The 288,358-nt window shown below is 46.2% G+C and overlaps 6 protein-coding genes across 10 annotated transcripts in view; 3 read left to right on the plus strand and 3 right to left on the minus strand.

Annotated features, from left to right (window-relative positions):
* The first annotated feature begins 35,016 nt into the window (after positions 1-35,016).
* LOC146197404 (mitochondrial sodium/calcium exchanger protein-like) lies at positions 35,017-148,059 on the plus strand. Of its 2 annotated transcripts, none has more exons than XM_084599213.1 (16): positions 35,017-36,222; positions 98,493-98,645; positions 102,426-102,478; positions 104,588-104,645; positions 109,350-109,452; positions 110,367-110,534; positions 114,983-115,168; positions 116,941-117,018; positions 129,986-130,225; positions 135,028-135,311; positions 135,866-135,998; positions 137,224-137,420; positions 140,850-140,925; positions 141,972-142,052; positions 143,467-143,531; positions 146,579-148,059. In XM_084599213.1, exons 1-16 carry the CDS (start codon positions 36,187-36,189, stop codon positions 146,756-146,758), a joined length of 2,091 nt encoding a protein of 696 aa, XP_084455339.1. In that variant the 5' UTR covers positions 35,017-36,186; the 3' UTR covers positions 146,759-148,059. The 2 variants fall into 2 exon arrangements, with proteins under 2 accessions (XP_084455339.1, XP_084455338.1); XM_084599212.1 differs by lacking the exon at positions 35,017-36,222 and adding an exon at positions 93,779-94,084.
* Positions 148,060-148,788: 729 nt separating this feature from the next.
* Positions 148,789-157,852, minus strand: LOC146197405 (uncharacterized). The gene is made up of 2 exons (XM_084599211.1): positions 154,356-157,852; positions 148,789-150,713 (listed from the first exon to the last, which is right to left on the minus strand). Exons 1-2 carry the CDS (start codon positions 157,404-157,406, stop codon positions 149,979-149,981), a joined length of 3,786 nt encoding a protein of 1,261 aa, XP_084455337.1. The 5' UTR covers positions 157,407-157,852; the 3' UTR covers positions 148,789-149,978.
* Positions 157,853-158,182: 330 nt separating this feature from the next.
* On the plus strand, positions 158,183-163,996 carry LOC146197406 (2-phosphoxylose phosphatase 1). Its single transcript, XM_084599214.1, has 3 exons — positions 158,183-158,497; positions 158,626-158,790; positions 159,448-163,996. The coding sequence occupies exons 1-3, from the start codon at positions 158,398-158,400 to the stop codon at positions 160,692-160,694; spliced, it is 1,512 nt and encodes a 503-aa protein (XP_084455340.1). The 5' UTR covers positions 158,183-158,397; the 3' UTR covers positions 160,695-163,996.
* Positions 163,997-193,706: 29,710 nt separating this feature from the next.
* Positions 193,707-208,441, minus strand: LOC146197407 (uncharacterized). 4 transcript variants are annotated; one of them, XM_084599217.1, is made up of 11 exons: positions 208,142-208,441; positions 206,798-206,989; positions 206,286-206,402; positions 204,065-204,168; positions 203,928-203,995; positions 202,428-202,510; positions 200,911-201,035; positions 198,770-198,877; positions 196,202-196,245; positions 195,254-195,347; positions 193,707-194,945 (listed from the first exon to the last, which is right to left on the minus strand). In XM_084599217.1, exons 2-11 carry the CDS (start codon positions 206,911-206,913, stop codon positions 194,707-194,709), a joined length of 1,098 nt encoding a protein of 365 aa, XP_084455343.1. In that variant the 5' UTR covers positions 206,914-206,989; positions 208,142-208,441; the 3' UTR covers positions 193,707-194,706. The 4 variants fall into 4 exon arrangements, with proteins under 4 accessions (XP_084455343.1, XP_084455342.1, XP_084455341.1 ...); XM_084599216.1 differs by having other exon boundaries at positions 206,798-206,992; XM_084599215.1 differs by lacking the exon at positions 208,142-208,441 and having other exon boundaries at positions 206,798-207,083.
* A 26,439-nt stretch (positions 208,442-234,880) lies between these two features.
* Positions 234,881-242,551, minus strand: CHOp24 (transmembrane p24 trafficking protein CHOp24). The gene is made up of 4 exons (XM_084599220.1): positions 242,252-242,551; positions 241,218-241,410; positions 240,432-240,539; positions 234,881-235,976 (listed from the first exon to the last, which is right to left on the minus strand). Exons 1-4 carry the CDS (start codon positions 242,435-242,437, stop codon positions 235,852-235,854), a joined length of 612 nt encoding a protein of 203 aa, XP_084455346.1. The 5' UTR covers positions 242,438-242,551; the 3' UTR covers positions 234,881-235,851.
* A 34,252-nt stretch (positions 242,552-276,803) lies between these two features.
* LOC146197409 (tetratricopeptide repeat protein 28) overlaps positions 276,804-288,358 on the plus strand; it is a 111,867-nt gene continuing 100,312 nt past the window's right edge. The window contains exon 1 of the mRNA XM_084599221.1: positions 276,804-277,351. Coding sequence (XP_084455347.1) covers positions 277,319-277,351 — 33 coding nt within the window. The 5' untranslated portion in view covers positions 276,804-277,318. The remainder of the gene's footprint in view (positions 277,352-288,358) is intronic.

The raw sequence follows: 288,358 nt of genomic DNA on the forward strand, positions 1-288,358 counted from the left end.
GCTCTCAAAGTTTTCTGACCTGCTATCTTCCGCATTTACCACTGTTTTAACTGCCGTTTCCTCCGCTTTGGATTTTTCTGGAATGAGCAGTGTAGCTAGTTCTCGCGCCTTTGAACGTGTTAAGGCTTGCACAACTCTGTCTCCGAAAAGGATGCCCCTCTTTCGCAGCAGCATGTCCGATTTGTTGGAGAACAAATACGGATAGCACTTAGGAAGCTTTCCTGAAACGGCAGCCTCGGTTGTTAATTCGCCGAAAGGGCCCTCGATGACCACGTTCGCGATCGGCAAGCACACACTCTGTTCCTCAACTACCTGTCGGATCCATGCACACTGTCCTGTATAGTCGGAAGGCGATACATACGCCGGATGGACAACATCCATCGTTGCGGCCGAATCGCGCAGTACCTTGCAAGGCTTCCCGTTGACTACTAGGTCATGCAGGTAGGGTTCTAAAAGCTGCATATTTTCATCGCAGTCCCTGACATACGAGAAAGCAATCTTTTCTTTCCGGCAGTTGACGGCAATGTGACCCTGCTCATTACACCTAAAGCATGTGAGCGGCTTCCTAGCCTCAAGCTTATTCTTTGTGTTCTGCACGTTGGTCACTTCCCCACTTTTCTCACTGCCGTCCTTTCTAGGGCGTTTGCCTGAAGAAGCCTTCCTTTCTTCGTTTGCAAATCTAGCAAAGTGCCTTTTCTGACGGTTATTTACACTGAACTTGGGATTGCGGGGCCTATCCACTGCTGGGTTACTGAATTGTCGGCGCGAAGCATACTCTTCAATGAGATCGGCAGCTTCAGTTGCCGACTTAATGTCGCCTCGGTCCTGTAACCAATTTCTTTCTTTTTCTGGGAGGCAGTTATAAAACTGCTCCAAAAGAATTCGCTCGACTACAGCGTCCCTATCGCTGTAGGAATCAGTGCTCTTTAGCCACTCGCCCAAATTAACTCTTAAATTGTACAGGAATTCAGGGTAACTCTCGTCCCTGGACTTAGTAGCGTTCCGAAAACGTTGTCTGAACGCCTCGGCGCTAAGCCTATACTTTCTCAGAAGGCAAGCTTTGACCTTCTCGTAGTTGTCCGCGTCCTCCTTGCTTAGCCGCGCGACAACCTCCGCTGCCTCGCAGGGCAGAACCGTCAATAATCTCTGAGACCAAGTGTCTCGCTGGAAGGACAGTTTTTCGCAGGTTCGCTCAAAGTTAGCCAGATACAGACCGATATCCCCTGTTATCACATATGGCTGCATGTACTTTGACATCTTGAAATCTGCCTCCTTGTTGAGAAGAGGTACCGCTAGCTGGGGACAATTGCCCGACCTCTTGCTCAACTCTAAGTCTAATTTCCGGAGCTCAATTTCTTGGTCCAGCTTTTTTGCTTCTCTTTCAATTTCACGCTTCTTTTCCTCTTTTTCCCGCTCTTTCTGCTGTCTGAGCTGTTCCTTTTTTTGACCGATGAGGTTCCATGCTTCACTGAGCTCCTCATCATCGGCTCCCAAATCTGTGATTGCCTTTATAATCAAAGGTTTTCGTGCCAAACCTCTTGTATCAATTCCCAATTCCTCACACAATTGCAACAGTTCCGGTTTCTGCAGCTTTTGTAGGTCCATGATCGCTCCGAGTGTCGGCTACTTCCAAAACAACAGTGCAAACTACCAAACCTAAAGGCGTTTCAACACTTTTTACCAGTTCTAAAATCTAACCCTGTTCTAGAACCTGGTCCACATCAGAAGAAAAGCCAAGCACTCACCCACACATGCGATCGATGTTCCGAGCTGCTCTCTTGTTGGCCGATTGTTGCGCCTGCTTGTTGCTTGAGATGCCACCTCCGATCACAAGATGTGGCTTGTAGATTCTGATCCACCTCGAATCACCAGATGTTGTAGCTTGTAGATCCAGATCCCACCTCCAGTCATCAGATGTTGTGGCTTGTAGATTCAGATCCCAACGCTGGTCACCAGTCGTTGTGCTTGTAGATTCAGATCCCACCGCTGATCACCAGTTGTCGTGACGCTGGGGCTATGTCGACCCGGCCTTCACTTGGTAGCGTGCAGAGACTCGGGGTTGAAGTAGGATTGAATCTTCGAAGTTGGTGAAATATGTACAAGCAGGTTTAATGGCACTTTGAGAAACTTATTTACAAGATTATTTACACGAAAAAGAAGGGTACATCAGCAAAATGGCAAGCGTTAAGAGTTCATAGCGAGAAGCGACTGGATGAGCCGTTTACCCAGGGCTCAGAGCGACATTTCGTGCTCTGCAGCGTCCTTAAAACCCCCTATGTCCAGCCCCTCTCTGAAGATGCTGACCAACCAAATCCAGGGCACGCCCCTCAGATATCGGCATCCAATCGAACACATCACTGCACTGATGGTCTGAAGCACTGACTGGTCCGGCATTAATTCGTTGGGCGTGATCACTTGTTGGCGGGAAAAGCTTGGGAACGGCGAGGAGAGGAGGTACATTTCTATTCTTCAGCAAAGAAACCACAGGCTGGTTCTGACAAGTGGGTTTACTTCTCAGAAACTCAAGTGCACGTGGGCGCCGCATACGCTCCCAGCATTGTCCGTTTTCGACAATTGCAAATCTTTCCTGCATTCCTGGGAAATCACTTAATGGCTGTATGCGTCATGCTCCTTTCTTGTCCTGCACGTCAGCGGACATGTCACTCTGTCGTCTCCTTTGGAAAGTAGGCATTCCTCACTGGACGATAGGGCTTCTCGACTGGAAGGGTGAACAAAAGAAAGAAAGCACTTCCTGCATTTCCCGCAGGGGGACGTTTCTTTGTGTTTTTCCAGACGTTCTCTTGACAGGGTCAGTTTGGCATTTGCAGGTTGTCCACAAAGCAAAACAGGCTTACAAAACAGGATTCCTGGAAACAGGCTCACTTAGAGCCATTGGACCATCACCACATATTCACAATACTTTTCCATGCCCACAGGCGAACAATAGAGCGCGCAAATGCGGATGCACGGTCGTAACAGCCTCCTCCCCCGCCAGAAGAGTCACGGAGGGCAGCAGTCGCCGCTGCTGCATGAAGAGACGACTTAATGGCCTGCACGTGAACGCTTGAAGCTCGCTGTTGCTTGTCGCGTTGTCTTGATTGTTGTAGGCCAAATTGCTCGAGCTGTCTGAAACTCAACCACATGTCGAAGCAAGCACTCGGCTCCCGTCTGAAGAGACCAGGTCAAAAGAAAACTGCCATTGTTGTTCGAGAAAAGCCCACTCTCAAGACGTTCAGGACCCACGTATTCCTAGAAAACCAAACGTGCTGCTTTACATAGTCACACATATACATGCGCACGAGAAAAAAAAAATAAAAACCTGATTATCAATTTGGATACATGGTGAGGAACATCTCGGACCGCTTAGAAAGAGCGGCTAAGCGCGTCCGCATTCCCATTTAACTTCCCCTTTTTGTATCTTATTTCAAAATTGTACTGCTGTAAAATCAAGCTCCACCTAAGAAGGCGACTGTTCTTCGATGTCGCAGTTTGCAGCCAAGCCAGGGGACAATGGTCCGTCTCTACGGTGAATTTGGCCCCTCCAAGATGGCACTGCAATTTTTGAATGGCCCATACAATGCAAGCGCATTCTTTCTCTGACGCGCAATAAGCCCTCTCTCTAGTACTCAGTTTTCTGCTCAAGTAGAGCACGGGGTGCTCATTACCGTCGTCATCTCTCTGGCAGAGAACAGCACCTAGCCCTCGATCACTGGCATCACACTGGACCGTGAATTCTCGGTCATAGTCTGGAGCTCGCAATACCGGACGGCTAATCAGCACAGCCTTCAAGTTTACGAAGGAGGCTTCCTTTTGTTCGTCCCAGACTACATTTGTCGGTTCTGTCCTGCGGAGAGCGTCGGTCAGAGGGCTAGCCAAAGCTGAATAGTTAGGGATGTAGTGATTGTAGTATCCAGTCAGACCTAGGAATGCTCGAATTTCCGTCTTCGTGCTCGGCCGCGGGTAGTCTGCTACCGCAGAAATCTTAATCTCGCTGGGTTTCCTGAAACCCTGACCTACATTGTGACCCAAGTAGTCCACGGTCGCCCTTGCCAGGCAACATTTCTCGGCCTTTACGGTTAGTCCAGCTTGACGCAAAAGGCTCAGTACAGCTCTTAGATGTACCATATGGTCCGCCCATGAGTCGGAAAAAACCGCAATGTCGTCTAAATAAGGCACCGCGAATGTTTCACACCCCTTTAAAACCCTATCCATGAGTCGGGAAAAACAAAATGGAGCATTTTTGAGCCCGAAACTCATCATTGTTGGCTGGTAGCTGCCCGTCGGAGTGACGAAAGCCGCGTGTCTGCTGGCGCGTTCAGTGAGCGGTACTTGCCAGTATCCTCGAGTAAGGTCCAGCGTAGTCACATATGCCGCTCTACTGACCTGTTCTACTCTCTCCTCAATATTCGGAATAGGATACACTTGATCCCTGGTGAGAGAATTTAGCTTTCGGTAGTCTACCACAGGCCTAGGGTCTTTACCTGGAGCTTCTACTAAGATCATAGGCGAAGCATAATCGCTTTCCGAGGGTTTTATTACTCCTAATTCCAGCATGCGAGTTACTTCCCTATCCAGAATTTCTCTTTGCCTTGGAGAAAATCGGTAGCACCTTGATCGCACTGGCACGTCTGAAGTCCGCTCAATATCGTGCTCAGTCAAATCAGTCCTGCCTGGCCTGTCCACGAAACAGGCCTCAAACTCTGTTATTATTTCGCCCAGATCGGACAGCTGGGATTTCTTTAGTTCTCCTCTCTGCTCCGTCTTTTTGAGAAGCTCCTGAGCGTTGCTTCCTTTTTCGCTGAGGCAAATCAAGTTGTCCCCCATCTCCTCGGGAAGGTTTAACGTTAGATTTACCACGGCTTCCCTCTGCACATAAGGCTTCATAAGATTGCAATGATAAATGCGCACTTCTTTACGCCTACCGGGAATTTTCACTGCGTAGTTAGTGTTAGAAAGCTTTGCAACGACTTCAGCCGGTCCTTCCCACTGTACTTCGAGCTTATTCTGCCTTGAACTTCTCAGCAACATCACCTGGTCCCCGATACAAAACGTCCTTTGACGGGCTGTCTTATCATAGTACACCTTGGAACGAGCCTGGGCTGACTTCATGCTGGCCTCAACGAGTTCCTTAGTGTTATGTAAGCGATTCAAGAGGTTCAGAATGAATTCTACTACTGTTGGGTCTTCTCCGCGCCCCTCCCAGGCTTCGCGCACCATTCGCAAAGGTGAGCGCAGTGACCTTCCGTACACCAACTCGGCTGGGCTAAATCCAGTGGATTCGTGCGGCACTGACCGCAAAGCGAAAAGCGCTGCAGGCAGGCAGGTATCCCATTCGCGCTTGTTTTCATAGCACAGTCCCCTCAGGACTCGTTTGAGAACAGAGTGCCATCTTTCTACGCTGTTGCTCTGCGGATGATGGATCGAGCTATGCACTACCTTAATGCCGCATCGCTCGAGAAATGAGGTGGTGAGGACACTCGTGAAAACGCTACCCTGATCACTTTGGACCTCGGAAGGGAATCCAACTCGTGCAAACACTGACAGCAGCGAATCCACTACACTCTCGGACGTCACCTCGCGCAGCGGAACAGCCTCTGGAAACTTTGTGGCTGGGCATAACATAGTGAGGATATAACGGTACCCTGACTCTGTCACAGGAAGTGGCCCAACTACATCTATTACTAACCGGTGAAACGGCTCGGTAATGATTGGTACTAACACCATCGGAGCTTTCCACTTATCTTGCGCCTTTCCAACCCGCTGACACGTGTCGCATGACCGTACAAAATTTTCCGTGTCCTTAAAACATCCAGGCCAATAGTATTCTTGCAACAGCCTCTGCTTTGTTTTCTTTATTCCAAGGTGACATGACCACGAGCTGCCATGGGAAAGTCGCAGTAAGTCTCCGCGGTACTTTTGGGGAACGACTAATTGGTCCCGCTCTACTCCGCGCTTATCCTTGAATAAGCGATACAGCACTCCCTTTCTCATCTCGAAAGAAATATTGTTTGCTGTCTTAGTGGCGCGGTGGCGCTCCCTTATCTCCTGTATCTTGGGATCATTGGCTTGCTCTATAGCTAAGTCCTCTCGGGTTCCACTTAAAAGTCTCGTGAGATTACTAGACACTGGCGGCAAGAGGTTACTCTCAAGAACGTCCTCATTCCGCGTCTCATCAAGCTCACTTTCAAGTTGACATATCTGAGATGCCTCGCTCTCAAAGTTTTCTGACCTGCTATCTTCCGCATTTACCACTGTTTTAACTGCCGTTTCCTCCGCTTTGGATTTTTCTGGAATGAGCAGTGTAGCTAGTTCTCGCGCCTTTGAACGTGTTAAGGCTTGCACAACTCTGTCTCCGAAAAGGATGCCCCTCTTTCGCAGCAGCATGTCCGATTTGTTGGAGAACAAATACGGATAGCACTTAGGAAGCTTTCCTGAAACGGCAGCCTCGGTTGTTAATTCGCCGAAAGGGCCCTCGATGACCACGTTCGCGATCGGCAAGCACACACTCTGTTCCTCAACTACCTGTCGGATCCATGCACACTGTCCTGTATAGTCGGAAGGCGATACATACGCCGGATGGACAACATCCATCGTTGCGGCCGAATCGCGCAGTACCTTGCAAGGCTTCCCGTTGACTACTAGGTCATGCAGGTAGGGTTCTAAAAGCTGCATATTTTCATCGCAGTCCCTGACATACGAGAAAGCAATCTTTTCTTTCCGGCAGTTGACGGCAATGTGACCCTGCTCATTACACCTAAAGCATGTGAGCGGCTTCCTAGCCTCAAGCTTATTCTTTGTGTTCTGCACGTTGGTCACTTCCCCACTTTTCTCACTGCCGTCCTTTCTAGGGCGTTTGCCTGAAGAAGCCTTCCTTTCTTCGTTTGCAAATCTAGCAAAGTGCCTTTTCTGACGGTTATTTACACTGAACTTGGGATTGCGGGGCCTATCCACTGCTGGGTTACTGAATTGTCGGCGCGAAGCATACTCTTCAATGAGATCGGCAGCTTCAGTTGCCGACTTAATGTCGCCTCGGTCCTGTAACCAATTTCTTTCTTTTTCTGGGAGGCAGTTATAAAACTGCTCCAAAAGAATTCGCTCGACTACAGCGTCCCTATCGCTGTAGGAATCAGTGCTCTTTAGCCACTCGCCCAAATTAACTCTTAAATTGTACAGGAATTCAGGGTAACTCTCGTCCCTGGACTTAGTAGCGTTCCGAAAACGTTGTCTGAACGCCTCGGCGCTAAGCCTATACTTTCTCAGAAGGCAAGCTTTGACCTTCTCGTAGTTGTCCGCGTCCTCCTTGCTTAGCCGCGCGACAACCTCCGCTGCCTCGCAGGGCAGAACCGTCAATAATCTCTGAGACCAAGTGTCTCGCTGGAAGGACAGTTTTTCGCAGGTTCGCTCAAAGTTAGCCAGATACAGACCGATATCCCCTGTTATCACATATGGCTGCATGTACTTTGACATCTTGAAATCTGCCTCCTTGTTGAGAAGAGGTACCGCTAGCTGGGGACAATTGCCCGACCTCTTGCTCAACTCTAAGTCTAATTTCCGGAGCTCAATTTCTTGGTCCAGCTTTTTTGCTTCTCTTTCAATTTCACGCTTCTTTTCCTCTTTTTCCCGCTCTTTCTGCTGTCTGAGCTGTTCCTTTTTTTGACCGATGAGGTTCCATGCTTCACTGAGCTCCTCATCATCGGCTCCCAAATCTGTGATTGCCTTTATAATCAAAGGTTTTCGTGCCAAACCTCTTGTATCAATTCCCAATTCCTCACACAATTGCAACAGTTCCGGTTTCTGCAGCTTTTGTAGGTCCATGATCGCTCCGAGTGTCGGCTACTTCCAAAACAACAGTGCAAACTACCAAACCTAAAGGCGTTTCAACACTTTTTACCAGTTCTAAAATCTAACCCTGTTCTAGAACCTGGTCCACATCAGAAGAAAAGCCAAGCACTCACCCACACATGCGATCGATGTTCCGAGCTGCTCTCTTGTTGGCCGATTGTTGCGCCTGCTTGTTGCTTGAGATGCCACCTCCGATCACAAGATGTGGCTTGTAGATTCTGATCCACCTCGAATCACCAGATGTTGTAGCTTGTAGATCCAGATCCCACCTCCAGTCATCAGATGTTGTGGCTTGTAGATTCAGATCCCAACGCTGGTCACCAGTCGTTGTGCTTGTAGATTCAGATCCCACCGCTGATCACCAGTTGTCGTGACGCTGGGGCTATGTCGACCCGGCCTTCACTTGGTAGCGTGCAGAGACTCGGGGTTGAAGTAGGATTGAATCTTCGAAGTTGGTGAAATATGTACAAGCAGGTTTAATGGCACTTTGAGAAACTTATTTACAAGATTATTTACACGAAAAAGAAGGGTACATCAGCAAAATGGCAAGCGTTAAGAGTTCATAGCGAGAAGCGACTGGATGAGCCGTTTACCCAGGGCTCAGAGCGACATTTCGTGCTCTGCAGCGTCCTTAAAACCCCCTATGTCCAGCCCCTCTCTGAAGATGCTGACCAACCAAATCCAGGGCACGCCCCTCAGATATCGGCATCCAATCGAACACATCACTGCACTGATGGTCTGAAGCACTGACTGGTCCGGCATTAATTCGTTGGGCGTGATCACTTGTTGGCGGGAAAAGCTTGGGAACGGCGAGGAGAGGAGGTACATTTCTATTCTTCAGCAAAGAAACCACAGGCTGGTTCTGACAAGTGGGTTTACTTCTCAGAAACTCAAGTGCACGTGGGCGCCGCATACGCTCCCAGCATTGTCCGTTTTCGACAATTGCAAATCTTTCCTGCATTCCTGGGAAATCACTTAATGGCTGTATGCGTCATGCTCCTTTCTTGTCCTGCACGTCAGCGGACATGTCACTCTGTCGTCTCCTTTGGAAAGTAGGCATTCCTCACTGGACGATAGGGCTTCTCGACTGGAAGGGTGAACAAAAGAAAGAAAGCACTTCCTGCATTTCCCGCAGGGGGACGTTTCTTTGTGTTTTTCCAGACGTTCTCTTGACAGGGTCAGTTTGGCATTTGCAGGTTGTCCACAAAGCAAAACAGGCTTACAAAACAGGATTCCTGGAAACAGGCTCACTTAGAGCCATTGGACCATCACCACATATTCACAATACTTTTCCATGCCCACAGGCGAACAATAGAGCGCGCAAATGCGGATGCACGGTCGTAACAGCCTCCTCCCCCGCCAGAAGAGTCACGGAGGGCAGCAGTCGCCGCTGCTGCATGAAGAGACGACTTAATGGCCTGCACGTGAACGCTTGAAGCTCGCTGTTGCTTGTCGCGTTGTCTTGATTGTTGTAGGCCAAATTGCTCGAGCTGTCTGAAACTCAACCACATGTCGAAGCAAGCACTCGGCTCCCGTCTGAAGAGACCAGGTCAAAAGAAAACTGCCATTGTTGTTCGAGAAAAGCCCACTCTCAAGACGTTCAGGACCCACGTATTCCTAGAAAACCAAACGTGCTGCTTTACATAGTCACACATATACATGCGCACGAGAAAAAAAAAATAAAAACCTGATTATCAATTTGGATACATGGTGAGGAACATCTCGGACCGCTTAGAAAGAGCGGCTAAGCGCGTCCGCATTCCCATTTAACTTCCCCTTTTTGTATCTTATTTCAAAATTGTACTGCTGTAAAATCAAGCTCCACCTAAGAAGGCGACTGTTCTTCGATGTCGCAGTTTGCAGCCAAGCCAGGGGACAATGGTCCGTCTCTACGGTGAATTTGGCCCCTCCAAGATGGCACTGCAATTTTTGAATGGCCCATACAATGCAAGCGCATTCTTTCTCTGACGCGCAATAAGCCCTCTCTCTAGTACTCAGTTTTCTGCTCAAGTAGAGCACGGGGTGCTCATTACCGTCGTCATCTCTCTGGCAGAGAACAGCACCTAGCCCTCGATCACTGGCATCACACTGGACCGTGAATTCTCGGTCATAGTCTGGAGCTCGCAATACCGGACGGCTAATCAGCACAGCCTTCAAGTTTACGAAGGAGGCTTCCTTTTGTTCGTCCCAGACTACATTTGTCGGTTCTGTCCTGCGGAGAGCGTCGGTCAGAGGGCTAGCCAAAGCTGAATAGTTAGGGATGTAGTGATTGTAGTATCCAGTCAGACCTAGGAATGCTCGAATTTCCGTCTTCGTGCTCGGCCGCGGGTAGTCTGCTACCGCAGAAATCTTAATCTCGCTGGGTTTCCTGAAACCCTGACCTACATTGTGACCCAAGTAGTCCACGGTCGCCCTTGCCAGGCAACATTTCTCGGCCTTTACGGTTAGTCCAGCTTGACGCAAAAGGCTCAGTACAGCTCTTAGATGTACCATATGGTCCGCCCATGAGTCGGAAAAAACCGCAATGTCGTCTAAATAAGGCACCGCGAATGTTTCACACCCCTTTAAAACCCTATCCATGAGTCGGGAAAAACAAAATGGAGCATTTTTGAGCCCGAAACTCATCATTGTTGGCTGGTAGCTGCCCGTCGGAGTGACGAAAGCCGCGTATCTGCTGGCGCGTTCAGTGAGCGGTACTTGCCAGTATCCTCGAGTAAGGTCCAGCGTAGTCACATATGCCGCTCTACTGACCTGTTCTACTCTCTCCTCAATATTCGGAATAGGATACACTTGATCCCTGGTGAGAGAATTTAGCTTTCGGTAGTCTACCACAGGCCTAGGGTCTTTACCTGGAGCTTCTACTAAGATCATAGGCGAAGCATAATCGCTTTCCGAGGGTTTTATTACTCCTAATTCCAGCATGCGAGTTACTTCCCTATCCAGAATTTCTCTTTGCCTTGGAGAAAATCGGTAGCACCTTGATCGCACTGGCACGTCTGAAGTCCGCTCAATATCGTGCTCAGTCAAATCAGTCCTGCCTGGCCTGTCCACGAAACAGGCCTCAAACTCTGTTATTATTTCGCCCAGATCGGACAGCTGGGATTTCTTTAGTTCTCCTCTCTGCTCCGTCTTTTTGAGAAGCTCCTGAGCGTTGCTTCCTTTTTCGCTGAGGCAAATCAAGTTGTCCCCCATCTCCTCGGGAAGGTTTAACGTTAGATTTACCACGGCTTCCCTCTGCACATAAGGCTTCATAAGATTGCAATGATAAATGCGCACTTCTTTACGCCTACCGGGAATTTTCACTGCGTAGTTAGTGTTAGAAAGCTTTGCAACGACTTCAGCCGGTCCTTCCCACTGTACTTCGAGCTTATTCTGCCTTGAACTTCTCAGCAACATCACCTGGTCCCCGATACAAAACGTCCTTTGACGGGCTGTCTTATCATAGTACACCTTGGAACGAGCCTGGGCTGACTTCATGCTGGCCTCAACGAGTTCCTTAGTGTTATGTAAGCGATTCAAGAGGTTCAGAATGAATTCTACTACTGTTGGGTCTTCTCCGCGCCCCTCCCAGGCTTCGCGCACCATTCGCAAAGGTGAGCGCAGTGACCTTCCGTACACCAACTCGGCTGGGCTAAATCCAGTGGATTCGTGCGGCACTGACCGCAAAGCGAAAAGCGCTGCAGGCAGGCAGGTATCCCATTCGCGCTTGTTTTCATAGCACAGTCCCCTCAGGACTCGTTTGAGAACAGAGTGCCATCTTTCTACGCTGTTGCTCTGCGGATGATGGATCGAGCTATGCACTACCTTAATGCCGCATCGCTCGAGAAATGAGGTGGTGAGGACACTCGTGAAAACGCTACCCTGATCACTTTGGACCTCGGAAGGGAATCCAACTCGTGCAAACACTGACAGCAGCGAATCCACTACACTCTCGGACGTCACCTCGCGCAGCGGAACAGCCTCTGGAAACTTTGTGGCTGGGCATAACATAGTGAGGATATAACGGTACCCTGACTCTGTCACAGGAAGTGGCCCAACTACATCTATTACTAACCGGTGAAACGGCTCGGTAATGATTGGTACTAACACCATCGGAGCTTTCCACTTATCTTGCGCCTTTCCAACCCGCTGACACGTGTCGCATGACCGTACAAAATTTTCCGTGTCCTTAAAACATCCAGGCCAATAGTATTCTTGCAACAGCCTCTGCTTTGTTTTCTTTATTCCAAGGTGACATGACCACGAGCTGCCATGGGAAAGTCGCAGTAAGTCTCCGCGGTACTTTTGGGGAACGACTAATTGGTCCCGCTCTACTCCGCGCTTATCCTTGAATAAGCGATACAGCACTCCCTTTCTCATCTCGAAAGAAATATTGTTTGCTGTCTTAGTGGCGCGGTGGCGCTCCCTTATCTCCTGTATCTTGGGATCATTGGCTTGCTCTATAGCTAAGTCCTCTCGGGTTCCACTTAAAAGTCTCGTGAGATTACTAGACACTGGCGGCAAGAGGTTACTCTCAAGAACGTCCTCATTCCGCGTCTCATCAAGCTCACTTTCAAGTTGACATATCTGAGATGCCTCGCTCTCAAAGTTTTCTGACCTGCTATCTTCCGCATTTACCACTGTTTTAACTGCCGTTTCCTCCGCTTTGGATTTTTCTGGAATGAGCAGTGTAGCTAGTTCTCGCGCCTTTGAACGTGTTAAGGCTTGCACAACTCTGTCTCCGAAAAGGATGCCCCTCTTTCGCAGCAGCATGTCCGATTTGTTGGAGAACAAATACGGATAGCACTTAGGAAGCTTTCCTGAAACGGCAGCCTCGGTTGTTAATTCGCCGAAAGGGCCCTCGATGACCACGTTCGCGATCGGCAAGCACACACTCTGTTCCTCAACTACCTGTCGGATCCATGCACACTGTCCTGTATAGTCGGAAGGCGATACATACGCCGGATGGACAACATCCATCGTTGCGGCCGAATCGCGCAGTACCTTGCAAGGCTTCCCGTTGACTACTAGGTCATGCAGGTAGGGTTCTAAAAGCTGCATATTTTCATCGCAGTCCCTGACATACGAGAAAGCAATCTTTTCTTTCCGGCAGTTGACGGCAATGTGACCCTGCTCATTACACCTAAAGCATGTGAGCGGCTTCCTAGCCTCAAGCTTATTCTTTGTGTTCTGCACGTTGGTCACTTCCCCACTTTTCTCACTGCCGTCCTTTCTAGGGCGTTTGCCTGAAGAAGCCTTCCTTTCTTCGTTTGCAAATCTAGCAAAGTGCCTTTTCTGACGGTTATTTACACTGAACTTGGGATTGCGGGGCCTATCCACTGCTGGGTTACTGAATTGTCGGCGCGAAGCATACTCTTCAATGAGATCGGCAGCTTCAGTTGCCGACTTAATGTCGCCTCGGTCCTGTAACCAATTTCTTTCTTTTTCTGGGAGGCAGTTATAAAACTGCTCCAAAAGAATTCGCTCGACTACAGCGTCCCTATCGCTGTAGGAATCAGTGCTCTTTAGCCACTCGCCCAAATTAACTCTTAAATTGTACAGGAATTCAGGGTAACTCTCGTCCCTGGACTTAGTAGCGTTCCGAAAACGTTGTCTGAACGCCTCGGCGCTAAGCCTATACTTTCTCAGAAGGCAAGCTTTGACCTTCTCGTAGTTGTCCGCGTCCTCCTTGCTTAGCCGCGCGACAACCTCCGCTGCCTCGCAGGGCAGAACCGTCAATAATCTCTGAGACCAAGTGTCTCGCTGGAAGGACAGTTTTTCGCAGGTTCGCTCAAAGTTAGCCAGATACAGACCGATATCCCCTGTTATCACATATGGCTGCATGTACTTTGACATCTTGAAATCTGCCTCCTTGTTGAGAAGAGGTACCGCTAGCTGGGGACAATTGCCCGACCTCTTGCTCAACTCTAAGTCTAATTTCCGGAGCTCAATTTCTTGGTCCAGCTTTTTTGCTTCTCTTTCAATTTCACGCTTCTTTTCCTCTTTTTCCCGCTCTTTCTGCTGTCTGAGCTGTTCCTTTTTTTGACCGATGAGGTTCCATGCTTCACTGAGCTCCTCATCATCGGCTCCCAAATCTGTGATTGCCTTTATAATCAAAGGTTTTCGTGCCAAACCTCTTGTATCAATTCCCAATTCCTCACACAATTGCAACAGTTCCGGTTTCTGCAGCTTTTGTAGGTCCATGATCGCTCCGAGTGTCGGCTACTTCCAAAACAACAGTGCAAACTACCAAACCTAAAGGCGTTTCAACACTTTTTACCAGTTCTAAAATCTAACCCTGTTCTAGAACCTGGTCCACATCAGAAGAAAAGCCAAGCACTCACCCACACATGCGATCGATGTTCCGAGCTGCTCTCTTGTTGGCCGATTGTTGCGCCTGCTTGTTGCTTGAGATGCCACCTCCGATCACAAGATGTGGCTTGTAGATTCTGATCCACCTCGAATCACCAGATGTTGTAGCTTGTAGATCCAGATCCCACCTCCAGTCATCAGATGTTGTGGCTTGTAGATTCAGATCCCAACGCTGGTCACCAGTCGTTGTGCTTGTAGATTCAGATCCCACCGCTGATCACCAGTTGTCGTGACGCTGGGGCTATGTCGACCCGGCCTTCACTTGGTAGCGTGCAGAGACTCGGGGTTGAAGTAGGATTGAATCTTCGAAGTTGGTGAAATATGTACAAGCAGGTTTAATGGCACTTTGAGAAACTTATTTACAAGATTATTTACACGAAAAAGAAGGGTACATCAGCAAAATGGCAAGCGTTAAGAGTTCATAGCGAGAAGCGACTGGATGAGCCGTTTACCCAGGGCTCAGAGCGACATTTCGTGCTCTGCAGCGTCCTTAAAACCCCCTATGTCCAGCCCCTCTCTGAAGATGCTGACCAACCAAATCCAGGGCACGCCCCTCAGATATCACTTGTTGGCGGGAAAAGCTTGGGAACGGCGAGGAGAGGAGGTACATTTCTATTCTTCAGCAAAGAAACCACAGGCTGGTTCTGACAAGTGGGTTTACTTCTCAGAAACTCAAGTGCACGTGGGCGCCGCATACGCTCCCAGCATTGTCCGTTTTCGACAATTGCAAATCTTTCCTGCATTCCTGGGAAATCACTTAATGGCTGTATGCGTCATGCTCCTTTCTTGTCCTGCACGTCAGCGGACATGTCACTCTGTCGTCTCCTTTGGAAAGTAGGCATTCCTCACTGGACGATAGGGCTTCTCGACTGGAAGGGTGAACAAAAGAAAGAAAGCACTTCCTGCATTTCCCGCAGGGGGACGTTTCTTTGTGTTTTTCCAGACGTTCTCTTGACAGGGTCAGTTTGGCATTTGCAGGTTGTCCACAAAGCAAAACAGGCTTACAAAACAGGATTCCTGGAAACAGGCTCACTTAGAGCCATTGGACCATCACCACATATTCACAATACTTTTCCATGCCCACAGGCGAACAATAGAGCGCGCAAATGCGGATGCACGGTCGTAACACACCATCTGAGCATTATTCGAAAGCGAGAACACAAGGTGCTTTTAGGAATTAATTTTTTCGGGAACCTCTCGTGTGGCACTCTTGCTTCCGCTTGCAACGAGGAGGAGCAAGAAGTGAAGAGAGCCACACTAGAGCCTCCAGAAAGCGAAGCTTCCGCGATTGTTCGTCGCAGGTTAATCTTGCGCGCATCATCTACGGGAGTTCCAGTGTTTCTACGAAATTCCGAAGGTCAAGCCTGCGATACTAGAGGTAGCTCTCAGCTGATAAGCCACCTTGTGGATAACGATTGTTGCTTCTTTGATAGTTTACGTTCTGCTGGCGCAATAATCTGGTCATGTTGTGCGCTTTTTGAGAGTTACAAAGCGAAACCGGCAAAACGTGTTAGACGATGCAATCATGGCATCTTTCCGTTTAATTGCTAGGATGTATGACAGGAAAACACTCCATTGATTTATTAGAATACAGCTTCGAAGGGAGAAGCTCTTTTGAGCTGTCTTCTTTTTCTTCTTGGAAGATTTAAAGACAGTTTCTTTTTTTTTTTTTTTGCCTACAAGCTCTTAGAGCGCTGTTTTCAATCGGTCCTTATTCCTCACCACAGTAATGACTATGATGAATGAATGAACGAATGAGCGAACGAACGAACAAACGAACGAACTTTATTTTTCACTTTAAAAGGAATGGACCGCAGGCGAAAAGCTACAACTTTGTAGCTCTGTGACCTAGTACAAAAGCAAGATAACTAACAAAGTAGCATACAGGGCAGCTCGCAAGCAAACAGGACTAATAATTTACAAGACCAACATACATATATAAAATAACGTTGCAGTACCCTCAAACACAAGGTCATAAGAGAAAATCGGCACTTGAAACTACTGGGTTCTACTGACAAAATGTAACTTTAATTCCCTCAGTTATAAGAGATTTTCCTTTGAGGTATATTTGTTTAAACAAATATAGGCAAACGAATGAGGCAATAAAAACTGTAGCGCCTGTCTTCTGTAATTTGTTCTTGTGCAGGGAAGAACCAATTTATTAGTGGTTCTGATGAAGTGGATTAGTGGATCGGATGAAGCGAGGGTTATAAGCAAAGTATCTGTTGCGGGAGGATAGAAATTGAGATAATATATAAGTTAGTATTAGAGGATGACAATAATACGAATAATCTTGTACCGAAGGAAAAATTTTGGATGATCTCTGTAACTGGCCCCGGCAATTACTCTAATAGCTTTCTTTTGAAGCATTAGTAATTTATTAATATTGTGACTAGAGTGGTAGTCCAGACCAAAGGGCAATAGTTGAGATACGATTGAAATAGTGTTGCAGATTACCCGCTTTAGATTGAGAGGAAATTCAGGGCGACATCTGCAAAGGACGTCAACAGACTTTGTCACTCTCTCTGAAATATTTGTTATGTATTCAGTCCATTTCAGATGTGCATCAAATATGACGCTCAATTATTGAAATGTATAGACAGTTTTTATTACGTTATTATTAGGCAGAGTCTGATAAAGTTACTGTGAAGTTGAAAGGTCGAAAGAAAACGGATTTAGATTTCTTGTGTACTGAAAAGAAGTCTGTTTCATTTTGGACCACCTGTTTTAAAGACCGAAAAAAATAATTCCACTATTTATTAAATTATCTGTTGATGAGTTTATGCTGGACGTATTCCTTTCCATGTTCGCTTTTTTGCTTTTTTCATTGTTTCTCTCGGAATCTGCATCTTTTGGTACGAGCGACAGAAGATAAGTGCGGATCAGAATACATGGAATTTAAATGACGCTTATTCGGGAATAATTTTCTTGTAATTGGAGTAAATAAAAAAAATGGTGTCTACAGATCTGCACCGAGTGTCCTGTCTTCTAAATATGCATTTTTTTCTTGTTCATTTCCTACTTCCGCCGAAGACCCTCGCTTCGCAGAAACGTCTGTTGAGCAAAAACATCGTGTAAGCTTGCCGATCCTGTCATCTTGGTCTTCAGAGTTGCCTTCTATTTGGTAATGACACCGTTTTTTTTTTTTTTTTAATGCGAAAGCATTACTTCGCTATGTTCACAGATTTTTGTCCGCAGACCGCGTCAGCAGAACGCGTCAGCACCATCGTGTCCGCAGCAGTTGTGAGTAATTGAGAAGTGGTAGAGGTTAATGAGTGGTATCAATCCATAGAGGGTGACGTTTTGTTGTTACCGAAAAAGTTTTAAAGTACCAAAGACTAAAATGGGTAAACAAGAAGTGAATTAAGCAACTAGAAGCAACCAGAAGGAACCAACAGCAGCATCCGTGCTTTCGCATTACCCCAATGCAGATTCTGCAGTGCTCTTTAATTTTTTCCTAGTCGGCTATACTCCCAATATGCCCTTAGTTGCTCAGCCATTTACTTGCATACGCCCTGAGTCACTTTTCCTATATACATGGAAATCGCAGTTCGATCACCGAAGACTAACGGGGCCCTCGTCGCCAATGTTATTTTATTGAAAAATTGATGTTTCGGAACCGGATCGTGTGTCAGCTGAACGTGCGATTTCTATAATGTAAGGGCATTTCGCCTTTCGGTGCCAACTGCTCTATCTGCCTACCCCGTGTGCACACCAATGGAGATGAGGCCCTGAGGTGTGGGAATACAGGTTTCTTAACTTTAGCGCTAGCTTGTATTCCAGCACCTGCAGCTGCTCTGGCAAGAAGCCGTTTTGTTTGCAGTGCACTGCGTAGCTCGAGAGATGCCAACTGTAAGGCGGTTGGACTAAACACTCGCGGATGGGCAAGGAGTGTATATGCTCGCTTGTCCTGGGACGGCTGTCGGAAATGGCTTCTCAGCTTCCAGGGGACTTGTTTCCTCCTGCTCCTCGATATCTCAAGTATTTCTTATAAGCCCTGCAGACACTCGGACCTCTAAATAAAGACTCCCCCCATTCGGAGAAAAAAAATACTTCGAGGTTGCAGAAACTCCATTGGGAGAATAGGAAAGTATTAGTACTGACGCGACGTTTTTGTAATTTTATATAATTTTATTGTATTTATTTTTGTTTTTTTATTTTATTTATTTTAATTGTTATTTTATTTCATTAATCACCACCATTTATTATAACCATAATCATTGTGTAGCATTATTAATGACAGTCATAAATAGTTATAATTAATTATTTCCTTACAGAGACTAGTATAATGCCTTTGCATGAGTAGGCCATCGCAATGGAAATTGGTTTACAGGAAATGAAAGCCGCAGTGTCTGCACTCTTTGTGGCTTCACTTTGCGCGTCCACATTTTGCGCCAATTTTTCGGCCTCACCAACATAGCCTATTAATGTTTTAGCTATGCATATTAGGTGATATGTGACGGTGTGGACAGCCGATTTTTCAGAGCGCGGTTAAGATTTATTCGTTTCCCAGCACTCCAGAAGGCTACGATAAGCCTTCCAGAGGTGGGCAAGCCTGTAGAGTCTAATGTAGGTGGGTGCTGTGTTGTTTCGATACGTTGGGTGTGCATGGAGACATCGGTCATGAGTGAGCTGATTCAGGACCGATTTCTTCACGCACACCCAACATATCGAAACAATACAGGACACTCCTACATTAGAGTCTAGACTCGTCCACATCTGGGAGGCTTATCATAGCCTCCCGGAGCGCTGGGGAAAAAACCATTACTCGATACCAATGTCTCCACGTACACCCAACATATCGAAACGACACAGGACACTCCTACACTAGATTCTAAACTCGCCTACCCCTGGGAGGCTTATCATATAGCTTCCCGGAGTGCTGGAAAAAAAACAAACGTAACCACGCTCTGAAAAGGCCGCTCGCCACACTGCAGTCACAGATCAGTCAACCTGCAGAGGAGCTAAGCCGGTTCAACTGGGGGCAAGTTTGCGACAGCATGGCCGGCAATCTGTCCATCAAGCAACCCTATCAGCTACTTCGACATCTCATCGACGTACACAGCCCAGAGACAACACGTCACTCGACTCATATACAACGTAGACTTAACGCCAGACATCCTCAAACAAACGCATACATCGCCCGGCATATCCCACACCCTTCTTCCCTGCACAGGCCAATCAAATGCCACTTTCGAAGTAGAGATTACAGAAGCCGAGGTCAGAGCGGCCTCTTCGTATCCCTTTCGCTCCGGGTGTTGACAAAAAAATCCAACTCCATGCCCCGCAACCTGGATGATCAATCGATCACCCATATTAAGACCTACTTTAACAAATGCTTGGCGGAGGGCACCCTTCCCTAGTCTTGGCGTCATTCCAATGTAATATTTTTTATGTAAACCAAACAAACCACTCACAATAGCCAACCTCCGCTCCGTCTCTCTTACTTCGTGTCTCGCGAAACTTTTCGAACACGTCGTGCTGGCGAGACTCACTCAACACATGACTGACAACGACCTCTATCTCCACAGCATGGTCGGCTTCCGTCTCCGTTTGTCCACGCAGGATTCCATTCTGCAGCTCACCTCTGACATCTTTCACCCGGTCATCCCGGCCCACAAAGGCCGTCCTGGCTCTGAATTTATCCAGAGCATTTGATCGCATTGATAATCGAGCGATCATGACGGCCCATATCGCACCTTGATATAGGCGTACGTATAGGTACAGCTATATCGGGGCGTTCCTTACTAACCGCACGGCTGAGGTCCACTTTGGACCACACGCTTCATCTCCTTTTCCCTCAGAGGAGTCGGTACTCCCTAAGGTGCACCGTCCTCTCCTCTTTCCTTTTCAACACGACAATGATCTCACTCACCCATAAACTCACCGCAATACCACACCTACAGCACACCTTCTATGCCTACGACACTACGTTGTAGACCAGACGCATGGCAGGGATGGCGACATAGAGGAAACACTACAAAACGTCGCCATATTTACACAAGAATACGCTCGAAGCATCGAACTCTCGTGCTCCCCAGAGAAGTCCGAACACCTCATCCTCTGTCCCACCACCCATAACCCTCCCATTGCCCCATAACCGTTGCTTTGAATGATCGTCCCATTCCGGAGGTGGCCAACTTTCCGGGTGCTGGGACTTCATATCCAAAGCAATGGTAAGAAAAGCCTCACCATAAAAAAACTCAAGCAGGTGACAGGTGCGATCTCGCACCTCATCCGCAGATTTTCAGGCCACCATTGAGGTATGAAGGAGCGCGATCTATATCGTCTCGTTCATGCATTTATCCTCAGCCGATTCCTTTACACAATCCTATACCTCAGACTTAGACGTGAGGAGATCTCCAGCTTGGGCGTGATGCTTCGCACCACGTTCAAGACTGCCCTCCACCTTCCCTTCAACACTTCCACAGGGAAACTACTCCAGCTTGGTCTCCGCAATAATGCTGGGAAGCTTGTGGAGGCCCACAGAAAGACCACCACCGGACTACGTGTCCTCAACACTGTTCATGTTCATATCCCCGCTGATGATCCAAAACAACTCTCTATCCCATGCCCTATCCACTCCAACCCTCTTGTAAAACACCTTCCCCGAAACTCGCATCTGCAACACCATGACCCCGTCGAGTCCGGGCAAAGGCGCTCCACACATACGGCTCTGAGACGGACGCAGTATGGTTAGAAGCCGCATGCTCGGGCGAGGAAGCGGCGACAGCCGTGGTGAGCAATAACTTTCAGTCTCTTGTAACTCTCCCCTACCAACGGTCACCTGCCAGAAGTAACCGAGGAGGCAAACATTGCCCACGCGGAAGCGCGATATGTGCTCACGGATTTCAAAGCTGCACGCAAATTTCGCACGCGGGCGAGTTCATGTTCCCGCCTTCCGCATGCTGACATCACCCGCTGCTAAACCGCCCCACCACGTGGAGATCCCCTGGGTGCCTGCACACTAGGGGAACCCCGCAACGAGGCCGCCAAGAGCTTAGCCCGAGGTACTGGCACAGGCGGCTCCCGCGTCGATCTCCCGCGAGCGCATGCACACGTTCAATGAGCTGACTCAGGCCTACCGGGCTAAGAGACTGCTCTACCCCATACCCCATTCCTCCAAACTCCAACCTCTATGGCGCCGCCCCCAGACGGGAACCCTTCCATCCCCTTGTATATTAGGCCCCGGTACGATAAAGTCCTCACCAACCCCTCCTGCACATTTTGCAACCATCCTATCGTCACCATCGCCCACATCCTTTTCCAATGCCCGGAGGATCCTCCTCCTCGGGGACTGGAGCACCATAAGACATAAGTGGCTGCACGTGTTTGTCTGTAATTGCCACTAGTCCGCAGCCTCCTCTTTGGCTAGCTGATTGAGAAGTGTGGATAGCCTTTCTCCTATCGATAGTACCGCGTGATTTCTTGATATTGGATCAGCGAATGGTCAGTATTCATCACTGCCACCGGTTTTGCACCTGCCGGTGCTCGGTGGTTACTTGCTCTAGCTAAAAAGTCATACTGCCAGCACCCTTCGCTTTAGTATCAGTTTGCACTATCGGATGCAGGATAACGTTATCGCATTTGGTGGCAAACGTGCACCTGCGAGAAAAGCATATATTTTTGCGCCGCTTGTGGCTTGGGAAAGTCTCTTCGAAAGAGCTCAACTTTAGTCCTGAAAGGCATGTATTTACACTTCCCTAGCTACATAACATTGGCCCCGATAGACTAACCTTTGTACCATTCGCACTTAGTCCCCCGACGATGTCTCAAAGTTACACCCAGAGGGCTTCACACGGCGTGCCAATGGACTTATCCCTATAAAGGGGTAAAATCACACCATTTTTGTTCTTAGAGTGTAGGTAAAAAAAGCAGAAGTGAGGCTAACTCACAGCACGGTTAGTGCAGCGTGAATGCTTGATCGCTAGTTGTGGTGCGACAGCACAAAAAGAAAAAAAAAATAGTCATGGTTTAATTCCATCGTTCGAGATGTGCGAAAGCACTGTTTGACATAGCTTTGCTTGGCAGTTTAGCATTGAGAAACTGGCACAGGGTTTGGCCAAGTGTTAAATGTGTTTTGTTGGTTTTTTTTTTTAAGATACGAAGGTGCAGTATTTGTCTCACTACTGGTTGGACAACTCAAGATGTTTTTCTCGGCTCTCGGGAATTGTTTAGCACCAATAATGTTTCACACACATGTTCTGTGTCTCTTCTCTTAAGATCAGGCAACCGGCGGTGAATCCGGATTTGCATAACGTTGTAGTGACGCTCTGAAAGGAGCTCTGTCTAGAAGATCACTTACAGCAGTTACAGTTAACATGTACACTTCTTTAGACACGCCAGTTAGAGCGCATGAACTTGAATGCCTGAGTGAACATGGTAACACGAACCACGTTTCGAGGCTGAGGTTTTAGAAACTGGGTTTGCCCCCAAAAGGGCGCCGAAGCGGTTAGCGGAATATCTTTACAACACAGAAAACCGAGCGCCCGGACGATTGTGCAACTGAGGAACGCACCTAAACCTCTAGACCACCCTTCGCCTACCACCTTCTCCCTCGTCTCATGTAAAAGAGGCGGACATTTCCCTTTTTGCTCTTTGCTACCTCCAAAGTGCCACCTACCACATAGCAGGTGCGCTGCAGACGCCGACGTACGGGAGCGCGAAACAGTCGAACCTTCACTCTTGAACATCAACAGTGGCATGTGCATGGTTAGAAGAAATCGCGCACCCAGCGTAGACGATGCCAGGCGCGGGCCTGCATGGACGATCTATGCACGAAATCGACCTCATGACTAAGACCAGTCAATGGACATCGCAGAAAAGAGAAAACGAATGCACCGGTATTTTTGCCGTTCCAGTGACTTTAGCTGCTACTGCTATTACTACCGGTGTTTCTGTTGTTACTACTACTTACTGTACTGATACAGCTATCAAGAAGGCACATGACACGTGATCTCTGAAACGCACCTCAAGTTTGTTTAGGATTACCACTGGAGGCACATTAATGGGCGCTGGCACTGCATTATGGCACTGCATTATACTTGTCCTACATAAAAATGCCACCGCTGTGGCCTGGATGCAATCCCAAGTCCTTGAGTTCATCTGCCGCTGATACTATTATAGACATCACTGCTAGTTTCATTATTACTACTCATGCGAGAAGGAATGGGCATGGGCAGGACATGTAGCTCGTAGAGAGGATAACCGATGGTCGCTTAGGGTAACAAACTGGATTCCAAGGGAAGGAAAGCGTAGCAGGGGGTGGCAGATAGTTAGATGGGCGGATGAGGTTAAGAAGTTCGCAGAGGTGAAGTGGATGCAGTTAGCACAGAGCCGGGTTAAGTGGAGAAATATGGGAGAGGCCTTCACCCTGCAGTGGGCATAGTCAGGCTGATGATAATGATGATGATGACTCGTGCTTCTCGTACTGTTACAAGACACCGACGCTACTGCTGATGCTGCTGCTGCTGTAATTTCTACTTGCCCCGCCGCCTTCTCGTAGTACGGGGGACGACAGATACAACTAGGGCGGCAAAGCTCGTAAAACCTCTGCAGATGCCGGAATATTCCCGCGCCCACAATATGAAAATTTTAATCTTCACCACCACCTAGTACGCAGATTCGCTGACCTCCTGGTCGCGTTTTGTTGGTGCACCCGAGTGCATCAAATTTACAAGCAGCTATGGCAAGCGCAGTGCCTCCAAGGCGGGCATCGCCCTCTGTTACTTGAGCTGACACACGCCACAGCCATCGTTATATCAAAGCTAGCTCAGCTTGAAACAGACGTGTAAGAAATGCCATCGAACGCACATGAGGTCATCACATGTGTACGTCTGATTGTATTTTTCTCAAGCACCTCACTCAATGGTCGAAAATGTATCAAGTGAGCTGCCTGCATTATCTACTTGTATAGTATATTGGTTGAGTAGGAAGGTGGGGCCACTTTCCAGCGATCGGCGCGTGACATTTAGAACGAAGCAAAGACGGAAAACATGTATCGCGCTTGCATTCACACAAAGCAACAGATGAGCTGTTACCGTCATACGGCTGTAGCTTGGACCACCATACCTTTAAACAGTCACCGCAGGTTCAGCACATCTCGTGGACACACCTTGTCCGTCATGTGACGCTCTCAAAAGTGTATTCCTCGCACTCTTCGAGCTCCTGTCAGCGCAAGCTTCCCTTCGATCCACTATCGCTGGGTATTGTTTCAGTCGGAGTTGAGAGCTAAAAGTTTTTTCTTTCTCTTTTATTTGCATTATCTGATAACCTCCACGGTTGCTTTAGAACAGTCGCTTGGAGGTCAAATGTGCTCTCGTCCCTTCGTATTTGTTATTTCAATTGTCCTATTAGGCGAGGCGTTGAGCACAACCCATTCGTTGTACTTCAGATATTTGTATACTTCTGTACTTCTTCACTTGGTTTCTTAATGGAGAACACGGCTTTCAGCAAATTTGTTTTCTTGTGAGATTTGCTCAAAGCTTGTTCAGCATATTTAAAATATTATTATGACTATGCGTATGTTTTTACAAAGTTTCACGATCATATTTTACTAACATTTTTTTTTCACGTCATATTTATTTTAAATGTCTATAATTTCCCCGCCGCGGTGGTGAAGTGGTTAAGGCACTCGATGACGGAACCACGAAACGCGGCATCAAATCCCGGCAGTGGCGGCCGCCTTCCCATGGAGGCGAAAAGCAAGGCGCCCGCGATGTCAGTGCACGCTAATAACCCCAGGTGGTCGAAATTTACGGAGCCCTCCACTACGGCGTACCTCCCAGCCTGAGTCGCTTTGGGACGTTAAGCTCGACAAACTATAAAACCTGCTGAATTAAATTGTGACAGAAGGTTGATTCAACTTTTGCATGTTACATGTCAGGACATTCTTCTATTTTTTTTCTCCACAAGACACAGATTATCAGTTTGAAATTTTTTCGATCCAGCTGCCGTTGCATAGTTGCATAAGCGTGAGAAAACAAACGGGTACGAATAAGACAAAAAACAGTCATGAATGGATCTGCTTCTCAAGTTTATTATGTAGCAAGAAAAAAATCGGAACGAAAAAAAAAATGCTAATTGTTCGAGCTAAAGCAGGACTTTACATCCATGTCGGGTGGTCTTTCAGATAATGTGGCATCTGCTCTTGTCATTTCAACAGTAACTTGCAAGGCCAAGATGCCGAGATTCTGTGTCCGGCACAAGATCTTACCTTTAGTTGTTCTGAGCCACTTCGGTGATGATCGATACTCGGCTGGCCATGACAATCGGATTTCCAATGTTTCGCGTTCCGAATGGCAGCTCCAAGTCCGACTTCTCAAGGAATACCTGCAAGTTAATTTGCTTCTTGCCTCCCCGTCAACTCATGAATTAAGTGACGCGAGTTTTCGCGCATAATGTTTTCTTTGTTTAGAAAAATGATTTTACTACAATATAATATGAATATACAATATAGAATTGACAGGACCATAGAATTTCTTTGGCCATGGTTGCTCTCAGGCCTTGGGACGCTTGTGCCGAAGGAAAAAGCGCCAGCTGGCATTCAGGTTCATCTACTAAAAGGGGTTAACGACTGCTTCGAGTAAATGTAATGACGAATCTGAAACGTACGAAGTTCACCACTGAGCCAGGACCATAAAAACAAAGAAGCTTCGGAAATATGAAGTAGGGAAGTCTACTTACAATCGAAACCAAAGCATGGCACTGTCAGTCTTTTTTTTTTTCTTTTTCGACCATCTGATTTTGGGGGGCTCGACTTAATTCGGGTCAACTTACAATCGTGTAAATACAGTACAATCGTAATAGCGTCAGCAGCAGGTGAATTTTGTTTTGATAAACGTGACAAGGCATTTAAAAAAAAAAGTTACAACGCCGTAAATAAGTTGTACCAACAATTAAACGTAGCTAAGCTGTGCCTTTTGATAACAGACAGAGAAAAGGCGTCTCTTAGCATGCTTTTCATAGCAAAACAAACTGAACCCGTGTACCCTCCTAGCGCGATCGTTTCGAAGAAAAATACATGACAAAAATGTGTTGCTGGCTTTTTGCAATCAGAACTCAACTTTATTGCTGCCAAAGGATGCGGGGTCGAATCCCGGTTGTGGCGGCTGCTTTTCGTTGGATGCGAAAAACAATTCGTCCGCATGATGTACGATGTCAATGCACGCTAAGGAACCCCAGGGAGTAGAAATTTCCGGAGTCCTCCACTACGGCGTCTCTCATAGCCTGATTCGCTTTGGGACGTTAAACCCCATAAACCAAACCGAACCATCAACTTCTTTGCAACAGATAACCCATTTTTACTGGGGAACTCAAAGGTGATCATTAGGTTATTTAAGGACATACGAGAAGGGCCTCTAAGATCTTCGATTTGTCGTAAAAGACCTATATTATTCTGTGCTGCATAAAGGTCTCTGATGTGTTAGTGGTTGTTCTGGCAGGCATGGAGGTGGCGCCTTTCAAGACACCTGCTTTTTCTCTGCTGTTGTTCTGTTTTGATGCGTTTATAAATCTGTCTTATATTCACCTGTACCGAGTGGAACAGATCTCATTTCATCCAGCAACAGGACATCTGTATAGTGTCATAAATTGCCCATATCTTGAGGGACTTCTGCGTGACTGCAAAATTAAAAACTTACCTTTGCTAAAGACTCTCAGATGCGTAGACGGCTGCCGAACACTACTACTGTCGAGACAACGCTTTCGTGGCCGAAGCACACAATAAGTTAGCCTGTAATACAGAGTCTCAATTTCCTCTTTTTTTTCCTGGAAATAAAGTTGCTCTGGAACTCAAGAACAAAGGATCAATAAGGCAGTGCCTTATGATTCTGCGCATATCCCAGGATAGTGAAAATAAAAGCAGTCCAGTATACCTATAACGACACCTTACACGAGTACTGTGAGTACTCTCTTGAGAGAAGTTTCTCAATTTATTTATTTATTTATGGCGCTGAGTTTGCCACACGGCATAAAAGGTGGTGGTATACAGTCACAGAAATGTGCGGAGTGCAGCCATGTGCAAGAAGTCAAATAAACTGCGTGCACAAATGTTGTTTATTATCCATAAGTGGAATTGAGAGTCATTAGTCGTCGAAAGTCCAGCTTTTTGTAAAATGGTCTTGCGTATATGCGAAGTTCCGCGGGGTGGGAGGTGGTGAGGTTCCTGGCGGGATGATGTGCATGTAGCGCTCCCTGTCGGCGTTACAACCCGCCACCGCTCGGGTTGATGTGCGGTTCCCTCCGGCCCCACGCTGGGGTAGCGGGCCGCGAAGCCCAACCGAAGTGCAGCTCGATGATATCAGAAGTTTCTCAAGCCAAGTTCAGAGGCTACACCTAGTTACAAGTCAAGAATGCAGCAACAAAAATCCTCAAAGCAAGGTCTCCAAACATTGACATCGATATAGAAGAGCCTCCCAGCAAATGAGGCACAAAGGAATTCTCAATCTCACGGCAGTAGGTCGCAAAGGCATTGTACTGCCGTCCGTTTTTCTGTGTGTGACGCTTTTCAAGAGTTAACGGTGCACGACGCTTATTTAGAGTGTTCAGCTCGATATTTCTGACCGTTTCGTAAAGTAGTTACGCTTCAGCAAGCATAGAATGTGGTAAAGGTCAAGCAGCCGCATCATAACATCTCATCCGTTTGCGAATGCACGTATACATTCGCAAGGTGTCACCGGACCTCGATCATCTTGCTGCACTCCAAAGCGGCTGGTTCAACAGGGATTATACGGCACATCGATACGTTTAAGTTCAGCAAACACTGCTTAAGAAGCAGTATACAAGGGAGCAGTTCGCACGCGAATATGTGGTAACTCTTCTGCCCAATGGCTGGACCGGCGCCTCTTTCCGAGAGCCGAGGCCTGTCCATGAGTTGCATGAGATCGTAACAGCAGGGGAAGAAGTCTTCACGCCTCGTCGACCTCGTCTTGGGCGGCGTGTGGGTGGTGCGAGCACGCTTATCTTTTGCGGGCTCATTATTCTACACGGCACATTACACATCAACCGGCGCAAACTGAGTGCGACCTGTCTCGCTGTACACTCCCTCAAATACACCTACCTTATGCTTCTAGATTTATTTCTTCGGCTATTGCTCTCGTACATACGCCCACTACCTCTGCCTTTCACTGTCCTCCTGGTGTCGTGCCACTCCCTCCGTTCTCGCCATAAACTTCTGTTTCTGCTCGCAGCACCACCCCGTGGTTGCGCACTATTTGACACTCGTTATATCCTCCTCTTTGACGGCAGCCACTAGCCACCCTTCAAACTCTTTCCTCGTGGCAGCACCTTACGGTGGTGCATTCATCCGTTCCCCCGTTTCCTCTAGTACTCTCTCCCTCTGCCATAAATGTGAGGAGAATATTTCCAGCCCTCCATATTGCCTCCTTATAGCCATGACATGTGACAATTAGCTCTGCGACTGCCTGTCACGGCTGGCAGCTACGCGTCGGCTTCGACGTCCACGACGTGTATTCCAAGAACGGGCACCGAAGACAAACTATATAGAAGGCATAGCCTCGCACCTATCATAACGCTCTTCTTAAGTGCTCGTGGATACTAAAATTTTGATTCAGGCCGTGTTAAGTACTGCTTCCACACGAAAATAAACTGGCAGACTTTATGCGATAGATGCGCTTTTAGTACAATGCCTTTCCATTCGATGCATTGCTGTTTGGTGCTTTTTCTTTTCATATTTTCTTTCCCTATGCCGCTTACAGTTGCTGCATCCAATTTCTTGGAATTACTGCTCCAAATAATTTCGCTTTGGCTGACTTTTCTGACCGCTAAGGATTTTGTGTTCCACATTTCCTGCATTTAAACCTCTCCGTACTTTTTTTTAGTGATATATTGGGGCGCTAATTATTTATCTATGCTTGCAAACATGGAATATTTTTAGCTCTCTATTTCCTATGCTCTCTATTTATGGCCAGACCGGAAAGCGTGGCGTGACATGGTCCATAGGGTCACGAAGAGTCGGACACGACTGAACGCCTGAAATTAAATGAAATGATTTCCTGTACATGAACTTGGCTACCCACTTGGTCACATAGCCCATCATTTGTGCCTGTATTATATCACATATACACATTATCGTACAGTCTTGAGCTATCAGATTATTTGGCAAGCCTGGAAATGTTGGGCTAATTCTGGCAAAAAGTCTTGATCGTAATTTTGTTCACATATTGCATAACGGCGCCGTAACAATTATTATATCCGCAGATTCTCTTTTGGGCAGATTTTTTTGTTATTGTTGATATTGTTATTGTTAGTTTCTGTTATTTGTTTTCAAAAGCGCACTCCATTTTTGTCTTTTGTGTCAAGTTGTTAAATGCTATTATTGGCGCAGGACGAACCCCCGAAGTGAAAGTTCGCTGCGCATTTCAAGCGTAAACAACATTCAATGTGTTCATGAAAGCATCGTACGCAGTTATTCCACAGTTGCCTCACAATAATTTTCAGAAATGAAACCCACTGGTTTTATACGGCATATTTAACTACTCCGCGCAAGTCGGGGACAAGCGTTAAAGGGCCCATAAAAACTACTTACTAAAACTAGAAAACGCGCACGAGCAGTAGGTATCCCATCGATCATCTAAACAAAGCAAACATTTTTGAGCTAGCTTCATTAGCACCGAACAATGAGCGATCGAAAATGATGCTCCTCTCCCCTTCCCTTAACCTATGCCAGTGCTCAGAAAAAGAAAACATAAAAAACAAAGTCGCGTTGGTGACCCATAGGTCCCGTCCCGCCGGCGTAACGTGGGAGCGTCCAATAAGCGGGCGCTTCCAGTGACGTCACTGTGAAGTTCGCGCGCGGAGTCGTGTCGCCCTAATCGGTTGCGAGCGGTCGCCAGATGCACTTTTAAAAAGATTATTCGTAAATTATAGGCTGCTCGCAAAGCTTTCCAGCTTTCGAATTTGACTATAATACTCACAACGACGATATCTATCGGTGTCTTATTGCATTACAATATTGCCGCAAATAGTATTTCAGGAGTCATTTAAAGGTAAATCTTCGCTGCATGTCGGATGGCAAGATTACTCCTATCAACATGTGCATAACAATGTCGTACGAATCTCGCAGTCGCCTCATAATTAAAGAATTCTAAGGGGTACTTTGAACAGCGATGAGATGAAAGCCTCTATCGCGTGGTGGTTCGAAGCCCTCCACTACGGCTCCTCGTTCTCCCTGTTTTCACTTCCACCTTCGCGATGATGTGATAGCGTAACCTATCAGGCAATATATAAAGTCTCGCTTTAACCGAGCCGTATGAACGTGTCTGCGTGGCCTAGGGATAACGTGAATGCAAGGGTTTTGAGGCTGATTGTGATATCACCCTCCCATATGAAAGGGGAGGCCCGAGTTGGCAGCTCCTGCCAAACGTGATGTCAGGATTTCTTCTTCTTCTTCTTCTTCTAGCCTTTGGATGTAACGGACGGACGGTCACCGCGAGTATGAGCGCTTAACGGCTTTCATCTTAAAAAGTGTGTCTCAGAAGCTGCAATTTAACTACCCGCCGTTAAATTTTAGAGCCCTTCTTAACAAAGCTGCAGGAATGCGCATGCGTCATCTAGCGGTAGCGGGTCTGACTCTTGATCCAAATCTGAGGGTTCGATTCCCATCTGACCCTCCGTAATCCGGTCTACTGGCAACTCGGCCATGTCACGTGGTCCAGTGGCGTCAAATATCCCGCCGACCAGTCACTGTAGTCACTGCCCGCGGCCATGTTTCCTGCCCACTACCACCCGCCAGAGGCACGCTGGTGGTCTTTCACTCATAATGCCGACGCAGGTCACCATGCAGAACTGCAGCCTTAACTAACTCGCGTTAATAAAACATAACTTGGACGACACATAGTTTCGATATCTGCGGCAATAGCGTACCATAAAAACCTCGGTGCTAGGTGTCATGCGCGGTCACATGATCCTTCTTAACACACGAATCATGTAATCAGCAAACACATAGTGCACAACTGCACGTGCAGCGCATTACCGCACGCATCGTTTGAACTTTAGTTATAATATTTCATTTTTCCGTGGCAGCCACCTTCCCGTTTTAATTTCTTTTCTCTCATACGAGTAGATGGAGAGTTTCCTCTCTGCATTTTGTAATCATCTAATCATGAGCTGATGACAGTTCGCAGTTAGCTTTTCCATGTGTACCCTAATAAAAAATCGCACGGGAGTTTTTCCCTTTTGTCTCCCCCGATACGTGGCCTCCGTGGTCGGAATTCGATCCCTAGGCCTTGGGTTCGACAGCCAGTTCTGAACGCCAAGTACACTGAGCCACCGCCGTTTGTTACGGCAGTGACACCATTGACAAACTTGAAACCATGGTCTTCCAGAATGCATGTGACGTAACTGTGGCACCATTCCTAGAGCTGTTGTCTATTTTTCTGAATACAACGTATGTGGAATCGAATGGAGAACGTTTTCTGCATAAAGAAGGTCTTTGTACAAGCCCATCTATAGCTTTCGTACTAAGTGACATCTTTCTCTCCTCTAAAGACAACCTGCTAAAAACAGAGCTTAGGAGAGACAAGCCTTTGGATTTGTTGATGAGTTTGCAGTGTTTTTAGGCATGTGACCAAGTCTCATCAGTGGTTTCAGTGCTTGCTAAGGCGTTGTTTCCTCTAATCTCGACGCACAGACTGTCGGCTGGAAATGTTTTTAAGATTTTAGATTTAGAAATTCTCTTTTCTCCGGACTTAGTATACTGGATGTACCAACCGAGAGCGCGCAAGCCTATTCTGCCATACGAATCATTTCCCGCTAAAGTGATGAAAACATCCATTGTCCAATCCTGTTTAACCAATGTACCTAATATAAGTCATCTAAGCATCTCATTCAAAGCACTTTACAGATTCCAAACGTCAAGAGTCGCACTTAGAACAGCGAAGAGCCCCAAGCTTCTCGCCTGCCGCAGTTTTTTCACATCTGGGATGGACTATCAATTATTTCCTCAAATCTGAATTAGAACTTGGCGTGTGCGACAACCTTTCGCTTCGGACTCCACCACGAGCAGAAAAGCTTTTGATTACCAAGGACAGAGACTAGCTGCGCACATCGCGGGACTGTGATGCCTTAGGCATGGTTGCGCCTTGTCCGCGCATTGGCCACGCTGTCCACAAAGCTCAAGAGACGAAGGGGAACGGAGGCGTTCCTCTCTGCGTCGTTCAACGCGCTGGCGACTCAGCTGCTGCGGCGAAAACCCGCTGTTCAAACACGCACTACGCATCGCGCGTTCGCCACTACAACAAAAGAAGTGAAGGGAAGAAAGAGCGCATTTCCAGGGTGCATCTCTTCCCCCTTTTCGTACTCCTTTTCAGCCACCTTTTCTCGCCCACAATTGCGTGCCCTGTGGCGCTGACTGGCGGAGTCATACGACAGCGAACCGACGATATGCCGACGATATGCCGACGAGATAAACGCGATTTATTTCCAGAAAAAAGAAAAACGGCGAAGTCGGCAGACGGTTGCGAGCGAGATAGGCGAAACGGGCGCCGCCGTCGCGTGTGTTTATTTAATGTGAGATGAAAACAGTGTCTGTGTTTGCCAGGCGCGCCAAAGAAAGAATATAAAGACAGTAGTGGAGGGTTGCTGCCGGATTTCTGGGAGCGCTTTCCAAACTCCGCCCACGCGTTTCCGGTTCCTTTTCCGCTGTGTCTAGGTGCGGAGAAATCTGGCCATTGTGGCGAGGCTTTCTTAATTGCGAGCTGTTGGGTACATGGTGTAACATTCTTTAGATAAAAATGTTTTACCTCCAGGATGTAGTTCCACGCGCGTGCGACGATTAGGTTGAAAGCTGTTGGCGTGTCCGTAGTGTTCGTTAAGAAATGAGAGTAGTTCGCTTTTTATGCAGTACGGAGAGCATTACGAGCGTAATCGGAAGCTGGCTAGTCTGCGTATGAAAAAACAAAACAAAACAAAAACAAAAGGCCCGTAAGAAAAGAGACGACTGGAATTTATTAGTACTTGCTGGTTTTCCCGCCTTCTTGTGTGCTTGTTCTTTAAATATGACAGCTACGTGAGATGTTCTCGGTGCAGGAATATCTACTCTGCTATAAAGGATGAAATATGTGAACATGAAAGGTGTCAAACTTTGGCATGGACCTATTCCAGGGCCCCGCCGCGGTGGCGCAGTGGCTAGGATGCTCGACTGCTGTACCCAAGGAGGCGAGATCGAATCTCGGGAACGGAGACCTATTTTCGATGCAGGAGGAAATCGAGGCGCCCGGGTGATCTGCAGTGGCAGGGCACGTTAATTAACCTCAAGTGGACAAAATTTTACGGAAGCCTCCCCTACGGCGTCCCTCATAGCCCGAACCGGTTTGGGACGTGGAACCACATAAACCAAGCCAAACCAAACCAAACCAACCTATTACAGGCCCATGCGAATTAAAAATCGCTCGCTTCATATTTCAAACGCGTAACATGAATCTGTCCACCAGCAGCTCTACAATCGCAGCATCCGCAAACACAAGCAGTACAATGCTTTCTGACCTGCCCAATGTACTTTTTAACAGTGCCAGGGCTAACTACATTAAGCGCACCGCCATTGTTTCAACAATATTTGTATTACACTTAATTGCTACGAACAAAATCACGTGAATGTCTTTGTTTATGTTAGTCCTCCCTGAAAGCTTATTTTCCCTACTTAGTACTACATTTTTCAGAATTTTATTCGCTCACCATGTTCTATAGTATCAGCCACTACACTGTTGATAGTTATTACTCACTATGCTACGTTCTTTACTCGTTTGTGTGCTGAGTAAGAGCCCCATAACATCTGCTGAAAACGCACTGCGATTCAGATAAAGTCGTTAATTTTTGCTTTTTTTTTCGCACGTTTTCTACTTCTGTTACAAGCGGTTCTCCTCACAGTTAATTGGCCCTTCTTCGCTGGCTTTGTTCCCTTCCATGCCTTTGTTAAAAATTAATCACTGAAATTTTGGTGGTATGTTCTTCATTCTATCCTGAAGTATATATAGTAGCTTTGAGGGAAGTTTCATCCAAAAGTGTAATAATCGAATGCAAGAGATACTTTCGGAATATGCATGAAAATGATTTGGTTTGGTTTATGGGATTTAACGTCCCAAAGCGACTCAGGCTATGAGAGACGCGCATGAAAATGAGTCCCATGATAAGACAAGCGGTAAATATATATATGCATGGGTCCCGTACGAAAACCCACGGACACCACAAGGAAATGTTAGTTTTCCTTAATAAGGGCAATCACTTCCTCATAACAGTGGCAATTACTGCTGCTACATTATACCGCAGAACACCGCGCTTTCACAGGAATGACTTCACCTGCTATAAACCTACGGTGTGTTATTCAGCTCACGATGGCAGGACCGGGAAGAAACCAAAAGAAAGAGTGCGCGGAGAAAGATTAGAGGAAAGAAAAAGAGAAGCAGAAAGAGAAGAAGCGCACAGATAGCGCGGACAGGCAGTAGAGGCAGTGAGCTCCGCATTTATCTATAATTGCAACGCACAGTCTGACATGCCGCGTGTAGCATGATGGTATATTTGTACACGCTGGAAAAATCTGTCTCGTCCCGTAATTGCTGCCTCTGTCTATGGACTCTCTTATTTTCGCCGTCAACCTCTTCCTGCCTGTCAAATGCCAGCGAACTAAAAAAAAGGAGAAAACTCATTCATGTAACAGTAGGCTGCCCGCAATATGTGCGAATAAAAAGAAAAAGCAAGAAAAAGCGTATGTTGCGCCACCTGCCGTGATTCTCAACACTTAGTGAACGATGCTTCCGCTGGCCGGCGTGGCTGTCTATATTCCGCCGCCACTACGGCAGCGCGCGCACATGTTCGTTTCGAGCGGAGGAGGCTACCGAGTGAAAAAGCAACATCGTAGCACCAATGGCATGTGACGTGGGTGATGCGCTCTCGTTCTCCGGTCGGCAAAAGTGGCCGCTCATGCAGCAGGTGCGCTGTCTACGAAGCCGGTGAATCGGAAACAAGGATCGCGCGCCTTCGACAACAAAAGGCAGCAACAGCTCCGATCGCGTAAGACTGCATCGGCCTCGCCGGTGCGGCGCTGTTAGGAGGGACACATCGTTTCCCGCCGTAGCTCGCTTCTCTTGTCACACCTTGCTCTCTCGGATACCCTTCCTCCTGCACTATCGGCTTCTATCGAACTCTGGCTTCCTTCCTCGTCTAATCGCGAAAGCGCTGCCGTCTCGCTGTCCCCTCCCGCTTCACTCTATACGTGCGCTTTTCTAAGCTTTTTGCTTTTGTCTTTATTAACTGTCTTTCTCTCGGATATTCATATTTTGAGCTGAACGTACGGCGATCCGGAGAGGACTTTCCTGGTTCGAGTGCTGATAGAGAGCATCGAGCGCCTGAGCTTGCTTTCTTGCTTTAGCTCTTATCACCTATTTCTTTATTTTCTCTCTTTTCTCGCAGTTTTTATCTCCGTTTTTTCCCGTCTCTCGAACTGTGCAGGCTTTGTGCTAATCAATGGGGACCTCTTACATCGGTCGCGATAACGACAGGTCGACAAGTATTTAGCCGAGCGGCGTAGACGGACGCGCGCGACGTTTTGCGCTGACGGCTCGTGACGTACTCGAAGAGAAGAGGAGGAGGAGGAGAATGTGAGGAACCGCGGTCCATCTAACGAACGGTACTCGTGCGCTGTGTGAGCTGCGCTCGCAGTTGTCGCGGTTGCTTCTCGTCGTTTCGGTTCCAGCGCTGTGGAGTTTCGACGCTGTTTTCCCGTCTCTGACGTTCCAGCGCCTGCCCTGTTTGGTGGACCTGTAGTGGTCGAAGTTGTGCCATACTTTCTGTATGAAGCTGCGTGTGTGCCCTCGATGAGTTTCTTCTGTCCGGTGCCGTTGTCTTCATCCTGTGAAAAGACGACTACTGTTCTAGGGAGGACTCTGCAGTATTATATTAGGCAGTGAGTGAGAATAAAGCAAGAAAGAAGACTTCTAGAGAGAGGTGGTGGAGAATAGATTCTCCTCTCGAAGGTCGGCGATGTCCCTCTCCAATCTCTTCAGCGTCCACGATGAGGTAAGCGAATTGAACATCAGAAATTAATATTTTTTTCCTGCTTCGTCATCGTAAGGCACCGTTTTCTGTCATCTGGGTATACGTCTAACTAAAACTGAATTAGTTCGTACGCAATGGTTCTGTGGGAAAGGGAGGAAGAGGAGGCAAGAACTATTTTCAGAATCTGCCTGATGTGCGTTTGGCAGGACTCGCTCGGTCAAGCGGGAACGGGTCAACGCCGCTGGCATTCAGTTAAGCAGCCACGAAAACCAATAATACGCGCGCTTGGCAGGCGTGCTGGGGCTGTCGTCGTCTTCTACGGCAGCGCCACGATGACACGTTATAGAACCCCCCTAAGGTGCCAGAATCACAGACACAAGTCGTTATAGGATCTTCACATGTGTATGCATATAAAGAACCGAAGCAAGACGCGCACAATCGAACTCTACGTATATGGCGGGAGGTCTTATTCTTGAAATGGATTCTGTTAAGTTTTCAAAAACCTAGCAATTGCTTTGAAATTGTTCTTAATTAAATCCGCCATGACAAGACAACACCCAGCGTTCTTTGCTACTTTCCATAATTACATATAATTTCTTAATGTTTGGCGTGAGCCCTTGATGCCACAGAAATAAAAATACCGGACAAAGGTTGAAAATTTCGGGCACTTCAACTTCAGTTTTCTGTATTGTGTTATACCGAAGTATGTACAAAGATATGATGTATAAAATCAGCATGATACGATTACTAAATAATCAAAATAAGCTAATTCGTACACATATTTTTTTCTCAGCTATAGACACCATTCGCTGCATGTCTGTGCAGTAAATGGATATATCAATTAAAGATCGTTCCATCACATGCTAAGTTAAACCGGTGCGCCAGTTTGAAATTTTCCGTTATTTTGCCGGTATACGGTTAGCGTTTCAATGATTGGCCTTACAGTGGGTCTTCTGAATCTCCAAAAGCTGAAAATTTGAATTAATTTTCACAGACGTGTCGAAATTCTATTTGTGGATAACTATAACCTGAGAATCCGGTGGAGCTTAAGCCTTCACAAACAAAAATTTTAATAGTTTCTGATACATTTATGGGATATTTCAGGTAATTAGAGGGACAAAATTGAGTCGTTCTTTTTTTTTTTTTTTTTTTTTTACTCCGAGTCAAAATTGATTCACTTTTTATAGTTACGTTGCCCTTTATCCGGCGGCAAAAGAAGCATTCATTGCCGCAAAAACTGAATACAGAAGTCTTACCGCCTGAGAATTCAACCTCCAATAGTATAATGCAAAAATTAAAAAAATAATAAACCCCAGTTGCTAATTATGGGCAGTGGTATGCGGCATGTGTTACTCCACTGAACGGTAAACAGAATAAGTTTTAATATTTGGCAATACCAAACAAGTCAGAGGCATCGAAATTCTTTTAATTTGCTCTGACTGTTAGCTTTTTATTTGGGTAACCAGAAAAGCCCTAATGACGAACTACTTTCTATCGCGGAGGAGTTGTGTGTGTCACTGTCAGTTACGTCAGGCCTACATTGTATTCGACTATAGAGTCCTTAACGAAAAGCTCATGCTGTACTGTGAAGCGAATAGCGGTGTAGCCTACGCTCCTTCTATCCGGGACGAAAATCGGTGTCGACGAGCGCATTTTACTTGCGAAATCGGTCGGCGGTGGCGATGCGTGTATTTTGTTTACATAGCCTTTATTTAATTTACAAAAGCTCTGTTTTTGGTGAGAATGGTCTCCTTGTGTTTAAAACACACCCTATCGATGCAGGCCAACTTCTGTTTAATTAGCTGCGACTATATCGTGCAGTCGGTTATTGTTGCAATGAGCGGGAGGAGGGTGGAGGATAGAGGATTAGTATACAGGAAAAAAATGGATACGAAGCTTTCTGGCTTCCGAGTGTAGTTTGAATCGCTTTGTCCTGCGCTGCAGCTACACATTCCTGACGTAAAATGCTCTCCGAGGTTGCAGATGCCGCAATATCGCGTGCGCTGTGTCAGCTCAGTAACTGAAATCAGTCGCCGGTCTTTTTACGTCATGTCTAAGTGTTCTGGTCTCCATTCATCTATATAGTAGCAGTGAATGCAAAATTGACCCCAGCCTCTCCCATTGTTTTCTTGAGGTTAAATGAAAGACACACGCATTAACACATGTTTATGAAATTTTGCTTATGTGCAATTTTGTTTTCATTTTTTGTGTGTGTGCCTATGCCCCTTTCCATGTATAGCTTCGCCGAAAGCCAATGAAGGGGGTTTATTTAGCTCTTGTTTCTTTAGGTTTGGTTTCTCATTGTTTCACTCTTTCTGTAATGTACCAACTAATCTAAATCAACATTTTATTGGGGTATGTAAATTGACCTCAGTCTGGTGATGGTCGCTGGTTTGATTTCCCGCTGTAATTTTTTTCTACTAGATTGTTTTAGAAGACGTGCCTACTTCTGTATTCATGTGGGTCTGTTCAAAACGAAGACAAATTGTAATATCCCTTGTTTGGCCGAATTACACGTTCAGAGAGAGCCAGAACCTTGGCTCTGAAGCTCAAATTTGCAATGCAAGCGGAAATGATGTCTTGAGGCACACATTGAAATGATTTACATAGAACTTCTTGCGAGTTTTTACATATGAGGCTCTTATGCAGCTCCAGATTGCCAAGAGAGGGATTTGTTTATGCAGGAATTCTCGAAATGCAGATAGTTTCTTGAATAAAATATTGACGAATAAATAAAGTTTTAACTTTGTACAACCACCGAATTTTAATTTGGTTTTGTTGACGTCTCAAGTTCGCTTTAAATCGGCTTTAGGACTGCTGGACTGGTGAATAGATAGTTTTCTATTTACTGGACGCGGTAACTCAGGGGCGTTCACGTTCGGTTGCTGACTCCAAGGTCTCGAGTTCGATGCCGCCTGTAGCGGCCGACGAAAAAAAAAAAAGGGGGGAAAAAAAAAGCGATCCCGTGTGCTGTGCCTTGACAGCGCTCGTTAAACAAAGCCAGGCGGTCAAAATTTGTTCGGAGCCCTTCACTCTCGCATCCCTCGTGTATCCCATGCGGCGAAACAAGACGTTATACGTCACAATTTACAATTTCGCTTCGTAAATATAAGTATTTTAATGTATTTTGTATTCTATGCATTTTTGGAATATGCCAGTGCTCTCTGGGACCCCTTCAAAATGGGCGCATCTTATCGAAATTTTCACGCAAAGATTCGGTCACACAAATGCTCAATTTACTGCAGTTACCCTCTTAGGAGATCGTCAGAAATCGTCAAGGCCGAAAGTCCTTTTTTGTTACTCAGGAACTCCTACAACAATGACACAACCAAGTATTTAGTTTTACGTGAAACAAGGAATTTACGAAATAGTCATGATTATAATTACCATAACATTGCACATTAATGCATACGCCTACTCTTTTTTTTCCCCCCTGTACTATAGCTGAGTGGAATTCTTTACCGGTTGCTGTTTCAGAGGCAGACAAGTCATCTTGCTCTGATAATTTATTTAACCACCGAAATGCATCTTGCACATACACTGTGACATTTGTTCATGTTTCTGTTTGTTGCTTTGTTGTTTTCTACAAACATTTGCTTTTTGTTATGAACAAGTGTATTCTCTCCTCACCCTGTAACGGCATTCACCGGCCAACCGTATTGGAATATAAATAAATAAATTTCTGCCCAAGAGGCAGCTTTTACTGTAGGCATCCTGCCACCATGTACTTTGTGGTGGTGAAATAAAGTTATTATTATTATTATTATTATACACCCAAGTTCTCAGAGGTAAAGCTTATTTTGTTAACTATGTAAGCCCGCATTTGGACTCGGGCGAAATGTCTAATGTGTGCTGACATCGCTGTCCGGGTTGAAATACCCTAGGTGGTCGAAATTAATTCGGATTCCTTTAATAAACGTTTTGACTTATAGCCCTCAGTTTGGTTTCCCTGCATTGACGAAGAGAGAGAGAGAGAGAGCGGAATACGCTTTCATCGGAATGACGGCGACAATGCGCCTACCTCTGTTCCCCATTATCTTATAGGTTAATAGAAGTGGGATAGAAAGCTCACCCTACAAGTCAAGCTATTCTCATTGCTACCTAGGTCACATGGCCACGTACGTCACAGGAAAGCCCGTTCATCTGCATCATGGTCATTGGCTTGCTATGACGTCACTGTGGAGCGACGCTACTATGTTGGGTACGCTGAATACGTACACATAAAAGGTGGCGATGCTCTCACATAAAGAAAAAAGAAAATAAGAGGAGGTTTTGAAGGATTGCAACCAGGAACGTGTATTTGATTGGCTTTGCAGTAATAATATCAGCAACTTCCGAGCTTGTGTCTCATAGTGTAAATGAAATGTCCCCAGACGTTTCTTTTTCAATAAACTTTATCACTCATTATTGTCCTGCCGCCGGTTTACAAGGTCAGTGCCCTCTCAAAAATTTCAAAAGACACGCTGCTACCGCGCGCGACTTAGTGGAAGTCGAACGGGCCATTCAGTATTTGACATTACTCTCCAAGTCTAGGCAACGCACAGTGTCGCGAGCTGTCCCTTTGTCTGGTAGCGAAACAAAAAGAGAATTTAAGTTCTAACGCTATGCGCGGATCCATCGTGCATGCATGGACTGGCTAATGCTTCTAAAATTCCTACGGGGATACAGGCAACTGACATTAATTAAATGCCAGCGGAGTTTAGGGTAGTCAACCAGTAACAAGTATTAAAACAGCAAATGTTAGACGACGGCTTCGAAGCAAGGCATTCGTTAAAACGAAGTGGGGGAAGGGGCAAAAATGTGTCATAAAGAAAACCGCGCTATGCGCGTTAAACTAGAGAAGACATTTACAGAGCCTGTCGTGCTGTTCCGCATTATTCGTGCAGAGAAATATTTGTGCCGTACAGCTAGCCAGAAGTTCCTGCCTTTATTCAAAGTGGAAGGGGGATTAGGTGATTCGCATTCATTTAAGTGTTTTATTTAATTATTTCATGTGAAATCAATTCAGTTGTGGTAAAATCATCCAAGTGGTTTATTTTACCATACTTCGCAGTCACCAATTCAGACCTGTCGAGAGGAAACAGGATTGGGCAATGCATAGTTGTATCCAATGCCTCTGTGTGTTCCTTTGCTGCAAAAGAGGAATTGAACTATTGTTGTCACCTCAATTTGTTAGCCTTATGTCACACAACCCGGCAGAATCTCACCCCTGATGCGATCATCAAATGAATGTCACGATGTGCAGGAATATGTCTGGGATCATGTGAACACGTGCTGACCGGGGCGCTGTGAAAGTAAGACGGAGAGGCGATTGTTGCGTGTAAACGAAGAAGAGACATGGGATCAGGAACAGAATATTAAGGGAACTGTATTCTCATTATTAACACAAAGAGTAGCATAGAAGTAGACGTCACATGGCAACGACAGAGACCACAAAGGGGAAAGAGAACAACAATGGGGTCGGGCGCTCTTATATAGAGTTCAGTCCTTCAGATCACGCCCTTTTCCACCAATCAGCGGAGCTCTCTCTTCTGCGTTGACGCTGCGAACAGTCGAAGAGGCGGACAGGTCCAAGCCCGTTGCTGGTGGCTCTTCTTTAGAATGTGTTGTTCTCACACGAACACACGCGCAGCCGTCATGTGCCTCAAGCATTTCACGCAGGGAGGCAATCGCTGCTCGGGCAAGTATCCGAGTTTCGTAGGTCCAAGACGAAGGGAGAGGGGGATGTGTTCTACCGCTTCCGCCGCGACCGTACACATCGTCCCAACCTTTGTATACCCGTCTCGGATGGCGTTGTGGATGCGCTGCTGGAGAGCGTAGCCATGAAGAAGGGTGTTTTCGCTGCAGCCACAAATTCCGGCTGCTGGCGCCACGTCGTCGCCTCGAGGCAGCGGCATCGACGGTACGGCTTGCTGGGAACGCTCGGGTTTCCGGGTGGAATTTGTCCGGCAAACAGCGGGGTCCACAAACTCAACACGATCTGCGAATGCGCCCTTTCCCGCCATTCACTACGGACTGACCTGCTCCCGCCCCCCCCCCCCCCCCCCCCTCCCCGCCCCTTCGCACGTACGCACGCACTTTTTGACGCCTCTTTCGGACCAAGCACCATGATGGACTAGCGCCGGACTGTACCCGCGTGCGCGAGATTAAACCCTTGTCTTTGTCGCGAGCCTATTTCCTCTCGGGCATAGAGACCGTCCACCGCACATGGGAGCAAAGCTGAAATAAAGGGATGTCGATACTTGCTCCCAATTTTCTAGCAGTCATCATCATAGGCCAAAGACAAACAAACATGGCGGTGATCTCCTGTAAAGGTTAGCATCATGTTGGTTCATGCTCATCTTATTTCAGCATCACGTCGGGTAACGCGGTGCAAACTGAATATTGTAGCAGCGTCACAATGAAAAACAAATTATCACGTCATAATTTCATGACTGTCAGCACTTCAGCAGACGGCCTACGAGGGTTGCCTGTAGGAGGGCTCTTATGATATGCCGCGCCGCATTCCACCGATGCCGGAGGAACCATCTAGCGGGTGCGCATACTGCAAGTCAGCCGCCTCACAGGAGTCACCCTGATCTCCCGTTATGAAACGCAAACTGTTGCAAGACGACTTTGACGGAGGGATCTGGCGTCTTTCCCGTAACACCGTTTCCGCCACTCGTGTTGTTTAGGAATGTCACGTTTGTTGTCAGCTTTGCGCGAGAGAGGTGGCGTACGTACGCAACTTTCCGAAATTTAGATCTCGGTACGCTGGCGATTTTTTTTTTTTTTTTCATTTCATCTTCGTCCAGGTGCAGCAACCGCGGCCAGGCCCGAACCGTTTGCTCAAGCGAAAATGCGCAAAATGCGCAAAATGCGACCAACTGTACCTTACAGCCTTCAGGAAGACCGGTCATTACGCGGGGAAACAACTCTGACTAATAATGCCTTTCTGCAGTTAGTCGTAACGGTGTTTTGGTTGGTCTTGAGGAACTAACGGTTCTGAAAACGTGGTTAGTGTCCAAAAGTTCCAATTTTTTTAGACGTTTTAGGTCCTTTATGGCTTCGAGCATGGCAACTCGCTTCCACAGCCGAATGCCATTACCACTTTAGGGCATTAAGAAAAAAGAAAGTTCGTAGAAAGGAAAGGAGAGCGAGCACACTTATGCAACATCTGAAGCCGAATAGCTGTGCATGACTAATCTATGAACCCTCAGCTGCGTTCGACCTTACTGGCTTTTAGTAGAACGGTGCTTTGTTAAGGCTGATTAAAAAAGAAATCAAATGATCGCCAATCAAATTATTTATTGACGTCTTCAGAACCGTCCCGGTTATTTCATGAAGATGAGACTGAATGTTTCCTTGTTTTGTTCAGACCAGTACAAAGAATGCGTCCTGCGCCGATAAAATTTCTTCTGTCTTTATCTTCGTAAGTCATGTACAGAGAGAAATGTTTTGAAATGAATCGTGCATTCATTTAATCTGTTGCATTACGTGTTGAAGTTCTTCGCACCGTTATACCGTGATGTGATATTTAAGTACAATATGCAATTTTCCCTCATGAATCATGTTCCCTGAACGTTATATATATTATGTTTGGGGCAGATGCTCGATGACAGTTTTAACACGTATTTAGACGCATCGTCACTCTAAACGGCAGGCTTAAGCCTAGAAGAAAAAAAAAGCTGTTCTTAACCATTATTTGCCTCGCGTTAGGTTTATGAAATATGAATTGTTTGTCAACATGCTAGGAATTATTGGGTGTATGGAGCGATTTCAATCCTGGGTTTGTGATCCTGATGCGTTTAATAAGCAGACAATTAAGCAGGTGGATCCGAGTTTGTAGGGTAGAGGTGAAATGCTTTCCACTCGGTAGCAAGATACGACCTGTGCTCTCGGTGTGAGAAATTAACAAGATCATAGCCCAAAAGTCATGTGCGATGTCGAAGAGGAGTTTGGAACTGTGCTCGTCAATCCCGACGACATCTTTACGGCGCAGCGGCGTAGCATAGATTCGGCCTGTAACTATTGTCGAGGGTGATGTCCACGCCATTTTCAGATACCATATGGAGACCCCAAAGCTGTGGCCGTCAGAGTGAATGCGAATGAAAGTAACAAAAGAAAAATCATATTGAAGTGTGACTGAAAGAGGTCGTTCGCAATGACCAACAGAAAGTATTTGCAGTTGTATAAAAATAGCCAAGCAGTCGTTGGTGTAGTCAACTGCCTGCTAGTACATTCAAAACTTGCCCTAGCATGACTTGGGCAGTTCGAGTCCCTTCCACAGCGGTCACATAGCTAACATTTCTTGCAGACTTCATTGCAGACTTCTTTCATTTTATTATTTTGAGAACGCAGGACCAGAAGTCAGGCCGCGGCGACATTATAAGACACTGAAAGGGCAGGGCAACAATATCAAAAAGGAAAAAAAAAAAAAAAAACAGCGGTGTAGTTCGTGCTGCTGTTGCTAGACATCCCCGCTGGAGGAATGCACACGGACCGACCTATCCTCATAGGTCATGGCTACATAGTTCTCGAGATAAATTTTGAGAGCCGGATCAAAATGGTCCTCCCATCTGAAAACAGGAAGGGGGGGGGGGGGGGGGGGTATCGGGAGTTGAGACAGAGGGGAGCTCAAGCAACGAGCGCATGTTTCAAGGAGAGTATTACGTGCCCCGCTAGGCGAATGCTGACCGCGTGCCGGGGGAGTGTAACGGAGTGCGTCTAAGGGATTGGGACTGGCTACGGAACGGTGACTTGAAGCAAGAAATGAAGTAGGCAGCGAAAAAGAATAAAAAGCGAGAGCGAGCGTTGGAATAAGCATAATGAAGGCATTTAGCATAGCACCTGCATTTAGCACCGCTACTAAACCACGCTCCTCAGCGCGCACGCGTTGATTGGTCCCGATGCGGCAGGCGGGGGCACAGGAAGCCTCGATGAACAATCTCGTTAAGTGGTACCTGGTAGTCCCTCCCTCCCTCCCTCCCTCCCTCCCTCCCTCCCTCCCTCCCTCCCTCCCTCCCTCCCTACCTCCTTCCCTCCTTCCCTCCCTCTTCCTCCCTGCGTGGTTGGTTTGAATTGTTCCAACGAGATGTGATACTGATAATACTGCTTCTTTCCTTTCATCAAAGTCCCTCAAAACCAATGCCATTTTCCTCTGCCAGTAATGCCGGTTGCATCTGCCTTTGCAACATCGTTATTATAGTTGGTAACACAAACCTATACGTAATGGGCTGTGCTCAAATCGATAGTATCACTCGCTGATACGGTTTAAGCAGTGCTTTGTGCACTCGTGCAGGTCCTAGAGAACAGTACGGACGAACATGGTGCCGACAAAGTTTGCAAAGACGGGCGAAAATATAACCGTTAAATGCTTTCCCGCATAAGCGAAGATGCGCAAAGCGCCATTTAATGCGGCGAACTGCTCGAGCAAGAGCTGCACATTCACATGTGAAGCACGTTCCGTGGGGTTTTCTAATTGTGCATGAATCATTTGATTTAAGTGCTTAGATTTTCAGACATTTTTATGCAGTAAAAACGGGAAACTGTAGCTATATATATGCATTCACAAAGGAGAGATTGTGCATTCTAGAAAAGCAGATCAAGGCTCTGTCTCTGCGTATAGGAAACTATATGCGTATGGAAAAAAAAAAAAAAAAAAACTCCATAGTTACAAAACCGCACGTGTATTGTACCGCTTCTCGTTTTCTTTGCAGTTTCAAGATAGCACGCGCACGAAATGACAATAGCGAGAATTTTAACGTGTCGTCTGCTCCCGATTCAGACAGCAGCCAACCGCTGACATATATCCGCCAGCTATGAAAAAAACCGAAAATGTTTTCGCTGTTTTAACGACAAAACACAATGAATTATTCTTGAGCAACCTAAAAATATTATGTGCTATCACTGTCTAATCACACGCGGAGAGCTGTAATTCGAACTGAAAGGCTAAAATGTTAGCTGATGGATAAAATTACAGTTGATATACATTATACTTCCATGCATTCTGCTTCGTTTCATCGCAGTGAAAATCGTGTCAGCATTCAGACACGCTGAACTAAAAGCTTCTTATTTTGTTTTGTTTTTACTGTGTTCCACTCGTCCTCTCTGTGTTTCTTTTCATTCTAATAATGATTTATCTGCATCTGTGCTCGACTATTCCAGCTAACTGACATTATTATTATTATTATTATTATTATTATTATTATTATTATTATTATTATTATTATTATTATTATTATTATTATTATTTTAATTTGAGTATACGTCTGCTTTTCAAGCAAAGAAGATTTTATCTATTTTTTATTTTAATGTATCTTTTGCTTGGACACTATCATCATCAGTAGCACCATGATCAAAAGCAACTACACCACCACCACCACAATCATCATCATCCAACACTGTCTTGTTATCCGTCTTATTGTTTTCCTCCCATTTTAACACGTACACCACTTGAAAACGGGAGCCGAAGTAAACGGAGATATAACGTGCGCTTTGAAGGGCAAAGGGCTGAAACCCTGCATTCCCTAGACATTCAGCAGTTCAGCAACTTCTTGCAGGAGCCCGTATAGGTAGGAACAAAGTATATTTTAAAGCTTCTAGTTTCTACGCAAATCCTTGCTCGAGGCTTTCTTCTCCCGCCTTTCTGTCCGCAGGCAGAGAAGTGTATTAGGGTGAAGCTTCTTTGATAGACCTTTCCACAACCTTCTTAGTGTTTGAAAATAGCGATCTCCCCCTCTCCCACTTGGCTGCAGTACGACCAGCACGCCTTAGAGATTTCAATCAGTCAGGTACGATCGCTTAGTCGTGTCGTCGGCTAAGCGTCTGCGTCTTGCGCGTCACAGGTGCGAGGAAGAGGTGAGATCTTCTTGATCTCCTATTTTCTAATTTTCTCCTTCCTCCTTTCCTCTTGCGCCCAGAGAGAATGGCGTCGATGAAGTAGGCAGTATAAGTGGAGTTGTGCAAGCCACTTCACCCTGCTCTTTCCAAGAAGAACTGGCCCGCAGCGGGCTAAAAAAAAAAGGCAAATATGCAGAAACACGCGTAGAATAGAGCGCGCTAATTTTAAAGAAATTTATTGTCCTCAATTTCCCACAGAAGCCCCTTCATTGCAACGTGGGGTTACTTTCTCCTTTTACTTCTTCTCTAGTTCTCTCGCTTCTTCTTCTGCTTCCTCTTCTTCTACCTCTACTTCTACTTCGTTTTCCCCCTTATTCCTTGTCTTCAACTTCTTCGTCTTCTGCTTCTTCGAAGTGTTTTCCCAAGCTTTACCCGGATATCATGAATAACATATTCTAGCCTACACGGCCATTTAGTGCAATAAAGCATGAGGTAGCTTTACTGTTACCCACGTATATTTGGCGGGAAAAGCCCAGAATGATTTTCTGCAGTAAAAAGCTTCGACCGTCACAGCGTATACAAAATGCGTATCAGTGAGACCGAACGTTTGTTATCTTTTCTTTCTTGCACTCATTCAGGGGTGGGGGCAGTTGGGGGCCACAAGCGATGTCGGGAATCGGCATTTGGCCTCAGAAACAGGGACCCGAAAAAGCAACGAACGCGGGCCTGGCGTTCCTCCTGCTGTAAACACAGGAGCCCGGGTCTTGCTCCGTGTTCCACAGACTCACGTGGGTTGGCAGCGTGTTTACTTCTTCGACGCTCGGACAAGGTATACGAGTGAAACGGGCCCCGTTCTCCGGTATATTTGCTAACCACTGTGTATATATTAGGGAATTCTTTTAAACAATGCCCCCGGCCGTTGGTTAGCTCCAAGCGCTGGCCTTTGTTTATGACTTCGAAACCTTGGACAGCTGCGTGGAGTTGCATCGGTTTTTCTTTTTTAACGGATTTCATTTTTGTGAACGCTTTGCCACCTTAGCCTCATTACCGCGACGCTGTTTTTAGTGAGGTTGGCCCATGTGCACGTGTTTTTGGCAGCGGCTAAAGTCTTTTCTATGAATTAAAAAAAAAATTGTGGTACAGGCCTGCGCATATCACTCACTCTCGCTCAGCCGGTCGGTCTGTCGGTTGAAACACAGCGAAACTGGATTACCGAGGAAAAAGCCGCTTGTTTGCGGTTTGACTGGGCTATAGTAATCCATTTACAGGAACTGACAATACAGTGGAATTAAAAAGCATATTCATATAGGACGTTGCGGTGAACTGCTACATCAGGGCGGCCAAATCCTGTTCCGGGGAGGGTGTCCGTTGGTGATGGAATGCGTTTACTGGAATAAGGTCGCGCTCACGGCCGCCTGGTGGTGCAATTTCGTCAATTCCGTCCGCGACATCTTTAAATGTCTTGCTCTTGCAAAAAATTCGGCGTGGTGAGCAAAACATTGCGGGCACAGTTCAGGCAGATGTCATGAACGAACACTGATTGCACGGCTGGTTGTGTGACGTCATAAGACCGCACTACGTAGCAACGAACTGGGCCTTAGGCATTGAGATGGGAGGATGAAAGAGAACATGAGCTTCCTGGACTCTAGGATCATCACCAACGCACTTTACTGCGAGGCCAAGCAGGTATTGTGTGCAGCTTGGTTAAGTGGGGACTTTATAGTTATCTATGGGGCCTGGTCCTTCACCCAACGGAGTAGCCTACGACTGTAGTATGCGTGAGATAATAGAGGCACAAATGAAGGGATTAGCGATTAAGCGAATAGCAAAGGGTACGTACGCGACCGAGCAGGATCAGCAATGGGAGCTAACCCGGGGCGAGGCCTTTGTCGTACAGTGCGCCTAGTCAGGATTATGATAATAATAATAATGTCGATTACAGTAAATAACCGATCAGCAAAAGAGCGGCGCAGTGGCAACGTGTGTGCGCTGCGATTTCCGAGAACGCTAACAAGAGAGCGTCACGCCCTTCCCTCCCAGTCCTGAATCAGCTGCAGTCATCACCTGACGCGAACTTAGTTTTTTTTTTCCTCTGCTGCGATCTTCAGTTAATGCACTAATCACTCGATCTCTATTGTACGTCTGAATACAGTTGCGGAAATAAATTTTTGCTGACTGCGATAAGTAAACTAAGAGGCAATATATATATAGGGCTATTCAGCCGACCTTTTACAGAGACTTCTTCAGGCAGGCTTTTCTTTTTTTTCTCTTTCTTTTTATTTGTGAAACAGCTTGTATTCAGGTGCAACAGTTTCTGAATCGAAGTAAGCGTCTGAAGCATTTGGGAAAAATAAAAATAAGGGTTGCTGCGCCTATCCGGCTGTGCAGAAGACGGGTTATTTCTCCTTGCCGATCTTTTTCAAAAGGTCGTGCAATGTAATTGCACGTTCCGTGACAGGTTGACATTTCGACTGAGAAGTTTGGGGAAATCGTTCAGGGTCGTCGTGAAAAGGGCGAGTGTTGGCGACAAGCGCTGAGTAGATGTTTGCAAAACCCGTCATGATAGGATATACAGCCGTAAGAGGAAGCCGCAATTGATTAATGTGAATGGGGTTACTAGTTCTATTTGTCCTAGTCGTTTTTATTCCCCCTCCATTTTTCTGCGATTGCTATGGCGACGCTTAAGTCACAATGCAATAGCACTAGAAACGATGTGCACTCTAGGCACGAATACCCCTATAAGGGAGTAAAAATGGAGTAACGTGCCTTCTAGCGCTTTCCCTTAGAAGCAGGCTATTCTTTTCGAACCTCTGGGTAGATTTTCGCGCACTAAATCTACAAAATTCTATACTGGTGGCAACAGAAGCATACTTCCATCACAAATTTCATTCGTTGGATGTAATTAGCAATCGCATGGGATATTTAATCTCGGCACTAGAAATCTTGAACTTAGTATATTTAGAGGAGATCGACATCTGGGGTAAACTATCTGTAACAGGGAGACCTTCTGCTTACTTTGCCGACTATAGCTATTTCGCCTTTTGTTGATACAAATGTACGCCAGAACTTGGCCACCATGCCTTGCTTCTGATTGGGAGGGCACTAGAGGGCATGATACTCCCTTCATATTCCCTTATAGGCTTATTTTTCTTTAGAGTGTAGCTGTTATTTCTAGGTTTCTTGCAATGCAGACTGACGTGATAGTTCTCCATTTTTGAAATGTTTCATTTCTCATCTCGCCTAAACAAGCTGAATCGGTCTTAATTTTTTTGTCATATGTGGAGGCCGTGGATCCCACGTATACCACCACCGCTCTCGACGTCTGCAAACTCGACCATGTTACGTATTCTTGTAGCGTCCTTTTCATCCTTCTCATTCGTGTGAGGCATGTGGTAGGAAACGAGTGAGCGAGAAAAGCAGCCAGCTGTGGAGAGGAGGATAGGAGTGAGAGGGTGAGCGGAATAGCGAGTGTGCTATCTGGCACGTGTTGTCCAGAAGAAGTCTGTCATCAAAAGAACGAAGCCTCCATTCAGGTCTGTGTCTTCCGAAGACGGTGGAAGGGGAATATGCGGCCCTTATACCTCCTCACAAAGCGGCAAGTGATTGAGCGGCCGTTGTCTTCTTGTTTTTGCCTCTCTTTATCGGGCACGCCGTGAGCGACCTTTCTCGGTGATGCGGCCTCGTATCAAGCGGCTGCTAAAAAAAAAGGACATAGCGCATAGCTGCTCTGTTTATGGACCACAAAGACTGCATCGTGATGACCTGAATCCGCTGCTCATACGCGTGGTCTCCGTTAAAAGGGAAACCCCTGCTGTCAACCCGCGCTATCTTTATTTGCAGATGACGACTTAGTTTTCCGCCGCAGATTGACAAGCGTCTGCACGTGTACAACTGGTTTGCGGTGGAGGGCGGAATGCTAGTGTTTATCACTCACTCACTCACTCACTCACTCACTCACTCACTCACTCACTCACTCACTCACTCACTCACTCACTCACTCACTCACTCACTCACTCACTCACTCACTCACTCACTCACTCACTCACTCACTCACTCACTCACTCACTCACTCACTCACTCACTCACTCACTCACTCACTCACTCACTCACTCACCCATTCATTCATTCATTCATTCATTCTCTCGCTTGTTCGCTCACTCACTTTCTCATGCGTTCATTTACTTTTAGCATTTTCGATCATTCGCACCGGTGCGTACCCGCCGTCCTCGATCACCGGAAGTTCACTCTGACGTGAGTTTCTCGTTGCTCCGTCGCACAGAAAATCGGTGGTTCGCAAGGGCGCTATCCCGGCGAGCACTGTGGGATGCGTGCTGCGGAGAAGCCGCCAAAACCACTTTGCCTTGCTCAATGTGCTCGCGTCTGCACGCAGACTGACGCGATGGTTGCCGCAATCGATGAACTGCTGTCAAGTTCACTGATAGCGAATACGACATGATAATCGACCTCACACAGCGTAGTTCGTCGATCGGGTCGATCGTCAGGCGCCTCAACGACACCAGAATGAGCGCCTCTTTACGCTTCACTGCTTGGCATGGAAGTGTGCAGGGCCTTTGACAAGTGAAATGTATGATTTATTTGCAGTTCCGAAAGCTTTCCGCGTGAGCAGGAGTGTCTGCTACTAGACAGATAGACGGCTATGAAAAGTTTTACTTGCTTCTATTCTAAGCTCCGCTGGTGTCCTTACCCTCAAAAGACGGCTCAAGAACACATCCTTTCATTTCTTCAGTAGGTAGCTCGCGCGCACGTTGTTTTGAGTAATCAGAGCTGTGTGCATATTAAATGGATCTACTTTATGCAGTATGCGGGCAAGCTGTCATTGCCATAGTTGGCATGGAAATTGCGCTTCATGGCATAACCGGCCGTGTAGCAGCTTACTGGTCTCCATGACTTTATTCAACTCTTGCGCGAACATCGCCAAATGAGGCCTTTTGGCATTGATTATGAAATCGGTCGCTGCTTTTTGCGACGATGTGTGCGGAGCACGCAGCTTGCTGTAGTCGCAGCAGATGCGGCGAGTGCAGGTGTGACTGGTGTGAGAGAATTGACAACTAAATGCGCGCTGTGGAAGAAAGGTGGCGTTGCATGCACGCCCCCGTGGAGTGCATCTTGTCCTCGCTCTTGACCTTTCTGGGGGCGCCACCGCCGCGATGCACAGGGCGCCGCGCTTTCGGGGAGCATGCACCCGGTGCGTGGTAATCGACGATGCTATTCACTACGCAGTCAGCGCTCAAGTAACGCAGCCTTTGTTGTACGTGTATGACTGGAACGGAGTATAACGGGTATTTTGTTAGGATTCCATGCGAGACAATGGAAGAACTGAACATTCCACACAGTCGTTCCGTATGCCTACTGAGCTCCTTTGTTGCAAAACTATCAAGGAAGCACAAAAGCCTAAAATAAACGTGAGAGAATGCCCGCATCGAACCAGGGGTTATCGCAACTATACCAAATGAAAATAAATGAAAAGGACAGATTTCCAACAAAAATTCTTTTAAAAATTAGAAAAACAAGAAATGACTGGTAGGAAAAAGTGGCTTGTAAGGCAAAGAGGACTCAAAAGGATTAACCATTACGAAGGAAGGGAAAAAAAAAGCAGGATCCAGCGTGTTCAGAAGCCTCAGATGTGCTTGAAGTTGTCCATGAGGAGAGAAGGTGCGTGGAACTCTGGGAAAAAAAAAAAATGTTCGCCAAAATTAAGACGAGGAAAAAATAAAAAAGGGTGAGGGGGAGATGTGTAAGGGCTAAAGAAAGCAGAAGGTTACTAGAAAAAGAAAATGTCAGAGAAATAAAGTTAACCAGAATAGGAGATTACTAGGAAGGGACAGGAGAAACGATACTGAACGGGGCAAACGAAAAAAAGGTAAAAAGGAAACGGAACGGTATCATGGAAGAAACCAAATCATGAATGATAAAAAGCAGCACATAAAAGCATTCAAAGCTAGCAGTCATTATTACTAAAAATTTTAGTAGTAAGAATGAAAACAAAAAATAAGAAAAAAAATTAGACGAGATGAGAAAAGAAGTTTGCGAGTACGTGCAGGGCGATTAAGGAGCAAGGCTCCATGCCCACATGGCAGGGGCAAGTCCGCAGCTCACCAAAGTCGGCCATATGATGCCCCCGACCACGCCAGTCATGTGGGAGACTTTTTAATAGCAAGTAGGTTCATGAATGTGTTGAAAAGATGGAAGTAAAGAAGAAGCACGGATATCAATGCGAATAGGCGACACACGGGACCAAGGGCAGGCTAATAAAGAAGGCGAAAGACGAAGCGCAAAGCGATGGAAGTATGACTGAAAACGGCCATGTCCTGTTAGAAGTGGAGGAAAGGAACGGGATAGAGGGAAATAGAAAGGGAGACGAAGAAAGGAGCCCACACCTCGAGCACACATCGCTACCATGCTCAGGTCTCTGGTGTTTCCGTGACTAAAATGGGGTAAGCATCTGGCATTGACCACTCTGGTTTCACTCCTTTGTCTACACAAGTTCCAGGCAGCGGGTTGTGCGCAGCGCTCTCATCGATTTTTCTGCGGTCAGCTGCGTATAGTTGTCGGCGTTCCTCATCACACATTTCATATAAATATGCATTTTCGATTGCAACCATTATCTTACGCAATGTGCCACATGTCTTCGTTTTGTAGCTTTTATTTGCATGCCTTGCACAGGCATTCGAGTCGGGCACGAAGCCACATTGTCACAGAGCCGGCGACGTCAACACCGCAGCTCGCCATCAGGATGAAAGAAAAAGTATTTGGATGGCTGTGCGTCACTGACGGCTTGACGCATCGCGTGAGCTCGGACGGACTCTAACACGCATGTCTCCGATATAGGGCTCGCTCGGTACAGAGCACGCAATGCTGAAGAGCGTCGGCGGAGGGAAAATAGCATTACATTTTGTATCCTAATTTGCATAAAGTTTTTTTTTTTCTAGTGCTTATTGTCATTTCTGCTGTTCTATGTTCTGTCACTGTTTATCACATTCCTTACTGGGGTTAAAGCTTTTAAAAGAGCTTCTGGTTACTTCTGCTACGTATAAACGCGTATACGTATAAACGTATACGCGTGAGGCCCTGGCAGAACTCGTATATATAGGCTTCATCGAGGCACTGGTCTGTGTTCAACTCTGGTTCATTCCACTGTGCGTGCCATTCTTCAGTTCTTCGTGTGACAGTTCAGCCTGTCACGTTGGCTTATGACTATGGCCAGAGTCCTTCAATGTTCTCTATGACGCTGCCTTCTGGGTGCGTGTTCTTGGGTTCGATTCGGGGTAGAACGTTTAAGCGCCTGTATTGTGAGGCTTCACTTAAGAAAGCACCCCAGCCGGTCAAAAAAGAATGTCCTGCCCTCGATATAGTTCATATTCCACTCTCTGTCCAAAACAGGCCCTCAAATTGCTTGTCCTTTCCCAGTGGTCTGAGCTTAAACAATCACCTAGTTTATTTTCTTCATTTAGAAAATAACATTTGCGCTTTATTTAGCGCATTCTCGGACGGAACGTGTGTTTATTGTACGGCACCAAACTGAACAAGGTCATTTACACCCGCAGTGAGCGAAGTCCACATGCAGAGAGATTTGTGCGAAAGCACTGCTAGCCCCATGACGCGAAACTCCGTCTGGAGTTGCTGCCAGAATTCGATGGTACCCATAAAGAGGGCCGGGTGCGGGACAACAGCATGCCTGGCAGGGCCTCCTTTCCCCTGCTACCTCTGGCTCGCCATTTTCTCGCACGGCATCACTAACAGACCTCCATATGGTGCCTGATTTTCCTTCCCTCGTATCGAAATAGTGACTCAGCCGTTTTTCGGATAGCGGTAGCGGTCCGGGTGGCTTCCCATTCAGCATTCATCTGCTTTTCAGCTCGGGGGCTAGCTTCTGACAGGGATTCAACCGATGACATATTTACTTACAATTGTTTGACTTAATCACTTCACCACATCACGTGACCTAACGCGGAGTGCGCCTTCAGAAGAAGAGGAGTAGTGGAGAGCGTTCTGTCAGATAGGCAGAGAGGACAGAGATCATTGCGCAACCGTTCACGTGGCGGTGGGCACCTCAAGAGGGAGCTTGGGAAGCGGGCCCTTCGGCAGCGGATTGCGCGAGTGAACTTTCGCACCGAGACAAGTAAGCGGTTTTAAATGTGCCATTTTTTTCAATACTTCCTTCACATGTTGCTGGAGTGATACCGGAGTGGTTCTTTATCATCTATAAAATTTTGAGAGCAATTGAAAGGTAATTTCCTGTTCACAGTTTCTAATTTTTAAAAAGGACACTGTCAGATTCTTTTTTCTTTTTCTAGTATCCAAAGGTGTATCTTTTTTTGCGGGTTCATAAGCGAAACAACATTTATTATACCTAATTAATATTCAGCAATTCAATTAGCACGACTTAATTCGTGTCAAGCTAGAGGAAGACTGGAGGAAACTTGAACGCTTGCAGCTGTTCTCTGTTTATTTCGTACGTGGGACTGAATTGATACCAGCGCATCAGAGGTTTTGGTGTCATTTTTTCGTTCGTCCGCTTATGGATGTTGCGCTGCGTGGCGGTCGTGCTGTTTGTTGTCATGGCTGAGAAAGCAGGCAGGCTTGAAGCATGACGCACGCGTCTGTCAAATCGGTGTCGGCCGGGAACACAATAACAGAAAAATGCGTAAATTTCTGAATTGAGGCAGGTGGCAATCAGTCCGAGACACATGCTGAAGAAAAACATGTATTTTTCTAAGCATTTATGGACAAGTGCCATTGGTCTATTTTTGCCTGCAGCAATATAACATCCACTCGTTTTTCTCTCTGTCATATCCCGAGGTAATTTCCGTTGGTCTGTGTTTGCCTGCAGCAATCAGACACCCATTCTTCTTCCTCTCTCTCTCATATCCCAAGTTAATTTCTTGTTACTGAGCCAACTTATTCGACGTGGACGCCTGTGAGTTACGCTTAGTTAATCAATCATACCGAACCTGACGTGCTGCAGGCAACCGCGTGCACATATGCTGCGACGAGCGTCACCCGATATAGGACTGCTGCGTGATTGCAATGCCTTTCCAGGTCACGCGGATGTTGTTTTTTCTTGTTTCTTAAAAGTCAGTATGACGTCGCGAGTACTGAAGGGTGCAGATCCTGTTTTATCGCGACACGGCATCAGTCTCTAAATAACTGAAACGGTCGCGCCGCATTCTTGCAGGTCAGGACACGTGCCTGCAATGGAACAAAAGAAAAGAAGCGACCAGTCAGCTCGATGTAAGCGCGGCTAATAGCCTGTAGAGTGGACGCGTGATCTCCACGCCAGCCCTTTCCAGCATACGTATGCATATACACAAGCGCATTACAGAATGATTCTGGAACGGTGCCAGCTTTGTTAAGATTCGTGAAGATTTTGTTAAAAATTTTCGAGATTCAGTCTGCATCTATGTTTATTATTACCACTGTAATAAAATATTAACGATTATTTTGAGGGTATTGTCTTAACGCCATAGCGTTAAAGGTCCCATTCGGCGGGAAACCCAGCATTGGCGTCAATGAAAGATGCTGATTAATCGAGAGGGGTCGTGACGTACTCATGACGTTATACGTAATGACGTCGCTTAAAATGGAGGAGGCTGCGGGGTGAAGTAGCGTAGGCCGAGCGTTTGACTCTTGGGTGGCGAGTCAGACAAAACTAACCCTAAGCCACCGAGCCACGTTCTTTCGCTTGGATTGAAAAGCAGTACGCGATTAAACTAGCGTCACAGTATGTGCGAAGGCGTACGCAAAGGGACCCCTAGCGGCCGTATATAAGGACCTCTTGAGTTGAACTTAAATATACCTTAAGTTTTTCGTTCGGCTTGTGGACGCTTTAATGGATATAAGAAAGGATCATGACCACGGTGATCATGACATGCAGTCTTCTTAATTGAATGGCATTCTGACTGATTACTTAAAGCAATGCACGAATTTTTCGACTCAATGTGGGCCAAGCAGGGATACTCTCACCAACTACCCGGAAATACAAGCCCGCCCAATGCTTTCAACGCGCGCTACAGACGACTGTATGTGCGCTAGCGTAAATTATTAGATCGCCTTTCTTCGATCGGCTGACCAAACGTGGCGCTTGATTAATGGTTGCACAAAACTAAGCACAGTGAACATTTGCTCCATAAGTGCAGTTAGGGCGATCGATGGTAATTATGGACTCGTCAGGACACGAGGATAGCTGTAATCAAAGAGCACAATTCATATTGTTACCGATGAGAGGAAGAAGAAGCGGGCAGTGGCGCGGGCAGGAGCGCTCGCGCTAGGCCCGCTGACATTTTCATTAAACGTCATCTCACGGTCATCCAACATCGTCTCTATGTCCTCTGTTCTCCTGTTATATCGGCTTGCCGCATCGTAACATTTGGTGGAAGTGCGGGGTAGTTCATCATAACCCCCTCATCCTGGTCCGGAGTTTCGGCGCTCTGCGTCTTCTTGTCATCATCATCATCATCAGCCTGACTATACTCACTCCAGGGCGAAGGCCTCTCCCATATTTCTCCAATTAACCCGGTTCTGTGCTAGCTGCATCCACTTGACCCCTGCGAACTTCTTAACCTCATCCGCCCACCTAACTTTCTGCTGCCCCCTGCTACGCTTTCCTTCCCTTGGAATCCAGTTTGTTCTTGTTTCGTCGGCGAAAGGTTAGAAAGCATTGCATGGCTGTTCCCCAGCCTGCAGGACCCAGCAAGACCTTGCCGTTCCTCCGCCCCGTTCCCCCGCCCCGACCACAAGATACGACGAAGGAGAGACTGACCCGAGACGGCCACACATGACCACAAGACACAAGGAGAGACCCGAACGACCATATGTGTCCCCACTGACCAGATGTGCCGACTTAAGACCCCAAGACCCAAGGCACCGCTACACTTCAAGACATCCTCCCCTGCCTCTGCCATGCGGGGCGTGCCTTGGCCTCCGCCATCGAGTCGTGGCAACGTGTGGCCCGAGAGTGTCCTGGGCCAAGGTTCACCGGGAATCATCGTTGTTGTTGTTCTCCTCTAATGTGATGGCACATACCCACACAGGGGGATCGGCCTAGAATTAGGGTGCAGAGATATTAGATTTTGACATGTATAACTACATCGGAAAAACATAAATAGAAATAAATGCTAGGGAATAGAGAAGGAAATGTAACTATGAAAAACCAAAATATATAAGAGTAAATACTAACGCACGCAGTAGGAGGATAGTAAGATTTATATGTACAGATTAAAACTTAAAAGCATATTAGCCAGGTAGACGTTTTGTTTCAATGAAGTTTTGAATGGCGTTAAAAACATACCTGTGGCTGTACACAAGCATGGTGGCACCGAACGATAATAAAATTTGGCTGCTCAAATTAAGACCCAGCTGTTGTAACGGCTTCTCTAAGTACCGTTTTCTCATCATGGTAAAACGGCGGCAAAATATCAAGAAATGATCTATTGTTTCCGGTTCCCCGCAGAATGCGCAGACAGGAGAAAGCGCCAAACCAGAACCCTGTGCATATAGAAATTTAGGGGCGGAATACGACAGCGTAGCCTGGTTAGAGAGACCTCAGTCTGCCTTGATTGACATGATTTCCTATTCCAGGAATACTTGAGGTGCAGGTAGTCATCCGAGGATAAAATATATCCAGACTGCGTGCTTAATAAGGCACGCCTCCGAAATCGTGCCGCTGTTATGTACGCTGATTCCGGCACGATGCCGGAATCATCGTGCCGGCAAGCTGTTCTATTCTTTCTTCTTCCTCTTCTTCATGTATCCAGACAGGCCCATCATCATGTCATGGAATCATCAAGATCGGTAAACTTTCTCGTCCACTATCGGGATGCTCGCTCGGTGGCCCCGGGTCATGTTACGGACGAGAGGAAGAAGAAGCGGGCAGTGGCACGGGCAGGAGCGCTCTCGCTATAGGCCCGCTAACATTTTCTTTAAACGTCATGTCACGGTCATCCAACATCGTCTCTAGGTCCTCTGTTCTCCTGTTATATCGGCTTGCCGCATCGTAACAATATGGCCGAATAACGAGCCCAGTTTCTGTGGGTGTATAATTAAAGTGACACTAATTGCCGAACATACGGTGCATAGTGACGGTGACTCTTGTATGCTATCCTCAAGGTGATGATGATGGTTGCATAATAGTACAGGCCGCAGCCTCATCGCACACCCCTTCTCTAAGGAGTCATGCTACACCTACTTCATGAGGAAAAGATACGCTGCCATCTGGGGCTAATTACACTTATAGAGCGACTATGGAATCCACAGGTTACCACACATACGATCATCGTAATTACGGTAATCTCCCTTAACGCCCACTTCAAGGGGACTGTTTTGTTGACATCCACTTGATCCAGTTGCGGTCATCGATCGTTCTCTCAGACATCCTGATCTTATCTATCCAGCCTATTGTAGCCGCGTCCTTATGGACCCAGTTACATTGGCCATATCTTTGAATCTATTTCGCCACTGTAGCAGACCGTGCGTTGCCCTTTACATGTTCACTTTATATTATGGATTGCAGCCAGCATAAATTTCACTCGTTCCCTAGGCCGTTATTTCTCTTTATGCGCCTCTCCCTTTTACCCTTTCATTTTCCTACCAAGGAAAACTGTTCTCTGTGCGCATAGTCAAATTCATATGCCGTGCTCCCTGCAGCTGTTCACCTGCCTGCGAACAGTCTAACACAAAATCGCTGATAAGGCAGGCGGGCCCGACAGCCGCAACTTCTCGTGTCAGCCGCGACGCGGGACCTAGGCCGCTTCCATATCGCGACCTACACACATTGCCCCACTTGTGTCTCTGCGATAACATTGTTCCCGTGCTCCGGCGGACAAGAAACGGCCGTGCAGAGCGCGTGCTCGTCGCGAAGGCTTCCCCGCCACGCAGGCACAACGCGAAAGAGATGCATACACGTCGCGTGCGTGGCTTGCTGCTTATCGCGGTGTGCGGCGCCTGCCAATCTGCCTGAAGTGATTGTTATGCAAAAAAAAAAAAAAAAAGCTGGCGGTAATTGTGCTTGCATGGGTGAGGCACACGGGATTCGAGCCAAGTTTCTCATGCGCACTGATGTTGAGGGTCAAGACCGTATTCTTTCATCATCATGACGACTGCAAATTTTTGTTACCATTAGCTTTGTGATAATCATAATTATCCACTCTTATGTCGCTGCCATGTACTTGGGGGTGGAATGGCTTCATGTTGAGGACCTCTGCAACGTAGTGGCAAAACTTAGAGGCTTTTTCGCAGACCATTTGTATTCGAACCGGTGTTCCAGCCCGTTTAATCAATGTCTATACACAGGCTTAATGGAAACATCAGCACTCAATCAGGCACCGTGTAACCCGGGTGTGGAAGAGATACATGCAAGTTGTTGTAAATATCCGCAGGGACTACACAGCGGTAGCAGCCATCCACATGCATATTAACGATGAAACATTGATCGGGGTGGTTCAAAACAGACAGGCACAATCTCTCCAGAACTGTTTAATACGTTTCAATGGAGGTATTCAGAAGGTCGGAATAGACAGAACTGGTTATTAATGTTAATCTAGGACACACATACTTACGTCAAGTAGCGACCGCAATCGGAACCTTGAGGTGGTGGTAGCTAGGAGAATAAAAACAAGATGGCGCGCGTTTGGAGGTTACTAAACGGTCATAAATTGCAGCACCATGAATTGTCATGACGAAGGTATACATAACACCTGTATCTTGCAAATTCTCACCTACCCAGCAAGACCTTATAAGGCTGATGGAAAGACAGTTTCAGAGGAGAGCGCAGCGAGTTGTGACAAGGAAATTGATGGGCCTAAATCTAAAAATGAGAGGAATAGAGCAGATCTTAGTCGAAATTAAGAAGAATGGGCATGAAGAGGGGTGAGCGAAAGATGACCGGTGGTGGTTCAGGGTTAACGATGTGGGTTCTAAATGAAGACAAACGGAGATGGAGTGGCAGAAAGTCAGGGGACAGATAAGATTTGGATGCATTCGAGATTAACAGGAGCTGTCACCGGATCAGGTTTATTGGGGAGGTATGGGAGAGGGTGGCGGGTGATGATCCCTATAATACTTCGGCTGAAGAGTATTTTTCGTGACCCCATTTTTTCCGTTTGACGTGAGACCTGCTCCCACTATCCCCCCCCCCCCCTTTTTTTTTTTTGCCGGAGTAGTCCAAGTAGCTATCCATCTGTTTCTGCAATCAGTCATTCAGTGAACTGATCAATCAACCGATTAATCTATCCCTTTGTAGCGCACCTTTAGGCGCTTAGCCGTATGCTTCGCCGAATGGCTGAGAGGCGCTTCGGTGCATTTCGGTGCACATTTTTGCCCATACTGCCGATTGCTTTATGACCCATTGTCTCAACACCAACCTCTGACTACTATCGTTAGAGAGGCCTGTATGAGCGATTAAGACCGTGCAGTAGTGCAAATTATCAGAGTGGATTCTCTACGATAAGAATTATTTTCTGGATGGGCAATCTTACACTGCGTAACGAATGAGCGTAAGAAATAATCCTTGAGTCTATTTTATTTGTTTTTATGTGAGGTAAAACAGAGAGGGCGCCATTAGACATAACTGCTGCTTTAGTCAGCAGGAGCTGAAGTGAAAGAACACCTCGTGCGCTTTACTTTTAGTTCATCCTATACGAAACTGTATGCTTTACTGATGACGGCCAGTTAAGGGTCTCTAGTTGGTGATGAAAAGACGGTTGGTTCCCATCATCATAATTATCGGCATCGCCGTCGTCATCATCCGAGACATAGTGAATGTGACAGCAAACATGAGTGGCCGAGGCGGAGGCGATCTAGGTCAGAAGTGATGAGGGGGAAGCTTCGTAGCACTGAGGAACGATAGCACTGTCGCGTATAGCTTTGAGAGGCGGATGAAGAAGTTACGACGAGAGGAAAGGCGCGCGCAAATCTGCAATACAGTATCGTCTAATGACTCCGAGAGTCCCCTCACTGCGTGTGGCATCCTAACACGTACACACGAAATGAACACATCATGAAAAACATGATTAAAAACGGGTTAGCCCAGGTTTCACGAGCGCTGCGATTTGCAAATCACACAAGTAATGTTCAGTGTTATGTTTATGTGCCCCTTGCCTCACAGTGCTATATAATATAAAGTTCTCGGTCACACAGGCTGCATACACACATGCCAGACATAGATGGCGTGCGTGATATCAAACACACTTATCAGTGCTTAACTCAAGAAAGAGCTGCCAGCGAGGAACATACCACAAGTCGTCGCTGGCACACACGCGGGTGCAGGCAAGACCGCCGATTTTTAGGCGTTTTCTTATTTTTCTCTGCTGTTCCTTCACTGCTGACACAAGATAGGAGGATTTTTTTTTTTTTTTTTCTAAGTATAAGGGTCGCTTCGAAACATGTTTTCTTCGGAACGAGAGGAAACAAACCGAGCGACCGGAGATAAAACAAGGAGCTCGCAGTGTTTGCGCCCCTACGAACGCGGCGGCTTGTTGCAAGGCGTTAGGGTCGATGCGCACACCATGTTTCATATAAACTCCCCACATCGTTAAGCAGAGAGCTCCAACGCTTCGGTTGCACGATGACATCGACTTGATCATTTCCAGTTTCATTCATTTTCTTTCCTCCGTGGACACACTAGTAGCCGAAAAATAAGTAAATTGGGATTAAGTGAGCCGCTTAGTCCTCAAGACATGCGGTTACTCTGTTTAGAAGGAGAGTTAGCGCATAGCCCCTTTGCAGTTATTTCCTAAAGGGAGGACATCGTCTTGCGATGAACGATTACTTCACTAGAAGCGTGGCTAACTGTGACGTATGCTCGTCTGTAGGCCGGCTTGAGGAAGTAACGGTTGCATTTTGAAGGAATAATTGTTGGGGTCGAACAGTTAGCTTACAACTGACCGTTGCAATTCTTTGACCCACTTCTGGCCTGAAGTGTGGCGTGCCTCCAACACTTGGAAAAGAGTGCTGCCGGCCAGCGGCAGCGAACACTCGAGTGTTCCCTTTCACGCTGATCGCGCCTGTATTTCGGAAACACAACTTTCTATGCTTCATGGGTAGCTGTCAAGGGTCATATAAAGCATCGCACTTGTCCAGTGTATGGTACTTTTCCAGGTGGCTGAATGTGAAGCATGTGTGCAATAACAATGAGCTCGAGTATTGGACGACAAACATCGACATTGCGCAGTAATGCACATTGATGCATGAAGGCGTAGGGTATACTGTGCTCAATTAAATAAACCCGCTACAACTCAATTAAAATAAACCCGCTACAAGGTTTATTTAAATAACGCGGCTGCCTTCGTAATTATCACGGTGTGCATTCGTTTTATTTTTCTTCGTGATACTGAGGAGGGCGTTTAACCGACTGTGTCATTTTCATTAAAAACTACAAGGAATAGCATTTGACATTTGTTTGAGAAACTTGTGACTGGGAATGGGACTCATGTTTACGTTTATGTTTTCAGCCCGCGGATGCCGTCACATTGCGCATTAGAGCAATATCTGGGTCGGTGCTCTGATCTTAAAGAACTTGCATATTTACGTTATCTCATCGTGCCGTCTGCAGGAAACAACACAACGGTACATTTTTTTTTTTTTTTTGCGGTTTTAACCATCACCAACGCGATTAGGTATGGTGCTCACGAGTCACGACGCACATATCTCCACGTATTAGTGCCCCCAATATAAAAAGGAGCACACGAATGAACTAAATTTCGTTTCGTGGCGCGCCCTGCGAGCGTATGCGCATGTGTATAGCTTGAGCGTATGTGAGTCACCCGAATGTTCAGCTTGACACTTTTGGTGTTCGCCTCATCGGCAGCGCGGACGAAGGAGACCGATATTTCTCCAAACACGTGTTCCGCTTTGTTTTGTGGGCACTAGTACATCTGAATGTAATGGCTTTAAATCTAATAATCTGCACAATCGGTTTTGCATCGATGAAGACAGGACAGCATTGGCTTAGTACAATGGGAAACTGATCCTTGTATGCTGTCACCTAATTTAATACAATTTGTTTTATTCTTGAAGGATAATCCTATGTTTAACGCGTCAATGTTAGAAGTGCAACTTCGGGAAAAAATGTGCGGCGTCGACGTTAGTAAGAAGCCTCACAGCTGCTATGTGGAGAGGGAACTCCACACAGCCGGGTAGAGAGGGCAAAATGCAGACAGTGGCGGCAAAGAAGAGGGCAGAACAGAGCTCCTTTTGGGAGAGGAAAGATCCTGGATGGGGAGGGGATGAAGAAAAAAGCACGGCGGGGTTGTTGGGAGGAGGAAAGACGAGGCGAAGGCGTCCCAAGCAACCACTTTTATGCACTGATGCAGCGCCTGCTCGGCGGTGTTGATCAGGAATTGCGTGCCGCTTTCGTATTTTTTTTTTTTACATAAACGATAAAGCACTCATTAGGGTGCTGTAGAAAGCTAATGCTAACGAGTATATGACGTATGATTCTCCCTGATAGCCGTGATTGTTTCTTTCATTAGCGCGTACAGAGTACTTGAAATTCAATGTCTCATTTTGTAGACAAATTTTTTACTAATTTTTTCCTGATTCTTCCATATTGCTATACACTTTCGTGATCATGAAGTGCTCTTTCTTTCTTCGTGCACCTCTTTTTCTGCGTGCTATTCGGTCACCTACATTTCTGACGTGAGAGTCGTATCGAAATTTGGAATTCTGTTGACACTTACAACAGGCTCGGTGGAAGTTTCGACGCGTATCATTCTAACTGCCGTATTGTTAATTTGTCTTCCATGCCTTGCCACGTCCTGCATTCTTTTTTATTTTGTTTCACCTGAGTGGCAATCTCACCTAGTAAGGGTACCACTGCTGGCTATCGGATTAGTTACCGTGAGGAACAGCGAATGGAGATGCATGACGGAGCACTCGACTTCACTCGATGGTCTGGAAAACAGCTGCCAGGCAGAAAACCACTTCCCGCTCCCCTCTTCCTTTCTGTTTCTTTTTTTCGTCTCCCTCGTTTGCTGAGCGATGTAGTTTCAGGGTGATTGTGAAGCCGTAGAATAAAACCCCGCTGTACATCCAGGCCACAGGAAGTTGTGTATTCGGTTGTTCGTAGCAGTCTGTCCTGGAGGTTGCGCGGCGTTGACAAGTGCGGCGCCCGACTCGCGCACAGCTTTGCGTACGGGTTGGAGAACGCTTGCTGTGGCAGCTATTTGCGCGCGCGCGCGCGCGTGTGTGTGTGTGTGTGCGCTTAAGAGAAAGAGAGAGAGGAGTGGCGGGTGGGGAAGAAGGAGGTCTAAGTGAGTGGATGGCCAAGGCTGACGCTTGCCTCCCTCAGAGCTCAGTCATTTTCGCGGGAACGTGCTCTGGTTTCCTGCTCCCAGTTCAGATTCATTTTGCTTTGTCCTTTCCTGAACAACTCCCTTTTATTACTCTGAGTGAGAGCGAACAAATCTGGGGAAATTAGGGGCTCGTTATGCGATACATGCAAAGGGTGCCAACAATCGCTAACACCAAGGGGAGCATGGGTGATTTGTTTTGTTAATCATTGTGCAGTAATAATGTAATCGTCGAGATAATTGGTTAGAATGCAGGAGGAAAAATCCGCATGCCACTGATAGGATCTGAGTCCATTTCTGCCCGTGTGCGTGTGCGTTCGATTACCGCAGATAAGGACTTGACGCTTCACTTTTAAGCGTCGCCAGTGTTGATTTCGAGTGCCCAGTCCGCCAGCACAGTTCGACAATGTAAGCGCGTTAAAATTACGTTTAGCGCAAATGGCGCAGAAGCAACCGTCTTAAAAACAAGCATTTTATCAGGGAATAACAATACTCTAAACTATGACTTGGTAAGTATGGGCGCAAAACATATTTTGTTTTTTTTTTACTAATAAATTTACGGTATAGTCGCATGACTCCTTTCATATCTGTATGTACTGTACATACGATTCATAGTAGCACAAAATGAAACAGAACCAGATGTGGCTGATTCGAAAAGACGTGCGCGTATTCGCAAGCGACGCAAGGTCACTCAACCCGACAGCTTTCAGGGATACGCAGCGACATCCAAGCAGGTGTTGAACATGGAATGCTTTGGTCGTGCGTGTACTATGCAGAGTGACCCGAATCTCAGCGTGCAGTGAATCATGCGCAGAATACCTGAATATACGCCCGATGAAGAAGCAGCAACAAGGAACGGGTAGGGCTATTCGAGTTTTATGGACGCGAGGCAAGATAAAAGCGTTTACTGCAAGCGGAGAATTTTGCAGACATCTGTCAGTCGTTTTCGCACCGTGCTAAGTGCCGGTGGGGTGCAGATCAGGGGCAGAAAGACCACACTAAGGGTGTGTATGCGGAGCGACAAAAATAAAACTAACATTGAAATGGTATGAAAGTCACAAGCAGACTAAGCTATCGTGCGAGCAGTGAATTTTAGTCAAAATATCGATTCGGCGCCCAACTGAGAATGGTGTATGGACTGATTTGATGACAACGGATGATAAGAAAGGATAATAGTACACGCGTGGCTCACTCCGAACGTGTCATAATGGTGAGTAATGAGATAAAGAGTAAGAATCACTACATTACAGGCATTAACCTTTTGCACCTTCGTGTGCATAGCTACACGGAAAATAAACTTAAGCTTGTATAGGAAAGGTAAATATTTAAAAATAGATAAATAAAAAAAGTGCAGATGATTATGGCTAATATTTTATTACCGTGTGAGGGCGCCGTTGCACAGAATTTGCTCTTTGTCGCCTAGCTTTGTGCAGCTTCCTGAAATGAAATACACACCTTTGTCGCCAATTGAGGCTTCGTTTTTAATGATTAGCTGTGCGACTGCAGCGTCATGAAGCGGGACTTGGGGTTGCCACGGCGTCGACTTTAGCATTGGAAGTGATTTCGCTCGAACGGTCGAGGTCAAATGGATGGTGCAGGTGAAACGTCAAGTTATGACTGACATTGGTCATGACTATCGTGTGTAGGCACAGTTTTATGACTATTCTTGACGAACTTATAGCGTTGCTATGTACGGACATGCCTCCACAAGCAAGTCAAGATTGTTCTCGGGGTAGTAGCGTCCGAATTACCAAAGTCAGGAGGTATAATCCAGGTCAATGGTCAAGTCATGACTGGCCTTGGTCACGGTTATCATGTTTGGGCACAGTGCCATGACTATGTTTGGCTAGTTGTTATAGAGTTGCTATGCAACTGCTGCTGAGCGCGGGCATGCATGTAGCATGGTCGCGGCTTCACAAGCAAGACAAGAATTTGCTCGGTGTACCATAGCCCCTTATTAGTGCTTCCGCACTAATAATGAGCCAAGTTGACGAGTATACGTGTGATCGTCGTATAGAAAAGCAATTGGAAGAACATCATTGTTTCATAGGTTTCAACAAGTTGGTTTTTTTCCCGGAGCCAATAGCTATCTCTGCAGCCTTGAAGACATCGCACGCCAACTTTTATCGGGACATGAATACAACTTTACTCTGTCTGAATTCTGCAGTACAACCACCTTCTCACTGATGCGTTCCCAGTTGACCGCTATGGCTACAACGGCCCCTTGCAGGTTCTTATCGTCGGCATTGAACTGGTCGTTTACACACCGGCCGACGTGGTATTAGTATTGGTTATCGCAGCTAAGTGGAAGAAACTAAACCCGTTCCGAACAATGGAGAACTTCGAGTGTTTGTTCGAGTGTCCATTCTTTTGCTCAGCACTGATGTTTACAATCTTACAAAGCTTTACGTGTCTTATCCGGGGTGGGAAACGCTGCGAACAGGCTTGCGTCTCTGACACATCTGACACTTTTTGAAGCTAGTTTGACGTTCCACTTCGTCTAAAAACTCATTGAATATCGACGTGTGGGACGAAGTAGCATGTTGACAATACGTCGAGAGAACGTCGTAGAGCGAAACCTCAGGACATGTGATGCCGTATACGAAAGAACAACACCATTCACTACGTTATGCGTGCGATGGTAGCTGACCTGTTGTACTGCATGGTTATCTGTACAGCAAAAAAGGTTCTTGACGCGCTACAATCTGTGTTGCATTGTCTTGAACGCTCAGTAGTTTCAAAGCTCAAGTACAGCGACCACAAAGCTACTCAGGAAAAAAAAAAAAAAGGACATGACCACTTCGCGCTTCGTTTTGCCTCAAGCTGCAGAGCTCGTGCCACTCCTTTTTTTTTTTTTTTTTTTTTTTTTTTTTGCAGCTAAAGCTCATAGGACTGACTGCCCATTTCTGGTAATGACCCCTGGAAGCTGAATGCGACAGAAGAATGACTGAACTCCTTTCTTTCTCACAAGAATTTGGTTTGGTTTGGAGGGTTTGGTTGGTTGGCTTGTGGGGTTTAACGTCCCAAAGCAACTCAGGCTATGAGAGACGCGGTTTGGAGGGTTTAAAGTTTCGAAGTAACTCAGGCTATGAGAGACGCCGTAGTGGAGGACTCTAGAAATTTCGACCACCTGAGGTTCTTTGACGTGCACTGACATCGCACAGCACACGAGCGCCTTGCTTTTCGCCTCCATCGAAAAGCGGCCGCCGCGACCGGGATTCGATCCCGTATCCTTGGGCACAGTAGTCGAGCGCCCTAACCCCACCACGGCGGGGCTCACAAATTCCGGTCGAGCCACTGACGACCGTTTTGGGGTGAAGTCCTACGTGTAAGTAGCAACGTTTCCTAATGAAAACAACATTTAATTATTTATGGATATGCATTCAGTGTTCCTTGAAGTCCAATTAAAAAAATTATGCTTGTATAGGATTTTGCCTGCTACTTTTTCGATCTACCTGCGGTGCCTGCGGTCTTTAATAGCCGCGGATCTGAATAAGTATTTCAAGGTAACTACGGTTATCAGACTGCTGACATTACGGGAAACTAGACATAACTTTTCTTGCTGTTCTCTCACTAAGATGTACACTGAAGAGATACTTAGCTGGCTTCGCTTGCACAACGTTCCATACAAATCTTGTATCAAAGCACTGTCAAGTGGTTTCGACCAACAGGCAGCCCGCTTTGGCTATGGCGAGCTGCTCGTTGCACCAGTTCGTGTCTGTGGCTGACAGTGTGCTCAATTACCTTAACCCACATGCGGAAAATGGCGAGGGTAGTGGTGAAAACATCTATTGATGCGCAAAAAAAAAAAAAAAAATGCTGGAGACGTGTAAGACTCTTGTCAAGTGCTACAGTAATGAATTCCGCTGTCTTGACACTGCACAGAGTGACGTTGGCACCCAATTCAAAGCTCAGCAGCGTAGATTTCCAAGTCTCCGAAAGGGCGGGGAGGGGGGGGGGGGGGGGGGGGTTATGTGACGTTGGCAGGCTCACGGTACGTACGTGGTATTGGGAGATGAAGTCCGAGAATGTGGACAAGTGTCCTGGAATTGTGTGCAGTAGAAATGATGTAGTAATGAGTGGTGTCTGCACGCTTGGGACTGAAGCTGGCACCAAATCGCGGTGTCCTCCCACTTCAAGCTCTCGTGCGCGATGGGGAAACGGAATCTGTCCTTGACGGTAGAGTATTTCTGGGTATTGATTGGAAATGGGCTGCGGTCTGAGGACACTACTTGGTTGTGTTTACTGTATGTGACACCCGGTGTACTTAGGCTGGAACTGCGGCATGGGCTGGTGGTGATGGAGACATTTATTGCCAGCATTACAGAGGGTGGCGCTGCCCCCTACATAGCACTTGAGAGTCCCTACATTGAAGGGAGGGCCCTCTTACAAAGCCAAGGAGAGTCCTTGGAGGGCTACCCTAGATAGGGCGCTAGTAATAATTTTGTGAGGTGCCTACCGGAAGTACTAGTGAGTATTGCTGCCAGTAATTTAGGGCTACCTGGGAGGAAGGAGGATGTGGGAATGAGGGACAGGTGAGTAATATGTGCAGAGTCACCAGGTTTGCCACAAAACTTGCAGGCGAAAGGAAATTGATCAGGAAAGTGGCCATGGAGAAGGATGGGGTACGGGGCTGTGACAGTTTGTAGCTTGTGCCAATGGGTAGCTTGTGCGATTGTGATGGAAAGGGTAGGGGCTGCGCATGTTCTCCTATTTTCGCCATAGTAGGTAAGGATGTCACGATAGGACAACGGGCACCCCTAAGCATCTGAGGAAAGACATTACTCCCCAGCCTGGAAAGTGAAACCTCGGGCCAGGGAGTGAGCCTCCTCGTTACTGGGAAGGCCCGTATGTGCGGGTGTCAAAATAACGGTGACGGACTGTCGGGGTTGCCAAAAACGCAAAAGGCGATGGGTGACGGGGGACACTAAACCATTGGCAAAGTTAAAGATAGCCGTTTTAGAATCCGAGATTATTTTCGTGGCGGGTGTAGATTTCATGGCTAGCGCAAAGGCTGCCGGCCTCCTCCGCCTCTGTTGTATATTCGGTGAGAATTGAGCAAGCAGAGAGAAGTTTTGCATGATAGTTTGTAACTGCTATAGTACCTTACGATGGATGTTTGCATAAGTGGCTGCGTCGATAGAGGCTATATATTGTATTCTCCGTATTGTCTGTGTTAAGCTTGCGTCCTGACTATTCCAGTCCCGTCATGAGTTCATGTTTCTTGGCGGGGGGGGGGGGGGGGGGGGGGGGGGTGGGGGGGGATTTTGGAGCGAATTACAGGAGGCAGTGGGGTGACTCCGGATGGGAGTCCGATTGAGACTATGTATAGAGAGGAAGCAATGCGCGACTTGCTAGTGTATGCGAATAGCGGGACGTATGGGCTGTCAGCGTGGCTTCACGAAGTTCTTCATACGTATTATGAGAACCAATCTTTAATAAGCGAAGTGTCTAGGTGCTGGGAGGAATGCGCATGGTTTTCGTGCCACTTTGGAGCAAAAGCTTTTACTCAGTCGCGTATTTTGCTCATGGTCATCAACATCCGGGTTATAACCACTGCAGGATGAAGGCCTCTCCCATATTCCTCCAATTAACCCGGTCCTGTACTAGCTGCAGTCACTTGACTCCTGCGAACTTCTTTAGCTCCTCCGCCCACCAGACTTTCTACCGCCCCTGCTACGTTTTCCTTCCCTTTGTATCCAATTTGTTACCCTTTTCGGCCACCGATAATCCTCTCTTCATATTTAATGTCCTGCCCATGCCCATTTCGTCTTCTTGATTTCCACTAGGACGTCAGTAACTTGAGTTGTTTTTCCGACTCAATCTGCACGCTTCCTATCTCAACCTTACACCTACTCTCTTCTGTTCCGTAACCATCTGCGTTGTCCTCAACTTAAGTATAGAACCCTTTTCGAGTTAGCCTCCACGTTTCGGTCCCATAGATGAGTACCGATAAGATGCAACTGTTATATACTTTCCTCTTGAGAGATACCGGTAAGCTGTTAGTCATAAACTGCGAGTACTTGCCAAATGCGCTCCATTTTAATCCTGTTCTCCTGGTTATTTTCCTTTCATGGTCCGAATCTGCAGTTACTACCTGCCCTAAGTGGGCATATTCGCCTACTACTTCCAGTCTTTCACTACAAAGGGGTGGTAGTGGTGGACGTAGTGATGTTGCTGTGGTTCATCAGGGATATGTCGAGGACGAACAATGAATTCTTCAACTTGGCTGCGTGAGCTCTGGCCGCTTTCTATCTCGCCCTGTCCGACGGTGGTTGCATACAGCCGGCGTACGCTGAAACGCGTGGAGGGTTTCGTTTATTTACGCTGGTGGGCCGTAGCTGCTACTCTGGGCTGCTCTGGGCATACGCGCCGCACCCGCGAGGCTCGTTTCTCAACCGGCACCCATTTATTTCTTCTCGTCTCCTTTTTATTTCTTAGCGTGTTTATATCTTTATTTATCGTAGGCGCTCTCCGAACGTTATAAGACGGGCGGATGCCACCGGTCTTTCGTCGGTCGTCTGTTAAAGCTGGTGATTATTTTTGAAACGGCACAAGAAGACCGGCGTGGACCACAAACCCTTCCACTCCGGTTCCAACCCCGACCCCATGCATGACGCACCTGACGATGGCCCCGTTTGGGTTTCTACACTTTCCTGCGCTAGCCACATCCTCTGGCCACATCTTCGAGAAGGAGAGACAGCTACAAAGAAGAAAACAAACGAGAGGTAAATGAAGAGAGGGAGATTGGCAGAAGCGAATATAAAAAGCGAGGAAAATTATTAAAATAACACACTCGGTTGCGGAGTTTTGAGAACGCCGGGCTGAACCTGCTGGGCGGCAAAACATTTCCGCACTCGAAGCGGGTACGATGAAGCCGGGTGTGGTTCTTTATTTTTGTGTATTTTGAGGAGCTTTCCAGTTGCCGCCTGACTAGATTCAGGGGCAGATCACCCTTCCCCATTTCTGCTTGAAAAAATTAGAGAGAGAGAGAGAGAAAGAGAAAGAGAGAGAGGGGGGGGGGTAAATTAACAGGGGGAAGGCGGGGGGGGGGGGAGGGGTCTCGGTAAGGGAAGTGGAACCTTGGTGCGACCTTTGCAGCTTCCCTCCGTGCCGACGCCGGGGCTGCCGCTTTCTAAAAACTGCGCCTTCGCCACCTCCGAACGCGAAGCTCGTCTTACTGGCATCGGCACTATGATATGATTGCGCGCCTCGCACCGCAAGGGCGGCCGCACAGCCATCGCAGCAATTCTAAGGTGAATACGCGCTTCGCGCGTCAGTTAGGACGCGCGCAGTGGCGATGGCCTCCGCAAACGTTGTTCTATCTAATTTTAGTCGTAAAATGCCTTTGACTGTTATTATTGGGACTTTTATTTTTGTGACCGCGTACGCAGAAGGTTCTAGCGTCCCCAAATTGTTCCTATGGCGTATTTAAGGCATTTGAACCCATGGTGTGTGACTCAGTGCATCGGCACTGCTGTATACGCAAGTGGTTCCAATAGCAGGCGAGTCAATGGCATTTTTAGCTGACGCAGTTTCGTTAAACTTTAACGAGATTCCGAGTGCTTTCGAGCGGCGGCTGCATGCGATCTGGGATGTGGAAACTCGAACTGCGCGGTAATTACAATTATAGTACTATATTTACTGAAAAAAAAAAATAAACTTAGCCTATAGGTTAATTTCTTCAGAAGTACAAATAGACATATTATTCTGTTACGTTTTCAAGCTAAACATGCAACCTGGTTGTTTGCGCACGCGCAGAACGATCGATAGTGACTAGCGTCACATAAGTTTGGGTTCAGGTGATGGAACCTCTACAGACAGCGATCGAAATTTTAGCGGTGCAAAACACATTCTGTTCGGCTGAGCGTGGGAACATCAAGTCCTTCAAATCGACGACCATTATTTCCAACTGTTTACGTTACACGTATGTGAAGGCACTAAGTTCGTACAATTACGGCTGCTATAACTGACGCTGTAATGGGATGCTGTTGTTCAAAATTTCCCAGACCCACCCCGCCGGAGTGGCGCAGTGGTTACGGCGCTCGGCCACTGTTCCCAAGGATGCGGGATCGAATCCCCGCTTCGGCGGCCGCCTTTAGATGGAAGCGAAAAGCAAGGCGCCCGTGTGCTGTGCGATGTCAACGCACGTTAAAGAACCCCAGGTGGTCGAAATTTCCGGAGTCCTCCACTACGGCGTCTCTCATAGCCTGAGTCGCTTTGGGACGTTGAACCCCACAAACCCAATCAAACCAAACCAAAATTGTCCAGACCTCTTCGCATTTGACCCGAGCGGTCGCAAGCAGCGTGACCGATATGTGTGGCGTTTATTTCTTTCCATGTAATTGCACAGACAGAATCCGGAATTTTTATTTTGGATTCTCTTTTGCAATGTGAAACATGCATAGATACATCTCAGCGGTGGTCCATACTTTCCGCCTCCTTCATGCCCTCATTCTTTGTTGCCACAACGCGCGATTGTCTTCTGATCGATAGCATGTGCGGTGTATAAGGAGATTGAATGGTTGCTGAAGTGGAGCACATAGAGAGAAGTATATATACACTGACGGTGCGACAAACAGTGCATTTACTGGATCGATTCGCAAGCAGCTGTGCCGAAATCGCTAGTTTCGTAAGAGAGCTAGATTGTCTGATTCGAGTGGGCCGCTTGTAAGCCTCTGCCGGGCTCACTTTATCCGGCTTGGGCATCCAGGATGTGCAGAGCTGACGACACTGAAGAGTTGCTTGCATTGTCCCCATGAACTTGTAGGAGGCTGTAAGCGAAGCTACACTGCAACGTAACGCTGGTAACCGATCGTTGGCGATTGGATTCGCGCAGATTTTGCAATGCAGTATGCCTTATAATCGCGATTTGCTTGTGCGTTGCCTCTCGTATTGTTCGCTATCCTGGACGGCCGATAGCAGACGGACTCCGTTCAAACACAGGCCAGAAAACTTGGCCTCTAGAGCTGTGATTCTTTTATTTTATTTTCAGTGTAGAGACTCCGGCCAACTCAACCCATTTATTCATTTCTCAGTGTGTGCTATATATATACGTCATAATTGCTGGACACAAAAATACGCGTTTATTGATGACAAAACTGCGCTTCGAGAATTCCCCGCCGCTCGACTAAAGCTAGCTCGTGACATCAAGACGAAAAAGAGGTATGCGATCGCCGCTTGGGTCTGAATGAAAGTTTGTTAGCACTTTGGGGATCTGCGAACAAGAAACTATTTTCAGTTCAGTTCAGTCGTTCAGTCGTGTCCGACTCTTCGTGACCCTATGGACCATGTCACGCCACTCTTTCCGGTCTCTCACTATATTCCTAACATCACATAACTTCATCTGCAGCGCCTCGAGGATGCCATCTAACCATCGCGTTCGCTGCCTACCCCTTTTCCGGTACCCCTCAACCTTTCCCAACATCAAATCTTTCTCCAGCGACTCCTCTCTTCTCATCACATGACCAAAGTAACTGAGCTTTAACTTTAGAATTTGACTTAGATAGCATCAAAGTTTTTCTTGCTAAGACAGTCGATAGTGGTTATGCCTGTAGGTCATTTTTCAGTCTTTTCTAGCAGTTTTGGGCTCCGTTTTCAGCAATTGCAGAGTTTTTTACTTCAGGCGCGGTAATCTATGTACAGCTGGCCAGTTTCAATTTTTTCCGGATGTCTTTTTAGGGGATGTAGTCAAAGTACGTAATATCCTAATGAAAGATCGGAATGCTATTTTTGGCAGCAGCGCATTGCTTTTTAATTTTGTGCATATGTGGCATCGGCGGCCTAGTCTACGAATGCTGTCGCAGAAGAATAACTGCATCTGTTTTGCTTCGTTCTTCTTGGAGCTGGACTCCTGGCTCAATTTTATGGACGAAAGAACGGGTGAAAAGTGTGCGCTTCGTGCCTGGCCAAGAAGTGAGCACTGCAGTGCGCCATTGATGCACTGGTGCATTGAATGAAATATACTGCACTCCGTTGGTGGCGCCCACAACTGCCCTCAGTCTCCCGCTACAGCTACAAGATTCCAGGGCACTGTTTGAAAAAAAGTGCGACGCCTTTGGCGGAGAGTATATCGAAACGTGACGCACTCATTTGTATGAAAAAGAGTCCAATACTTGCAACGCATCGTATTTGAGTTTCATTATCTAATGTGCAAGGTACATCACATTAAAGAGGGGGAGGGGGCATCTCCTTAGAGCTCACCCTGTACGCCGCAGCAAACCTGGATATCACAATGAACCGTTCATGTCTTTAAAACCCCACATTGTTTACCCAGCTACATGCGTTGTGCATTGAACAAACGAGTGCGTATGCTGGAGCATAGCATGGCTATCCTTGTTTAACATAGGCGAGTTTCAAAACTGTTGCAATCGGGGGTTTGAGAGGGAGGCACGGTTGGAAGAAGTGCTAGACGCTAAATAAGAACATACCGCGGCAATTTGCAAAAACATTCTACATCACAAGCAGCCCTTTTACGATTGTATGTTTTATTATTTAAAAAAAAAAGTCCCTTATGATTACACTGGCCACAAAAGCGGGCCTTGTTACTGCTCCTGTGATGTATAGTATTTGTGAATTCAGCTCGGTACGAATAAGCGAATAAGCGAGCTCCAGCTGTGACTTTTACGTGCAAACTACAGGATGTTAACCCTGAAACGCCATCTGAGAAGTTCTTGCGGTGCTGTGGAATATCGGATAATTTTCTTTTTATTTACATGATGGGCGACCTCAGCATATTTCGCGATTGTACAATACCTGACCGGTCGAACGTTTCTTTGAGACTGCACGTATGCATCATTTTTTTTTTTTTTTTTCATTGCCTCTCGCAAAAGCCTACGCAAGCGTCTGACAATGAGGCAGGCATTGCGAGTTCAAGTGAACGTCGAGGGAGTGGCGACTGCAATTTTTTTTTGTTTCTCCAAATCATCCCGGATAAGACAATGTGATGTGCGCGGTGCACGTGCCAACTGCTAGACTGCTCAATTTTTCAGTGGCGATAAGATACCCGGGTACTTTTGTGTTCGAGTAATTGACTCGATAAGCGATAAGCGTCTACTCAAGGCACGGTTTCTCGTGCTTGATTATGGAATAAACAGGGTTGGTTCAGGCATTTGGGATAGGCCCTTCAAATCTCAAGAGGTTATACCGAGAATCAAAAGCGAAGCGCGATTTCACGCAACAGGCGATTGTTTGCAACATATGCTCGTCAGAGCTCTTCAAAGAAATAGAGAGTGCAAACATAGGTTGGCCTATATCGATCGGTTGCCACGTTGTAATAAGAATTCCCAGGGGAAAAAAACTATAGAACACTGTCAAAAATACTACAAAATATTCTGTATTTCTGTTGTAAACGACAGAATTTTTCGTAGTTTTGTAGTACTTTCCTATAGGTGTGCAGTTCTTTCTGTCGTAGTTTTCTGTAGTCTGTAGTTCTGTAGTAATTTTCTGTCGTAACTATGAAAATGTCTTACCTTGCGCAGAAATGTTTGTTGTCACAACCGGTTCACTGCGAAGAACCGCGCAGAAATTCTTTTGTGACAACAGAAAATCTTTTGTAGTTTTTTTCGACTAGAAAGTACGTTACTTCCGCTGGAAAAGCAACTGCTAACAAAAATTAAATCGCGCTATCGACGTCGTCACCGACTTTCACAGGCTAACTGCGAGGACCTCAGGTGTGTTCGTTTTTTTTTTTCCCCTGCTAGTTTCTAGGAATTACCATACTGGCATCCACTTCTGATCAGTACGGAGTTCATAATGGTCTCAAATATCGTCAATGCCGTTAAGAGTATGAACACAGCACGCGCGCGGATCGTGCCTCTTCACTTGGAGCTATTGCAGAGGTCCGCCCGATGCGCCGAGTGCTCAGTGACCTATGACATCTGCGGGCGGGTCTCCAGCAAATTACTGTGCATTTTGCCATATTGTATATATTTATTTTTCATTTTTACCTACCCTGTCTTTTCTCCCTATCGCTAACCTCTTTTACTTCATCTACCGCTTCCTCGCTATCCTTTTATATCCGCCGCCCCAGTTCAGGTACTTCAAATATCAGATAGCAGATACCGGGGTTGGCAAACACATTTTCCTTCCTTTTGAATATATAATAAAAATAACCACATACTACTTGCGAAGAGACAGACGCTGCGGCTCGCAAACGTCTCCAGTTCAGCAAGGGAACTGAAGTCTTCCTCTCATTGTCTGGCACGTCTAGAATAGAAAAAAGAACAGTCATGGGAACAGTGATTGGCTCTGAGCCTTGCCATATCCTCGTTACGCAACTTTTGATTCAATTGACCCTTACTTGCAGTTAAGACACCTGCATTGAATTCCTCGTCGCCTGGAATTCGTCTACGATCGTCTTAGACTCAATGTCTGGTTTACAAACAACCATCTATCACGCTTAGGGCAATTAAGTGACCATTTCATATCGCGAGAGTTGTGGCTTGAAGCTCGGCGAAATGTCCTCTGCGGCGCGCGCCGTCACTACTCAAGTCCGGCTGTGGTTTTACGTCCTTTTGCGTACCGTCCGCATCTATTTGGAGGATATTAGTCTAATCGACGAAATTTTAAACGCTTTCCGCATCCCTTGATTCGTATTCGCCTACAATTGGAATTTTCTCGTCCCACCTGCGCGACATTGAACTCGTTCACTAACTCTGGAACTTTATCGCGTTTCACTGTTCAATAACCGCATCTTTGCATCCGTTATATGGTTATATTTTATTGCTTGGTTGTCAGCAGTGTACGCCAGGTTCCGAGATGAACCCGGAAACTGGAAGCCCAAGTCTGAAACAGAAGTGCGGAGTCATGTTCGAATCTGGAATCGAACATCGTACCCTCGCTCTGCAGTGGTTGGAATCAGGAGACTGCCCCTCCTCTTCCGAAGGTGGCTTTAGAGTATATTCCTACACCGCAGTCTTCGATTAGTTCCTTTCTCCGTTTCAGGATGTTTCGTGGATATCTCCGCACCAGAAAAATGCAGTCACACAGCATTTCGCTGCTTTTAAATTTGAAGAGTATATGTTTTTGTTTCCGTGTCGTAACCGTTTCTTGTTGGACTCGTTTGCTCTTGTGCCAGTCGGTCCCATCCTATCTTGCTTCACGAGGTTCAAATGGGCTGGGATTCTTGACCGCCTTCGGAAACCGATTTTGGCACTGCTGGTAGACGAGGAATTCACATGCGTCAAAAATTGTTGCCGTCATTTGAATTATACTAAACTTTCGGTAAAGCCATTTAGCCAGTTAGTTCAAGAAACACTATTCCACAAGCAGGGACGTTACTTTATCTACTCGCTTAGTCTAGCATTCCTATTCATTTCGTTTGTCATCGAATACATATGATTCAGATAAGTTTAGTTTGATGTTCATTTTCTTGAGATCTTTAATGCCGTATGAAAACTACTTGCGCCTTCTTAGACAGATAAAACGACCCTTCGGCAGCCGCAGCTTTGAACAACACTTCGTTTGCGAGCATTGCCTTGTACAGCTTCGTATCTTTAGCATATGTTTTGCTCATCAAGTTAAAAGTCGTTTTATTGTTGCTACTAGAAAAAAAAGTGCTGCCTTCTTTATGAAGAGCGTTCACATTTAGCTATCCTCTACATGGAAAATCATAACATCTCTGTGCCTAGGCACCTTTCTGTCGTTTTGATACATCCTAATCGTTTATATATCCAGCATTTCGCCATGTCCTACGTCTTTTACTCCTTTTTTTTTCTCATTTATTACAAAAAACAAAGTAAAAAATAGAGTGGTCAGTACTCTTGTGTGGGTAAGATTCTGTTGTGCTTTTTTTTTTCTGAGCAGTTTCTTCAGTACACTTCGTGTTGCATAACAAGAAGTTCCACTAGGAACGGAATTGAGTGCCAAGCATAAACAATGAAAGCAATTGTCAATAGCTTTCGTTGGGTTCTGGACATAAGTAACTTTTATTCGTACTCTAGTTAGTTTTTTTAGCAGCCGTCACATGCTGATAGCTCGTTTAGAGATGTCATCGATTTGCAGTGTCTGCATCATTATGTAGGACTACTCTTCTGCTTCGCTGCAACAGTATTTTGTACTATTTTCACGATTTCGATCTTTTCGATTCGTCAAAAAACAATTATGCTTAGCGATTAGCTTATTACCTACCACGTTATTCTTCGCGAATGCTTTGAAATAAGCGATCGTCGGCTGCCACAGTCAATTAGCAGCTTAGCACACTCGACAACAGTGTGTAGCTGTGTTAGTTGGTGATATGAATGTATTATTATCTAAAAGCATCACGTAGAGACAAGCAGCCCTCCGAACCGTGATGTGGCGCTTCTTTTTTCTTTTTTTTTGCACAATATTTATCATGTTCTAGCAACTTTCGATTCGTTTTTAGCATTGTAAAAGTTTTCAAGAAAACAAGCTACCCTGATTCTCTATGCACTAACTTGCGCATTTTTCTGATGTATTGCGCCCCAAAAATAGACTCGATCGAATACTGACATATTATGCTCTGCGGGAAATTCCGCTCCATCATACATGCTTGCTACATAAACTTCGTTTAAACGGGGCTTTCACGTGCAGGTACTTGCATTTATTTGGACAGGCGGACTCTCCAGAATGTTGAACTTGTAGCGTCACAGAGACTGTGGACCGTATATTATCGGTGTGCCCAGTGTATGCTCGTGAACTAAAAGTGCTAGCCGCTTCCTTGAATCGTTTGGACAAGAGGCCTCTGTCGGAGGAGTTGCTGCTGGCCGCTTGGCAGGACAAGGGGAAGGGTGTCCAGGCAGTGCGGGCTCTTTGCCGTTTTTTTTTTTTGCGACACAGGACTTGACTCGCACTTGTAACGCAAGTTGCCGTGCCTGTATATATTTTCATATGCTTTCTCCCACATCGTCACCCATCGTGATCCTCTTTCTTCTCCCATTTCCCTTCCCCAGTGCAGAGTAGAAGGCCAGATTTTAATAATTTCGGCCAACCAACATGATAAAGCACCGCGGTGATAGCACGCCGGTAAATGAGATAGCTTAGATGGGTTTATTGATAAGGAAATACAGAGAGCTCTCTGTATTTCCTATCAATAAACCCATCTAATCTATATCATTTACCGGCATGCTATCACCGAGGTGCTTTATTATGTTTTGTTGTTGTTTACGCCGAATACTTGCACAGCAACCATCACCGTCGGCTGCGAGGCTCGCTGCAGTGGAGGGTTCCGATTTGTTTTCGACCACTAAGGGCTTTGAGGCGGCTAAATTTCAGTACATGGTGTAGCCTTTCGCTTCTATCGATGTACGGCCCCATCGGGCCGATTCGAACTCGCAACCTCGTCCTCGGTAGCACCACGACGTAGCCACTGATCACAGCGGTGCGTTCCTAATCATGTGAGTGGAAGATAATGAAGGTTCATTGCTGTTGGCTTCGTACGTTCATGTGGCTAGACTGTTGTGTCTGACCGATTTCGTTGTCTTCTCCTGCTAGGGCCTGATTGCGTAAGACTCAAAAAGGGTGGCATCCAGAATGTTTAAAATGCAATAGAAGATAACAGAAGCGCGCAAGCATATTTCAATATCGTATACGTTGGTGTAGCATATTTCCGGGAGACTTTTTCCTTCTGTTTCTTTACTATCATTTCAGCTGTTGTGCGCTGATCCACATGCGTTACACCTGCGTGGCTCAGTTACTCTGCATGTTTGATCCTGCGTGCAAATAACAGTGAACTATCCGTTTATGAAATACTCAAATACTGCAAGTGCTCTACGGTAGTCAACACAAAGTCCGGTTTAGAGCGTTGAAAGAAATGTGGCTGTAGCGTTCCGGTCGTAAAGAAATTAAAAGGCTTATAAACGCGCATTTTTTGATGGCGAAGCAGCTTATATATACTACGGCATTTTGTGGCATGTAGAGTTTAACGTCCCTAAGCCTAAAATATAACAAACTGGAACTGAATATGGCTCGCACTGAGCTTCATCTGCCCTGTACTGTGCATGTACCTTATTCCGTTTCCCGTGTGCTGATGCTGGTTTTAGTTATCAGCTTAGCGCTGTTCTAACTGTGCAATGGGGATTATTTGCATATGTGGGGCTGGCTCGCGATAGCTCGACAGCAGTAGTTACGCTGATGATATCACCTTGTGCGCGCAGCATGCCGGCCCCTCGTCTCACGGACTTTGAATTGCGCCTGAGGAACCGGTAGCTACGGGCCTCGCTTGACCACGATACACCCATCCAAAATGACTGTGCGCTACACACAATACCATCCTCGAGTGATCACACTTCAGGCAAATTATCGATTATGTCAAGACTCTGGCGTCTTGGCTTAACCACAGGAAACGCAAATTCAACCATTGAAAACTGAGAGAGAAAGAGAGGAAGAAAGAGGAGACAGAAGCTTTCGTGGTTCATGTATACTTTCCGCGTTTGCCCATTCGCCTTTTGTTAACTGGCATTATTTTCATTTTTTGTAGCGAAGGCTACACTGCGCTAGGTTTTCAAGCCGTCGACGTGGCACCGTGTGCCGTATGCCGTATGCTCCGCGGTGCGTCGCGCCGTTGCCTAGCAATTGTCACGTGGTATAGACCGAGAGCTGGGCCAGGAGTTGGAGAAGGAAAAAAAAAGAAGAAGAAGAAGAAGAAGAAGAAGAAGAAGAAGAAGAGAAGAAGAAGAAGAAGAAGAAGAAGAAGAAGAAGAAGAAGAAGAAGAAGAAGAAGAAGAAGAAGAAGAAGAAGAAGAAGAAGAAGAAGAAGAAGAAGAAGACAGCAAGTTGCTAGGACGTAGAAAGTTCGTTCGAACGTTGGGACGGCGGCACATTAAATCCAGGTGTCCGCAGCGAAATCCGCCGCAACACTCATATCTTTCGCTCTATCACTATGTTCAAGCCATGCTTAACACCCCCCCCCCCCCCCCTCCAAATTTTTGTTCTGTGTTCGCTTTGCAAAGCACCGCAACGCGCTCGCCACATCTCTAGCTTCACACGCCTTTCTTCCTTTCCTTTTGTCCGGTTGCTCTTTTTTTTTTCTCCTTTCTAAATTTTGGTCGACATTTTTCTTGTGCTTTTCTCAAATTATTATTTTGTTCACTTTTAGGCAGAGTGTTGTGTTATTCTACAGCTGCCTTCTTGTGACGCAAGCCGCGAATTTTGCAGACTGTAAAACATTGTTTTATGAGTCCTGCTAACAAGATAACAGCCCGAGATTAATTCAGTGTATCTATTGTGAAACCGTTCTAGCTGCAAGCAAAATAAACACATATTTTCTAGCTTTTCTGCTATTTTTTTTTTTTTTTTTGGTTCCCAAAGCATCGCCTACCCGACTTTTTCTACGAATTTCAGGTGACGTGAGGGTGCGAGATGACTCAACATATTAGGGCATAATGATGCGGTAACATAAGCCTAATTTAAAAATAAAGTTGGTCGCCGGCCATAAAATTCTCCCAGTGGCTGGAGAGAAGTGGCATCACCGGACCGGAAGTGACGAATATAAGCTTTCCTTTATCTTCATTGCTTCCGTGTCGCCTTTCTTTACACCTTTGTGGAAGCATCTAACTACCATCTAGATGTCATGAAGAGATGACTTCTTGTGTACACACGAGCTTTTGGGGGTCCGAAAACACATCCACGAAAGCATGATACAAAACTCAATGTAAAGGGCATCAGCTTCTAATGATTAGTTTGGTTTGGCTTTACGGCGCCAAAGCAACCAAAGCTATGAGGGACGACATAGTTGAGTGCTCCGAAAATTTTGACCGCCAGGATTTTTATTGTGCAATGACATCGCACAGCACACGAGAGCCTACCTTTTCGCCTCCACCGAAAAGCGGATGCGGCTGTCGGGATCCGATCTCGCATCCTTATAGGTGCAGCAGTCGAGCTCCCTAACCACTGCGTCACCGCGGCGGAGCACACTATATATATTATGCCGTTCATTACACTATATATTGCTAAGCCGCTAGGGTAAAAACAATAGTGAATAAGTTGCCATGCTGACGTCTCGCTTCAGCTTAATGATGGTCTTGTAGTGTGTTTATCATATAATTCTCAATTCATTGTCTATATTAACATCATTATTACAGGCAAGACTACATTTACCAATGCTTATATGGGATATATAGAGTTTTTTGCATTCGAGTTTCGTAGTGAGTGACTTCTCACATTTAGATAAGGGTACTAAGTCCGGCAATATAGCGTTCATGTCGGCTATGCTGGCGTCCACACCGACATTATCTTTCCGTTGCTACATCCGCCAACCTATGCATCAACAATGCGTTGTTTTGAATCCGTATGTGTGTCTTATCACGTAAGTTTTCCAGAGCCGCCTCTGTCGTGCCAGATTCATGTGGCGAAGGTATCGCAAAGCACGCATTTACAGAGCGTTTTAACAGCTGTTGTAAAGGTGGATAGCTGATAGCATTCAGAAATGTGGCGCAACAAACACAAACACAGGAGAAGCGACACAACACACGCGCACACTACCAACTGTAATAAGAATCTGAAAACACTTCCTCTTCACCACTCCTCTTCTTCTACACTCAGGTACATCTCATCTTCCTCTTCTTCTCATCTTCCTCTTCTTTGCCAAGGGGATAGTGGCACTTTCTTCCTCACAGACCATAAACATCGTCCAAGCATGGCAGTCACCAATTCTACACTGTCTTGTTACTCCACACCTCTGCTTAGCCCAGAAGCTCATACCACGCTGGACAAGCAAATATCACCACATAGTCACATAGTCACACACTAATAACCACCGCCACACATATGCAGTAGGACATGTCCATCCACACCACATCACTTGTGTAGTCCCTATGTATTGAAAAACTTTAACCTGCCAACATCTACGAAGCCACGAAGCCCATGTACTTGAGGGAAAAAGATTCTTTAAACTATCATGGCCCCAAAACGTAAGAGGTGTCCAAGAATAACAGCTTTAGGCCAAGAATAACAGCTTGAGGCCCGATAATAATCTCTTTCCTTGCATTACTCAAGAGGATTGCTCAATAAAAGTAAATTCTTTTCTACGTAAACTCAACGAAGCTTCACTAATACATCTGTCTTCTTTCTTCTGTATCCAGTACGCCTCTAAAATTTCGCGCGCCATCTTATCCCGACTCTTTCCTAAAATGTTAAGCCTGCTAAACAACGGCTCACACTTGCACCAACTGGAGCACCAACTAGCTCCTCAAGCCGTTATTTTGTGGATAGCTGACTTGGCTGACACCGTATGCCACTCAAACTTCTTAAGTTGCTTGATTTCGTTGATCCTCTTCCGTGAGCAGCATCTTCGATTTAGACATAGCCCCTGCCTCGCATCTATTGCACTGAGACGTTTTGCATATTGCTTGCATGTGTTCCGACTGTAGACCTTTTCACGACCCCCGGAAAAACCAGTTTCACAGGGCTGTGAAGCGGGCGCGGGGAGGGGAAGAATCCTCAGCTTTTTCCTGTGCTAAGAGCACCGCCCTGTTTTCAATATCGCAGCGTTCCTCGACCATTTTTTGAAAAGGTCTATAGCCTGAACACATGCAAGCAATGATCGACCTTGTAGGTCTAAGGCGTGCTCTCAGTCAACGCTGACATATCTTATAGTTTTAATATTGCCTTTTTAATTTATTTCTTGGGTTGCTACATTTCCGTGGTGGCCCAGGGGCTGGCGGGCACTCTCCGGTATCTGCGCTTGCAGGAAGCGCTTTTTTTCCGACTGCGGGGGCGAACCTACGGCACTTCCTCGTTCTCTGTTACCGAATGAAATGAGCACAGTGGTTCTTTGTATTGAGGCATTCCCATTGTTTTGATAAATATTTTGACGGTAACGTGCCACCCTCTTTCGTAATAAGCGAACGTTTTTTACGTCTGCGACCTTCACAAATGGTCTTGACTGTATTTGCATTCCAAATTTTTCCTTTCTTGTGCTAGCTTTTCTATTTATTTTGTGTTTCATATATAAAAACGAACGAAGATTGAATGATCGATCGATTTATTTATTTGTTCGCTTTGTATGCCAACTCTCTCTCTCTCTCTCTTTCTCTCTCTCTCTCTCTCTCTCTCTATATATATATATATATATATATATATATATATATATATATAGAGAGAGAGAGAGAGAGAGAGATAGATATGTCACACAACTTTCCCGATTATCTTATTTTATTTTGTGTCACACACACACACACACACGCAAACCCACGCGCGCGCGCACACACACACACACACACACACACACACACACACGCACACACACACACACACACACACACACACACACACACACACACACACACACACACACACACACACACACACACACACACACACACACACACACACACACACACACACACACACACACACACACACACACACACACACACACACACACACACACACACACACACACACACTGCTGTTCGCATTTGCGCATGATTGACCGGTGGTCGTCAATCAGGCGACTGTACCGTTATCAAAATATAACCATAGCACTCGCTAACCAGGAATCAATCTTGCGTACGGCATGCTATGTGAGTTCGGCTACTGAGAGGCAAAAAAAAGAAAATAATACTTCTACAACATCCGCAAATGTACAGCTTAGAACCCAGAACATATGTGGCGACCACGGTCCTTTCACGTGTTCCATCGTTCGGCACAACGTAAACCTATTTTAGTAGCATTTAGTTTAGCTCCACCTTTCTGTAGATTCTCTGTTTTAGCACGTTTACATTTAACCATGGTTCAATGACCCTTCTTCGGAGCAAAAATTTCGCAGAAAATATGCAAGAAAAAAAAAATGATATTCGCTCTTCGGATCAGCAAACAACCTGCCATTTGCTTTGTGCTAGGAGAGCAAATGTCCGACGATCATCTCACAAATGGCTGAACGTGGCCAATACTGCACCGAGCAATTTACTAAATGTCAAACACACACATCTCATCCTCTGCACCATGAAATACGAGATACGTGTCACGTGCACCGCATATCTCGTTTTGTTTTTTAAACCAAGCACACAATGAAAACTAGAAGTGTCCTCTGCTGTATAGTTTTTAATCGCCAGTATTTAAATTACCGTTAGCGCGCTGAATAGGTGAATGGTTGTTTTTTCACATTGTTGTTTTATTCATCATCATCAGCAGCAGCACATACGCGTGCATTGCGAGACATAGGCCCCTCTACTACTCTTTTTCCACTGATCGACCATAATTACGGTGATGTTTTTCTTAGCCGACACTGACAGTGCCATCTGTGTCTACTTAAGCTCTGTTTACATGGACCCGACAGCTCGAGTCGAGTTGATGGACTGGACCGTACCGTATTTACATGAACCCACCCTACAAGATGCGATTACGGTGGCCCCCATGCCGAGACAAAAAACTAGAAGACGGAGGTTACGGTTTTATATCCTCCCTTTTCCTTCCTGCTTGTTCACGCTTCGCTTTGTTGCAGTTCCTTCGTGTCATTTGGTGTCATTTTGGTGCAGTTTCCTCAGAAATCATTTGTGATTTTTGTTTGTTGTCGTGGGACAATGAATCGTAGTTTTTTTTTAATGATTTCAACTGGTAATGGGACTTGCAGTCGCGCGAATGATATCGGCTCACATTGTGATCTTTTTATATATACAATCCACAAAATTATTCCAAAGTATACAGAAACAAAGCGACAAACTCTATTTAACTTGCTTTTTCGTAGAATATAAAAAAAAAGTTATTTACAGAAGAGATGGGGCTATGGAAACAGTTCTTTTTTTTTTTTCACAAAATGCAATGGTACCATTTGTGAATAGAGCGTTTTTTTCTGCTTCGAAAACAAGCTGACCCACGGAATTTTGTTACGTGGTAATTCCATGCAGAACGGCGTACGAAAAAGTAGCCACACAGTAGAAGCCGCTGTGTTTATCTTGCCTTTAATGCTGTCATCATAAGCAGCAGTACCAGCTCTTGACGTGTATGCTCCGGAATCTGCTACAAATGGGGTCGCTTGCAGCATTGGTCAACGCCGCAGAATGTCGGGCGCATGGCCAAACCATGTTCAAGCAGACGTCTCAGCTCCGCTTTTCTCTTGCGTAAGGCGCTCGTAAAGTTAAGAAAAAAAAAAGACAGATTCAGATACAAAAGCTATGTTACAGAGTCACGCAGCCAAATTATGAATGACATTTGAAGCAGTGCTTTACAACAGAGCCGTTGCCATTTGCAAGCTCTGAAAAGCGCACTGATTTTTCTGGCTCTCAAAGACGAACGCCTCATTTAGGTGTCTTCCGACAAAGACATAAAGAAAGACAAAAATATGAATAAAATTATGAATTATAACTTGTGAAAAATTGTGAAATCATCAACCAACGGCAGTCTGAAAAATTGCTAGATCACTGCAGCATCTACACTGGAAAAATGCGTACCTGTATTGCCCGCGAGATGCATCAGTGGGATTCCGTGAGTGATAGATTCGGCGTCTTTCCTTTCCTATAAGCCAATTATAGAACGCCAGTGAACTTTAATGCGGTCAACGGAACGCTGGTTTCGTTCGACAAGGGGCGCGTGATGTACCGCAACGCTCAGTCTTTCGCATTTCTCTACTGAAGATGTGCAGTGCTCTCGGAATTTTTCAGACTGTAGTTGGTTGATTACGTCTCTTTACACACTTTTTAACCATTCGCCCCCATTTCTGACCGCAAATCACGTCCTTTCCCGCTGGTTCACGTTCAAATATTTCAAATTTCAATATTTCAATACCTCGTGACCCCGTTTGGAAGTCGACATTACCCCTCCCAGCTATCTCGACGTCTGATCGACTTAAATGGCTCTAATTAATTAACTGATTAACCCACACGCACCTCTCAATTTCCCATACGGGATTATTGATGCTCTTTCTGATGCAACCATTCGTTATCTTATAAACTCATTCGTTCGAACGTAATCGTGCGGATAAACTCGTGATGACACGAAACTGCAAACATATATCCCTACAATGTTTACGCATTAAAAATTATGGATGACACTTATGGTCCGTCCTTAAAAGTATGACGCGATAGCGTAGAATACCGGCCCGTGCACATCCTGCTTTAACCAAGCCGTATGAACGTACCTGAGTGGCTTATAGGGGTGTCGTCAGTGCAACAGCCCTGGCAAGCTGATTCTGATATGCCATCCTTCCATCTCAAAGAAGAGACTCAAGCTGGTAGCTCCAACTAAAAGTAACATCAGACAACCTATACTGCCTTTTATTACGCGGTCATGTAAGCTGCCATCTACCGCCTGCCAGCGCCATATGCTCGCGATGCTTCGCTCACAACGTCAAAGCCGGTGCCAGACTTCCGGTGCAATCGCGGTAAATTTTCGTCATCAGTCCAGACGATGCGGTGGGTTGGCCGGCTGACTGATGCCATCTTATCCTAGCCCGAGTTGGCAGCGCTTGTACGCTGTCTAACATTTTCGCGTCAATGCTCTTTTTTACACTTCCCATCTATCCGACCGTGTTTACATTCTTCCTTCAGTGTGGTCGGGCGTGTGGGCACACACATTGAGATGGAACCTACTGGAATCAATCCCTCGGCCCTCGGCTGCCCAACTCGACTCGACGGCTTTTATATGAACCCAGTAACCGGTTTTCGACCTGATAACTCAGCACAACCCAGCCCCGATGGGTCCGTGTAAACGGCGCTCCTATCGCCGTAAAATTACGTCGCCGCCTTTTTGCTGTACTGCCGCAAAGTGGAGAACAAACTCGGCTCCTAACTGACTGCAGCTGGTTGTACAGCTTCTAAAGCACTGCAGTGTACTGTAGTGACTCAGGATACGTGTTTATATGTTTGATTTTGAAGCTCTCCGGACACGTCTCCAGCAGAAGAGTGTCCAAGGGGAATCGGAACAAGGCTGATTGCCAATCCAACTTCAGGCTTATGAATTTTGTTTTGAACTTTATGGTTTTTTTTTTCTGTTTTGTTCTCTCACACATTGTCTTCTGCTCATGCACGAAAACATGGATACAGGTGCAAAGTTCCTGTGATACAAATCACGGCCGTAGGAATTCGAGGGGAGAAAGGAACACAACGCAGAAGAGGTGAACAGCTGTCAGACTGTATATACAGGCCTGTTGTTCACTGCGAAGACAAAAAAACAATGTCATGTCGAAAGACCCTTGTGCTGAGGCCACTCGCGAAGGTCTTTTCCGTAAGGGCGCACAGTCAATGCGAGCCAAGCGCCTCGCTCTAGACTGCAGTTACACTTTGTGTTTCTCGGGGTAGTTTGGCAGTTATAATCCAGTCCTGTTTTACTTTAATTATTCTCCCTTTTTGTCATTTGCTGGAAATTTCCCATGTCTACACCACTGCAGCAGTGGTCCCGTAGTTTTTCACTTTTAATCCAGTCCTTCTTAACTCCAATAAATCTCACTTTTCGTCATTTGCTGGAAAGTATCCATGCCCGCGCCACTGATACAGTGCTGCCTTTTTTTTTCTTGTTTTTTTTTTAGTTTTACTCTAGTGCTGCTTAATTCTAATAATTCTCCCTTTTCGTCATTTGCTGGAAAGTGCCCATGTCTACACCACTGCAGCAGTGGTCCCGTAGTTTTTCACTTTTAATCCAGTCCTTCTTAACTCCAATAAATTCTCACTTTTCGTCATTTGCTCCATGCCCGCGCCACTGCAACAGTGCTGCCTTTATTTTTCTTTTCTTTTTCTTTTTAAGCTTTGCTCTAGTGCTGCTTAATTCTAATAATTCTCACTTTTTGTCATTTGCTGGAAAATACTCATGCCCACGTCACTGCATCAGCGGTAACGTAGTTTGAGTTTTGATCCAGTCCTGCTATAATTCTCACTTTTCGCCATTTGCTGGAAAATAAACTTCATTTACTTGATTCTTTTGGTTGGATCTTTCTTTTTCTTTCTAGTTGTGCGTAACACATGGATCACAGCGTGGAATTCGCCTAAGCCTAGCGAACGGCTTCAGCAGCCCGACAATGACCACGACGCCAAAATATAGCTTTGTTCGTGTGATAAGGGAAAAGAAAATGACGGCCGATTAAGCGTGGTTATGTCATATGGGAATTAGCTACGCTAGTAATTTAATTTTCATTTCGGTTTCGGTGTATAGGGTCGCACACACTCGTTAGCATGCAGTCTTAATCCCTCACATTATGTGAGAGGGATTCACGTGGTCTCATGACGTCACACAACCCGCTGACCAATCAGCGCCCGGTCTTGCCACCTGCCAACTACCACCTGCCAGTGACGGTGGTACAATGACTGGCGGTGAAGAGTATACGGCGTTGGGTTACAATATCAAATAATATTAATTATAGCAATTAGTAGCGCAAATGTCCGGATCAGAATGCAAGGATTCCGCTGAACTCGGTTTCAATCTCAAAAGTGCTGCTCAAGTAGCGGCTTCAGACAGACAAACATCGGCCTAATCGGTGAATGGGAGCATTCGTGTTAGCGCATTAAAACAACTGCGATATGGGCAAGATGCTTTGCCGTTTTAGTTCATTACGACCCTTATTCCGGCCCCCATTACTGCGATCGAACTGACAACCAATGAAAAAAATCAGATATGATAGCGCTTTCATTCTACGTTTGCCTATCTTAAGTCAACTTCGACGTCTTAATTAGTGTAGAAGCAGAACTACTGGTGTAGAAGAAAAATCCTAATCAACATGAGAGAAGAAATCCAGTTATGTATAGTTTGTAAGTAGCACGGTATATCAATGTGACGGTGTAGGTTTACCATATGCCTTCGGCATTATAACAGAACAAAAATCAAAATTTGATGTTTGGAATTCATTACGCTGGCTTGATTCGGCGTTAATAATAATTAATGGAAGCACGCATGTAAATAAGCTATAAAATATATTCTATGCGCCCCTACCGACTCGTCCTACGTAAGACTCGATGAAGAAGTACATATAGAAGTGAATGTTAAACATATAGGCAGTCTCTCTATTGCTGTTCACTGCAAACATTTGTGTTTTCTGAGCGGTGTGAATAGCTGGCAGTGAAAAAATTCATGAGAAATAGTAGCTGAGGAGTGCATCTGTATGAGCCAATGTATCGCAGATCAAAAACATAGAGGAGAGATTACCGGGTGAATACGAGTGTTGTGGAGCGCATTTGGCTGTCGCATCCCAGTGGAAAACAGCAGCTTTCCCCTATTCCAGAAGAGAAAAGCATACAACTCACAAACTGATGGAAAATATACCCACGCTTAGAAGACTCACCGATCATATCGTCCCACTTGCTGTGCGAGCTAACGACGCTAGTCGATTCGCTCTGTATATCCCTGTGAAGTCGACACTATGAGGCAAATGATACGTGATAAGACAAACATTTAAAAATTTTACGTAATTTCTGCAGAATCATAAGAGTTCGATAGTATTTTGGGGCGCATCGGCCTGTAACGTCTATAAAATGACTCAACTGAGGGATTCCTACTGGTGGCTAAACCTGCAAGCGTACACGCTCGGTTATGACGTTTATTAGTCGCAATTTTCGTGAAAGTCGCTTAATGTGGCCTGATGCTGTAGGAAATCATTTTACGATATGACTCCTTATGTGAAGCCCGTTAAAATCCCACCGATGAACACCCGTTTACTGGGTACTGGTCGCTGGCGCACGTGTTGGGCGTTTGATGCTTACAAAGCAGGTGGACCGCATAAGCAACCGCCATTATAGCTCACCGAACTGCGCCGTTTTGCTGCTCAACCCGAGGTCGCGGGTTCGATTGCGAACCGCTGCAGCCTAATGTTGATTGCGCCAAACGCGTAAACACTTGCGCACTAAAGTTGTGGTCACTTAAAACAACAAGGTTATATATATTAATTCAGAACCCATCACTGCTGCTTTCCTTGTACCACAAGTGTAGCTCAGAGGACAAAAGTTTAATAAGTATTTAGTATTAACAGTAGTATTAATCTTTTGGTTAAATATTACTGTCTTCCATACGATTTGTGAATATTGTTAGGTTCTCTTTTTTTGTTCCTGCTTCTAAAGAACAGCATGCTCGTTCATGTATCGGGAAGCGTCAGACATTCATATAGGTCTTGGAGTGTACAGTTACTCTAAAACGCTAGTCCATGAGGCAATTTTGTGCTAAAACATTTATTGCTATACCGGTCCGGCATTGAAGCTTAAGAGATCGATACAGGTCGTCAAAGACAATCGCCTGTGTTGTGCGCTGGCAAATTAAATAACGAAGAAGTGACGCCGTGACCGCAAACCTATGTTGTCGTTTCCAGAGGACAAAGACCTGTCACAACTTCATTACTCGGCTCACCGACGACAATGTTTTTAAAATGTAGCTGTAGTGCACTTTGTTTCTTTACCAGGCTGAACAGGGCGGACGCGTCCTTACACAGTGTACATCAAAACATGTTGTACTTGAGGAGACAGTTATTCGTTAGTGCTATGGAAAGGCTGTGCTTCATTTATAGAGGCCGTTGGCGCTTTTGCCGTTGAAACCACGCCATAGGGGGGAGGGGGGGGGGGGAGCGGTTTCCTCCATTTGAGACTGGCGTATTGGCCTCAGAAACTTGGGGGTCATATCTGGGCAGATATGTGTGCCTCCTTTTCTTAATTTTTAGCGGTATCAACAGAAAGGAAAAAACTGTTGTTACCTTTAGAAGAGATTGCTAATCCACGCTTATCTATAGGTACAAACCCCACATGTTTTTGCCTCAATGTTTTGTTCGCAAGCCTAAATAGAGCATTTTTCCGGGTACTGCATGAATCACTGTTTGCAAGTCAGACTAAGAGGAGTAAGAATAGCAAATGTAGTACGTCTGCAAAACAAATGGCAACAACCACTGTGTTCAGTATAATGTCGATGGCTGCATTGTAATAGAACTTATTGAAACTCGAGGTGCTCTTTTTCCTAAAAGCCGCCTCTTGACCACACCAGTAAAGAAAGGCCGCCTTGACCGCGGAAAACCAGTCACGTCTTGTCCTTTGCTTCTGCATACTGTAGACCCGAGATAGAAATCCAGCCGATCCCAGAGTGCCGTTGTGACGTACGCATATATACATATATCTCCTTCGGTTCCCTCTCACACGTCACAACACATCATCAAGAGACTGTAATGTCCTGCTGATGCTCCTGCTCTTGCTGTTCCTCCGCTGATTCGTCGCGTGAAAAATGCTGACGAAGCAGTTTCGCTATGCGTTGACGAGCTGATATCACTTGACGCAGCGCAACGCACAGACGCGGCTGCTGCTTTTGTTACATGATTGTAACAATGGCTTAAGAAACCTTCTTAGCAGGAGACCTATATGTCTTCGACGGCCTCTCGCTTTGACATCTGGACTGATTGATCGGCATAGTGCGGACGCGTTCGATACGACACGCGTTCTGACTTCCTGCAGCAGACTTGGCTCCTTACATAAAACAAAAGAAAACTGAGACAGACTGCACTTACTCGGGTTCGTTCACACTTGGTCGGGCTTGCCTGCCGCGCGCGGTTCTTGCACTGTTCCTGCGCCGCCCCCTATCTCGAGCAACGGTCGGAGACTCCCTCAGAGCGCGTGGTTAGAGTACAATGCAATGGAACGCATCGTCGCTCTGTGAAGGTTCGTGGGGGAATACCTGAACTGTTTGTTGACGAGAGCGGACGCATGCTACGGAGCGACTCTGCACTATTTCGGCTGTTGATTCGATATTACGAAGACACCTGTAGATAGTGAAGGAAGGCGCAGCAGCGGTTGTTTCTTGACGCCATGGCTAACGCGCATAACCTGTCCGATGGTCACGTGCTCGTCGACATAGCCGTCGAGTGCCTGGGACGCGTTCCCCCGTGCCCGCTCTTGTCTGCTTATCTTGTGAGTATGAGCTTATGCTGGCGTCCCCAGGTATATTTTCTTAAGAGACCAAACTTATCTGCACTGTTTAGGAGTTTTGATAGTGATACCCAGGATTTAACATTTGGAGATTTTCAAGAGCTTTTTTTGACACACACGTGCGACTACTATACGTGCTTTAGTCATGTTATCTGCGTTAGCCTGCCCGGTACGAGTTTACCAGACATACAATTAGAGCACCCTTTAAGGGTGCTCTAAATGTCCTTTTTTTTTTTTTTATTTGGTTATGCGGTCTGCTGGAGCCAACGCATTCGACGGAAAGGAAAAAAAAAATGAAAGTATACTGTAGATATGTAGTAGACACTGGGCTCTTGGGATTCTGTTTACGTCGGGTGCTTTAGCGTCCAGTAATTCGTAGACGAATGCAGGAGTCAGGGAAGTTTGTTCGACTGCCGGGATGAAACTTTTATAACTTTATTGGCTCAGTTAACAAAAAATGCGGAGGTATCGAACGCTCCGATATTAATCATAGTGCACACGAAGGCACGAAGGTAGCCTGAAAGATTTTATAAAAGAAATAGCGCTGCACGGATTGGGTGGCCTAATTTATTTTTGAAACCTAAGCCACTTGTAGGTTGCGACATTGGTATGAAGCTGGCTGGCATTGTATGATATATATATATATATATATATATATATATATATATATATATATATAGAGAGAGAGAGAGAGAGAGAGAGAGAGATACATCTGTTTGGAGCAAAATGTTACAGAGGTGAACACGACACTTATATCTTCTTACGTGCAGCAAGGCGATGACATTGCAAGTTCCGTGCCTAGTTTTGTTATCAGCTTGTTTTGCGTTTTCCGACGTACGATTCTGACGCCTATTGCTTCTCGTACAGACACGTTTTTCGCATGTAGCTATAACGTTATCAATTCGTCGTATCCAGGCACGTTCGCATCACGTAATCAGTTGATGAAGTCATCACTATAAGTAACTATCACTATCTTATTAACAATTATCCATCTAATCTCATGATGTCATATGACCACTGTTTATATTGATCTAAATTCCCATTTAGTAACGTTATTAGTATTGCTTATCTTACCTCATTATCACTATCATGACTAGTCTGTGCGTTGCTATGACTTAGCTCATTACCATAATGATTTATTGCTAATTACCTATTTTCGTTAATTACCGTCGTTTTTATCGCCGTGATCTGTGCACATCTCGTGGTCGCACATCCGTCCACGACACTCATGAGCCAAGAAATGCTTTCTCATTGATAAAATCTATGTGACATCTGCATTCGCGGCAGTAACCAACGTGTCTTTGCTAACCAGGTTCAGAGAACACGTCTAACAAAGAATTAGTCATGTTAGGGGACTCAGAAAGCGTACGTGTCTATAGATGCATCGCAGTACTGTAAAGAGTTTTTTATATGTTCTTGTCACTAGGTGGGTTATTATTCAGATTTGCATCGTAAACACGAAGCGGTCTCACAGCCTTCAGACATAAAGCCATGCCCATATACAATGTCCTGTTCTGCTGCTTAAATAAGACCATTAGTCTGACTGTAGGTTTTCATATGGAGGTTGATGGCCTGGCAGATGTTTCGAGAACAGAGACTGAAATCAAAGAACGAAAATTGGAAGCGTTTGCAAAGGTAGCATTCTCGGTAGGTTCTCTTTCTGCTGCTACCTCCAACTGTGCTCCAGTAAACAAAAGGGCGACCCCCCCCCCCCCCCCCCCCCCATCCCTCTCTTTCCCTTGGAGCGCATCTCGTGTTGCTGCATGACGATGCGGCGGCAAACACCCGTGCAACACTGGTTAAGGTAAACGGCGAAGGGAATTTATTTAGAGGCTTGGCCCAACGACTCTGCTATAAATTGTCCTACTTTATCAACCCTTTGTTGTGAAAGTCATTCCTAATTATTACCAACCGAGTTAATGTACTCTATATAACATTCTAATCGCCTTCAGCTGTGTTTGCATTTTTCTTTTCTTGCTTCGCGCCTTATAGGTGCCTCTCTCATGTCAGTTTGGTTTCCTTGGATTTCGTTAAAATGTTGTCCGCATTACTTCTGATCTGTCTGTCGATGTAATACGTACAACTTTCATTTTCCCTTTACTCGCTCTCTATGCTTTCCTCGGCCGAATTTCGAGGTCGCTTTGTGCATATCCACATTTTGTCGCGGTTACTTCTATCTACACCGGTTATACCTACACACTATAATAGATAATTGTCACTTTCAATGTAATATATTCTTGCTCACTGTCTCGGGGCGAATGCAGCGTCCACGTATACGTACAGCAATATGAAGGGGGGGGGGGGGGGGGGCATAATTAAATACGCAGAAGAGGGGGGGGGGGGGGGGCAGTTCGATGCGATCCTGTAGTATCGCTTTCACACCCATAGCGTATTGTCTGAGTTGATACCGCGAAATAATGTTGCCTGCGCAATCTTATTCTGCATATGAGCTTGTTACGCTTATTCTGGCACAATAACTCTTATTGGACCTGATTGATTGCGGCCTTTTCCGCCGCTTAATACCCCGGTAGCCAACTGGCGCCTTCTCTCTCTAGCGGTTCCATAATCGTTTTGCGCACTTAGCTCCGTTTTGTTTGGTTCCTGTTATCGCTTCGCAAACCAGGGTTTGCCCTGGAAGGGGGGGGGGGGGGGGGGGATGGTCTATTGTTTTCAAATTGCAGGCACCGCTTGAAAAACAATTAAAAAACCTTCGCCTGAGGGAGAGGGGGAGCCACTGTTTAAGCGAGCGCATTGTACGTTCATGAAATGATTTTGCTCCGTGGATATCGGCGAGAGCCACACTTTTTCTTCCTGCAGTGATATCTGTTAGACGCATGTTTTCTTGATTTCGCGTCGTTCTCTGTCACATTATTGTCTACAAACTTTCTATAAACATTTACTGACATTATTGTCACCGCATATACCTATTCTTTTTGTCTATAGAAAATCTATAGATTAATGCCTCTCTTCAATTCACTGCTCTTCATTTCCTTCCGCCTAAAGACAATCTATACATTATATATAAACTAATGTCTATAACTGCCGTCATGTCATTTTGTCTATGAACAATCTATAAACATTAATCCTTAAAGTTGTCAACAGACAGTCTATAAAAAAACATTGTGGGGACTCTTAAGCTCCACCTCCAACTGCATGATGCGACAGCGCTGATGGATCCCGTTTGCCGGCTCCCTTCGCGGATCCCCTTTCCCATCAATTCAATTTGCTACTCACTTAATCAGTAGCGTCTCTCTGTACCTCCTTTTTTCTCACGAATATTCATTGGCATAAAATCGGAAGATACTACAATAAGTGAAAGATCTCCCGATATGAATATAAATCCTTGCTGTAACCAAGGCGCACGAAAGCGCGTGTGGCCTAGGAGCATGCGTGTCTGACTTGGGATCCGCTTATCTTTTTTTTTTTTTTCATTAGCTTGAGCTTGTGCAAGTTTTTTTAACCTAATTTCCTTGCGCCCGTTTTCTGTGAAACAAGCAGACGTTAGAAGCGATCCATCTTGTTCTCGTTTCTCGTAAACCGCCCGTGGTGATGTATAGTGCGAGCACCGTAGCTCTCCCGGCTACGTCACTAGCACTTGTACAGTGTGGCATGCATAGACACCCGGAAAGTCAAGTGCACGCAACAGTCGCGCAGCACCTGCTGCACGCACCACCTGCGTGCCAAGTTTCAGTACGTCACTCTGTCTTTATATCTGAGGGACCGTCATCTGATCCTTCGCACTGAATGTTGCTGTAGGGTGACTCAGCAGCTGTCTCGCAAGCGTTCTTCGGTGTGCAGGATGTGGGAGCTGTCGCCGCTATCACCCTACACTCTGTTTCCCGCACCAGATGTGCGGAGAAATTTCACGGATGTAGTGCGCGTGCGGCTGTGCCCGACATCACTTGTGCAATCCCAAGGCAAGGCTGTGCTATGCAGTGCCACATGTACGCGAAGCTGTGCATAGTGCGGCTCTTCTTTACTGCATCAACGCAACACTGCTGCAATGGCAATGTCTGGCCGTATATGGGTACGTGGTTCCAGAAATAACGGCTTAAACTCGCTCTATTTCTGCCGCTGTAGAGGCTGTGGAGCGATTGGACAAAGAGAAAACTGACGATACCCCTGCCAAATCCCGGGCACTAGCACTTTCTCTAATGCACACGCATACTTTGTACCTGAAATTTGATATTTAATAAGAACTGGAATGAACTGTTTAGATAAAGTCAGTAGGATCAGGATCGGAATAGAATAGTGAGTGAGAGAATAATGTAGTCGCATTATTCCACATCAACCCATTTGATCGCTCCTAAATTTGTTTTTTCTTTCTTCTCTCCTTTCTGGTCGCTCGGACGTCCCTTGGACTCCTCGGACCCTGTATCCTCATCCGCAGTGCGACGATGTGCACAACTTCAACACGAGCCTGCAGTGCAACTTCGTGGTGGACAGCAAAGACTGCCACAGGGACGAACAGTACCTGGCCTACACCACCTTCGTGTACTGCGCATTCGGCTCGGGACAGACCGCGCCGGCGCTCGCCGTCCTTGTGAGTGTGTCATTGATCTCCCGATCCTTTTTCTCCTTCTCTCACGTGAGAATGTCAATTCACAGACAATCACCAAGGAGGACGAGGGTTCAGTAATAGGCGATAAAAGTTGAAGGGGCGTTCTTTTCTAATGTGCTTCAGAGGCAGGTATTTTATCGTGGTGTGGTTTGTTCATGTGAAAGCGAAGCTTTTGATCATACCATCTTCGAAACTCAGCTTTGACACTCGGCTTCGAAACCTTACCGATTCCACATGACATGTAGTTTAGAAGAACCTCTTGTTGGGCTGGTTGGTGCATGGCTATTTTTTTTTTTTTTCTTAAGAAAACGAAGACGACAGAAAGAGCGTAATTTTGTTTTCTTCCGGTGACTGTTTCTTGCGCGCGCAAAAAAAAAAAAGCTACATGGCTACTTGACAGAGGCTAAAATAAAGGCGGCCTCCTCCACGAACTAGGCGGATAGTTGTTGGTGACGGCTTGTATAATCTGCGAGTTAACTTTTGGTTCTCCGCTATTTTCATGTTTTGAGCAGCGATGAGCAGTTCGTCTAAATGCCACAGGTGGCGTGACACTGTGCCGATTTTCTAGAAGCTAGGTGAGGGTGTATCGGAACGCGCAGCAGCAAAAAGAACTTTACCCAAGAAGGTTACGCGTGTGCTGCGTGTGGCAAATTTGTAGAAACATTTGAAAATCTTATACTCGGACGTTACGGTATTCATCCGGATGTCGATGCAGGCAGTCACTCTCCCGGAGGCTCTAGTGTTTAGACATAACAATTGTCATGTGAATAAATCTGCGGTGGAAGCTAGCAAAGGCGATCGGGTAAGTGGCGGTTCAAAAGCAGAGAAGTGACATAAGGTTATGTACGATTAAAAATTTATATCTACAGTCGAAATTATGGATCGATTTATAACAGCATTAAATAAATAGAAAGAAAATTGCCGATCATGGGGGCAACCCACCACCTTGTTTAGAAGGGGCTCCCCCATATTCCATGCATTGATTCCATCTATCAAAATTTGTAGTATTGGTCAACTTAGAGAAATTAAATTTGACACGACGGTTCTATGGGGAGTTTCAAGCTGAAAAAATCAAACTGGCGTATAGGCGGTTTAGTGCGACAGCAATTCTGGACATCAGACAGCGCTAAAATACTCGACACAGGCTATCGTTCTATTGCCCACGTTTTACTTCGCGTTTTGTGATATTCCCAAATCAAAGGGCTATATGTGTCACGGGGTTCGTAGCTATGTGCAAGGATTTTGACAGCTCTAGTGACATATTGACAACAATGCACTCATTGTTGACAATATGTGACATTTGTGACATGACGCTCATTATTTTTGGAGGCTTTGCGATTCATTTTGCTCTGCCCGCAGCTAACGTACGAACAGTTCGCTTCCGCATTAAAAACTTGGCCGAAAACGACAGAAAGCATGGGAGACCGTTGAGAAGGGGAAGAGAGTAGAGGCGGCTGGCAAGCCTCAAAGCCACTTATACCTAAAAAAAAAAAAGAATTACAGGCCATTGTTTAGGTTCATTCGATATAAGCTTGAACTTTTTTTCTTGTGCAGTATGCTATATCATTGTGTATTGCCTATGTAAAGAAATGGTAGGTACATTAATACTAGTTCCGGAACCATTTATTGCACTGTAGCATTTTTTTTTTCAGCCAACCATTTACTAATGGAGTGCCCAGTCATGTCACCTGTCATCTAGAAGCTGATAGAAGCATGCTTGTGATTTTTTGAGACTGAGAGGTTTAAAAAAAAAAAAATGTGTCAGGCGAGGAGGGATGCGAGGTTCGCGGTGTGTTCTGTTTACGTGTCACTATTCCATATAAAGAGAGCAGCCTGAGTTGGCACCTCATTACAATTCCACCACGTCATCTTGTCCCGTGACGTCACACAGTCCTTCTACCAATCAGTGTGCGGTCATGTCACCTGCCAACTATTATACCTGCAACAGGCATGCTCGTGATTTTCCGTGCCTTCGAGGCTTCAAAAAGATCACATTGGCTGTGAGATAAACAAATAAGTCGTGCCTCGTTAATGTGGACACTTTGGTTTTCGCACTAAACTGTTCATAAAGCGAGATGTTCGTAATAACGAATCAGAATTTTTTTTCGGAAACAAAAAAAAAATGCTAAGGATAAGGTCTTCTTTAGAGCATAATGTACGCCAGCGAAGCATTAGGAGCTACGAGAACAATATCTGAGTAACCGAATTGAAAATATTGTGCAGCAGTTGCATATTGTTCTCGATGGCGCTTCCTTGATAAATTACTTGACTTCTAGTTTTCGTCTTTCACGAACCCCAGCTACGTATCAGCATTTAGTCGGCTGAAAGTGGCTGAATCCAACTTTCTACAAGGCGCAAGTTGTTGTCAGAGTTTTGTTCAAGGGAATTCATGCAACACAAAAAAATCGTAAAACGCATCGACTGCTCAACTTCGCAGTACGAAATATGAAACCACATCCGAAAAGAGCAATCAATAAGTCATTGGCACTACGTTTATGTGGTGTCTGTCAACAAAATCAAAAAGGGAAATTATCTTTGAACCAGGGTTTTCTTGACTGTCCATATTTACGCAACAAAAATACATGGACCCTAAAGGTATCCGTGCATTTTCTCCTTGGTCATTGTCCGAACAGCTAGTTTCCATATTAACGAGACGTAAATGCATAGAAAATGTTTGGACCCCAAAAAAACTGTCCATAATTCGAGTCGTTCATATTAAGGGGGGTCGTATTAACGAGGCATGACTAAAAATGAGGTAAGGTAGACTTTCACCGCAGTTCTTAAAGTGCCGTAGCAGTCCCACGTTTTTCTCGGCATGCATTGAGCTACTAGTCACTTGATACTGTGTACTTTTTTCACCTAGCGTTAGGGTTGCATCGGTGCCCAGTAATCCGGAAGCAGGTACAAATAAAGTAAAGCGAAATAACTTGTTTGAATGCTTCCTGATATAACACTTCAAGTGTGCACTTACGAGGGACGCCATTGTTTTTACATGAGCACGTAGTAAGTCTGAATTCGCTGAGCTTAAAGTTCAGAATCCTCGCGGCCATGTCAGCGGGTTATATACTGTGGAGGGTATACTCAACCCACATATCCCCCTCTTTCACCTTTCAATATGTTTTTCAGTCAGTAAGTGCCACCTCACCATGATCTCAGAGACTATAGCAGTTTTAAAACGTACGTTTCCATGTCCAGTACGGCAACGGCATGGGTTACGGAAACGTTCCTCTGAAAACTAGTGTGCAGTTATATTGTAGATCACCTAACGCAGTTGAGAACGTGTTCTTCAGCTGTAGAATTTCATAGCTCTGATTATTTGAGGTCGCCTGATTACCTCTAGCTCGTTGTTATTTACTTCTTTGTTTAAGCGTGGCGACTGTCTCATAATAAAAAAAAAAAAAACATCTTTATCGCATCTCTAATTACCGGGGGAATCACTTCTAAATTTCAATTAATGTGCTATCACCACTTTTTTTTTGTGTGTGTAACAGGTTTGAACCATTTCGGTGGAGCCTGAAGCCCCCCCTCTCCTTCCCTTCCCCCCTCCCTCCCCCTTCCAAAAATTAATAACACAAGCACTTGAGAGAGACACGCGAAAAAGCACTCCCTGTCTTTTTGCGCGTCAGGCTTTTCCAAATTGAGCAAATCCCACCAACTAGCCCAAGAAACAGCAATGCTGAACTTTATGTTTGAAACAATGAGCTTCTTTGTTGTTTAGGCAAGGCTCAGACTTCCTCCTTGCTCCATTGTCCTTGTTTCCAGGCCGTCGGTCTTCTCATCATGTTCGTGGGCCTGGGGATCACAGCTGACGACTTGTAAGTTCGACGACACTTTCCTTTATCCAGCACATTCTTTTTATTTCGAGCCATTGCTATGCATCACTCCTTGCCTTAAATGTACCTCCTTTCTTTCCTTTATATATTCTAATGCTTTTGAAACGCATATAAAAGCTGCATAAAATGATCGATTACCTTTTGCCAGACTCAAAAGCAAAAGTCTGGAGGTTCTGTGCGTGCATACTAGCGGGATTACAGCATCAGGCAACAATACCATCCAAATAGTTCAGCTAGTCACTCCGTGTTGGCAACAAACCATCGTGGAATCATCTTTCTTTCTTTCTTTCTTTCTTTATGCTCCTTATTTCTCTCCTTCCCTTTATCTATGTCTCTTCGCATCATCGTTTTGTTCTCTTCCTGAATTTCTTTTTTTTTTCTTCGTTTGTCTTCCTTTATTGAGTTCCTTATTTATATTTTCTTTCACTCCTTTCTACCTTCCTTTCTGTTTTCTATTTCCGTGTTCGACTTGTTCTATTTTCTTTTCTCTTTGTTTATTGCCTTTATTTCCTTATATTTCGCCGAGTGGCGGCACGCGCTTCTGCCTTTTTACCACGCCGTCTGCTAGATACGCTTCGTGGGAACTTTCTGTCCGGTTGTCGCGACCGAAATTTTCATAGCCCGTTGGCCGCAGCGCACGGAGTCTCATTTTCGTTACCACCAACAATCGGGAGGTTGCCATATCTTCTACACTGGCCAAATAAGGTTTTAATTAAAACCCGGCCGGGTGTGTTGTTGGGAAACTAGGTACAAATCGCATTCAACGATACGAATTTCAATACTATATAATAAATTAACAAAATAGAAAATCCCATTGTGCCTGTTTTCTGAACCTTGAAGTAGGTCACCTCTTCTTGCTGAGATTGATACTCAAACAACTTTGAGTCTAGTTTGTGCATGGTATTGTTAGGGTGAAAGGCGAACGCAAAAACAATACAATCTAGAGCAGCCTCTCTTCGATCCCTCTTCTCCGCGGGTTGTTTTGCACCAGCGCTCATCTTTCATCTTATTAATTTGATATTGGTTAAAGCCGGGGTATTTGGTGGTCACTGGTTTTTCACTTCATTAACACTGTGGCGTCTGTAATACAAGCACATGCTGTGTGCTTGTAATTCCCGGTACTGCTCACCGCTTATGAGTGCGTAGTTGTGATCGGAAGCACGTTTGTATTAACGTTCGAGTTATCCGTTTGCACACTGGAACTTACAAGGGGGAACATTTCCTCTTAGCCTAGAAATTGGAAGACTTAGAAAATGATTTCCGCTTTTACTTCGCACTCGTGTGGCTTCACAGGCACGTTTGTTATTTGCATTTATACTTTTTTTAGAATAATTCGTATGTGCTGGCATAACAATGACATACCAAGAGCGGCCGCAAACACTCAAGCAAATTTGCACACTGTTTGCAAATTAAAAATGAGACAGAGCGCAAATTAGTGTCTAAAGGAATTTTTCGTGTTTCTCAATTTGCGCGCGATTGTGGAAATCGTTTTTCACGAGTATTATGTTATCCGTGTTGATGCTAAATAAAATTATTATCTGTATTTGTATAAAGAATCTTGTCGCGTGGACACCCTCCTCCTTATTATCACCACACGAGCAATTGTTTGTGTCCCACATGCATAACACGTGCGCCAGCTAGAGTGAATAATCGCTCACTCTTTGTTTATGTTTCTCAGGTTATGTGAGCCTGTGTACGCGGAACAAATAATGCCTTATGTTTTCCGAATTTCTCGTTGTTCACTGCAATGATAACCTATCATAAAAACGCACTTTTTTCTCAGTCTTTTTGTTTTTTTTTCCCCTTACAATCTTTATTTCTTCCTGTCTTTCCTTATTTCTTTCTTCCCATTCCCCCTTCCTCCCTCCTTTCTTTGACTTTCTTTCGTTTCATTTGTCTCTGCAGTTCTTTGATTTTCTTCATTCATTTCTTTATTCTTTTACTGTTTTTTTTTTTGTCTTTTCTGCAGTAAGCTTTCCTCTTTTCTCTGCTTTCCTTTCTTTCCATCTCTAGAGTCAACCGTGGCGCCTGAATGCATTCATTTTGTTGAAATGTAGCTGAGCTGCGATGTTCACTTTTTTTTCTGCGCAGCCTGACGCCGTCGCTCATCGTGATATCGGACTCGCTCCACCTGTCTCAAAACATTGCCGTATCCTTTTCTTGCGAGTGTCTTTCTTGTTCCTGTTTTGTGAGATTGTTATGGTCTTCTTTTCCCGCAAGCTGTAAAAAAAAAAAGTGGAAAAAAAGATCATCCCGAATTTTGTGGGCTGTCCATCTAAATTTGGAAGCGCCCATTAAATTAGACATCAAGCTTGGTCCAGCTCTTGGCTAGGACCTTTCTGGTTCACCTGGTAAAAAAGGGAAGCCTCAGTACCAATCCAATCCAATCCAATCCAATCTAATCCAATCCAAGCTCTGACGGGTGCACATTTTTTTAGGTCGAGGGGACCAGAATTCGAAATTTGCTGACCAACCTTTGAAAGTCACCTTTGAGTGCACTGCGATACTTGAAATAGTTAGATTGGGCAGAAATACGGTCAGTTGAGATTTAAAGGCTCCAAGAGCCAATATTGGGGTTTTGGACAGATACTTTTTGTACACACTTTCAGCGGACATGTTCAAAGGACACCTTTTGCAGACACCTTCTGCGGATGCCTTTTTTTTTTTTTCGACGTGAGCTTATTAATGCTTACGCATTAATTTTTTACTTTTTTCATTTTATTTTTTGGTGTAAGCTGGACAAATAATTTACAGTGATCCAAGATGCATCAGACTAAATACGTTGTATGCTGAATGCACAAGGACTCTACGGTTACAACGATGGAAGAACAAACGCTAAGCAGAAAAAGTAATATTTTGAATTAAGAACTTCTGGAGGCATTTTTCGCGGTGCTCTTCCTGAGAAAAATACGCTGGCTTAGGACCTCCATATTTGATTTTGCCAAAACTGCCAACGTTCTAGCAAATTACACATTTTCTTGCGACGCAAAACTCACAGCCAGTGTTCCTGGTCTCGCGAGCACATTGAAGGCTTTACACGTGCCTCAAAACCTGTTCACTTCGTTTGTACCCACTCCCCTATCACGTCCTAGCTCTTCTTATCACCCCTTTGAAATCTACTTTGCTACCCTACGAACCACTGGTTATCAATCTCCCGCTTATTCATCATTTGCAGCGCTGTTTCGCGCAATCCGTGTCGCATCCCTTTTGCCCAGCTGGACTAGCTGCAGCCTACGTTTGACCCCAAACAAAGAGGCCATGTATAACCTGCAACGACATACTTTGGCCCCCGCCGCCGAGGAAGCGAGGGTGGTATGCCGCCATCCCACCTGCTAGAGAATACGCTCCTGACAGAAACCAAGTGGATGCACAACGCACCCTCATGGTACCGACAACTCCTGCCAGAAGCCGCACCCAACGCCTGACCAGAGCCGAACCCAGCGCCTCGAGACACTGAGCTACGAATCTGGCTGCTTCATTATGGCAGAGTGGTCTATATAAGTGTACTATCTCCTTCGTACTTTCGAAATTAAAAAAAGATGTAGCGGGATCAGCAAGTACGGCTAGTCTGAGCACACAGCTGCCGGTCGATCAGCTGGACTAGCTGCGCCCTACTTTTGCCCCCAATCAAGGAGGCAGTGTACAGCCTGCGACAACAAGCTCTGGCCCCCGCCACCGAGGAGGCGAGGATGGCATGTCGCCATCCCACCGGCTAGAGAATACGCTCCTGACAGAAACCAAGTGGATGCACAACGCACCCTCATGGTACCGACAACTCCTGCCAGAAGCCGCACCCACCGCCTGACCAGAGCCGAACCCAGCGCCCCGAGACACTGAGCTACGAATCTGGCTGCTTCATTATGGCTTAGTGGTCTATATAAGTGTGCTATGTCCTTCATACTTTCGAAATTAAAAAAAAAAATGTAGCGGGATCAGCAAGTACGGCTAGTCTGAGCACACAGCTGCCGGTCGATCAGCTGGACTAGCTGCGGCCTACTTTTGCCCCCAATCAAGGAGGCAGTGTACAGCCTGCGACAACAAGCTCTGGCCCCCGCCACCGAGGAAGCGAGGGTGGCATGTCGCCATCCCACCGGCTAGAGAATACGCTCCTGACAGAAACCAAGTGGATGCACAACGCACCCTCATGGTACCGACAACTCCTGCCAGAAGCCGCACCCACCGCCTGACCAGAGCCGAACCCAGCGCCCCGAGACACTGAACTACGAATCTGGCTGCTTCATTATGGCTTAGTGGTCTATATAAGTGTGCTATGTCCTTCGTACTTTCGAAATTAAAAAAAAAATGTAGCGGGATCAGCAAGTACGGCTAGTCTGAGCACACAGCTGCCGGTCGATCAGCTGGACTAGCTGCGGCCTACTTTTGCCCCCAATCAAGGAGGCAGTGTACAGCCTGCGACAACAAGCTCTGGCCCCCGCCACCGAGGAAGCGAGGGTGGCATGTCGCCATCCCACCGGCTAGAGAATACGCTCCTGACAGAAACCAAGTGGATGCACAACGCACCCTCATGGTACCGACAACTCCTGCCAGAAGCCGCACCCACCGCCTGACCAGAGCCGAACCCAGCGCCTCGAGACACTGAGCTACGAATCTGGCTGCTTCATTATGGCAGAGTGGTCTATATAAGTGTACTATCTCCTTCGTACTTCCGAAATTAAAAAAAAATGTAGCGGGATCAGCAAGTACGGCTAGTCTGAGCACACAGCTGCCGGTCGATCAGCTGGACTAGCTGCGGCCTACTTTTGCCCCCAATCAAGGAGGCAGTGTACAGCCTGCGACAACAAGCTCTGGCCCCCGCCACCGAGGAAGCGAGGGTGGCATGTCGCCATCCCACCGGCTAGAGAATACGCTCCTGACAGAAACCAAGTGGATGCACAATGCACCCTCATGGTACCGACAACTTCTGCCAGAAGCCGCACCCACCGCCTGACCAGAGCCGAACCCAGCGCCTCGAGACACTGAGCTACGAATCTGGCTGCTTCATTATGGCTTAGTGGTCTATATAAGTGTGCTATGTCCTTCGTACTTTCGAAATTAAAAAAAAAAATGTAGCGGGATCAGCAAGTACGGCTAGTCTGAGCACACAGCTGCCGGTCGATCAGCTGGACTAGCTGCGGCCTACTTTTGCCCCCAATCAAGGAGGCAGTGTACAGCCTGCGACAACAAGCTCTGGCCCCCGCCACCGAGGAAGCGAGGGTGGCATGTCGCCATCCCACCGGCTAGAGAATACGCTCCTGACAGAAACCAAGTGGATGCACAACGCACCCTCATGGTACCGACAACTTCTGCCAGAAGCCGCACCCACCGCCTGACCAGAGCCGAACCCAGCGCCTCGAGACACTGAGCTACGAATCTGGCTGCTTCATTATGGCTTAGTGGTCTATATAAGTGTGCTATGTCCTTCGTACTTTCGAAATTAAAAAAAAATGTAGCGGGATCAGCAAGTACGGCTAGTCTGAGCACACAGCTGCCGGTCGATCAGCTGGACTAGCTGCGGCCTACTTTTGCCCCCAATCAAGGAGGCAGTGTACAGCCTGCGACAACAAGCTCTGGCCCCCGCCACCGAGGAAGCGAGGGTGGCATGTCGCCATCCCACCGGCTAGAGAATACGCTCCTGACAGAAACCAAGTGGATGCACAACGCACCCTCAAGGTACCGACAACTCCTGCCAGAAGCCGCACCCACCGCCTGACCAGAGCCGAACCCAGCGCCTCGAGACACTGAGCTACGAATCTGGCTGCTTCATTATGGCTTAGTGGTCTATATAAGTGTGCTATGTCCTTCGTACTTTCGAAATTAAAAAAAAATGTAGCGGGATCAGCAAGTACGGCTAGTCTGAGCACACAGCTGCCGGTCGATCAGCTGGACTAGCTGCGGCCTACTTTTGCCCCCAATCAAGGAGGCAATGTACAGCCTGCGACAACAAGCTCTGGCCCCCGCCACCGAGGAAGCGAGGGTGGCATGTCGCCATCCCACCGGCTAGAGAATACGCTCCTGACAGAAACCAAGTGGATGCACAACGCACCCTCAAGGTACCGACAACTCCTGCCAGGAGCCGCACCCACCGCCTGACCAGAGCCGAACCCAGCGCCTCGAGACACTGAGCTACGAATCTGGCTGCTTCATTATGGCAGAGTGGTCTATATAAGTGTACTATCTCCTTCGTACTTTCGAAATAAATATTCTAGTGGGATCAGCCAAGTACGGCCCGTATACATATTAAACACAGCTGCCGGCCGATCGATTGGACCGGTTTCAGCCTACATACGACACACTTTGTTCCCCCCCTCCCTCCCCCCCCCCCCCCCTCCCTCGTCGACGAATCGAGGGCGGCATGCCACCATCCCATCGGCCAGAGGATATGGTTCTGACAGGAATATTCGGCCTTCTGGACCTCCTAAATTTGACTTCGTCCGAATTAAACTGCAACTGATATGTCTAACCTTATCTTAATATGGCCTACTTACTGGCTGCTTTTAAATTTTTGTGGCCACCTCTCCGATGTGGTCCCTGCCTCCCCGCTCCTTATATATGATTTCTTCCAAATTTTCCCAAAATTGGTGCCCAACCTGCTTTGATTGTGGGCAACTCAGTAGTACTAAATTTGTGGGCCACCTCTAAAATTTCTCATTCCGAATTTTTCGCCCGTTGGAGGCCACGTGCACCCTTGGAATTATTTTTCGTTCGCATATGTGCCAGATTAGCCAACTGAGTGCGACTAGTACTGTCACTCCCTTTAATTTGCGTACTGTGTCTCTCGCCCTCTCTGCGGCTTCTATTGTTTGCGTCGTTCGAGTGCCAGTGTGCTCCTTGACTACAGCTGCGCGACGTCCAGGGCGTCACCTTCCTGGCTTTCGGCAATGGCGCCCCGGACATCCTTTCCTCTCTAGCCGGCATCCAGCAGGCTAGGCCAGAACTCGTCATTGGAGAACTCTTCGGTGAGCGCCGCGCTCCCCTTGAAATACTTAGTTCGTGTCATAATAGCAGAGCAACGCACATTTGTGGGCAAAATTATAAATTGGAATGCTCGCAACGTTATCGGTTACGGTTGTACGGTATGCGAGGAGGATGGAATACAGATTGGAAACAAGTTACAGGGTTGGCTAATGTAGAGAAATGGAAGGGACGCAAATACGCGTGTTTGCGTTCATGTATTGTAGTTGTTTGTCTTATGTTCAATTTTGCAGCTCGTCGTATTCTGTGCTTAATCATAGAAATTAGCGTTTGCCCACGATTTCTTCGGAAATTAACGATTTCGATACAATATAGTTAAGTGGGGAAATGGTTCGAGACATAGTGTTTCGGGCTGCATTGAACTGCATTTGAGGGATCTTGTGAAAGGGGATTATGCACATCATTACTTAAGGTTTAGATGTGAGTAGACAGCCAAGCCTCCTTACGTCAATGATAATTGTACATCCACTCTGGGTAACAGAACTGCTTTAGTTAGGAGCAGTGAATTTGCGTCTTGTAATTGTAAGTGCGTGTGTGAGAGCATGGCCCCATGGAAGGAATCTAAACTGGAACGGGGTGAGGGCTCGACAGAGGCAACGCAGAAACGTCCCAGATTGGCGCTAAGTTACGACTATGCATACAGCTCGTGGAAACCGACGTTTTCAGTGACAGCTGCACGTCTGTGTATGCGTGTTTGCATATAGTAACTGTCAGTGCCCGTCCTAAACGAGTTAGTTCTTATGTTAGCTACACGTACCTAATATAGCCATCGCACTATATTGGCGCTGATAGACCTTGAAAGATACGCGTCCGTTTGAGACATGTAGTTTCCTCACATTGACAGCATTCACCATTCCCCGTTTGATGCATTACACCTGCTGCTACTTCGCCTTTGCAGGCGCCGGCATCTTCGTCACGTGTGTGGTGGCTGGCTCGGTGTATCTAACGCAGGACTTCAAAGTCATGGAGAGGCCCTTTCTGCGTGACGTCATTTTCTACATCGGCGCCACCTTTTGGGCCTTCTTCCTCTTCTACACACAGCAAATCACGCTGGCTCACTCCATCGGTGAGCTCGCTGTTTTTATCTTACAGGTTGTGTGCCCACTGTCATGTAACCTTCGCGCGTTTTTAATGCGAACGCATTTCTTGCTCCATGAGTAATCTGTACAAGAAGTGTGGACACAACGAGTCTCCACAGGGCTCGAACCAACATTCTTGCGCGCTCCAGCCGGGCGCGCTAACCACTACTTTCCGCCGACTTCCTGAGAACGTGTCCATAGTTCTTGTATAGCGTAAGGACGCTGGGCAGAGTTGAGCAAAGTAAAAATATTAATGAAACAAACAGTAAAAATGGAAAGAATTGAATAGAAAATAAAATAAATAAATAAAAATCATAGCACGTCTAGTGTGGCAGCAGCAGCAGAAAAGTTCAGGCTTTCGTATTTCTACAGTGCAGGTTCTGAAGTGTTCTCAAAGTTTTTCTTTGCTGAATCCATGCCTTATAACTGCGCCCTATCGTACTCTTCTGCTTCAAACATGTTCAATTCCACGTGTTTCGGTTCATTGAAGTAGGAAAGCACATTCTATCGTATCGTTGAGATGACTCAGAGGCTATGTTTATTTTAATACTGTTATTATTATTATTGAGCAAAGGTTGAGAGGGGGCCTCAGTTCGCAAGTCGAGCCAACGTTTCGAGAAGGGGACTTGTCTTCGTCTGCCCAGGCGAAGACAAGTCCCCTTGTCGGAACGTTGGCTCGGCTTGCGAACTGGGACTCCCCCTCAACCCTTGTTCAGGGCTCTTTCATACTGTGTAGCCATCTTTCTCTTATTATTAATGAACAGGCCGGAACACTACCCACACGCAGTTCTCCGCTATATTGCGTATATTTGCAACGAAGCGTACGCAACATCGGACGGAGATTTATATTAAAGGACTTGTTTTTATATATTTATTTTCTTATCGGGATACACAGAGTAAAGTAGAGAGTAATTGAGCTTTATTGTTTTTGAAAGAAAGAGTATGAAGAAAATTTTGTGTCATATGGCATTAAAGCTCTCCTTTCCTTCGTTCGCAGAAAAGTCTGCCGCTGCCTCTTTGTACACATTGCGATTCTCCTATTAGGCAGGAGACTCTTATACAGGCACTATTCAGGCTTGTAGATCCGGGCAACAGCACCTGCTTCTCACATCTTTGTGTTTCTCATAGTACTACGCAGGAGGCAATGGGTTGTGTGTCTGTGCGGCGTGGGGAGGAAGGGGGAGCGGGATTATGGCAACTAGAAGAAATAAAAAAATTTACGTAGGTGCATTTTAGTTTCCTTACGTGTAGAAATGCGAAAGCATTGCGAGTTTCGTGCCAAGTTTCGTTATGAGCTCGTTCTGCGTTTCGTTACTTTTTCGACATGTATAAAATTACTCTTTAAATCTTTTTATTTTCATATCTTAGTGTTTATTTGACTACTTTTTATTTTTATTTCGTTCATATTGTTTTGTTTTGTTTTTGTTTTCTTTTAGTCTGCCGCTGTTGTTCTTTTCTCAGCACCAATTACGGACGCGTTCTCAGGAAGTCTTCGTAGAGTAGTGGTTTGGGCGCTTGGCTCGGGAACGGAAGTATGGTGGTTAAGCCCTGTCATGGACATGGTTCACTTACTTTTCTATTTCACTTATTTTTCATGAGTACTCGCCGTGGTGACAACTCCTGTGCGTTCCACTCATGAGGCAAAAAATGCTTTCGCAATTGTAGTGCTTCATAAATTAATAGCGGTAGGAGCACCAATCGAGATGTTACAACGCAGTAACAAGAATAGCAGTGGTAGCAGTTACCTTCGAGAACTGCGCGGTGCGATATTTTTTTTTTTTTCGATGGGGACATATCAAGCTCAGTCTCAATATTAGTGTCTTGTAAACAATAGATGCGACAGACTGAAGGCTGCCGGAAAGCATCTCATAGTTTCATAAAGGCTCCTCAACTGTTTCGAAGGCTTTCTTGTTCTTTTCACACCAAGGTCGACGACGTTAGTAGCGATGGCACAGCTGCGTCATATTCAGGAAGGCACATAAGCGCTAAAAAGGTACGCGGACGAAACGAAGTGGCGTTCGTGTGCTGTTCGATGTCAGCGCACTTTAAAGAACCCCATGTGGTCGAAATTACTCCGTAGCCCTCCACCATGGCTCCCCTTTCTCTCTTTCCACTTTCACTCCCACCTTCCTCCCTTCTCTTACGGCGCGGTTCAGGTGTCCACAGAAAACAAGTGAGACAGTTACCGCGCCTTTCCCTTCCTGTGAACCATCATAATAATTATAATAACAAGAAGGGAACAGGTTATTATTATTATAATATGGTTCACAGTAACAAGAAGGGAACAGGCCCCAGGTGGTCGAAATTACTCCGTAGCCCTCCACTACGGCTCCTCTTTCTCTCTTTCCACTTTCACTCCCCCCTTCCTCCCTTCCCTTACGGCGCGGTTGCGGTGTCCACAGAAAACAAGTGAGACAGTTACCGCGCCTTTCCCTTCTTATAAATAAATCAATCAGAAGGGAACAGGACGAGCGCTCGTTATGTTTGTTCCCTTCTACGTCTCACGTGTCATCCTGAATATGCACCAGCACGCCCAGCTACTTCTGCGTGTCATGTTCTTTCGCTAACCAACACGTCTTCGTGCCCGATGCACCCACTGTGATCATGGCCGCGTTCTGCTCAACGGAAATCGTCTTGACCTGTCATTCAGGCTGTTTTGTATTCATTCGTGCGCCCATCGCACTCATTCAGAGTTCGTCGTCGCGTGTTTCGCAGCGTGGAACCAGCATGCGTTAATCGTGGCACCGTGAAACCAGCAGCTTATCGACAAGATTAGGCGCATCAAACGCACTGCTGAAGAGTCAAACCACGTGACCAGGAAAACCAAACCTAAACTTCGCACCGCACCGCATGGCGCTCGCAGCAGGGTATGCGCTATCAACGCGTATCGAAAATGTTGGGGGGGGGGGGGGGGGGGGAAGAAAGATTCCAGTGACCGTGTCAACCCTTTCGGCGTTCAGAGGGCCACGCGCATCGCACTTCGTACGTCGTCTGGCGTGCCGCGCACTCGATTTTTGGTGGAGGGGGACCTGCGGGCGTCGTAATTCCCTCGCGCTCAAGCCAACGAATAATCCGCAAAATGCTCCACGCAGGACCCGCCTGAGACCCGTTTGAGGCGGGGAAAGTTTAACTGGTGCGTACCGTTACACATGGATATGCTTAACGCGACAGAGAAGTTTACTTTAAGTTCGTTATTTTCCATCAGAGGGAGATGTATTTTCTGGTGACGAGATATCAAATTCACGGTCTTTTTTGCCAGGTTGCAAGGGAAATGACTATTTCGTTGTTACATCCTGTACTGCTTATATACATTTTCGTTATAATAAGGTTTGGCAGTGCTTCAGAACTTAATTTGTTGTTTATTTAGTTGGTGCATTCTTCTTTACACAATTTAAGGGACATTTAATTACTTTAGGTATATAAAGATAGGTACGTGAGACCCTGTAAATCGTGCAGTTGTCAAGGAGTGTACTGGCCCTCGAACGACGCCAGTAAGACAAGCTGTAGAGAGGGAGAGAGAAAGAGTGGGGAAATTAAACGCATGGACAATAGCCACGCACATGCCGCGTTGTTCACTCTGTGCTGTTGGTAGAAAAAAAAAAGAACAATTAGGGAACTCTTATTTACACTGCGTGTTTAGAATGCAGCTACAGTTAAGACCTTAAGCTTCAAGTTAGCTCTCATCGTCATTTCTGCTGTGCAGAGCCCTGTGCAGCAGGCGGCAATACGCCATCTCCAGTGACATACTTCCGTAGTCATCCTCTCCGCTTGCGGCAATTTTCCACCGCTGTAGATACCAGGCGGCGCTGATTATGGCTCCATTTCAAGCTGACACGTGGAGCGCAGAGACGTCTGTACGCAACCAAGCGCAAGTAAACAACTGGGGAGGACACTTAAGCTTCACCATTAAGAGCATGATACGGGAGCCAATGCCATCTGCAGCTCCTCTTGTGGATCTTGGTTCGCGTACATGTAGTTTGCCACTCGCTTAAGCATCATGACGTCATACACCACAGCGACCTTGTCAACGCTCGGCCATATGTCATCTGCCAACTGCATTTACCACCCATCTGCAAACTCATCCATGTCGCGTGGGCACATGCGTTCGCACAGGGGCAGCGCAGTGTCTAATTAGCACTAGTATATCTCACCTGATCTAGTGACGGCATCACTGTCTCAACCAATTAGCGAAATTTATGGCTAACCACGGCGGATTTTTTTTTTTTTTCGTTATGAAGCTGCGAATGCAGTCGCACTGTCGCACTAAAATTTGTGCGTACGCCAGCACCCACACGGCAAACAAAACAGACTAGTCGATACCAATCTGCTTTGTCTTCCGGCTGCTAGGCCATTTTGTGAGTCCTCTGTCTCGTTCCTGTCTAAGCAGTTTTCCTTTTCTGACAGACGTCGCGCACTGTGTCGCACACCTGTGCAGGGTTCATCATCCTGTACATCCTGTTCATTCTGGTGGTGGTCCTCGGCAGGCTGGTCTACCAACGCGTTTTAAAAGCAGACCAGGAGAATCCTGCGACCGACAAGGAACCGGGCGTGACGGCTGCACCCAAGGGTCTGCTGCAGAAGCTCAGGGAGGGGCTCTGTCCCGTCAGAGCCAACACAGATGGTGGGCTCTCCACCTCTTTTAAGGCGATAGCACTTAATGGCTCATGATGTCGTGGACGAAGTGTGTCCCGTTATGAGGCGTTCTGATTGGGCGATGCGGGATGCGTCCGTGCCATCTACAATGCCACACTTGAACGTTATTGTAGTTGTTGGCCCCGCCGGAGTGGTGCAGTGGTAAGACGCCCGACTACTGTGCCGAAGTACCCGGGTTCGAACCCGACCTCGGCGGCTGCGTTTCGATGGAGGCGAAACGATGAGGCGTCCGTGTGCTGTGCGATGTCAGCGCACGTTAAAGATCCCCAGGTGGTCGAAATTACTCCGTAGCCCTCCACTACGGCTCCTCTTTCTCTCTTTCCACTTTCACTCCCACCTTCCTCCCTTCCTTTACGGCGTGGTTGAGGTGTCCACAGAAAACAAGTGAGACAGTTACCGCGCCTTTTCCCTTCCTATAAATCAGTCAGTTGTTGTTGTGGCTGTAGGAAGAAGTAAAAGAAAATGCACGGGCCCGCTACTGGCTCTGTAGCTGAGCCACCTCCGCTGCCTCGTGTAGACAGAAGAGAAAATAGAGAAGGAAGAAAAGGAAAAGGGAAAGAAAGACGCGCGCCGCAACAGCAGCCGTCGTCCACCACCGAAGCGGTGGCGGGTGCAATGACGGCCTACAACAGATAAAGATTCGGTGGCAGGCAAGCCCCCGCCGCAAGCGGCGGTGACCTACCTGCCCCAGCCCCATCAGGGTAGTTGAGCGCGCGCTCTGTGAAAGGTAGCTGTTTCTGGCCCTACGGGGCTGGGACTGGTAGGTCGACGCTGCTTGCGGCGGGGGCTAGCCTGCCACCGAATTTTGCGGTGGCTGTCGCGTGGCGTTCCTTTGCGCGCGTTCACATGTGGGATTGCAGATGGCTGGAACGCTAGAGAAGATGAGATTTCTGGAGGAAAGGCGCAGTATCTGTCACACTTTCTCAGACAATTGTGCGTTTGGACGGTAAGCCATCGCTCCTGTCGGGTGGCGTTCGTTGGTGCGCGTTCAAGTGTGCGATTGCAGATGGCAGGAACGCTAGACAAGATGAGACCCCAGGCTTTCGCCTTTCACTACTTATGTCGCTAAAGTCCCTCGTAATTTTTTTTTTATTTCTTTTTGATTGATGCTTATCATTACACCTCTTCTATGTCCTCTTCCATATCAAGCACAAGTTGACGCTCCTTTAAAGTACTCTGGAATACCACCTATCTTGGGAGCTCTGTTTATCCGTCTTCAAAAAGCCTATTGCTAAATTTACCATGCCTTTAGTTTTTTGGTTATGCACGTTGACATTGTACGTTATGATCTCTTTGAATGGATGTTTAATGTCACCGACACAGCACTGAGTATCCAGCGACAGTGCAGCCACAACACCCCCCCCCGCCCCCCCCCCCCCCCCCCCCCACACCACCTATAATTCGTTCGCGTGTAGTCAGATATGCAGTTTTGGCTAACATTAATCGCACACGATTCTGGGACATTTTGCGTGCCCCTATGGAGGCTAGTTATTTCTTCTGAATGCGCTGTTCCTCGAAGCACAGTTGTATACGACGGAAACGGAAAGTACTGAAGTATGAGGCTTTCTCCAAACAAACTAGCGTGCACGAACTAATATGTACATAACGTTCAAAACCAACGACGGGCCTTCCGCGCATCTGCTACGTTCACTTTTTCGCAAGCGTTCCCAAACCCTCTATTTTGATGTGGAGCTAACGATGCCTTCCTTCGTTTCCCAATCTCCCTTCCTACCCTCGCAGGCACCGACGACAAACAGAGGAAGTGCGGGATGTTCGACAGGAACGCACCGGACGCATACGATGGCGTAGTCTTGCGACGTAAGTGTTTCGTGTATCTTTCTAAAAAAAAAAATATACAATGGCTGAGTTTGCACTGCCTACGTGGTTCTTTAAACAGCAGTGCGGAGGCTGACCACTTTAGGCTTAACTAGCTCTTTGGATGAGCTACTCTATCGCAACTCATTTTAGAAACATGAACAGAATACATTATCTCATTCATTCACGTGGAGGAAAAACAGAAACATGAGGCTTTTGACAATACAAAAAAGGAAAAAAAGATGTCGAGGGAGAGCCGAGCTAGCGTTGCTACGACTTTTCTTTACCTGGGCAAGCGAATACAAGTCCCTTTGCCGAAACGTTGCTTAGCGGAGTGAGGCTTACCTTAGAACCTTATTTATTTTGTCTCCTAGCTAGATTATTTGTGCGTTCATCCTTCCTCCACTGTACGGGAGGGCAAAGGATCGCATACAAGGCTTCGAAAAATTGGACACGTTCGGTCGACGCGGAAGAATTCACTTCAATGTTTAGCCTATAGCTATCCATCCCTTCTCGACTGATCTTTGGGTACACAAGGTACGTATGTACAGCGTGGAGTCCTCATCTGTCGTACTCATCTAACTGATAAAGAGCCACTCGGGTGCATTTCGAAAGAGCCACAATGCTAAAACGACCGGTTTTGCGTCTTCGGTGAACGTTGAAAAGAACTTCAGTGCATTAATCTGGTTAAGCGTTCCTGATAATATTACTTGTACAGCATTGGCGTAAAAACACAGTGATAGCAGAAAGCAAAAAAGAAACATGATAAGTATATACATTCCTAGGAGAAACCGATAAGGGTGAGCTTCAAGAGCCCTACTTTTTTTTTTTTAGTCGATATTTATTGCCTCAGGGCATCAGTAGGTTATGAGATGAAGGATGAATGAATGATTAAATGAATGGAAAAAGGTTGGCAGTACTTAGAACAGGTTGCATTTAAGCACTGTATCTTCTAATTTCTCTTTCAGTGAGCGTTATTTCTTCCTGTATTAGCAGTGTATAAGTGCTACAATATATTTGATGTACACCTTCCTGTGAGGATAGCATGATCGTGTACAGGCTTGGGAAGAGTAAGCTGAAACAGTGGTGGGACGACCTTATACCAGTAGCGCTACCTTCCGGACACTAAAGGTGCCCATTATACAAATGCAAGGTCGCATATTTTAATGAGAACACAATGCCTTACCAAGTTGCGATTTAGTCGTCATTCATAATTACGTAAGCATAATTTTATCTAAATGTATGGATTTGCGGCACCCATGAAACTAGCGTTTCGAAGGGATTTGTCTTTTTTGAGACGCGCATCTTCAAACGTGCTCTGATTGCACAGCTGCGCAGCTCAAGACATGTCTCGCTGAGAGAAGACTTTTGGTTATTGCTTTAGATTTGCCCAGTGATTAATTGAGGACGTTTGGGCGCTGCATTACCGATCTATAGCGTGAGTTTTGTATCACGTGATTTACGTGCCGGTGTCTGTGTGTGTAATGAGTTCCGCGTGAAAACATTGCCTCGCCTCTGTTGTCGATCGACCAACGAAACCCTAAATTAGTCTGACTATAGCCGAGCAGATTATATCGTGCCACCCCGACACTCACGCGATCGCCCGTGCTAAAACTGGAGTCGGCTTCCATACGAGGAAAGGCGTCTGTCCTACCAGAGAAGCTTCTCACGGACAAGGGGCGAGACGCGTGTAATTATCAAAAAGTTGTAAACAAACAAAAACAACAGTTTTTCATACTGCAGCTTAGACAAATAAATAGTAGTTTTTCTACCGACGTAGGTTCCGCGACAGGTCATGCAAATCGCTACAGTGCCGGGTCCCCAAGGAACGTTATATATATTTGCCTGTGTTTCTTCTATGGAAAAAGTCTTGAACAAATTCTGGCCTTTTATGTTCTTATACATCACCAGCTCGGACCTAAACGCCATTTATTTATTTATTTATTTATTTATTTATTTATTTATTTATTTATTTATTTATTTATTTATTTATTTATTTATTTATTTATTTATTTATTTATTTATTTAATTTATTTATTTATTTATTTATTTATTTATTTATTTATTTATTTATTTATTTATTTATTTATTTATTTATTTATTTATTTATTTATTTATTTATTTATTTATTTATTTATTTATTTATTTATTTATTTATTTATTTATTTATTTATTTATTTATTTATTTATTTATTTATTACAAGTTCCTGCAGCGCCCGAAGGCATTATTGCAGGGGGGGGGGATGACAAGTAATCTTGCTGGGAACGCCAGTGATAAAATACTTAAAAATGAAGAAAATAACATGACACAAGTGATAATGCAGAATGAAAAACATGCATCTAAAGGGGGCAACTGCGCGACGAACAAAGTGATGAAAACACTCAAAAACAAAGTAATGAAGGAAACACACGCAAGAGAGCTGGGCGCCACGTCACACATCCGATAAAAAAGCCCGAAATAAATTTTCAGTGTAACACTCAGTGATGCCAGCTGGCAGCCGGTCCCACTCATTGATCATCAGTGGAAAAAACGAGGTGTTATACAGATCTGTCCGGCATTTTATTTCTCGGATCTTCCACTGATGATCAAGTCGTCTAGACAAAAAGTGGGGTTGAAGCAGGTCTTTGTTAATGCTGAACTTTCCAAAATAAATGCGATACATGATCTGAAGTCTGAAATGTTTTCTGCGGTGAGCTAAAGATTCCCAACCAAGATGATGTTTAATAGACGTGACACTAGATGAAAAATTATAATTGTTAGACACAAATCTCGCAGCATTATTTTGGACGCGTTCGAGCATGTCTGATAAGTAAATAAACTGGGGATCCCATACAGGGCATGCATATTCAAGAATTGGCCTTATGTAAGTGAAATACAGGAGCTGCTTAACATTTGACTGCGCTTTGCTGAAATTACGTTTTAAAAAATTAAACATTCTGCAGGCTTTCGATGTAATATGCTCAACTTGTCTCGTCCACGTAAGGTTAGAGGTGAAATATACGCCGAGATACTTATATTCAGAAACTTTTTCCAGGGGAACATTATTTATTGAGTAGCAGGTCGGTAAAGGGGAACGCTTACGAGTGAACGAGACAAGTTTGCATTTTGAAATGTTCAAAGGCATTTGCCATTTTGAGCTCCAGTACTGTATAAAATTTAAGTCTCGCTGAAGTTTTAATGCGTCAGAAGAACTTTCCACAACATGGTAAAGCACACAGTCGTCAGCATATAGCCGAACTTGGCAGGTGAGGTCAAGAACAATATCATTAATAAAAATGAGAAAAAGAAGGGGTCCAAGGACAGACCCCTGGGGCACACCTGAGGAGACGTTTACGGAATCGGAGTGACAACCGTTAATTACAACACGCTGCATGCGGTCCTGGAGATATGAATGAAGCCAGTCGAGGATATTGGGGTGCAGACTAAGACAACGTGACTTATGTAATAATAGCACATGAGGTACAGAATCAAAGGCTTTTTTAAAATCCAGAAATACACAATCAATTTGATATCCGTGGTCAAAAGAGGAAAACAGATCATTACTGAACTCAAGTAACTGGGTGGTACAGGAAAAACCCATTCTAAAGCCATGCTGAACTGGCGTAAAGAAGTCATGAGAGTCAAGGTGTTTCATGACTGCACTGTAAATTATATGTTCCAATGTTTTACAACACACGCTAGTCAGAGAAATGGGTCGGTAATTAACAACAGACATTTTCGAACCGCTTTTATGCACTGGGACGACATTAGCATTTTTCCAGTCATTTGGCAAACATGCCGAGTTAAGCGATGTTTGGCACAAGGTGACTAAATAATGAGCAATTTCGTTAGCACATGATTTTAAAACAAAGGTAGGTACACCATCAGGGCCGCTGGCGGAGGCGGCCCTGGTGTTATTAAGCAGTTTTAAAACACCCTAGTAAGTAAAAACAATTTCAGGCATGGTTTCGGTAATAGATTCACGAGTGTTCAGAAGTTCACCGATGTACGCTGGCGCAAAGGCAGACTGAAAATATGCATTAAAGCGGCAGGCTTTATCACCATTAGTACTAACAAGGTCACCATCGACATCTAAGTTTGGAATTCCGACTGGTTCGCGTCCGTTGTGTTTCAGAAACGTCCACAATTCCTTGGGATTACTACGCAGTTTAGAACCCAGATTATTAAGGAAGTTATCCTTATGAGCTCTAATTTCAGTTTTTAGTGTACTGCCAAGGGCCCGAATTGACTGCAATACAGCAGGGCAACGATCCTTTTTATACGATTGAAGAAGGCGATGTTTTTTCCTGACAAGCCGTCTGATTTGTCGCGTGATCCATGGTTTGTCGCGGCGCCGCTTACCAGAAAGAAGTTTTGTTGGGATGTATTTATCAATTAGGCTGCCCAATTTATTTTTGAATACCTCCCAGAGTGAAATGCAGTCTAAACTCTGACTTAGAGTAATAAAGTTGGGAAGGAAGGAAGCAAGTTCGTTATTCATTGATGTATAATCGCCCCTGGTAAAATCAAAGACTTTCCTAGGGAGACATTTTGGAATTAAATAAGGAAAATGCCTAACATTAGCAACAACACAACTGTGATCACTTATTCCTGGTAGGATAACAGTGCCGCGCACTACCGATGGTCGGTTACAGAAGAGTAAATCTAACACTGAAGATGAGTGCTGAGTTTACCGAGTAGGCCCAGTGACGTACTGATATAGATCATTAGTAGTAATTAATTCACAAAAAGCCAATGACAATGAAGATTGATTCGTACGAAGAGGTTTGTAGTCAACCCATTGGCATGTTGAAATCCCCGCCAAACAGAAAGCCTGTATTGTGACAAGAATCGCAGAAGTAATGGCAAAAGGAATGTCAAGCTTTAATCTCTACTTTATGTGCTTATTGTACTTTTCTTATAATATTATAACCAGAATGATACTCAGACATTAAAGCACCTATGCCCTTGTTACCTTTACTATAGCGACGTTTCCTATGCAATTATTCTTGATCACAGCGTGCATATTCAACGCTTCCTTCCGTGCCTCTTTCGTTCCCAGTTTTTAAATCCACGATGTTTCCTTCCGCTCACCACCAGACAGTAGACCCACTTCATCGTTTCCAGACCTAATTCTTGCATTTTTATGCTATCATTAAGGATAAAACTATTAATAGTGCAGTAGCATTGCTCGAAGATATGAAGATACGCATTGACCGCTACGATTACATTCCGGTACAGGGAATTTCTCTCTCTATTGAGCTTCTTGAGATTGAAAGAGTGGAAGGAGTGATATGTCCGAGTGTGGAGATGGAGATGGGCATGGTAATATTCATTGCTCCTGAGGAAGTCGCAATTCGTATAAGCCCTCGGTTCCCAACGACAGTAAAATCGTTCTCTCTCTTTTCTTGATTGGTTTATCGCAGACTGATCGTGGCTTGCGGTTACGCACGCGAATAGTTCTAATTAAGGTGCAGAGAATCGAAGGTATACGAAACTCTGGTGCCGATACATTAGCTGTCCCGGATGCCTCGTAAGTTTTCCAAACGTATCGAACCACATCCACCTCTTTACTAAAAGAAAAAGGAGCCCTTTGTCTACTATCTCTGCTCTCCGAAATAAAAAGTCCACTTTCCCTTGGAGGGCTTGTTGTTTCATGTTATCACAATGGGGACCCTGTTGGTCTCTAACCGTGAGTATCGTGGTTCGGTTGTGTGCGGCAACCAAAGTGGAGGAAAATTCCTTTTCACTTCATTGTCCTATGTTTACAACTCGCCATTTAGCGCTAACAATAGTGAGCGACTGTGTGAGCCGGAAGTTCACAGAAGCGTGCGGCCGTTGACCCCTTCTTCGGGAGTTATTCGAACTTATGTCAACGAAGGCACGCATTTGTTTTTTTTTTTTTTTTTTTTTCTTCGCTCGCGAAGATACGCGCCTCATCCACCTCAACTGTAGGGAAGCCGTACTTTCCTCTTTACTCGAGGGAGTCATGCATAGAAAAAACTGAGTAGCGCCGTAACAGCATGTGGATAGTGCAAAATAACGTGGACAGCGTTTCTATTTTTTTTTTTGTTAATTTTAGCTTTAGCATTTTGTTTTTAATCTTAAATATGCTCGTGCTCAAAGCCCATACGCACCTTACCTGTTCTGTTTCGCGCCTGTAAAGCAAGCCACTGTGCCTGTAGATAAGTTGTTGTTGTTCTCCTCTAATGTGATGGCACATACCCACACAGGGGGATCGGCCAAGAATTGGGGTGCAGAGATATTAGATTTTGAGATGTATAACTTCATCGGAAAAATAAAAAAAAATGCTAGGGAATAGAAAAGGAAATGTAAATATGATAAACCAAAATATATAAGAGTAAATACTAACGCACGCAGTAGGAGGATAGTAAGATTTATATTTACAGATTAAAACTTAAAAGCATGTTAGCCAGGTAGACGTTTTGTTTCTATTAAGAAGTTTTGAATGGCGTTGAAAACATACCTGTGGCTGTACCCAAGCATGGTGGCACCGAGCGATAATAAAATTTGGCTGCTCAAATTAAGACCCAGCTGTTGTAACGGCTTCTCCAAGTACCGCTTTCTCATCATGGTAAAACGGCGGCAAAATATCAAGAAATGGTCTATTGTTTCCGGTTCCCCGCAGAATGCGCAGACAGGAGAAAGCGCCAAACCAGACCTGTGCATATAGAAATTTAGGGGCGGAATACGACAGCGTAGCCTGGTTAGAGAGACCTCAGTCTGCCTTGATTGACATGATTTCCTATTCCAGGAATACTTGAGGTGCAGGTAGTCATCCGAGGATAAAATATATCCAGACTGCGTGCTTAATAAGGCACGCCGCCGAAATCGTGCTGCTGTTATGTACGCTGTTGCCGGGAGGATTGGCAATACAGGGCCGTTCAGAGAATCTTTGGCTAGTCTGTCTGCAACCTCATTGGCTGTCACATTGCTGTGTCCTGGTACCCACACTATATGTATGAGGCTCAAATGTGAGGGGAGCAATGAAAGAAAGGTGTTTAAAATTGGCGAGTCCATATTCGAAGAAAGCGACAAGCACAAAGAATAAGAGTGTAATTACAGCCACTGTTGAGTATGGTGGGTCTAGTTTGCGCAGAGCAAGCACCACCGCCAGCAACTCCGCCTGGAAAATTGGAGTAAAACCCGGAAGACGGACTGAAAAAGCCCAGTCTAAAAGCGGACAGTATATTCCAACGCCGGCTTTTTCATTAAATTGACAAGCATCCGTTGCTATCGTTATGCTAACGGGAGGACTTTGTAAATGATCTTCTAATAATCCATTTAAAATGTGAGGTGCTAAGTGTTTTGCATTATTTGGGAAAATGTCATCATAGATAATTTGAACCGACGGTGCACTTACTTTTGTTGGAAGGATGTTAGAAAGGACTACGTGCAAAGGTTGTAACAGATTTTGCACTAGAATTACCTGCGGGGTATGAAACCGAGGCCATCCGACTCCAAAAAAGGAGTCTGGCTCGCAACAAAAAATTGATATGGAGCGGTGGAATTGTGATTCATATATTTTCAGATACGTCTGGACAGTCAAGAATTGTAATCTAGTTAACAACGGTGGTATTCGGGCTTCAAGGTATAATACATTATTAGCCACGAATTTGGGGAGCCCAAAGCATAATCTAAGCGCTTCCCGCTCTAAAAGAACAAGCGGACGAATTTTGTAAGCAGGTGAACCAGAAAACAACACAGATCCAAATTCTATAATTGGGCGGACATACATAACATAAATCATTAAAAGTGCGTCTCGCCGCATCCCAGACCTTGGATTGCTTAATCTGCGCAACATACCCACAGCACGTGCCCCCTTCGCTGCAACATGTTCAATGTGATCCCTCCATGCCAGATGGTCATTGTAAATCGCCCCTAGATATTTCAAAGACTTAACTTGAGGAATCATTTCCTGCTTAAATGTTAGAGCAAAAGTTACCGGATCCTGAATTTGGAAAACAAGGAACGCGTACTTTTTAACATTTAATTTAAATCTTAAGTCACCTAACCAATTTTGAAGGGAGGTTAGGTACGATTGCAGGCGCCTGTTGAGGGATTGAATGTCAGGTGCAGCCGTAAAGAATGCGATGTCATCCGCATAGACATACGTGCGAACCTCCTGATGAGTGGGAATTGAACTCAGTAAAATGTTAAAAAGCACGGGCGAGAGAACTGCCCCTTGAGGGACACCTCTGGTTTGTTGATATTTGCCAGAATGCACTCCATTCAATGAACAGTAAAATTGTCTGTTTTGTAGGAATGTAGATATCCAATCAGTTAAGTATTGTGGAAAACATAGCGATTCTAATCTGTGCAATAAAATTCGGGGCTCTACACTATCATAAGCCTTCTCTATAGCTAGTCACCAATGCAGCATGCATTTTTTTGCGCCGCGCAAGAAGAATTTGACTCTCAAGGCCGGTATGTGCATTCCATATTGAAAATTTTGCTCGAAATCCGAGTTGACAGGGACTAAGAATATGTTTTTGTTCGACAAACTCGGTAACCCGTTTGAGTACGACCCTTTCAATTAATTTTACCAAGTTTGATGTTAAAGATATTGGTCTGATATTTTCCAAAGTATAGCCACCACCATTGTGTTTCCGTAAAGGAATCACTTTGGCTAGTTTCCAGTCACCAGGTATCCAAGAATGAATAATTGAGTAATTTACCAATTCTAACAAGGAATTTGGAGACACTTCAAAGAGGATTTTTAACATTTTTGACGTTACTCCGCCAGGGCCAGGCGCAGCAGTTGGCAACGTCATTACAATCGAAGAAAGCTGAGAAAAGGTAATTTTAGGGACATCCTTAACCGTATATACTGGGCCTACAAACATAGGGTATTTGGGAAGTGTTGACAAAAAACGCTTTTCTAAACCTTTAGCGATGTTTTCTACTGTTCTAAGAGCTTCTTTAAGAGTCGAAGCACATGAGGGTAAATTTTCTGACAGGAATCTTTTTCCGCGATTTTAAAAACCTGAAAAGTGCACGTCGGTTATTAGATTGTTAAAGGTAATTGAAATACTCATTATCATAATTATCTTTCGCTTGTGCGACTGTGCGTTTAAATGCAGCTGCAAAAAATTTATAATCATGCCAATTTTTGGGGCACTGGTTGTGAAGGAGCTTCTTCCATGCAGCCTTTCTTCTTCTATAATCGCGCGAACAATCTGCATTCCACCATTTTGTTGATGCATTGCCTTTAGATGCACGTACTAAGAATTCACACTTCTTACGACAGGATGCAATAGCCTGGCATAATGTTTGCGATTTTAACTCTTCCGTAGACTCAACCACTGACTCAAGAGACGAAATCAAAAATGAGTGAAACTGGTTATAATTTACGTATGATCTCAACTGAGATGTCGGCAGAGTTAAGCGGCAGTTAACCTCAAAAACAATAGGTATATGGTCGCTAGAGGTGCCACCATCAATTGTCGACCAATTTAGTATAGAAACACTAGTGCTGGAAAAAGTTAAATCTATCACAGATTGACTGTGAGCACGTACAAAAGTTGGTAAGCCAGAATTCATGCAGTGAAGGTTATTGTCTGAAAGCCAATCCCACAGACGCTTGCCGCAGGGATCCGTCTTGTAACCCCACGATACATGGTGCGAATTAAAATCTCCAGCCAAAATAACCGAATTTTGACATTTAACTAGTAGGTGGTCTAGAGATCTGGTGTCCTGAACACCATGAGGGAATTAAACATTCGCTAATGTAAACGGACTGAACCCTGGAATTTCAAAATCTAGAGCCAATAATTCTGAATCTAAACTAGAATATTGAAAAGAAATCTTAGCCCTATGACAAAATTTTGAAGAAACTAGAATTAGTAACCCACCACCTCTTGACTGGCGATCTTGTCGGAATGATCGATAATTTTGTAAGTGAAAATGTTTTTCAGTTGTAAGCCAAGTTTCTTGTAAAACGATTATTATTGGATTATGTTTTAAAGAAAGATAAACTAAATCTGTAGTAGCTGAAAGAAGAGATCTACAGTTCCACTGAAGAACTTTTAACTTTCTTATGGTTATGTAATCCGGGCAGCAGCAACAGCCTGCCCCAAAATGTTTTCCTTTGGTTTAGAGCCTAGCTGTTGCTTTTTTGATTTTGCTTGTGGGCGAGGTGATGACGGGTTTGACAACGGGGATCCACTGCGTTTTAGAATTAGCGTATCTGTCTCTTCCATATCTGCATCATGAGCCTCGTCTGACTTGTTGGTATTTTGCATAGGTGATGGGGAAAGAGACTCATTTTGCGAACAAGACATTGCAGCTAATGAGTGCTGCACTGATAGTGAATGTCCAGGTGCCGTAGGAGAAACCATAGCAGTTTGCACAGTCTGAGAATTTTGAGCTGCTAGAACATTGGATATGCATCCTGTGACTATTGTCACAATCCTATCCACCATTTTGGTCATGGTTGCTTCCATAGCAGTTATTATGGTTTTAGACATCGTGGAATCTAATGGTGCTCCTGAACGGGCCGACACACCTGCATACCCATGAGCTCTGTCTAATTTCCTGAATTGCCTCACGCCTCGAACAACGTTTGCGGTCAATAATCTCCAGAATTTTCATTTCATGCGCTCTAGAGGGACATTCCAAAGAATTTGCTGAGTGAAGTCCGCCGCAAAGACAACATTTGATAATTTGATCAGAGCATAAGTGTGTTTTATGTGCTTCACCGCATTTGCAACACCGCAAAGTGGATTTGCAACCGCCTGCAGTATGGCCATAACGCCAACAGTTGTTGCACTGCAGAGGCTTTGATGATAGGTGATCTACTCTGAATATTAAAGGCCACGCTTTAACCTCCGATAGACAGACTGTGCCTGCAAATGTAGCAATAACCGATTCTGTCGGCACACGAACATTATTTACCTCCCGGCTACAGCGATAGACCGCAACAACGCCTGCCGCGGAAAGAAGGTCAAGGGTTTCTTGTGGACTTAATGAGGAATCTACACCTCGGACTAGACCTCTTGTGCAAGCCAGGTGTGAAGGGATAAAACTGCTTACCTGATGAGAGGCGAAAGTGGAGCATTTTAGCAGGTCCTTTATGCATGATAGTTTTGGCGAACGGCAAAGAATCCCGCCGGAACCAAATTGGCGCACCTCGGCTATTCCTTCGTAGAAGGAAGTGATTTCCTGAAGGGCAGCTCGAACAGCTCCTGGGTTGTTCATTTTAATGGTGCCCCCATCCTTAGGTACGAGTGCCACAGGGATGTTGCGGACACCGGAGCTCTGAAAAGCTTCCAAGGGCAGATCATCGGTCAGGAGGGAAGCCGACCAAGGGGAGCGCCCTTGGCAGGGGGACTGCATCGACATTACCTTAAATTGACAATGTCACCGCGTGCATTAGTCAACAGAGAACAAAAGAAGCACAGGGGAAAGACAAAACCGGGACCAGCAACCCAATACTTAGCCGATCGTCAAGGAGCAAAGGCGCTTTCTTGCGAACAGCCTGCGACAACGTCCTGGGGTGTCTTCTTTCTCCTCTTCATATGCCTTCACCCACATCGTCACCCGTCACGATCTTCTTTCTTCTCTCCTTCCCCTTCCTCAGTGCAGAGTAGCAGGCCAGATTTGAATTATTCCGGCCGACCTCTCTGCCTTTTCCTTTCAATAAATCCATCTATCTATCTATCTGTTTATCGAAGAATTGGATGCTCACAATCTGCTGAAAATAGCACCAGCAAAGAATGGGTTACTGAATTCGATTTCACCATTTGGGACACCTCTTCCTCACTTTCCACTTTAACTCCCACCTTTCTTCCTTCCTTTACGGCGCGGTTCAGGTGACCACAAAACAAGTGAGACAGATACTGCGCCTTTCCTTTCCTGTGAACCAATTATTATTATTATTATTATTATTATTATTATTATTATTATTATTATTATTATTATTATTATTATTAATATTATTATTATTATTATTATTATTATTATTATTATTATTATTATTATTATTATTATTATTATTATTATTATTATTATTATTATTATTATTATTATTATTATTATTATTATTATTATTATTATTATTATTTGGGACACCACTGTGCATCTATATTGCCATCGTGTCTTGCTCCGTGATTATATCACAGCGCTCAAAGTGAGCAGGGATAGAGGACAGGAGAACAGAGAAGTGATAAGGAGTATTTCATCCTTCTGTGACAGCCAGCCTTTCGGCCTTACTGCTTCAGCACTCCTCAATCATCTAGATTCACTGAAGACAGATTTGGAAGCATAATGACCGCTTCCGTGTCATGTTTGTAGCACAAAATGAACTACTCTGTTCATCTGATTTTGCAACGCTGTTATCGCCGGTAATAAACTTGTCGACCAGCGTAGCAGGTGAATATCGCTGATGTACTATATTAATACCCAGAATACATTTGCTGTCGTATTCGTGTTGTGACACCTGTTATCAGTTGGCCATACATTCTTTTTTGCTTGCTTCCAACACCCTGCTTCCTTTCTTGATTACCTTATATACTCTTTAAATTGCAACATCTTTTTAGGTGTAAAAAGGGTGTCGAGTATTCCATGGCTATCACCCTACGTGTAAAACAGCGATGCAGATGTAAGACAAAGCGGTTAACCAACAAGGTATTCCAGTTGGCTGCACTCTGTTGTTTAAAATAAAAGATGGGCATATAAAAAAAATTAAGAAGTGGAGTCTGAACGTCACAAACCGCGCAGCTATGTTCTGGGCCCTATGAGGGCTGCGCGCTGACTTAAACAGAAAATAGCACCCGCTTTTCGACGCCAAACAGCACATTCGCACAGCGAAATACGTTCCACCATAGCGCAGTGTTGAGCGTCCTAGCCACGTGACAGCGTTACACAATTAAGGATGTAAGAATTTTTAGAGTAATATATATGTAGTTGCCGAGTATATACGTTCTCACATATCCTGAACCCTGTCTTTGGGTCGTTTTTTGTGCGCAGGGTTCAGCTTCCGCGAGAGCACCTCCCACCGGCCTCGGCGCCGCACCATGTCGGGCGTGAACCTGCACCACCATCGGCGCAACTCCATCTACATCATCACGGCGGGCGAGGGGGAACGTGAGGCCCGCGTGCGTTCACGCACACGAAGTGGCAGCGCCGGAAAGAGAAGCCGGGCCTCGTCCGTCGCCTCTGCCGAGCGCGCCGCCAGGCGCCCAAAGAGCGACAGCTTCCGCGTCCAAAGTGAGTATCCCTTCTCCATCTTCTGGGTGCAGGAAAAACGCCGATCGAGTTGATATTTGCTCCAGGCCGTGCTTTTGCCGCTGACTATATATAGGACTAACAAGAGGAGTGGAACCGCGGATGGGCTGAGTCCGTTGCTCCACTCGAATTCATCCTAGTTGACTGTAAAAATGTTTTGAGCCCGAGGCATATAGGCATTGGAGTAGAAGGAAGGCGGACGTGCTTGAAGGAGAATGACATCAACACTTTCAGGTGCAAACCTAGACAGTCGTGGAAAAGGCTTGGGTTGCATCGTGGCCATCAGGCGCCACGTTATTACCTGGAATGTACGCAGATTAACCGCCTTTTCACTTAAGATAAATACTAAACAACAATCTCAGCGCAGCCATATTCAAGCAGCAGTGAAAACATCTGTTTGTCTTAAATTAACGGCAAATTTAGGAATTCCCGTAAAACACTGGATAATCACTAGTTCCTGCATAGTTGCTAGCTGTCGTGTTTCTTTCTAAGCTTGACCGTTTCACCGTTTGCATTACTCTCTTTCAGTCGGGCATTGCGCAGCGAACCAGTTCATCTTAAGATAGAATAAATGTTCTTTAAGAGGGTTAACTGCTGAGCTACTTGGTTTTCTGACATAATAAATTATTTTTTAATAAATGTTCACTACACATCTTGGTCAGGATACCAGCACGTTATGCCATCCGAGCAAGGAAAGGTTAAAAATAGGAAAGGCAGGTCAGGGGGCAGCAAACAGGAAATGTTCTAAAGAACTGGAGCTGCACCATTTTTTTTATTTCGACTTAGAAAATCTCAAATGTGCATCGTGGGAAATAGTACTCCCGTGTTCGAGCTGCACACAAGTCGCCCTCTGCATCCAAGTTTACCGCCTTGAACACCTACACTCTAAATAGAAATAATCCTATAACAGTGTAAAATGGGAGTATCTTGTCCTATAGCACACTTCCTATTAAAGTAAGGGCATGCTGATCGAGCCCTGTGGCAGATTTTCATCACTTCAAATATGGAAGCCAATTATCACTTGAAAATATGCGAAGTTCTAGCAATTACGAAGGTTTTGAATGAGGCTTTCTCTATCCTGTTATTGATAACGTCTAAACTTCTGGTGCAGCGATTTACTGCTTCCTTTTATTGCTAATTACATCAAATAAATATTATTTAGAAAGAAAATATGCTTCTGTTGCCAAAGCATATCATTCTGTATGGTTGGCGGTGAAAATCTACCTGACAGTTTGAAGAGAAAACCGTGCCTCTAGAAGGAAGTGCGCTAGAGGGCATGCTACTCCCTTTTTACTCCTTTTTAGGCTTATTTGTGTTCACAGTGTATGAGCCTTGTCAATACCATATCCGGAGTAGTTGCCAAACAACTATAGCTTTCTTGCTAGTCGGTCGGGAGCACAGTGGTAATTTCTTCTCACGATATGTCAGTCTTGCAACGCGAAGATACATCCGGCTCGTAAAAAAAAGATTTCGTGCTTTTCCCGGGTTTTATGGTTCGAAACACGCGTCATGTCTTGCACATGAATTGCGCCTGTGCCCATGTAGTGCACGAGTAAGTGGGAAATCCTGCGATCTCAAGACCGTAAACCAGCCAGCCTAGTACTGCGCTGTCGTTCCTGCGCGAGTACGCTATTTCCGACGTTGTAGTCACGTTGTTTGCCTCCCGCTTGTTTGTACACCACGTCGCCAATTCCGTGCAGCGCTTAGGAGGCCGAAAGCTTGCGCATAACCTATGAATCCGTTCTGCAACGCACTGATGTGCGGGCTGCAGGTATAACTCCCCATTCGCAAACGGACCTTACGCTTGTTTTCTTGCTTCGTTCACTTTACTTTAACGTTTCTTTAGAAACCAATCTTGTACTCAAATGATATCTTCTCCGACACTTTACCGGCTCGTTAAGTGAGGCCCATGAAAATAGCTCCGGATCTACTTTAAATCCTCTCTTATCATATCCAACATGGCAGACTGTGACGACAGATGCGGAGATTGTTGATTTCGCTGCGATGTGTTCCCGTTCAAGCTTGGAAGCGAACGTGAGGGGCGTAATTACAGCCTTGGTCAAAAGTCTCTAGGCCACGGAGTTTGTTGCTGAGTCATGCAATGAGGTGCTTACGGCTCACATATAACCCTTACGTTTTTTTTTTTTGGTGAATGAGGAGATACCTTTTGCCTTCCCCACTGGAGCTTTAGAACGTCACGAGAGCCCTTGGTGTTCCACGCACAGTTCAACAACACTGTTATCTGTACGACTTTAGAACAAGACTGTACATAACTGCATCGATCATCTCCAGTGTGATAAGAATGACCCAGATAAATTAGAACAGAAGACGGATCTCTTGCGCCCAGTTTGCTAGCGCTGTGCAGCGCATTGCTTCTTTGTCTTTCCTCTGTGTCTTCGTGGTACAATAAGCTTCGACAGCGGTGAACAGAACTATTAGGAAAGCTGCAGAGACTGGGGTTTCCGCGGCAAACTGCTCGCTCGTCTCGCTGGTTTACCGTATCTGCGTCGAGTCAACACCTTTGCGCACGTGTCGAGGATATACCCGTACCTGCTTGGCAAGAGAGAGAGCGAGAGAGGGGGGAGGGGGGAAGGGGGAGGAGTAAGAGACGCGATGGTTGATAAGTCCAGTGGCCGTGACAGGACTCGTGAAAAAATGGGGCTAGCTCGACTGAGAAACAAACAGCCCGAACGGACCTTGAGAGGCGGGATTCAATACGCGCGAGCATGTGAGACTCCGATAAACGTAATTTATTGTCACGCTGGCAGGCGCACATTCAAAGGCTTCTGCAACCCCTGCGTAGTGGCTGTAATTTCATTTATGCCACGTCGTTCATTTTGGTTAGATTAAGCTCAGTAAACGCACAAAAGGAACGTAGTTAAAGCGCTAACCGCGTGAGGCAACAACGACACACCACACAACGGCGTTGCGCGTTGCATGGTCTGAGGGTCGCCAAGACAGTGCCGCTTGTCGCGTTGCTCATGTTTTGGGTTTCTAGAAAATTTCGCCTGTCGTTCGGAAGCAGCTCGCGTGACAGCCAATTGCAGAAGGTCTCAGGGGCACGTAACTTCCGTTCTGAGTTTTTTGCGAGCGATGTTTGCTTTCCTAGTCCGGTTTTTAAGCGAAGAATTTGCATACACTCACTTCATCTCAGCCGTGATTATGAGCGCGTCGAGATAGTTAAGTGAAAGCTTTGCAGGACTCTAAGGGACAAGAGACGCGTGTCTTGATAATTGTTATCGGAAGGAGCGGGAAAGGAATCAAAAGGAAGGGATGCGAAACTAATAATTAGTTCGATAGCGCTGTGTCCCCTATAGACGCGATGATTTACCAAAACTTTCATTAGTGCTTGTGTCGCGCTGCATGCTGCTTAGTTTTAAAAACAGATTAGTGGAATAATTACACTTGCCTTGAATGAACGACCAGGCGGCGGTATGAGCAACACTGGACACACGCCGCTCTGTCGCCGAATCCCATCGCTACGTGCAGGTGTGCACCAGCGGCGAAGACAGGCGATGGCGTTGATGTCGCACGACGTATCACTAAGTAATACCTCTTCGTTCGGTTGCCGTTTAGTGGTTTACCGAAAAAGCTTAACGCCTTCGAGCGATTATCACGCCTTTAGTTGTTTCAGATGGCACTTCGCGGTTATGTACAGAGCTGACGTAAGATATAGGAAGGATATTACCTATACTTTCGGATTCCACTAAAATAAAAAAACAAGGCGGCGTTTGCTCGTCAAAGGACCGCCTGCAGCCAGTGATGCCGACCGTTTTGAATGAGCATTATTTATGTTTTTATTTCCCGTCTTGTTTTTAATAAGTTATTTTCTGTATTTGGTGCTTGTATTTGTTTTCGTAGTTTATTTATTTTTATTACCTCTGAGCCCACGATGCGATAGATACTTGGCGAGCGTGCGGCCGCCGTTGACATTTTCCTCCTCCTCCCCAGCGCCGCAGTTGTACTTTCCCTTAAGGCGCTTGGCGTCCTTACGCTAGACTAGAATAATTATAGACTTCTTCTCACGAAGTCGGCGCAGACTAGTGGTTAGCGCGCCAGGCATGAAAGTATTATAGTTCTAGTCCTGACGTGGACGTGATTCACTCATTTTTATTCTTCTCTTTCTCGCAAGGACATGATCCTGACCGCAGCTCGCGGTGACGTATTCTGCTCACGCCATTCATGAAGCAAGAAATTCTTCCGCATTAAAGAAACTACTAAAGCTAAAGTGCTCTGATTTGGCGATCAAAACAACCTTCCCCTCCTTTCCTTCGCAACATTACGGTCCGGACCGTTTCTTTAGAACATTCCCTTTCAGTCACACGTCCGAGCTAGAATGAGTGAGGTATTTCCATACTTGCCGAGAGCATTCAGTAGTGCAACAGTGTGATAGCGATTGACAGCTGTGAATTTTGCACTATGTCTCTAGCTAAGAAAGGCCTGGCAGTTTTTATCAGAGAGCCCTCGCACTAAGCGTGACCCGCTTGGATAGCTTTTTCTTTGACCAACAGGAAAACGTGGCAGTCTCCGGTTGCGATGTACTACAAAACCGATGCCATCTATTCAAGGGAGACTGCCGCATGCATACAAGACTCCCGTATACTTCTGCCATTCAAGTATTTTTACACAGCTGCAAGGAATACCCATATGCCCGCGCTTCTAAACCGGTATTACGAACTCCCCTGTGCCAGTCTAATAAAGCCTGGGATTTTAGTTTCAGTTCATATATTACGTGAGTGTCTCGTGACAGAATGATTAATTCAATTATTCGCTCTTGGCGACAGATGGTGAGCTGGCACCCCCGTCCCCACAGTTCCTCTCCGCGGATACCCCGAACCACGACACCAGCGTAAGCATGGAGGTGTCGCCCAGCCCGGACATTGTGACCGAGCTGTCCGTACCGTTGCCCCCGCTACCGCCTCCAAAGCCGAAGCCACAGCCGCAGCCACCCGCCGAGTCGAAGCCGCAGCTATCCCCTCTGCGCGAATTATGGCTTCACGTGTTTCCCATAGACCTGGAAGAGTGGCCTTCTAAGCCCTGGCACGCCAAGGCCGTCGAGCTGATCAAGGTACGCGCACGAGCATGCAACACGTAACCTGTTGATTGTTGACAAGGGAAACGTGTGGTACTATGCGTATTAAGCAGGTCTACCTTTTTCTTTTCTGAACATACACAACAGTTCAACTTCTTGCCGATGACAGTTTCACTACAAAGGCCAGGAAATTGTATCTGCCATTGAGCTGTTTTTTTTTCCCCCCTTGTGGGCATCTGCCTCATTTTATGCGCAGTGCGCGAGGCTAGCGCATCAACATAAGAAGACAGGCAATTATGTCCACACGGGCAGAGAAGAGCTCAATGGCAGAAACATAATTGCCCGGCCTTTGTAGTGACATTATAAAAAAAAAAAATGTAGTTTCATCAAATAAGGAAAGTCGATCAGTGACAGGCATGACACTGGTCTTCGTGTTTCGCTGGACGCGACAGCGGCGGCGAAAAATTGACTACGAGATCGAGCGTGTAGTCAGCTGCTTTAAGGTCTGCCTCCGCAGTGATGTGGATGTCTTCTTCGCGATGCCCGGCCGCCGCACTGTATACACCTCCTTCACTCCCCAACCCTAACAGGCTCCGCTTTACTTCATCCTGACGGTGACGACACCCGTGGTGGACTACGAGAACGACAAGCACAACTGGTGCCGCCTGCTGAACAGCTTGCACTGCGTGCTCAGCCCTGTGTTCATCACGCTCGTCGCCACCGGTGAGACCGGCAAACCGCGCTATTCGCACTCTCTTTTTCGGTGCTGTACATATGGTGTAGTTTTTACTCCGACGACTATACGGTGTAATAAGGGTATGGTGCTCCTTAAGCAAGGTTCTACGGATAATTCCCCTTTGGTGAAAGGTTTGTCACTCAGCGGTGTGTCGTGGAACTAACACTTTTTGCTTAAATGTATAACTCTACCCAGCATTGATGAAAAAGCACAATCAGTAGCGCTGTATGTACGTCGTTTATGGTGCAGACACCAATCATCGCTACATTGCTTACTTTCATTTCCTCTCAATTTTTCCTCGAAGCTCTATTCCTGCCAATTAACTCTAGAGAAAAAACCCTATGAGTCACAATAACCTCATACAAATTCTCATACTGAACTCGTACTAAACTCATACAAATCTCATTAATTCTCATATATGAGATTTGTATAAGTTTAGTACGAGGAATGGTGGCGAGCATGTAAGGGCATCGTCCAGCGCTCGCTCCTAGGACACCCTCTATGCTCTTGCTTGTGCGTTCTTATGCGTTCCTCTTCGCATTCACGAGTCAGAACGCACGTAGAAACCGGACCAGCCCCATCTAATTGGTGTGCGGGCGGGCGTCTTCCCCACGTTGTCTGACGGCCATGGCACTTCTTCCGCACACGACAACATATCTCCTAAAGCCGTAACGCCGGGTCTATGTACTACATGCGGGATGTGTTACCGACGGAATCGAGACTTGCACCAAGAAGTGTAAGTCTCGATTTCTTCGGAAATGTGACAGCTACCGCAGAGGTCTGGTTCGAAGCATCTCTCATTATGTGGCCCGAATGTTAGGTGCCGACGAAAGAGAGCTCCGTGAGTGGATTCCAGCTTGCTAGTGCGAGTGCCGGCCTTGCCGCCGCTGTAGGGTAGAGTGCAATTTGGAGAGGAGCTCCTGTGGCCTTTGCGGCCGTGTTCATGCTATCGCATTATCACACTTAACCTAAAATTCTGTACCATTTTGTTGTGTTGAAGTAACCAGAGAATTTATTTCAAGAAAACGATAGGCGATCTTTGATCTTGGGCAATAGCCTAGGAAAGAGTCGTGGCTTTCTATCTTTCAAGTCTGATGTTTACGCAGGAATAACTATTTTTATAGAATATGAACCACGAAACGTCTGTGCTATTGCGTAAATACTGATTGTTTCTTCTTGTGCTTTTCTTTTTTCGGCTGTCCTTCCTGTCAGGCGGTGACGACAATTTGGGCGGCGTGCCAATTGTTCTGATCGTGCTGCTCGTGTTCGCCTGCGTGGCCATCGCGGTGTTCGCCACCTCCAAGTACGACGAGCCGCCGCGCTACCACTGGGTCTTCGGCTACGTCGGCTTCTTCGTCTCCGTCGCCTGGATCTACGTGCTCGCCAACGAGGTGCTCTCGCTGCTCAAGGTACGCTTTCCATGTTAACAGAATTGTGCTGGCAGCCATGATGGTCGCACTTCTTAACAGCCAGCCGTTCTGGCTCGGCTACAGCCCCGCCGTGGTGGCTCAGGGGTTACAACGGTCGACTGCTGAATCCAAGGACGCGAGATTGAATCCCGGACGCGGTGATCGCTTTCGATACAGGCGAAAAGCAAGGCGCCCGGGTGCTGTGCGATGTCAGTGCATGTTAAAGAACCTCAGGTGGGGGAAATTATCGGAGCCGTCAGCCACGGCGTCTCTCATAGCCTGAATCGCTTTGGAACGTTAAACCCTCTAAACCAAACCAAACTAGTATGGCTACAGTTACCTGGCAACAATCGATATTTTTAAATCACGTGATTCTAAATGTCGTCGTATATGAGACTGCTATTGTCAAAGAGAGACTTCCATGAGGCAGCATTCTTGAAACACTTCCAAGGTCACGCGAATTCAAGCAGATTTCAAAGCTTACTAAATTCAGCAGACATTTGTTAATTCTTTGTCTGGTTTTGTGAAAGCGTTTTTGGCAGCGTCTTGATAGCACCGAAAGTTCGCTTCACAGAAGTGAGATCAGAACGCAACCTGCTTCCCATACTTTACCCAGGTGATCGTTGAATTAGGTCTCCTTTGTGCATTAAATGGCGGTGCCTTCACGTGCTCTGTCCTCGAACCTATAGCGGTAGGTATTGAACTGTTCAGCGTCACCTATGTGTAAATGCTCCCAAATTTTATCTTTTTTTTTTTTTTTTTTTTGTGGATTTTGAAGTAATGCACCAGTCTTCTTAATGTTCGTTAATTCCGTTGCATATACGGTCGGTCCAGGATATATCGAATTATTGCGTATATTGAACTCTCACATTACCCCGTTGAAAGCCCCACGCAAAAGAAGTGCTGTGCGCCTATAGCAAACTCCCGTTCAGCAGAACATTCGATACTTTGAACTGCGCGCCGTGGCCCTGCAAGGAGTGCTTCTCCTAATAGAGGCGCACGGTCATCTTTCGCGCGCGGAGTTGGGTTGGATGCGCATACTTAGCCTCTAACTAGCCCCACTTTTCAACGCCTGGCGCGAGGTGACGTTCGACGTGCCTGGAGAGAAGTTATACTTGCTGCGAGCGGTGAACTCTAGTATGCCGACGGGACGTGCATCGCAGCAGGAAGTGCGCCGCTAAAGTGGCCGCCGTTTGCACGCTTCTGGGTTTACAAAAAACTCACATGTCACTCACATGTCAACATATTTATATATTGAATTGTCAATATATCGAACTATTTGGCGATCCTTTTCGAGTTGGATATGTCCAGGATCGACTGTATGCATTTCCAGGAACCAAGCGATCGGGCTTGTCAAAAGTGTAGAGCCCAAGTGATCTGCTTCTGAGCCACTTCGTGCGGCTTGTAATGCATTTCCAGTGTTCCAAATCTCCTTATGGTAAGAAGAGTTTTTGTCCTCCCCTCTCCAATGGCGAGGACCTCAACTAATGCTAAATCAGCGCCGCTACATGGCTCAGAAGCAGACCCCTGGACTCTGCACTTTTGACAAAGGCTGTACATTTAGCTTTTAGACAAGCTTCACCGCACCAAGCGGTACCATGTTCTCCCGGAATTTACTAATTTGTGAAATTTCTCCAGCTCACTAAAAATTGAGTTGGAGAAACGCCAAATAATGTTTTATCAAAATTGATGACCGAGTTAAGGCGCTCCGATCGGAGTACCAGGGTCCGAACCCGACCACGGCAGCCGCGTTTTGATGGAGGCGGTACGCAAAGGGGTCCGTGTGCTGTGCAACGTTAGTGATGTGTGCGAAGGCACCTCTTTTTATGTCTTCTTTCACTCCCATCTTCCTCCCTTCCCTTACGCGTGATTCAGATGTCCACCGAGAAGAGTGACAGACAATGTGCTTTTCGTCTTCTGTAGTCCCACATTATAAAATTATTTCTGAAGAAACTTATCTATAGCTGTGACCGAAAAAAAAAAAAGATTGCAAAAGTGAGCTTTTAAGTTGACGAGGAAAGAGATAAACCAGAAAGAGATCTCGCCAACTTTCTTTGCCCCGCCGGGGTGGTGCAGTGGTAAGACGCCCGACTACTGTGCCGGAGTTCCCGGGATCGAATCCCGGCCTCGGCGGCTGCGTTTCGATGGAGGCGAAACGAAGTGGCGTCCGTGTGCTGTGCGATGTCAGCGCACGTTAAAGATCCCCAGGTGGTCGAAATTACTCCGTAGCCCTCCACTACGGCCCCCCTTTCTCTCTATCCACTTTCACTCCCACCTTTATCCCTTCCCTTACGGCGCGGTTCAGGTGTCCACAGAGCAAGTGTGACAGATACTGCGCCTTTCCCTTCCCATGAACCAACCAACCAACCAACCAACCAACCAACCAACCAACTTTCTTTTTCATACTGCAGCTGCGCCTATCCTCCGGCAGCTCTAGCTATTGCGAGCGAGACTGCTACGTTGCTTAGCCCATGCACTCACGTGCTGACGATGAGGACTTTTTTTTATTTCTTGTTGCCAGTGTTCACATACGTGGATATGAGATGGTGCATGGCACTTATAATGCTCCAGTTTTGTTTTTAGGTACGTCGAGAATCTGAAACAATCTGCTAAAAGTGGTTAATCAAAACTTGCTGCTAAGAGACCTTTTTTTTTTTTACGGCTTCAATTGCATGCCTATACTCATTATATTCTTCGCTGTGCATGTCCACCTAGAACCGCAGTAAAAAAAAAAAAATAATAATCGATGTATAGAAAGAAAAGGCGCCGTATCTATCAGACATGTTCGTGGACATCTGAACTGTGCTGTAAGGGAAGTGAGGAAGTTGGGATCGAAATCAAAGAGTGAGAGGAATAGATTAGTTAAGGGCTTCGAAGTAATTTCGACCATCGATCTTAAACGTGCACTGACATCGCAAGAGCACAGGGGCGCACAGAGCACACGCCCCCATCGAAACACGGCCTCCGTGCTCAGGTTCGAACCCGGGCACTCCGGATCAGTAGCCGAGCGTCTTAACATTAACTGAGCCACTACGGCGGTTCAGAGCCGCAAAGCCCCTAGCGACCTTTTCGCAAACTAGCGAGTAAATACATGCGAAAGACCGTGCGGGGCGTCTTCCGTTTTCTGACAATATCCTCGCTACATTAAGCACAGTATGCTGTTACAATACGATGACCACATTAGTACAGTTCTTAGTCATGCCATCATGTTGAGGACGTGTCATCTACACATTCCTCTTTCTTCAAAACAGTGTCCCCCCCCCCCCCCCCTTCCTGTTGCGCGTATACCAAATAGGACGTTCTGCAAGTTCAATTTCCGCTCGACAAATCGCAGTTTGCATATCGCGAACGGTGGCCTCTGGCTTTCCAGAGTTTTCTCTGAACTCTGGTTGAAGGCCCTGACCAACCTATGCGGTGGCCTTTTCGCAGACTTTCGGTATCGTCATCGGGCTGAGCGACGCCTTCCTCGGGATGACAGTCCTGGCCTGGGGCAACAGCATAGGAGGTGAGTCGCACAATGCTTTCAGCTTAGCGGACCTATAAGCGTAAGATGCGTCTTGTGGTTGTTGCTGATGATGCTGTGCCGGAGATAGTGCAATACGATATGAGCACGTCGCCTGACAGGCGGACCACGTTCTCTTAGGAGAGGAACACATTCATTGAGGCCTTGAGCAAAAAGATTCTTTTAAAGGTCGAAAAGGGGCGAATGAGGGCGACACCATTCGTCTCATGCACCACGAACAAATCGAGAAGCACGAGTCCCATGCTCTCATCAGCAGTCGGCTTTTGTCGCCTGTAGCGCTTCACAAACATTTCTTCTGTCCACTCAACTCCTAAACATCAAATAAAAATAGACCTTAGGAATCGTGTGTACATACAAACGAGAATGCTAGTTGCACTTACTTTAACCGGAAAGGGTTTGATAAGGTTAAAGTAATTATCCAGCTATCCGGGAGGTGTTACTTCGCTGCGCTCGATTTTCAATAAATCGATACACCACATATGTATGTTATCTTTATAGTTTCACGACGATACATCATTTACACATTATTTACACTGTTTCGTTTCGTTCCCGCGCATCTGCTATTTTTGCTGTTGTATAATTTTCGCTCAAAGCTTGTACGTGTGTGTCCTACAAACAACTTACTGACAGTGAAATGTGTAAACTAAATTTGCTTCTTTAAAACTTGTGCGATCAGACCCGTTGTCATACTGATCTAAAGCCATGTAAAATACCTTCTCAGACTTCCCAGTGTTACAAACCGAACGTGATAGATGCAGTGCGCTCGAAAAGAGCGTGCGAAAGATTGTCACAGTGAAACGTTATACGTTTTTTTTTTTTAATAACAAGCATAAACGACGCATCAAAGTGCTTTAGGAGAAATTCACTAATTCGCAATTAACGTAACATTTAACTGAAACTAAATTCTCAGACCTAAGAACCATGCAAGATAAGTTTTGTGCAAGTGGTCCCGGTTTTTGTTCTTTAAATTGCATAAATTTCTGTGAAGGACACTAATACTTAATATTCTGATTTTTTTTTTTTTCCAGATTACATATCCAACCTCTCGGTTGCAAGGCAAGGCTACCCAAGGATGGCCATTTCCGCTTGCTATGGTGGACCACTACTTAGTATCCTTTTATTTGCTTAGCCCTACTAAACTATTTATATTTTTATATTTCGAGGTCGTGTGTGCATCTTGTTAACTTCTGAGCAGCTTGGGACAAGTCCCTGCCGCGGTGGCTCAGTGGACAGGGCGCTCGACTGCTAAGCCGAGGGACCTAGATCCGGCGCCAGCCGCGGATGACGCCTTTCGATGGAGGCAAAACGTAAAAGACGCCCGTGTACTATGCGATGTTAGTGTAGGTTTTCGAAAAACCAGAGGTGGTTGATACCAACAACCATTAAGTGTCCCCTCGTAATTCCTTTCCTTCGCCATTTGGCTCGCGGAATCTTGGACAGCTGCCTCATTTCGATGGAGGCTAAATGCGAAAGATGCCCCTCTGGTGTGTGACGTCAGAATGCTTTGAAGAAAAGTTTGTCCCCCTGGACCTCAACTACGGCTACTCTCTCTCTCTCTTTCTTTATTTCTCTTTCTCTCTCTCTTTTCTTTAGCGTCATTTTTTCATCCCTTTCCTCATGCGCCACAGTTTGTGTTCATCTGAATGAGACCGTTACCGAGCCTTTTTCTTTCCTCCATAACTATCCCCCTGCACAGCGCAGCGTTTTCTTCACCGCAAACACGAAAGCTATAAGCGAAGCCTGATTTACAGAGAAGCTTGCAGGTAGAGGTTAGAGAATTAGCGCTTTCCCCAAATCGAACCTGATATTAATAGCGCAGCTCCACCACTGAATCGAATACGAATAGTGTAAATGGATCGACTGTGATTTAAGCAGTTACACGAACTAGTCGAATACGAACCGAATATTTCCACTTTGTATTCTGTATACACTTTAACGAATATTTGTACGAAACAAGCAAAAGTACGATACATTGAACCGCGTGCGGCGGCGCGGCGTTTTGTTGCTATAAATTACGTAATTAAAGTATACCTGCTAAAAGACTCAATACTGATCTCTGATAAGGAGCCGAGACCCGAATTCAATGCTAAATACGACTGTCAAGCTCTAGAAGAAAATTTACATTTTTCACATTGATTACATAAAAAAATTCTGCTGTTCTGAAGAATGTGAAGTTTACATTCTGACAACACATAGGTAGTTTGGTTTTTAACTCCTCTGTATAACAAGCAACAAAAACAATCAAATCCTGAAGAACAATAACGTTCAGCTGCAAGATTACAAAAGCTTTGCTACAAAAGAGTTACAAAAAAAGAGCTACAAAATACATTGCAATGCATGAAGGAGTTCATGAATTTACCAGTTAGAGTGAGCATTTGCAAAAGCATTTTCTGCATTATCTGGGCTACCAGCAAAATGTGCAGAGCATCTACTGACTGTTAGTAAAAAGTTCGAGGTGCCTGCTGTTCCCCTCATTACCTGACTTGCATTGTGCTTGCTGGACCTTGACCTAATGCAACCCAGATCTTCTGCTTGGATTCGGGATCCCCTACACGCTGAAGCTTGCCCAAGTTGGGGGTGTGATGGCTGTAAGTAGCTTTGCAGCATGGCTCGAACAAGTGGCAAAAACTTTGCTTCATTTGTGCAGTGAAGCAATCTAATTTTATTTGCAAGGTTGCAAAATATGTCTAAAGCACAAGTTTCAGGAAGGCCTTGCAAATAAGCCTGCTGCTTCATACCAGCTTTTACCAGCTATATTAACTAAGAGACTTCTTATTTTATGCAAGTTGTTTGCAGTCATTGAGTTGCCTTACAAGATAGAATGAATAAATAACTGACAAAAAGAGACAGGGCAATATGCATGGAAATAAGTTGATTCCATATTTGGAAACCACAATTTAGCAAACAATTTACTTGTGCATTACATAATGAATTCATGAATGAATTGTGTGTCAGTTCCAGAAATGAGGTGGCAAGTGCACCTACGTGCAAAATCTGGTTCATAAATTGCTTCTTATCAGCTTATTTTGTGAAGGTGCCATATTGCCACAAAATTTTTATGGGCCTAAGATGCAGCACGCAAGATTCTGCTGAATAGCTTTAACATTTATTTTAATACGAATGCGCTCATAGGCTATGTCATGTATAATTGGTTTACAAGAAAGGAAATGCACTATCTGTAGACACCTGCTGTAAGGGAAGGGAAGGTGGGAGTGAAAGCAGAAAGAAAGAGTTGTTGTAGTGGAAGGCTATTTTGACACTGTCTAGACACCTGAATAAACGAAAAGTGGTTCAGTTGTCCACAGAGAAAATGTGACAGATATTGTGCCTTTCCTTTCTGTAAACCAATTGCTAATTAAAAGCATTAGCATGCTATATAAAAAATCAACGATAATTTGTGATGATGACAATTAATAATATCTCATAAAATAGCAGTAGTAGTAATAATTAATTATGATGATACTTAAGGCTAGTGGCAAGTGAGAGGATAAAGGAAAAATAAATAAGATAACAAATTAATATGGAATTAATTAGGAGTAAACAATAAAAATAAAAAGTAATCTTTACAAAAATTTTGCAGCAGCACTAATGCTTTCATATTCTCCCAATGCAGCTTCTGCAGTGACCTCTAAATATTTCTTGACGCAGCAAAAAATATTCATTGTCGTACCATAAGAGTCTGGCAAGCACGTCTATGTGCCTTATAATTGCCTAGTTCAAAACAAATAGTATTCCAAGTAACCACACCTCAACTCAGCTTTCATGTATGCATATGATAACACTTTCGAGTAATCATTTAATATTGCATGCTGCGTCAATAATCATGACAATTTCAGGGGCCATTTTTAGTATAACTGGCCCATGGCAAGTTTATTCAATAGCTATATCAATCAGATAATGGAAGAAAAATCATGGCCTTGTTATATACATACTGTCAGTTATCTTTCAGCCTTGATTACAAATTATTACTCTAAATTTCTCACTGATCAAGGTGACAAACTTAAAAAGAAACATCCTCCTCTGCTTCCATTTGTTTAAGTGATCTTGGACTTTCTTAATACATATGTCATAATGAGCTCATTTCCCACCCTTATGAGATCAATATTTTAGTGAAAACCTCAGTCTTCGCATTTTTGATGCCAGACATGATCCTACCTATCGTTTGCATAGTTACTGTCCTCATCGTTTCATGAAATGGTACTTTGTAACACAGAGTGTTCTATATCTGCCGCTATAGACGAAGCTGGCACTGGTGAAAAGGTTAAGTTACAGCAACACAAATACAACCAAAAATAGTATGTTGGACAGCTGCTACCGTAATTAAGTTGTCAGAACACTGTGCACAACATATGAATGCCATGTGTTTAGGTCCCTCTGGTGGCATTTTTTTTTAAATTTTGAATTAGTTATCTTTCAGCCACGAAAATATTACACTACTAATTTCTTAGTGATCAGTGCCACTGTTAAAAACAAACATTCAGGTATGCTTTCCTAGTATTCAGTACTTACTAGCTTTTATAACATGTCTATTGCCATGTTTGTATGTCTGTTACCATGCTACCCAATATTTTTATGCATGCTTCACAACTGCTGTACTCAGTGCTACGGACTGCAAGGCATTTTTGTCAGTGTCCACACTGCTGCACTGTGACACTAGAATTTAAGCTATCAGTCGATTGCCCTTCATCTTTTTATGTCTGCCAAGGCCAGAAACGTAGAGGTTATGGTTTTTTTTAATGCATAAACATTTATGCATTAAAAAACTGTGAGATATAGATCAGTGCAGTCTACCAGTTGAATCATATGCTATAGTAGACATACGTAAGTGGCAGAGCTCAATAATTAGATGATTAATTAACTAAAGTTGACTAATTATCTTCTTTATGACTTTAAGGACCATGATTACACTGCAAAACTGATGGCTGTTAACATGAAAGGTCAGCCAGTTTTTCAATTTTCTTCATCGGCAACAAGGTTCAATTTAATGTTCATAATGCTTGTCTCAAAGGTCACCAATTTGGCTTTCCCGTAACCCAGATTGCAAAATAGACGTCATTCTCATTTGTTATGCATTGAGTATATTTAGTAGCATAGAAGCAGTTAACTGATTTTAGTAAAGATAAGATGTGCCTCTGCTGTTTTAGAAATATATGTGAGAAAGAATCTCAACAAGCTTTCAAACAGCTATTTTTGACGTCCAATATTCAGAGCCATATTGCCATCCATTAAGGAAGTTTAAAAATTGGGCTCACCATCAATGTTGAGCTTTCAATTTCACAATATAATCTAGACCCTTAAAATAAAAATCTTGATTAGCTAATCTTAGCTAGTTATTCATCTAATAATATAGCTCTATCAGGTACATAATGCCCACTTTGCTGAACAATCGACCTGCATATACTGCACAAAAGTAACTTTCGCATTTTTTTAAATAAAATTTTATATGTAAATAAAATCACCCGGATAAGTCAGACTTGTAATTTTTCTGCTCTCTCACATTTCAAATAATCCTTTTTTATTCATATATTTTTTATTTTGTGCGCAGTTGTGAACTTCAGTGTGGACAGATGTATACCATGTATACTTTTACAAATAACTTTATTTTACTCACTCAACACTAATGTGGTCTGTGCAGTTGAACTGGACGACCATGATTGGCATCCTGTACGGGACGATTACCACCACACTGGTTTCCACCTTGGTTATCATGATCATCTTACGGTTCCATGTGAAACGTGCTTTCGGTGCCTGCCTGGTGCTGGTTTATGTGATTTTCACCATAGTTGCCATTCTCATCGAGGCCAAGGTGATCTAGGTGCTGCACCCGAAATCTAGACCCAAGGCTCAAAGCTACTGCAGCCACTGGAGTGCCATTCACACGTGACCTGCCAAAGACCAAAGTGCAAGACATGGAAAATGCACGGCTCGTCTGGCGATTGGGAATGTGGCGCACAGTGCTGCGAGGCTGCTCAAAGCTCCAAAATGGTACCAGAGCCACGGCTGGAATGGCCAGTGAAAACATATACAGGAGTGGGTGACCATGCATTTACCAGCTGCGGCATGCCACGACCAGTTTCCGAAGCCGTCCACAGAATGAGAAAAGAGTGACAGTGAAGGACATGACTCTTCTAGGACAAAACTGTCGCTGCCCAAGGATTAGTGAAGGGCCTGTCATCAAATCATTTGTGCTCGCAGCGTGTAGAGGTTGCCAGTGATTGTGTGTAGGTGCACTCTGGACACCTTTTAAGGATGGCAAATGTTGACAAAAGACCAAAAACATTGCGAACACTTACACCTCTGACAGCAGCTACCAACACCTACAGAGGTTTCCAACGCGCTCCGAGCGCCATTGCATGTGGTGCATGAATAGGGGCATCAGAGCCATGGAGCAAGAAAAGTGATCATAACATTTTGTGATGAAGCTTCCTTGCAACACTCACTGCTTTCATTTCTGGCCCTGCTAATCTGTCTTTGCTCTACGTTGAAATCTAGTCGCAAGCACATTGTCTGTGCACTACACATTGCCTACCAATGATCAAGAGCCAGGAACTAGACGAGTAGGAGAAGGGCTTAACTTTTTATTTTCTGCCACACATTGTATCATGCAGCTATTACGTGACCATGAAGGCCTACAGCAGGCTGTTTTCTGTTATGTTTCTTGTTGTGAACAGTTTCAAATCAGTTTGTTTCACACTGCACTTTACTTACCAATGACACAATGATGTTTGATATATGTGCAAGAATTATTAGTACAAAACCTATGTCCTGCAATTTGTATACATGCAAGAACTGCAAAAGTATGCCTGCATATTGCGCTATTCATTATGCTATTTATTGAGCTTTCACGTTGAACAACTTTGTTAAAAATAAAGAGGTGTTGCTATAGTATGGTCGACTGTGCTTTTTGCACATAACATTTCCACAATAGGCTTGCTGTTTCAGAAACAGCTTTCATAACTGACTGCAGTTCATGACTTGGAATCGGTAACAGTCATAAGCATAAGCATATTAGCCTGTCACGGCATCCTGTGCTGCAGCATTTTTGTAACTATTAAATTGTAATTGTTGACCTCCGACAAACTGTGAAATTACATAAATAAAAAACTATGACTTCTGGCTACATATCTCAATAAGTAGGCCGTTGCCACTTTGGCACACTGTTAACCTGTAACTACTTTTTGTTCATTGCAATATTACTCGTGCTGCCTATTCTAAACAGATTGCTGATGGATCAATTATAGCCTGACGTTCTTGATTTTGCGGAAAAGACTGAAGCAAGAAAACTCGCCCAGATGGTTGCAAAACATTTAATTCTGAAGTGTTCATATACATAATAACACATTAAAGTGGTATGATGCAAGCTGGATTAACATAAAATGCAATTTGTACATGTTTCGCATATGCAAATATTTGTAAAGCAATCTTGACTTGCTGTCTTGGCCTGCTCTTTCCAAACTGACAAACTGACACATTGAATAAAACGCCGAACACACCAAAATAGTTGGTAATGAAATATTTGGAACAGTCATAGCGCAGGACTAAAGAGTTTACAGAATTAAAACTTCTTGCCTACCTAAATAGTGAGAGGTGCTAGTGCCTCACATAACTGGACTACGGCCAGTGCCAAAAATGAGAAAACGTAAAAGCCTCGAAGGGAAACTTACCACCCGCTAAGCATAGGTCCACCACACTTTTGAAGAGGTGGCGAGTCTGCGCAGCGACATTACACTGCGTGTCTTGAAGGAACTCACTGGACAACAGTAGTCCAAATATTTAGAATGGTTACATGTTCTTCAGAAATAAGTGCCCAACAAACATTACATAGTTTTCTGCACTATACACAGAAAAAAAAAAAAAAAAAAATAGAAAAAGCTTTCTATAAGCTGAAGTCAGAAATTTATTTGAAATTTTAAGCCAGAAACAGTTCACTCAATGCGCAACTGTTCAGCTCTTTTGTTCACTTTCAACCACTGACAATATCCAATGTAATCTGCAAACAAAAAGTTCAGTTTTCGTTTAGTTTCCATGCACTTGCAAACCAACCGCATGGGCCTCTGGATGTCACTGCCTTATTTAATACTTTTTTTTTACTATACTGCCTGCCTAAGAATGTTGTCCACGGGTACAGTCTGCATTAGTGCAGTCACAAATTCGCTGCTAGACCGCTTTTGAAGAGGCCATTGTGGTTGTCACTGAATCAACTTCGGTAACTGCATCAATGTACACTTCTTTTTTACTCTCAGCTCCTGTACGCATGACCAAGCTATGCCACAGAACACAAACAGGTAAACAAATAAAGCATAGCACGCAAGGGCCCTGAAACCAACAACACGCAAATAATTGATGCAACAGTCGACATTTAAATTATTCTATAATCGGATACATCCATTATGGCACTGCATATATTTATGCTGGTGATATAATGCCCATAGGTGAAATCAAATCAATGCTATTATGAACTCAAGGCATTCAGTAGAGTTGCAGTGACAAAAAGACCTTTACATGCGTGTATGAAAAACTTGCTCATAGTAGAAGGAACAACTTGCAAGCTTTGATTTTGCAAACAGTGTACCTTTTCACAGACCCGAAAACATGACGTGAATTCAATTATGGAACCTGCCAGCTCAATAAGCTTTTGCTAATGATGTGGAAGAAGCACTTTAATGGTGCTCAGTTCTAATTCAGAAGTCAATAAAGCAAATGCTGAACAAAATCCTGGAAGAAGAAAACATAACTTTGTAGCTATGGTGGTGAATGAAATGGCAATACAAAAAAGGCAAAAGTTTCCCTCTAAGATAAAAAATGCACACCACATTATGAAATCTTCAGTAACCTAGACATACATATAAACACTTTAACCAACATACTAAGAACTGTGTGTTCCAAGACAAAAGCACAAAAGAAAACGCTGTACATGATACAAGTGTACACTGCTTTTCAAGCAATGCCATGCAGACTCTCTTTTGAGGTTTCTGGCTGCTCAAAAAACACATAATAGGCACTCAGGCAAAATGCCCCTGCAGGTTGCAGTCACATTAAAAGAAAGAGGTCAGGAGCTTGATGGGATCCTCAACAACCATGGCTGTTTCCGTGGCAGTAACCACTTCCTGCTCAACATAAACCTCACCTATTTCAGCACCCTGGTCCTCAACAAACACAATTGGTGCCATGTGTATTGACTGCGGCTGTGGTTGCTCTGGTTTCCTTGAAAGTATCCGAGGTACCTTTGGCCTGGCTGGTGTGACGACAAAGTCTCCGGCCTTATCTGCTGCTTTGCCTCGTGCAGAGAGAGGCAAGGAAGGCTTGGGCACAGCCTTGTGTGCATGCTGGAGGTGCTGCTTGAGCTTTGTGTTGTTGACGACGCCCTTGCCACACAGAAGACAGTGGAGCTTGAAGTCTTTGGTGTGGACAGTCACAATGTGATCCTTGAGTGTCTGGTGGATGGTGAATGCCTTGGTGCAGTGCGGGCACTCAAATGGCCGTTCTCCTGTGTGCGTGCGGAGGTGAGTCTGCAGCGCGCAGTTGTGCTTGAAGGCCTTGCCACAGAAGTGACATTCGTAGTTTCTCTCCAGGTTGCTGCCAGGCCGTTTGCCACTAGCGCCGGAGTGTCGGCACAGCTTGTGTGCCCGCAGCTCGGTCGTCGTCTTAAAGCGCACGGGGCATTGGTCACAGCCGTGTGGGTAGTGCAGCGAGCGCAGCACCTGTAGAGATGGGCTCTTCGCCGCCTCTGGGTGCATGTGGGTCACATGGATGCCCATGGCACGTGCAGTCTGCAGAACAGAAGGTGGCCGAGAACCACAGACCATCAGGTTCATGCTATCCATCTTGATAAAGCAGCTGGACAATCTCTCTAACTACTTTCTTGCTGCTGTGCTTTTGATGTTGGCTGGTATCTTCTGACACCAAGCGTTGCATCTGACTAAAATAACACAGAGCTAATACACTTGGTGACATAGAATTTTCACAGCCTTTTTGTTTTTGGAAAGCTTTAAAAGCAACCTTCCTCAGTGAAAACAAAAACGGAGGTCATGCATAACGATTCCTTCCCTGTCACGACAGCTCTGATGTTTTCATCCCTAATGAATATGTCGGCTCTAAATATATCTAAATAACTAAACTAGATATCTTGATACTTGCACCATCTTCCTTAACAGCTCATCTATAAATTTGGTAGTAAGATTTTTTCTAATATGGCCAGGCTACACCAGTCCAACACACACTGTGGCAACATTTCCTTGAAGGAACGTAAACACCTAATTTTTGATTGCATGTTTTATTCTTTGTAATAATGCGTATGACATTACTATATATGGATCACCTACAGCCACTAAATAATTTTATAACTGAATTTATTTTCCCATCTCCTTCTGTCTTGGTTTCAACAACTGAGCAACAGCTGTGATGTCAAAGTAAAGCAAACTGCCTTGAGAACAGGAACCACAAGTGAAAAGCAGTGATTATACTGCTGTCTTTTCATTCCTCATTTGACCTTAGACGTCACTTTGACATCACAGCCATCACTAAGTTGTTGAAACCAAAACTGAAACATGTCAGAAAAAATATTCTGTTATAGATTACTGGGTCATCAGGGGCAAAAACCACATGATGATCCATATACAGTAATGTCTTCTGAACTATGGACAAGAAGAGAATTCAACCAAAATTTGGCGCTCATGCTCCTTTAAATATTTTGTAGCTTTTGGGGTACCTGAGTAGTTATGCCTTCTTCAGCCTTCTAACACACAGACGAAGAATCAGATCCCCACAACAGTGACTACATTTTGATGGAGGTGATCACTGCCTTGTCGTGGCGGAGGGGCTTGCGAAACTCGATGAAGTCGTGAGCTCAGCTGTGTAGGGCCACCCAAGATAGACAGGTCACGGCAGAGAGTTCTGACAAAATGTGATTCACAAGTTCGGTCTTGGCGAGTCGAATGAAGCTGGACAGAGGCTAGTAGAGTTTTGTCAAGAAAACAACCTAACCATAGCGAATACTCATTTTCAACAGCACAAGAGGCGCCTGTACACATGGACTTCACCGGACGGTCTGTACAGGAATCAGATCGATTATATTCTTTGCCGGCAGAGATGGAGAAGCGCTATACAAGCAGTAAAAACAAGGCCTGGGGCCGATTGTGGCACCGATCATCAGCTTCTTGTTGCCAAAATTAAGCTTCGATTGAGGAAAACTCAGAAAACTAGAAGGCCTTTCAGGTATGATCTGGATCAAATTCCATTAGAATATGCTGTGGAAGTGAGCAATCGATTTCAAGAATTAGATCTAGAAGACAGAGAGCCCGAAGAGATGTGGACTGATGTTCGTGATATAATACAAGAAGTTGCTACTAAGGTAGTTCCAAAGCAAAAGAAATGCAAGAAAGCAAACTGGTTATCTGAAGAGGCTTTGCAAATAGCTGAGGAAAGGAGGATGGCAAAAGTTATGGGGGAAAGAGAAAGATACAAGGTTCTCAATGCGGATTTTCAGAAAATAGCAAGGAGAGATAAGAATGCCTTCCTGAACATACAGTGCCAAGCAGTTGAGGACAACAGCCAATTAAGGAACACAAGAGCTCTGTACAAGACAATCAAAGATATCAAAGGAAGCTTCTGTGCTAAGCTGGGCGTGATAAAGGACAAACGAGGCAAGGACCTCACTGAAGCCTCAGAGATAAAGAAGAGGTGGCAGGAATACACAGAAGAACTGTACAAGAAGGACCCGAATGTGCAAACACAACATAAGACGGTTGTGATTACTGATCTCGAGCCGGGCATCCTGAAGAGTGAAGTTGAATGGGCCTTAGCCAGTCTTGCTAAGAAGAAAGCCAGCGGAAGTGATGGCATTCCAGCTGAGTTGCTTCAAAACCTCAACCATGACGCTATTAGCATTCTGCATACATTATGTCAGAAGATTTGGACAACTCTGCAGTGGCCACAGGATTGGAGGAGGTCAGTTTACATCCCCATTCCAAAGAAAGGCAGTGCCAAAGATTGTTCCAACTACCGCACGATCGCACTTATTTCGCATGCTAGCAAGGTGATGTTGAAAATCCTCCAAGGTAGGCTGCAGCAGTATGTGGATCGGGAGCTTCCGGACGTGCAAGCTGGGTTTCGCAAGGGCAGAAGAACTAGAGACCAAGTTGCCAACCTCCGCTGGATCATGGAAAAAGCAAGAGAGTTCCAGAAACCCATCTACTTCTGCTTTATTGATTATGCGAAAGCGTTTGACTGCGTAGATCACAGCAGATTGTGGCAAGCTCTCCAAGAGATGGGAGTTCCAATTCACCTCATCTGTCTCCTCAGGAACCTGTATGAAGGACAAGAGGCCACAGTCAGAACTGGGCATGGTCTTACCGATTGGTTTCCGATTGAGAAAGGAGTGAGGCAAGGCTGCATACTGTCGCCCTGCCTATTTAACCTATATGCAGAGTGCATCATGAGGAAGGCCGGTCTGGACGAGTCTTCATATGGAGTGAAGATTGCTGGAAAACGTATCAACAACCTTAGATATGCGGATGATACCACTTTAATGGCAGAAAGTGAAGTGGAACTCAGGAGACTTCTGATGCGCATACAAGAAGAGAGTGAGAAGTTTGGGCTTAAACTGAACATCAAAAAGACAAAGATCATGGCGTCTTGCCCTGTCAAGTCCTGGAGCATCAATGGACAAGAAGTGGAAGCTGTGACAGATTTTCTCTTCTTGGGCTCCAAGATTACCTCGGAAGGAGACTGCAGCCATGAAATTAGGAGACGCCTGCTTCTGGGAAAGAGAGCAATGGTTAGCCTTGACCGCCTAGTAAAGAGCAGAGACTGCCAACCAAGATCCGTATAACTCGTGCTATGGTCTTTCCAGTTGTGATGTATGGATGCGAGAGTTGGACTGTGAAAAAGGCTGACCGCCGAAGAATTGACGCGTTTGAATTGTGGTGCTGGCGAAGGCTCTTGAGAGTTCCTTGGACTGCCAGAAGATCAAATCAGTCGATATTGTCGACCATAAACCCTGACTGCTCATTGGAGGGTCAAATTCTAAAGTTAAAACTCAGCTACTTTGGTCATCTGATGAGAAGAGAGGAGTCGCTGGAGAAAGATTTGATGTTGGGAAAGGTTGACGGTCGCCGGAGAAGGGGTAGGCAGCGAACGCGATGGTTAGATGGCATCCTCGAGGCACTGCAGATGAAGCTATGTGATGTTAGGAAGATAGTGAGAGACCGGAAAGCGTGGCGTGAAATGGTCCATAGGGTCACGAAGAGTCGGACACGACTGAACGACTGAACTGAACTGATCAGCAGCAATTCTTGCTACACTAGAGCAGCTCTTTTTCTCTCCCTCCTATTGGCTTTCATCGTAAAAGTGGATTTGAAATTTAAACAACTTAGTTCTTTTGGGACAGCATCCAACTAATCAGTCAGCCTTACCTTGAAAGTCTTGTTGCACACCTGGCAGACAGCTTCACTTTCCTCTGTGTGGCGCATCTGGTGGTGCTCCAAGTATGCCTTGGACTCGTACACGTAGCTGCACTTGTCACACTTGAAGCCCTGGTTGTTCTGGTGCAGCTGCAAGTGCCACTCGAAACGAGTGTCGGACACAAACATCCGGCCACAGTGAGGACAAGGCCTCTGCTTGCCCTTATCATGCTGCAGAGTTATGTGCCTCTTGAGCTCGTCCTGCACCACAAATGCCTTGTCGCACCGGTCACACTGGAAAGGCATAACTCCAGTGTGGGTGATGGCATGCGCCTTGCTTCTGTACAGACTGAATGTAGCAAAAGAGCACTCGGACTCCGTGCAGCGGTACACCTTGAGTCCTGGAAAAGGGTTCTGCCCATCTGCGAGGCAGGCAGTGTCACCCATGTGCACAACGGCTGTGTGCAGCTGCTTCTTGCGCTCGCTGGTAAAGCGTTTGCTGCAGTGGTCGCATTGAAACCTGATAACCTGACCATGGATCAAGGTTTTGTGCTTGCGTAATGAAAACAGAGATTTGCAGGTGAGTGGGCATTGATCACAACTATACGTCGTTGACCCGTGCACGTTAATGCGGTGAGACCTCAAACTTCCCTTAGAAGAGAAGCTGCAACTGCATATGGGGCATGAAAAGGGGCGAATGTTGTTGTGAGAGCTCAGGTGGGACTGCAAGCCTGACTGGCTGCGCAGCTCTTTGTCGCATTGCGGGCATTTGTAAGTGTGCTTCGCCTTCTTTGGCTTATAGTCAGGCTGATGTGTTCGGACATGCATACGCAGCCGCATCTTATGGATAAAAATCAAGTCGCAAATGTCACACTTGAACTGCGGCACTTCTGGGTGGCACTGAACTACATGTTGGCACAGTTCCTTGTAGTTGGCGCCCTTGAAGCTGCAATTAGCACAGTCTCGATAGATGTCCCCTTTGCACACGTTTTTATGGTTATTGAGGTCATCCTCTGTGAAAAACGGCTTCCGGCAGCTGGTGCAACGATACTGGGCGGTCTGACCATGCCTTTGCATTAGGTGCACAACCAGATTGTGCTGCCGAACAAATGGCAGGTTGCAGAGATGACAGATAACTGGATCACTGTGTGATTTCTTCATGTGGTTCTGAAGGCCAGTGTCTGTTGCGAAGCTCCGCTTGCACTTGGTGCACTTGAACGACGCTAAACGATTGTGCACCTTCATGTGCACCTGAAGTACAGATTTAAACTGAAAGCCCCGGTCACAGACCTGACAGCGGAATTTATGTTCCCCAGTGTGCTTGACCATGTGTTTGGCCAAGCTAGCCTTGTTCTTGTAAACCTTCCGGCACCTGGTACAAGCAAAGTACTTGATTGACTCCATTTCATACTTTGAGGGACGAACAAGAGGCTTCAGCTGTGACCCCGCCAGAGGCAGAGCACGCTTCTTTGGAGGCTGTGGTCCATCTAGTGTGGGAGATGTGCTTGGAAGCGATGCATCTTCATGGTCATTGTCCTGTGGGCTCTCTATTTCTGTTTGTTTCTCTTGTGCTGCAGTAGTGTGCTCTTGAAGGTGTTTAAGGGCAACCAGCTTATCAAATGTAACATGAGAGCATTTAAAGCACTTAAACACTATTTTGGTGTTTGGAGAAGGTTTCGGGGCAAGTGGGCGCTTTGATTCTGTGATTGACTTAGGCAACTTGATAGGCTGAAGCTTTGGTGCTGATGGTGGTGACAAAGATTTTGACTCCATTACGTTGCTTGTTTTTACAACCGTGGTAATATTTTTTGCAGGCAATGACCCAGCCTTTGCAATAGGAACGGGACCAGTTTTTAGGATGACCCGCTTGACATTAGGTGACATGGAGGCAAGCATATTGAGGACAGTGGGCAAGACTGTTGTTTCGAGGCCACCTTGCTTTGTCACATCAGCATCACTATGAGACTGCTTGCCTGAAGCGCTCATGGGTGTTGTGACAATTGACAACTTGTCCTTATTGAGAGAGAATACATTTGCAATGCGTGGCTTAGCACAGTTCCTCTGAGGCTTAGCCTTGTCTGGTGATGCTGACTCAACTTTGTCGGCCAGTGCTGCTGCAGCCCCTACTAACGGCTGTTTTGGCAAAGGGTCCTTCCTTGAAGTATGAACCTTGCAATGAGCTATTGCAGTCTCTTTGCATGGTGTTATGTGTCTGCAGTACAGGCATGAGTAGAGTGCCATTGCCTTAGAAGCATTACTTTTTGCACTAACAGCAGGACTTCCAGCGCTGCTGTCCCCTGCACTGGAAGCTGCTTTTAAATCTTGTGCGTCATTAGAAGTTTTTGCAGCTCCAGTAGCAGTACCAGTGCCCGATGCTTTGATAGCAAGTGAAGCGGTATTGTGGGCAGGTGCAACTTCTTTCTGTCCCTGTGCAGTGTCACTCATCATGGTGCCAGTCTCACTAACAATGTATGTGTGATCTGCAGAAGTGATACTTTCATTCTCTGCTACATGCTCAACGGCACTGCTCTCGTCATTTGTCAAGTCAATTTCATCAACAGCTCCACCCTCATCCCATTCTAGTGCGCGCACCGTATCCGCGCAGGCAGTGGCGCTGCTGTTGACAGCTGCGGGTGCTCCAGGAGACGATGCTCCAGGAGAATGCACACTTTCTGGTGTCGGGGGATCTCCGAAGGGCGACGCAGGTGGCGGCGAAAGAGCCGATTCTATTTCAACTTCGCAGCCTTCAGTCTGAATCTCTACTTCTCCATCGTCAATGACATCGTCTTCATTACGGCGCGCGTCAATGTAACAAAAGGAGCTAGGCTCATCACCCGAAAACACGCGTACTTTTTCGCGCGCGTAGGCAGCGTCAAAAGACGTAGTTGCTACAAGGCGCCGCTTTGCGGTGCCTTCATCACTACCGTCAGAAGCCTCAGAAATGGGTAGGGACCTGGAAAAATTAAAACTCAACCGGCCGCCTCTTTCGATTCCCTCAGGAAACACCAAGTCAAAGGACATTGGTTGCATGTCCAAATCAACGTCGACGCAAACTGACACCATGTTGACGAGTGTCTCTACTACGATTCTGCAGACATTTGATCGCGGATCTTCGCCACTAATCAAGTGACACGCACAGCTTCGCCCCACGTGCAAGTTGCAGTTCAAATATGTGAAAGCTCGTCTGCTTCATTCTCCATATCAGCCACAGCGGTGGCTGATAAAATAGGTTGTTGGAGACGCCAGCAACGCCAGCTTTAGCCTAACGGAGCGGGAAATCCGTGCAGTGGCCAACCTTTAGTGAGGATTCTCCTGATTTCGTCAGTAGCTCTCTTCCGATCTTTTAGCTTGGCTAGGTTGAATTCACCGGTACCACTACGAGCGGTGCACACGGAAAGTCTCGTGGATCACCAGCTGAAAGTAGTCGCGGTGTTTGTAGTCGGACGACGCACCACTAGCATCACGACACGAACATGAGCGCTCCGCAGCCGGAACAAGCAATAGATGGCAGCCCCGACACAAACGACCTTCGCCCCTCCGCAGGCTAAGACAAATAAGACGAAACTTCAACAAGAGCGTTATCAAAAAGTTCAGAAACATATAGATTTTACATTTTACATGGATTCCACTGGCGATCAGTGATCGTCATTATGTCTCTTGTTTCAGAGCTTAAAATTTGTTGGGCGCGCCCCACAATAACTGCTAGCGAAGATAGCGCCGCCAACTGTCGTTTTCCTACGTTTTCCTTACGATTTTTACCATGGTTTTCGCGAAGTGCTTTGGCATTTTTGCGACAAGTTGAATAGGACGTTGCATTTACATTCGCTTCCTGGCCTAAGAAGTTGAACGCACCCGCGTTGTCGTTGTGTTGCGTGGTTGCGTTTCCAGTCGATGTGGTCGCTTTTCTGGTTCAACCAGTTCAACTATAAAGTTCAACTTCCCATTTCTTGAAATATTTTGCTATGTTCGCGGCTTTCTGATTGCCGCATAGCGAAGTCATGTGCCCCTGTCTTGCATTTATTTTTGACGGGTTAATCTGACGCCGGCTGGGAAAATGGTGTCATTAGTTCTTTGGGTGACGAAGTTTCTTGTGAGGCAACGGCTGCTCTTTGCATCGTTCATTGTGATATGGATCATCGGCATGGCAATCACTAGTGAGTAGTTCAGCGCCAGCTTTTTCCATTCTGCGCTTAAAGCAGGCTCCATTCTGAGAAGATTAAGAGATTGTTAAGGGCTGTTAACGGTGTGTGTTTACTCTTGCAACTTTTTTTTTTTTTTTCAGTATGTTTAATTGGCCGTACTGATGACGGCAAATCCAAGTATCCAGAGACCACTGCAGTTCTTTACAATGTGGGGCAGCACAACATGCAGCTGTCCCACAGTCTCACGAAAGCCAAAGCTATGAAATACTGCAACCCGTACAACACTATATCCCTCTGGCAAGAAGGTGAGCAGCAAACTGCAAATGCCTAAAAATAGTTTGTGTCGACGCACATACACCGTAGTTTCAGTGATCGTCAGTCATTTTAAACATGTTCTCGAACGGCAGTGAATGCTGTGTTTACCGCACCTGCATAGATGGAGTTGCGTTGTCAGCGCATGTGATCGCATCACGAAAATTGTCGCAAAGCGAACAATTAATGGCGTTTCTGACCGGCGGACATGGAAACGAGTAGGAACGGTTTGTAGCAATTCTTGTGGTGGGATCATAACGTAATTCGGCGCCAGGTTGTCGAAATTAACTGGAGCCCACAAAGCAACACAACGCATAGTTTTCACACGTACGGTATGGCATATTTAGTTTTTTATGCGCAACAGGAGAACAGTATTTCTGTAGACTTTGTTTCTTGCATGCGCTTGACATGACGTATTGGAGACAAAGCTATAGGCTTGAATGTTGCCACTGTGTAGGCCAATGGTTCAGCCTCTTGGCATCATTCATGAGCTAATGTGGAGAGCATAATTGTAAAATGCAGGACCGTAATAAAGAAACTATAAAATGGGCTGTCCTACTCTGGCGAAATCGTCTTGTGCGAGCCATTTATCACATATTGCAAAACAGTTTATTATTGAACACGTTCATATGGTTTGCGCCTTGCTGCAGGGAAGGTCCCAAGCAGCAACTACACTTTGGAGGCAGTCGCCATAATGGTGCGACATGGAGAACGCATGCCGCTGCGGCGTGTCCGTAACCAGCACCTTCTCGGATGTCGTCAGCCTCCAAGCACAAGTCCTTCTTCCGGTGTCAAGAAAAGCCCTCTACATTCCTTTGTCACTTACATCACAAAACACCCCTTGCTACCACTGAAAAATATCTTCGCCACCATTGCTACACACCCAAACCAGAGCACTTGTGCAGAGGGCCAGCTGACTTGGGAAGGTGTTGTACAGCACGTCAACATGGGGGCCAGCCTCCACGATGCCTACCACTCTGGCCCTTGGAGATTGCTACCAGATGACTGGGATGCACGTTCTGTCAAACTGTACAGCACTGTCTTTTCCCGCACATACCAGAGTGCACTAGCGTTCCTCTACAGCTTTTTGCCCAAGTTTTCGTTCGATAGGCTCCACCTGGTGCCCTCGCGAGACATCAACTTCTGCATGGGTCCTCACTGTGCCTGCCCACAGCTCAAGACGTACGAGAGGCTCTTCACGCGCAAAACCAAGCTCATGCTCAAGAACCACCTGGCCGTCGTGCAGCTGCTTGGCACACTGGGCGAAGTGCTCAGCCCACATGGAAACAACTCGGAGTTTGTTGCACCGAGGCCCATTATGGATGGATTAATGGGCTTCGTGTGCCAGCGCAAGCCACTGCCCTGTGCCGACCATCACTGTGCCACAATGGAGCATGTTGGCAACGTCATCTCCTACGTGGACTGGGAGGGCCGACAGCTGTCTCAGGACCTATCCTTTCGCCGGAGCAGCATTCTCAAGGCACACTACCTGCTGGCTCGAATTCACCGAGGTTTGCGTGACTTCATGGAAGGTGTGTCGAAGACAAAGTTTCTTTTCTTCTCAGGTCATGACATCAATTTGATTCCCGTAGCATCAGCACTTGGATTCGATGATGGCACCATTCCCCCCTATGCGTCTAGAATAGTTTTAGAGGCATACACCAACACTAGGAAAGAGAGGTTTGTGAGGGTACTGTACAATGGCAAGGATGTGACTCGTCACACACACTTTTGTAGGAATAGGCATGTCGGTGTTGACACAGAGCTGTGTCCCTTTGGCAATTTCACAGCATTTTTGCAAAAGGATGTATTTAAGCTATTCTCAGCTCAAAGCTTTGCTGCAGCTTGTGGTCTTGATGGGACACGCTCCACACCTACTGCAACCAGTGGAGTCTGAACAAAGTCTGCTTTGGGAACACTGCAGGGGTGCATTTGCACAGGCCAAACAAAACAGATATGTTTCGTTGAAGTTGTTGCCATAGCAGGCCTTTGTAAGCACACTGTAGTGTAAGCTGTAAAGCATTGTACATACTGTGAACTTGGAAGCTTGTACTAGCTTCCTGTTAGCAATAGTCAAGCAAGGATAAAAAGAAATTTTCACTTTTGTTTGTCATAGGAACAAAAATCAGTGTAGCTTTTGCTCAAGTTTTAGCATACTTACTTTTCTGCCTTTTGATAACAAATATTTGTAACACTCACCAAAACTTTCGAACATTGTACAGTTAATGTTCTAAATTAGCATGCTTCCTTTACTCACTCATAATTCATCTTAATCCAGAAAATATGATTACTACAGGAATACTTGCTGCTCGGGCAGCTGTATTTTACGAATTGATATTAAGGTAAGAAAAAATTCGAGCCTATCGTTCAGGATCCTTTCCCTAATTAACTTTGTGCATTGGTGTTGTCTCTTAAGCATTTCTCAGGAATGGAAGCGCTGCTCCATTTGCTCCATTCTGATCCCAACTGCTTTCCGTGCTCCAAAAGACAATATTATGCCAAAATGGCTTCAAAAGGCTGCCACAACATGTTACTATCAGATTTAGCTGAACACTGGAATGATGGTCAGCACTTCGGTGGCAGAGGTGTAATGCACCATGCACAGGGCATATAATACAAAACGATATGGAAGCATGGAGCATAATAAATATTTGTCGCAAATAAATTTGATAATGATTGGAGCAAATTAATTGTGAAAAAATGCACAGTGCATGTGACCTATCACCTCCTCCCAGCCTTTTGAATTGCTGGTGATGAGAGAAGCGAAAGCAGATAGCACCAACTACCTTAAGCTGTTAGGTAAATTGTCTGGCTTCAACAGTTACACGAGTGGTTGTAGTGCTTTTGCCGTGAAAACAAGCTTGTTCTTCACCACCGAGTCTCTTTGTCAGTGATCAGCGTGCGGGGCCTATGTCAGGCAAAAGCATACTTCAAGCCATACAGGGCCTATTACAAGATATTACAAAGCAAGGTGCCCGTTGGCTGTGCGATGTCAGTGCACGTTAAGGAACCCCAGGTTGAAATTTCCGGAGTCCTCCACTACGGCATCTCTCATAGCCTGAGTCACTTTAGGACGATATACCCCACAAAACCAAAACCAAACAGAATTGTCAGGTTCGAACCCTACTGGCTCTAATCCGTTGTGATGGCTTTTTTTTTTTTTTTACTGTGAAAGTACTTAAAGGGGTCAGACTCAGTTATTGTTCTGTCATATGCTCCATCACTCTCTCTGTTGACTGACGAACTTAAGAGACCTGTCCGGGAGACTTGTGCATTGAACTTGTTACGCTAACTTAGTTTTAATTACCTGTGCTAGGCCATGTAGTTGTGACTTCACGAAACAGCTTATCCAATCAGAGCACTGGCACAAACAAGATTGGTCAAGATTGGTGGTGGTGGTGAGCGTATGAGGGCTTTTGCACTTATATTTGCGCCACTAAAATATGAGGAGCACAGGCAGGGGCCAGTGAAGTAAAGAAGCTAAAGGATGAAGAGGCTACCCTTCAGTGCCATCTATCCAGGCAGTACTGAGCAGTGCTCAGGAATTTATCAGCACAGGTACAAATTAAAAAAGAATATGCACAAGATAGCTAGTAGAAGTATCATACCCATTGATGTGAACTCTAATCTAGTGGTGCTACCTGCTTGACCACATAAAAGTGGTAGACTCCACTTTTGGATCTGTCAGGTCAATACAGGTTGAACTTGCTGAGTTCAAGTGCACAAACAAGTGTTCCATTTGCTGCTAGTTTGTTCCTAATTGTTGCTTCAGTCAGGTCAGCCTGTGTTATTCTTTCATTTGTTTTCTTTTGTCATAGATGCGAGCATAGTCAGAAAAGCATTGAATGTTGCATAAAAATGAATCAGTTGGGGAGTTTTCAAGTCAGGAATAGAAAACTTTAATGATCAAAAGCATATGACTCTAGAAACATGTTCCAAACTTAATTAGGATGCTCCAAAACTCTCCTCGTATTGCTCCCAAGCTGCTCCAAAATGCTTGAGCCTGCCTCCATCCCTGTTAATTAGTTTTCCAACTGTTTTGCATTTCCAGCTCATGTTGTAGAAATTGTTGCTGCCATGATGTTTGGGATGCTTTCAATGAACAGTTTACTTCTTCAAACTAATTACTGTAATGAATGTTGTTCAATGCCCTAAGAACAGGGCACATTTGCAGGTTGCAACATTTTTGGCACCCTGCTGATGCTGCTTGCGCTAAGGACTAGATCTGCCTGTTCTGCGTGATTTATATTTTGATATGCTGTGATATGTACATTCATCATTTATCTGTACACTTTGGAGGGAAACTTCATGCTGTCGAATGGGTCAGCATAGTTGTTCACAAGCTCTGTCATGAGTGTGCCATTCAAAGAGAATATGTAGCCCCTATGACCTGTCATGAATATTAATTGTTCACTACAGCTGTACAGAAGATATATGCTGGGCCCAGTTTTCAGGAAATTGACTGAAGCATTACTTTGTTTCTAGTCAGAAGTTTATCTTTGGTTCCTTCAATTCCTAGTACATTTTTCTACGAGACGCGAGATTTGAATACTATGTAGGAGTACATGAGGTCGCCACATTGAAGTTCAAGAAATTGTTGTTTTAAGCATGCATTAACAGCGTGTGTAGTTGATGGAACATGTATAGATGTGAAGCAAAGCATTAATTTATGACAGCTTAACAAGCAAAAAGCCCTCTTGCTGTCTTCTGTGTATTAGCAATAGTTTTCCTTGTGGATTTTGGCATTCTTGGTGAAATGACTTACTATTCCCTTCTTAAGCCCGTATTTAAGACTTTTAATATATAGTCTGGGTTTGTATATTCTCCCGAGTGTATGTATGTGCTTTTAAAACTGCATTGACAATATTGATAACAACGACGCATAGTTGTGTGCAAGTACGTTTATGATAGCTTCCATCAAGCTTAAATTTTATGAATTGCCACCTTCAGCCATCAGCGGCTGAGGTGTTTTTTTTTTTTTCTATGTAAGACTTGCATCAAGTCATTTGAAATGTGTTCTGCTGGCAGTAAAAATCACTGTGACCAGTTATGGATGTTTCTTGTCTGTGCAATGCGAGCATATGTTATGTGCATGTTTCTTGATAAGTTGGCTGTCTTTTTTCTTTCACATGTGTTTTCATGTGTGATGTATATATCTTGTATGTACAACACGCCAATAAAATTGAATTTTGTAAATAATCAATGCATGCCTTTATATATAAGCCAAGCGCACAGGGACAGACCTCTAGATATAGAGTCATGCTCGTTTATAATGAATCTGATGGTCACATGACTGCGTTCATTATATCCAAAGTAAGTGGACTTTTCTAATTACAGGGGAAAAAAAAGCGATATCAGAAAGAAATGTCACTTATTTGTTTAATCTTTGTCTGTGCACATACATCAAAATGGACCTTAGCAAGCCGCTTTCTAAGCTATTCTGATTTGGTCTTATTATGAAAACTTTCAACGAGTCCCTTTATATAGACTAATGCAAATAGCAATTCAGGCTTCCATGTTAAGTGCAGTGTACACATTGGGCTCCAAACAAACTGACATCTCGTCGCAGCTACTAGGTTCATGTGCAGAAATAAGAGTTGCACCTGCAAACCAGATCAGAACTGGCACTTCACTGGGAATGCTTTGGCTGCCGCTTCAATTCTCTCTTGACTGATCTGAGAGCACTGCTCAGGCAATGGTGATGGGGAAACTGCTGTCTCTGCGCTGCATGCCAGCAGTTTCCCTTTCAATGCTGCCCCTGTCCGCACTTAACACATTACTAGTTTTACATGCTTTTCTTAGTTTGCACACTTGTACACATCGACTGTTGGTGTGCGCTTGTATGGCTACTGTTAGCTGGAGTTTCAATACCTACATTTGTTCTTCAAGGAGAAGTGGCTTGAAATTGTCACGGAACACTCATTGGCTTCCATGCTGCCAGAAAGCTCACGTTTTCATTTTTCAGCTGCAAGGGCAAGTTTGCAGCCCCTCATCGTCCATTGTAACTGAGTGGTGACATCATGGGTGCTCATTTTTTGTGAGCCACAGTGCCATAGCCCTAATGGATAGTGGGGGGTACTGAGGGGTTCTTAGAAAGGAATAATGGGGCCTGGGTATAGAGCACTATTACGCTCGGAAATGCGGTTTTAGGTCTTAAAGGCAGAAGTGCAGTCGAGATTAGACATTAAAACATGACGCCAATGCCACGAACAAGACAGTACAGAGAGATACAGGCTGGGAATCGTTCGAATCACAGAGCACAATACAGTATGGAGAATGCCTGACGAAACTGGACAGTACATGTGAGCAGCTAAAGTATATGAATGCCTATACCTAAAAAGCGTTGGCTCACAATCGAGGAGTATGCAGGACACAAGGACAGGGAAAGTAAAGTGCGATCAATAGCAGGTAAAAAACAAAGTAAAAATTAAGTAAATTTTAAAAAAGAAGCACAGTGTACTATACCGAAATTGATAATGACAGATCAGGAAGCAAACTCTGCTATAACACAAGAGGTAGTGCCCTACTTTTTGAATCGAGATCAGGGTGCTTTAGAACATGCACCTACAAAAGCAAATGTAATCAAGAAAATGACACATGTGCAGTATGTAATAAACCGTATGGAAACAATTGACCATCTTTTGCTCAAATAATGATGGTATCCACGGACGTCGATGCAGGCACAGTCACTCTACCTGAGGCTCCATTATAGGTTTGGAGATGCCAGTAATCGGGTGAATGAACCTGGAGTGGAAGTTTGCATTGGAAGATTGGTGAATAAAACGCGCGAAGGTGGCATAAAATTATGTAGAAATAAAAATTTAGTAACTGAAATGACGAAAATAGTTGACCAATGTATAACGCCCACTTATGTTTTCTTTCTTTTTATCCTAATTCAATAGTTTATTCACTCACTAACAACAACGTTCGAGATATATAACTTAAGGGGGGGGGGGGGGGGGGGAAGCCGGGCATAGTGGCAGCTGCCACCACCCTGTTTCAAAGGGCACGCTCTCACATTCCGTCCATCCATCCAGTTAGAGTAACACTTGAGTCCTTGATCCTGTAAGTAGCGGCATTCTCATCCCTTCGGCCGCTTTCCTCCGCAATTGTCCCTAGACTTCCCTCTCGACATCCCTGTTGACAACGAAGTTATGGCCATAAAGATACGGGCCTGCACGAATAACTGTGGCGTATCCATGCAGTCTTCAGCAATGGACAGAAATTGCCCGAGGGCCGGTGGCCGATCAATAGCTACCAATCTACGTGGTTTTGATGATAAGCAAGGTGATTTTAACAAGGAATTGAGCGGTTTACCAGCGCATTTGCGATTAGAAGAAATTGGCACTCATAATTCTGGAGATATTTATTTTTCCTCAGCAAGTGTGTGCGAATTTTGCATTTCCTTGCGGGAGGCTTTAGGGACAGTCAGAGAGAAACAATGTTCGAATGATGTTAGGTTTCAATTCCTTTTTTCCACATTTTTGGAGCATCAGTATCAGTTCGAACTCTTCTTCGGTAAAGTGCCCCTGGAAAACACGATTATTTGAAAATGTTGAAATTTGTAGCTGCGCTTTTTATTCGCAGCTGCTGGTGAATTTGACCTGCTGCCACTGCATGGAATTTCGTATATTTAAAAATGAGGCAAAGCCACTGCAGCTCTGCACAAGTGTGTGCCAGGTGTACGAATGCTCTGCAGGGCAATAGCATGTATGATATACAAAAATTGTGAAAATATTCAAAATTATATGTGTTGCTCAGTTAACACGCTTGGTTAAAACGGTTCGTTGTCAACTGCTGACGTAAACGATTACTTGCTTCTGCCAGTCGTTGAAAAGTTCTAGCATTTAACTGAAGCCCGTGTTGCCGACGCTCCAATGTTGCCGGTGTGGAGTGCACAGCGCTCGTACAAAGGGTATACAAGCTTTCCGCTACCCCTGTGCTCGGTTTATCTGGGGTAGATTGCTTGGCAAATGGACCTTTTAACCCGAATTGCGAAAACATATAGGATACCTTAATTGTACCATAACTCTTTGGCTAAAGCTGCCTTGGCGCCATAAACGTCTATCGATCTGATCAAAACCCTTTTCTGGCAATTCAAAACTGAAAAACATCACATTTTACAATTTGCCTTTTGTATGTTCTGGAAAGGTGGACGATGACAGATTTATAAAATAAATGTAGTTCTGCACTGATATTGTTAAATCTGTCACAGACCGTCTTCCCAGAACATACAAAGTGCAAATTTTCAAGCAATTTTCAAGTAATATAAACGAATGGGAAGAAGCCTATACATATAAAAAAAAAGAGGGTAAAGATGTACAACGAAAATGAAATTTTACGGCTGCCTTCAAACCCATAACTTTGACATACACTCCCTCTCTCGTTTTTATTTTTTTTTTTGGGGGGGGGGGTATTTTCAGTTTTTGTTTATTTGTTTTTTTTTTATTTTTTGCAATGCAAATTTTTTTAATTTTCTTTTTTTTTTTTTGGTCCATCTTTTATTTTATATTGGCTTAAGCCCGTTGTGCATTGGGTGTAGCACGCTTCCCCGTGTGGCGGTTTCCGCGTGTCGGAGGCAATGGGCCATCTCCCCGCAGTGCCGAAATCCCGTGAAGTAAGTGCCACGCGTGTGTTTCCCCGTGTGTCGGCTCCCCTTGCTCACAATCCCCTCTCACCCCACCCTTCTCGTCGGCTGTCGAAAAAGCCGGAAAGCAGGGTTCAGCGCCCTACCACCCCCCACAGAAGTTGATGGTTTTTAGCGGGCGTCTTGGCGACGAGCTTGTGCGCGTTTCCTCTTCTTTTTGTGAAGGGCGCAACTGGGTTATGCGAAAAGGGGGAAAATTGCCTTTTCTTCCCCATTCTTTCTTCGAGCGTTGTACAAATAATTTCTATGCTTAAGAAACAGCAAAGCCTTTGATTTTGACAACATTTTTTTCTTTGTCGAAAACAGCAGCTGGTGGCTGTTAACCGACTAAGTGCATATAAGTAGTGGCGGTCCATGGCGTGTGAACACTGTAACAGAAGATACGTGAACATGTCATACTACAGGTGTCTAATAAGCCTCCCGGCGTGTCAAAGTTCAACATGTTTTTTTTTTTTTTTTTTTTTTTTTTTGAGAGTGCAACTGGATAAAAAACAAAATAGCAAAGCTCAAGGTTTTTGTCTAATCTTAGCAGCACTGTCCGCTGCAATGGATAGGAGCTATCTTGAAACCAATTAAGAGGTTTCTTTTTTGTTTCGAAAAGAGCCAAATGCACCTTGGCGGAAAGAAAGCAAAATGCAGTTTTATTTTTTTATCCACAGCAACACATTGGAAGGCTATAAGTGACAGCTTTGAAGATCTTTGAGTAAACTAAAAATTGCAGCTGAACTTCACCTAATTCGGTGCCCAGATCTGGCTCTTTTCGGGAAAAACAAATGCGTTCTTAGTAGGGTCTTTCTATTTTTTTCCTTGCTTTTCTTCGCGCTTTAAATTTACAGACAACTCGCTTTGCGAACACTTTTGCTTGGGAACAAAACTGTGTATCTTAGGAAATGACAATTATATACGAATCGCATATTTGACGATTCACATTCCTTGAACATTGGGTTAAAGCGCTTTTTGAAAAGTAGCTGCCGCTTTCTTGACTGACATGGACACCAGGCCATCATACAGCCGCAAGAATGGGCGTTCCCGGCTCTCCTCCACCAGCGCACTACGGCCGCAGGGCCGAAAACAAACTAACCAACACTAACAAAAAGCAAAAAAGAGTAGCACGCCCTCCTTACCCTCCCTCCTTCTCCTCCTGCCCATCCTCTCCCAACCCTCTCCAATGTCCCAAGGCGTGAGGAGGGGTGCGTCGTCAAGAGGGGTTGTCCGCAGTGGGAGAAGGAGAAAGGGATTCTAAAAGCGCGGGGACTCGAAGGCGGGGGAGATAACGCATTTACAATACTGCATGGGAATAGTGACCTGGGTTTCGACACTTTCTTTTTCGTGCACACCCCTGTGCATTTGGGGGTGCGGGCTGGGCAACGTTATTTTCATTTCTTTTTAATTACCCACGCTAACTTCAGTTAGAAGTTGGAGATGATTATTTTGCTCGAGTGCGTACAGTAGAATAAACCTTACACGCATCCTAAAGAAAATCTGATTGTATAAGAAGGTAAAGTGTTCATGGGTAATAAGCAGTTAGGTTCTAGAGGGATCAAATCGACTCGCAGAATAATTATCACAGCACGCTATCTTTCACATTTCTTCTTTTCGCTTCCCTTTGCTCTCTGACCCCCCCCCCCCCCCCCCTCCTTGGTCACTGCATACAAGTATGGCACAGAGAACAAATTTAGAGTAAAAAGTATAATATGCATTGCGACTGCATGACTACATCAACACGCAAAAGTAAAAAGTGCGGGGCGAATACCGGGGGCGTATGTAAAGGAGTTCTCTCGTTTTTGCAAAATTGCAGAGAAGTTTTCTCTTATTCTTACGTGCCTAGCAAACCTCCGCAGACGATTGAATGTGCCACCACATTGCAGATGTCAGTCGACAAGCTGTACACAACGAGGTTGCTGAGCTATGTGCTTGCTTTCAGTCGCCCGCCTGTCTGCGTCCCTGCCCCGAACTCAGCTTCATAGCCCCAGGCGCAGAGCCACGTGGCACAAATTGGTGTGACAACGTCCCGTCTTCACCTCCTTTTTCTTTTCTTTTTTTTTTAATGTGTGTGTCGGTCTTAAGAAGCCGGAGAACGCTTTCGTTATCTCCGATCCTTCCACAAGGACTCATTGTAAAGGCAAACCCTCCTCCCGGAGGAAAAGCGGCAGATACAGCAGACAGAACAACTCGAGAGATTGGGAAGACCAGCAGTGGCGCACTGGTCGGCGGCTTCTCTTTGAACGTTGGCCCACCACATCCGAAGATGCCGCCGGCGGCAACTGGCCCGAGCTTCCAGTTTTGCTACAAAGGACACGTGTCTTTCCGCCGAAGCGGCGCCATTTTGCCGCGGAGTTTTATGACGGTCGCGTGCCCTCGCGCCCTAGTCGTCTGCTTTCGGCGGCACAGCGCCGACGACAAAGCCAAATGACACTGCCGTCTGCTCCATGTCCCAAGCCCAATTCTCGCCGTTTTCCCTCCCTTTTCTTTTTTTTTTTTTTTTTGGTAATGGAGAACTGCGGCGAACAGATTGCTTGAAGACGGATGCACGCCTAAGTTAGATAATGAAAAAGAAACAAAACAGAAGCACCGTATTTTCCTACACACAGATCGTGGATCCTTTTTCCCGCGAATTTTAATGCTGCTTTTTATTATTTAAACTCCGTTTTCTGATTTTTTTTTTTTTTTTGCAAGAAGTAAATCGCCATTGATTGATAACTGAAATGGGGACGTTCACGTTTACGACAAGCAGTCGTCATTCTATCTTAGTTATTTAGCAACACTTGTTATTGTTTACAGACATATGGACACACAATACTCCTATGCACAAGGAGCCTGTGAGTTATTTCAATAAATAAATAAATAAATAAATAAATAAATAAATAAATAAATAGTGAAAGAGAGGTCAACACGTTTCTGATGAAAGTCTGTCGCGACAAAATAAAATGAAAAATCTCAGTTATTCTGCACACGGTAAGGCGAAGAAAGGCTTGGGGTAGCACGTGTCTGACTTGATATTCAAGGGTCGGGGGTCCGAGTCTCACCCACTAATAGACTTGGCAGACCCTGCCAAAGCCTGTTGGCTAGTCATTGCTTGGTCATGTCACATGAAAACTCTACTTCTCGCGATTTTCGGCCACAACACCGATAACGGCAGCGCCATGTGTATATATATATGCGTATATATACCGCACATCATCGTACAGCGCAAATAAAATTACTAAGGTAAAGAGACAGCTAAAAGGACAAAAAGAGAGGAGCGATGGTAAAAAAAAAAAAAAAAAAAAAAAAGTTTATCTCAGCAAAATTACTTTAAGCTGCGAGTTATAGCGCGGAAAATACGGGGAGGAACTGGAGATGTGGCGAGGGTGAGCCGATAGAATGGGAGACCGACTAGATGGTGGCCCTCTTTGTACAAAGTCACCGCCGTAGGCAAGGCGTGCGCCAGACGCGTGGCCACTTTCTTTGGGGATGTCGATACAAAGAACACGACAAGATGTGTGCATCGCTCCTTGTTCTTTTTCTTTTCTTCTTTCTTTTTTTCTTTTCTTTTTTCTGTTTTTTTTTTTTTCCCGCACTGCTCCCTGGGCGCTTGGTTAGCGACGCAGCTCGGTCCTGCAAGGTGTTTTTTTTTTTTTTTCTTCTTTTTTTTTTTTTTTTTTTTTTTACTCTGCTGGCCTCGCTTAGCGCCAGTTTATTCTACAGTACATGACGCGCACGTGACAGCTTGCCATCTGGAAGGCGCGCGAGCAACTTAACTTGACTGAAGCTTTGCCTTTGCCGTTATTTTTAGGCAGTGCCTTCGCGGAATTGTGCAACTATCTTACCTACTGTGCGTACGGACTAAATTAAAATTCACTTAGGCACAGCAGCTTCAGCTAGTCCTCTCTTGTCTTTGTGCACTCCTTTTTTGCTGCATTTTTGTTTGTTGTTTTCTTTCGTCTCCTGAATGTCAAATAGCAGTTGTCAAATATTGGCGCTCGTGCGGCGCGCCTCTTTCTTTTATCTCACTCCTTCCGCGTACGCATCCTCGTTATTTAAGATATCATCTGTCTGAGCGGTCTGAGGTGGGTACATATGGAATTGGCTGCCTATTTCATTAAGCAACATCTATGACTGTGAAATTACAGTTTAAAATTTAGTAGGACATTTCAGTTTTAGTAGCTTCTATGTAATAGCTAATAGCGTGAATGAGGGAAAATGTCTCGTATCATTTCCAAAAGCAATCTGTTCTGGTTAGTTGAAGCCTGACGTTAGATGACATAACCAATTGAATCAAAGCAATGTCGCACGTCAGTTTGCCATAGGAGGTATTCACTGAAGCCATGCTACCAGACGGCGCGCTGTCGGTGGTGGTCGGTGGCGGGCGTTGGTAAAAACGTCCCCGGAAAAAAGGTCTCCGGAATAAAAGGCCCCTCAAAAAGCGGCCACTAGGAAAAAAACGCTCCCAAGGCAAAAATGCAACTAAGAATGAATTCGTCCGGAATTCACATCGCAACAAATGCGCATTTTATTCAATTCTTTTTTGTTTTGAGAAAAATGAAATCATTATTTTGGACCTTGGTCCTCTGTGCGCCTGACGCGTTTACATGCATTGCTATAAAGCATGTTGAGAAAATCATCTGACTCTTTATAAGTTGCGTGATTCCGAGCTTTGCAGCTCGTTCAGTCATTATTAAGACAGTTCTAATCAGGTCGGTAATACTACCTGCTGAGAAAGGTACAAGCTTCTCGGAGCATGGCAGTCCCAAAACAGAAGGCTTCTCTAGAACTACTTCGAAGACCTTCCGGTGACGAAGTTCAGCCCTTTCTCTGATGATGGTGTAGAATCTCTACTGCACTTCCGGTTGTTGGAGATCGGGCATGGCCAGGCCAAGGCTTAACCGGTCGTTGACCATTGTCACCCTAACGCTTCGCTCCAATCTTCCGGTAATTTAACGTCGTGGTATGGTGTCGTGGTCAGCTCGCATTTTCCCCGCAAATCGAAGACGATGCGCTCTGTCACTGTGTTAACCCTGCCATCATTATTTCTTGTTGTTGTTCGGTCACTTCCAAGCCGACAGGTGGAAGCGCCCCCTCCCCTCTCGCAGCCCCCGCTTGGGGACATTTTTCCTATTTTGCAATTAGGTACTTTTTTTGTGTGTGTGGACATTTCTCGCGGGGCCATTTTTCCAGGGGACGTTTTTACCCGAAGCCGGTTGGTGGCATCGGCGCGTGTCGACTCGCGCAGTATTAAGTTCGTTGTAAACTGCAAATGCTTTCACAAAGCAAAGCATCTTATTTGTTTAATTTCGGTGACAGAATGATCAAGCAGTTATTGTCACGCGCTCGAAACATAAACGATATAGAGCCAGCGAGAATTTCCAGCAAATTCAGTTGTGGCAACGTAACGATGCGCCGTTGTAACACGTCACGTGCAAGTAGACGGAGGTGACAGAGTTTGGGTTGGCTAAAAACGGCGCGCCGGTCATCGGCACCCTCACGCACGGTACTTGGCCTCGCCCACTTGACAAAAAATTACTCTCTTCATAGTTTTTCTGGTTTTATTTGTTGCTTATGTACTGGAGAAGTAGTCGATCAATCTATGTCCTTTCTCGCAGGTTACGCTCAACTGTACCCAGGCCAGCCTGTTGAAATTCCTGTTTTATGAAAACCAAAATGTTGTCAAGCACATCTATTCCTTGCCTGTTTCTCGTGCTTTTTGGGTGTCATCAACGTACAGTTTCCTACTACAACGTCGTGGTAGAAGCCAATTTATTGAAAACGGGGTGGCTTGAAGTCAGGTTACAGCAAAACTATGAAGACGGCAGTAAGTCAGGTGAGGGGGGAGAGAGCTGTGCCCCCACGTGCGAATATTTGGAGAAGGAAGTGATGCGGTGCTCCGCTGTTCTGTCGTCCCTAGTCAGAGGTTTAACATTTCTAATGTTCGAATAAATTAAATACAAATTTAGCTTCAGTTCAGTCGTTCAGTCGTGTCCGACTCTTCGTGACCCTATGGACCATATCACGCCACGCTTTCCGGTCTCTCACTATCTTCCTAACATCACATAACTTCATCTGCAGTGCCTCGAGGATGCCATCTAACCATCGCGTTCGCTGCCTACCCCTTCTCCGGCGACGCTCAACCTTTCCCAGCATCAAATCTTTCTCCAGCGACTCCTCTCTTCTCATCATATGACCAAAGTAGCTGAGCTTTAACTTTAGAATTTGACCCTCCAATGAGCAGCCAGGGTTTATGGTCGACAATATCGACTGATTTGATCTTCTGGCAGTCCAACTGTAAGTCAAAGCCTCTGGGAAGATCAGCACCTGTAACTACTGAGGGTAACAGAGTCGCTGCAAGCGGGAGTTTATCTTCGTTGGGTCTCACTCAGATAACTTGTTCGATGGGTTAAACTGAAGCTAACGTGTCTTTTATTTTAGTTCAGTTTACATAAACACTGCAGTGGCTTCTGTACCGTCACCACTTGAGTAGTTCTCTTTCTATGACAAAAGCTCCTTGGCAAACCGGTCGAGGTCGGCGTGCTGCCGGGCGCCGCGGTCTAGGTCAACGGCGCCAGTCCGTCGCATAAGCGACACACACACACACACACACACTACAGAATAAATGGGGAAGTGCTACCAGAAAAATGAGACCCACCATACACATGCGCGCCGTCGTGAAGAAGCGTTTCAACAGGGAGATGGGAAAAGGGACAAGGGGGAAGGAAGAAAGCGAAGTAGAGAGGACACGTCGTTAGGGCGAATGCACCTTGCCTCATGGTCCTTTGAAGAGAGCCGCCGAAAGCCTTGCCGCCGGGCAGCGAGGGCTGAGCCATTCGCTCCCGACAAGGGCGGAGGCGCTTCTGCGGCCTTGACAGGGTCGTTCGGGAAACAAAAGATGGGGAGCTACTGCTGCCACCCGCCCTGGCGCGAAGGCATCTTGTCTTCTCTCTGGAAGAGAAAGTCGCCTACTCTTTCTCCCAGCGGCGCGAGGTGTCTGATTGGTTTTCGTCGAGGTGGATAGCGTTTGGGAGTGAGGGGGCTTAACTGGAGGCAGCGAGGGGAGAAGCGTTGTCCCTTTCTTTCCCCTTGTCTTCTGAGTGTGGCCTGAGGTGGTACCGGCACAAAGGCGGGCGACAGAAGCGGCGCGCGCGGCCACTTTTTGGTCAATGGGCTACTCTTCGTAGCGGCTTCTCGTGCACTGTTAGCAACTGTTCGCGGAGGGGAGCGAGAAGTCAGGAAAGGGAAAGCGTTTCTTGTCCCGCCGTGAGTCTCGCGGGGAACGTGCGCGAAACAGAGGATCGGGACATTCGGTAGCCAGAGTCGAACGAGCGCGGGTGTATCTGGTTGTGACGTGTACAAGAACCGCACTCGATCATGCTACAGTTGGAGCTGGCAAACCCAACTTCGCAAGGAATACTCAACACGGCAACTTCCGACGGTGAGTCTAAATGGCTTGCCGATGCCTTCGGGCTGCGCTGAATGAGAGGAAAACCTTCGGAACTCTAAAGTTGAGCAGAATCGTCTCGGAAGGCTACACATGTTTAAGTATCACATAAGAACTAGAAACGAAAAGAAAAGACGTCTTGGATTTGGACTTGGGGGTGTCGCGTTCACGTAAGATTAGGAACACAGGCCCACAAATAAGAGGTCATATTCACTCAGAAAGGTTGCGATTCGACACCGGCTGGCATTGCCCGAATCGAACCTTGAGAAGGAACCAAACTCTGCCAGCACTAGCTGCGGGAAGGGGCAGGTGGTGATCCACGTCGCTGCTTCTCATGTAGGCCACGTAGATGCCAGCAGGGATGGTGCTACTACACATTTCTGAACGGCTACAGGAGACTGTCGCTGGAGATGGTAGACCCACTTGGATCGTCGAGAAAAATTTGCGCATGAACTAAACAATAAGCGTATCCTTTTTAGGATTATTAGCAGAGATTCCGACAATAACAAATTCTACGACGACAGCTTGTCTCGCACACACCCATTTGGCACAGTTTACTGAAGCGTTCAAAGAGCGTGATTTAAAAAAGAGTTTGTCTAAAAAAACCAAACAGAGGCGTCTTCTGCAGTAGGCCCAGATTCGAAAAGAGTACCTGAGGAAAAAAAGGATAGAAAAGGGACATTTACGCTCCTCCGCCTTTAACAGCACAACGTGACAGTGTTAACGGTTGTTGTCCGCCGGATCCATTTTCGCGTGCATGCACTTTGGCACTGACTTAGTCATCAATCCTTTAATTTGTACCTGTATTATATCACACGTACTCATCACCACAGAGTCCTAGGTACCATATTGTGTGAAAGAACGCGACTCATAGATGCCGCACAAGCGTGCCTGCAGGCCTAGGGGTAGCATGTCTTACTCGTAAACCAAAAGGTCCTGGAGGGTTCGCTTTCCTTCACTTCACCGGGTTTTCAGCTCCTGCCAAATCGACCATATCACGCGCGTTCACGTGATGTCACAGATCGTAAGACCAATCAGTGCTGCCAGCTACTTGCCAGAGCAATGCCCGTGATCTTTCGCCTACAACGCCGACGCCTGATTTTCTGGAGATTGAGCCTTTAATGGTATCACGTTGAAAACGCACGAAATTAAGCAAATGAGCTGCCGTCTTTCTAAAAGAATCCTATCATCTTTACTTCAACCCAGGAAACAGCACTTACTATGCCCTTCGCGAACTCGAAGTCTGCTCGAGTTCGTTGAATATATGACGGACTTTGCTTCAAACCTTCGTCTAATGTTCAGCACGATAACGTTAGAGGTCCTGTCCTGCAGAAAATACGAACTCCTTCTTTGCCCATCTAATTGAAATGCGGAATGATTTGTCAGTATTCATTGTGGAACAGAGGAAACAGCGTGGTCTGTATGATTTCGAACGAACTATGGATGAACATCTGTTTGAATATACCGCTTGATGCTGATGTATTCTGTGATTGTGAATAGTATTGCGGTTTTTCTATGAAGTTTTATTTCTTCATACCCTCACTGTAAGGACCATCGCATGAGGGTTGACAGTGTTGTTAAATGAATAAAATAAATAAATGTATCTAGAAGGTGATATTTGGCAGGTGACATGGTCCAGCACTGATTGGTCGGCAGGTTGTACCAACGTTGGTTGTACGGCGTCACAAGAACCCATGACGTGGCAGGAGCTGCCAAATCGCGCAGTTCCTTTTAGATGAGTGTCGAATCCGGCACCCGTGGATCTCCGAGTCAAGTCAGAAACGCTACCCCCCGGCCGTGAAGGCATGTTCGCACGACTTGCCTGGCTTACGACGGTATTATCATACCGTCGTAAGCTACAGGCTTACGACGGTATGATAATGAGTTTGTGCGAGATAATAGAGGTACAAATTAAGGAGTCAGAGTTCAAGTGAGTGGAAAAATGCATGTACGAGAACGAGGATCTGCAAGGGGAGCAGACGGACGTTATCTATTAGCACTGTTGTGTCATCGAGTTGTTTTTTCTGAACAGCACAGAACTCACGCGGCGTATTGTTCACGCAATCTTGCTTTCTGATTGATTGATTGATTGATTGATTGATTGATTGATTGATTGATTGATTGATTGATTGATTGATTGATTGATTGATTGATTGATTGAACAAACTGCATGCATTCTGCAGCATGTTAAGCGGAGCGAATAAGACTACAAGTGTTCTTTTCCTGTTTAAGTCATAACAACAGCCGCACGTGGGACGGTGACAATTTCAGCCAGCTTGTTTTTCTGACAGTGGCACTCCACAATTCCATTCTATGACCACGCCGTTCTTTTGGAAGTTGATAAAAAAAAAAAAAGAAACAGTGAAGCAAAGCAATAGAGCACAGCAAAGGCTTGAACATTATTACGATGGCCCAGTGTAAATGCGGGCAGAAAGTACAGTGTTCTGGCACTCGAATTCGTGGCCTACAGCAGCAAAACTTTGTCGCGGGCTAGTTGGTTCATGATTTCTATAACTGTAAACTGAGCTTCGCACATACGAGCATAAGAACGAGGAGGGAACAAAGAGAAGCAGGACACAGGTTAAGTATAGTGAAGTTGCGCTTGCGTACCGTTCCCCGGTATGTCTAAAAGAGGATAGCTTCGAGATCGCTGGAGAGCCTGAATGGCTGAAATCACACCGCGCGTTTCTCCGCATCTTGCTTTTGTTTCCCTGCTTTCTCGCCGTAATAGTGAAGCACGTCCGTCATCAGCCTTCCACGGTATCAATACAGTGAGTAGTTTCGGCTGCAATCATTCTCAGGCTGTGCATGCCTCTGTCTGCGGCAGAGGAGCGAACTGTGCGGCGCCTACAGACAGGAACTCAAAACACCTTGATCCCAAGGTCGATGGGCGTTGCCTGCACTGTGGAGAGATCTGCGATATCTATCACACGGTGTGAGCATTTGCTCAGAATCCTTTCCCTCTTCCTTAACCTTATCCGAGAGGCATGGGAGAATGCCCTCCTCAACTGCTCCACACTTGAGGAACAAATTTGGGCTAGTAAAGAGGGCGCAAGAGGAGGCTTCGTCGTGCGGTGTCCAGAAATAAGGATACCGACCATGTAGCGGGGTCTTCAGACTGCCAAACTTTGTTTCTGAACATTAAAAACTTTTCACCACCGCCATACCTCAGAACTTCCTCCGTCCTCGGTAGGCAGCTTTTGGGTTCTTTCCGAGGCAGTCACGTGGCAGCAAGACCCTCTATCCTCTTTACCACCTATTAAGCGTGACCGGTGGTTTCTGTTTATTCCAACTGCGATTTAAATTCTATGCAATTCAATTTATTAAATTCATTGAAACAGATTCACTATGTAATTGGGGTCCTATGACTGACGCTAACTAACGCGGTAGATACTAAGGTTAAATGCAGCACTTTTAGTTGTAGCGCATCTGAAGCCAATATCTTCGGGCGAAACCAACCTTTGCATATATTTCAAAAAACGCTTATAAATACTATAAGCATTTGCAGGTAAGTATCTTGTAAATGTACACAATAAATGGGTCGGACCACCTGGACAACAAGAGAACGCTTGTCCACGACGTTGCAAATCTTTCAGACTATAACAACCTGTTGTCAATAATCAATAGTGGGAAGAAATTAGCCCGCGTTTTATTATCACCATCGTCAGCACATCAGCTTATCTATCTCAAACGCAGGACAAACTGTGTCCTGCATCAGTTCTGCGCCTCCTTTTCCAGCAAATTACCTAATCTTATCTCTGCCGATGACGTTATACTACATACCATGGGTTACGATTTTCACTTGAACTTTATTAACTCGATATTCTTTTTCTTTTTTTTTTTTTTTTTTTTGTACGCGTTATAAGACCTCTTTCTGTCGATTTCTCCCCTGTACGCTCCCTGTATGCAAGCATTCATTTTAAGTCGGCGCTTCGTTCGCCGCATGTTCAGTGGTCTCTAGAGTTCCTCAATTTACGCAGCGATGAAGACAGAGAGCCAGCAGGCAGCGTGCCAGGACAGTGACTCCCGTCTCTGGTTGCTTAGTTCCGGGCTGCCGTCGCTTCCAGCCTCTTCGACACTGGCCTCCAGCCAGGCCGGACCTAAGCCCGGCTTCCAACCCTGGCGGGACCAGGCGCCGCTGCAGCCGCTCGTCTTCCAGGCGCAGGTGCCGTGCGCCGCGCTCGCGGGAGTCCAGTTGACACTCCTGAACCGCAGCCTTTGGGAGAAGTTCTACGCCACGGGCAACGAGATGATCATCACCAGGCCGGGAAGGTGAGGGGATCTATGCGAGACCTAATTTCATAATTGTTTAATCGGATGACACCTGATTGTCATTATCTGCGAAAATGTGATAAAGTAAGTACCTTGTGTTGAACTGTCATCCACGACCGCACATAAAATACTTACGATACATACCCTGCATTACCGGTGTATTTACCGCACGCAGAATGCATGCACATACGATACTCCACCACATACATCTTTTAAATTGATTATAATCTTCCATCCTCCCGTGACAGCCACAATTCAATGTGCTTCCTCTTTTCCCTTTAAAGGAGGGGCTAACTTCCCTCTCTCCAGTTTGCCATGTGCCAATTGTAGCAGGTGGCAGGTGGCAGCTGGCTCTTCCGTGTACCAACCTTTGTCACCTCTGGTCTCGCTCCAATGATTCATTTATGCTGTCGTTATTAACGCTTGATCATTTTTATTTCGCAATTTCATGTGTTCTGCGTGGCTTGTGCAGCGAAGAACACAGAATTCATCGAAAGTTAGGAGTGGGGAAAGGTGCGCTGTGGTCGTTCGCACATCCTGGGAATGTGGGGAAATGGCCCGAAAACGCGAGCTTCAATTTGGCTTGGCTATTTGTTGGCTGAAAGGATTCATTCTCAAAGCAGTCGTTTTCGAAATAATTTGCTTAATTTGACAGCCACCCAATATTAACCCTCTAGGTATTTCAGTAAATCATTTAAAATTGGTAAAAACAACACTCGTGAAATATCTAATCTGCTCCAAATAGACGGCACAGCTATATTTTAGAAGCCGAAAGCAAGTTATGGTCAAGCACTAGTAGTAGAGCCAAAAACGAAATTCTCACCCAGTTTATCTCGAAAATGAGGTCGAAGGGCGCCGCCATTATTGGTACATGGGCTGTGCTCGTAGAACAGGAAAAGGTTCCGGATTGAGCTCTCTCAAGCTTTCCGTGGTGATTGATGACATATTGGAAATTTCTATCGTTTCATTCAGCCAGTTATGAGGAACTGTGCTGTGAGGATGGCATCTGCGCCGAGATGGCGCTGGACACGCGGTTTTAAAAGGGTGTACTGGTGGTAGCAGTATTGAAAAGTTCACTCAGGCCTCCATTGCGTTGGCTGTGGTGCTAACACTTTATATTGCTTACACCTATACTCAGCTGAGAGCCTGTGTGTGATGGCATCAGAATACCGGAGGTTCGATTGTATACGAGCATAGCTATAGAAGTCTCGTGTAAGCTATCAGCGCTCAAAGACGAGTCTTCTTAGTGAAAATTGCAAAAATGGAAAGGTGTTCAGGAGCTTACTAGGCTTACCACATTATTGCAACAAAGGAAGACTATTGCACCACCCTATAGCCGCGCCGAAGACAAAAAAGAGCACACGAGGCATGCACGGTCTGATCGACGACATCTCTTCGTCTTCCTTTAGCCGCGCGGATGACACCGCTGTATTGTTAACCCGGCATGATGGGCTTCCTATGCTGACACGGTCGGTGACACGGAAGCGAGCAGAATGATTCAGAGACCAAAAAACTAAGCGACTATTACGCTACTCGCTATTGCGAAATTTGAGCGCAGCTATTTACGTGTATTGAGGAAAATAGTTTAAGAGAGTCATGAATGTATGTGCAGTTACAGAGCTCTCTTTACTTTTCACTCATACTCGTTCTTAAAGTTAAACTGTTTTCCAAGTCCTTGCCAGTGAGGAAGGAAGCCTTATGGTCAGAGATATATGGTCAGGGAGATATGTTTGACTTGCTGCACCAATGGCTGGTTCTGAAGGAGGAAGCGTATATAAACTGTTTCGCGAGGTTGTCACAGCAGTTCGCAAAAGCCTATTGGCATTTTTCAGTACAATATGCTCCGGGTAGGCTGTGCAGAGTTTTAAAGTAACACAACACGCTCTGCGAAGATTAGGCTAGTGCACTATTCTCCTGCTACGTATTTCTAAGGAGATCTGGTTTGCTAATTAACAGATGTTATTTAGCTATCTTTTTATCGCGGTCTTCAACGCATAGTTTTCGGCCCAAAGTCTTGAGAGCATGTTGACAAATCCCCAGTTTAGTTATTTTTGTTTTTCAAACAAATGTTAGTATTATTCCTTGCTCTTTTTCCTCAGTTTTTAGCTGAGAAATTAAAAAATTTGTACGTGACTTCCCGCGTTATTGTGTTAACTACCTCATATGCGCCACAATTAAAGAAAGTCCGTTAGGAAACAGCGCAACGAACAAGCAGGTCACCGATCGCAGCGACGATACGATAATGAGCCGAGCGTTTGTTAAAATTGTTCCACTGGAACACGAAAGCGGCCACACCGGCGTTAAATTACCTCGTATTACGGATCATTTCTTGTGATTTAATGTGACTTCGCTTATGCTGCAATATATCATGAGCCTGTTCATTAATTGTGACTTTGTGTAATAGACTGACGGCGTGGGAGCGCATACTCATGCGACAATTTCAAACCTCGCGATTTTATTTTAAATTTCCAAAAGAAAAGAAAGAACCATTCTGAAGTCAGTTTTAAGCAGACAACTGAAATGGACATTTCTCCACATGAACCAACCCTTGGATTCACTCTAAGTTATAACGATTGGAAAACTTGGGAGCACACTTCTTGTTAATAGTTCTCGTCTGCTTGTCCTTTTGCAGATCTTCGTTCGCGTACATGCACTTTGCTCCTCGCTTAATCGATAATCCCTTCATTCGTGCCTCTAATATCTCACGCATTCATTAGCATGCAGTCGCAAGATTCCACATCATGTATTTGTGACGGAACGGCGCAGAACGAAGGGAAAACAGAGGCCAGCGCTGGTCTCTTTCTTGTCACTTGGTTCTGCACTGTTCCGTTACAAAGGAATAGTCAACATGTCCAAGCTGCTGTTCTAGCCAGTTATGCAAAAGACCACCCGACGTGGATATAAATTCCCGCTTTAGCTAAGCGGTACAGACGCCTCTGAGGGCCGTATGGAGTATAAATTCGAGTGTGAAGGCGTGTTTTTGAATACGGCGGTTATTAATCACCCAGCAGTTCCTGAAGGTTTCATTCTCATCTCACCCACCAAAATTACAAGACCGAATTGGCAGCGCCTGCCATGTCTTCTGCTCTCGTGACGTCACATAACTCGCCGACCAATTAGTGCCTGGCCATGCCATCTGTAAACTGCCACCTGCCAGAGCCATGGCCGTGACTGTTCTTTCACAACATTGACAACGCCGGATTTTGTACAGAACGAAAACGCAGCTTAGATAATTATTAGTTAATTAGCAAATTAGATGCGTTTAAGGCATATGCTAACCTCGTAAAGACGGCTGCCTACAATCCTGGATAAGTAGAGCCTTCGTAGAGCGCGTTGTTTTTTTTTTCAAAAATTTGGCACAGCTGAGATGAGATGAGCCTTGGCGACCGTGCGCAGCACAGGCAGGAGCGATGGCACGTGTGAGCAGAGTTTGTTCGGTGCCCCGCGACACTTGCTGAAACCCCCACCACAGCGGTGACACCGAGTCGTTTTTCCGGTGGTCCCCGCCGTGCACACCGTTTGGAAGAGGGTTGAACGGCCCCGCACCAGAGAAGCATCCCTCCCTGAAAGCGCACAAACGGAAAAAGCGAGGGGTAAAAAATAAAGAAAAGAAAAGAAAGCTGTACTAGAGTGGGTCCGGACACGGCTGCCCAAGAAGGGGACGGGGGCGAAACAAAGCAAGCGGCGTCCGGAAAACGACCGCAGCGAAAAGCTTTAGGTACTACACGCGTCTACACGCTTTGTTCGCCCTCGTGCGCGCAGGCGCCATCTTTTCTTTTCTTCGCCCTTTTGTTCGGCTCTTGCTTTTGTGAATGTTTTTCTTCGCAAAAGCCATGTTCGTGCCGGTGCACTCCGACTTGTTGTCCCCCGCTCTCCAAATGAGGAGGCCGATTTCGCACTCCGCTTTCTAGGCTGCTTTGTTGGCGGCCACATTTGCGAAAAACCGGCAGTTGCTTTCGCTGTCGCTATGTGCTTATTTTTTCCTGTTTTTTGCGCCATTTTCCGGTCGTTCGTGTGCCCCTGACCTCGCTTAAGGTCCTCTTCCTGCACCACAGGGCGCCAGATATCGTCGCTCATTTCTGAAGCGAAAAGCACGCCTGTTCCCTCGTGTCGTCTGCCGTACATTTCACTCTTGGGATGTGCGCCGGCTCACCCTCCATTTGAGCGGCGTCGCGCGAAGTGCAACACTACCAAAGCTACAGCTCTTGTTTGCGCTCTCCGCATCCGCGTTAAAAAATAGTGCCTGCTCTTGACGAGAGAAAATAATAGTTGCTTTGTCTGCAAGCTTAATACATTTTACATTTGCCATCAACTTCATAAATAGCACCTCTTTTAGGGAGAAAAGGTCGGATGCGGCTAATTTGTAAGTTTTTTTATGTCGTTTTTGTTCGTGCCGCGTTTTGCTGCCCCGCAATCTTGCTAGCTGTGCCACCAGATGGCGCTGGCTGTGCCCTCCGCGCTGCGCATCTCTTTTTGAGAAAATGGTTCTTTGGTGCGCATTTTTTCTATGAGCTCCGCTCTGTGAAGATGTCTAAGCATGCGAAGCATGTTATTGCAAACGTGTATGCTCGGAATAGAGCCCGTTTCGGCAGGAACCACTCGCCTACAGAACGAGCGCGTAGTGATACGCCTCCTGTTTTTTTTTCTTGCGGACTACTTGCGTAGCTTTCGCTGCGTTGCACCTGATGAATGAAACGGAGTATAGCTAGGGCGCCTCGATGGCCAACGTTATCGAAGCAGCCTTCTTCTAGCCTTGTGAGGAGCCACAGCTTCAGGGCTTTGCTGGTTCGATGCTCCAGTCGTAAAATATGCAGACGCGTCCGTGAACGCTGTATAAGGTTTTGCACGAATGCGTCAAGCGTTCCGAGAAGGTGGCGCCGAGCTGCTGCAAACATATCCAAAATGTTCATATTTTGCAATTTGCAAATGTTTTATGAATTTCCAATTTAACATATATTATTTTGCATCAATACAGTATTTGATTAAAAAAAACATTATTATAATATAGTCATCTAAACGTTATTGTATGACGTTCTGACGCGTAACCATTAACATGTTTTTCGTGCAAATGAAATGTATTGCGCTTTCATATGCAGCTGATTAACTTAACTCTGTCTTATATTTGTTGAAATATAAACCATGCAATGTAAATTTTTTTTTTTTGAAAATTTCATCAAATTTTATGTTCTTATAGTAGTCCATTAAACTATTTCTCTAAGTATTTCAGAAGGCAACGAAGCGTATAAAAATATTCCAGAGGTCAAATATCATAAGGTTCATCCCAAAAAATTCTTAACTTATAAAAATTTACTTTTTGAGGTATATTCCACCGTCAGTTGCATAATAAGGGGATCCTATAGCAAAATATGAGATACGAAAGTTGACAGTACCATTCATGAAATACCTCTCATTTCTGAAAGTTTATTTTGGATAGTTTTGTTTTAACCGAGAAAATATTTTGCAAGTTGAGCATGCAACCGAGGCATTACTCCGTGATGCTCTTCTCTGCAACACACTTTCCGCCAGCTGCAAATATACACAGAACCAAACAGCACTCTACTCCTTGAATACAATGGTGCGCTAGGCGCTGCCACCTTTGACAACACAAAAATCTGGTGAACGGCACGGGTACAAAAGAATAAAAATGAAGCGGCAATGTGGCAGATGACCCGGATGCTCCGCGAGGTAACTTGAAATGCTGATTAAGACAGCTGCAGTGACTGTTCCTAGTCCGCAGCTGCGAGCAATCACTCAGTCCTGGCACCTTTTCCTCAGTCCTGAGAATTGTTTATCAACCAGCAACATTTAGCAACTAAACTGCTTTTACCATTATCAGTTATCTGTGAGAGTGTTCAGTAGTGGCTATACAAGCCTGACACTGTAGTATTATTTCTCCGGTAAGCATAGGTCACATGCGCTGTATTGCGGAACTCAAGTGTCGCCCTCGTTGATGACCCCCTCTAAGAGTTAATTTGGGTACTTTCAAAACTGGTGAGCCTGCGCTTGCTCACTCACTCACTCACTCACTCACTCACTCACTCACTCACTCACTCACTCACTCACTCACTCACTCACTCACTCACTCACTCACTCACTCACTCACTCACTCACTCACGAGGGTTGCCGGAGAGGTAAAGCTTAACAATGACCAAGCTAGAACGTGCTCACTTCACCTGCGCCTGTTCCCGTGACCGGTCAGGTATTTGAGTCAGAGCGCCGACGCTCTAGGCGTGGTCCCTGCGATGGCGTTTATTTACATACAGATATACATTCGCATGCCTTCAATATTAATAAAACAACGAAATTTATTAATATCCTCGATAGCACATACTTATAATATGCTCGTCCTAGCCGCAGAGGGGCGCACTATTTCGCTGTAGTCAGCGCACTGTCTCAGGGTACAAGGTTCGCTCACCCGCTCCACTCTGCCGCCGTTTTCGCAGGCGCATGTTCCCCGTGCTCCGAGTGAAGGTAACTGGCATGGAGAGCAGTGCGTACTACATGATACTGGTGGACCTGGTTCCGGCCGACAACTTCCGCTACCGCTTCCTGGGAAACTGCTGGTTGCCTGTGGAGACAGCTGAAAGTGACCCTGGGGTCGAGCCGCGCCTCTACCTGCACGAGAACGGGCCCTGCCTGGGATCCCAGTGGGAGCTCCGACCAGTCGACTTCGGCGCCATCAAGCTCACCAACCAGAACTACGATGCCCAGCACCAGGCAAGCAGCGCCGCTCTGTGAACAAACACTGCGCGAGGCGGTGAAACGAGATAACGGGAATAAAAGCAGCAGACCACACACACTGAGCAGAGGAAGAAACAGGCGTCTCTTGTTGTCCTGTTTTCTTCATGTAGCAATCGGCTCAAATGCTACCCTTTCGAAAAGCGATAAGACGCGTGCGAAAAATGTTCTTCCGATCCGAAAAATATAATTCAGAGTAATGGTATTTATACTATAACTTTATTTGATTATTCGACAGAGAGAAAGGTCCATAGTGGAAAGTAACGATATTTTTCATTTCTGAGTTAAACCTGCAGTAGAGCTACTCTGCATACAAGACGGGAACTTAAATGAGGCGGTGGGCCGAAATAAAGTAAACTAAAAACAATTTAAGACATGACGAGGTCTCACATAGACATTTTATTATATATATTTAATTGTTCAGACGCACTTCTCCTTCTAAAAAATTGGGACAACGTTAGAAGGGTGCCTGCTGTTTAAGACTACTACGAAAAAAAAAATAAAAGAAATGGTTACCAGCTCATATATAAAGCCCCGCTATAACCATGTACCTCTTATTGCAATTCGCCCACTTCCCCCACCCCTCCCCCTTCTGCCATCGTAATGCTTCGGTGGAGTCTCGACCGTTGCATTTTTCCAGTGCTGCCTCTTCCTTGTTGCTAATCGTGCCCTATGCTTGACCGTGTCTCGCAGATGAAGCTGCAGTCGATGCGCAAGTACGTTCCCCGAGTGCACGTGTTCGCCGGCAGCGACGTGCAGCAGCTCGATTACAGGCGCTTCAAGACCTTCGTGTTCCCGGAAACGAGCTTCATCTCGGTCACCTCCTACCAGAACGACCAGGTGGGCGCACTTCTCGCACGCTTAACCCGCACGCGCGATGTAAGGGCGTGGCACATGGTTTGATATTCCACTGACGTGTAAGAAACCTAAGTCATTTGACGACGTCGCCCAAGTATTCTTAAATTTTGATACGATAGCATTACTTTATAAATCGCTGCTGAGTAATTGACCTAATGTTTGGCTAATTATTCATTAATAGGGCTGAGTAGCAGGGCTAAGTTGTAATGCTATTTATAATTGGCAACTGGCACAGCTGAGTAATAGAGCTTCTCACGAGGACAAGATTTGCTTAGGAGTGCTAACTGGTGGTTTTAAATTTAACCAACTATTGCTCTTATGTAATGTGTCGCTGCTGTTCACTCTACGGTACGTGGCGGTCGGATACCCGCTTCTATGTGGTGCAGGGGTAGCGCAGTCGGCTTGCAACTGAAAGGGTAGTGGTTCATTTGTGCTAGACGACGTTTTGCATTTAAACGAAAGTGCATTGTTTTTCCTTCAAAGGCGCTTTGTAATGCTGGTTGGATGAGTTTACGACGCATTGGATGTAGTCACAATCCTAAATAAGAACATTGCCATATCACCAGTGCCATCAGCCAGACCGCCTGACAGCCCGGGTGCGAAATTCTCAGATTGGTCGAGAGTTTGATTACGTGATGAAACCAGGTCACATGATGAAAATCACGTGACCTGGAAGAGCTTTGATTGGTTTGTGGTATGTGTGACGTCACTAGACCAAGTGATCCCTCGGCCACTCACAGAATTTCGTGACACACTGTCAATGAATGTAGAGCTTAATGCTGTTGCGTTAAAGAATGCAGTTAAAGAATGCAACTTAAAGATTCTGGAGATGATTGCAAAGAGTGCATCTCGTAGTAGGTTCCCTCCATTCACTCAAAACAGCATATGCAAAAAAAAAAATGCTTACAAAGAGCACCGAAAGAATTGCTAGGATATGGCTGTTCCGCCAATCGTAGCTTTTAGTTTGAAAGCACTCGCGCAAATTTCAATTCATATAATTATACTTGATTTCCTCATTTCCAGATCATTTCCCTGAAGATCCGAAATAACCCGTATGCCAGATCATTCTGCAACAACGGCGAGAGAAGGTAAAAAAAAAAAATTCTTGAGGCTTACTTGAACCAGTTCAACTCACTCTAGCGTTTCACTGCGAAAACTTATCTGCCCTGCTTTTGCTTGTAATTTATATTTTGCATGCAAAGAAATAGCGTCTTCCAAATCATATTCCAAAAGGGTCATGTCTTAATAGTGTCCATAACGACTGCATTTATTTACCACTTCTCATTTCCTCTTTTTTTACTCCACTTAGGAGCGTCCTCAAACGCCTCCTGGACGAAGAATCGTTGTCAGACGAAGATACGAACGGTGAGTGTTGAAGGCATGCAAACTGTATTGTGCTTAAGAAGCGCTGTGCACCCCTTATTTACGTAGAATGACTGTAAGAAAAGTCAGAGTGGCCTGCTATGGAGAAAAAAAAAATCAGTATTGGGATTTACGCACTCACTCAGCTCTTTTTACTTTACCCATCAACTTTTATCTAGTTAAGTCCTGTCTTAAAAAACGTGTCCCTGTTCTCTGATGATGATGCAGTGCCCTCCCCACCTGTAATGGAATCGTATTCGCCCTTCTCCCACCTCAATATATGCTCTAAGCGTCTCTGTAACTGTTGCTTTCTCGCAACATTAGTCGCATTGCGGCAAAGCGACCCTCTCAAAAAAAAAGTTTTATATATATATATATATATATATATATATATATATATATATATATATATAGAGCGAAGCGTACCCTTCGCTCTATTATTTTTTAAGCGGCCAAGTACGTTAAATGTTCTCGCATCCTATATATATATATACTCTGTTTTTGTTAACTGTCGCTTTCCCGCAACATTAGTCGCATTGCGGAAAAGACACCCTTTCATAACAAACAAACTAGGGCATAGGAGATATGGCCAATCCCACCATTCTCTTACCTTTTTATTAGTGCGGAAACACTCATGCAATATTCTGAGCTAAACAACGATCTTGCTTGTGCCTGACTCCAGAATGGCCCTTCAGGTCTTGACGCCACAGTTGATGTGTACTGAGCGGGTAATTCAAACAGTGCTTGCTCATGGTATGGTCGGTCAAACGAGGTTAAACCCTAGATATATTATATCAGAAAGGCATATGTACGTCCGCTTGTAAATGCTTTCACATTAAAAGAAAATAACCATCGAAGCGGAGCTGATTTGTAATTATTCCTCGTGGAAAGTGTGTACGGAATGTTGTATAGCTACCACCGCAGCCGATCGCCCCGAGTGCATACTGCAACTCTAGCTTGAGTAGAGACTGCACGTCGTCGTCTCCATCAACTTCCACCTATGGTTAAACGTTTCCGCGCGTCCTACTCAGTTCAAATACGTTAAAATCCTGCCATTTTGTTTAATTGTTTTATTGCACTTTCTGCAAAGCTATTATTCAGAAATTCCTCCCACTTCCGCCATGTGGCCTGCTACGACTATGGTGGTTATGCCGGTAGGCTAAGTTATAAACTAGGGAGAAACTCAACCTTCGGGTTAAAGGCAAACGCAGTAACACATTTAACGAAATTCTGCGATATTTCTGAATATATATATATAATAATAATATCTTAATAAGAATAATCATTGGTTCACAGGAAGAGAAAGGCGCAGTATCTGTCACACTTGTGTCTGTGGACACCTGAACCGCGTCGTAAGGGAAGTGAGGAAGGTGGGAGTGAAGGTGGAAAGAGAGAAAGAGGAGCCGTAATGGAGGTCTACGGAGCAATTTCGACCACCTGGGGATCTTTAACGTGCGCTGACATCGCACAGCACAAGGACGCCTCTTCGTTTCGCCTCCACCGAAACGCAGCCGCCGAGGTCGGGTTCGAACCCGGGAATTCCGAACAGTAGTCAGGCGTCTTACCGCTATACCAACCCGGCGGGGCTATATTTTCTTGTTAATAATAATAATAATAATTGGTTTACAGGAAAGGAAAGGCGCAGTATCTGTCACACTTGCTTCGTGGACACCTGAACCACGCCGTAAGGGAAGGGAGGAAGGTGGGAGTGAAAGTGGAATGAGAGAAATAGGAGCCGTAATGGAGGTCTACGGAGCAATTTCGACCACCTGGGAATCTTTAACGTGCGCTGACATCGCACAGCACACGGACGCCACTTCGTTTCGCCTCCATCGAAACGCAGCCGCCGTGGTCGGGTTCGAACCCGAGAGCTCCGGCACAGCAGTCGGGCGTCTTACCACTGCACCACCCCGGCGGGGCATATTTTCTTGTTTAAGTTGGGTTTTGGGGAAAGGAAGGCGCAGTATCTCACTTCTCGGTCGACACCTGCACTTGCATTTAAGAGCATCCAGTTGGAGGTTTGAATCCCTGTCGAAAACTAGCCTCCAACTTGACTAACACATGAATGCTAAATGAAAAGCGAAACAGTGTGACATCATCCCGAACGCTGCACAAGAAATGGCTGCATCACATTTTTTTTTTTATATTACAACACGTGCTTATCTTTTCCGACACGTTTACTACACGATATCTCAATTCTGTGGTACTGCTACGGTGATGTCTTTTTGGTCTAATGAGCCCACTACGCTGTCGTTGACCGTACTGGCAGCAAATACAATACCGCTTATTGATAGCCAGCTCCTATTTTGAGTATCAGTTTCAGGAGAAGTAGCTCATAACTGACCTCGAGCGCAACGCTGATCGCCCTAGGTAACGGCACTCTAACATACCATTACGGCCCCTACAACCATTAAACTAAATGAGCAAACACGTCACCCTTATGCCGGTTTCGAGACCATGCTAATCAGTAGTAATGAACAGATCTTTGAATAGATATCAGTGCTTGTCGAAGCAGTGAGTTCGTCATTTCGCGTCTCTTCTGTGCAGCAACTGCAAAAAGAATTAATAATAAAAAAACCCTGGTTGATGACTACAATACTTGCTGGCGCGTAATCTGAGCGCGGATGTTGAAGCACTTGAAACTTATGCGGTCGCATAAGGAACACGCTGTGCCAAATGGCGCTTGGTCTCGAAATCGGTGGTGCGCCACAGCTCGGCAGAAGCGTTTCGTACCAGCTGCCGGATCACGACGAATTCTGCCCTTCTCGCCCTCTCCTCTTTTTTCACTTTCTTTCATGCGGTGTTGACAAACTCCACTACAGCCTCCTTTTCCGCTTCTAATGCTTTATCGCTACCATCTTCCTTCGCTTTTCTCCTCGAACGCTTATCGCCATAGCTGTACTTTCCTCCTCACTCTGCATCGTGTTCGCTTTATGTCATGACCTTCGTTCGCGCTGCCAGTTAGCCGCCCCGCCCGCCGTTGATAACTCCGCTCTAAGCGTGTTCTGATAATACTTCTCATCTATGAAGGCGCCGAAACAAAGCCGCAGGAGATTTGCACCAGAGCCCTTTAATCTCAGCATTTGAGACATCACTTGGAAACGTAGCTATTAACAACGGCCGCTTATGAAAAGTTAACAGTGGCGTTGCCCACGGGCTTGGTTTATACAGTGTTCTGCAAATTTATCGAAACCGTCTTGGAAAATTTTCCCACCGGTCGAGGCGGGAAAATGTTTCAAGACGGTTCCGATAAAGTTGCAGAACACTGTACATGAAGTTTAGCAACTAAATTTAGTCACGGTTCTGATTACCACCGCCTCTTTTTAGCTTAGCGTAAATTAGAAAGCAGTGATACAAAAAGGCCCTCGAGAGCAGGGAGGAACCTCTCGTCTGAGGTAAATGGTAGAAAAACGGAATATTTTCTGAGTCCAGACAATGAATGAAAGCACTACATCACAAGTTAATCATTTCACTAACCTTTCAGCAGATATTAGCTGGTCGGAAGTTAGTAATAACGTTGCCCGCGCAAGCAGGAACGAAGGTGACAGATATCCAATTTCTTGACAAATGTCTTCTTGCACTAAAACGTGCTACGCGTACTGACTGTAAATGATGCTTTTATACGAAGATAGTCTCTAACCTAGCGTGTTCTCGTTGTTAATAATGTCTGAAACACAGACCTCATTTTCATCAAGACTAGTAAACTGAACGTCGAAGGGTACATGTCCTACTCGCCCTGTGAGTGGCCTACGCCTCTAGAAGAGCAGCGAACGGAATGAACTGGCGAATCAAATACATCGTTACTGCATAAACTACAAACACTGACTACGTTTTTAAAATTCTTAAGGACAAGGGGGGAGGGCGTTGAAAAGGGGGACGGGTTAAAAGGAAGCTGAAATTTCTGTAATTCAACTGCATTCAGTGAAACTAACGCCATTCTTTGCTTTTTCTTTTCTTTTCTTTTACCCCTGCTCAGGCAACAGCAGCAAGTTCCGTCCGCTGATCAACATCGACGGCTTCGAAACACCTCGGAGCTCGCCTCCCGGCCACATTACATCCGCAGCAGCAGCCCAGAATCGGCTTGCCAATTCGTTCCCTGCTCTGGTCACGCCACCATCTATACCGCCATACCCTTGTCCTTACTCCCCGCCACCCTGCTTCTCATATCCCCCGTACTCGGCCTGCATGGACTGGTGTTCCCCTCTCTACGGCCTCGGGCGCCAGAGCTACGGCTACGCCTCCGCCGGTGCCGCTGGATCGTGCCGTTCGTACGTTCCCTCACCGTACCTGAGCGCCGCCACGGCGGCTCCAATGCTGCCACCCATGTACCTGCCAGCGCTGAGCGCTAGTCAATCAACGGGTGCCATGCCAATGACGACCGGTTTCTCGATGGCGTCTAGCCTGTCAGCGCCGTCTGCTGCTCCCATCCAGCCGTTAACGTCTGCAACTTCTTCAACGTCGTCTGCTGCGACGATGTCGTCTGCTTTCCCAACTATGCTATTGTCGTCTGCTGCCCACACGCCAGCATCTCAAGTGCCACAAAACAACGCCACGTTGTGACCGATGATATAAGCCCGTTCAGGAGAAGGGAACTGATGTGCCCCGCTTTGCGAGTCACGTGTGAGCATAAAGCCGACGAAGCTAAACACGCGCTGAGCCGAAACAGTGCGTGAAGTGCCAAGCTCTTGTTTGTGGCATTCGGAAAATGCGGGAAAAAAAGGAAGTGCAGCATGAAGGAATAACTAACGATAAATACATACGCGAAGGTCATTTCACACTGCACAGATTTGAGCCGCCTTTCTGGAATGCTTGCAACAAGTGAGCATTTGAGCCAAGAGCTGGAATGTTCTAGAAGGATTTGCCTCGTATACGTACTAATTTAAGCACTCTCTGCATAAACAATGACCTCAGTTTTGTTTAAAACCGTTATTTTTCCAACACTTTTTGGTAGCATCCTTACATTGTTCTTCTTTTGATGTACTTATTATAGGAATTTTAAGAATTTTCCGTCCAAACTGCTACTTCCCTGCGGATGTCTACACTGAGAGTTGTGCATATATCTCTATATCCCGCATATTTTTCTGGTGCTATGGTCTCACTAAGAATCAAATTAGACGTATAGCAGAATAATATATGCTGCATGAAACAGGTTCTTGTACAAACTGCGCAAGTCAAGTGTCTTTGTTTTCAGGTGCTACCTTTGTCATGCTCATATTTATTCTCTTGAAATATATGTTAGAATGACAGTTGCAAGACCAATCTCCTGCATTCATGATCATGTGCCTTTGTTTCTTACGTACCGAAATGTGGTCACGTGCAATACGCATTATACGTAGCACATGCATGTACAAACGTAATTCTACCCAAGACAATACCGACTATACGTATTTTTTCCACATTGTTCTATGTTTCTTTCGCCTGCCGTTGCAATTTTATATTTATACTATATATGTCGTAAATAGAGTTTTAAGAGCGCGATTTTCCAAAATAAATTATTTATGTATTTTTGAAGTTGCATCTTGTTTTCATTTCCTACTTTACCACTCGCACCACATCGCAAAGTGGAACTACTATAACACTGACATTTCAAATCATTAGAAAGGAGGCCAGGCCATTCATGATTTCACGTTTTATTTTTGTCAGTAGCCTGTCTTTTTACATACATACTTATTGTTAGCTCGTCTGTTTATGGTGCCCAACACAGGTGTCGAACAAAAGGTATATAAATGTAGCTCGCCGGCCTGCAAGCAAAAAAAAAAAAAAGTAGAGCAAAAGTCACCGATGATGACGAGGTCTGGGATTTTTTTTTTCTTTTTGCCTTGCGTGGATGTTTTCATGGAAGTTATGCTGCTTACACCTCTATTCATCGCCTTGCTCTATGACGCAAATTTTAAGTATGTTAGGTGTCAAATGATACAAAGTCCTTGGTCCGCGTTTTAAACTGAGTGTCATGTTACACGATTATCATTGCGGGTGCTCCATTTTCTACAAATATGTTTAATTTTTCTTGACTGGGAATGTAACTAATTTCCTGTAGTTTAGCGAGCGCTTCTGCTGCAAACACGCCTTATAAAATCATATCATCGGAGAAAACGCAACAGCTATCCGCACATCTATCCACAAGCATCACTGAGCTAACTAAAGTTCTGCATAATGAGTTAGAGTCGCAAGAGTCGACTGTGCACCGCTTAAATACTTTTTGTCACAAATTTTTGTACGATCGGTTTTCTTAAACAACAAATTGTGTAACACCATTTTCAACTGTTAGCTATGGAGGCGCCGCTAGTGTTCGGCGCCTCCATATCGTTGTCCACATCTCGGTAGCTCCAAGGCCGTCCCATCAGTAATATCGTAGTAAGCAATGCCATTATATTGCAGTCGAGCTTGACTAACTGCGAAGATAAGTCCACACTTGTCTTACCGTACACATCGTGTGCGTGTAACGAAAATTAAAGGCAGCGCTAACAGGAGCCTGAATAATCTTGTGCTTGATCAAGCAAGTATCTAACCTTATTTTCTCTTTCTTTTTCATCAGGTTAGCAACGTCTGTTAGTTATGCCAATTTGGTACGTCATTCCGTATTCCCTTTTGTCTTCACTCCTTCCTGTTGGTGTCGATTGGTCAGTGCCTAACGGGCCTCGCCGTGACGTCATATTCAGGTTTAGTCAGTTCAGAGTTCGTCGTGGTCGTCTCGGGTAAGTCGGGAAGGTCGCTGTCGTAGCCGATATCTTCGTAGGCGACATTGGGTCCGGGTGGCGTTGGTCCGCCACGGTCGAATGGGGGTCCACTGTCGTATGTGCCCGGGATTACGGGCCTCAGGTCACCGTCGTTGCCAAAGCCGACGGGGCCAGTGTCAAAGTCTGCGGACGAGGATCAAAACGAAATGGTGAGGTCATTAGGGCAAAAAAGAAAAAGGATGAAGGGCGGGGGATGCAGAAAACAGAGTATTTCTAAATAAAGCCTTAATGCACGGTATATGGCATTTAAATTCATTGAACTACACATTGGCTTCGAGAGACGCCGTAGAATAAGGCTACTGTTTAATTTCGAATACCTTGGTTTCTATAACGTGTAATTACATCGCACAACTCGAGAGAATTTATGGAATGAAGGGAATTCAGCAACGTTGCAAGAAAAAGCTTATAGTCAATTATCTAAGGAGTGTTACCTGTGAGTCTTCGTAAAGCTCGTTCGAGCTTATCGACGCGTTCATCCAGGTCGGACAGGTCGCCTGCAAGCTTTGATACGGTCTGCAGGATGCTCTAAAACAGTTTATAAGAACAAAGCGCATCAGTGCTTAAACAAGGCACGCTTGTCTCATGAGAAGCGATGGACTCATAACCGGAAAAGAAAATCTCGTGTACATGAATGAACCAAACTTTTTTTTTTCCCCCATTGGACCTCTACGTAACATTTTATACGGGATCCTGAACAGCATGCACTACAGAGATGCTGTGGAAAGCATTAATAAAGAATCTTCGAAAACGATGCACTGCGCCTTTAATGCAATAAAGCCTTTAACGGCTATATTTTCATATCAAGTTTCACTTGATGCCTAAGGAAGAACTCAATAATATAAGCACATCACAGTATGATCACGTCACATCAGAACAAACGGTTGCTGCCACAACAGAGACGCCCAAATAAGTTTGTCTCAATCACCGCGAAAGCCAAGCCATTGTATATATATATATATATATATATATATATATATATATATATATATATATATATATATATATATATATATATATATATATATATATATATATATATATTAGCGATACCAAACGTTTTCACGGCACCTGATTAAAAGTAGTATGTTCAAAGAGTCACATTGAAAAACTAAAAAAAAAAAAAAAACATATTTATTTCGACGTTTCGGTTTCTCAAGAAAGGTCGTGCTACGACCGAAACGTCGAAATTCTTCTTCAGTGGCAACTTTCCTCACGCAGTTTCTTGTTATATGGATGAAATCAAAACATTGCACAGCGTGCATGCCTTCCTGCAGTGAGGTATTCGAAGAGCAGCAGGAATTGCACCGTAGCTTGCTTTCTTTTTTTTTTCTTTTTTTTTTTTTGCACCCTGTTACCTTCGTCGATGGCGTGGAACTTACCATAGCACTGTCATGACTGATGAAGTCTCTGGGATCAGCTTCAGCTGCAAAAGGAGAAAAGTACACCTTGTTTAAAAATTACAGGTACGGATCACAAAGTTTACTTATTTCTGCTTTCTTCTCACTATAGAGTTGTAAATACGTTTTACAGGGATTTACGAACCGTCGGGTTCCACTGACTATAGCGTTGTGCGATGCTTATTAGCATTAAAAACAAAAACAACTGTAAATTGGGTTGGTTTAACATGCCGAAGCTACACGTCGGCTGCGAATATACGGTTTTGAGTTTCCTTTTCAATCCGATAGAAACCGCTACGCCCCTGCAGACTGCAGGAAACACCACCTCCTCACCCCCTGTCAGCTATAGGCACAGTTTGTTTACTTTCATCACCAGAAGTTAGTCATTTATGAAGTTTATAAACTGCATGGAATGTAAAACATTGGCACGAAATTGTTCATGGGCGTCATGCAAAAGTAACATATATGTTGCAGTAGCTGGAATAATTTCCTTCGCAAATCAATCCATCTGCTTTTATTTACGATCGCGGGAGCGAAATCTTCTGTTAGTGTCCGAGTTCTTCTTAGTAGCCTGTCCATGCGCTGGCATTCACTTAGAAATCTCCGCACGTAATAAATAATATTGGGGATTAAAAAGGGGGTGGGGGGGGGGGGGTCATTAAACTCTAAATTTAGGTATATGGCGCGAATGCAATAAGGGCTCTCGTCTGTGACTCCCCTGGATCATTGTTTCCATGCAATCCCTTTGGTACTCGCGAACATGCACGCAGTCGTAATCTACCACATTATGTTGGACTATTCACATAAATATCGCACACACGCACTCAGGTACCCCCCCCCCCCCCCCCCCCATTTTTGGTAAGAATGTAGGCGCCATGGTCCCTGAGTGGTGACGTCATTAAGCTTTATATGATAAGCTATTAACCTTGAAATCACAGCACTTCAAACCCCAGAAAACCTCCACGAATCTAATATCGGTGAGAAAAAGGTAAGGAATATTTCACCCACAGAGGTGAGCTCCAAAACCAGCAAATATTTGACAATGAAGATTGATTTTCTTGGCTCATGTTTGTTCTCTTCTTCTTCTACAGGGAAAGGAAGGTCGATGGAGACCGGAATAAGAACAATGAAAAAAGAGCTCCGCAACATTCTACGTAATGTGCTCGGTCTTACAGCAAGCAGTGTGTGCCGTGAGTCTGATTACAGTTGTCGCCAGTGAAAGCTTACTCCGGGGCACAACCTTGCGTATACCTTGCTCCAAGTTCCGAAAGGCGGTTGACGCCAGGCGCCGATCGTCAAAACTGTCCATTTCCCCCCGGTGCATTTCATGTTCCTCGTGTTTCTTCACTGCTAAGGTCGATTTGGGACAGGTAAGCGCACGTCAGAATCAGCCTCAGCCAAACAAGGATAATGGGTGAGAAAGAGGAAATAATCCCCCCAACACGCACGCACACTTTTTTTTTTCTATTTTCTATATTTCGTAAACCATCTTACACCCACATAATCTAGTCGAAATTGTCACTGCCCTTGAATCAAGCCGCTGTGGAGGGTTCGGATTAAATGTGGTCATAGTAGCTAGTTGTGCTTTCTAATGCACGCCCAGGCGCTTACAAGCCGCCGGGTCGACGCTCGCGTGATAGAGATAAGAAATTGGGCGGCTGTACACTGAAAACGCACAAAATACAGATGTCTTTTGTATCTCGTCTATATATCGAAACGCTGGCGCCGCCGGGGCAAGGTACTCGACCCCGCGAACACTGAACAGCCCAAAGCCACCGGGCCATCGCGCTGGGTCCGCGGCCACACAAATCACGAGGGAACATTTTACAGGTTGCCAACTTTTAATCGAATGGCGTCACTGATGCAGGTGAACTGTTATCGACCCACTGGCACTGACGTTGCTTACAGTAACACTAACAGTGACGAGAAAAATCATTGTTATAGCAAAATAAAACAATGTTTCTACAACAGTTTGCGTCGAAGTACCTGACGGGATCGATAATCGTATAGCACCAGAACACACGTAAAATCACGTACTATTCTGAGCACGTATGCGTGCCTCCAGTAAATGGGCTATGCTTTCTCACAAACCCTGTGCACGTCGATCTCAAGCCATAAAGCCTGCCACCTCGGGGGTTTTTGCAACAGTACAGGCTTGTACACAACAAGCGAAGGCAGTAGACCCCAGTCTTCGAGACAGGCGGAGTTCGAACGTTTCGCTGGAGCAGTGAATCTGCGAGTTCTGCCAGCTCAAGCATAACATGGTCTGTTGTTATGTCGTGTCCCAGGTTATTGTTATCGGCGTTCTTTTTTTCTTTTTTTTTATTCTATTCACTTTGCCTAACCGTACGTGTTTGTGACCTCAGTATATGCATTGCCGGAAGGCTTTCCTTTGCTTACCGTCTGAAACCGTTGATTAATGCCAATGCACAGTTATTGCCGAAAAAAAAAAAAAAGAACTTAACGTAGGAATTACGAATTGTGATAAAGTCTCCGCAACAGCCAAGGCACTGCCAGCGATGCCACTACAAACAATATATGGTTTCCTACCATGGCGGCCTCCGGTGACAGCGTCGCCCGGTGGTCCGGGAGGTCCTGGGAGCCCCACGGGGCCGGGAGAGCCCGGTGGACCAGCTGGACCATCCTTTCCCGGAGAACCTGCAGGTGTGTGATAAGCACCTCAGTTGACATTGTGTTCCGCCGCACTGGAACATACGTCAGGGTGCGGCCTTCTGTGCACGGCCCGGCTCGCCTGGCAAGCATTGCGGAAACGTAGTCACGTGCTTTCTTCCATCAATGATTAGATAAAGGGGTATATAAACTGTCAGGGTTTTTACGCGGAACTCTGTTTCGACGCTGTCAAAACACAACCCTGTATAAGCGCGTCTGTCCTCCTCAGATAAGAAGAAAAGCAATCCATATGGCGATAACTCCCTTGCAAAAAAACCGAGTCACAATAACCTAGTACAGACTTTGTTATACGAAACTCACGCAAATGTCATGCAATCTCATATATTTCTCATGCGATGAATGACATTTATATTTGATAATATGAGCTTTGTACGAGTTTAGTACGAGAACCCTTGTATGAGGTTATTGATATCTCATAGTTTCATCTTTGTCGATAGGGCCAAATGGGACTGCCTACCTACCTACGGTGCCATTTTTCTCTCGCATTGCGCGTCTACTGATGCACACTTCCTCGTGTTGAGAAACCGAGCGCGAATCCGGACACGGCACTGTGTTCCGCAGTGAAAGAAGTTATCAAAAACGTGAAGCGAGAAAAAAAAAAGACATCTTCACAGAGAGACCATAAGCGCGTGCACAGCCGTGAACAGAAAGTAAGGGAGCACGTGGCAATCGTTATCACTTATTAACAGGTTATCAACCAAAAGTGCAGTGACATTCAGCTTACTTCCAAGATGACACTATTATTGAACAATGCCTTTTTGCACAAACGCCGTAGCGTAAGATCCGCAGTGAGTGGCGTGATTAAAAATCACAGCCTCAATCCGTTGGGACACTTCAACGCGGACATGGAGCGTGCACACGCGGTAGCATCTTGTGAAAAGTCCACGAACGTATATTCCTGACTTTAACTAAAAATCAAATCGACATGCACTTATTTTGAACTTCTTTACGTGGGCTCTAAGGACCTCCAGATGCATTTCTTGTAATCATTCAATTTTTTTCATGGCTAACCTGCTTACACGCTGTTTCACATGCATTGAAAACATTTCTGTTGGTACTGTGTGATTTGTTCCTTCCCTCCCCCAAAACTTTTTTTTTTCCTGTGAGGGGGCTCCTTTTTTGTGTGTGAACGCAAGTGCAACTTTCACTGTCCGTCGGCAGCAGTACGAAGAGAGCGGAAGCATGTGGAAAAGGACGGATGCGGCCCTTTCAATGACATGCGTGCAAGGGCATGCGGACTTGGGCGTCATGGGTATTCGACGAGCGAGCGGCGTGTAGCTGAGAGGAATCGAATTACAAGCCGTGACGCTTGTCATCGTAGACATGTGATATTTTGAAGGAACATGAGCGTTCTCAGAGATTCCAGTGTGTGATTGCTTACATGAGCACCGGAGTGGTGGCCGTGCCGACGCTGCAGGGTGCGATGCCAAGAGGCTCCTCTGACCTTTGCGGTCGTATTCATACTTTCGCATCATCGCACCTAAGCAGTCTTAAGTTTCTCAATCGAAATATTTGGCACTCATATTTTTACTGCCTAAGCAACGCCTTATTTGCCACAAATTCTCAATTCCAATATGGCGGCAGCGGTGTGTAGCCTCCAAGTGTGAGTTCTCCATACTACATAAGCACCAACACAACCACCTTCCCTCCAAACTAAAGGCATGGCTTCCCTTCCCGACACCACCGACCTAGAGAAAAGGCCTCGGCTCTTGAAGTAAAAACACTTATTAGAATAAAATCTTAAATTAATTAATCACTGAGGGCAAATCCGACTGCTAACAAAATTGCGACACCCGATGTTTGCTTTTTTTTTTTTTTTTTCAGTTTACTATCCGATCATTCTGTACTTCTGCTAAAGCCCCGATAACTGAAGAAATAAATAAATAAATAATGGGAAAAGACTCTGCTTTGTTCGGCTTGGTCCTGGGTTCTGTTAGTGTATATGTGGGCCACGGTATTGTGGGCTGTGACGGTGAGCAGGCTATGACGCGTGCACTCACCTGGAGGTCCTGGGGGTCCCTGAGAACCAGGCGTGCCCGGCAGACCAGGAGGTCCGGGACTGGACGCTCCGGTCACCACCGTCGTTCTCCTCGGAGGTCCGGAAACGCCCCTGAACGCAAACAGGCTTTGCTGTTGTCAGAGCTATGTAGTGATACCATGCACTTACGATACTACAGCTATTTCCTGGAGGACAAAAAAAAAAAAAAGCATTCTGTCGCGTCGCAAGTGAGCAGAGCAACAGTTACAATGCTGGCCGTGCCTTTTCGCTTTTCACAGCTTTGAACAGCTGTCTCAGACACTCAGCTAAACTATAAATTTCGGCCCAACCAGAGCGCCAAATGTTTTCTTTTTTTGTCATGTTTATTGCCTCGGGATGGGTCATACGGGAGGCTTCGACACTGATTCGAACAAAGAGCGATGACTGCTGAGAAACATGCAGTCATTCACACGAGTGAAGTTGCAAGTTATCTGCAAATCGAGCGCGGTGCTATATGGGAAGTAGCGCCAATAGCCGAGCAAATGGAAATCAATACTAGCGTAAAACAGCTATTCCAGTTACCACAGGAGATGTATCTTGGACGTCTTTCAGAAATTTTTTTTTTCTTTTTTCCTATTACTTTTGCGCGCAACGGTTTTTGTAGAAGTCCATATTCAACTACAGTGTCTATGCCGTACGCTGGAGCGTCTAGATGGACGCCCACTGACTGAAATTAAGATCCTAGGTCCCTGGCCACGGCGATCGTCTGCGGTGAAGGCCTCCCAGGCACTGCTCCGCTTTATGAAAAGCACAGGACTGATCGAAAGGCTATGATTTTTTATGTTACGTGATATGATTGTGACGTGATGTGACTGTACTGTCTTCACCCATCCCTCTCTCACCCACAACTTTTATACCCACCTACCCCTCTCCCCCAGTGCAGGGTAGCAAACCAGTTCCTTTACCGGTTAACCTCCCTACCTTTCCTCCTCATCTTCCTCCTCCTCCACATTCAACTAATATCATCAAAAATTGAATTGACCACATTTTCTTGAGCGATTTAGTGCAATCTGTGCTTTAATACATAAGAAAACTTACCGGTTTGCAAAAGCAATTCTTGTTTCGGAAAACAAAATGGCAGACGGCACTGAGCAGAGGAGCCAAACCTCCTTCTTCTTCTTTGAAAGCAAGGCACGCTATCATTTTTGTTTCTACGCAGTGTGAACAGCGTACGTCGTAATAGAAATATGAAAGTTTCGGCAAGTAGCCTTCCATTTATTTTTATTTTTTGTGTCATTTGCAACATTACTAAGAGATCGCCCGAAAAGAAAGGCCAGCGGGAATTAAGCTCTATAAGGGCCCTAAGAAATGTCTACTTTATTGAAAATGCATTATTTGTTTTCAAGGCAAACCTTTCAGGCTATCGCAGTGCCTTACAAATGGAAGGAAGCGAAAGTCTACATTTCTCGGCTGCTCAGACCTTCAGTGTACAGCAACCTCTACCACCAGGTACGAGCTATATGAAAAGCGCATGCTCACCTGGTTCCGCAGTTACAGGCTCTGTTGGTTGATGGCTCGTCCTGTGGCAATGGAAGCCGCGTTCTCTGTCTTCCCGGAACACCCTGCACACTCAGCCGAAATGCCCCGAATACAAACTGGCCCTATTGAAAACTATAGCCAGATTATAAAAGAAAACAACGGATCGAGAGCGCCGACTTCAAAGCATCTCTAAGCTTTCCTGCGACTTCGTCAACGTGGCCATTCACTTCAACATCTCGATTCAAGTATGAACACTGAGCCTTCGTCTAATGCACAGCTTTTGGCAGGGTTGTGCTAACACCCAAGTAGTAATGTCTTTACCATTTATGTTTAGCATTTACGGCCGTTGATGCACGGTTTGTATTTTTTTTTTTCATAGAAGCGCAACAAAAAGGAAGAAGTCTATTCAACCTCTCGTAACTCTCCGATTCAAATGGCTCATACACACGGTCACCGCAGAAGTTTTGACCAAGGAAACCCTAAAATGAAGACTCCACCCACAGGGTTCATACTTCATTTTGGGAATAAACATTATCAAGAATGCCAACAGCGATTGCACTGAGGGGCGTGGTTTACGTTGCCGTCTCGCCTCCTGTCACAACCACACGAGAAGACCAGCGCGCCCAACATTTAGCACCACGTGCAGTGGTCTCCAACCTACCGGCAAATCGCGAATTTTCATACAGTTTCCGTGCCCAAAATTACATCACATTTCATGGCCTGTCCGAGGGACACTGCATCGGGACGGCAGGTAAGCTAGCAGCGACGATGCCAATATCATAGGGTACGCAAAAAGGACAGGGAGAGCAAGTCAAGTTAAAATAGTTATCTGAATATGCGGTAGCCCTAGTTTAATACTGATAATACCTTTGACTGCCACTTCGACATTAGCATAGATTGCTGTTACTTTTACAAAGTTCTATTTTTTTTATTATTTTTATTTTCATGTGTTCAAGTTGAGAGTCTTTCTTCCTTTCATTACCTTCACTTGCTGTACTGGGTACTGCTTGTATTGATACTAGAATATGTGCATCAGCTCGCAGTTTCTTTACCACGGCGCTTGTTGTAGAAAATTTATGCGCAGTTTTCTTTCGTGCAAGTCTCAATAAACTCTAAAACCTTTCAAAACACTGAAGCAAAAAGAGCATGAAAGTTACGACACGGGCCGTGGAAAACAGACCGAAAGCACAAAAGTATATTGCTTCAACATTCCCTGCGCACAGCTCACGCTGCTCTGTTTTCGAAGCTGTTACCCAGTCAGGACAGATACGAGCTATCCTCATTCTGATGTTGATCTTGGCAGTGAGCGAATTAGCATTAATGGTGCGGGCCTGTTCTCTACTACGGCTCACACCTTACTTTTCGCGGGCGCCTTATACCGTATACCTATGCGTGGTGTGGTGCAGTGAGTGATATACCAGCTGCCAATGATAAGCGTGGTCCGAAGTGTTAACGCCTTGTCTGCGACTGAAAATACTGCGATGACAAATAGAGCCTCACGTGAAGGCTGCGCTTGTTCTCCCCTCCTCCTCCTCCTCTTGTCGCACGCGGTGCTGGCACCTGCGGAACTGACAATGATCGCACATAAAATACTCATTGAAATCAAACTGCAGACGAGTCGACAGAACGCAGTGTACCTGGTACATTACACGCCAGACCGGAATACTCGGGACAGCAGCTCCAAATTATCTTCTGCTGCATCCGCACTCGAGTGACGTAGATAGGTCTCCTCATCGGCACCCTTGGTAGAGCAAGAAAATATGAAAATATTCAGCACAGAGTCGGAATAAAACGGTGAAAAAGAAACCAATCGCTAGTACTAATGTTTTTTCATCTTCTTTCGGCCGTTGTCGGAGGCAACCTTTTCAGCTCGCTTTACATTTGTACGTGTTAGCGATGCTACATGTGTGTGTGCCTTTATCGTATAAAATTTCTCAGGTCTTGTGTAAAGGTACAGGTGCCTTTGAATCGATCATTTACTTCTTAGAGTTGTTAAAAAATGTAACTTACTTTAGAATCCGTGACGACCATACTCACACTCATCTTTTTACTTCCCTTCCGCCCCATTGCGTCATCACAATCAGCCGTAAACGCCGATTTACATTCCGATCAATATGGCAGCCTTCTTGCGTTTCACTTCTGCCCTAACACTCGTTAATTTGTACGAACCTGACACAGTGCAGCCGAGTTGAATATTCCAACAAAAGAGAAGGCTTTGAAAAGAGAAAACGCGATTACACCTCTAGTCTCTACCTCGCTGTTTAACTCTTTCCCTCTAAAGGAGACTTTACTCGATATCTTATGTAATGTCGACACAGTGCAACGTTTTTATATACAGATCATAAATCATGTTACCGTAAATCGTGCACCGGCTATTTGCACATCTGCCTGTCAGTTCCGAGAGTGATTGCGACGGTATGTGCTAGAGCATTTCGCTGATTGGGCACGTGCATTGAATGCGGGCCATAATCCACACGACTGGTCAGAACACGTACTAAAAGGTTAAGCGACCAACGACGCGCCGCTCGTCTGGCAGCAGACAGAAACCGCGAGAGCAGATGGCAAGGCGTAAGGATAGAGAAATTCCAAAAGCTTGTCCTTGCAGTTCTCCTCGTGTCACCTTTGTAGCTAGCGTCTCTCAAAGAACCGGACAGGTAAAGCCCATGAAAACTGCACCAGCACAAAGGAGATTTGCAGGCGACTAAACATATCAGGCGCCATGCCAACCCAGCCAGTTTGTTGGTGCAAAACATTCTACCCTCTCACTATAAACACAATATAAAACTAAACGTTATGGGGGACACTTAAGCTGCGCTGTGACGGCATTACGCCATAGCGTAGGTTACCGCCCAACATATAAAGCCAGGCTTTAACCAAGCCGTATGAACGTGTCTGTGTGGCCTAGGGGCAACGTGAATGCAAGAGGCTAGCAGGTTGATTCTGATATCACCCTCCCACATTAAAGGAAAGGCTCGAGTTGGCAGGTCCTGACAAACGTAACGTCAAGCAACCCTACGTCCATTCAGTGCGGTCATGTCAGCTGCCACCTGCGCTGGCAGGTGTCTGGCAGGTCGTGATTTTTCATTCATAACGCCAACGCAGGCGGATTTTCTGGTGAATTGAGCCTTTAGCCCTGCAGCGTTAAAATACCATTATGGCTACATTTGAGATATGTTTCCGCTGCCATTATTTGAGAAGGAGAAGGTCACACCATTCACTCACAACAAAATGTAGCGCACCAAGACCAGGGCAGAGAAAGAAGCGCTCTGTGTGTCCTTTCTCCGTCCTTGTCTTGGTGCGCTATATTTTGTTCCCTTCAATCATGTGTGCCAATAATCCCAACCATCTACCCTTTACTCATTTGCCATCTGCAATCGAGAAAACGGACGTCGAGTCACGTGATGGCAGTCCACTCCTGGAGTCGGCGATATCGCCTGACATGAAGATCTCGCTTTCCCGACAACAGCGCTCTCTGTATGGGCATTTGGTAATGGTGTGAACGGAAACATGGGCAACTCCAGGCAGATCCACAGCTGACCCGCTAAGAACATATGCGCATGCGCATTTGTTACTGTCAGGGTAACCAGTAGCGTTATTTATATACTAAATGTTTCCATGACCTGTTCGCCACTTTGTATCAACACACAGCTCTGATGTATCCCGTAACGTTATGCAGCAGCAGTATGTGCATGAATTACTGAGCGTTCTACTTTGATAAAGTTATACTTTCAGGAAAGAAAGCTACACGATCACGTTTCGGCTTATCTCACAGGCGATAAGAAAGGAAGCTGTTAACATGCGCCATTGATAAGACGTAGGAAAGCAAGTTACCCCCTCCACCAGGGCCGCGCGACTTACGTGTAGACGCTGCAGTCTCCGGTGTGGCACTCCGGCCTAGTCTTCACGTGAAAGACCTCAGTTCCGTTCCTCTCCCGGCATGTCACGTTGTGGATCACACGGTACGCGCACAGGTTCCTGCACCCAGAACAACAGGAAGACCGGCTCAGCTTTCGGTACTCGATCATCTGGTTGAGCAGCGAGCGGGTGCCGTCGTGTAAGCGACCTGCCCCTCTTCCGAACCTCGCAAGAAGTCGCTTTGCCACCCATCTCCTCCGGTTTCAAACCGAACCATTCCATCAGAGCTAGTCTACACAACTTGCTACTTCTGTTCGAAGTAGCCCACTTTCTAAGTTTTCTGGCTTCGATCCCTGGCTTCCCTCGAGCTCCCTGGCTTCGACAACCTTGCAGGAAATCAGCAGGCTATTTGGTCCAGGACGTCCCGTTCTGGTACAAGATATCAAGCCGCCATAATGACCCGTGACATCAAGCCAAAACGAAGTCACAAGGTGGCAGGCATATGTAAGACTGACCCCTTTCGTTGCAGCAGAACCTTGTCCGAGGGCGCGGCTGCAGCTGCCAGAATCACTGTCATGGTTGCCATTCCGGTCAACAAGACCATCAGTGTCGTCGTCTTGGAGGTAGCCATGGCGGCGGCGTCTGGGGCAGCGGGCGCGCGTCCCTTGTCGTCGTCAGGGTCTCAGCCGGCGCTCAGGACTGACGTTCTTCTTTTGAAAAGCACACGTCGTCCGAAAGAAAAAGAAGGCAGAGCGAAAACAAGAAAAAAAAAGTTTTCAGTGATCTCCAGTTTTTGGTACTTTTTTCTCGTTTGCGCACGTGGGATGTAACGCTCTTTCTATGGCATGAAAACGAACCAACTGAGTAACGCATCCGACTGATAGACTTAGCGTGCACTAAACAGCGATAAAACGCTGTTCTGTGCACGGTGAAGTGGCTTTAACAGAAAATGTGCCGCGTTTGAAAGTTGATAATATAGACAGCAGATAACTTGTTCACATTTGACGTGCTCGTTCAGTGAAGCCGAAACCACAGCAGCAGTGATGACGCGCTGACACTGTGTCAGCACAAATCAAGGAAGACACTGATGTCCTGTAACTTTACGCCATCAGTAAGTGTCCTCCTTTATTCGTGAAAACAGGCGTCGTAATTCCAGCACACATCATTGCGTTTTGACAAATATCTTCCAACGAACACTCACACGTTCCTTGCATCTCTGCAATACTGAGAGCGCTCGTGTATAACTTCCAGTACGTTGACAATACGAGGAGTTAAAACACAACCACTGCAATAAAGGAGAAACGTGTAAGAGGCGGACACTGTGACACGGTGGAGTCAGGGCACGGGGAAAACGCTCGAACCAAGCTATGCGACACTCAATTATGACTAAGTGACTTGAAAGTGATTGTCTATGCAAACTACGTCCAGAAATAAGCCCCGACTCCAGCGCAGACTGCAACTATGGGAATTAATTACCTGCCTAGTGCTGCAATCGCGCCATGCGAAAGGCGAGCTATGATAGGCGGTGTCTTACAGGACTTATCCAGCAACGGTACTGGTAAAATATAGAATGCATGAAATTGTCCCAGTGAGGAAAGGGACACGGAAGGCGACAAACAGGTACGTGAGACAACTACTGTCCCTTCCATTACGCTCAAGCAGAAGGTCCGAGCTTGAGACATCTTCCTCAGTCGCGCTCTTCTGACGCACTCACGATGCTAGCTTCAAAAATCGAGCAGCTGTCACCTTTTTAGCTTCTACTTTAGTGCCGCAGAAAGTTATCACTTAGTTTGTTGCGCTGCGATGCAACAACGCCTTTAAGGCCGAGCAGCACTCATGAATGACACCTTTTGACTCACCTGTTTGAAATGGACACCCGTACCAGGGACGGTCGCTGAGGGCTGCGTGTCGCTCCCGACGGGACATCGGAGTTAAAAAAAGGGTGTATCGCAATCCGCTGTCCGTGGCGAGGGCCTTCGCAGGCTGAAGGCCAGCGAGGCGGGGTGCGGGTCGTGTTCCGAGTGCGACCCAGATGTCGGCGACGCGCGTGCCTCGACTGACGCTGAGCAGAGACGACGACGCGACGAGGAGTCATCGCCGCCGGCCGCCGAGCCTTGACTCTGGGCGGAAGCGCGCCGGCCTGCTCTGGGAAGAAGCCCCTTGTGTCGCGCAGACGCGGTCTCGGAAGACCCGGGGGGCTTCCTTTCGATGTCTGCGGCGTGCACTATACGCTGACGCCTGGTTTATTCGAATCGAGATTCCCTCGCCGCTCTTTCCAGAAGTGAAGAGGAGGCTCTGAACGGAAGCACTCCAAACACCCTGCCTGTAATGTTGTGTCGATCAGTGGCGTATAAGGAACTGACAGTATACCGTGCGCCAAACTGTAGGAATATGTAAAGAACTGTGTAGGTCCAAAAATAACAGTTTGCGAAACTGTACAGGTAAGCAAGAATGTTGCATGTCTCCTATACATGTGTGTGTAACTGTATGTACAAATATTAGATGTATAGAACTGTATTCTGAAATATACAGAATATGTATAGACTGCACACATAACTGTATTGACATTCAATGTCAATACAGTTATGTGTGCAGTCTATACATATTCTGTATATTTCAGAATACAGTTCTATACATCTAATATTTGTACATACAGTTGCACACACATGTATAGGAGACATGCAACATTCTTGTAACAATGCAGTTCATCTTTGCACATACTCTCTCACTGCCCTTAAACAGCTTAAGGCCGTTCGACGCACATTCCAAATAACACAGTCCATATATTTGCTCTGTTCAAAGTACCCATGTCCTATTCGCATACACTGGATTCGCGGCCATGCTCGCGATCCACATAATATTCAAGCGGATGCTATGACGCATATAAACACATCAGACGATCCACCACCTTCCCCTCTTCCCCCAGATCCGTTCCTGTCCCACGTTTCCGATTCGCAAGTTCTGCGCCAGCGAACACGCGCTCTCATTCCTCCGTGTTCGCACCCTCTCCCCCGTAATCTTACTCGGCAGGAGGAGGTGACAGTGCGCCGGATCCGGGCAGGGGCGGCTCTGACCCCATCTGTTCGACATCGATGGCGGGAGAAAGATCTACCAGTGACTGACGGGTGCCCTCACTGTGACACTCCACCTGACGTCTGCGATGTGCGTCACCTGTTGTGGACGTGTCCATCAACGACTCACATTAGGCAACGGATAATCATGAAGGTGGGCCTGCGGTGGAATCGCGATAGTGATTATGAGAAATGGACAATGGACAATCGCTATACTGCCAACCTTCTCGAATACATAAGCACAACTGGACTTCACTCCTTCTTTTAACTTTCTATCTTCTGCATCCCATTCCCCCTTTCTCAACTTATGCCTTGTGGCAAACTCTTCGAAAAAAAAAAACTGTATTTACATGCGTAAACTATATATATATATATATATATATATATATATATATATATATATATATATATATATATATATATATATATATATATATATATATATATATATATATATATATATATATATATATATATATATATATATATGACGATTTAATTTTGTTATATACCTCCGTAACGGTGATTCGTGGTGCCACAGAGTAAAGAAGCCCACAGCCGGACCCCGTTTAGGCAGTTTAGGTTCCTTCCGAGAGATTAGAAATAAAAAGAAAATATCCGCTCGATTGACTACCACGTTTGGGTAGCAGTGAAATTACATTTCAAGTCGGAGTCTGCGTGCCCGGACTCGAGTCTGTGCCCCGGGCATTCTGGTTCAGACTCCGCGCTGCCAACATCACTCGACGACTCCCTTCGAACAACCACGTGACAACCGCTGCACATAGCTGTTGACACGTGCCTCACGCTAACTTTACCGTCATCGATGAGGCCTGTGGTCAAAAAAGGCACTCCCACCAAGTGGCCTGAAACGCCACTCATAAATTCATCCTGCAAGGTGTGTGTCGTAATCCCCACGTCACTAAAGCTCTGGCTGTGAGCCTTCCAAACCAAATAGCAATTGTCATCCGCTTATGTGCGCCCGGGGCATTAAAAACAAATGCGACAATTAAAAGAGCACAAGGAGAGGCGGCTATAGCGTTCATAATCTGCAGTATGCCAGTGTTGTAATCGCCATTATTATTTCTTCTGCCTCGCTTTTTCATATCCTTAGGAGAGGCCCCATAATGTTGCCCTCTAAAAAGAAGTGACTGACCATTTCAAACAACGCTCTCAGGTTCAATTTCTGTGGGGGAAAGAAAACTGCATGCAGGCAACTTCTTTTTTATTTTTTTTTTATTGCATGCGGTCAGTGAATGCAGGCTCTATTCACTAAAACACGCAAAACTATAAAAAGTGGGGTATACAAAAACTTGTGTTTTAATTTTAATAGGCGGCATCGTTAACAACTCGCGTCCGAGGCTCCTCTTTTCCGGATCCTCGCTAGCGTACATACAGTCGCTTGCTAATCGCTTAATAATTGTACCTTAATATCTCGCAAATACTCAGTAACAAATACTCAAAGTTGTAAGCTGTCATATTATGTGGGAGACTACCCGGCATAAATATATTTAAGCACCGCGTAGCCAAGCCGTAAGAACGTGCCTGCGAGGCCTAGGAGTAGCATGTCTGACTGGAAATGTAAAAGGTCTTGGAAGGATGGATTTCTTTCCACTTCCAATCTCAAATGAAAAGCCTAAGTCGGAAGGTCCTGGCGAATCAGCCATGTCGCGTGACGTCATTATACCATCAATCAGAGCTCGGCCATGTCATCTACCATGCTGCCACCTCCCAAAGCCGTGCCCATGATTTTTAGCTCACAACATCCGGAAACCTATACAACTCTCAGGCCTGAAATTTCTGGAGGACGCGGCTTTTAATCATTGGTCGCGCTCATTATTATCTGCAGCAAAGGCACGCCGCCACATGCCCAGTGGCCGTCTATGCCCGTTTACAATGGAGAGTGGTGCTATAGAGTGAATATGACAATGACATAAGCAGTGCTACGACACACACACACGCACACAGGCGCATACGCAAATTACGCGATAAGATGAATTCTGAAAAGCACTACTGTCAGGCGATAAGATTAATTCTGAAAACAAGCATTACAAGCTGCTGTCAGCGGCAGTTATCAGTGCACCATTCCCATCGCAATTGTCGTTTTTTACATTTAAGCGGTCTTACACCATGGCAATGTCGGCAGGTACTACCTTCGCGACGGTTCACTGCCCGCTAACTCAAGCACATGACCTGCATACAACCGCATCCCCTCGTCTTGTTAAGGCATCTGAATAATTCCAAAGGAATAACTTGGCTTTGTTTCTCTGATGCAAATACAGCACGCGGCGTGCACGCTTTTGCTACCATGGTAGTGATGCCAGTGTGATGAAGACAAGGCAGAGAAGCAGACGAGGACGAAGTTGCCCTCTCGCGCTCGGACCGTACGCCCCTGGACTTCGCTAACACCGGGCTCTCTGTGTTACCGGCTCAGCGGCCTTCACACGCCTTTTTACTAACGTGACATGCAGCACATTCTTGACTTAAGTCACAAAGGTCACCGCAGGACTACTTCCTACCATCCCCAGACGAACGGATTAACCGAACGTTTAAACAGAACGCCTGCCGACATGCTTTCAATGTATGTGGACGTTCAACACAAAACGTGGATGCAGTCCTACCTTACGTAACGTTCGCATATAACACAGCCATCCAAGAAACGACCAATATGACGCCGTTTAGCCTTGTTTATAGGCCGCCAAGGCACCACAACACTCGACGCCATGCTACACCATGTCGACGACCACCCCAATTATGACGTTGCGTACTTTTTGCAACGTGTAGCAATAATATGCACCATGGTAGCAATAGTGCGCAGGTCGCGTGCTGTATTTGCATCAGAGAAACAAAGCAAGTTACCTTTGAAAACCATGGTCGCAAAATGTCGTGATAAGTGAATGTATAAATTTTGCCGCCTTCTTGGGCTAATATCGGCAAAAAAAAAAATTAAATCAGCTAAGCTGCAGCGAACAAAAACCATTCAGCGAAAGTGCTGCAGCCGCTCTTGCTTCATCCTACATCAGTCTGGGCAGGACAGTATACAGTGGAGAACTCCTGCAGCGCCGTGGGTGAGTGGGCCAGTATAGCAGCTGCAAAGCAGCGCTTGGATCCTCTCCAGCGTGCCGAACGGCCTCTGCCTTCCGACGTCATCCACGGCAGTGCTGAATAGGAAATGGAAGCGTCCAAATAATAATAATAATAATAATAATAATAATAATAATAATAATAATAATAATAATAATAATAATAATAATAATAATAATAATAATAATAATAATAATAATAATTGGTTCACAGGAAGGGAAATGCGCAATATTTGTCACACTTGTGTCTGTGGACACCTGAACCACGCCGTAAGGGAAGTGACGGGTGGAAGCGTCTGAAACGAAGACACGGAAATGTGTCAAACTCTGTAGAATAAGTAACAGCGCTAATAGATTATAGAGCTACTTTGTAGACTAAGTAGTTTGGTTTATTGAGTCTCAGAGTGAAAGTAGAGGTGAGTATATTGCTACTTAGTAGTGCCTATGTGTGGTATTAGTTTTAGCGCGATAGCGTGAAAGGCTTCGTTACCCAGAAAATCTGGCATCGGTTTTGTCGGCGTTGAGTGCGGAAAATTATTCGCATGCCTGTACGACAGGTGGTATAGTCGATGGCTGGCATGGCCTGGCACTGACTGGGCGTAGGGTTGCCTGATGTCACGCGACCACATGACATAGCTGATTTGTCAGGAGCTGCCAAATCGGGTATCTCCTTTGAGATGAAGAAAGAGAATGGGGCGAGGTCAGAATTGGCCTTCAAGGACCCTTCCAATCTGAGTCAGACACGGTGTACACCTAGGTCACGCAGGTACGTTCCTACGGCTTCGTTAGGCAGGCCGTTATATCTACATCGGGTGGACTTTTACACACGATTCCATGATAGAGTATGTGTGAGATATCAGGTGAGATTGATGTACTAGATATTAGACGCTCCTTCGTAGTGCAGAGGGAGAGCACTAGATTTGAAATATGAAGGGTAGAGGCTCCGTTTCTGTTAGACCGGTTTTTCTTTTCCCAAAGTTTTTCTTTCCTCCAAGTCGACGGCTGAGGGGGAGGACATGGTTGGGACAGAGCTTCGCCTCGGATCCTCACCAACCTTTTGACGGGTGCAATAAATGTTATTTCTCTCTCTCTCTCTCTCTCTTTCCTCCAAGAGCGCTTTCCTTTCCTCGGAGACACTTCGGAACGGTCGTGCAATGACGTCATAACCAACCTGTGGCAGCTTGAGGAGTTGCAGCTCGCAGAACCCACGAAGGCAACCCGCGGAACTCAGTTGGCGAACTTCTGGTGTAGTGCATTCAAACTGATAGCGAATCAGAGGCTAATCGAACGCTATATCACGGTAAACAAATAGGTCGCGGGCGCTCGTCGCGCCGGCTACAAATCGCTTCTGTGATTGTGTGACTTCATATGTGCAACACCTGACCATGCGGCGCTTCACACATGCCACCGCGACCGTGTCCAGCCGACACCTGCGCACTCCAGCAGCCTACGTCACGACAGGCGGATGGCGATAAAGTACGAGCAAATGAAGGTGCGAGCGCGAATCTGTGTCGAGTCACATGATGTCATCTCGCCCTTTTACCCAAGCCTGTACGCGCAGATTCAGTGGCTGATCCTTTATCGCTCATCCGCTTGTCATGACGTTCGCTGATGGGAGAGAAGGTGAAGCAAAGCCCTTCCGACACCACCGAGATGGTGTCGGTCCAGCGCTCCTCATCTCCACCTTGCGCAGCCACCGCGCTAACCTTTCGGAACTCTCCCCTGATGTGGCGGGGCAGGTAGGTCACCGCCGCTTGCGGCGGGGGCTAGCCTGCCACCGAATTTTTATCTGTTGTAGGCCGTCATTGCACCCGCCACCGCTTCGGTGGTGGACGACGGCTGTTGTTGCGGCGCGCGTCTTTCTTTCCCTCTTCCTTTTCTTTCTTCTCTATTTTTTCTTCTGTCTGCACGAGGCAGCGGAGGTGGCTCAGCTACAGAGCCAGTAGCAGGTCCGTGCATTTTCTTTTCCTTCTTACAGCCATAACTACAACAATAACCTTTCCGCCCCGCCGGGTGGTGCAGTGGTAAGACGCCCGACTACTGTGCCGGAGTACCCGGGTTCGAACCCAACCTCGGCGGCTGCGTTTCGATGGAGGCGAAACGAAGAGGCGTCCGTGTGCTGTGCGATGTCAGCGCACGTTAAAGATCCCCAGGTGGTCGAAATTACTCCGCAGCCCTCCACTACGGCTCCTTTTCTCTTTCCACTTTCACTCCCACCTTACTCCCTTCCCTAACGGCGTGGTTGCGGTGTCCACAGAAAACAAGTGAGAATGTTACCGCGCCTTTCCCTTCCTATAAATAAATCAGTTAACAACCTTTCCCTTCCCCGTGCCTCGGAGACACCAGGGCACTTCGGTGCGGGAGTCTATCGCCATGGCAACCGCGTGCCGCCGATGCGAGCTGATGACGGGAGTTACTTCGCTCCTAACTGCAAACGCATGAAGTGAGAGCTTTTCGCTGTAGAACTGAGTTCCCGCGACCCTCATGGCCTACGCGCGATCCTTACACTCCGTCTTTGTGCGCGCGAAAGTAGCGCAACTGCGCATGTGCAGGCTTTATCGCGGAGCGTGATATGTGCTCGACTTGAAAGTGAGCCCCATAGCCTTTTGAACTACGCGCACGAGAAGGAGGAGGAAAAAACTTTATTAAACGAGCGAGTTTGGACCCTTTGCATCCTGGGTGAACACGGACGGCGGAGCGGAGCCCAACCAGGATGAAGAGGGAAGCGGTGCCTCCGGAGAAGAGTTAGGCTGTTTGCATGAGAATTATTGCCACACACGAAGCAATGTCTCTGGTGACGCTATGAGCGATTTTGCCGTGTCGCATCCCCCTATTCGCGCCCTAGTCTGTTTTGCCTTGCCGCGCCGTGTAAAAGCGAAGTCCCCCTTCTTTTTTTAATCTTGGCATAGCGCTGCTGCAAGCCTCAAATGTATGCTTCCCTCTAGTGCACTTTCCGATGTATCGTTCCGAAGTGCTTTTTGTTGACCTGGAAAAAACCGGTGTTTTTTGTACAAACTGTGGATTTGTGACTCGTCGGGCGATACCATTTCTCGCGGAGCCTTCAAAATATGGAGAGACATGAAGCTCTAGCAAGCTTCATTTACATTGTTTCTTTTCGCAGGCGAAAAACAATTCCGATTTGCATGTTGCGTATAATTTCTCCCTGCAGCTCTTAAGAGCCTGCTTGGAATCTGTGCGTCATAAGAATGGCAGCAGAAAGCAGAGAAGCGGCAAGTTTTTGGGGTACGCATGGCGCCTTCGGATCGTGCGCTGTAGTGGTTGCCAACGGCCATCGCCTTAGCGGGACAGGCACAACCGGAACCAAACTACCAAGTGGTACCTTCGGGCTTCGCTGACTGAAAGCCAAATAACGCGTCGGATCGAGTCGAATAACGCGTCGGATCAAGTCAAAGGTTCACTGAACAGCAATCTCCATACAACAGAGATGTGGTCATGGAAACTTCGCAAATATTATCTGTTCTGTATGACGATGGTAATGCTTCCTGCACAGGTCAGCATGCTGGAGTATGGTTGACAAACATGAAAACCCATAAAGTACGCTACTCGGTGCGTGCGATAATAATAAAAAAAGAAAACGCTTGAAGGTTTCCTGTTAAGCTAAGCTAATAAAATAAATCATAACTATGTATCCTTTATTACTCTAACACTCTCTGTCTGTACCGCTTTAAATGGCATGTTAATGTATAGGCAAATGAGGGTGACGAGAAACTAGGTTCTCAAGCAAATCTATAGCTGGATCACTGTCAGCCTAACACTACGAAATGTGCAACTAAACGCAACAAGAATGCACCATTCTGCTTTAGGAAATATATTCCCAATAACTGTGTTTGTCCTCAATGAAAGTCCCTACGTTGTCGTGTCCAAGTCTGGGTCAGACCGTGCCGTTGTTGACGGCTCGGTCAAGTTCGTCGAAGCACTGGTGTTTGTCGTTGTCGTCGAAGAGCCGTGCGAGCGGCTCCTAGTCAACAGAGGAGGTGCAGACCCGCTTTCCTGACTATCAAGCGGATGCCGGTGTTCCCGTGGGATTTCCTCCCCTATGCCAGATTCGGAATCCCGGTCTACGTCCGAGCCAGAGACGTAGTCACGACCAGAGTCGAGCTTGCCGCTGGAGTGATGGACGGAGTCGGAGTCGGAACTGGAGCTGTTGCTATCGGATGGCTCACTGTCTCTGACGGGTCGTGCGTCCAGCCACTGGTGGGTGGAGTTAAGCACGCCGAGCTTGTCTGTCGACACGAAGAACTCGCTCGTCGAAATCGTCGTCTCGTCGGCAACTGCAGCGCATAAGTAACAGTAATGTAGAGGTAAAGCATTCGCAGGGATAACTAATTATACGACGTTATGTTAGTTGTTACAGTTTTTATACCATGGTCATTCTTGCCTGGTTGTATTTGCGAACCCCTAGATACGCGTCTGGCTGCGCAAACCCATGACATCTCTTCGGGTAATCCAGCTCATGGTTGAATGTTTCCTCGCATGTGTCTAGAAAAGTCGACGTGTACACAATGAAGATACATCCAAACGTATGGCTGTCACTACGAGTCTGGTGACGTCACTTCCCTCCAGCTAATTACCGAATTTTATCACCGACGCCACATCTTTTTCCCCGGAGAGACTTGTAATGTTATTGCATTAATGCATGTGACTAGATGGAGCGCAAGCGGCAGCCTTGCTTCTATGAGCACCCATATGACGCGTTCTTTCTGACCATGCATGGCGGCAGTCCTTACGGCGGCGCCTCTTGATAGCTAATAGACGTTACCACGGTGTGGTTACTCAAGATGATGGAAAACGCAGCAGAGGAGACGACACACACACACACACACACACACACACACACACACACACACACACACACACACACACACACACACACACACACACACACACACACACACACACACACACACACACACACACACACACACACACACACACACACACACACACACACACACACACACACACACACGCACACACGCACACGCACACACACACACACACACACACGCGCGCGCGCGCACACACACACACACACACACACACACACACACACACACACACACACAAAGATGATGCCTTTACAACTACACAGCGAACTTCTCTCTTCCCTTAATTGCCCTGCAGTATGCGTAAGAAGACAATTCCTTCTTTAATAGTAAGTATAGCTTACTGACACATTGTTCACAAGATATCTCACAGCCCAGGCTCCCAAAATCTCTCGCGTCAACTTAACCTTATTCTTTTCAAATGCACATTGCATGGAGTGAAGAAAGAAGCTAGCTGCAGGTAGATAAAGTGAAGAGAGAAGGCAGGTAAATCGTATGTATAGTCGTTGAAGGAAACAGTGAGAGAAGACGAAGGACTGCGAAATAGGTACCTTAATAAAGAGACTGAACTGACGAATAACTGTATTTTAATACGAGACGTTTACACCAGAGAAAAAGGGTGCGCTGCTTAGAGCATTCGCCCGATTTCGTGCAGCAGCGAAATATGTCGTGATCAAAGGCACAGTACAGAACTTTTCCAGTGGTATTTGCAGCGCGCGTGAGAAGTACAGGCGCATGAGCACTTATGCTTCGGACTGAAGGGCGAATGAAATCGGGGAACATTCGATGATTACTTACATAGATCCTGGTAATGATCTGCAACGAGAAATGTGAATTATACTTTGAGAACGTACCGGGGCAACTTCGCACATTTCTTAAGGTAACGAAACTCAGTGTCCTGCAATATGAACATACGAAAAAGAGGCCGGCCTTGACCGCTTCGCCCCAAAAGTAAGAAGAAACAAAAATCAAAAGTACCTTTATGGTAGCGTATATGAACACAACAACTCTTGTTTTTTTCTTGAGGTTTCATGTTGGCCCTGTACTAAGCTCTTGCCTTCACGTACTCCCCGCAAACTAGCCTAAGGAAACAGCATTTCAGAATAGCAGACACTTTCTGAGGCAATTGAGATACCTGTTGTTCAATGCCCCCGAGCCATCTCAGGTTGAATTCCTCGGAGTACAAAATATAAGTTCGCTGCTTAGGAGCGTACTATCGTGTTTGATCCTGAATAGCAATGGAAATCTGGGGTCAGTATACTGCGCGCGGCGAAATGAAGCGTTCTATTTTTGTTTCCTTTAGGTTGTCCCCCTGTTTTTTGTCCTTGAGGATGTTAGAAAACTGATATGAGGACGGTAATATTCTTCTTCTTTCTGTGAGCATGAGTGACCATGCGACCCTGGGAATTATGTCACGTTGACGTTTCGTCGAGCGTCGCTGGACTGCACAGTCTGCACTACTGAGATGGACAGACGGAATGAGCATCTTCTCGGATAACACGAGCAGATACTGCCACCCTCATGAGGGCTCATCGTCATATAAGGACGCCTCAGCGTCACCTGCACTCAGCCTCATGAAATTAGGGGAGGACGAGAAGGAGTCGGTGGCTAGAGTGAAGGGCTAGTAACGTGAGAAGGAGCGTAGAAATGCGGAGACGACGGCATGGAGGTCATCGTACTCGGGTTGAGGTCGAGGCAGGAATTCCTCAGACAACTGCCTACGGTCGCCTTCATCATGTCTTTGAAGCTGCACCGTTGCACACTTCTATAATTTAAATGAAACAAACTCAAGATGTGAGTCGCTGCTTTTGCTGGACGCTCGCCCTCGTCCCGTAGACATCCACTGTGATGCACAGTCACCTTGGATGCACCCTCAATAGCCAGTGACAAATTGTGCAGCTTTCGGTCAAACCAGGACCATGAAGTCCGGAGGAAGAAGCTTTCAAACGGTCATTAGCGCATCTAGTTTTTCCTCTTTGGCAAGAGGGCAATAAACAAATTATTCTGTGCAAACTACTGCCGTACCCGCGCCCAAATAGCGTGCACAAAGTAGCATGTTTTGCAGTAGGTTGTTGGGGAAGTAATTCAATAACACATTTGCCTCGAATGTCGTAGATTCATTTAAAGGCCGCGTTTGACTGTGATTCACGTTCGTTAGGAATCCAAGGGGTCAGTGGATTTAACAACAACCAGAGCTGCCTTCCGGGTAAAGAAGTAACCATGCGACTTGACCTTTCCAATCAGGGCGAAACACGCCATTTTAATCGCTGGAGTGCCTCTTAGGCGTGGCGCTACCAACCCACCGCGCCAGCGTCAGGTGTGGTAGCGCCTGACGTATGGTAGGTGCGTAGGTTGCAAAGGTTTATGACGCTATCAAATCCGCAAAATCCGTCAGAAGCCCTGAAGAAAATGCGGTGCTCACGGTACGCCTTGAAGAAGAGGAAGCCGAGGAATCCGCAGAGCAGGAAGAATATCACGTATAAGGCCGTTTTCTTCCTGCGCGCCAGGGCCTTTTCGGCCTCTTCCACGTTCTTCCACGAGAGGCCCTTGGCGCGCATGTACAGCAGCTCCTCCTGCGGCGTGACGTCGACTTTTGGTAGTTAATTATGTTGAAGCTACACACGGCTGTAAAGCTCAACAGCTCACTTTCTGCCACGGCGAAGCGCGTTAATTATCTCACGCATTTATTTATTTATTTATTTATTTATTTATTTATTTATTTATTTATTTATTTATTTATTTATTTATTTATTTATTTATTTATTTATTTATTTATTTATTTATTTATTTATTTATTTATTTATTTATTTATTTATTTATTTATTTATTTATTTATAACATACTGCGGACCAAACATGATCCAATATAAAAGCAAAGGGACGCGCCAAATGCAGGGTTTAATTATATGTTCTGTGGGCTTCAATTTAGGCTTGCTTATCGAGTGACAGGTATAGCAAGCAATCAAGATTACAGCCCCTGACAAAAAAGGACAATACGTGACAACGCCCCAGTCTCTCATTGGCAGTTATATAATATAGTTCTAGCCAATGGACAACTAATGTCATCTATGCTTCGTGCTGCGACGGCAGATTATACCAGACCGATCCAAACATTACTACGCTAAAAAGAAAGAGCGGTAAAAACATAGATTCAAGTCTTGTAAGAATGCATGTATAATTTACCTAATGCTAAATTACGCCTTTCATACTTTCACTATGGATGATGTTCATGTGATACATATAACAGAGGAGAATCTGATCTTTTTGGTTAAAAATTAAACCATGCATTCCTGAACAAGAGAATGCAGAAACCACAAAGGACAATATACCTCTGTGTGATGTTCACGGCAAGTCATGCTTGTTTAACTTGTTTCTAGGATTAAAAACAAATAAATGAACCGCCTTCAGAAAGGAAGTTTGTGTGTCCCACGCTCTAACCTGTGACGTCATCCATACGTTGTGGCAGAAAAAAAAATAACATGATGGATAGGACTATATCTTGTGTTATCCTCTTTATGATAGAAGTTATCTGCTCCGGATAGACTCGATGAGCTAAGGACAAGACCTTCTAGTTAAGGCTTTATACTCCAAACGAGTGCCTTGATTTGTTGTTGTTGTTTTTGTTGTTGTTGTTTTTTTTTTTTTTTTTTTTTTTTAATTTCTGTGTCCCATGATTATTTGACGGAACTGGAGCGCGGCCTGAATGTGTAACTAAGAAGTTGTTTTAGCTCAGCCGGACACCCGTCCTCTACCGTTGTCGTTCTACTGCCTGAAGAAGCGAAATTACACGGAAGAAGGATGGAAAGCCTGTCGTAAATAAAACTCAGCAATGCATCGTTTTCCGCACAATGTACCGAGACGCCCAGTCAGCATTCAAAGACGTCACCAAGCTTTACGTTGAAGTAATCCACACACTGCAGCGTGTGCAATGTTTATCAGCATCACTTTCATCATCCTGACTACACACACTGTAGGGCATAAAGTGAACTTTCGACTGCTTCTCAGGCCAGTCAAAAACTGCCTTACCTGAGACACGTTGTGTATGACGGAGGGCGCATCGTGGCGTACCTGTGCCAGGTAGAAGGGATAAAGCAGGAATGAGGAAACGGACGTAATTTTCACTGTTTCACTCCGATTCTTCCCACCTGCGTTCTCAAGCGCATAGGAAGGAACACATGCGCAGGACAGCTCTGTATGCGTTATGGGCAAAAAGAAAGATTGCAAGAAGTGGCGCTAGTAAATGTTTTTTGGCAACAGGATCGAGCCGTTGCCCACAATGCGACGCAGCAGTCCTGAACTGTGATGGCAGGAGGAGCCTCAAAGTTCGTGTGATATACACTGCCTTTTCTTTCTTTTTTTAGTTCGCCATCCCTCTTTTTGCGGCGAATGAAACTGCATATTGGCGGCAGCTTGGCGTCATAATAGTGCTCGCAGTTCGCATCACAGTCTGAAGTTTTTTTTGTTGTTGTTGTTTTTTTCTATTTGCAAGAAAATCGACATAAATCGTAGAAACATCAGCACGAAAACTTGGAAAATTTATCTTGTTTTAAGCAGCAAAAACGGGTGGTAGCCTCAATCTAAGGTTCCGATATAACTCCTAGAAGTAATATATGTCTCAGACGGAAATAGTTCACAGGTGGCGAATTGAGACGATATTTTAAACCTCGGAGAAAATCCCTCTCGAGAATACCTAGGTAAATATTTAGTGTTTACATCTCTTACAAATTGTGCATTACAAATTGCAAGCCCCTTTTCGCCCATCGTTTTATCGGGCTACGTACATCACGGGGAATATGCCAATATTGCGAGTCTTACAAATTAGCAGAGGAACGTTCGAAGTAAAATAAAGTTTAATACTTAGGAAATAGGGGCTTTTTGAAGTGCACATCAGTCTGTCTGCTAATGCGATTAGGAAAACGCGTGGAGCATTGTGGTTCCATAGATCTCGCAGTTCAAAGCAGGACACTTCTGCCACTTTTTTTTTTCCTTTTATGTAACGAGTTGAACTTCGTTTTTGTAAAATGAGAAATAGCAAGTAGCATTCAGTTCGCTCCCTCTACAGGCATGCGTCAAGACGAACCAGTACAGGCCGTCACTAATGTGCCGTTATGTGAAGCGCCTCTAAAAATAGACCGGTTCCAATCGCACGAGGAAGTCAAGCGCAAGCAAGTATACAGAAGCATTTGGCAATGCAGGTAATGCGGCGTGCCGGGAGTGCAGCCGTACCAAGGTATACGAAAACGTCGAAGGTAATATGAGCAAATATCACGGTAGTTAGCATGCTTGCTGGTACGACTTCTTCCCAAGAAACAAGAGGTAGCCAAGAGGTGGTTTAACGCGACAGCATTAAAGGCCCCGCTCTACAGAAAAATGGAAAGAGGGAGAGAGAGGAAGAGTCTCTACCTTCTTGCTCTCTCTCTCTCTTTTCTCTCTGTGGAAAAGAAATCTCCCTCTTTTTTTTCTGTGAGAGAGAGCTCTCGCTCTGAAGAGAGAGAGAGTAGAGAAAGAGACTCTTTCTCATCACTGACTATCATTATTTACCATTAACTATAACTATATCGATCAAATCTATACCAGAACCCCACCAAAATCACGTGGAATCTCACGGATACATCTCGTGTACACTTTCTATGGGCGCCACTCCTTAAAATCCGGCGTAGGCGTTGTGAGCGATAAATCACAGGCATGCCTATAGCAGGTGGCAGTTGACAGGCAACATGGCCGACAATTGATTGGTCGGCGGATTTTATGACACCACGGAGACCACATCCACGTCGCCGACTTTGCAGGAGTTGATAACTGGAGCATCTCCTTTGAGATGAGAGGTTGAGGTGAGAATCTAATCCTGGGCACTTGGATGCCGAGCGAGACGTGCTGCTCATATGCTATGCATGCAAGCACGTTCGTACGACTTGGCTGAAGCGGAACTTTATAGCTATGTCGACTAACTGCGTACATAATGTGGTAGCTTGCTGGTGTATGATAATGAGTATGCGTGGGGAAATATAAGCACAAATAAGGGATTAGTGACCAAGCGAGCAACAAAGTGCATGTGCGTGAACAAGCATCAATAAGGAAGCCACACGGGCGCCATTAACTCTATCGCAACGTGACCTTTAAAGGCGGCGCTTAAGTGTCCCCAAATATATGTGACACACAACCGCGTTGACAGCTGCCTGTAGACCTGCACATGCGAACTTGGCGGAAACAGCCAAGTCTCAAAGATTTCAGTAAGGCTTACCTCTAAACTAGAAATGTGGTCCGACATGTTTCTCTTCTTCGTCTTCGTCACTGCAAACGCGGTTGTCTCCTTCTTGCTTCAGAGGATATGGCACATACACATGGTAGGGGATTTAACAGGTCCTGGGCCAGGTACAATTAATGGATAATTCACCATGACTTAGGCGGTACAGTACAAAAATTATGAATTACAGATCAACATGTCTCGTTTTCCCTCTAGTGATGTCGGTCAGCTTTCGCTATTTTGTCGGTGGACACCACAAACACGTCGACAGTATGAAGGCACGAACCTAGACAAACTTTCGTAAAACTGCAAAGGCGCAAAACTACACTTCTCAGTTACACCTCAAGCAGGTAGTGCACAAAGCCAGTAGCCAAAAACATGCTAACAGGCAGACACGACGTCTGCAGGATGACAAGGGCGCTGACCCTTGAGAAATAGTACGAGAACGAACCACAAGCAGTGTACATTCCAGATAGTAAGACCTATCTGGAGTGGATGCGCCCATCAAGGCGCTGCGCCCATACGCGGAAATTACACTTTTATCGCGAGCAAGATTCACGTACCCCTCCCCTCACCCCAACCTGGACCGAGCGCAAGCCACGACACTGAGACGCCAAGCAACAATGGCCATTCTTAGCCCCTAACGACTATATTTTATTACAAACAGTGAATACAACCCTGCATGCCGGCACTGCGGTGACCGAACGCACGCCACCCAAGACCATATACTATATGGGAATGCGCTAGCAATATGCCCCTCCAACGACACTCTTGCCAGCTCCCTCGGTGGAGGAATGGGACAAGCTGTTGGATAGTTCAAGAAAAACAACCCAACTGGCCCTCATCAAGCGAATTCAAGATGTCGCCCCCGACTGGAAGCCATCCTGGACTCGCCCCAGACCTAAGTAATCCGAACGGAGGAGGTGGTTGCTCCTGGCCCTGCGGGGCTTGGACTGGTAAGTCACTGCCGCTTGCGGCGGGGGCTAGCCTGCCACCATATTTTTATCTGTTGTAGGCCGTCATTGCACCCGCTACCGTTTCGGTGGTGGACGACGGCTGTTGCGACGCGCGTCTTTCTTTCCCTCTTCTTTTTCTTTCTTTTCTGTTTTCTCTTCTGTCCGCACGTGGCAGCGGAGGTGGCTCAGCTACGGAGCCAGTCGTGCATTTACTTTTCCTTCTCCCTTCAATCGCAACAACAACAGTAATGCCTTGCACAATGATAATTGGAGTGCGCTAACTTGACAAAAGGGAACCAAGCGGAGCAAAAATAACACGACACGATGTACACGATTATTATTATGAACAACCAACTAGCCCCCTTTAAAGCATTAATCCCTTGCATTTTGTGGCAATAAAGGTTGTTACAAAGACCCTCCCCCACACCCCTCCTTAACTAAACCCCAACAAATAACATGGAGACACCTTCAAGCCCGCACCTTTCCCTCCCCAGCACTGCTGGCACGAGTCGCCACCTTGCGGCTCAGCGGCAAAACCTACTCAGTGTGGATGCGTTTTCGCGTCGCGTGCCAGCCCGCAGTGATTTACGCGCGCGCATGCGGCGTGTACAGGGGTGTTTTTATTTGTTTCGCAGTTCTTGTGAGCTTTTGCTTACCTATATGCCTCTTACAAAATAAATACGAACAGTCTATAAGCCCACGCTTCATTAAAAAAAATATATACTTGTCGGTATCGAGCATGTCATGCTTGGATAAGGACATCATCCATCGCGGTCTTCGGCGCTTGAGATCCTTTGACATGCAATGTTTCAAACGAAGTGATACTGACGTTACCGCCGTGTCAAAGCAAAACAGGTCGTTGCCGTCAATAAAAGTTAATGCAAACGCTCAGAAATCGCATATTCCCGTTTCTGTTCGGAATACCGCAGCTACTAAAACATATGCCACCGCAGACTGCTTCATATAGCAGAATGCAGTTTGAACAGACCACTCTATGCCTACTATGCCGTCTGTATGCACGATAGAGTTGTCTGAGTACTTTTTTTTTCTTTTTTGCTTTTAAACCTCTGTCGCAGTGTCTCAATGGTAAGGGCGCTCGACTGCTGATTTCGAGAACGGGGATTCAATCACAACCGTTTCGAAAGGCGTTCCCCTGCTGTGGGATTTGGTTGCACAATAAACAATCCCATGTGGTAACTGTGGTGTTAATAATGAAAAAAAAAAAAAACGACACCAAAACCAGCCTCTGCAGTCATCCGTCATAGCCGATGCCGCTTTCATGCGTTAAACCCGGGCCAATATGCATTTTTTTTTTGTTGAGGGCTTCTGTGCACCCGTAAAAGTTTTAGTGAGCACATTTTGCTTTAGAGAAATGCTCGAATGTTTGGGAAACATATTCCCTGCACCTAATTGGTACCCTAAATATTACATAATGCACCTAGATCAATGTACTTTACTGGTAGCCTATTATATTCATTATAATCCCTTTTCGTCCAAGTGCTGTTTTCCGACAAAACTCGTCATTTCTGACAAGGGGAGTAAAACAGCTTCATGCGGACTTAAATATCAGTGTTTAATTCGGGAATAAATACATTTTTATAGTCGCATGATAAGATGACCTCCATTTCTTTCAGAATAGCTTTATATCCGGCATCTGTTTTGGAAGCAACCCTAATATTTTACTTCGCATAAGATTTAGTCACTGCTAAATAATTAGTGATAAAGAAATTTTCAGCCTGTAAAATTGCTTCCCAGAAAATGACAGTGCCCATGCGCAGTTTATAACGATGTCTTCGCAGCGAGTAATTCGTAGCTTGCACTTTAACGTTACTGAAAATTAATCGGTGATCATTGTAAATTCTGTCAAGTGTGTAAAAGTTCTCTCACACGGTGAAATTTATTCGCATTGCAAAACAAAATAATTGCACTACTAATTTACCGTTATATATTAACGTCACACACATCAGAAATCCCTTATACTTTCCTCGGTTTCAGGAAATCATTTACAGTTAGTGGCGCAAGCATTAATACACTAATACATTCTATGACAGTGGCCGCAAAAAGCATCTCGGCAAATTCAATCCGCTCAGCGCTGTACACGTGAACAATCAGCTTTCCTGTGCGGCGAGGTTTCCTGTATATGTGTAGGCGTGATCTCATTTTTGGGGTATACTTGTGCGTGGTTGTGTGGGGCCAGAGTTGATATGCACTCAGTCTAAAGCAACTCGCCATGCAGTGCGCTGCCAGTGCTACATTTAACCTGTTTAATCCTAGAGTCAAGTACGATATAATGAACCAGGCTTTCTCAATTCAATCTAAATTACTGCAGGTCAGAGCACGAACCTTGTATCTGCGTGGGCTTGACACTAAATTCGCCGGTGTCACTCGCATGAGACACGCGCAAACTTTAAAAGTCGATAAGAAAAACAAAGCTGTCATTAGGCAGGCCCAAGCTTTAGGCGCGTGAGCGCGGTACAGCGCAAGAAACGTGCAAAGTAAATCTAGAAGACTGGTGGTTGCGTGCTTTGTTTTCCTAAAATCCGCTCTTCTTCTGCTGCATTGGCGAAATCCTTGGATTTTGTTTCTGCAATATTGCAGAAATACTGCAGAAGACACGTTTTCATCGCCAACAAACCCGCCGTAAACTCGAAAGCAGACCTACGCCGCGTGCGTTTCTGCGAGCGTCGCCGCCTGCCGATCCACACTATCGGAGTGACGGTGGCGCCACCTCTAGGTCGATCTCGCGGCGAATAGCCATCAAACCGAATGTTCTCTTTGTGGGGCCCCGAGAGCTACATTCGAACATATTATGTTCAGATGCCCAGAGTTTCAACCACCAGCCGAATGGGGCCTTACGGACAACGAGGCTTGGGAAATCGCGGTCTTCAGCTCAGAACCGGTTTCACAATGGAGGCTGGTCGTGGGTCGACTGGGCTGAAACGGTCGCCGTCAGACACGGGCTGCCGGCCGCCACCCGTGATCAGGAGCCGGCCCAGTTCTTGTAACAAGTATTTCGCAGCTCCACCAAATAAAGTTTTTCACCACCACCACCACCACGTAATTCTATGGTCACCAACAACATATGTATTACGTGGACGTTGCCGGCCCACGCCACGGGGGGTGGTATACGGCTGCAGTCGTACACAACACGAACACAGTTAACGGGCTAACTTTTAAAGCCTACAGCACAACACACGCGGAGGAGATTGCCACCTCTCTGGCTCTCAGTATTCCCAAGTCGAAACACATCACCGACTCGCGAGGGGCGCCTGTCGGAACTATAGGCTGAGGTGGGCTCCCCCGCGTGCCCGGCGTATACTGCAATCTAGCCGCCGATACAAAGACCCAACACTGCATAACTAGACGCCCGGCCACCATGGTATCAAGGGAAATGCAAGCCGATCAGGCCGCCCGCGCACTCTCTCCCCGGGCTACCTCCCTGTCCTTGGAAGCCTATTCCCAATAAGACAATCTGGTCCTTACATTCAAAGACATCACCGATTACTACTAGGAGCAGCACAGGTGCTACCCCAGAGGTGGCCCTAGATTACTGGGAGAAGCTACTCACCAGTACCTCCTATAAAGACCAGCGCAAAATCATTAAATGCGCTCTCGCTCGGACAGCCCTCCAAGGGCTTTGCTTTGCTTTGTAAGAGGGCCCTCCGTACTTGGAAGGGGCTCTAAAATGCCATGTAGGGGGCAACGCCCCCACTTTCTACCACCACCCCGCCGGGGTGGCGCAGTGGTTACGGCGCTCGACTACTGTTCCCAAGGACGCGGGATCGAATCCCGGCCTCGGCGGCCGCTTTTCGATGGAGGCGAAAAGCAAGGCGCCCGTGTGCTGTGCGATGTCAGTGCACGTTAAAGAACCCCAGGTGGTCGAAATTTCCGGAGTCCTCCACTACGGCGTCTCTCATAGCCTTAGTTGCTTTGGGACGTTAAACCCCACAAACCAACCAACCACAAACCAAACTTTCTACCACCACCACCACCAGCTGCTATCCGGCCCCTTGTAAGGGACTTGATCGCGCTGACAAGCGCCTCCTTATCAAAATTTTCACTAGTACTTAATATGCTTTGATGGTGCGTGCCAGTACCGTGGGGAGGTGGCTAACACCTTCCACATGGTCTGGGCGTGCCAATCAAACCCATCTATTCCTCCCAACCCCAATCCAACCAGAGAGGACTGGGAGGCGGCCCTGCTCGGCTGTCAAGACCTCAAGGCTCAAAAGGCCTTGGTTCAACGGACGGGGGCGGCATCGCTTACCAATGGGGCCCCGAAATAGGGGCTCCACCTTGTATTATGAGGGGAGGAGGCCAATAAGTCTCTAACCCAAACACCTCTCTGACCATTCAATGGTTAATAATGTTTTAACCACCCCCACCACGGAGCTGCGTGTAAAGTGGAAGGAAAGACGCACTAACTGCCACACTTCCTGGTGGACGGGTCCCGACCCACGCCGTAAAGAAAGGGAGGGAGGTGTGATTGTGAGCAGAAGGGGTGCCGTAGTGCAGGGCGCGGAGTATAATTTCGACCACCTGTGGATATTTATTGAAGCGAAAATGGGGAGGTAGTGAATGGTGGCTGATCCTGGCCCTACGGGGCTGGCACTGGTAGGTCACTGCCGCTTGCGGTGGGGGCTAGCTTGCCACCGAATTTCTATCTGCTGTAGGCCGTCATTGCACCCACTATCGTTTCGGTGATGGACGACGGCTGTTGCGGCGTACGTCTTTCTCTCCCTTTTCTTTTTCTTTCTACTCTATTTTCTCTTCTGTCCGCACGAGGCAGCAGAGGTATAGTACTCTATTCTAAAGCACAGTTCAGGGAAATGAGGGAGCTCATAAGCTTGCCCGCGGTCTCACCTTCCAGGTAGGCTCTGATACTCAGTACACTCTTAGCAGGGACAGGCTAGTCAGCTACAAATAGATTACAGAGCACCATCGACTAAACAGGTTAGAATATACCCACCGGCAGATAGGACACTAAATAAGATCCAGGAAAGCATTTGGAGGCGCTTGCAAACAAGGACTTTTCCGAACCCAGCTACTTTAAGTCAGTGGAACCCGGAGCAGTTCTCAGATAGGCGCAAACTATGTCAGGATAAGGCGGATCTGGTACATATGATATTGACGTGTCCAGAAATAAAAAAAAATGTAAATGAACAGACAAAAACAGAAGAAGGTGTAATCCGACTGGCCGAACACGCCGCCCGGGTCCAAAGGCTCCAAGCCGTCGTGTAGGCGGGCAGTTTGACGCCTACCCTGCATCTGTTGGAAATTAAAGTTTTTACCACCACCACTATAGCGGAGGTGGCTCATCTATACAGAGCCAGTAGCAGGCCTGTGCATTTTTTCTTTTTTCCTTCAGCCGCAGTTACAAATTTGGTTGTATCTCTGGAAAGGATTTAGTTAAAAGCGTACATTTTGGCAATCATTCAGAAATGATTGTGTAATTTATTATTTAAAATTGGGAAAACATTTTTTTTTCAAAAATAATTTTTCAGTGACCTCCTACCTTAAGGCGAAAGCCTTAAATCAGTGCCTTCTTGGGTTGCCCGTGCCTGCAGCGTTGGGAATTTTGCCTCCCGCCATACTCTCTCCCAATCCCTTTCCCAACAGGGCATAATCGTGGATTCGCCGCGCGGCCACGTCGCAAAGTCATTCTCTAGCAGCATGGCCTCCGAGATAGCAAATGCTCCTCGCGCCAGCGGAGCCAACGTAGCGTAGCAGCCGCTTGCAGGCACCTTCCGCGCATTTTAATGGTCTTGAAGATGTTTCAAATCAACAGAAAATCAAAAAGGGCTACGCATGCAAAAGCCCGCCTGCAAATGTTGCGCACGCGCGAAACACATGCAACGCTAGCGCCACCACACAGTCTCTCAGTGAAACAGACTGCCAATTTCCTTCCCCCTTCCTTCCCCTCTAGGCCTCAGGTCATCCTCATGAATAAAGGTTTATAAATGAATGAATAAATCTAATACTATGGAGACGGGCGCGACCAAGGAGGTTATATGCGACGCTGCGGGCACTGTTCTCCAGGCGGCACTGCTTAAATCCATGTTTCAAGTCCCGCTTTGAAGTACAAAAATGGCGGCGATTTAACCTTAAAAATGCGACGGAGCGCTGTCGGATTGGTCGGATAGCTGAAGGGAAGGAAAATGGCAGCGCCGGAGGGAGTTACGGGAAGGGCAGCACCAGCGCTGGGAAGGAGCGCGCGCTCGCCTTTTATACGTCACCGCGTGAGCTCAGAGCTTCCACATCGCTATGGGGGACGACGTACAAGGCCCTAGCAGCCCTAGTCGCAAGCGAGAAAACCAAGATAATACGCCACGGCGGAAGAGGCTAGAGCAGCTCGAAATGGCGCTCGTCGTAACCGCCGTCGGGAGGAAGCGGCTACTAATAAAGCTGCGGCCTGACAAGAGCAAATCAGCCGAAAGTACAACGCGAAGTTCAGCAGCAGCTCAACAGAACGTCCAACTAGGCTTTCGCCTTCAGTTATAAGCATCCCCTTTTGTTTTCTTTCCTCACAGCGTGACGGTGGGGTCCGTGTATCAGCATACCATGTATAGGTATACGCCTTTACCTACCACAAGACCAACGCAAGGTATAGACTCGGAATACTGGAATAAAAATTAGACTAATCTGCTTCGTAGCGGGCCGTGCTATTTCTATTCACGTGTCGGCAACACCAGAGTTCATTCACAGTGAAACAACACTAGTGTAGTGCCTAGAGTAGTGCATGGCTATATCGCATTGGGCAACCCAATGGCCAAACGCTAGTGGATTATGCGTGTCATAAGGCGACAGCGCGTAATTTGCTGAACCAAAGTGGTCCTGGCAGATATCAAATGAGAGACGACATAGAATTACCTCCCATGTACTGTGAAGGAGATGTGGCTTGCGCGATAATACAGCCCATAATGCAGTGAGTGTCAAGACGCATTAATCTCAGACGTACTGTGCAATGGCATAAGGGTATGGTTGAAGTGGAAACTGTGGCGCTAATGTCACACCCAGTCAGTGCGTGCACTGCTGTGCCTGGGTAGCGATCACAATACATGTGGTTACAGTACAGCTACGAGACCACATATCATATTAAAATGGGTGGTGTCTGGTGTATATATATGGGTGAATGCATGGCGCAGTAGTGTGTGTTTCACTGTGTTTTACATAAGGCTGGTCATGACTAATGACTTGACATCATTTGTCATTAGTGTGACTAATAATGAATGACAATGGCAATGCACGACGTAGTGGGGCATAGGTGACATCACAATGCATGCCGACACCATGACAAGTGATGCTTACGAGACCATTGTCCTTCGGGCAGTGATGGACAGAGATGGCGCGATGTAGTGTGTAGTGAACCACTGTCGTGCACCAAACGTTCGATTCGTATCAGGTCTGCTCTGTGGCACGAGGTTTCAGCTGACCCGTGCAGAGCTTGTGCTCTCGTACCGTCACAGCTTCTAGTAATCAGATGTCCTCAAACTTTTAAGCTTAAAGAATTTTAGGGGAAGTGAACATAGGGATGGTGGGCATAGTCCCTTTGCAGTACTTGTGTAGTTGTCCACCTCATCCGTCTTCTAGGCATAGAACCTTTCATGGGAGCAACTTTCTGCATGACGAATAAGAGGGCAGACAGGTTCTGAAACGAATTAGTGCCTGTCCACCTACAAGCAGATACCTTGACCGACCACATTATGACGAAATGGGTGAGAAATTCGTAAATTTTTCCCCTTATTATTAGTAGTGATGGCTCTCTATGCATTAATGTGATACATACCATGCGTCAAGCTTGGCTATATGCATATGTGGTACGGTGATGCAGTCAAACCAATTTATAATAATGAAGTGCCAAACGTTATAACTGGGCTACACCAAAAAAAAAGTGGAACAAACTTCAGAGCATTTAACGATAGCACAGAGAGATTACTGATTTGCTTGCAAGAAAAATATTTTGGCTTTGACTGGTTCACTGCAAATTTTGTTCACATATTTCTGCTGGGTGCCCAGATGCTTCACATACCCAAATGGAGGATCTTTGCTTGCTTGCTTGCTTTATCAGGTTTAATGCCTCAAAACAACTCGGGCTATGAAGGACGCTGTAGTAGAGGGCTCCGGATAATTTCAACCATCGCACAACACATGGGCCCTTTGCAATTCATCTCTACAAAAACTCTGCTGATGCGGATAGGATCAAACCTCGGTCTCCCGGTTCAGTATTTGAGCGCCTTAAACACCGAGCCATTGCTGCAGGGTGGATTGTTAGCGAAAATAAAGTTCCAGAGGGATCCTACCGTTCACAAGGATTCTTTTGCATGGGTTCCTGTTTATTGTCGCTGCCAATACAGATGATAGCTGTGATGATTGCCTAGTCAGCGAGATCCATCGTTTGCAACTGCATTCTCAACGTGAAAGAATCACTATGTCGGTGGGAGGCACCATATTTGGTCAAATCATGCCAAGATGTGGTAAGGCATCAAATGTTCTCTGCAGACACATCACAGCTGCCATCTCTCTTGTTCATTCTGCAACAAGGGCACATCAACCAAGACTTACAGAAACGAAAATAAATCTCCCCCATTTTCCTTTACCGATTTTTATGTGCTAGAGCTGAATTTTTATGTGCCAGGGCTACAGGGCACTGGATACTGAAGGGCTCAGGGGATAAATTTTGAAATTTTGACCACATGCAGTTGACCACACTACATCCACTACACACTACATGGCCACCACACTGCACATGGAAGATAATCTTCTGAACAGCTGATTGTTAAGGTGGATTCACACGACGGACCGAATAGCGAAGCGATCGGTCACGTGACCTCTGATCCGAGGTCCGTCCGTCCGCGGCGAGCATTCACACGGTGGGAGAGAATAGCAGACGACAGAGCGGACTTACTCTTTCTCCCAGGCACTGCGCGAGAGGAGAGCCTTGTTCTGGCGCGCTGTTATCGAGGGTAGCCTACCATGGACGATGCATGGACGGTGGGTGAATGCGCGGGTTGCGGCGGCCTACAGCTACTGCTGCTGCGCCGTTTTGCCAAAGTATTGTGGTGACTGTTTCGCTCGACGTGGTATACTACGCAGGCAGTTCTCTGCAGTGCAAACGATCGCGCTTACTCTATGAGAGCTGCATGAAAATACTGCTTTCAACCCTTGGAAGACGACCATTCGGACTGCTGCCCCTATGCTCCCGGTACGTGCCAAATGCCAAAACTTATGCAGCGTAACTGTAAGCGCGCCAAAACGCTTGAGGAAAGCGATGAATACATTCAAGCGACTGCTCTGTGCAGCCACAAAACTCACGCATTCGGTATCGCGCAGTGCAAGAGCCTGTCACTGTAAATTCTGTGAAAACCATGTACTGCGAATGAAGGCAAAAACAGGCTAGTTCGACTCCAATATAGAAACGACTGCCGTCAGTCGTCAGAAGCCGCTTCTCGCTTTCCTCCAGCGTTTTAGTGCAATGTATGTTACGTTGTCTATGCTTGGGCACCGGGAGCATAGCTGGAAAGCGTTCCGCGAGAGAAATAAATAAATAAAAAAATGTCTTGTCCGTGAAGGATCCGAATTGTGAAAAGGACTCTCGACCTTGTCGCGAATTGCTGCTCGCGGACTGAAGCGAAGCAGCGGAAATCACTGACGTAGGGCCACGTCACAGCGAATCGTGAGAGCGATTCGCGATTTGGTCCGCCGTGTGAATCCACCTTTACAGGGTGATTACATGAGATTAGAGGTACAGGGCTTTGAATGCTATGCTAAGATATAACTCAAGAAGAAAGCAGCAGGTGTCCCTCAAAGGGGACATTTCCAACAATGGAAGTAACCCTCATGACCTTGCACTTAACGTGATTAAGGTGTGGTGAACATCTTTTCATCTGTTGAGTTGTATCCTACAATAACTTTTATTTGCCAGCATAGAAAAATGTCACTGCTTACCATCAAACCCACATCATTGATCACAGACTTGCACCAGATATTTTATGAATAAAACAGGTCTATCTGAGAGTTCATCCAGAAAATATCTGGGATATCAATAAACAGTAGCATGGGTTTGTTGGTAAGCAATAACACTTTTAGTGCATATGGCAAAAAAAAAAAAAAAGGGCAGTAAGTACAATGCACCATCTCAGAAGGAGAACTTGTGTGTAAGACATCAATTAACATTACTTAATGTTTGCTGCTTTTTGAATGTGACTAATGCTGGGTAGGAGATAGAACACCTTTAGGAAAGTCGCAGTGCGAAAAATTGCAGCAATGCACTGGCTCCATAACAGCTACCATCCACTGGTCAGCTTTACAGATAATTCTGGTGCAATTATTTGCCAATGCCACTGACTAAAGGGAAGGTGTAATCAGTGCTTGTGATACAGCAAATACTCAGGGCCCAAAAGGCAAACTGTTGAAGGAATGTATTGCAATGCTTCAGTGAAACACTCGGAGAAAGTAGCCAAACTGTATCAAGTTCTATTTTGCAGATTGCAACAGCATCCTACTGACCTGACATTGATCTGAATCCAGAGTGCAATACAAATATTGTCATACATTTTGCCACTGAACAGCCACTACCCACTCAGTGCATAAACATTTTAGGACAATGTTTCTGAATACTCTGTACAGTGAAAGACAGTAAAGGCACTTCTCTATACATGCACCAATGACACAGTACTGTTCTATATAAGCCAGAAAACGTTTTAGAAAGACAGGTCAGGCTGCTGGTCAAAAAATCTATTCACTTCTTGTGAAGCTGACTGAATTTTGACTAATGCTTCTTTCAAGTTTTCAGTTACTTAATGAGTTTTTGACTCGCCAACCATAACATGGGCAAGTTCCAGCAAGCAAGTTACATGGCACATACATGCATTGTGCACTGCTGCTGTTGCAAAGAATCCAGATAAAAGAAACTCTTGATATTCACGACTTCTCAAAGCTTACTTGCATTATCTTACAGAAACTGTTCCTGGAGACAATAGTTACCGATGGGCACAAGAAGCCTGTATGCAAAGCAGAAAATGTGCAGTGATCAAACCCAAACCTGAATTCAATGCACAGGCTTCCAAAAACAATTCTCTTTAATCAAGCCACTGAGTGTTTCAAACTTATATGTGAGCTAAGTGCTGTGAAACCAGACTTCGTTCTTAACAGGAAGGGGAATAGGAGAGAAAAAATAGTGACGGAGACCAAAGTGGCAAGTATATATGTTAAAAAAAAAAATCATGAGAAAAAAAATTTCACACCAAACTCATCTTCACAGGCAATGCAGAAAGTTCCGCGATTAAGTCCTGCAGCCCACCCTTTCCCCTCCCACCCCAACCCCACTCTTGGCTGCAAACACCGCCCATGATGTGCCCTCTCGTTGACCCCGATCACACCACTCTTCGAACTTCGAAGAACCTCTTCAGGTAGTACACCTGGCCCAGGGTCATGGCGATGAGAACTATGGCCTCGAAGAAGGCCCACATCACAACCCTTGAGTTGGTGCTGTCATTGACTGAAAGAGCAAAGGAAAACGCAAGTTCTTTCAACTGCACACACAAGTTCAACATCACCACCAGCTACATCAAGGTCATAGCAGGACAATGGACTCTGACAGCCAACTAGCCATGGCCAGAGCTGGATGACCGTATCCCACCACACCTGCTGGCCTCTCAGCTGACTCTCAGTTGATCACACCTATTTTTTGTGTCCACTCAGCTGCCTTAAATTAACCAGCAGTCTGCTTGACAGGTTAAACGTCTTACCAACATCCATTTCTTGCTCTTGATTTTGGCTAAGAGGTCCCTACTTGCACTTCTCGTCTCCTTTTGTTTCTTAACGCAATTCTAACTACCTTGTGAGCAGTATTTAGTCCTCTTAGCATGTAAGTTCATTAAACTGTAAGCTTCAGCCTAGCAAAAGAAGATGGTGCATCTACTGCGAGCATAATTACTGCCTCTTTACATGCCAAACCAAAGAGCACAGCTGGGGCACTCAGTAGTAGAGCATTCCAGATATTTGGTTCACTTGGTGTTCTTAACCTTCACTGTCGTCAAAACAACACATGGTCATTATTGCGTACTACCTCTCACGTCAAAATGTGACATATCATGAATAGATGCACAGAACATATCAAATAAATAAATATCAAATAATTTGTTAAGTGGCGTTTAAGGCACTGTTAGCAGGCAGGACTAGAGCGCTGGTGCTTAGCCTGTAGACAGCTAGTCCGCAAAAAGCACTTAATTTTCTTTCTCAGCCATCTATCCGCATAACCGTAACTTCTTTACGATCTGGTCCCCCACAAAAAAGAGGAGCCATCCTGGCGACTTAAGAAGATGAAAGAATAGCAGGATCATAATAGGGCTTCAAATAGTCGACGTGAACGATCTCACGGCCGCAGAGGTCGGTAGAAGCGGCTAGCGGTTCAACGAGTTAATTGACAAGAGAAGTCTGTTGTGCCACAAGGTAAGGTCCGTGGTACTTGGCAATAAACTTGCTGGACAGACCCAATGGTGTCGATGGGGCCCAGAGCCATACGTGAGTACCCGGAAAGAAGTTGTGGGCAGGGTGACTGCTGTCGCTGTGCGCTTTCTTCTGGGCTTGCTCTTCGGAAGTAAGAGAACGAGCCAGCTGGCGGCATTCTCCAGCGCGCCTGGCAGCTGCTGAAAGCGAGGTATTCTTCGAGATGTCAGGACGGCCGGGGAGGATGGTGTTGAGTGGAGACGAAGGTTCGCAGCCATACAACAGAAAAAATGGCGAGAATCCAGTAGTTGCTTGAACAGCGTTGTTGCAGGCATATATTACAAATGGGAGACTTTACCGTTGAGCTCACATCCTGAAACACAGCTAGGTCGAATTTGACTGGTCGAATAAGCCGCCAGGATGCAAGTACTCCAGAGTGCAGACTAGGCAGACAGGCTGACGACTATCCTGTATCTTTTGGATATTAAAGTTTTACCACCACCAGTCTCTGAAATGCTCCCCTCCGGCATTGAGGAATTAGACAGGTCAGCATATATTGAGTAGTTGCTGTTCAAAAACCAAAGGCTAGATATACGCAAATTCTGGACCATATGTATGGTTACACTTACAGCAACAGCATGCACTACCTGTCACAATTACAGTGACATACTTTGTCAGTTCAGTTACCTTCATTGCAAAGTTCAAAATATGCAATGGCCTTAACAACAAGACTGATGTCTTAATGATGCAAATTTCCGTAGTTCTAAATTGTGGGAAATTCTGCACATTATCCATTAACTTCTAGAATTATATGTTAAGTTGTTCAGTGTGTATTTAAACACAATATTCTAAACAAAATGTGCTTTCTGTGAAGCTATTTGCACTTCCCACACCGTGAACATACAGGTGATGCCTTTTGTAATGTTACCACAGCAAACTTGAAGAGTTAATTTCAGGTACCTTTTCTAAAGACAGAAGGAAACTATTGTAGTTAACACAGGGCTCTTGTTAGTTTTAATAGTTTAGCCTTGTTTAGCTTGTTTTATTAGAATATGCTAAATTTAAAAAAAAAAAGCTGCCCTTTAAACTAACAAAAAAATGACATATAGTCTGTTAATTACAATGTCAAATGGGAACTACTGGCCTTATTAAAGTTATTTTCACCATTTATACACTTAATAAACATATTACAGCAGGTTTTCGAAATGATCAGTGGCCAATGGTCCAGTGATACCTTATGCAACCAGATTATGTCATAAACAATGAGTAAAAATTCCCATAAAAAAAAAAAAAAAATTCCTACACATGGTTAGGTGTTGCTATGCTATCACTGAACTCCGTGCTTTGGGGCCACATGACAAGCTGTTACTGCTGTTGAAATTTAAGCAACAAACCAATTACACGTCTGTTTCAAAAACAGTTTCAACTGCCACAGAATCAGCAATTGTTAATGTGGTCACTGAGGCATCAATTTTCGGAGCTGTAATCCTTCCGTGCGATGGTCAACCAGGTAGCCACTTTTAAATAGTTTTGAGGAGTTTTTTTTTTGGTACGGCGTAACCTATCAGAAACCCACTGGCAAGACCAGTTTCTTTGATCCGTCAACAGACAGCAGCAGCGACCTTTCATGTGTGCTTTCTGCAGGCTCTTGGAACTAAGCTCTCTCATAGCTTCAGTGTGTGACATCACATTTGTCATCGTGCAGCTTGCATACAGCACATGACCGATGATGCACTGAGCGTGTTATCACTCATGGTGGGTTTCACAGAGCAGCCCCCCCAACAGTCAATGAGCTATCAAATGCAGACAAAATCAACAAGGACTAGACCTGTCGCACTCAGAAGACAGTCGTCAAAGGCCCCATGAGGTTACTCACATTTGTTTCCCCCTTTACAACAAAAAATGTGGCCACACTGAGTGGCATTACTCACTATTTCCTAACCCTGATGAACAGCTATGTACTGAAATACTACAAGCCTGCAACTGCAATGAAAGAAAAAAAAAAAAAATGACTGTCGTAAAACCTTGATACCAAAAACACCTGTTACGTGTTAGACTTAATTCACATTGAGCACTGTATAGTTATAGTACACACAAACCGCAAAAACAATGAGAGGGAAATGTTAAAAAAAAAAATAAAACATAAAAGAGCCACTTAGGAACAGACAGTTTTGTTAACAGGTCATGCATGATCACACCAGGAATTCATTACAGTTCAATGAAATTCCCTTAATTTGCAGGCAAGGTTTGTACAAAAAAAAAACCAGGCCACAACTTCCATCACAAATATGTGACAACTGAGCCTGCTTATAGAAGTTCAGTTATAATGAACGCTTGCTTATTAAAAATAAGGATGGTACTACAGCTAAATTATCAGCACAATGACATTGCGTCTGGGTGCGTCCCCAGATGCTATGAACAATCATGGCTGCATTCCTAGCCTATCACCAATGAGACATAATAAACTCATCCCTGCAGTTGAACTAGCAATTCACGCAAGCCTGGATACTGTGGCCCCACCTCAAGAAGAATGTAGCGACCCAAGAAACAAAATAAAAGCGGTGGCACTAAAATTGCAGTTAACCACGGGCCAAGAGAGCACTTACAAGTTAAAACATTAACTAATACATACATGTTCTGATTCACCAGAGTGCGTAAAGTGGAATAAGAATTAAGTGGAGTGCATTCGAGACAGGGTACAGCGTTGAAAGCAAAACGACTGCGTGTGGTCAGTCATCAACCATGTCATGACAGCAATTAGAAAATTGCTGTCACAAAGAGTACCCATCACTGATTTGGTTTTGTTTATCAGATTTAATGTTAAGTCCTAAAGTAATTGAGGCTATGAGGGACAACATAGTAGTGAACTCTGGGTAATTTCGGCCATCTGGTTTTCTTTAATGTGCACTTACATCACATTGCACATGGTCGTCTTGTGCTTCACCCCCCTCGAATCTACCGCAGATGTGACTGAACTTGGGTCCCTGGGCTCAGAAGTCAAGTGTCTTGACCACAGATCCACCACGAGGAGCACACATCATTACATAACACCAAATTGCAGTAGCAAAAAGATAAGAACAAGCAGGATACCAACACAAATCTGCAGTAAGGTACACAATAGACAGTAATAACAGCTATATAGAAGACTTCAGGTGGTAAGCAACTAGGCTTGAGAAGACAAGGGCACTAAACACTGGTGAAGTAAACCATGTGTGAAACCAAGCTTTCATGCAACACCCCTTTGAAGAAGGCCTACAATGATGGAAATTGTTGCAAGTAACAATTGTGACAAAATGAACTTGAACTGCAAATAGCATTTGTTCATGAAGTATGTAAGCAAACACAAGCAATTTGCCATTGCACTCAAACTTTTATGACCCAAAGATATCCTATTTAAGACCTGTGACTACAGCATGCCACCTCATGACAAAGGCCACATTTTGCAATGGTTGTATTGGATTGCTGAAACGATGCTGGACACAAAGTCTATGAGTGCAGCACTTACTAGATCTGTGGATGCGGTCCCTGACCATCATGTATTCCTGCTCGTGTTTCACAGAAGCCATGGATGCAGACAGCTCCTTTATCATTTCCTCAAGCTTGTTCTCGTGCACTGCAAATGTCAACAAAGAACAGCATTTTCAGACAGTAAGTGATCAGAGCAAGACAGCAGCTTCGCATCCAGAAGGAAATCTGTGCAAAAGACAAATAATAATTAAAGAGTGAGTGCTGGAAAAGGCAGTAAACTTTGGTGAACTTCTGAGCAATAAAATATGAAAAGAACACTGAAACACAAAGCCAGCCAGAGGCTCATCTACACACAATACATATTCCTGCAAGCTGTAAGAAACAGTGCATAAAAGAAGACCTTGAAAATGCCATTGTGGTGTCCAAGAAATGAAAAACTTGGAGCAGAGTTGGAAAGCCTGGAAAGTTGAGGTCTAGAGTCAAACGTTACAAATGTTTGTCACCTTCCCATACGTGACCTCCATTAGTATCTTCCTTTGCGCATAGCAAAACCACAAGTAGCTGCTCAGTTTATAAAAGCCCTAACCTCCCTCCCTGGCATGGCTACCTGTTAAAAGTTCGCATAGCATGCTTATGTCACAGAAAACAAAACTTTTTTACAAAGGCAATTTCAGGTGTGGCTGTCAAATATACACAGCCAAAGAAAGATCTTCAGTTATTTTTCAATTTCATATTCCTTCCAACCATTCCAGTAATGGCTGCAAGACGTCCCACCCTGCAACACACTGAAGGTAGTTGTTAGGTCGACAAACAGACAACTTACCTTCTTCGCCTTCTTGTGTTTTCGCTGGAGCCTCACCAACATCCATTGAGAACATGACAATTTTTGGTGTCATTGTAGACATGGCGTTGCTGAAGCAGTAGCGGTAGACACCATCAGCATAGGCGGCAAACGTGTATTTGCCACTCGACTCCCGTTCTCCAGAATAAACCGTCTTGCCATCGGGTCCCGTAATCTGTAAAACAAGTTTCCAAACACAATGTAATGCCGATTTTTGTGCGAATGTGTACACTCATTACGACAAGTTACGAGTTTAGTTGCAAGCACCAGAACTGCTACCCAACGTTACTACCCCACTACATTCAACGTAATGTTAGCATGCATGAACTTTTCGGGAATGCAATATACAAGTTCGATAATCGCTGAACAGATAACTCGGGGACAAGTTAGGACAAACTGCCCATTAGGCACAGCTTGGCGAACACCAGTTTTCAAACAATCTAATCATTCAATATGGCCTTTATGCCGTAGAATAACAAATGTGCCCATTTCTGGGCGCAACATATACTTACACGATCGAGCGAAACGAAAGTGCCGGACGTGGCTGTTGTCACAGACGTCTCGGCACCGACCACATGGAGACATTCACTAACCTTCAGAGTGGCGTCACGAGAAAATGATAAGGAGTAAAAACGCCCAATTTGCTCAGACAGCCGGTAAAGGACAGTTTTTTCATCACTGTATATATCGTAAGCCGCAGACGGCCAAAACGCTGACGTGCCACATGCACAACAGCTGGTTCTGCGCGAACCAACTGCTACCATCGGCTGCATGTGTGAGATAAAAGACAATTTTTTTTCTCGATTAAATGCACAACATTGAAGCACCGCGAAACAATACTAAGGACCAGAACAACAACTATATTTTGACACCGTTACGAAAGCGCCGCTTCAAGGGCTAGCAAAGGGCGATCCCGCGCGGATGACGCGACGAGTCAAAGGACGCCGTGTCTGAAAATTCCCGGACGGCCACAATAAAACCAATTCCATGCGGCACGCCTCTAGGACTGCGCTTACCTTCACGTCTATGTCCAAAAAGCCGCCTTCGGCGACTTCGAATGTGAGACCCATCTTGGTACCGGATTTCGCCTCATCGTGGAAGCACTCTTCGGCGTGGGCATCAACGGTGATGAATATGGCACGAGCGTAGGCAATACACAACACCAAAACAGCCGTCCTTAGCACTACGCACATTGAATACATTTTCGTTTGACTGTGAGAGTGAAAAACTTAAGTTATGATCACAAATCAACTGCGCACCGCTCTACAAACACATAACAACGCCGTCTGCCACGTTTGTTGCACAAAATGCGCATGCGTAAGCGACCGGCGCCCAATGTCCGTGACTGCACAGAGCTGCGCCTAAATGTAGCGAAAAAGTTGTATTAACGCTATGAGAAAAAGTGCGAAAAGCGGTCCTTATATATCAAACAAATCGCTTTTTAAAACTGCGCACAAGTTACATTGACTGTCTCAAGTTTCATACTTGTAATTGGAGTAATATTCGAATATTTCACAACGTTTAGGTTGTCATCACTGTCATCAAAGGCGCCAAATTTGAAGTGTTCATAAAAATCATTTCAAGGCTTGACAGGATTCACAAAAAGTGAGGCACTTAAAAACGCTGAATATGCTAATAACGTAACTCAGAAGGCTACGATAGTGATGTGGCACATTCAAACTGCAATTCTGAAGAAAACGGGAATCCGCGAGTCTCGTGGCTTTGGTTCTGCTTTTGTAGATGGCGCCGCAGTCCTTGCGGCTGCGTTTCGATGGAGGCGAAACGAAGAGGCGTCCGTGTGCTGTGCGATGTAAGTTAAATTAAGTTAAATTGGTTCTTAGGAAGGGAAAGGCGCAGTAACTGTCACACTTGCTCTGTGGACACCCGAACCGCGCCGTAAGGGAAGGGAGGAAGGTGGGAATGAAAGTGGAAAGAGAGAAAGAGGAGCCGTAGTGGAGGGCTACGGAGTAATTTCGACCACCTGGGGATCTTTAACGTGCGCTGACATCGCACAGCACACGGACGCCACTTCGTTTCGCCTCCATCGAAACGCAGCCGCCGCGGTCGGGTGCAGCGCATGTTAAAGATCCCCAGGTGGCCGAAATTATTCCGTAGCCCTCCACTACGACTCCTCTTTCTCTCTTTGCACTTCCCCCCTCCCCCCTTCCTCCCTTCCCTTACGGCGCAGTTGAGGTGTCCACAGAAAACAATTGAGACAATTACCGCGCCTTTCCCTTCCTACAAATCAATCAAATGCTAGAAAATTGTTTTTGCACTGCCGCATGGCTGCCGCCCGGCTATCCATGGGATAGCCGAGCTTGGCGTGTTGTAGAAGAGAAAGTACTGTAAGAACGAGGCATAATAAACAACCAGAATCAGAAGCTGAGCGAGAAAGAAATTGGGGTGACTTCATAAAATTAGAAGGGGAGCAAGCATCGTATTGGATCATTGAATATAATACTGAATAAAAGAGACCCCGATGGTTTGTCAAAAGTAAACAAAAAGACGGAAAAGCAGCTACGAAATTATGTCAATATCTGAGCTCCATGAGTAACAAGACTAGCTTAGAACAGATGTTTACATATAGGTGCAGCTCATAGTACTTAGAAGGGGCATAGGAATACCGGCGAAGAAAATATTAAAGTATGCGTAAATAAATGACGAGATGTGGCATGTATGTTTATTTATTTATTTATTTATTCCATACTGCAGATTATTGTGCAGATCCAAGCAAAATAAATACATAAGTAGATATTACAGATACAAAAGCACAAAGTAAAACGAAAAACAAAATAAACAAAATGAAACATGCAGCATTACTATGCGCTGTCAGTCATTGTGCCGGGAAACTGTGTTATGGTACATGTGTCTCAGGGGATTGGATGTTGTTATAATTCATAAGCGCAGATGAAGGATCAAACGGCGAAATTTTTGAATAAATAAATATTACGGCTAAATCAAAGGAGGATGTAATGGTGTCACTTGGACAGAGAAATTGAATGTCGGCTATGAGGTTTCCAAGTAGCAAGTCAGCGGGCTGGGACGTTGTATTTCAATTATGTTACTATAATCCTCATGTAGCCCAAATCATCAGCCCAATATTGGACTGTATTGGCATTACGCTGGTCTTATGTAGGGCTGCACATTGCTTCACAGCACCAATATTGGGTCCGTGGTTCGTGCTGTCCTGAGAAGTGATACAGGTTCGGAATATACCTCATACACTTTGGCAAAATGGCGACGGCCCCATATCACCGCATTACCGTGTCCGCATTGCGGGCTTTACCCACTCACTCTGGCTTTGAAACTGCGAGCACACAGTCCCTCCAGCGCACACAGATTGCCACACCCCGCTGCTAGAGTATCCGACACAAGCTCATATGGGAGCCAAAGCGTCTTGATTGATCAAGGCGGTGTAGGGGTAAAGCCTTTTTGATAGGGCCCAGCCAAAATGACAGTACATTGACTCAGAACTCGAGATATGTGAATAATGTTCTTTGCCCCATAGCGGTGCGCTTCCCTTAAAATGGACTTTCAGTCAATAAATAAAGAAATCGGGTCAAATACCTAAGCAGAAACTAAGGCGGTAAGCAAAGTGTTAATGGATGGAAAAGTGAAATGGAAGCTAAGTAGAATGGCCACGGTATATAAAGGAAAGTGTAAAAGTTGACATAACTACCGTCCCATAACTGTAGGTGTCAGTGGTTTACAGGATGATGCAGCTTTTAAAGCGCAGACTGCAGGCGTGAGTGGAGAAAGCCAGGAGGCGGGGCTTGGGAGCTACGGAATGGGTTCTGGAAAAAGGAAGTTAGAGCTTTAAAGGACCCGTGAAAAGCTATTTACGAAATATAGAAAACGTACACGAGCAATAGGTGTCACATCAATCGTCACCGAAAATGATGCTCCTCCGCACCCCCCTGAACTCAGCCCACGCGGCGCGAAAGGAAAAAAGGAGCTTTCTTGCTCTCTTGTTCTTTCTTGAAGAATCGCCATCGTCATCGCCGGGAGTTAAAACTTTTTCGCTAATGTGCTAAAGATTTGTATTTTATGTTCGACGTGCCTTCGGGTGATGCTCGGCAGTAATAAGTTTGAAGCTGTTTTTAAATAATGACTATTATTGTTGGATGAAATCCCCAAGGTCCCAGGAAACATGCAAAATTTCTCATCTGGTCATTCCAATATTGTTAAAATGGAGACACATTTACTAGTATACGCTCAAGAATACAGTTAGAATGACGGCCTGTGGGGCGAGTTGGGTCGTGACTTGAGAACGCTACGGCGCAAAGACGACTGTTACCAGCAGGGTTGAGAGCGATTAAGCGTTGTACATATGCATGGTCGAGGGGTATAAATATGCCTCTTTTCTTCTAATAAACAGTCGGTATAGTGCGCGCATGTGGTGTCGTATTCTTTCTTGCGTTGTCGTCTTTGCACCGCATTGTTTTCAAGCTCAAACCTATAGAGCACGTGTCGTCATTACATTGCATAGGGTGTGCCGTTACAGGTTCACAGGGTAAAAACTGCGGGGTTTCCATCTCAGCAAATTAAATCAATTTTTCTGTCTCTCAATGGGCGAAAAATTAGATGAAGGCAAAATAATGCGAAACTCTAACACAAATGGCAAGAACGAGGTTTTGTAAATAACGAAAAAAAAAAAAGAAGAAAGAGGAAGATGTGAACGTAGTTGCTATTCCAGAGGCGCGCAGATAGCGCACAATTTCAAAAACGTAGTGGGACATTTCGAGATTGGAGTCGTGGGCTCTGCCGTATCTTTAGACACCACCATGAGAAGTCGATAAAATGTATCCCGTTTGAATGCCAAAGTTCACACAGATCGAGGATTGTGGAATGCGCTTGCGTCGTGATCTACGAGACTCCCTTGTCAAGCAGTAACGTATAGTACACGGGTCAGGTTGGCCGATGCATAAATATTCGCCCGGGGGAACATCTAAATTCCCTCTCTGATTCAAGCTATTTCTATTTGAAAACTGTCGCCATTGTAGACAATATGAAAAGAAAATGAGGAATGCTCTCCTTTGGTCGCCAACACGATTTTATTTCGCCACCAGAAGAAAACAATAGAACTGTTGGTGACCTATTTCATTCGGAAATGACAAATACACTCCGTAAGTCAGCCTTCAGTTTTGCTGGTTGATCAAGGAGTCTCGTTCCTTGATAATTCGTAGCCTTGCCTCCACATAAAGAGATGGGGAGGGGGAAAGGGAGAATTGAGAGTTTGTTATGGTTGGGTTCGTCGCGTGGCAGATAACATGTATAAGGACACCTTGCAAGTGTTTTCGTAAGTGATCTCGGCTCGTATATATATTACGCGACGCAGATGTATAAAATGTGTGTTCTGTCTCAATAAAACAAAAGTAGTTGCAAGTCGGCGCTCCTATATATATATATATATATATGTGTGTGTGTTCTTTTTCCTTCCGTCTGTTTCCGTGCTCTAATTCACAATGAACCACTATAGTTTTACCAGTGAAAGCTCCTGTTCCAACTTCGAATTTAAAAGGTTTTCAAAGGGAAATTGGCTAAGTTATCCGCGCGTGAAAGCCTCTAGCTGCGTACTATCAGGGTCGGCAACCGGCAGTCTACGCACTGCTTCTGTGTTGTCGTCCCGGTTATTACGGATGAATATGCGTGTCGTAGTGATGCGCTTCGAGTAACCATCATCTTTCAGAACCACGGTGCGAACGACATCACAACCGCAATTTAGGTGTGTGTGTGTGTGTGTGTGTGTGTGTGTGTGTGTGTGTGTGTGTGTGTGTGTGTGTGTGTGTGTGTGTGTGTGTGTGTGTGTGTGTGTGTGTGTGTGTGTGTGTGTGTGCGCGCGCGTGCGTGCGTGCGTGCGTGCGTGCGTGTGTGTGTGCGTGCGTGCGTGCGTGTGTGTGTGTGTGTGTGTGTGTGTGTGTGTGTGTGTGTGTGTGTGTGTGTGTGTGTGTGTGTGTGTGTGTGTGTGTGTGTGTGTGTGTGTGTGTGTGTGTGTGTGTGTGTGTGTGTGTGTGTGTGTGTGTGTGTGTGTGTGTGTGTGTGTGTGTGTGTGTGTGTGTGTGTGTGTGTGTGTGTGTGTGTGTGTGTGTGTGTGTGTGTGTGTGTGTGTGTGTGTGTGTGTGTGTGTGTGTGTGTGTGTGTGTGTGTGTGTGTGAGAACTGAATGAGGTGTTTACTTGCTAGAGTAAAAAGCAAATTTCCAAAATTATTGCAAAATAGAGTTTTGTGCCTTTTTCTCGATTTGGTCAAGTAACGATGCGACGTACGCAGCAAAGATGCGGAAACACAAACTAAGCAAATACATGACCGAACAAAGAGTGAGTGAGTGAGTGAGTGAGTGAGTGAGTGAGTGAGTGAGTGAGTGAGTGAGTGAGTGAGTGAGTGAGTGAGTGAGTGAGTGAGTGAGTGAGTGAGTGAGTGAGTGAGTGAGTGAGTGAGTGAGTGAGTGAGTGAGTGAGTGAGTGAGTGAGTGTATTCGAGCTAGTATATTTGTGAGCAAATAATAAGAAAACAAGTAACTAATTCAAGTTAATAACTATTGCGATACTTCCGGTTCCTAGCGGAAAACTCAGGCCAAAATGCCCCAGACACGTTATTTTCCTAATTTCAAAGCCTGGCCGTATTTAATGGGGCTCACACCGCTGCTCCGAAGCGTATAAATGCGGCTCAAAACAAGGGAGTGACCGAAACGTTGCCGAATAGGCCCCAGAACAAAGCTCGTGCCAGCTAGCGATAGAGCCACTCGTGCGATAAGAGACGCTCAGGCCATTTCCCGCAGCGCATTCACGATATGTATTATATACACACAGACACCTGCGCGCTATATAAACTGCCGAAAAGCCGCGCAGCCGGGTATCATCTATAAAAATTCAAGCGCGGGAGAAAAAAAAAAAAGCGTGATGACCTTGCATGTAACTGTGTTCATCATCGCATCGGAGCAAATCCGTGTCCCCTCCTTCTCAACGCCAGAGAACCAAGTGCTGCCAGCACGCATGTGAAACGGAGCGAATCGCCGCCGCAAGATTCGATCACCCGACACAAGCAACCGATGCGCTCGAGTATATATGAAACCGCGCACACACGACACAAGCTACAACAGCGGTGCCGATGGTTCGGCAGAAGCAACGAGCAGCTCCAGGGGCTGCGGCGGCTGCATCCGCCGCGCAAGAATATTAACTGTTCGATCGTGACCAGCAGGCGCGCACGTTGTGTGCGAGGAGTCGCATCAGCATCGGCAGCAGCAACAGCAGAAACTGCGACGGCGGTGAGAAGCACGAGCAAAAGAAGCAGTAGCAGCATCCGCAGAGCCAGGGGAGAAGGATACGCTCGGTGAACCGCAAGCAATTCTGGGCCCGAAACCGCGAGAAAAACAGAGTTCAACTCGTACCTCGCTCCTCCTCCTTTTCCATTTGTTCCCTCTTCTTTTTCCCCCCACCACCTTCTCCTTCTCCTCCTATTTATCTCCGTCGTCGTACAAAAGACCACGCCTTACAGCCCCCCCCCCCCCCTCCTTTAATTTGACTTTCTGCACAACCTGAGCTCGGCCGCGAATTTGTAGACGCAAAAACAAGGCAGAACAAAGAAAGAGAGGGGCAGAAGATGAGAAAGAAAAAAAGTCATCAAATAGCTCGTGTTGTTCTAACTGTTTCTTCTGAGGACACCGTGAGAAAAGGGGAACAAAAAATATGAGTGGTGAAGAGGAGAGTCCACATGCGAAAAAAAAAAAAAATACTTCCCACATTGTCCCGCCTACTTCTTGGTTGTATGCGTCTCGCCCGAAGCAGCCGTTTAGTCGGAAAGTTGTAACGACGAAGGTGGAAGAGAACAAAGAGAATGAATAAAAGCGGAGAGAGAACTGGCAGTATAAGGAACGTTTGGGCGATTGATTCCTTGTGGGAGTGTCCGCGGCCAAGCTCGAATTGAACTCCGAAAATATAGCAATGACCAAAGGCACAACAAGCATGCTCCGATTTAAGTTGTCGCTTTGCGTGAACAGTGGTTAGTACTGTTAGTGTTGAAATGCACCTTGCGATTTGCCGCAGAATTCGGGAAAAAAAAAAAGAAAGAAAGAAAACCGACCTGATTTAAGCAGGGCGATCTCTCAACTGATAACATTGTTTTTTTTTTTTTTTTTTTTTTTGATAATGCTATGGTGAAGAACTCATGAAGGTATCCAAGACTGATCGAGTTAGCAAACAAGAAAGTTACTTCACTTCTCTCCTTCCGGAAATAAATATTAACACATTTTAGCAAAGGACAAACGTCGGCCGACGCTATAAGTTACCAGAGTTGATGCCTTCATGTTTTTGTTGTTCCGATTATAGCGTCCGTAATTCGCTCCGAGCTGGGCCGCCAAGCTGACCATCTGAAGGTCAGAAGTGCGTTGGTGCGTACCAGGGACCGTCACAAGCATCATGACAGGCATGACCTCGACATGAAAGAACTTAACAGGTAGGGAACGGGGGCAGGAGCTCTGCCTTTTTCAAGTTAAATTTTTTTGGGGGGAAAGTTGATTTGGCCACCGTGTTTCTCTTTCTTTTTTTCGAAGAAATTGAATGCCTATCTGCTTGGTGCCACAGTAGACTTCCCCTTCGCTTCATTGCCTATTAACCTGGCATCAGATCTTTGATGCGAAGTTTATAGATCTCTGTCACAAACAGATCACAAGCGCAGCTAGGTCGTACTTGAATTATGCTTAGAACAAGGAACACGTTTGAACGGAAGCCTGGCGCTGTCCGGCGTTGACGACACACCCTGTTCACGGCTGTCTTGACTGTGTCTGTGGTATCTACCATGGTAAATGTGGTTACATCGAAGCTGTATGACCGAGTATGATACCTTATACACGATTCATGGCAGTCATTATATGTCAAGGTTAATAATAGGCAGTGCTTGCCCTATGGTGGTGCTGTGATGCCGTCTCTGCATGAGTCATATGACCCGTCACCAATCGTTAATTATGACGTAATGAGTGTAGTCATGAATGTGACCCGCACGTTATTAACGAGGTAATTAATGAATGAATGATGATGTATATGACTTCATGTGATGACGTCATACGACATATCCTGACGTCATGGTATGTGTGACCTTCATGACCGCTCGCAAAGTGGTTCTTATGCTATCGCTATCACAAGTCATCAGCGATTAAGTGTTTCCTGGCTTTTTTTTTTCTTTCTCGCAAGAGGGCTGTGGTAATTTGATCAAGTTTCATAAGGATGAAAGCAAAAGCGAAACATGTATTATTTGCTGGCGTTTTTTTTTTTTTTTCACTTATTATATCACGTGTTTATTAGAGATGCAACGACTACAAAGTGATAACCGTGCAAACGCGAGCATATATAATATACACACCTAAAGTTTGTAGCTCATTTGCTTTTCAGCCACACCAGTCGCTCGCAACGCATCTCCACTATTCCAAATCTCCCGAAGGTAATCGGTCCTGTCCCCTCCAACCGGTAGGACTTTCCCGAATGTTGCAAGGAGCCTCACTACACGGCTTAGAAGCAGACCCCTGGCCTAGCTAAACTTTTGACAGAGGGCCGTACTAAAAAATAATGGCGGGCATCCAGGATTGTACCCTTTGCGTTACGCAACCGTTTGATATAATATGAAGGAGAATTCGAAAAACTTTAAAACAACGGGCGCTCTCGAACAAGCGCCGGAGGCTGCACCAAGCCCGCGGAGCACGTGGCATCGCCATCATCATCATCACCGCCGCCACCGTCATCGCCTGCACGATCGTCGGCGTGTTGTCGTCCCACGCGACGGCGATATGCTTGGATGGCGGGCCGCTCGAGGGGGCCTTCTGTGAGATAACTGTAGCCGCGGCGGCGACGTCCCCCCAAGCAGGAACACTAGCAGCCTAGCAGCAACGCCGATGATGGGCCGCCGATCGCAGTCGTGACGCTCGAGACGGATGCGCCCAGCTGCTTCCTCCTTCCCGGGGCTGTCTACCGCCGCTCCTGCGCTTGGCGGATGTGGCCCCTGTTCGCGTACTACTAGGCTACTACGTGCCGCCGCTCTGCCTGTTCCTTGCTGCTGCTGCTGCAGACGACGTCTTTGACGCAGCGAGCAGACGGCGCATAGGTAGCTAGCAGACGGCAGCGGCAAGAGCTGCCAGAGAGATCGGTTCCTCGCCGGCCATGTTGCCACCGACGCTGCCGACGTTGCTTGCTGCATCCCGGCGAGCGAGGCGAGGCTCGCTTTCCCTCTGCCTTCCCCTTTCCAGTGCCCGTGGTGCATTTCTTGTTCGCTTCTTGCTGCTGTTATTATGCTTCATTAGCGTTGCTGGCTGAAATTAATGGCGCCCGAGTGGTTCCCCTTAATCATCCTCGGTGGCAGCCCCCGTCGGAGGAAAAAGTCTCCGAGGGGAAAGATAAAAAGGAGGAAAGGCGGCTTTCGTTCCAGTTGCATTTTGCCGCGGATGTGCGCGAGGCAAAAGCACACCGCGCACCAGCGCCGAGGTGCTGGCTGAGGAGGAGGGAGTGCGTGATGCCCGTGTTTGTGCGCAATGTGTGCCGCTGCTCGACTGGCATGCACCATAGCGGCTCAGAGTGTACTTGCATTCTGACGTACACAGCTGGCGGGTTACGCACCGCGTGCTCATGGAGGAATACCGAAGCGCGTGCTTCTCGCCTACACCATAAAATAGCTAGGTAGACGTAAACGTCCTGAAACCAGGGACGGATTTATGGGGTAGCTGTGGGAAAGGGCCGGGGAGAGGAGAGGAAGGGCGGTTTGTCCCATCTGCTCACTGCGCATTTGCTGGACAGAAATAAAGGAGGGAAGGGTTAACTTCCTCATGGCTCTCGGGTGGAAAGAAGGTAAGGGTGACGGCCATCTTTCTAAATCTGCCCCAGCCAAAAACGTATTTGGAAGCGTATATAAAATAATTGGCAGCGGTTTAACCACGACATACTTGAGTTGGACGAGCATCGGCTAAGACCGATCAACAGTGGCTAAGGATAACCAATTGGATTACAAGAGAATTCAAGGGTCAGGGGGTGCCAGAAAGTTAGGTGGGCGGATGAGGTTAAGAAGTTTGCGGGATTCTGAGTTGAAAGGATATGGAAGAAGTATTTGTCCTGTCGTTGGTATAGCCCACTGATAATGATGATGATGATGATGGATACTATAAAATAACCGTTGTAGTATATGAGCAACTTAGGCTGACCACGCAGATAAAGTGGGCAGAGAGCTTCCGACTTGGTATAGGCGTGTAGACAACAGCTGCACATACTAGGGGTCGCAGGACATCAATACATATTCATGGTACACTCAAGCCTTTTTTTTTTTTTCGCGTTTTATTGCATAGGACAAACGTATGCGGGTTCCATTCAGAGCCAGCACTTTGTGCTTCGCAATGGGAAAATTAAGTTATTTAATGGTGAGCATGTGAGGGCAGAAACATGGATCTCAATGCGCGCATGAAGCTGCAGGTAGTATATTCTTTATATGATCGAACGGTCATGTCAGTGCACGTCACACTATACATGCTAGCCGACACTTTAACTACGTTGAAGTTAATAAACGTTAACAGGTTTAAGAACGGTCTGGAGTCGTGCTGAAGTGTAACTTCAACTTTATTTCTAATTGCATATCAAATGAAAGAAATGTTATATTGCTTCTAGGACTAATCAGAATTTCCTGCAAATCATGGGTCCACACAGCAGCGTGGATAGATACAACACACCTGTGCTAGCTTTAATAACGTTCACTCGAGAATACGATGGCCTCTAATTACCTCGGGAGAAAATCAATGCGCCACAGTAATGCAGACTGTTTTGAACAAGAGAGACGAACCCTCCTTCTCTTCCTCCCTCTTTCTCCCTCTTTATCTCATTCCTTCCTTCAATTTATTCACTTTCTATTCCTTCAGTAGCTTCATCGCTTATTTGGGCCTCGGTGCGCCTCCTTCACTACGGTGCTCCACAGACTCTGTCACCTCCTGCAGCTTCCCATGGTTTCCTCGAATGGTAATTACGGAAAAATGTTAGGCACCGACAGCACTGGACTATATTTTTGTTAACCTGGTGTCTCCTATGACAGACACTTCTATGTGTTATAGACGATCTTTACGAAGTGACCATTGTGGATCTGTCCAGGAATAGCAGACACCTGTTCACACTGCTGGACTAAAGCAACTACTGCACCCCATAACGAATCAATACGGGCAGTGTGGCACAGCATACTTCAGTGTAAATTGCCCCCCCCCCCCCCCCCCCCCTCGTCTAAGAGAAGGCTCGGAATTGGTGAATAATTGTGCCAGTATATGCAGACAAATATTGTGCATAGTTTCCACAATTCCATTGAGTCAGAAAGAAAGAATATAATTTCGACGAGCACAGTCGAGTCATTTCGTGCAGCTGATCTTAGGCACATCTTGACCTAGTGCCTTGATTCCTGTTAAAAAGCCATAAAGTGCTCGTTGACGCTGAAGAACGCAGCATACGAACATGAGACGTAAGCGAGTCCCATCGATTTTTTGTCTCTTGTGCTGGCTCGTTCGCCAAGTTGTACTTTCTCTGCAGCCATTAAAAACATTACATGAGAAGAGAACAGTTCGCTTGTATGCCTCCTAAACAAAATTAATCGTTAACCTCGCTTCTTTCAAACCGCCCAGAGCGTGGGAAAATTTGTTTTTGAGCTCTCAATTAGCTCTTGGGTAAACAGTAATGCCATGTGCCTTATAGATGTCGCGAAAATTTCGCTGCGTAGGTCATGCCGACACGCTGTTCAATTATTCAGTCAGGCGGTCAAGGTCATTGATTCCAACTTCGATCAACCGAGCACGAGAAAGTTGGAGCAAGCTGTCCTGGCACTACATAAGGCGCTGCCTTTGCGCATGTGCTAAGTACACAAAAGCTGGAAAGAAAAGCAAGTCGCCGGCACAGTACGAGAAAGTGTATACGCATGCGCAGTGCAGTGTAATACCACGTTTATACAAAGCGGCGCATTACACAGATAAAGCAGTGCACTTGAAGGCTACTCTGGTTGGAGGACCACCCAGGGCGAAATTGGTATCATTATCAACGTGCACCGCAAAGACTGCGCGCGCAACCGCAAGGCAGATGCAGTGCCACCACCTCCGACGCGCTCTAGTTGCGAAGCTACGCAAGCTGGGTGCGTTACCTCGCAAAAGTTTTCAACAACAACAACAACAACCTCGCAATGGAAACGGCCGGTACTTCGGCGCAAGCTTTCAATCGCGCCTGTCAACGGGGGCAGAGGGCATCAGGGAAAGGGAGCCGCAGGGTACGGCATGTGAATGTACTACTTATGTAGGTATATACAGCAAAATCAACACTGGTGCACTCTTGCTCCCGCAGAATTCACGGCCCCCCTGAGAGAAGGGAGAAAAGTTACGGCAGCCAGCAGCGGTGAAGAGCTGGAGGGGGCACTCGAGAACATGGCCAGGCAGTGACAAATGACTCGGGAGAGGGGGAAAAGAGATCACGATCGCGGGCGTAGTAGTCGTAGTAGTATAGTGATCGCTCCCTTGGAGACTCCGGGGCGTACCGTCGGCAGCGGCAATCCCAGACCTTCACTTCTTTTTAACTTATCGAGCATGCATCGCCATGGAGCGGTTGGAGAAGAAATAAACACCGCAACATATTGTTTTCGACGCCAATATATTGCTTTCGTTTTTGACGCCAAAAGGATGGAGCTGTTAGAAATTGAAGTAAAGACGTAGGACGGTGCGACCTGCGAGGGTTTTGAAGGGCGCTGTAATTCCGTGATGCGTCAAGAGATGAAGCAGTCTGAGAAATCGCTGCTTTTGATTGTTCCAAGAGTGACCATTATCGAGGCTATGGGGCAGTATGTATACGTTAAAGAAAGACACTGGAAGCAAAAGCTTGAAAGCGGTGAAGTATCAGTCGTTTCCGCGTGCAGCATGGCGAAAATTAACGCGGAGTTTATTGCGACGGTGTGTAATGCCCAGCAACAATAGGCGAGGAAATCAGCAAACTAATATAGGGAGGCTTGTTATGAGATGCATACGGAGGAAGCCAACGGCCACTGACACCAATAAAAGCATAGCAGGCATTTTTCTGTTGATCAATGTGCAATATTAACGTAATCATGGAGATAATTGATTTGAAAGTAGAATAGAAAAAAACGTCAGCGGCAAATTACTGTACTTCTACTTTGTCGTAGTAGTAGTAGTAGTAGTAGTAGTAGTGGTGGTGGTGGTGGTGGTGGTGGTGGTGGTGGTGGTGGTGGTGGTAGTAGTAGTAGTAGTAATGGTAGTATTAGTATTAGTAGTAGTAGTAGTAATGGTAGTATTAGTAGTAGTAGTAGTAGCAGCATCAGCAGCAGTAGTAGTGGTAGTAGCAATAGTAATAGTAGTAGTAGCAGCAGTAGTAGTGGTAGTGGTAGTAATAGTAGCAGTAGTAGTAGTAGTAGTAGTAGTAGTAGTAGTAGTAGTAGTAGTAGTAGTAGTAGTAGTAGTAGTAGTAGTAGTGACCTTGACCTGATCAGGTGTATGTGTCCCCCATTCCGTGGTGTTCATCCAAAAGTGTACAGCGCGCCTTCCCCAAAACGTAATTTAAAATAAAAAAAAATATGAAAAAAATCGAGGATTGAAAAGGCTGAGTTGCAGGGGCTATCGCGACTACGCTCACAGCTTTCGCTAGTTCGAGCCAGGCTTAAACCCCTACAATATTTTAGTGTCCACACTCCAGGAGCCTGACATCCGATTGGACGGCAACGCCGCGAGAAACCCTCGCCATGAACGCTATATCGCAACAACCGGCTCGAACGCCAGCCGGGGAGACGAATGGAGATGCGTCCGTGTGCTGTGCGATGTCAGATATTGATAGGGCGTGATAAGTGAATAATGTAGCAAGCAAAAGAAGCTTCCGCCGTTGCTATTGCAATTCAACTGTGGTTAATCAGAGTTAAACCAAAACTATTTTTTTTTTGTATAGACCTAATCCAGAAGCTACTGGGATCACCCGTGTTTGGGCCATATACCACCACCACCATCATCGTCATCATAACGATCATCATGTCGTAATGGTGACAGTTGGAGATAATAGCGATAATGATGATGATTATAGATGGTGATAGTGATAGCTATAATAATGATAATGATGATAGTGATAACATAACGTCATGGGTTTGAGGCGAAAAATAGATGCTTTCGCATTTCCGCTCTAAGCAGACAAGCGCAATCGAGTAATTTTTCTGATCAGTATCCGAGCATTTAAACCAATGAGCCACCGTGGTGGATTATGCACATCTGGAGTAGTCTTTTATAGCCACCAAAACAAAATGTTTCATTGCTGGCTTTCATATACGATGCACGTAGGCGAACAGCAAGCGCACTTTGAGAAACACCACTTCTCACGGCGCACTTAGCCCCGCTGTCGCCAGTACATTAAATCGCATATTTAAGATCAGGAAGCCTTTCATGATTTTTTTAATGGTTAGATGATTTTAATCTTTTAACGTACCCGCATCCTGTTCGCTGTTCTTCATAAAAATGCTGGGGATCGAGTAATGGTTCAGTGAGCTTGTACATGTTTTTGGCCTCGAATTAAAGCTGCTGAAAATTTACGTCGACTTCTAATCTATCCTTATTATCACAGGAACCCGCGAAGCAGGCTTATCTCGACCATCTATGGTCTGACATAAGAACCTCTCATAGCCTAAGTTGCTTTGGGACGTTAAACCCCACAAACCAAACCTTTGTGGAGAAACACGTAACGTCGCTTAAACATACTATAAATCAATCGAGCGCCGCAAACAACCCCCGTTCCTTTCCCGAACCTCCTCACCGTCACGTTAAGCGAAACTGCATGCAGGCACCGAGCTCAGAGAGCACACACAGACACTCCGCTCACCACCGGAGTTGAACGAGGGTAATACCGGAACTCTTGTAACTCGAGGTTTTATACACATATAGTAAGAGTCTCTCCTTCGCTCAAATCAGCAGTGCGTGAAGGACGTGAGAAAAGGCATTCCTCTTACTCTGCGTGCTGACGAAGAAGTCCTACCCGAGGTTGTCATGATTGGCTGGGTTAGGTAAAAACAAAATGGAGAAATGGATACCCAAAGAAAAAAAAAAGAAACAGAAGGCAAAAAAAGAAGCGATCTTTAGGGGAAGAGCCCTGGGGCTCGCTGATGGGTATAGGTTTGCCGGGGAGGGCAGCGATGACAAAACAAGAAGCGAAGATAACGTGGAAGGCTTAAGCGCGCAGGGGCTCTTATCTCCCTCTTTGTCTTTTGCCTGGCAAAAGAATGCGCGCTCGCACGCGCGCGTTCCGGTGCCCGCACTGCGGAGAAGAGAGCACATAATCTGGCAGTTCATCTTTTGGGCCGAAGGGGCGATTGCACGCTGCGATGGATATTAAACGTTCGCTGAGGGTGCAGAAATAATAAAAAGAGTGGTAAAGCACGATTCACGGGCGGCTTCGCTCGTACTCAGCGAGCGCCGGTGGGCCAGGAACAAAAAAGTACTCAAGGGAGAGGAGGAAATGAAGCCAACGATACACTCACGCACTCTAGCCGATGGAGGGAGGGGGGCCAGGAATTAGTTGGCTAGCCCGATGAAAGTGTAGACAAACAAAAAATGTCTAAATGAGAGAAAGAAGGAAGCAAGAAGAAAAGCAGAGAGAGAGAGGGATGTCACGCACTGCCCTCCTCACTCTCTTCCTAAAGAGCGGAGGTAAAATAAAGATAAAAAGAAAACAATGAAACTACTAGAAAATCGCGGGACCGTTTTTTGCAGCCGATCGGTCGTTTGCTCGCTGCGGGAGGGGGGTAAGAGAAGAAGAGAGGGAAGAAGAAGAAGCACCAGAAGAAGAAAGGGCGCCGGGTTAAGTCGTGAGTTTTGTTTTGACCGGCTTCATGCGCGCGCGCGCCTTCCTCGCGTTCTTTCCCCTCTCCTCCCGCCATCTTGCTTTGCGGTCACCTACCATCTCTGGTTGTCTGTTACAGCTGTCGTCTGCTGCCTCTGATCGACGCTGTCCATTTTGGCGTGCACTGTACTTTTACGTGGCTCGTGTTTACTTCATGTCGTGGTCCTGTTTCACTCATTGAGATCGAGCTGCGAACAGCCCAGAAGCAGTGAAATAGTGAATAGGCTGGCGAAGGTACAACTATTTGCAGTCCAGGGAGAGGAATTGAATAATGAAGAAAGGCATATATATATATATATATATATATATATATATATATATATATATATATATATATATATATATATATATATATATATATATATATATTAAATGGACAACATGTTTATGCTACCTGGATGACGTCGTCGTCTCGATATACTGTGCTCCGTAACAATATATATATATATATATATATATATATATATATATATATATATATATATATATATAAGTTATAGAGAAAGCAGAGCTTGACCGTAACATGAAAATAACTAGGAAAAGAAGAATGGCCTCAATTGCGTTGGGCAGGCAGTCGAATATTACGAGGCGCATAGTTGATGCGATATTACTTGAAACTAAATTTTATTAATGTACAGAGTCAGTAGTAACTCTCGGGGATTATATCTAGAGTTAACAGAACTAAAGCTGAAATGAAGTTAGCGACAGCACAGTGAGACGTGGAGAGGGAGATGGGTAACGTAAATTTGGACAGAGACTGACAGAGAGAGAGAGAGAGAGAGAGCTGTGTGAAGTTGGGAATATGTGCGAATATACCTAGTCCACAATGTGAATTAGTAAACTGGTGGTCTACTCAGCAATGATCGCACTTCAGTAATAACGCAAAACACATCATAACAGAGCACTGGATTCACGAGTGGAAACTCAAGTTAGCGTAGACAATTATAAAATAAATAAAAATAACGTTGCCCAGATAAAAGATGGGCAAAATTTTCATTGCAGAAAAGAAAGAAAAACGGGGGAAGTGGGGTGGGGTGCACAACAAATTTATGGAGGTGTTTGAACACAGCGATAGAATTTCATTTTCCTTGTACATCTTTACCCTTTCTCTTTTTTTCATGTCTAGGTTGCCTTCCCATTTGTTTATGTTACTATTGCTTGATGATTTGTCCTAGGATGCAAGAACACTGTAATGTCCATGGAACTAAAATCTGGTATGAGAGTTATGAACTTTGAGGACTTCGTCGTTTTTGGCCGCTATACATTGATCATATGCAGAAAACAGGTACAACTGTTAAATAAAACTAATAACTGCATTGCTAAGATGAGCAAAAAGTTAGTGGAATTTCTGGACATATTAGAGCTGCAGTGTTATCAGATACGCGTGCTGATGTATAGCATAAGCTTGAGTGTTTACACGTGCCGCATTCTTGCGTATCATGATCTGTAATCAGTGCGGTTCTGTTATAAAACCAAGCACACCTATCAATAAAGGGGCAGTCCTTTGGCCTCCAGCCGCCGGCTACGTTCCGTTATTTCAGTGGCGACGAGGATGGGATAGTTGCTGCACGATGGCAGCCAGGCCACCCGAGTTCGACGACACGACTAGTAGCTGGGGCACTTACCGTGTTCGTTTGGAGGCCTTTTTTGAGGGCCACAGCATCACAGATACAGGAAAACAGCGTGCGCTTCTGGTGTCGGCCCTGAGTGACAACGTGGTGCGCGTGCTTCAAGGCCAGTGCCAGACGGAATCGGTGAACACTCTGAGCTACGAGGCCGTCGTACAGCTCCTGGACAATCACTTTGATCCCCAAGCCAATGAGATAGCAGCTAGCTATGCTTTCTTTATGCGGAACCAAGCGGACGGCGAAAGGGTACGGGACTACATCACCGACCTGAGGCGTCTCGCCAAGGATTGCAGTTTTGATAAGTTTTTGGATCGCATGTTGCGGGATCGGATTGTCTGCGGAATCCGTGACGAACAAGCTCGACGGCATATGTTATCGCAAAAGAAGCTGAGCCTGGCAGAGGCAGAAGCTTTTGCTCTAGCCGCGGAAACCGCCGAGGCGAATGTCCGGGTGATGCAAGAAAGGAGCTTGAATAACAACGGGGCGTCTGCCAACGTCGTACGGAAGCACAGCTGGTATCCGCAGAAATCCGGACGCAAGCAAGGATCCATGACAGAGTCCTCGCAATGCGGGAGATGTGGCTCGAACCATGCTTCAGAAGTGTGTAGACACAAGAAAGCGACGTGTCACAAGTGCGGCAGGAAAGGACACCTAGCACGGATGTGCTCCAGTGGTCGCGCTAACCCTTCAGGAACATACGCGGTGAAGGAGGCAGACGGCAGCGACGGCAGTGAAGAAGATATGCTCTACGCTTTGGTGGCTCACAGCTACAGTACTAACGAGGCCGTACGGCCATTCGAAAGGGATTTCATCTGGGAAGGTCGTAACCTGCGCATGCTCGTGGATACAGGGTCTACTGTCAGCGTCATTCCAAGGAAGGTATTCGAGAACCACCGCGACTTTTGGCCGACACTAGAGAAGACGGCACTGCGCCTATCGTGCTTCCTAGGGCCGCTTCCGGTCCTTGGCCGAGTGGCTATGAAAGTCGAATGCGGTAACACGCAAGTGGACAGCTCGCTCGTGGTTGTGGATTGCGACGGGCCTTTGTTGTGCGGCCGGAACACCATCCAAGCCTTCCAGAATGCGGGCATGGCACTACTGGAAGAATGTGCGCCGCAGAAAGTACATCTGGTTCAGGGTGACGCAGCGACAGTCGAACTTTTGGCGGAGTTTCCGGAAATTTTCGAGGATAGTTTGGGTCGTTGTAAGGGGCCGCCCGTGAAACTACACAAAAAAGAGGCCGCGGTACCACGCTTTCTCAAGGCTCGACCAGTGCCCTACGCGCTTCGGGAAAAGGTATCTGCAGAAATTGACCGCATGGTACAGGAAGGAGTGCTTTCACCAGTGAGAGTTTCCGAGTGGGCTACGCCTGTCGTGCCCGTAGTAAAACGGAACGGTGAAATTAGACTGTGCGGTGACTTCAAACTAACCGTGAATCAGGCGACACATTTGGAACAGTACCCATTACCAAAAATCGAGGACATCTTCGCATCTCTGTACGGAGGGGAGGTGTTCACCACTCTGGATTTACGGCACGCATATAATCAACTTCCACTGGACGACGAGGCACGAAAAATGGCCGTGTTAAACACCCACAAAGGGTTGTTTGCATACAACCGCCTCGCTTTCGGCATCGCTTCGGCTCCAGCTTTGTTCCAGCGTCGCCTCGAGTCCGTTCTACAAGGCATCCCTCGCGTCAAGGTGTACTTAGATGACATCATTATTGCCGAAAAACAGAACGACAACTCAACTCTCCGGCAAGTCTTCGAGCGGCTGCGCGATAATGGGCTCAAGCTGAACCGTGACAAATGCAGGTTCCGCGAGAAGGAAGTTTCGTTCTTGGGCCACAAGATTGATGCAACTGGACTACACCCCCCTGAGAATATGGAAGCCGTCACAGCCGCACCCAGACCGGAGACGGTGAGCCAGCTTAAATCCTTTTTGGGATTGATCACATATTACGCCAAGTTTTTGCCCAACCTTGCCACTACGCTGGTTCCCCTCTATAGGCTGTTGACTAAAGGAGCGCGATGGCAATGGGGATGCGAGCATGAGGAAGCATTCCAGGCAGCAAAGCAGGCTATGGCAAAAGCACAGCTTCTCGTACACTATGACCCCGAAAAGCCGTTGCGGCTTGAATGCGACGCTTCGCCAGTGGGGGTCGGCGCTGTGTTGTCACACCGAATTGGAAACCGGGACTATCCCATATCGTTCCGTTCAAGAGCACTGACACCTGCGGAGCGGAATTATTCGCAACTGGAGAAAGAAGCGCTGGCTTTGGTTTTCGGTGTTACCAAGTTTCGAGATTATTTGTTGGCGAAACATTTTACTCTGGTGACGGATCACAAGCCACTGACAGGTCTGTTCCACCCGGAAAAGCCGATTCCGCAAATGGCAGCAGGAAGAATTCAGCGGTGGGCGTTGTTACTGGCGGCTTACCATTATGATCTGGAGTATCGGCCAGGACAGCTAAATGCTAACGCAGACGCTCTCAGTCGCCTTCCACTGCCGTGCATGGAAGACCGAGGAGGGCAAGAGCCCATGGAATACGTACTTTATACGGAGAGCCTCAATTCCACCGCCCTTTCCGCTCAACAGCTAGTGGACCTAAGCGGCTCGGACGATACGCTTCGTCAGATCAGGTGGTGGATCGCACATGGCTGGCCACGGTATTTATCAGCAGCACAGCAACACCTGATGCCATACTTTTCTCGCCGCAACGAGCTCGCGGCCAGTCACGACCTGATTTACTGGGGTCATCGAGTAGTGTTGCCGGAGGCGGCGCGACAAAGCATGCTAAAGGAACTGCACGACAGTCACCCCGGTATCAGTGCCATGAAGCGCACGGCTCGGGCGTTGTTTTGGTACCCTGGGTTAGATAGGGACATCGAAGTGTTGGTTCGAAGTTGCCCGCAATGTATACAATGCTGGCCCATGCCGGCTGCGGAAGTTCCCAGTCCCTGGCCGGTGAGCAACAGGCCCTGGTACAGGGTTCATATGGACTTTGCGGGCCCCATCAAGGGCTACCAAATTTTTGTGCTGGTTGATGCTGAGACGAAGTGGATTGAAGCCATACCTTTGAAAACGACCACAGCGGAGGTCACCGTTCAAGTACTTCGAGGTATTTTCGCACGCTTTGGCTTGCCATTCTGTGTGGTATCGGATAATGGACCACAATTTTCAAGCTCCGCCATGTCCAGTTTCTTGCAGGAAAACCAAGTGAAACACATAAGAACCGCCCCATACCATCCCCAGTCAAATGGGTTGGCGGAACGGGCCGTGCGAACAATAAAGGAAGGTCTTCGGAAGAATCCAACAGGTACACTGCAAGAACGACTAATCAAGTTTTTATTCCGTTATAGAACGACACCTTTGGAAGGAGGAAAATCGCCAGCGGAACGGCTGTTGGCCTTCCGTCCCCGAACCCGGCTGACAGCTTCTATCACGGATACCAAGGTGATAAGACAGGACGGTTCGAGCGAAGCGGTTCCAGCAGCAGCAGAAGTACCGACCCGGTTTCAACCTGGCAGGCATGTATGGTCGCGCCAGTTTCAGTCTGCCCGGAGATGGATGCCGGCAACCGTAGTGTCCACGACGGGAGCACGCATGGTGACACTGGAAACACCTGAGGGACAGCAACGACGCCACGTAGACCAACTCCGGCCACGACTAGTCACAGGTTCATCACCTAACAAGCAGAGCCATGACCGGACCAACGACGGAGCTCAGCGTAGTTCCGGGGAGGCAGAAACTCGCCAAGGTACGGAGGCACCGGAAGTCAGCTCTCAAGCCGAAGACCAACAACCACCACCACCACGTCGTTCGACTCGCCTGCGGAAGCCCCCAGATCGTCTTACGTACTCCAGCTTAGGGGGAGGGGATGCAGTGTTATCAGATACGCGTGCTGATGTATAGCATAAGCTTGAGTGTTTACACGTGCCGCATTCTTGCGTATCATGATCTGTAATCAGTGCGGTTCTGTTATAAAACCAAGCACACCTATCAATAAAGGGGCAGTCCTTTGGCCTCCAGCCGCCGGCTACGTTCCGTTATTTCAAGAGCGGTAAACTGTGCGGGCATATGCCAAGCTGCATTGTAAAGATTACAAAGCACGACCCCCCCCCTCCCCCTCCCCCCCTTTTTTTCTCCCATTGTCCTGATATGATGTTTACCGTAATGTGTTCATTCTCACGCAATTTCTTTAGTGAGCTCTGTAAGCAAGAGCTGTTTTGATGAACCTATTACGACATTTTGCCTCTCTTCTCCTGTGACCTTTCTCTTGTTGCTTTCTATTCCAAAGATTCAGGGGACACATGATGTGATGACGCGATGCGTTCGTGGGTTCCTTCTGCGGTCTGAGGTCTTATTTGCATATCATTTTGCAGGCCTTTTTTATATATACCACAAGACGCACAAGACCACAAGACCTCTCTTCAAGCAAGTTGTACGAACGTCTCCAAAGCCCTAGGTATTTGCTACACGTGGTTATGTGCAAAAAGGGCTGCAAAAATTCTAGCGGTGCACTAAAGTTTGCTTAGGTGCAGTAATGCGAAAGCATTTCTCTTACTTCCGCCGATTACATTGCTGCAGGTTCGTTTCCTTGTGCCTTTGCCGTTTCTGACACGCGCTTCTCTCTTTGAATCAAGGTCAGTTTGAGGCTCGAGGCTCATTTGCTGCTCCCTGCCGCACGAGACTGCTGTGCTGTGGTGTTTCGTGTAAACTTTGTTAGATGGCGCAACATGTCTGTGTAACAGAAGTGTAACGGGAGATTCGCTTTTTGAATTTTGCATGGTGCAGACCTCGAAAAGATTTCGTTTCCCGCCATAACATATGCTTTATTTTGTACATATTTATTTTTTCTTACTTGCTGCCACTATTGTTCTTCGCCCCACTGCCCTCCGGCGTCCTTATGATATACAAAGAGAATTACAAAAGCGTACTCAGGCAATTGTTGTTTGCGAGCTCGACTGAGGAGAGGTATAGTAGTAGTGGTTCGATTCCTTGAGGTGACACGATATTTTTTTCTCAATTGTCAGCTTGTACGGGTGTATTTGACGACAAATTTGACGACAGTCTCTGTCCACGGACTCTGTCTACGAAACTGATGATACGCTTTCGCATCAATGCAGAATATTTACAATGCATGCACTCAGCCAGAAAATGCGCTGCACAAGCTTGACGTTAAAGACAACATAAATAAAAACGTGGGGTAGAAACAGATACAGCATCAATAACGAGAAAAAGGTCTGGTGGAAACTCGTTTTCCTGTAAGAGTCCCTTAATTGGTGTATCGTTCGACTAAAAGGAATTCTAAGTGACACCAAAGGGTTCAGCGTGTTTGCAGCAGTCTGTGGAGTCCAGTCAGCAAAATCATGTCCTAGGAATGCTGCAGGAGTAACGTAGCGTGTTTGGCTCGCGGCGATACAAGGGTTTCGGCTTCCATTCCCCATCTCACCCCTCCCTCCCTATTTGTGTTCGTTCATCTTCTTTTCAGCGCAGTTAATTTACATGATTACGTGTAACAATGGTGTTTAGATCATTACGAGCACAGCCTGTGTTATGTTATCCCGCGCGACATTACGACACTGTAAGTCAAGGAAGAATTGCGTAGTGTCATCATAACTGTTATACTATGGAATCATTGTGAGGTCTAGGCCAAACGATTGTGACATCACAATCCTCTCTGCCAATCAGAAAATTTCCTCCCACAAAGCCGGCATTGGCGATTCTGGGTTCTTTGCTAAATAGCCAATTTAAGGCTATCGCGTTAAGACCGGTTGTTGGCCAAGTGCTGTTCGTATAGGTATTCAAGGCGTCGAGAGTACAGCCGTGAATAAAGTTTTTCTGGTTACATGGTTTGCTTTTCAGCCCTGTGCTGGGGCGTTCATAGATAGCCTCAAGCTATTCATTTCTATGATAAGAAGAGCCTTTGTCTTTCAAAGCATATTTGTTTTTCGATAATGCCAGTGCCGAATTAAATGACCTGAAAAGAATCCATGTGGCCTGAAACGTTTTATCCAAGGCTCTAGTTTTTAGTACTACGCAATTGGGTGTTGGGCTCGCATGTGTGCTTAGACTGTTAAAGCCTCTAACTGAAAGGAGGGGGGGGGGGGGGGTCCGTAGGAATTTCACTTCATGTACATCGTCAGTTAATCAAACGTCATCTAAAAGTATTTGATGGATGTTTTAAAAGCGAGCGATTCCATTTTACAAATACACATCGATAACGCCGACTTAAAGGGACACTAAAGACAGCCAAAGATGGTATGTAAATCTAATAAACTACATTTGGTGACACTGTCGCCGCATATCCGGCAGCAAAAAATCGAATAATTGCTGAGATACTGCGATAAGAAGTTGAGGTTTTTTCTTGTTCCCGCCGTCGAATTCAAACTGTGGCCTCCAACTACGTAGTTGGAGTTGAGTGACGCACACTATGACGTAAGCGGAGACTCCGTGATAGCTAGCGAGCCGGCGCGCCCCGCGGCGTCGCATCCCTCAAGGGCCAACTTGGCAACAGTATAGCAACAGCGTACTCGCAATGACGGCCTCAGCCGAAATAAATAAAACGATTAAGAGAGTAATTTACCGAGCCATGGGCCCATAAAGGAAGAAAAAAAAAAACATAGAGGGCTTGTAATGCACAATACTTTACACGTTTCTCAAACTTTTGCGCTCCTTGCACTGTGTATAAACAAACCGAGCCCTCGGTCATCGCAACGCTTCCTGACATGTTTACATACAAATAAGATTTAGTTACCAGCAAAATAGTGACCTCGCTGCTGCGCTAGTCAGTTTTGAAGCTTCGTCGCACTTTTTTCCTTCAAGGTTTGCGCTACAGCTCCGTGTTCAGCGAAAATTACGTCCACGGTAGCAGAACATGACCGAAGTGCCGGCGCCACTACATTTGCCAGCGCTGTGAAATTCCACATGTTAAAATGGATCCAGTGCACAATATAGTGCGCATAGGCATCCAGGGGCCGTATTACGGACCGCTCTATAATTGAGAGCGCTCTAAAACGCCCGCTCCTATTGGTCGCCGTCGCCATCTTGAAAAGTTGCGTCACGGGATGCTGCGATTGCGTCGCGGAGGCGAAAAAACAGATGACGTCGCGCACCTAATTATGCCCGTGGTTTTAGACTATTTTTGTAGAGCGCGATGAGACGGTCTAAAACGTTTTAGAGCGAGTTATAGAGCGAAAATGGCGGCGGCGTCCGCGGTGGAGTGGTGTGAGTGGTGGCTGCGGCGCTGAAGCGGCAACGCCGGCGCGAGCAACGACGAAGGGTGGTGTGTGAGAATGCGTTCTACTTGTTCGGCGAGTTGTTCCGACGCCTATTTCGACTTGAAAATGCGAAAGCGGAATGGTGGTGCGATGAATGCGCCGATGAACTGTGATGAAGCTCGCAGTCGACCGCTCTTGACGGTGCGGCTGTCATGCGTGCTTCGATCTTTTTTTTTTTTTTTTTTTTTGCCTCCGGAGGATTTCGTCTCCACAGGTAGTCGGCCTCTCATAACTAACGGTGAGCAAGTGCGTGCGTCAAATGGCTGAACTCAACTACTGCAAAGTTGGCGCTGAAGGGTGGTTGGGCTCCGCAGTGCGCCCAAAGCAAAAGGCGGAGGCGAAGGCGACATACAGTGCAAAACGAATGAAAACGAGCGAGGTTGGTAGTGTACGCTCAACCGCGTTGCTTTTCCCCGTGCTCGTTTTAACTGAAGCATTTGTGTGTGAGACGTTCGTGTGGACATAAAAGTTTATTTTGCCTGTGCTCCGCGATCGATCTTTCTTTTGTTTCTGTTTCCTAAAGAAAAATAAACAAAGCCCCGATTACATTGCTTTCGATATGATTTCTCCGCGCATTTAGGACCATCACACAGTACCTTGACATCAGACGATGCGCAAAAGCCGGCACTATAGCCGTGCAATCAGCTGTTTTACTGAAAGTCGCCATTTTTACGGTTTGTTTACTTCTGCCAGCGCGCCCTCGCGGCAAAAGAAGCTACCCAAGAGAGCGTTTAATTGCAAAACTGTAGCTGCTTCTTGATTTTTTTTATAACATTAAACTTTAAATGCGGCTTCTTAAAAATATAAAACTTTTGTTAATTTATTCACACGCTATATCTATAAAAAAGTTAGCAAACGGCTTCTTGACGTGCGAATAAACCTATTGCCGTGAAAATAAGCGGCCCGGGGAGGCACCCTGGCGATCATTGGTTGATTCCGATTTTCGTCACGCGTTGACGTCTCGCCGAGACGTCACGGCGTCGTCATTTTGACGTCACGCTCTATAACTTTAGAGCGAGAACCGTAATTCGGCCCCAGAACATTAGTTGCAAGACGTGAGAGCAGGCAGCATGCGCCGATGATCAAGAAGTTGTAATTTTTAGACCGGCAGCAGAAACACATTATTGTAAATGGGGCCACGACATTAAAACTAGAAATATTTCCAACGTCCTCGTGGCGCGGCATAGCCGAGCGGTTAGTGCCGAACGTTACCGAGCAAACAGTAGAGAGTTCGAGTCGCACCGCTTCTGGCGGTTTTTTTTTTTTTTTTACAGATTGATTTTTTTTTAACCTTTTGTAATGTATTTCTGGTGATTCGTTATTTTTAGTTTTTACTTTTTACCCGAGGCCCTTTTTTTCGCCGGGCGACGAGCGCAACATATCGACGCTCTCCTTGGTGTGAGCGGCAAGTATGCCCCTTTTGTTTATGACGCCTGCAAATAGCATGTTGAAGGTCTTGTTGACGCAGTATATGTTGGTCAGATGTGCCATGATTTAGTGAACAATTGAATGATAATGCGTTTTTCCTTCGGTGCTTAGCATATGTATGCTTTTCGTGGCGTACGTAGCTGCAGTCAAGCTGTCAGGTCGCAGTCGAAGCGGCAACGGCGGCGATATGTTGGCGCAGAAGTGTGAACGAAGGAGTGTGTCGGCGGTAGCGGATTTCGCTCGCTCGTGCCTCCGAATGCTCAAATGGGAACCATCAAGGCTCATCTGCTGCTCCAAGCTCGTAATTCAGGCGCTGCAGTTTCAAACAGACTATCCGAGTGCGCACGAAATGCCCGAGCGGAAACATAACCAAAACTGAAGTGGGCGCCTGTGGCGCCTCCAAGTATATTTTTGTATTTGCCTTGCAACGTTTACGTTGTCTTTTCGCCGTCGTTTACGTATGATAAACGCGTGTTATCATGTTTGAGAAAAAACGTACTACTGCATTCAAACATTAAACGTAATTCGCATTTGTCAGCTTCCGGGATCCCTAGCGCGTCACGTGATTTGTAGTTGCGAGCCTCGGCCGTTTGGCTGTGGTGGCGATACCTGTATTTCTGTTATTCTTCTTTACTACCTTATAACAGCTCTGTTTTCAGTAAGAGTGGTCTTTTTGTAATCAGGAACTGGCATTCTATCGATGCAAACCCACTTCCTTTCTCTCTTTAGTGTCCCTTTAACGAGCTTTCAAGAACGTACTTCTCTCTTTCTATACTTCGAATCACACTGCCGGTAATGAAAACATGCGAACTGAACTCACCTTAGATATTGACGGCCTTATATCTTGCCGCTTGATTAGTCATTTATTTTAAATAATCGTCTGACTATTGATCTCTTTCACGTGACTGTAGTTGGCTTTGCTTTGTAACTATCAGCTTGATGCACAGACCACACCGGCTTGTCCTCTTACAGTTCTGAAGATGAAAAGACCTAAAAAGGGAAGTGCATTGTCGAACATCGCATGAAAGAGAGCCTATAGTGGTGCCAGGAAAATACTGAATATCCACAGCTGCCAATCGGAAAAGGCACACAGGCTCCCTGCAGTGCATTCCCGTATGTCCGACGCCATATGTCACAGAGCAGCATCAAATCGCTATCAACTGCTGCACAAAGCAAACCGCCATCGGCCGCGTTGCAGGTGGCAGTGATGGCGAGGCTGCACACATCGACAGGCAGCGGTTCCCCGCAGTCGAGAACCTCTGGTGCGCCGCTTTCCCAGCCGAGCCGACGTTATCGCACCCAGCACGCACGCGAATAACTTCGCATTCCTGCTTCTATGTGGCAGTGGCCGTTGCTCCCTCACCCTGGCCTCCACCGTCGTCCCCAAGTCAGTTCTTCCTGCCCATTAGCGGCAACCCTGCATCCGTCATCGAAGGGCCCCTCTGGCGTAGCACTTTCAGGTATTGTGATTTTACAAAAGGGCGAATGTTTTCTTCGTGCTCTCATCGAACGGTATTTTTTTTTCTCTCCAAGCAATTAGCAGAGCGGGAGTATCTCACCAAGTCGCTTAAGAGGATCTCAGCAAGTCGCTATAAGTCTTGTCGGGATCTTTGAAGTATCCGATCGACTACTGACCTGCGGCCAATGTGAAACAGGACGACTATTGTTGCCGCAAATGCTTATACCATGGGAAAAGAGGGAGATAAACCGCTCCAGAGCCGATGACGTATAGAGTGGCCGTAGCTGCACTTCCGCTTCGTTAAGCTGGGAAACGGCTGAGATGTATATGAAGTCGCGTTCAGGGTGACTTTGGGAACTCAGTGCACTACTCTTTCGCCGGGCGTATAGTGTAAAGAGCTGCTTTTCAGAAACATGGATGGTGGATTGTTTTGAAGCCTCCTCTGAGACCTTGAGTGAAATAAGCTGCCGTTGGACCATGTTGTGAGAAGCAGCCATGAATATCCCTTCATATTGCCATCATATCATATTGCCCGTTTGACAGTTGAGTATGTATCTGGCGCAAGCACGGCGTACGCTGTACCGTGAGCCTTCTGCGCCTGCCGCAAAAATCCGACTAGCCGGTGTTTTCACACCTGCGTACACCCGGTGGAATGGGTGTAGAGCGCAAACCGCGGGGCACTGTCTCTTCCCGGGGCGTGTTGCAGCTTATATTGGACTCTACTGTAACACGTACGCCCAGCCATAATGGTGCAGTGGTTAGGACGCTCGGCTGCTGTGCCTGAGGATGCGGGATCAAATCCCGGCCACTGAGGACACTTTCCGATGGAGGCGAAAAGAAAGGCACCCGTGTGCTGTGCGATGTCAGTGCACGGTAAAGAACCCCAGGTGGTCGAAATTTTCGGAGCCCTCCACTACGTCGTCTCTCATAGTCTTAGTAGCTTTGGGGCGTTAAACCCCACAAGCCATAAACACATTGTAACACATGGCTCGGACAGTTCTCGGCGCATGCTGCGCTCGTCACTAAGAGGAGGAGGAGGAGGAGAAGCGAGAGCATCGAACGGAGTGGGGAATGCTTGCTGCGCTCATCGTCAGGCGATGATGGCGGAGGCCGCGGAGCGCAAAATAAGCGAGGGAGAGACAATATAAGAGGCCGGCCGCGGGGAACAACGTTCGAGTCACGACGCGGCTGCACTGGCCGCTGCTGGTTCATGACGGGACGATCATTCCGCGAACATACCAACCACGGCCAACAGCAACGCCGCCACCACCGAGGCCGCTGCCAGCGCTGTCGCCGCTGTGTAGTGTCGCGCTCTCTCTCGATACCGGCCGTGGTAGTGTGTATACACGAGGGGAACGCGCCCTATCTGCTGGCGGTGCGCAAGCAGCCAGACTGCACTGCCTGTCCACGTAGTCCACAGACACACCGGCCGCCGGGGGCAACACGACTGCCATCGGTGTCTCCTTCTCCCTATACAGAAGCGTGCACCGTGGTACGGCGGCGCTGAGCGCGTGCACAAACTAGGGTGCCTCGATGCGCGGGCACCCTAGCACAAACCGCACAGTGGATGTCCCAACAAGTACTGAGAGTACCGCCATGTATAGGGCCTGCTCTTGATAGTTCTAACTGGACAGGATCAAAAAACGTGCGGATTATGCGACGATCTTATTAAGGAGGACAGCACTTGCATTACACGCCATGTTTACGCGACCAGAATATCAGTTCGAGTAAACCAGAACTTTGAATTAACGTATTCAGCGCAGCGACAGCCGCGTAAGAAGCTTTCGCAAGGAGCGTACGCGAGTCATAAAAGCCTGAGCGCCGTCGACAAATTTGTCAATCGTGCTCACGTGACGCAAGCAGATTTCGTGCAGTCACGGTGTGTGTGAGTGCGAGAGGGCCATTAGTTACTTCCAGCTATTAGTTACTTCGTCGCCCCGAGTGAATGATTGAAAGTCAATCAGCTTCTCGTTTACTTACAGAAACTCCTAAACGGCTCTCCTGCTGCAACATACTGCAAAGAGGATTCGTTCAGAAATTCAGGACATCACCCGCTGCAAAAATTAACCATCTCAATACCCAGATCGGAAAACACATCGGCCATCCTCAGCAACATCCACAGCCGACTGGTAGCAGTATAGGGACGAGGCGACCCTACTGCTACCAGTCAGTTTTGCAGCCCCTACTGCTACCAGTCGGTCTCGCAGCGTATACGTGCAACCTGCTTTGTGAGCACATTAAGCTCACACACACCTTGCACATCTTCCAGTGCACGCTGCACGCTTCTAAGTGGGACGCACAGATCCTATAGCGAGAGCGTGCGCGCATGCAACTGCGTGGGACGTAACTATAGGCATGCCTGAGGGCTCGTCCGCTTTTCCTCGGTACGCGTTGTGTACAGGCAGGCATGCCGACGGCTAGCCGTGGGACGTCAGCGCGCAGTCTGACACATGTCTCGAAACGGCGACCGGACCTCCGTCGTGTTCGATCGGTTACGAGCACGAGCGCCGCGTGCGAGCTCTACAGTCCTTTTCACTGTGAGAGGGAACGGGTATGTGTGCGTGGCCTGCAACGTTGCACTGTAAAGGGCTGCACATAGCAGACGGAATCCAAGGGAACACCGAGCATGCGCAGAAGATCTAGTATTGATGCGTGTCGCCTGCGATTGCTTAATTCATGATGTACGAAAGTCAAACTTACCCTGCGTGCGAATCTATTGTTCAGTTAACAAGTCCAATCGGCTCTCGGAAAACGGACAACGCAAATACTCAACGCCAAGGCCCAAGACTACCAAGCTTTATCACGGCACGGAACGTCAGCCGTGATGATTACACGGTTTTGCTTTTGTCCTAATACTGGGCACTGCATCAACATCATCTGCAAGCGGGTGCGGATTTATTCGTTGAAAAATCCTACAGAGGAAAATCATATTGACTCCCACTTTTTCGATGTAAACTGCGAGCAATGTGTTGTGCAAATTAGTCCACCTTCCGCACCCAAAAGCCGCCCTCTCCGAGAGCGGCCCGACTATAAATCCGGCCCTGTCTGCAAGGCACTGTATCCACTATACAGGGGTGCAGTTTGTACCAAGCATCCACGTACTGCATCTGAGCTGACAGAGTTTCGGCCATTACACAAAACATGCAGGTCTGGCGTGAACATTCGCTCTATATATACTTCGTCTCACGAACTGTTTGCAGCACTGTGAAAGGCAGGGGGGCCCTGGTACATTCAGGATCAAATGAGCATTACAATAGGTAATTGAGCTATTAAGTGGATCTGGTGTCTGTGCACTCTAATACATAATTATGCTTCTACTGTCGCCCCCATTAATTCTAGGTGCGAGAGGAGTTTAAGAGCACAATTACCTATTGTAGTGCTCATGATTCTGATTGGGCGAGGTCGCCCTTGTCTCTTCCAGTGCTGCAAACAGCTTGTGAGACGAAGCATCAGTCTCCGCGAATTTTACTGTGGTTTCGCTGTTATATGGGCGGCAGCGCCCGTTAATCTACGGGGGAGACCACCAGTGACCCAGATAACAGAGCGCGAAGCATTTTCTATCTGGCGTTCTAACCTTTGCCAAGGGGCTGTGGTCGCGGATGTTCAATCGCCCGTCTGTGAAGTGCCGAGAGGATAAGGGTAGCCTGTTTCTGATCCTCATCCTCGTCGGCCACTTCCGGAGGCGACGTACGACCACAAGTGCGTTTTGTCTAGATCTTCTCCTCGCGTTTTCCATCTTATATCATCTTCTGTGGCGATATTTAACCTTACAGCTGGTCGAGTGATGCCCTTGGCTCCGCCGAGACGCACCGACTACAATGCTGCACGCACGGTTCCTAGGGCCTAATTTTGGGTACACGGCAGGCCTTTTGGTTGTTTTGAGGTCCTGCCTGGGCCTCCGCAGTGTTGTAATGGAGCTTAATGTGCATTGAACCCTTGTACTCTGAACTACAGGCGCCTTCCTATTTCTGAACTGAAAGCACAGACGAGCGCTGAAAGCTATTACTTCAGGTCGTTCCCGCGGCATTAGCCTTGTTGTCTGCACGTTCATGAACCCTTCTTCACTCCCCACATCCCCCATTTTGGAATCTTCTCTCTCCCCTGAGAGAATTTCTCTTTCGACTGTTTTGAACTCGTCCCACATGCTCCCGCCCGCTCCTCGTCATCACTCTCTCTCCAATTTTTTACCTGCCAGCAGAGGTTCAGGGATGAACAGATTTTCCCAACTTGGGCGTTCTAACAGAAACACATTAAAATGCATCTCTCGCGTGCTTGCATGCTTAAACCTTCTGAAGCTCCACACAATATACTCACGAGCATTGCAAAAACCTCCACCCACGAGAAGCCCACGTATACCAGAGGGACGAAAAAGAGACGCCGAAATCAAATTCAAGGGCGCAATGCGACGGCGACTAATGTAAAGCCCCAGCCACTAGCATCCTGCAAACTGCTCCCCTTCCTAATCGCCACAAAACTGTCCTCTGGATTCACTGCGGACACTCAGGCAACACAGCAGCTTCCGAACAAGCCAGAGCTGTCGTCAACCGAACAGTGCACTGCCTTCGTTCCGCCCTTCGAAGGACCACCTCCTCACCTATCAAGAAATTGCTATGCATTATAGAAACAAAGCAAAGTTTCGTTCCGTTGCGGTAAGTAGGATGCTCACTTGTTAAATGACCTAGAAAAGGCTAACGATAATTTTATTGCGAAAGCAATACTACGTCAGGTTTCGGCCCGTCGCGTAGTCCGTGGCCGCAGGCACGAATGACCTTGAACAGCCGCGAAGAAGACGAGGAAGAAGAAGAACGCTCGGTCACGCCGCAGCTAATGCTTTCGCTCCATATTTGGTTCAGCAGCGTTGAACCCTTCTCATTTTATTTTTCGCTTCTCATGAGATTTGTGCAACCGTATTGCGATGTTCATCGAGATGCGCTCTAGGTTTTTGGAAATTTATGACCGCGTTTTACTTGTTTACTTGTTGCGAGCTGATCGATTTCGTGTTATGATTTGGTATGCAGCCAATATGGGAATGAAAAATTTTCTCACAGTACCCTTTTACGCTGATAGCGTAGGATAACAATAACCCAGCGCAGCACTCTCAACAAAAATTAAAATTAATCATGCAGCATAGAACAATGGCCACTAATGCACACAGTTGGTAAAAGGTTACGGACAGGTACAAGGATCTCCATTGAGCGCAAGGGTGGAGGCGAGAGGAGGAGACTATGGTACTGCCTTCTGATTCATGTCTTCTGGGGAGCATATGAGAACATGAGACCAATTTTGCTACTCTTCATCTCCCCCCCCCCCCCCCCCCTTATGCTTATTAGAGGGCCTATGCTTATTAATGGGAGGAGGGGCAGACATACAGGGCTGTGCATGGCTGGTTGCGCATACCTATGCAGGCATAACTGAAAAACTCATTTCTGTACAAAACCGAAAAATATGCTTGTAGTTGGGTCTACAGTTTCGGATAGCGTCCGCCTTCCAAAGGAAAGTGAATCCGAGCTAGGGCTATGTGATGCGCGAGGATGCAGTAGACTGCTGTCACCAGCCGCGATGACATCACGCGCCCCGGTGCTCTCGAGTGTCCGGCGGTCCCCAAGAGAAGGCAGGCATGCTGTCCGGCGGCCGAAGCAGCGGTGTCCGCAGATGCGGGGCCGGCCGCTGCTCCCCGGCCGAGGGGCACCCGCGCGAGTTGAAGCGTGGAACGCAGCCACGCAGCGCGATCAAATTGCTACCTTGCGCTACTCGCCTTCTCCGCGCGCTCGGAGACCCTCCTCCTTGCCCTCGGCGCCGTTTCCAGTTCGTTGGCGGGCCTCGATGCTCCAAGGGTACAGTGCGGCCGTCCGCGCATCGTACATGAGACAACCGAAGTCGACGTTGCCGAAGAGGGCGCTTCTGTTGACAGCGATTATGTACGAAACGTTATTATTTTAACTTTCTTCTTTTTTTTTACATTTGTACTTTGTTTCTTTAGACAGATCGCTGTTATGAATGCGGCCGCTCGGCTTGCAAATAAGTATAAAGATTTATGAAGTGCATTACTTTAAAATTTACAGATTATTATACATATCCGTCACTGCCCGTCAGGTTGACTAGCATGCGTGTGCGCGACGTTATGGCCATTTTAATAATATTGTTAAAAAGTTAACTGAATTATTCGTTGAGCTGATACAGCTAGCTCGGCGAAGTCAAGATGCTTGTACGCTTGGCAACTAACTTGTGCGAGCGCACTTCGGTGGGGTCCTACTGATATGCAGTGTCTTTGGTAACGGCTCCTAGGCGTTGCGATTCTTAATCAGCTTTCATAGTGTTTTGCCTAAATTGATGCTAACAACATGAAAGCCTGGCAAACGAATACAGAAATCAAAACCTTTGCAGTGCAGATAAATCTCTTCAGTCAAGCATACGTTGCTCCTGTCAGACCTGGACTTATTCAATCCGTCTGTGCTGCAGGACACACAAGAAAAAAAGAACGGAGCCCTGAGTGGCCACTTTCTGCCTTCCGGTAAGGGGAATAAATGCCAGACCTAAAGCAAAGTTTCAAAATAATCAACCTGCGCAAGTGAAGCTGCTTCATCATATCGCGGAGAGCTGTACTTTGGTCTTATAAATTCAAGAAATGGCACAGTTGGGCGAAAGATAAAGAACGAAAAAAATCGTGTGATGGGTTTGAAACAAATTCTGTATTTCCGTAAATAATGAATGCAAGCTGCAACCTGCTACAGTTAAATTACCAGTTCGCATTATGCGCGGCTCGTTCCCGATTACAGCGCTAACCACCTTGCAGCGGTGAGCTGAGCCTTCACCCTCGCTATTTGCGAGCTGGCCCCTGCTCCACGTGTCTTTGAGAAGCCGCGTGGTCGTGACGTTGGTGACGTTTCGGCCCCCTCTGCCCGCTCTCCGGCCTACCCTTGCTGGTCCTCGCCGAAATGCCGCGTGCGGCCCCCGTGCCCGCCCCCTTGCAGCACCTTTCTCGTTTTCCCCTCGGCAGCAGTGGCTCCGGTCGCCAGTAGTAGTGGCAGTGGCGAGCGCAGCGGCGCTTCTCGTGTATTGTCTGTTTTTGTGTGTGATCCGCGGCGGTGCTTCGGTGTGTGCTCGGTGGGGGCAACGATGACAGAAGACAGCGGGTCGGCACCGTGGGGATTCGGAGGCACTAGCCGCGGCGCGTCGCTGGACGCACGCGACTTGCTCTGAAATGCCTGCAAACATGGCTGCCGCCTGGAGAGCATCATCGGCCGCAGCACAGGCCGCGATCCTGCGTCGTCGGGACACGTTCTTGTGCATCGCCGGCGGCACGGCACGGCGAGCGGCGAGCCGCCTTCTCCTCAGAGCACCGGGTCCAGCATGACTGTGACACGGCGCGGCCGCCTCCTCTTGCAGCGCGTCTCTCCGTATCCGCGGTGCTCGACAGCATGGAGACGCTGTCGCAGCGTGACATCGAACAGGTGAGTGAAGAGTGCCAACCTACTGCATGCACTCGCACGACGAGGTCGGCGCCCTGCCATTGCCACACCTGTTGCTGCTGCTCCACAGAGCGCGGAGATCAGAAGGAGCGCTGAGCTATTTATAGATGGCGTGCTCGGATCTTGCCCTAGGTCGACAATCGACCGAGACGTTGCGTTATGTAATTCTGGCCTGTCCTTGCTCATGGGGTTGTAAAAAGGCGCACACACTTGTTGATCGCTGAACTCCTTAATTTGGTCACGGGCAAGTGACCGAAGGAAAGTACGCCAATGTTTCTTTTGATTATCCGGACAGACACGGCACACTCGTGTTCACAGAACTCACTCTGACACAGCAGCTGAAGCCTTCGTTGTCACGTGTTTTTTGCCTGCCGCTTTTACCCAGAATTGCGGCGGAGTTTGCTTGGCGTGTCGACTACGCCTAGTTCGGCTTGTGTAATTATCGAAGGCCCTAGAATGACTGCAAATAATGGGACCTTCGTCTGGGGATGGTTTTCACGCCTAACCTTCCCATAGGTCCCAACGCTGCGCTGCGTGCCTTGTCATTCCAGCTGCGTCGCGCAAAGTTGCCCCGGCGTGCAACAGAAGCCGGCGTATATTTATGGTCCGCGAAGTCGATGATGGGATGCTGTCGCGAGTGGCGCATTCCTCTGGGTCGCCGCTGAGGAGTCGTCTCTCGCCTCGGCGGTGGCTGCCGCGAGGCTCCTCGGGCAGGGCGGCCCGGTCCTCGCCAGGCGAGGAGGACGAAACGCGGGGCACCGGGGGCCGCCGCCACTTCATTCATACCTGAAATTCCGACTTGATTGCTCGACGGCGCGCGATAGGGCGCTCCGCGATCATTTCGCCCTGTGACTGACAGCCTGCGGTGGTTTGTTGCCCCGCTCCCTGTTTTGTGTATGTTGGGGCATGGCTGGAGAGGTACAGCATCAGCGTTAGCAACTTGTCCTCCGCTTCGCCGGATATCGTCGTCTGCGAAACTGTCTCGGAGCCTTCTCCGCGAATGTACTACCTGCACCGGCGTTCGTCTCTGTGCCTTTGGCGCCGCGTCGACTGCAGCACAGCAGCGAGATTAGGGCGATCCTTAACGTGCGCTGCCATTTTCGAGTGACGTAAATTGCCGCTCCGATGCGGCCGTGCTGTCTAGGGAGATCAGGTTAGATCAGCGTCCTAGCTAGATCGTCTTCTTGATCCAGATGGGCTCGAATCCACCACTCACAGTATAGCCACGACGCAGTCTACCAGCCGCGGAATCTGCGTTGTCTGTCCGGCCGCTTTTGCCGCCGCTTCAATCTCATCTTCGACGTTGCAGCGAGGTTAGGCGGTTCCGAACGCCGTCACTGTCACTACAAAACACGCAAATTGCTGCACTGATGATCTCTGCAGCAGGGGGATCAGGTTAGATGGCGCGTTGTTTCAGGACGCGTTACCTGCGAAATTCCCGCTTCAGTTGTTGGAATGGTTTTAATGCTGGCGCGCATTGTACGCCGACGTTCTCACAATCTTTCCTTGCGTGCATATTTTTGCCACCTGAACAAAGGTAGATGGACCCGTGTTTTATGTTTAGCCTATAGTATGTCCGCGTACGTGGGGTATGGGAGCTCGAACCCGGGACAGCTCGTCCAACGAAGAGCATCAAATGCATTCGCTCAATTTTCCAATCTGATGTTACCTATGATATGGGCGTGTCCGGAAATAAAAAATATAAATGAACAGACAAAAACGGAAGAATTTTGGGAGACTTTACTGTTTAGCCCACATCCTGAGACTTTGCTAGGCGTAATCCGACTGGCCGAACACACCGCCTGGGTGCAAGTACCCCAGGCCGTCGTGTAGGCGGATAGGTTGACGCCTATCCTATATAGTTAAGCGGGAGAGTTGGTGATACATCATCCAAAAAACAGCACGAACAAACGGGGCGAAAGGAAGAAACCACAGGTTTCTTCGCGCTGTTTTTTGGATGGCCTATCTTGTATCTGTTGGAAATTAAAGTTTTTACCACCACCTACCCCGACGTCACCGCGAACATCAGTGCAAATCTTCGAACTCGGTTTCTGTGCTCTTGGTAGGCGACGAGAGATGAAGTTTGCCTTCTTGAGTTGTAAACTTACCTATTTTTCTACCCCGTGTCATATTTCCGCTATATTTGTGAAATACGAACTGCAAATAGATACGGAGCTCGCGAGTGACTGAGCCATTCGTGAAACCTGCAAACAAATACAGGATATAGGGTGCTCGTAATGAGGGAATTACGAAGGGAACCAACAGTCACTGTCACCAAGGAAAGGATATGGGGGATTTGTGCGTGTGTAGATCAATGTGAAATGATAGTGTAATCGCAGAGACAATTGACTCAAAGTAGGAAACAAAATGGCCGCAGCTTATCTGGGATAAGCCCGGTTATGTAGGCTAAATATGGGTTACGCTGTGTTGACTCATGTAGGCCAGAACCTAGTTTACAGAGCGAAAGATTAATCACGTATGGTCAGACATGGTTTGCTGTGGTTGAACGATCCTCCATGCTGTTTGCGAACCTCAAGGACATCACAGCTGGGTGTAGACGACATGCCGAGGACATTTCGATGGGGGTGAGGTCCCAGGAGGCGAGGCAGATGGGTGGCGGGGGAGACAAAGGGTAGGCAGGGGACAGGAGATATTACCAGTATGAATAAATTTGCCAGGTACGTGAAGATGAAGCGAGCGACGCCGGCTCCGCGCACCGCACCCGAGGTCAAATTTACCGCGCCGATGACCTTGGCTCAACGAGAAGCTGTCGCTTTGAAACGACCACGTCTCCGGTGGGATTCGCAGTGTAGCAGGAAAGGCTACTGCAACTTGGATCTGATCGTGCAACATAAGCGGCCTTAGGAGAAGTTGCATGCTTGCTTCGCAGAATCTTCTACAATGCTGTTGCACGAGCTAAAGATCACCCCAAGTAAAATTCTCCGCACACCACTGTGGACCTATTTTAGCGTTTCTGCTGGTGACGCCGCATGATGCGTATGTCGAAGCCAGCGCACTCTGTCTATTGTGTGCGCATGTAGACGCGCACAGAGTGCATTGCCCGCGCTAAAGCAAATGCTAAACTGAGTTCTGAGTCGTATGTATGTCGCAGCCCGCTTTATATATCACTGTAAATAATGTGTGTGAAATTACAGGTATTTTTAAAGAAAATTTCTGTCCCCGTACAAAGAATATCTGTTCTACTTCATTGACTGAAATACGTTCACACACACACAAAAAAGTAATTTTTTGTTTTCCAGCCGAAACCTTGATTAGAAGGCAAGCAGTTCGATATATTATTGTCGTCTGTTCGATTTTATACCGCATACTGATTTTCACTAGAATAGTAGGTGAATGCCGAATAGAAAGCGAAATAATATGACAACCCCGAAGGCGCTGTCCGACGATCGACTGCATAGCAATTTCGATTCGAATGAAGATAACCAGTGGCGCCACATTGAGGTCCGTTGTTGGTTGGCTCCCTGCTGCAGTGATATCTGTTATGCGTTTTACCACTTGCCTCTTTTCGTTGGCTAAGCAACGACCGTTGCACGGCCAACTTTATGGGTGCCATCGAGTACTGCCAGCGCCGAGAGATATTAGTGAGATGGAGTTAGTAAGGCTTTCGCTTTAAAAATGGTATTCATTAAAGAAATTGGCGCTTAACGCAATTTAATGGTTGCTTTAGGCAGAAAAAACATGTGAAATGAAAGACGAGTACAAAGTAATTTATTTGCTTCATTCTTTTAACTGCGACGTAAAAAAAAAAAAACAGAAAACGCCGTAAAACAAAAAAGTTCTGTCATTTTACAAAACTTTTCTATTAGTTGTAAACAAAAAAAAAAAAAAAACTAAAATCACAAAAGAAAATAAAAACAGAAAACATAGCAGAACAGAAAATTTCTGGACAGCTGCCAGAAAATTTCTGTATTTTTCGACAAAAGTTTTTTACAGTGTAGGCACTCCGGGCCTTAAGGGTGTACCGTGGGAAACAGAATTTTGCAGGTGTAGCGGGTGTGCATTGAAATACTATTTCATTCCGGCGCCGTCACAGCAAGCAACTCTCCTGAGATGCCGAGAAGGGTGCGAAGTGACTTATTTGATTCATCCGCTGATACCGATACCAGCCAGGCGACTGCTTGGCTAGGCAGCGCTGCAACGAATTTGTTCCCAGAGGATACGCAGCCCGTAAACTTTAGCTGCCGACTTTACCTCTGACAGGCGCTCATGTGTGCCCAAGGTATCTGCGGAGTTGAGTTTAGTGTACTGATATTTCTGCGCGCATTTAGAAAGTCGAGAGGGCCGAAATTAATCTGAACCCTTCCACTAGATAGTCACTTGTATTACAGCGTCACTATAGATTGGAAATGCAAAAAATAAAATAATGATAGTAGTAATAATTACCATGAACGACCAGCGGCCGTCCTCATATGTACCGGTACCAATAGGCTTCCCTTCAATGCATCGCAGAGGAAGCCGAATGAGTATACTTTACCACGGGGTTTGGGCGGCCTGTCTCGAAAGCTGAAAACTGAACGAAGTCTGCCCATTCACCCCACCCTTCCTTTTCCTATAATAACACAAGCTAACGAGCTGCGTTTACATAACTCAACAAAGTCTAGCCAGATCCCCGTTTGTGGATACTCTGCTACTTCTCCCCCTGCAGACGCACGTGGCGGTTCGCTGAACGATCCCGTAAACGCGGCGTTGAGAATTTGGTCGCACTTTATAGTTTTTGCGTATACCCTGTTCTTGCGTTAGATTGATCTTTTGTATCGGGTTGTCCGGTACCGTATTAACCTCCAACTATTTCTGCGCAGCGGGCTGTATATGGGATATTCGTAAAAATGTTGCGATAGGCACCGAGCACTCTTCTTAAAGATACTGCGAAATACATTCTGGAGCACGCTGACCATGACCGATGCTTCAGCCTTTTTTTTTCTTCTCCTACCAAGCCACCAGTATTTCAAGCAGATAAGCCCGCATCGTTACACTCGGATGTCATCCCTACCTCCGGCCCTTCAGGTGACGGATGGCACAGGTGTAGTCAGACGCGGCATTTAATAGTTGCAATGGTAGCTCGGACTTGTGTAGGATGTGAATTGAATTTGAAGCGGCATTTTGGCTAGCCTCTGCTGTTCTTACCTCTAGCGGTAGGCATTACTGTGTCTCGCTACCGTACACACAGATACCGCCATCCGCCAACAGCACGTGGGCATATGGCGGTAGCGGCGTATACGATCGCGGAAAGACAGTGACGTTCAGCTATAGGTTTCTCTATTACCTGTAGCGGTTCTGAGCGGCGATGACATCATCATGCGCTCTGGGTGCGAAGTCCACGTCACGTTGAATGACATCGAGCGAACGTTTCAAGCGAAGACAGAGGAGGGAGCCTCAGGCCAATTACTGCGAGCAAAGCGTTTGAACGTGGCTACTGCACGTTCGGTTCGAGATACAGCAGACCGAGAAAAACGCCCCCGTGACTTATCGTCGCATTCAAAAGCGAGTGCTCGTTCTGACTTTGCACACTTTCTATTACCGTTGACTGATCACCCGATTGGACGATAATATTGGGGCACACAGTCGGCGCGTATATATCTCATTAGCGCGCCTGCCCCCCACTGGCTCGCGTGTGTCCTTGACAAGCTCAATGTCACGCCTCACCCGCCCGATGTCCCAGGTAGCGGTGGAAAGCGTTGCGTGCTGTTTGCAATTCCGAAAAACGCCAATGCTAAGCAATCACATTTCAAGGCTCCATCATCTGATAGCGAGACTTAAGAAAAAGCGGATTGGCATATATATTAAGCCACACTTACTCGCTTGCTTGTTAAAAATCAAGTACTTGTTGAGATGTTGTGGAATGTAAATTGTCCAGGTGAGGTGCGTATAAAAAAAATATAAAAAAAATGAAATAGAAGCGGAAGAAAGCGCATATAAACGCCAGAGCGAGCGGTTCGAAAAAAGAGAATGAGTCAAATAGGAATTGCAGTGTTGTTTGCAAACCTGCTTTCAGGGTTGTTTAGTGCTTCTTAAATATAATGTGCTTATGTGTATTGCGTTTCGCTACTGTTGTCAGGAGAAACACGTTGCTAAACCTAGCCTGTATCGAGACTACAGTGCGAGATTTTTTACACTTTGTATAGCGGCCCGTGGATTGCAGCCCAAGGCCTGGCCTCTATAAAGCTGCCCCTCATCCTTGCCCCGCCTTTCTCTTTTTTCTTTGTATACTTCGAGATCAGTACTGCTTTCGAAGTCGCAATTTCTACAGCGGCGGCGATCAGAGAGGCAAAACGCGAAAGCTGATCGAGATGCGTCGTGCGTGAAAAGCGCGCCTTAGGAAGACGAAAAAAGAATGAACAGAGCATCTTTCCCACAACTAGCAAGTGTTTCTCTGTTTGGTGTCCAGACGCAGTTTCTCGGCTCTCCAGTATAGACACGAGACAGACACGAAACAAAACTGCATTTCATTGCTCCGTGTTCCGACGGTCAATCTCGCAATTCCAGTGACTGTCTCGGCCTTCCAGTAATCCACGTAACTGAGTAGCTACGCAACGGCAGCTGTGGGTGACCGGGGTCTAAGAAGGGGTGGACGGCGCTTAGAAGGTCTTCATCGCCGCCATATCACCTAAGCGGATTCTCCGTCATTCTGTTTCCGCACACAATAGCCGCCCGCTTGTACGGAGAGACAGTGCTCGGGTGTAGTAATAACAGCGCCGAGGAGGAGACCGTTTTGCATTTATGACCGAAGCCAGCGATGGCGCTTCCGGAGTCGGGGCTCCTCTCACCGCCAACCGGCCAAGTATAGAAGGGGACGTCGGCGAAGATTGGCGGCGCTTGGAGCTGCCGCATATCAAATTAGGATCTCCAGGCTGCGCGGCTCTGTGCCGCGTTGTGCACTGCAGTGCGTTCGTGCGCGCTCACGCGCGCCAGCTCTTAAAGGATCCCATCAATGTGCGCGCGCGCGCCGAGGGTGCCTTATTCGGCGCGCCGTGTGAGGCGCGATTTATCAAGGCAACGCTGACGGATGGCGCCTGCTCCTTCTTTCTGTTGTTCTTCGCTGGGCGCCGTGTGTTTTCTTCTTCCCTGTTCTTCGTCCTTGTTGGTCTTGCGAGCAACTTCGGATGGCTGGCTAAAGGCCTTCGGTGGCTGATGGACGTGCCACAGGAGGGACGAGCCACGCACGGCGTCGCTGTCTTTTCTCCTCGGAGGCAGCGCTTCTCCTCCTTCGTGATATGGCGATGTGTGCGCACTGCGTGCGGCTCATCCTCATCATCCAGCAGGAAAGGTCGACGATGGGGTCGCTCGTGCATGCGCGATGGTTGGCGGGGACCGCGCGCTACGGCGTCGGCGGCAGGGGCTGGGTTGCGAAAGGCTTGGCGGGGAGTCAGAGAGGAAAAAGGTGGTGGGCTGTAGAAAAGAAGCTCACCTTTTCGTCGAGTCACTTCTGCTGCTGCGTCGCGACTGTGGGGTTTTTTTTTTTTTCTTTTTTACTCTGCATCAAACCAGCTTCGTCTTGTAGTACATCGCTTGTGGTTATGTTCACAGACTATACGTCTGGTTCCGCTGTCTTTTTTTTTCTTTTTTTTTCATGCCAGCTAGCCAGCTGTACGTATGTTTGCGTGTTCTAGATTATGCGAGTGGTTGGGTACTTGTGTAGCAGCGAGGGGTGGGAGGACGGTTGACAGAGGGCCGTGATCGAAATACTGTAAGCAAACCACACTCACATATTCTCGCAGGCGCGTTATATCTGGAACAATAACTTGTTGCATATAGAGTGAACTGCAACGGCTTGCAAGCAACTTGGACATACAGGTTCAACCACACTTAGCGGGAACACCACTCCACATGGCTGTCAACATGCGGACAATCATTGCGGCCAAACCGATGGTGAATTGATGCCGAGTGGCACACCACACGAAGCACCACTTCGAGGCCACTCTCATTCTCGTGCGCCAGGCACTCTGCTTAGATTCATGACCGCGTCAGATGTAATGGCGCTCCTCAGGTATGTCGGGTCACGCGAGTCGTGTTCCCGATATGTGTGATTGACTCTGTGCGTGACCCTTGATGGGTATACAAGCTGCGCGCTGAAAGTAGATACTACGAAATTGATTGATTTGCTAATAAGAAAGAAAAAAAAAAAACAATGTTTTTTTCGCACCTGTATTATCATAGTGAGCCTGTGCTAGGCTCGTCGACCGGTGTGCAATTTTCTATATATTGCAGCTGCACCTCTCTGCAGCAATGCAGCTGTTCCGATCATTACCGATGATTGCTGAGGACACACAAGCACGCGTACGCTGAAAGTGAATCTTCGGCGCTGTCTCCTCAACAGGTCGAATGTGTCGCTTGAAATGCGTGTGTGTGTGTGTGGGGGGGGGGGGGGGAGCGACCTGAGAAGTACCCAGCCTCCGAGACAAGTCATTACGCTATTGCTGCGTTGGAACGGTGAAAACTCGCGCTGTCAAACTGCAAGTGAAACTTTCTTCCTCTCTCCCCTGTTCTACATACGTCCGTCAATGGCAAGGCGCGCGGAAAATATCGGAAATAATGAGCGTAGCAAGCCTATTCCTCTTTCCGCTTGCTGCCGCCTCTGCAGCCAAGCCGAGGGCTCTCCGAAACGTCGCCAATTTGCTGTCAATCACCACCGATGTAAGAGCACTATATAGCGATGGCAGTTAAAACGAAAAGTATCTGTCGCCTTCTTCCTCATCTTGACAGCAGTAGCAGATGGGCGACGACGTATGCTACAACCTCCATGCGCAGTGCGCCTATTTCTGCGCCCTATATAGGCTTCTTTATTGTCGCGCCGTATATCCCAGTGACAACCCGTGTGCCTCGTGGTGCAGTCGGCGGGGGAGACGCGTATGGCGAACACACATGTCCACCAGCAATGACGACGAGCGAGAGCAACACACATACAAGCAACAACTACCGCCATGCAGTGCAGTCGGTTTGTGCGTAACGCAGGTCCGACCATCCTTTGGCGCGTCGTCCCCCCGTCGCTGTTGCGTACCAAGGACTGCCCGCGGTCCGAAACGTCCCGCTTGTATTCTGACGGCTTTATCGCGCACGTCGTCGGTTTTCCTCCTCTTGTGGCGCGGCCTCTGCACACGTTCCCACACTAACCCTTCCTCTCCTCTTCCTTCTCTCTTTCCCACGAACTCGAGCAGTCTCTGGATGCGGGCTGTGCATTACACACTCTTGTGTACATACGTACACGAAGCAAGGAATATGTATATGCACGCAGTGCGTGTTGCGGCGGAGGCGCCGGCAGCGGCGGCCATAACTTGGCCACAATGGGCGGCTCCTCTCTGTGTGTCCCTTTCGGTGGGCCGCCGCCCGGTGAAGGGGCTCCCTTTGGACCACGACCACGCGCTGCTAGCCAGACGAGCCGGAACTCCGTATACCGTCTTGCGCTTCGCGACAGGTGGCCTACGGCTGGTGTAGGTTTTGCGCCACTGGCTTCCGTCACAGACCGTCTAGACGTCATCATTCACTCTCTGTGTATACCTCGTTGTGTGCAGGGGGAGCTTTCAGGGGCAGCTTTCACCGTGTACTTTTTTGTGATAATAACTCGCGCCCAAAGCGGAGCGCAGCCGCTGTGTATGTATCTCCTGATGAGTTCAAACAACGTGCTGAAAGGACATCTCTGTATTCGCCTCCGTGAAAATGCACTGGGCGTGGCCGTTGGCCAATGGAACCAGGCGCTTAGTTTTGCGACGGTCCATTTGATTTTGCCGTGACGTCAGTGGCGACGAAAGGAGCAGGAAGTGAGGAATTAAACACGCAATCACAGGCACGACTGGTCTGGCCGCCGCATCAAGTCCGGCCGAGCCACGGGGCTCCATTCAGCACCAATTCCCCGCACAGCCAGCGGTCGAGTCAAACACGTCATTGTGCTCCCCTCGTTCGTTCGCATCGGCCCGCCAGTGGAATGCGTTTGTGCAAATGAAGCGTCGTCATTAGTCGTCATTAGCGCGTTGCTGCCACGGCCAGCGTGACGCAATCACTCACGGTCTACGTCACTGGAAGCAGCGATGACTAGTAGCAGAGAACCAGAGGAAATGAAAACAAAACGAATCGTTGCAATACAACGCCACAGACAACATCTCGCGAAGAAGGAAAAATGTGCGGCAGCTCAGAGTCGAAATCCTACTATACCTTGAGAAATAACAGTGCTCGAGATGCACTTCCTCCGCCTGCACGTGGCAACGAATGACTGAACTCTGCTGTCCGGGGCCAGTGTAATTACGCCGACAGGGACGCGGGATTTGTTTCTGCCGCCATCCTAGGGAGACAGATAGGCACCCGACAGGCTTTGCACGTGTGTGCTCGCCTGCATCCTGCTCGGCGCGCGTGTATGTGAGGCACGCAGGCTTGTACCTCAGCTTCCAGATGTGACGGCTCTGAAAAAGAGACGTCCTTCATCTCCAGCCCATTGTGTAGGCCGCGCACAGCGCTGTCTGCCGCACGGTGCGGAAGTGTATGGGGAGAATACGAATGTTGATTCCTCGTTTTCGCAGGAATAGGGGAATTCGATAGTAAAGAACAGATGTGTATACCGAGCTGTTTCGGCGATGCGCGGGTCAGTCTGAAGGGGTTCGCGTTCGTAGTAGCCAAAGCCACTTTTAGTAGTAGCCAGTGTTCACTCCCGAAGCAGAGTCACGCGCTGGGCGACAACTTTTGCAAGTATACTTCACTCCTGCGAAAGCTCAGCGCTTGGCCGAGCGGCGCTTGTACCTACAGCTGCGTTCTAAGCGCTACTGCTGGATGATGGATGTGAGCTCGTTAGGGTCGCACATCAAGGTTACCAGCTCTACAACTTGGACGACGGTGCGGTATTTTTGCAGTACGTTTGTATACCTTAGTTCAGTGGGCGCACTATTTTTTGTATGCTTTCTGATTTTTTCTTCAGGTTCGTTGAAGAAATACAAGTAAACATTAGATTCTTGAGCACCAGCCTAGTGTGCCCTTTCATTTTTCTCG

This window comes from Amblyomma maculatum, chromosome 3 (assembly GCF_055883805.1).
Source record: "Amblyomma maculatum isolate TAMU_Amacu chromosome 3, ASM5588380v1, whole genome shotgun sequence".
Taxonomy (NCBI): domain Eukaryota; kingdom Metazoa; phylum Arthropoda; class Arachnida; order Ixodida; family Ixodidae; genus Amblyomma; species Amblyomma maculatum.

Coding starts and splice junctions, on each gene's coding strand:
- LOC146197404 (XM_084599212.1), top strand. CDS start 93,983: ATGGCTAACGCGCATAACCTGTCCGATGGTCACGTGCTCGTCGACATA. Junction 135,312..135,865: donor AGGCCGTCGAGCTGATCAAG/GTACGCGCACGA, acceptor CAACCCTAACAG/GCTCCGCTTTACTTCATCCT. Junction 143,532..146,578: donor AAGTTGGGGGTGTGATGGCT/GTAAGTAGCTTT, acceptor TGGTCTGTGCAG/TTGAACTGGACGACCATGAT.
- LOC146197405 (XM_084599211.1), bottom strand. CDS start 157,406: ATGGTGTCAGTTTGCGTCGACGTTGATTTGGACATGCAACCAATGTCC. Junction 150,714..154,355: donor TGTGCAACAAGACTTTCAAG/GTAAGGCTGACT, acceptor TCTGTTCTGCAG/ACTGCACGTGCCATGGGCAT.
- LOC146197406 (XM_084599214.1), top strand. CDS start 158,398: ATGGTGTCATTAGTTCTTTGGGTGACGAAGTTTCTTGTGAGGCAACGG. Junction 158,498..158,625: donor CATCGGCATGGCAATCACTA/GTGAGTAGTTCA, acceptor TTTTTTTTTCAG/TATGTTTAATTGGCCGTACT. Junction 158,791..159,447: donor TATATCCCTCTGGCAAGAAG/GTGAGCAGCAAA, acceptor GCCTTGCTGCAG/GGAAGGTCCCAAGCAGCAAC.
- LOC146197407 (XM_084599217.1), bottom strand. CDS start 206,913: ATGGCTACCTCCAAGACGACGACACTGATGGTCTTGTTGACCGGAATG. Junction 204,169..206,285: donor GGAGACTGCAGCGTCTACAC/GTAAGTCGCGCG, acceptor TGCTCTACCAAG/GGTGCCGATGAGGAGACCTA. Junction 202,511..203,927: donor AGAACAAGCGCAGCCTTCAC/GTGAGGCTCTAT, acceptor CTGAGTGTGCAG/GGTGTTCCGGGAAGACAGAG.
- CHOp24 (XM_084599220.1), bottom strand. CDS start 242,437: ATGTATTCAATGTGCGTAGTGCTAAGGACGGCTGTTTTGGTGTTGTGT. Junction 241,411..242,251: donor TTTTGGACATAGACGTGAAG/GTAAGCGCAGTC, acceptor CTTGTTTTACAG/ATTACGGGACCCGATGGCAA. Junction 240,540..241,217: donor AACACAAGAAGGCGAAGAAG/GTAAGTTGTCTG, acceptor TGACATTTGCAG/TGCACGAGAACAAGCTTGAG.